General features: G+C 38.1%; 15 protein-coding genes, 1 long non-coding RNA gene and 1 pseudogene across 29 annotated transcripts in view; 8 read left to right on the forward strand and 9 right to left on the reverse strand.

Moving 5' to 3' along the window:
• Positions 1 to 43,372: 43,372 nt before the first annotated feature.
• Positions 43,373 to 47,738, forward strand: LOC146458987 (mediator of RNA polymerase II transcription subunit 20-like). Its single transcript, XM_085089801.1, has 5 exons — positions 43,373 to 43,533; positions 44,229 to 44,377; positions 44,748 to 44,911; positions 46,094 to 46,183; positions 46,666 to 47,738. Exons 1-5 carry the CDS (start codon positions 43,520 to 43,522, stop codon positions 46,858 to 46,860), a joined length of 612 nt encoding a protein of 203 aa, XP_084945927.1. The 5' UTR covers positions 43,373 to 43,519; the 3' UTR covers positions 46,861 to 47,738.
• A 464-nt stretch (positions 47,739 to 48,202) lies between these two features.
• On the forward strand, positions 48,203 to 53,087 carry LOC146458988 (archaemetzincin-2-like). The gene is made up of 3 exons (XM_085089913.1): positions 48,203 to 48,790; positions 50,258 to 50,586; positions 52,637 to 53,087. Exons 1-3 carry the CDS (start codon positions 48,304 to 48,306, stop codon positions 52,901 to 52,903), a joined length of 1,083 nt encoding a protein of 360 aa, XP_084946039.1. The 5' UTR covers positions 48,203 to 48,303; the 3' UTR covers positions 52,904 to 53,087.
• Positions 53,088 to 53,272: 185 nt separating this feature from the next.
• On the reverse strand, positions 53,273 to 57,949 carry LOC146458989 (uncharacterized). Its single transcript, XM_085089914.1, has 5 exons — positions 57,873 to 57,949; positions 56,951 to 57,313; positions 55,605 to 55,694; positions 54,332 to 54,385; positions 53,273 to 53,985 (listed from the first exon to the last, which is right to left on the reverse strand). The coding sequence occupies exons 1-5, from the start codon at positions 57,943 to 57,945 to the stop codon at positions 53,819 to 53,821; spliced, it is 747 nt and encodes a 248-aa protein (XP_084946040.1). The 5' UTR covers positions 57,946 to 57,949; the 3' UTR covers positions 53,273 to 53,818.
• Positions 57,950 to 64,528: 6,579 nt separating this feature from the next.
• On the reverse strand, positions 64,529 to 66,644 carry LOC146458990 (uncharacterized). Its single transcript, XM_085089897.1, has 3 exons — positions 66,460 to 66,644; positions 65,227 to 65,522; positions 64,529 to 64,987 (listed from the first exon to the last, which is right to left on the reverse strand). Exons 1-3 carry the CDS (start codon positions 66,568 to 66,570, stop codon positions 64,756 to 64,758), a joined length of 639 nt encoding a protein of 212 aa, XP_084946023.1. The 5' UTR covers positions 66,571 to 66,644; the 3' UTR covers positions 64,529 to 64,755.
• A 5,667-nt stretch (positions 66,645 to 72,311) lies between these two features.
• LOC146458991 (uncharacterized) lies at positions 72,312 to 138,480 on the forward strand. The gene is made up of 2 exons (XR_014858047.1): positions 72,312 to 73,153; positions 138,038 to 138,480. It is a non-coding gene; the product is annotated as an uncharacterized LOC146458991 (long non-coding RNA).
• Positions 78,686 to 87,083, reverse strand: LOC146458992 (ATP synthase subunit gamma, mitochondrial-like). The gene is made up of 6 exons (XM_085089886.1): positions 86,929 to 87,083; positions 84,206 to 84,421; positions 82,435 to 82,570; positions 81,359 to 81,429; positions 79,237 to 79,392; positions 78,686 to 78,866 (listed from the first exon to the last, which is right to left on the reverse strand). The coding sequence occupies exons 1-6, from the start codon at positions 87,032 to 87,034 to the stop codon at positions 78,763 to 78,765; spliced, it is 789 nt and encodes a 262-aa protein (XP_084946012.1). The 5' UTR covers positions 87,035 to 87,083; the 3' UTR covers positions 78,686 to 78,762.
• Positions 87,765 to 147,041, reverse strand: LOC146458993 (NCK-interacting protein with SH3 domain-like; annotated as a pseudogene). Its single transcript, XR_014858046.1, has 12 exons — positions 145,201 to 147,041; positions 144,021 to 144,139; positions 142,623 to 142,885; positions 142,008 to 142,134; positions 97,099 to 97,222; positions 95,121 to 95,294; positions 93,781 to 93,867; positions 92,728 to 92,866; positions 91,882 to 91,962; positions 89,720 to 89,848; positions 88,831 to 88,927; positions 87,765 to 88,698 (listed from the first exon to the last, which is right to left on the reverse strand). The product of XR_014858046.1 is annotated as an NCK-interacting protein with SH3 domain-like (transcript).
• Positions 100,148 to 101,715, reverse strand: LOC146458994 (NCK-interacting protein with SH3 domain-like). The gene is made up of 2 exons (XM_085089890.1): positions 101,459 to 101,715; positions 100,148 to 100,402 (listed from the first exon to the last, which is right to left on the reverse strand). Exons 1-2 carry the CDS (start codon positions 101,636 to 101,638, stop codon positions 100,298 to 100,300), a joined length of 285 nt encoding a protein of 94 aa, XP_084946016.1. The 5' UTR covers positions 101,639 to 101,715; the 3' UTR covers positions 100,148 to 100,297.
• LOC146458995 (uncharacterized) lies at positions 116,616 to 136,790 on the forward strand. Of its 6 annotated transcripts, XM_085089880.1 has the most exons (14): positions 116,616 to 117,417; positions 118,727 to 118,825; positions 119,525 to 119,597; positions 119,669 to 119,716; positions 121,732 to 121,914; positions 122,600 to 122,701; positions 122,788 to 122,889; positions 123,535 to 123,797; positions 124,661 to 124,922; positions 127,044 to 127,643; positions 129,268 to 129,456; positions 131,714 to 131,788; positions 134,119 to 135,459; positions 135,493 to 136,790. In XM_085089880.1, exons 5-14 carry the CDS (start codon positions 121,794 to 121,796, stop codon positions 136,605 to 136,607), a joined length of 4,170 nt encoding a protein of 1,389 aa, XP_084946006.1. In that variant the 5' UTR covers positions 116,616 to 117,417; positions 118,727 to 118,825; positions 119,525 to 119,597; positions 119,669 to 119,716; positions 121,732 to 121,793; the 3' UTR covers positions 136,608 to 136,790. The 6 variants fall into 6 exon arrangements, with proteins under 6 accessions (XP_084946006.1, XP_084946005.1, XP_084946007.1 ...); XM_085089879.1 differs by having other exon boundaries at positions 123,550 to 123,797; positions 134,119 to 136,790; XM_085089878.1 differs by having other exon boundaries at positions 116,617 to 117,417; positions 134,119 to 136,790.
• A 6,599-nt stretch (positions 147,042 to 153,640) lies between the features above and the next one.
• Positions 153,641 to 179,983, forward strand: LOC146458996 (uncharacterized). Its single transcript, XM_085089726.1, has 15 exons — positions 153,641 to 153,807; positions 156,109 to 156,161; positions 158,403 to 159,051; positions 159,800 to 159,883; positions 160,046 to 160,150; positions 160,796 to 160,897; positions 161,211 to 161,312; positions 162,122 to 162,384; positions 164,106 to 164,367; positions 165,648 to 165,719; positions 165,880 to 165,948; positions 167,912 to 168,511; positions 170,741 to 170,929; positions 174,673 to 174,747; positions 177,166 to 179,983. The coding sequence occupies exons 3-15, from the start codon at positions 158,427 to 158,429 to the stop codon at positions 179,454 to 179,456; spliced, it is 4,839 nt and encodes a 1,612-aa protein (XP_084945852.1). The 5' UTR covers positions 153,641 to 153,807; positions 156,109 to 156,161; positions 158,403 to 158,426; the 3' UTR covers positions 179,457 to 179,983.
• Positions 179,984 to 190,584: 10,601 nt separating this feature from the next.
• LOC146458997 (uncharacterized) lies at positions 190,585 to 192,271 on the reverse strand. The gene is made up of 3 exons (XM_085089727.1): positions 192,195 to 192,271; positions 191,556 to 191,918; positions 190,585 to 190,595 (listed from the first exon to the last, which is right to left on the reverse strand). The coding sequence occupies exons 1-3, from the start codon at positions 192,265 to 192,267 to the stop codon at positions 190,585 to 190,587; spliced, it is 447 nt and encodes a 148-aa protein (XP_084945853.1). The 5' UTR covers positions 192,268 to 192,271.
• A 2,608-nt stretch (positions 192,272 to 194,879) lies between these two features.
• On the forward strand, positions 194,880 to 200,423 carry LOC146458998 (archaemetzincin-2-like). 5 transcript variants are annotated; one of them, XM_085089832.1, is made up of 4 exons: positions 194,880 to 195,039; positions 195,248 to 195,354; positions 198,280 to 198,608; positions 199,950 to 200,423. In XM_085089832.1, the coding sequence occupies exons 3-4, from the start codon at positions 198,339 to 198,341 to the stop codon at positions 200,214 to 200,216; spliced, it is 537 nt and encodes a 178-aa protein (XP_084945958.1). In that variant the 5' UTR covers positions 194,880 to 195,039; positions 195,248 to 195,354; positions 198,280 to 198,338; the 3' UTR covers positions 200,217 to 200,423. The 5 variants fall into 4 exon arrangements, 4 of the variants coding, with proteins under 4 accessions (XP_084945958.1, XP_084945960.1, XP_084945959.1 ...); XM_085089834.1 differs by lacking the exon at positions 198,280 to 198,608; XM_085089833.1 differs by lacking the exon at positions 195,248 to 195,354.
• LOC146458999 (uncharacterized) lies at positions 199,892 to 206,945 on the reverse strand. The gene is made up of 5 exons (XM_085089831.1): positions 206,873 to 206,945; positions 205,123 to 205,485; positions 203,767 to 203,856; positions 202,372 to 202,431; positions 199,892 to 201,957 (listed from the first exon to the last, which is right to left on the reverse strand). Exons 1-5 carry the CDS (start codon positions 206,943 to 206,945, stop codon positions 201,803 to 201,805), a joined length of 741 nt encoding a protein of 246 aa, XP_084945957.1. The 3' UTR covers positions 199,892 to 201,802.
• Positions 206,946 to 209,516: 2,571 nt separating this feature from the next.
• LOC146459000 (monoglyceride lipase-like) lies at positions 209,517 to 217,055 on the forward strand. The gene is made up of 7 exons (XM_085089984.1): positions 209,517 to 209,673; positions 209,886 to 209,992; positions 211,751 to 211,887; positions 212,243 to 212,353; positions 213,281 to 213,373; positions 214,053 to 214,265; positions 215,547 to 217,055. The coding sequence occupies exons 1-7, from the start codon at positions 209,576 to 209,578 to the stop codon at positions 215,664 to 215,666; spliced, it is 879 nt and encodes a 292-aa protein (XP_084946110.1). The 5' UTR covers positions 209,517 to 209,575; the 3' UTR covers positions 215,667 to 217,055.
• A 2,647-nt stretch (positions 217,056 to 219,702) lies between these two features.
• LOC146459001 (ER degradation-enhancing alpha-mannosidase-like protein 1) lies at positions 219,703 to 234,996 on the forward strand. The gene is made up of 13 exons (XM_085089782.1): positions 219,703 to 220,020; positions 221,768 to 221,840; positions 222,827 to 222,930; positions 223,754 to 223,925; positions 224,902 to 225,085; positions 225,957 to 226,048; positions 226,763 to 226,845; positions 228,175 to 228,295; positions 230,109 to 230,279; positions 231,295 to 231,368; positions 231,810 to 231,906; positions 232,793 to 232,981; positions 234,224 to 234,996. Exons 1-13 carry the CDS (start codon positions 219,761 to 219,763, stop codon positions 234,308 to 234,310), a joined length of 1,707 nt encoding a protein of 568 aa, XP_084945908.1. The 5' UTR covers positions 219,703 to 219,760; the 3' UTR covers positions 234,311 to 234,996.
• LOC146459002 (uncharacterized) lies at positions 234,825 to 240,071 on the reverse strand. The gene is made up of 4 exons (XM_085089783.1): positions 239,312 to 240,071; positions 238,260 to 238,424; positions 237,297 to 237,562; positions 234,825 to 236,179 (listed from the first exon to the last, which is right to left on the reverse strand). Exons 1-4 carry the CDS (start codon positions 239,586 to 239,588, stop codon positions 236,153 to 236,155), a joined length of 735 nt encoding a protein of 244 aa, XP_084945909.1. The 5' UTR covers positions 239,589 to 240,071; the 3' UTR covers positions 234,825 to 236,152.
• Positions 240,072 to 243,660: 3,589 nt separating this feature from the next.
• LOC146459003 (uncharacterized) overlaps positions 243,661 to 252,818 on the reverse strand; it is a 13,171-nt gene continuing 4,013 nt past the window's right edge. For 2 of the 4 annotated variants that reach the window (XM_085089980.1, XM_085089982.1), the window contains 10 exons: positions 252,569 to 252,599; positions 251,903 to 252,023; positions 250,778 to 251,131; positions 247,862 to 248,038; positions 247,477 to 247,600; positions 246,338 to 246,384; positions 245,927 to 245,981; positions 245,087 to 245,121; positions 244,162 to 244,279; positions 243,661 to 243,703 (listed from right to left, as the gene is read on the reverse strand). In XM_085089980.1, the coding sequence (XP_084946106.1) occupies positions 244,172 to 244,279; positions 245,087 to 245,121; positions 245,927 to 245,981; positions 246,338 to 246,384; positions 247,477 to 247,600; positions 247,862 to 248,038; positions 250,778 to 251,131; positions 251,903 to 252,023; positions 252,569 to 252,599 (1,052 nt within the window). In that variant the 3' untranslated portion in view covers positions 243,661 to 243,703; positions 244,162 to 244,171. The remainder of the gene's footprint in view (positions 243,704 to 244,161; positions 244,280 to 245,086; positions 245,122 to 245,926; positions 245,982 to 246,337; positions 246,385 to 247,476; positions 247,601 to 247,861; positions 248,039 to 250,777; positions 251,132 to 251,902; positions 252,024 to 252,568; positions 252,600 to 252,818) is intronic. The other 2 variants (XM_085089981.1, XM_085089983.1) reach the window with 2 other exon arrangements.

The raw sequence follows: 252,818 nt of genomic DNA on the forward strand, positions 1-252,818 counted from the left end.
AAAAAAAATAGATCTGTCTACTCGCTTGAATTGGTTAGCTTTTCATCTGCATGGTTTCGCAAGTTCGTTCACTCGGTTTTTCGTTCGTTTGTTTTCACCGGTGAGCACTTTGTGGACCGTTTGTTCGTTAACTCGGCAATCAACTAACCGTTTGCACATCCAGTTGTTCGTTCGCTCGTTCTTCCGCTTGCATGTTTGTTTGCGTGTTTATACATGTGACAAAAGTTTATTCACCAGGTTTTCAGAGTTAGTTAATACTGTCATGCCGTAAAGAAAGATTTCTTCTTTCTCCTTTGATCTGATCCACAAAAAAGTTGTAGATACCATATGTCCGGACCAATGTGCCAACATATCTGTTGCCGGACCTTGTCTGGCCTGAGATCTTCCTCTTTCTCTTCGGTCTGTTTTGTTAGCCTTCTGTCCATATAGATATTGAATATGACTGTAGAAGAAAATTGCACAATTACTGGAAGAAAGCCTCATAGCCGGTTAACTTTTCATAGTTTTTTCAGCCTCTTGACATTACTTTTGATAATGAAATATAAAATATAGAATCGCGGTAATGTTGGTTAGTCGTTATCACATTGAAAAAAGTAAGTAAAATTTGAAATTTGTAAAATAAATATAAACCACTTTCTAATCGTTGTACAAGTATCTTTACTGAGTTCCTTTCATCACTATTTTTTTTTTTCTAACAAAGGCCATCCCAATAAAATGTTTCGTTTCCCATCGACCGACCCATTTTTTTTTTCGAAATTAAACAAAAACAAAATTTCAGATTCACTTGTCAAAGAAACAAATACTTTAATTTACAAGCACACGATCTTGTTAACAACAATTGGTATGATGTGATGTGCTTGTCTTTAATGACATCTGCAAATGGTTAGACTTTCTAGACTTCTCGGATAAGGACGATAAACCGTAGGCCCTGTCTCACAACACTTCAATGTTTATGATTAACCCTGTGGGACGAACTCAGACACTAATCGCAAAGAGTAGGGCATGGAGTTCCCGGTGTGCTGGTCTGGTGTTTGTGCTGTTTCATGATTTCATGTGTTGGGTGGGTAGGATGAGGTCGCTAAAGGACATATGCTGGTGTAAAAAGCATTTGAAAATATATGAATAGAAAATGCGGTATATAAATGCATTACCATATAACATCGATACTACGAATAACGTACGAAAAGATCACGTTTTTCGAGTTGACTTTGTAACCAGGCTTTCTTATTTGGCAGCCCGGCTTTCTCTGGAACCCAGAACCCTACAAGTTTTCAAGAAGCGACGATCGGAAATACGTCTGCTGTTCGCAGGCTACCCGACCGACGACCCACCATCACAAGAGACGAGGCAATGGGAAACGAAACATTTTATTGGGATGGCCAAAAAAATATATTTAAAAAAAATTTAAGCATACATTTCACTATGTTTAACAATAACAAGGCCTGGTGTAAACAAAGATATGAAGAAGGAAAACTAAACCCCTAATTGCGGTATTCTTTTCTCGCTCACCGTATCAGAAGTTAATTGAGCGCGCTACCAATCAATCTTCGTCGTCCTCGGCATCCGTCAATAATCTCGGGAATCACTGATCTACGCGTGGGAAGCTTGAGAGCCTTGTTCATCCGGTACAGAGCATCGCCTGAAGCCAACCAATCAATATCACGTTTGACAAAATCTAGGTATTAGATTATTATGCTGCCTTTTGAATTAAATGTCCTTTTCAAGTAAATGACGCGGGCCAGATTAGATCAAAAAACTTAATTCTATATATCAAATTAGATCCCAAAGGCTTTATAACTTCAAAATTACAAAGGTAAACTATCATTTAGTTCCGTCAGTTCCAACAACTGAATTTGTATTTCCAATTTATTTAACCTACGAAGTACGGTACTTAATGGCAAGTAGGAACTCTTCTTCTGCAGAAACAGGACTATTCAGGTACAAGAAAACATTAGTTTGATAATCAACTTAATTAAACTGAATAGAATGACAACTGTCATCTCAGACACGTATGGCCAGCTGTGGTGCCGCAGTTTGAAACTTGTGGTCAGAGAGATTCCCCCTGAAGTTATCTATAGTTTTCCCCCTCACCATTACGTTTACATTTCTTCCTTCGTGTGTTTTTCGCTGTTTAACGTTTCTGGAACTCTCTACCTGGTCTATTCACTGTGCGCATGACGAGAAAGAAGGACCTCCTGAGCAGACGAATCTGATTTTGCTTTTGTCAATCTATACTGTTTCTTATTTTTCCGTTCGCTGAGCTCACTAAAACACATGCATAAGATTATCATTATTTAGGCAACAAGAACGAAGTTCATGGTTCATGGTTCATTTTATTTCACACAATTTACACAACATTAACATAAAAAGTAAAGTATTACAACAGATAATTACAAGATAAAAATATATACAGTACAAATTATAAAATGTGTGTGGTGGTCAAAGTAGCATAGGCTTTCTAGTTGACCACCACCTACTTTAAAGTAAACAAGGAAATGACACTGAGCTTTATTGAATATTAGAAGATGTAGGGGATGTTTATAGAGCCTAGGATTAATGTACAGGAGAGAATTATATTTGTGTAAATTAAGGTATGTTAAAGATATACTGAACCGAGCAAGAGATCTAAACAGGACAAGCTTAATAAAAGAAGAACAAAGCGAAAAATAAATAAGAATAAATAAAAAACAAAAACAAAAAAAGCACACACAAAAAGCAAGCAACATACAAACAACCAACAACAACAACAAACAAAAGGAAAGGAAAAGGACAACACATCATCAGCAGCAACAGCAGCGACAACAACAAACATCAAAAAATAAGCAGACAATTATTATTATTAATAATATTTTTAACTCTATTATTATTATTAGTAGTAGTAGTATTATTATTAGATAGTTACATACTATTATATTTGATCATTAAACAGAACATATATTATTTGATTGACAAGACATCAGGTGGGCCTTATAAAGTTTCTTAAACCTGTTAAATGTTTTTGTTTTTTTCAATGCCATGGGGACAGTTTCCCACATGACAGAAGCAGAGTACTTAAAAGTAAATTTGCCTACGTTAGTTCTAACTTGTGGTCGGTGGAAATTAAGTTTGGCGGCATTTCTGGTATTATAGGAGTGAACAGTTGTTGTGGGTATTAAAAATTTATGGAAGATTGCTGGAACAGTTGATGGATTGTTATATAATTTAAATACCAGTGAGCAGATTTTGAATCTAACAACATTTTCAAATTTTAAAATTTCAAGGATTTGGTAATATGGGGAAGAGGGTTCTTGTTTGCTTGCAAAAAAAATACTACGAATGCATTTATTTTGTTTAGAACTGATCTTATTTAAGTAATATTTAAGTAATAAGAACGAACTCCACCTCGCTTCTCACTCATTCTGAAAGGATATATGTTTTTAGTTTAAATTGAAATATTAAAAAAAATCGATCCTTTTAACCGCTCATGGCTGCAAACAAAAGAGCTTTCTCCTCGGTCGTTCAGCTGTTCATCTGGTTTCGCGAGTTCGTTCACTCGGTTTTTCGTTCGTTCTTTATCCCCGGTGAGCGCTCGGTGGACAGTTTGATCGTTAACTCTGTCATTCGACAATTCGTTTGCTCACTTGCGCGTTCGTTTACGTTTCAGAGTCTTTTCGGGTTTGTTCAGTTGCTCCTCCGTTTACGTTCTCCTTGATATTCATGGGCATACACAAGTTATAAAGGAAGACGTTACTTCATCAGGGTTTTTAAAATATGTATGGCTGCCATATTGCTATGTAGAGAAAGACTTCTTCTTTTAACATTTATCTCAGTCTGATCCACAAACAATTCACGGCTCTTACAAAGTGGTGAGTATTGGACATCACTGTGCTGGCTCTGGATTTCAATTCGGTGGAATATTAAACAAACTTGACAAGCGACTTGATTGAGGATTCTAAAAAAGCCAGTTTTAACTTCACGTGGCAAACAAAGTGCTTAAGGTCTGACACCAAACCTTCGTGGGTGCCTTCCCGACAAATATTCGTACGCGTGCTGTTTTTTAGGAAACCACCACAATCTATATATCGATAAAAAGGCTATAAAAAGCAGAATTTCGATAAAATTATAAGCTATTTTGGTTAGTCCTCTGCTAAGGCGAAGGAGGCCGGTAAACAGTAAAATGGCAGAACGCCATTCCGTCCAATAAATGGGGTATCAAACGTGATCTCTGATGAAATGTAGCTGCACAGTGTTATATCACAAAACATCAATCTCTCAAAGTGTGTGGGCATTTCACCGTATTCCTATTTGTTTTTATCCAAGAGAGGATGAAGGTACCTTCATCCTCTCTTGTTTTATCTTAATAAATCTGTCAAGTTCCAGTAAAAAAGAATTTGTAAACGTTTTGTGTTCTCGGCGAGGTCGCCAGGATGGAAGTATTTGTTCCTCGTTGTTCAGTTAACTTTTGGTCGCGTTCTAAAGATTTAGAAGTATGTCACGCCTTCTCGGAGAATTCTGTGAGCCGCCAGCCAATAATACAGTAGAACTCTAGCCTATGAACAGGTTCCCAACTTGGGTATAGGGCGAAGACAAAAATCGAGCCAGGCTTGCCGATTTTTCCTTTCGCCCTATACCCCACTTGACGTTCACAGGAAGCAAAATGGCGCTTCGCGAGAAAGTTATATTTTGTCAGTCACGTTTTTCCCAGTTAGCATCTGCGAGCACGTTTTCGGTATAACCAAGGAAAAAAAAACGTTTAACAAAAGCGAAAAAAAAGGAGAAACCGACAAGCAAGCGCCGATACAGGATCATAGGGAGGCACTAGTGGCCGACATGAAAGCTATCGGGTGAGTTTTTGTTTTTGTTTGTCAGTCAGTAACAGTTGCAAGTCTTCAAATGGTGAGCGTATTTTGGTTTATAAACCAACTTGTGTAGTATCCGATCCCTAACCGCAATTTCCTACGCTTTATCAGGTTCGACGGTGTAATAAATGAGGTTTAAAGGCATGGCTTTATTTTATTTATTTGTTAAATATGTCGAGAGAGATGATTTTTCAAACTTTTGCCGGGTTACACGTTAATGAGTGACGCATAATTTCGAACGCGTTCCACATGATAAAAACTTGCCTCCATTTTTCAATTGAGAATGAAGTTCTTATGAACAGTCTTTTATAGAATACAATATATAAGGTTTTCAAATTCAATGAAACTATATTTGCAGCATTAAGAACATAAGAGTTGCACAGTTTCAAGGTGAAATCAGTAAACAGTACAACTGCGCAGCGTGAGCAAAACCGGATGCGAAATTTTACGCGAATATTATTCAATAAAAAAACAAACGCTCATGATAATGTCTCGTTGCATTCAGTCATAGTACATTTCAATAGTTTTATTTTGGTGCAAGAACGAGAATTTTCCATTGAAGAAAACCATAGCCATAGATTTTTGAACATTTCCCAACTCAACTGAGTATCACGTTGCGCGTTACCGCATTGACATAGAGAGAGGTACCCGCACTGGAAATCAAATGTAAGTAAAAATAAAAGTGTAGCTACTTTCGGTGTTATGTTTTCAAATATTATAATAACTAAGGTTTTAGAGTATGGTTTTCTTTTGCTAATCCATTGAATATTTCGAAAGATACGAATTTCCAAAATTTTGGTTACACGTTGATGACCGTTTCCGGCTTCATTTCATATGCGCGCAACATGATAAAAACTCGCTTCCATTTTTGATATAAAAATGAACCTCTTATCAACATTATTTTATATAACATTGAAACTAGAATATATAAGGATTTCAAGTTCAATGAAAGTACATCCCTAGCATTAAAACGATGGAACTTAGAGACTTTCAAATTTGTATCAGTGAACAATAAAATTGCGCAGCATGAACCACGAACCTCTAAACAAAATCGGATACGGAATTTTATGCGTATTTTATCAATAAAAAAAACTTCAATGCACATTATAATATCTAATTGCATTTTATCAGTAGTAAATTACATTAGCTTTATTTGGTGTAAGAACAAGAATTTTACGATGATTCAAAGCAGAGTTATTGATTTTTGAACATTTTGCATTTTAAGTATCACCTTGCGCGCATCAACAGAGAGGCCATTTAATAGGTCTAGTTTATACGTCGCGCTACTGTCGAATTTAATTCAGACGGATTTAATTCAAGGTCCCACAAGCAATTAAACTCGACGATAGCGCGACGTCTAAAACGAATTTAATTCGTCTGGTAAATTAAATTCGTCCTAGACGTTTTATCCGTCTTGGTAAGACGATTAAAATATCGCTAACGCGTCTTCAGTTTAAACGTCGCACTAGCGTCGCGTCGAATGAAATGCATACATTTCCTTAATGTATTTCAAACTATTTTGGCGAGCCCGCAGCGACCCGTTTCGAACTTTTCAAGTATTCCGCATGCGAGAATTATATTCGTCCGTATTGGTTTCGACGCATAAAACCACGCCACGATTTATGTCGACGGAACGACGAATTTAATGGAATTAAATTCGTCTGAATTAAATTCGATTTTAGCGCGACGTAAAAACGTTGCACTAGTATCGCGTCGAATGAAATGCACACATTTTCTAAACTATTTTAACGTGCCCGCAGCGACCAGTGGCGAACAGAGACGCTGCATTTGGGAAGAGAATTAAATTCGACTCCATTGATTTCGACGCATAAAACCACGCCACGATTTACGTCGACGGAACGACGAATTAAATTAGTCTGAATTAAATTCGACTGTAGCGCGACGTATAAACTAGGCCTTATCAGAAAAACTAAAAGTGTAACTCCATTCGGAAGAATGTTTTTAAAGAGTTTATTAAATAAGGTTTTAAAGCAAGGTTTTCTTCCGTTCAATAGTTCAAAAGCTATGAATGACTGACGCATAATTTCCATGTGTGCAAGAGAACAAAAACTCGTTTGAACTTTTCAAATGATTAATGCCTAGGGCAAACGTCGAATCTAAGTCGCGTCGAATTTATTAAGAATAGGTTCGACAAAGAGTCGACTTAATTCCAGTGTGGTAGCAAACGTCGAACCTGCGTAGACCGAAAACACCACGGCGACGGCGACGACAACTCCACAACACAAAAGGTTTAATGAGCAAAAACAATCGCTCTGCACGTGCGTTTTACATTTTGGTACATTTCTTTGTCGTCCTCTGCAAAACAACAATGTGAAATGACCAAGAGCGCTTACCATTTGAATGGAATTTTCGGTAGTTTTTTCTGAACAAATGGAACTGCACTTTTTGCACTAAGGAAACGGAGCGGATTGAGCCGTATCATTTGATGGGAAGCTTCGGATGCCAGTGGGTACGTATCAACAAGAAACATGGCGGCTGAACTTCCCGTCATGTTAGACGTTTTAGCGGACGACTTGGAAAATAATTTTTTTGGTGAAGAAGACGACGATTTCATCGTTTTGTCTTCTGCAGCATCCATATTTGCAAGTAAAAATTTAAATTGAATCCTTGGATATTTTGAGCAAACGATAGCAACGTATTTTCTGGATGAATTTATAGCTCATTTTCGTAGTCAGAGGGCAGCATGTGAAATTGTGGTGAGGGAGGTCACGGCTACGAGAAATATACCTGCTGAAAACCCACTCGGAAGACATGTATTGACCCAAGGAAGCAAAGTTTAATTTACCTTTGGTGTGTGGCCAATTAGGAGAGCGTACGACTTGTTGCTGATAGATTTAACGTTACATTTAGACACACATTAGACACACATTGCATTGATAAACGTTTTGGAAATCTGCCGCCATCTTTCAGATCTTGAGCATTCTTTCTCGGAAGTATGACCGTGAAGAGCCTGTCACTGGTAATTTGAACAAATGGTACAGAAATTTCCGGGAATTCCGGTAAAAGCGAGAAAAAGGGAATACCTCGAAAGGTATTACCTTTTTTCCGAAAACACTCCACCGGGATGAACCGTTCCATTTGAATTCACCCCGGAACACAGGCAGCCCAAGCTCACTATCAGACCGTTGAATTATAAGGATTCGTATGGGAATACAACGGATTTGTGTAAAATGGTAGAAAATAACAGTGTTTTGTCAATAAAGTCAACTTACCCTGTTTCTTCTTGTATTCTTTGTCATTTACCAGCTTTTCAAGCCGATTTGGAGCGATTTCAGCGAGTTAGCGTCATTCGGGTTTCTACTGTTAAGTGTAACGAAAGGCCAAACAGTATTTCAGCCATGTCCGGAACACGAAACGGAATAGATCCGTTGAAATCATCTCTGGTGTCCCAATTCCTTCATAGAATCAAAGTAGAGATGAATACCTATCCTTCCAGCGCATTTCCGACTCGATTGAAGCCGTATCACGTTTGCTAGAAAGATTTTCTTTCAAGTCGGCTCGCTTCTGAAATTTCGAAAGACCCGCAGCCAGAACGCCATGGACACATTGAACGTTCGAACAGCACGCTGGGTAACAAAAGCTCCCTGGCACGGGGAAAACAGCGGCCAGTTGTCCACAGGCACTGACAGATTTGTTCGCGGGGTCTCCTCGTGTCCTTTTTTGCGAAGACCGTCAAGGGACCATTGTTTCCATCGACAAATCAAAATTACCGCCGGACGTGTTTCCCAAATTTAAAGAGCGCGATCTATTCAACCTAAATTTCCGGTACAGAATCAAATATACAGTATCGACAACCTGTTGTCCTTTTTCCCGGAAATTTGGAAATTCCGGGAATTTTCTGTTCCATTGGTCATACCATTTCGCCAGATGCTCAGCCCAAGTTTCTTACGGGATTTAAAAATTACACTCGCGTTTTCTGAATAAATTTGCGATAATTTCTGCGCAAATTTCGGATTTCTTTTGCTGGCTAACGACGTTTAACTCCACGAAAAGAATACTTTGCTCAGGAAGTTCAACTTATGAACTGTTTTGATCGCATAAAGGTTCGCTTTCTATAATATATGTTTCAAAACATTAATCAGCTATATTTGTGGCGCGAGGAGTTTCCTTGGTAGTTTCTCAATGTTTAAGGTTTTCAACTGAGATATCTGTGATATGGCACGAGCAAGTGTTACAAATAGTTTTAGCTGGTGAAATTCATTTTGGACACACTAAGTTTTCTTGTAACATGGTAATTCTTATAACTGATAAAATCGGTCTTATTATCAAAACTAGTTGAAAATTAAAGAACAACACCACAGAATTCGTGAAAATATCTGTAAAACCTTGATTTAGAGAGAAAAACGTGTGGCAGCAAATTTGTGCTCTGCTATCAATTATCTATTAACAGATCAAGAGGGACCCATTCGGGGCGCTTTCTGTCACACAGCTAGTACAAAAGAAAAGGTTGAAAACCACAGTCTGGCGCAAAAGTTACTTGACAGATGGTACGCGGAGAAATCTGGTTCCTCTGACAAGTAGTGGAGGGAGAACAATTGCGAAAATTATTATTATTATTATTATTATTATTATTATTATTATTATTATTATTATTATTATTATTATTATTATTATTATTATTATTATTATTATTATTTCTGTTATAAGGGAAAAAAAATCGCAAACCATGCAATGGGACACAAATTGTCTGCATGCATGCAGCAAAACGAATTTCATATAAACGTGGGTTGCCGAGTGGAGGGAAGAGAGAGTCGTGTTTTAATTAATTAGCGTGCGGTTTTAATATGTAAAAAGCCTTATTTGCCAAATCAGTTAACTTATATTTTTTACAGTAATTTACTGTATTTTCAGACGCCGAACTTAACTCAAATTAAGGTCGGCCCAAATCACAGAAATCCTGCATTTTTGTTTAGACGCCGAAGTTTAAAAAAAAATAATTCGCTGAACTTAATTTATTCAAAGCAAAACATATACATACTTTCTACGAGAGACCGCATCTGAAACTGACGTTATAATAATTTATGCATTAGGTTCGACGTCTAAATCAAAGCCGTTCCAAAGCCGAAATTCCCGCCTGCATGAGCCAGGCGGGAAGAACCGATGAGCCGTTCCAAATTGAAGCAGCCGTTCTCAACCGATTTAGACGTCGAACCGCCTTTTCATGTACTTAATTTAAGGCATTAGGTTCGGCTCATGAAAAGTTCGGTGTCAGAACCGGGCCTTAGTGTATTCTGTATCTCTGACTACTATTAGAATCCTTAAATTATAAGAAAGATTATCGATCTATTAAAATTTTTACATCTTATTAATTACTTGGTGAACTTCTCAGTTTGGGGATTATTTATCTTGAGGCGACTTAAAACCGTTAGTATTATGGTTTCTTGAGTTGACTGCAAGTAACGTCACTTCATATTTTCCAACTTAGTCTATTGCACTCGATCTGGCTGAAGATGAGATCATTATTCATGCTTACTAACTACCAGGAAATATTTTTAATGATAAAGAGCTGAGTACAATTTGTCAAAACTAATTCGTTGTGACTTCCGCAGAAGCTAAACCAGAAGTTGACGAGATTTAACAATATCGTGATTTAAAAACACAAAGCGCTGAAGGGTATTTGACCAGACTCCTTAATTCCCAGTTCCTACTTATTCTTCGGCCTTCCCTAGATGCAATGCATTCTCAGCAAATTCTTCTCAGCTGAGCGACTGGGAACGAGTCTTACATTTCACACACTTCTTAAATTAATTTGGTTGGTTATTTATAAATAATTCAAATTTCCAGTTAATCAGATTATAATAATTCCGGCATTAAAATACACCTAATCTTTCTGCAATCAGTGAATCAATTTACCCTAGTAATTATACATAGAATTATCCAGAAGAAAAACAAAGCAATAAAAGCCTTTAGTTGTCAGTTTTCCTTCCGCGTCTTTTATTGCCATTCATAAAACACATCGGGAAGAAAAACATATCAATAAATAATGAAGTTCCAAATATTTATCTATGCTGAAGAATATGTTCATGTATTCCACCCAAAGCTACTTCAAGAAATATTCAGTCGATTCTTTGAGGCTCTAATTTCCTACTTTCTCAAGTCATTAAAATGCCTCGATATTCAATCAACAAAAACGGCGGAAAACTTTCTTTACCGGTAAAGCCAGAAAGAAATTTCCTTCTGGTTTCAACGGTAAAGAAAGTTTTCCGCTCTTTTAAAACAAAAAAAAGAAAGAAAATGTGCATTAGTGGTGTTATGAAGGATAAAAGCTTGCTTCCCGACTTTCACTTAATATAAGTGCTGTTTCGTGTTTAGTCAATCTTCCGGTGTCTTTCCTAAAAAGCCAGCGGAAAACGTCGTTCAAAAGCCACTAATGGCCATGTTTTGTTTATAACAATATCAGTGATGAGTAAAGAATTAACAAAATTATGGTCTGTCTTTTAACTTCCTGGCATTTGGGCATTTGTTGTTAAAATCATAAAAAACTCATCGCAAGATATAAGCTCCTAATAGCTGAACCTGTCTATTAATATTCACTATTGAAATAAAACGCTTTTCTTCGCTGAAAATAAAAGGCCCCCCACATCATTATTTTCCATTCAATTTCAAACTGCCTCAGTTACATCTGCCTGTGTCGCTCATTCTTACGTTCAGTCAGTTTGCAAACTTTGCAAGATAAGATGGCATTTTTTCCCTCCAACAGCACTTCAGACCCCGACGAAGAGGAATGCCCCATTCTTCATGGATCAGTCTGGCGCAAAAGTTATTTGACGGATTATACGCGGAGAAATCTAGTTGCTCTGACAAGTATCAGTTCGTTAGCTATTCTTCCGACTATTCTGCTAAATGCCTTGGTTATAATAGCTGTGGGTACAAGACGCCGACTGCGAACATCTTCGAATATCCTTCTCGCTAGCATGGCAGGAACAGATCTTTTCACAGGACTCATAGTGCAACCCATAGCAGTCGCGGTTCATGTGAAGAGAATCCTTGGTGATGGCCCGTTTTGTACCTTGGAGACAGTTTACATGCAACTCTGGTCTGGGTCTAGTATTACTTCGTTTAGTCAAGTATCGATCGCTTTATCGCTGTCAAAAAGCCTCTGAGATATCAAGACATCGTAACAAAACAGGGGGTAACAATTGGTGCGATTTTGGCTTGGGCCTTTACATTTTGTTTGATAATCGAAGAGCTTATTTTGTTTGCAATTGGTAGTAAACAACAAGTGTACTTTTATGGTCAAATACAAGGCGTAATACTAAGTATCATGGGCATGTTTTACATTGTTGTTATAGCTTACATGTATGGTTATATTTATTCAGAGTCAAGGCGTCAGAAAAAACGCTTACAAAACGAACAACTAACACAAGAAGAAGCTAGAAAAGTAAAAAAAGACAACAAAGCAACCAACACCGTTACAATCATCCTGGGCGTGTTACTTTTGACTTATTTACCTTCAATAATATGGGCTGCTGTGACAACTTCTTCACGTAACACAATAGAACTGCACATTATGGCCATTGTATGGGGTTGGACAGATACTCTTGCTATGTTAGGTTCTCTTTCCAATCCGCTGATTTACTGTTGGCGGCTTAAGAACTTCCGCCACGCTTTCCTCGAGATGTTACGTTTAAGAGAGCCAGAAAACAGCCCACCGAAAATAGAAATTGCTATTATACGACGACATCCGATTCGGCGTGAAGTTGTGCCTTCTACTGCTGAGGCGTTTTCATTGCCAGCTGTAAGCCAAGACCAGGATTTGCTGTCATTCCGTCATTTAGACGCCGAAGAAATAGTTCCAGCCGAGGAAAGCAATCCGCTATAACGGCACAACTTACAATTAATTTCAGATTTCAAATATATTTGTATCAATATTTATGCAAGAACACCTAATTTGACCTATTATGGTAGAAGTTTAAAAAGAGTCAAGAGTCATGCTGTGGAATTAAAAAAAAGACGAGTGCTCAGTGAACGGTTTTATTTATTTTGTATGCACTCAGCGAAGTGGCGGGGTAATGGTCTACAAAGACAAAAATCAGATGTATGATTATAAAATTTCGATGCGCGTGGCTGTTCAGTTCTACTCTTGTTAGCCGTTTTTGAACCCCTCCCACTACTAACAGTATCGCACCCTACCCTACCCCTCTAAAATAACAACAACGATAACTTCAAAAAACCAACAAGCAAAAAATCAAAACCTGATTTTGAGAAATCGGACGGTTTCTAGATTAATCCACAACAAGAGATAACTGATATTGTCTATCAGTTATATATATGAAGAAATATTCAGCCGATTCTTTGAGGCTTTCATTCCTACTTTCTCGTGTCATTAAAATGCCTCGATATTCAATTAACAAAAACGGCGGAAAACTTTCTTTACCGGTAAAACCAGACAGAAATTTCCTTTTGGTTTTACCGGTAAAGTAATTTTTCCGCGAATTTTGCGTTTAGTCAATCTTTCGGTGTCTTTCCTAAATAGCCAGCGGAAAACCTCGTTTAAAGCCCTTATTGGCCATGCTTTGTTTATAACAATATCAGTGATGAGTAAAGAATCAAGATAATTATGGTCTATCTCAACTTCCTGGAATTTGGGCATTTATTGTTAAAATTATAAAAAAACTCATCACAAGTGCCTAATTGCTGAACCTGTCTATTAATATTCACTATTGAAATAAAACTTTTTTCATCGCTAAAAATAAAAGCTCCCCCCCCCCCCCCCCCACATCACTATTTTTCATTCAATTTTAAACTGCCTCAGTTACATCTGCCTGTGTCGTTCATTCTTACGTTTAGTCAGTTTGCAAACTTTGCAAGATAAGATGGCATTGTTTTTCTCCAACAGGACATCAGACCCCGACAAAGAAGAATGCCCCTTTCTTCATGGATTTGTTTGGCGCAGAAGTTACTAGATCACACTAGATCAGAAGATGCTTCTGATTCCAGTTCCACTTCCGTTGCTTCTGCGCTAGCCACCTCAAGTGTTTTAAAGGATCGATTTTCCGATATTTTAATGCAAACTTAGAGCTACATATCCTTTTGGATTTAATGAGAAACGGGGATATATATGTTATTAAACTTGTGTGAGGTGACCGTATTGGGAAGGTATTGGTCGAGTTTATAAACTTTAATAAACTTCCAAAAAAGGACAAGAATATATTTTCAAAAAACGGACCGAACAACAACAACAAAATGCTTTATTTCCTCCGTTCGGTCACATTACATTAGGGACCGTTCATTTTTTATGAGCATGGGGGGGGCTGGTGGGATTTGGGGGGGGGGGGGGGGGCCACGAGAAAAAAAATGGCACTAAAGGGGGGGGCTACCAAAAAAAATTGAGTGAAAGAGGGGGGGGGGTCATCAGCAATAATTGGCTAGTAGGGGAAATTGAAAGTGGCTCAACACAGAAACAGATGAAGAAATTGAATATTATTTCAATTTCCTAACCACTTTTAATCTGTTTTACATACTGAGGTCGAAATCTGCATTTCATATTAACAACAACTGAGGAAATGAAGCATATCTGTTGGAAAAGCAATAATGAATATAAACTGCAGTAGACACCTATGTTTGTACAAGTTCAAATCAATATAAAAACGTAACAGTCTCACTATTGAATCATCCGTGGGGGAGTAGTTTTCTATTAAGTGGTTGTACTCAGAACTATATCAATAGATTGTTTAATGTTCTGTTTAGTAGTACTCACTTTCATAAAGACTGTTGATTGGTAAATTATTTGAACCCAGGAGTATCAGTAGACTCAGTAGTATGCCTAGTGTGAACATCCAGGTAAGTTTTTAATAATAGAACTGTTGTTGGTGACTTCAGTTGACGGTAAATCTGAGCAGAGGCCATCTTCAGAAAAGCTTGTAACTGTCATTTTTAATAGCAGTACTTTAATATCCAGGCGCGTAGGAGGGGGGTTCGAGGGGTTTGAACGAACCCCCTTTGAAGATCAATACTGGCGGAAGAAAAAGCACAATGAGGAGGTTGAACAACTACATGAGGTGTACCATGCGAGAGAGTAGAATGTCCGCCCTGGTTCTAAATGCATATCAAATATGATATGCCTGTCAATCTTGACGAGATAGTCAATTTGTTCGAAGGCCTACACCCGAGAATGATGCAGTTTACCAGCTTGGTGTATGACTATCAGCAGATCGAATATCAGAACTTGGCAGGGCGCGGAATGTACATTCAACTTTCTTGTTTAAGTTGAAACAATTATGCCGCAGAAATGATGTATATAGCTTAAAAAGCTGCTGTAAAACAAATTTGTGATTCGCCTAAAATGGGTCTAAAAATGCAGGAAATGAGGTTTCTGGGAACCTAGATTTTCAAAAATTTCCGGGGAAGCATGCCCCCGGACCCCCCTAGTAAGAGCGCCTCCAGCGCTCAGCAAGATTTGGGGCTCAACGAACACCCCTATCTAACCCTTACCTATGCGCCTGATATCTGTGTGTCCGCTGTTTTTTTGTGTTTAATATGACTCGTAATCGTTGAGTAGTATGCTTCGATCCGTATTTTGTTAGTCAGATCTGTACGTGTATTAATTGTTTCTACTCGAAGGGGAGTTATTTCACGTTAACCATTTGCTTGATTAATTTTTCTAGTTCATTTGAGAATCTAAATGGAAATTTAGGGTTTGCCGTTGTCGTAAACGTGTTGCTATCTATAAAACGTTTTTTTTAAACAAGAGAAATCTTTACCTAAGCAGAGAACGGTAACTTTTTAATAGTACTGTAAAGAAATCACAGTAACAATTACGTTTATCTTTGATATAAACAATACATAAGCGTTTTGTTAAAGTTAGGAGTATGATTTGTTTCTGGTTGGGCGGGAGGGGGGGGGGGGGTCATCAGAAAAAAATTGTTTCTGCTGGGGGGGGGCCATGTGGAAAAAAATTGCATGCTAGGGGGGGGTCATACAGTTTCGTAGTGGTAAATAACTAAATCCCACCAGCCGCCCCATGCTCATAAAAAATGAACGGTCCCTTATATAGATTTTCCTGCTTGTTGCTTTCTAGTCAGCATGGAACTTTTTTATATCCAAGCAGTGCAATAAAAAGTAAAAACTCCCACATGACGGTTTGAACAGGTCTTATTTCATACGCTTAATTTAAAACATTTTAGCTTTGTTTTTTGTTAAAATTGAAAAACTTTTCCCCTTTTAAAGATGCGCTTTAACCGCAAGCGGTCCATATTAGCGGTCTGTAAAAGAAAATTCGGACCGCTCAGGGAACCAATCAGAATACTCCTTTTTCGCGAGGACCAGTTCAGCTAATTATAAAGGATTAGAGTTTGCATTAAAATATCAGAAAATCGATCGATCCTTTTAAACACTTAAGGATGCAAACAAAAGAGCTTTCCACTCGGTCGTTCAACTGTTCATCTTGTTTCGCGAGTTCGTTTACTCGGTTTTTCGTTCGTTCGTTTTCACAGGTGAGCGTTCGAGTTTGATCAGTTGTTTCTTCGTTTGCCCAGTTCTCCTTGCTATTCATGGGCATAAACATGTTACAAACAACTAAATTTAATCAATTAAAAGCCGTATTAAAACATTACGAGTAAATTTCTTCATCAGGTTTTAATTAACCTCGTAACCAAATATTTGTCTTCGGAGAAAACATCTGCTAAAATCGATCGCGTTCTCCAATCTGATTCGTGGATGAAAATGGTCCGATGCGAGTTGCGTCAACCATTTTCACTGTTGCTTTGTAGGCGCGTAGACGCATGACTTACGGCAAGATAAGTCTTGATACTTTTGTCCTTCTGGGCAAGTGGTTTATTGTTTGTATGTTAACGTTTAATTAAACTGCGACAACTTTTTAAAAACATACATGGAGATCAAGGATCTACGCCTGGAAGGTTTACGCGTCTTGCTGTTCAGAGGGTACGGGAGCATCGCCTGAAGCCAATCAATCAATTTTACGTTTGAGAAAACCTGGGTAGTAAAGCATTGAGTTGCCGTTTGAATTATATTTCGTGTTGAAGTCATATAAATGACTCGGGCCAGATCAGATAAAAACAACTTATAATTAACTCTCTATAACAAAGGAGATTAAAAGACTTTATAGCTTTAAAAATTGTAAAGTTAAACCGTCATTTCGCCGCTATTTAGTTCTGTGTTTCAACATTTGTATTTCCAATTTATTTAACCTACGAAGTAAGGTGTGGAACCTTAATAATACAGTAATGGCAAGTACGAACTCTTCTTCTGCAGAGGCCGGACTTTTCAGGTACAAGGAAACATTAGTTTGATAATTTACTTAATTAAACTGAATAGAATGACAACTGGTATCTCAGACACGTAGGGCCAGCTGTGGTGCCACAGTTTTTATACTAGTGATCAAAGAGATTCCCCCTGAAGTATATAAAACTTTCCTCCTCGCCGTTATACGTTTACATTTTCTTCCTTCGTGTGTTTTTCATTGTTTAACGTTTCTTGAACTCTCTACCTGGTCTATTCACTGTGCCCCTGACGAGAAAGACAGACCTTCTGGGCAGACGAATCAGTTTTTGCTTTTGTTAATCTATGCTGTTTCTTGTTTTTCTTTTGAGTGAGCTCACTAAAATACGTGCATAAGATTATCATTATTTATTTAACATTTCAGCAATAAGAACTAAGGCCAATTCGTTTCTCAATCATTCCAAAAGGATATGTGCCTTTACGGTTACATTAAAAAATCAGAGAAATAAAAGCTTTTTAAAACCGCTTATGGGTGCAAACAAAAGAGCTTTCCACTCGGTCGTTCAACTGTTCATCTTGTTTCGCGAGTTCGTTTACTCGGTTTTTCGTTCGTTCGTTTTCATCGGAGAGCGCTCGGTGGTCCTTTTGATCGTTAACTCGGTCATTCGGCTATTCGTTTGCTCACTCGGTTGTCCGTTCGCTCGTTCTTCCGCTTCCGCGCTCGTTTGCGTTTCTGGTTTGTTCAGTTGCTCCTCCGTTTTCCCAGTTCTCCTTTTTATTCATTGGCATAGACATGCTATAAACAATCGAATTTAATCTATTAAAAGCTGTTTTAAAACATTAGGAAGAACTTTCTTCTTGTTTTAATACTTATGGCTTTCATGCTTTAGTGAAAGTCTTCTTCTTTCAACATTGATCTGTCCCCCAAAAAATTCACGTCTTTGACCAAGTTGTGAGTATTGGACATGACTGTGCTGGATTGGGATTTCAATTCCAGGAAGATCTGTTTAAAATTAAAAAAAATTTGAAAAGCGACTTGATTGAGGATCTGAAACGGCCAGTTTTAACTTCACACGACAAACAAACGCTTAACATGTCTTAAATGCTTTGATGTGGGACAGTTAACACGTTCGATAAATACAATAGGCCTTATCACGGTTTTCGACGCCATTTTGACGAGTAGGCAAACACGTCTGAAATAACAGTGTTTGTATGGGAATCCGATGTCAAATAATTTTCATAAAACATCGCTTCTGAAAAATTCATGAATTGAAAACTTTTAGCACTAGTAAAACGATTTTAAGAAAAAAAATTGGAGGGATGTAGCTGTGCTAGAAAGCGTCCAGTCGTGTTTTGAACTTTCCATACATTTCTCTGTTTAGCGAACCAGCCGTGAACTGCCGACTAAAAATAGTTCGCGGGAAAAATACAGACAAATGTATGGAAAGTTCAAAACACGACTGGACGCTTTCTGGCACAGCTATATCCATCTAAATTTTTTTTCCTAAAATCCTTCTACTAGTGCTAAAAGTTTCCAATTCATGAATTTTTCAGAAACGATGTTTTATGAAAATTATTTGACATCGGATTTCCATACAAACACTGTTATTTCAGACGTGTTTGCCTACTCGTCAAAATGGCGTCGAAAACCGTGATAAGGCCTATTAATCAGAAAAACTAACGCGGAGAGATTCCGACGTTTCGATGACATCCTGTCATCATTATCAAGAAAATGAAGAAAATTTACATAAGTAAGTAGACAAAATTAAACTGTCAATTCACTCAATCTTATACGATAAATACAATCACTGTAATATATCAAAAACGAGGACGAGAAGTGCGTTCAAAACCGACGCGTAGCTGATTGAGTTTTTTAACCAAAGTCCCAAACCCCGAAACTCCAAAAGTACTCAATCTCTTTAATTCTGAATAAACTACATGCACTGATTTTTCTGTTCATTCCGAAACAGAATATCTCTTAAAAACATGAATAATACAATCTATTCCGTGATAAGACCACATTACCTTTCCTTGTCCGCCTCTACACATTCATAGAGTATGTTTGCCTGTATCAGAAGCTTATACCAAGGCATAAGCGTCCGAGAACGGCACCTGTCTATATTCCGTACTGCGAAATAATTCGCATTTATTCGGAAAATAAAAGGCACCACACATTATAATTTTCATTCAGTTCCAGAATGCCTCAGTTACATCTACCTCGGCCTTTTTCGTTCTAACGTTTAGTCAGTTTGCAAACTTTACAAGATAAGGTGGCATTTTTATCCTCCAACAGGACTTCAGACCCCGACGAAGAGGAATGTCCCTTTCTTTATGGATCAGTCTGGCACCAAAGTTACTTGACAGCTGGTACGCGCAGAAATCTAGTTGCTCTAACAAGTATCACCTCGATCCTTGTTCTTCCAACAATTCTGTTAAATGCCTTGGTTGTAATAGCTGTGGCTACAAGACACCGACTGCGAACACCTTCCAATATCCTTCTCGCTAGCATGACAGGAACAGATCTTTTCACTGGACTCCTAGTGCAACCCATAGCTGTCGCGGTTTATTTGGAGAGAATCCTTGGTGATGGCCCGTTTTGTATCTTGGAGACAGTTTTCTTACATCTCGTCCTTGCGTCTGGTGTTACTTCGTTTAGTCACCTTGTTTTAATAGGTATCGATCGCTTTATCGCTGTCAAAAATCCCTTGAGATATCAAAGCATCGTAACAAGACAGAGGGTAAAGATTGGTGTAATTTTGGCTTGGGCCTTTACATTTTGCTGGAGAATCCCAGAGCTTATTTTGTTTGCAATCGACACTAAACTAGAAAGGGACGTTTATAATAAAATACTGAACGTAGTATTCAGTATTTTCGGCATGATTTACATTGTTGTTATAGCTTACATGTATGGTTATATTTATTTAGAGACAAGGCGTCAGAAAAAACGCTTAAAAAACGAACAACTAACACAAGAAGAAGCCAGAAAAGTGAAAAAAGACAACAAGGCAACCAACTCCGTTACAATCATCCTGGGTGTGTTACTTTTGACCTACTTACCTTCAATAATATGGGAAGCAGTGACAGCTTCTTTAGATATCACAATAGAACCACACGTTATGGTCATTGTATGGAGTTGGACAGATACTCTCGTTATCTTTGGTTCTTTTTCCAATCCGCTGATTTACTGTTGGCGTTTCAAGAAGCTCTGCCGCGCTTTCCTCGAGATGTTACGCTTAAGAGAGCCAGAAAATCGCCCACCGAAAATAGAAATGGCTGTCATACGACGACATCAGCCTGAAGTTCCTCCTTCTACTGCTGAGGCGTTTTCATTGCCGGCTGTCAGACAAGACCCGGTTTTGCTGTCATTCCGTCAGTTAAACGCCGAAGAAATAGTTCCAATCGAGGAAAGCAATCCGCTATGACGTGTACACCTGTTAATTTTGTTTTCAATATTTTATTGATTTTTATTAATATTTCCTTAATAGCTCTCAGTAAGTACGCGCGATGTGATCGCTTAATTTTGCTGGCCGTATGTCACAGTATGGCCCGCTAAATTTCCCTTAACTTAAACTAGTTTCCTTTCCCTCGCGCCCGATTACAACGGGAAAAAACTCTGTCCGTGACGTGACTTACAGTCGTAATTCGAAATCGGTTAGTAAGCGGTATTTATGCAGGAACAACTGATTTAGCAAATATGGCTAGTTTGAAATGGGTCATTGTTGTGCATTTAATTGGCAGGGTGTCAATCGCAACAACGAGATCCCCACCCCAGACATGGATGGATTTGCCTCGAGGGCTTTACAGTTACCAGAAAACTCTTATACACTCATTACGGATTTCTTTTGCTGGCTGACGACCTTTAACTCCACGTCGATGAAAAGAATGTTTTGCTCGGTTCAAGTTTATATAAACTGTTTTGATCGCATAAAGGTTCGCTTTCTTAGTATATTTTTCCAAGCATCCATCAACTGTATTTGTGAAGCAAAGAGTTTTCGTGGTCGTTTCTCACTGTTTAAGGTTTTCAACTGAGATATGAGTGATGGCACGAGCTTAACACGGGTAAGTGTTGCAGATGTTGACGTATAGCTGGTAAAATTTTGTTTTGGAAACACTAAGTGTTCTTGTGACATGGTAATCTTATAACTGATAAAATTGTTCTCATTATCAAAACTGGTTTTAAAAGTCAAAGAACAACACAACGGAAGGAATTCGTGAAAATATCGGTAAAACTTTAATTTAAAGACAAAAACGTGTGGCAGCAAATTGTGCTCTGTTATCAATTATTTATTAACATATCAAGAGGGGTCCATTAAGAGCGTTTTCCGTCATACAACTAGTACTAAAGAAAAGGTTGAAAACCACAAGGCGCCAAGTTTGGAGGGAGAACAATTGCAAAAAATCTTATTATTGTTAAGGAAAACAAAATAGCAAACTATGCAACGGGGCACAAATTGTCCGCATACATGCAGCAACAAGAATTTCATATACACGTGGACGGCCGAGGGGAGGGGAGAGAGAGTCGTGTTTTAATTGATTAGTGTGAAGTGTTTATATGTAAATAGCCTTATTTGCCAAATCAGCTAACTTATAATTTTTACAGTAATTTATTGCATTTTCTTTACGGTATTAAGAGTTACCCACCGTTGCAAAATAGTAGCCCATTTAACGAAAATGCGGAACTGAACTGTAATAAATCTATTGTTAGGCCCGAGTTCAGACGCCGAACTCTTCATGAGCCGAACTTAACTCAAATTAAGGTCGGTCCGAATCACGAAAATGCCGCCATTTGATTCAGACGCCGAACTTAATTTACTCGAAGGAAAACATGTACATTCTCTCCTACGAGAGACTTCATCTGAAATACGTTATAATAATTTATGCATAAGGTTCGGCTCATGAAAAGTTCGACGTCTGAATAAAAGCCGTTCCAAAGCCGAAATTCCCGGCTGAGCCAGGCGGGAAGAACTATGAGCCTCTCCAAATTGAAGAAGCCGTTCTCAACTGATTCAGACGTCAAACTTCTCATGTACTTAACTGATTTAAGATATTTGGTTCGGCTCATGAAAAGTTCGGTGTCTGAACCCGACCTTAGTGTATTCTGTATCGCTGACTACTTTCAGAATCCTTAAATTATAAGAAAGATTATCGATCTATTAAAATTTACGTCTTATTTGATTACTTCTCAGGTTTGGGATTATTTATCTTGAGGCGAGTTAACACCGTTTGTATTTATGGTTTTTTGAGTTGACTGCAGTCAACTCAGTCTATTTCACTCGATCTAGCTGAAGCTGACATCATTATTCATGCCTGACTAACTACCTGGAAATATTTTTCATGATAAAGAGCTGAGTACAATTTGTTAAAACTAATTCGTTGTGACTTCCACAGAAGCTGAACCAGAAGTTGACGCGATTTAACAATATCGTGATTTAAAAACACGAAGCGCTGAAGGGTATTTGATCAGACTCGTTCCCAGTTCCTACTTATTCTTCGGCCTTCCCTAGATGCAATGCGTTCTCAGCAAATTCTTCTCAGCTGAGCGACTGGGAACGAGTCTTACATTTTTCACACTTCTGTTGAACTTAAATTAATTTGGTGGTTATTTATAAAAGTCTGAATTTCCAGTTAATCAACTGACAATAATTCATGAAGTGTATTAAAATGCACTCGATCTTTTAATCTTTCTGCAATCAGTGAATCAATTTATCCTAGTGACATCTGTTATTGCTATTCAGAAAACACGTCGGGAGAAGGAAAACATATCATTGAATTATCAATTTTGAAATATTTCTCTATGCTGAAAAATGAGTTCATTTATTCCACCCAAAGCTACATTAAGAAATATTCAGTCAATTCTTTGAGGCTTTAATATTTCCTACTTTCTCGTGCCATTTAAATGCCTCGATATTCAATCAACAAAAACGGCGGAAAACTTTCTTTACCGGGAAAACTAGAAAGAAATTTCCTTCTGGTTTTACCGGTAAAGAAAGTTTTCCGCCCTTTTGAAAAAGAAGAAAGAAAATGTGCATTAGTGGTATAATGAAACATAAAAGCTTTCTTCCCGACTTTCACTTAATCTAAGGCCCAGTTCAGTCGCCGAACTGTTCAGGAGCCGAACCTAATACTTCGAATTAAGTACATGAAAAGTTCGGCGTCTGAGGCCTGCTACAGACACCACTCCACTCATGTGCCGAACTTAATTTATTTAAGTTCGACTCGGTAGCGACTTAGGAGCGACGACGGATTCAGACGGCGTATTCTCTGCCGCACCAAATTCGTTAAACCTTGCAAAAAAGAAGTAAACAATTTTTACTGAGACGGAAAGTCAGGAGTTCAGTACAAACATGTGGCTGATCTGGTTTAGTTATCGCGAAATAACAATACAATAAGAGAAAGTAAACTTTATCGGTGATTCTAAATGACTTTTTCCGATAGTTTTAGCTTTAAATTCTACATTTCGAGTCAGGATGAAAACAGCAGGTAAAACAGATTTATGGCAAAGAAACTCTCTCTAAATAAATCACAAAGCCTAGCGAATTGAAAGCCTAAAGACGAGAGTCAAGAGAATCAAGCCACCGTCACGCTTGTACTTACTTTACGGTTTATAAGGGCCATTGTCAGTAACTTTCGAGAATCCGGCGACAGAAGCAAAAATTCGAATTTCTTTTTATTTGCTCCAAAAGATCCTTTTGATGAACTATTTTCAACAATAATATTCAAAAGTTCCAGCCAATTTTTATTTTGACAAAAATTGGGAAAGTTCGAAATCGGCCAAAACGTGGCCGATAGCCCGATTGAAATTATGCAAATTAGTACATTTTCCAAACTCTCGCTCAAGACAAGGCAGCGTTTTCTCAAGTTGACACTTTCACAATCGTTTTTACATCCCTTGTGCTTGCTTCCAAACTACATTTTATCTCCACCTGAACATTCTTTCATTTAAAGTTGCCCACGTAAAGAATACAATATTTGCTATTCCTTAATTAGATAGAGTGATTTTTGCCATATTTCAGATGACCATATCATCAAGGGTATACAAATATACTGGCAATGAAATAACTTTTTTGAACGGGCAATTTTTCTTACTTATCATGTTAAAATATTTAGTTTGGCCCGTGAAAAGCGAGCGCGCTAGGTCGAGACGTGTGGAATGCACTTTGACACAATTCGCCATTTCAGTATCTCATGTTCCTCCTGTTACTTTGCACTTATCAATACACTTCACGGAAGCTTTTAAATAAAAACCAAGGTCTCTGTGTTCATTTCATGCTTTTATACACGTAAAGATGCGGATTTTGAGACAATTTTCAGCCTTGCCTCGGGGATGTGATATCGCCAGATATAATGTGGGTAACGATTGCAGACAAGTAAGAGCATTTCTTTATATCTAGTTTCCAGTCGTGTTATCCGGTTGTGATTGAATGAGTCAAGTAGTCAGTAACAATGTTGCACTATTCTTCAGTATTTTCGACAAACACACAGAAAAACAAAAGCTTGGTTGGCAAGTGTATTTATAGAGATAGGCAGAGAGAAGATTTTTTTCTTCTACTTTTTGGTCATAAATGTATACAGAGGTAAATTAACGGACGCGTTTCATTCATGTTGCAAGTTGAGAAACGGCTAATGTTTACATTTACGTCGGTGCGCGATTTTTTCAGTGTTTTCTTGCGGTGGACTTTATTCGTAATATTTTAGGCAAATTCTGTTTTAGATCACGTAAAAAGGGAGCATTTACACTTTCTAGCTTAAAAATAACCGTAGTTTGGAAGTGTAGCATGATATGAGAGACTGTGAGGGTATTAATTAATTTCACTGATTTCAAGTTATCTCGCTTGAACGGCTCAATATAAACTCCAAAATTTCACCTAAAAGGAATCATTTGATAACCTAATGCTAATATGGGGAGCACTCAAGTTTGAAGCTAGTTTTTTACCAGCATAAAAGCATGAAATGAACACAGAGACCTTGGTTTTTATCTAAAAGCTTCCGTCAAGTGTATTGATAAGTGCAAAGTATAAACAGGAGGAACATGAAGTACTGAAATGGCGAATTGTGTCAAAGGGCATTCCACACATCTCGACCTAGCGCACTCGCTTTTCACGGGCCAAACTAAATATTTTAACATAATAAATAAGAAAAATTGCCCGTTCAAAAAAGTTATTTCATTGCCAGTATATTTGTATACCCTTGATGATATGGTCATCTGAAATATGGCAAAAATCACTCTTTCTAAGGAATAGCAAACATTGTATTCTTTACGTGGGCAACTTTAAATGAAAGAATGTTCAGGTGGAGATAAAATGTAGTTTGGAAGAAAGCACAAGGGATGTAAAAACGATTGTAAAAGTGTCAACTCGAGAAAACGCTGCCTTGTCTTGAGCGAGAGTTTTAAAAATGTACTAATTTGCATAATTTCAATCGGGCCATCGGCCACGTTTTGGCCGATTTCGAACTTTCCCAATTTTTGTCAAAATAAAAATTGGCTGGAACTTTTGAATATTATTGTTGAAAATAGTTCACCAAAAGGGTCTTTTGGGGCAAATAAAAAGAAATTCGAATTTTCGCTTTCTGTCGCCGGATTCTCGAAAGTTACTGACAACCGCTCTTAAAACTGCATGCGTGACTTGTCACAAAATAGAGCTTTGAGCCAATCACAATCGCCGGCAAACAATTGGTAATTTATGCATCAGGTTCGGCACATGAGAGGAGCGGCGTCTGAATCAGCTGCCGCTTCAGTGTCGCATAATGCGGCAGCCCCTATCGAACTCAACGATCTTTGCCGCACCAAATTAAAATTGCCATACCAAACTTATTCAGACGCCGTTCTTTTGCCGGACTTATTTCATCAATTAGGTTCGGCACATGAGTGGAGCGGCGTCTGGATCAGACCTCAATCAGTTGAGAACGGCACGGCTGTTTCAATTTGGAACGGCTCAGCCGGGAATTTCGGCTTTGGAACGGCTTTGATTCAGACGCCGAACTTTTCATGAGCCGAACCTAATGCATAAATTATCATAACGTATTTCAAAAAAAGAAACACTAACATTTCGATTGGTTTTGCTTCAAGTAAATTAAGCACGGCTTATTAAGTTCGGCGTCTGAATCAAAAGGCGAGATTTTCGTGATTTGGGCCGACCTTAATTTAAATTAAGTTCGGCTAATGAAAAAATCGGCGTCTGAACTGGGCCTAAGTGCTTTTTCGCGTTTAGTCAATCGTTCGGTGTCTTTCCTAAATAGCCATCGGAAAACGTCTTTTAAAAACACAAATAGCCATGTTTTGTTTATAACAATATCAGTGATGGGCAGTTGTTAAAATAATACAAAGCTCATCGCAAGACATAAGCGCCTAGTAGAAAAACATGTCTATATTCACTATCGAAATAAAACGCTTTTCTTCGCTGAAAATAAAAGGCCTCCCAAATCATTTTTTGATTCAATTCCAAACTGCCTCAGTTACATCTGGCTGCGTCGTTCATTCTTACATTTGGTCAGTTTGCAAACTTTGCAAGATAAGATGGCATTGTTTCCTAACCTAAACTGGACTTCAGACTCCGACGATAAAGAATGCCCCTTTCTTGATGTATTTGTCTGGCGCAAAAGTTACTTGACAGATGGTACGCGGAGAAATCTAGTTGCTCTATCAAGTATCAGCTCGGTAGCTATTCTTCCGACTATTCTGCTAAATGCCTTGGTTATAATAGCTGTGGCTACAACACACCGACTGCGAACACCTTCCAATATCGTTCTCGCTAGCATGGCAGGAACAGATCTTTTCACTGGACTCGTAGTGCAACCCATAGCAGTCGCGGTTCATTTCAAGAGAATCCTTAGTGATGGCCCGTTTTGTACCTTGGAGACAGTTTACATGCAACTCTGGTCTGGGTCTGCTCTTAATTCGTTTAGTCACCTCGTTTTAATAAGTTTCGATCGCTTTATCGCTGTGAAAAAGCCCTTGAGATATCAAAACATCGTAACAAGACAGAGGGTAACAATTGGTGCGATTTTGGCTTGGGCCTCTACATTTTGTTACACAATCTCAGATCTTATTTTGTTCGCAATAGGCAATAAACAACAAATGGACATTTATTTTGAAATACAAGGCGCAATACTAAGTAGTCTCGGGACGCTTGGAATTGTAGCTATAGCTTACATGTATGGTTGTATTTATTCAGAGTCAAGGCGTCAGAAAAACCGCTTAAGAAACGAACAATTAACACAAGAAGAAGCCAGAAAAGTGAAAAAAGACAACAAAGCAACTAACACCGTTACAATCATTCTGGGTGTGTTACTTTTGACTTATTTACCCTCAATAATATTTACTGCTGTGACAGCTAAGCCTTCTTCTCATAACACGATAGGACCGCACATTGTGGCCATTGTATTGGGTTGGACAGATACTCTTGTTATGTTAGGTTCTCTTTCCAATCCACTGATTTACTGTTGGCGTTTCAAGAAGCTCCGCCACGCTTTCCTCGAGATGTTACGTTTAAGAGAGCCAGAAAACCGTCCACCAAAAATAGAAATGGCTGTCATACGACGACATCGGCCTGAAGTTCCGCCTTCTACTGCTGAGGCGTTTTCATTGCCGGCTGTAAGACAAGACCCTGTTTTGCTGTCATTCCGTCATTTAGACGCCGAAGAAATAGTTCCAATCGAGGAAAGCAATCCGCTATAACGTGCACACTGTAATGTTTTTCAATATTTTATTTATTTTTACTAATATTTTTTATAGCTCTCAGTTAATACGAGCGGTGTGATTGGTTAATTTTTCGGACCGTATTCCACTGTACGGCCGGTTTAATTTCCCTTGAGTTGAACTAGTTTCCTTTCAGCGCGCCCAATTTCAAAAGGAAGAAACTCTTTCCTTGACTTACAGTACCGAATTGGAACTCGGTTAGTAAGAAGTATTTATGCAGGAACACCTGACTTAGCAAATATGGTCAGTGTAAAGTGAGTCATTGTTGTGCAATTAATTGGCACGGTGTCAATCGAGACTACGAGATGGCTCGAGGGCCTTACAATTACCAGAAAACTCCCATACACTCATTTGCTGCGCAAATTTCGGATTTCTTTTGCTGGCTAACGACGTTTAACCCCACGAAACGAATATTTTGTTCAGGAAGTTCAACTTATGAACTGTTTTGATCGCATAAATGTTCCCTCTCTATAATATCTGTTTCAAACGTCAATAAACTATATTTGTGGCGCAAAGAGTTTCCGTGATCGTTTCTCACTGTTTAAGGTTTTCAACTGAGATATCTGTGATATGGCACGAGCAAGTGTTACAAATAGTTACAGCTGGTGAAATTCATTTTGGACACACTAAGTTTTCTTGTAACATGGTAATTCTTATAACTGATAAAATCGGTCTTATTATGAAAAATAGTTGAAAATTAAAGAACAACACAACGGAATTCGTGAAAATATCTGTAAAACCTTGATTTCGAGAGAAAAACGTGCGGCAGCAAATTTGTGCTGTGCTATCAATTATCTATTAACAGATCAAGAGGGACCCATTCGGGGCGCTTTCTGTCACACAGCTAGTACAAAAGAAAAAGTTGAAAACCACAGTCTGGCGCAAAAGTTACTTGACAGATGGTACGCGGAGAAATCTGGTTGCTCTGACAAGTAGTGGAGGGAGAACAATTGGGAAAATTATTATTATTATTATTATTATTATTATTATTATTATTATTATTATTATTATTATTATTATTATTATTATTGTTATTATTATTATTACTATTATTTCTGTGATAAGGAAAACAAAATCGCAAACCATGCGATGGGACACAAATTGTCTGCATGCATGCAGCAAAACGAATTTCATATAAACGTGGGTTGCCGAGTGGAGGGAAGAGAGAGTCGTGTTTTAATATAATTGATTAGCGTGCGGTTTTAATATGTAAAAAGCCTTATTTGCCAAATCAGTTAACTTATATTTTTTACAGTAATTTACTGTATTTTCTTTACGGTATTGAGAGTTACCTACCGTTGCAATATAGTAGCCCATGCATTTAATGTAATCCCACAATAAATCATTTACTAGGCCCAATTCAGACGCCGAACTTTTCCTGAGCCGAACTTAACTCAAATTAAGGTCGGCCCAAATCACAGAAATCCTGCATTTTTGTTCAGACGCCGAAGTTTAAAAAAAAATTCGCTGAACTTAATTTATTCAAAGCAAAATATATACATACTTTCTACGAGAGACCGCATCTGAAACTGACGTTATAATAATTTATGCATTAGGTTCGACGTCTAAATCAAAGCCGTTCCAAAGCCGAAATTCCCGCCTGCATGAGCCAGGCGGGAAGAACGGATGTGCCAATCCAAATTGAAGCAGCCGTTCTCAACCGATTTAGACGTCGAACCGCCTTTTCATGTACTTAATTTAAGGCATTAGGTTCGGCTCATGAAAAGTTCGGTGTCAGAACCGGGCCTCAGTGTATTCTGTATCGCTGACTACTTTTAGAATCCTTAAGTTATAAGAAAGATTATCGATCTATTAAAATTTTTATGTCTTAATTGACTACTTAGTGAACTGCTCAGGTTTGGGATTATTTATCTTAAGGCGAGTTAAAACCGTTAGTATAATTGTTTCTTGAGTTGACTGCAAGTAACGTCACTTCACATTTTCCAACTCAGTCTATTTCACTCGATCTGGCTGAAGATGACATCATTATTCATGCTTACTAACTACCAGGAAATATTTTTCATGATAAAGAGCTGGGTTACAATCATCCTGGGTGTGATAGTTTTGACTTATTTACCTTCAATAATATGGGGTGCAGTGATAGCTTCTTTAGATGACACGATAGAACCGCACTTTATGGCCATTGGATTGGGTTGGACAGATACTTTCGTTATGTTAGGTTCTCTTTCCAGTCCGCTGATTTACTGTTGGCGTTTTAAGAAGCTCCGCCACGCTTTCCTCGAGATGTTACGTTTAAGAGAGCCAGAAAACCGCCCACCGGAAATAGAAGTGGCTGTCATACGATGACATCGCCCTGAAGTTCCGTCTTCTACTACTGAGGCGTTTTCATTGCCGGCTGTCAGACAAGAGCCGCATTTGCTGTCATTCCGACATTTAGACGCCGAAGAAATAGTTCCAGCCGTGGAAATCAATCCGTTATAACGAGCACCCCTTACAATTTATTTCACATTTTATTTATTTTTTTCAATATTTGTGTAGGAACATTTCTGATCTAGAATATATGGGTAGTTTTAAAAGAGTCCTGGCTGTCAAATTAATAAGCAAGAGACTTCGAGTTTCCCACCCCAGGCAAGAGGAATTTGTTTGCCATGGGGGAAGTTTGAAAAACCCCATCTTTATTCCCCCTCCAAACCCCAGGATTCATTTTGCTGTCTAAAGATGTTAAAATGCACGTTGATGAATAAAGATATTTTTTTCGTGAATTTCAAGCTAAAACTGTTTTCATCGCATGCAGGTAGTTTCAAGTTCAGGATGCGTTTTAAAATATTCATCAACTATCTATTTGTGACGGAGAGGAACGGGCCGAGAACACTCAATTTGGAAACAATTTTCCAGTAACAAGGTAATATTATAATTGAAAAATCCTTCTAAATACTAAACAAAGGGAAAAAGAAAAAGTAAAGAACAACAAAAATTGTGGAGTATCCTTTACACCTTGATTTAGAGAGAATAAGTTTGCCAACAAATTTGCGCTCCACTTTCAAATTAACTGACCAAGATCGAGGGACTCGCTTAAAGCGCTTTCTGTCACTCGACTAGTACCAAAGAAAAGGTTGAAAACCAGATAGCGCCAAGTTTGGAGGGAGAACAATTTTCCGGATTACAGTTAAGGAAAAAAATAAACAGCAAAACCAAGCAAAGGGACACTCTTAGACTAGTCCTGGACGCTTTAAAGTGTAGACAATTTAGCGGAAATGCAGAACTGAACTGTAATAAACCCTGAATAAACCATTTGTCAGTGTATTCTACTCACATCGCTTGTTTTTCCCCCGAGTACTAGGAAGTTGCGGAGTTGAGGGCTGTGGGTCTCGTGGCACGTTGCTCGTGAAGGGATTGTTATGTGTTAAATTCACTGTATATTGAAGTGTTCCAGGTGTCGGAATCAGTGAAAAACCGACGCAAACGGAGAAAACGAGAAGAGACTGGGGAGAGGGGGTGCTCCCACCCTCTCTCCCCAGTCTCCTTGCTTTATTATTCGCTCGCGTCGCATCGCACGTATTTTCTTCTCCTCGCTTCCATCTATCCGGACGGCGCTTGGAACAAATGAGTGTGTCTTTGCTATTTGCTATTTGTTTTAGGTTGGTTGCTACCTGTTCGGGTCTCGCAAGGTTAGGGTTGCGATTTGCAGATTTCGTGACAGCTTACATAATTTATGCTAACCAGAGCTTGATACGATTTCTGCTGCGAGGTCGAAGTAAATGAAATGCGCTATCAATGCGCACTCTGATACGCGATCAAGGCGTAATCAATACTCGAGGATACTGAAAAAAAATTCCATTGTCACTGCTGGCGTCAATGAAATTTTACTTCATAATCCTCGAGCAAAGTGCTATAAGAGGGTCTCATTGGGGGATAGCTTTGCGGTTAAATTTTACCGATTTTTATCGTCAACCGTCAAAAAGGCAGTTATAATAAGACATCAAACAGTTTCAATGTCTGTTAAATATCATTATTTTTCAGCTGCACATCCCGGACTTCTGGCTTTTCAAAGAATCGTTTCAACTGTTAAAGCGGTTTCCATGTTCCCAAATACACTCACTTTGTGATCTTTTCCACTTAATTTGCGTCTAAACTGACATCACAACTAACTTTTTTGACTACAGTAGCTCATTTGATATATCAATTTTAAGGTATAACTTAGCTATATGAAAAATTTAGATATTATTGTATAGTACACTTTTTATACTACATATATTCTTGTATTTTTTCTCCTCATGCGCATATTCTTTGCCAGTTTTCTGACCTATGGTTGTAACATCTGATATGTATTTTCATCTGTATTTTTACCTTTTATCAAGTTTTATTTTTATTTTTATCCCGATTCAAAAATTACCAAAAGAACTCAATTTCACCTGTTCCCACTAATCCGAAAACCTTCCCAAATGAACACAATTCCTTTTATTCTGAATAAACTGCATGTTTTCGTTTCTTTTCATCCCGAAAACAGAATAAACGTCCCAAAAGAACTATACCGTCTATTCCGTGTTTAGCCCACAAAAGCTTGTTCTTCCCCTACACGTTCATAGTCAGTGTGTACCGAATACTCAATAAATTTTCTCACCCAAATACGAGATTTGGTTGGTTGTTTATAAATTTCCTAAATTTCCAGTTGCTCAGCTTAATCAGGCCTGTAATAAAAGTAACTAATTTTTGTTCTAAATTGTCTACAATTGGTGAACAATTTATCCAAGAGACACTGAGAATTTTCCAGATTATTATTTTTCAGTTTTTCGATTTCGTTTTCTAGTTTTGTCTATTCTTGGTCAGTTCAAGAAAAAACATCGGGGGAAGGAAGCATGTCATCGAAAAACCAATTTCCAAATATTTACGTACCTTACACTCAAAAGTACCCGAAGAAAAAAAAATATTCAGTCGATTCTTTGAGGTTTCCTTACTTTCTTATATATGTCATTAAAGTGCCTCATTATTTGATAAAAAGGGCGGTAAACTTTCTTTATTGGGAAAGGTCAGGAAGAAACAAAGAAAATACGCAATGGTGCATGGTATTATTAGCGGAAAACGTAGTTTAAAGACGCTAAATGCCACGCTTTGTTTATTTAGTGATGAGTTTGTCTTTCAATTACTCTGAACTTCCTGGTATTTGTTCTTACCCTCTTCCGAAAGCTTATCGTCTTATCGTAAGACGTAAGCGCCCCAGTAGTTAACTGAACGAGTCTTCATTCAATTATTATATCAAACACGAGAAGACTGTTCCCGATTCGATCTCCAAACACTGAGAAGAGGATGGAAAAACGAGGCGCAGCCGAGATTTTTAAACCAACTTTCATGTATTTCGAAATCGGATGAAACATTCATTTGAGTGTTAATAGCTTCTCAAATCATTAATGATTTCTTGGAGAATTTCAAATCATCTTTATAAAGATCCCTTTTCCAAACCTCCTTCACGGAAGTGGTTTCCTTTGTTTTCTTTTCATAAATTACTGAATACATTTGCAAGAACATCTGTTCCATTTCGGCCCCATAACACAGTGCTGAAAGTACACAAAAGTCAAAGCTTACACACTAAGTGAGATATTCTGACCAGTCCTCTGAGTAATGACGCCTTAAGTAAGCGCTAGTCACTGGAAGGAAGACACGAAAGTTACCTTGCCGCCATTACGGCCTGTCAGTAGGTTGGTATGCATGTCCTTAAATTGTTTTTATTCAAATTTGCTATGCCAGTTACTTAACTACTAATGGGTATAACAATTTGGTGATGAAAAATATGTTTTATTATGATGGTTTACTTCTTTGAACAGCAGCATTCCTCAAGCAGTTTAAGAGCGGATGTCTGCAAATATCAACCAGAGGTATGCAATAGCGAAAAATTCAAAATTCTCAAAAAAATTCACAACATAGCCCACGGTAAACTATTGCAAGAAATACATGTTTTACTTCGATCCGATAATTATTTTTGATGTGAGGCTATGATCTTGAATTCACCGCTCCTGAACCGGGTTTTCGGTGTCTGACACCACATGTTGCGAAGACCTTGTTTTAAAAATCAAACCAGTTTCGTTCGAAACGAAAAACATCCAGTCTGATAAAGTACATAATTGTAGACATCATGAATGGTATGTTACTCATCTGAAGGGAAATTAAATATTTAGGAGATTTTTCGATATTTACAATTTTTTAAGCGATTTCTCGTGATGCCAAATTGACAAATTTGCGACGCTAAAATCATCAACTGGTACATGGCGTTGAGGATAAAGATTTACACCACGTGAAAGAGCATCATTTCTTCTTAAAAAATCCGCTTTCAAAACTATGGGCAACACAAAAGCAAATTTTTTGAGGCCGCGAATTACAAGTAGTACTTTAGTGAAATTTGAGCTTTTCTGTCACGGCATTCCGATGCGAAAACTCAAATAAACACAAGATGAAAACGTTTCAAACAACAATGGTTTATTGATTCTTGCTACAGGGCACTGCATGTGCATGACCTATGCTTATAAGACTATTTTCCTTGGTTTTCTATCTTTTAGGGGCAACGTCAAAAGATTTTAGCCGAGTTCAAAAGCCGTACACGAGTCAGTTTACGTTGTCAACCGGTCGCAACACTAGTAAATATGGAATAACCAGGACTTATTATTCCACTATTATGTCATTTCACCAAATAAGGTCAAGAGAACGCGCAAAATATGAGACCGTAATACACTGTAGTGTCCCGGTTTGACCGGTTTACAACAGAGCGAATACGGACGGAAAAGGAAGAAAAAAGGAGCAACAATGTCCGGACTGGACGAAGAATAGTTTTTGAAACGATGCAGACACGAAAACAAGTTTCACTTGTCATTTATCTTTTCATTTTATCTAATCAAATTAAAGACATTTAACTGGCTTTCTGTGTTGTTTACATCATTCGTACGCGCCATATACCGATGGACAGTTGATGCCGGGTGCATTTGAAAACTGTTACCAAAACAGAGAAGCCAAAATAACAAAATCTTTTTGTAGTGGAATAATAAATCTCTTATTCGATGGTTTTACATATAATACTCGCGGACATTTTGCTCATTGCTCGTATTTTTCCTCGCCCCTTCGGGGCTCGGAAAAATACTACGCAACTCGCAAAATATCCGCGCGTATTATATGTAAAACCATCGAATAAGATATATTTCTTTCATTCAATCTTGCTTTAAAAAAAAATGGAGCAAATAGCTAAGAGTGCTATATAATTCATACCTTTGAGCGGCCACACTGGATGTTTAAGAAATATGGGACATCTATAGGAAACATCGTAACACTTTAGGCCGTTTTATACATTTGGTCACAAAGATTGTGTTACATACATTTCACAGGTAGACCGCTGACCTTGCACTTACGTACGCCCCCAATCTCGTACCCAGAGTCTTCAGGCTTTTTGGTCAGCGGGGCAACGCCGGGAAGACTCTGGGGACATCGAAAAAATTCAATTTTTTTGATTGGCTGTCCCGTAACGGTTTCCATTGTTTTACCGCAGAAATCCTGCGGTGATAAAATTTGATGTCCCCAGAGTCTTCCCGGCGTTGCCCCGCTGACCAAAAAGCCTGAAGACTCTGGGTACGAGATTGGTACGCCCCTGTCCACGGGCCGTCCACGGGATAGAAATCGATGTTTCGTCCAGTTAGACCCCAAAGACAATATAATCAGTTCAAAGACAATTAATTATATAATCAGTTCAAACTGAGGTTACGGTTTTGGGTTATCACAATTTTATCTGGTTGCGTCTAAACACGCGCAGTTGTTTTGATTTTTGATAAAGTTTTGGAAATTTCAGTCTAACGTAGCCTCCGAATACAGCCGCCTCTCATCGCTCCCGTCTCCGAGGGGCGTTTGGCGAAACGGCCCTCGGGGGCCGGGAGCGATGAGAGGCGGCTGTATTCGCAGGCTACCATGAATGCTGCTCAAGGAGATTTAAAGCAATGTCACTGTCTAGTTCATCTGGATAAGACCCAATTTTCAATTTATTGTTCACAAAAATTGTCTGTTGTATGATAGTTTTCATACGATAAAAGATAGTTCATCCATCAGTAATGGAATTTCAGCAGACAAAATATGGTTTCTTTGGCCTTAATGGGTCAAAGTAAGAACACGATCCAACAAGATCATGTTGCCTGAATATATGGTGCTATGCTCTGAATTATTAGAGTACTTGCGGAAGCCGACAGGCACTAATATCGAGGTCATCTTGTGGATAAGTCCAGATTGCACAAATGTGATGCTCCGATCTCCCTTCGTTTGCTTGAAACGATAAGCTGCCCAACTTGGTGGGACCGACGCTGAATTCAAGTTTTGGCAGCGCCGCCTGATGCCATAAGCATCTCGATGTCTTGAGCAAACAGACCTGATGAGATGGCTGTCATCGATTTCGAAGATACCAAGGGAAATTTTACGCTGAAGTTTAGTCAGTTAGTTATGTCACTATGTAGAACTGGCTTTACAGCCAAAGGAGCGTAGCTGTGCCATCTAGGCTGTGAAACCCTGGTCCTCTTTCTGACAAAAATTGCTCCCCCTACGCTCCCCCCTTATTCCTGCTGACAATGTACTGTGGTCGATTGTCGCAGGTGTGAGTCGTACTACAGGAAATATTGGGGAAAATAGGGATGACAGTGGTGACGCAACCCCGTTTCCCTCCTCGCTCTTACCCCGCCGCCTCCCCCTCAACCTCCCCATTCTTTACGTCGGGAGACTGCTACAGTGACAAAGCACACGGCCAAATAGCTTCCTAACCTCCTCATTCTTTACGTCGGGAGACTGTAACAATGACAAAACATACGGCCAAATAACTTTTTAAAAAAAATCACTAAAAATCGTAGATGTGTGTGGATGTAATTACCAGTAATTCAGAATCAAATTGCAAGCGTTATTAAAGGTAATTCTTATTTAAGGTCAGGAGTTTTGCGTTACAGTAATTCGATACCTGCTCTGCCTACGAGAAGCTCCGCCTCAGTTTTCAGAAGCGGCAGTGAAAAATTACCCTTGGCATGCGCCCGGGGGGTACCCTGTGAGCAGAGGCCCTTCGATCTTCCTAGATAAGTCGAAGGGCCACTGCTCGCAGGGTACCCGGGGGGTGAACCTTTAAATAAAAATATGACGGGGGTGAGCGTAGCTTTCGGGGGTTAAAATTCGTGGCTTAGTACCTGTCAAATGTATGGCGGTACCTTTTAGCCAGTTTTAGGGTATTGAGCGAAAACATATAAGAGAAAGTTATTATAAATGCCAGTCAGCTGTCACTTAGCGTATTCATTTTAGAGTTGGTCGGCCACTAAGTGGGAAAATTGTACAGACCACGGCTACAAAACAAATTCTGGTACCTTTTAGTGGTACTTTTCAAAATTTATGACGATCAACTCGTCAATTTGATATGGGAGTCCCCCTCCCCCTGGGGGCAAGTGATCCGTGCAAACTCCGCTGTTAAACGTATTTTTAAATCGCGGTAAAATGCATATATCGTTCCTGATTGATATGATGATTTCTACAATGTACAGAAAGTTCGCTCAAAAAGTATGAATTACGTAGCACTTATAGCTATTGTTCCATTTGTTCTAAAGTAAGATTCAATGCAAAACATTCTGGTCCGAATTCAAAACGTTGACTATGTGAACTGATCTTTGTGACCTTTACACGCTTTTGAACTCGGGGTCTACTAAAACTGCTACAATCTTTTGTGCCTGTCCCGAAATGATTAAAAACCATGGAAAGTGATATTATGAACGTGGGCCAAAACCTATAGCAAGTAACAACAAACAATTGTTGTTTGAAACGTTTTCATCTTGTGTTAATCCGAGTTTTAGCATCGGAATGCCGTGACAGAAAAGCTCAAATTTCACTAAAGTACTACTTGTATTTCGCGGCCTCAAAAATTTGCTTTTGTGTTGCCCATAGTTTTGAAAGCGGATTTTATAAGAAGAAATGATGCTCTTTCACGTGGTGTAAATCTTTATCCTCAACGCCATGTACCAGTTGATGATTTTAGCGTCGCAAATTTGTCAATTTGACATCACGAGAAATCGCTTAAAAAATTGTAAATATTGAAAAATCTCCTAAATATTTAATTTTCACTTCAGATGAGTAACATACCATTCATGATGTCTACAATTATGTACTTTATCAGACTGGATGTTTTTCGTTTGGAACGAAACTGGTTTGATTTTTAAAACAAGATCTTCGCAACATGTGGTTTCAGACACAGAAAACCCGGTTCAGGAGCGGTGAATTCAAGATCATAGCCTCACATCAAAAATAATTATCGGATCGAAGTAAAACATGTATTTCTTGCAATAGTTTACCGTGGGCTACGTTGTGAATTTTTTTGAGAATTTTGAATTTTTCGCTATTGCACACCTCTGGTTGATATTTACAGACATCCGCTCTTAAGGCCTGGGTCAAGGGCTTTTAAGAGGAAAAATGGTTTATCCTAGATAACTTTAACAAATTCAATGGCACTGAACTGAAATTTGGAAGATAAAAAGATCTCATCATTCTGAAAATTTCTAAGCATAATCAGTAGTGCTATAGATCACGTGACATGTCACGTGATCATTTTTGTGAAAATAGCAAAGATTTGACAGGTAGGCGACGGTTTTTAGAGATAACATCAAACAAAAACGCGTTTCTAATAAAGATTAAATATCTCCATCGCTTCACGTTTGGAATCGGATCGTCCATTGTTCTCCAGAAAAAAATTATCAGGGCAAAGGTCATTTTTTAGTCCACAATTCAACCTTTGATCGTTAATTTCTCCAATTTAAAAACTTAAGGACAGTCATTCCAAACGTAGAAAGTTAAATATTTAAAATCTGCTTCGGAAACACTAATTCAGTTATCTTTATAAAGAAAATTCGCCACCATATCGCCGATTTACGAAATTCTCATTTTTTTTGTCACGTGATATGTAACGTGATCAAAATTATACGTTAAGGCAAAAGAAAACATCAAGTTTAATATTCAGGGAAAATTTCATCCTGTTCTAGGCAGAAAAACCGAAGATATAGGGGATCATTCATAATTGCTGAACACCCTTCAAACCCAGGCCTTAAACTGCTTGAGTCTATTTAAGCTGTTTAATCTTTAGTAATCATGGCACACGTTTATTTATTTCTTTGTCTTTTATCTCGAAATGCTCGCAGCATTAGCATATATATGTTTATTGCCAAAGACCTAACCAGCCTTATAAAACCCGAGGGAAAATAAAGCGATTTTTATCATTACAAGCAAACTTTATATATTTCTTATTTTTGCCGTAGAAACACTATTTCTCGTTGGCAATATTCAAATGGTTTTAAATTTGATCGAAGAGACCTCGCAAAACTACAAACAACTTTTGATGGAAAATACTTTTCACATACGAATCGAATAATGTAAAGTTAAAATGAGTTTATAACCAAACAAAATTCATAGTAATAGTTTATTCGACATTTTTATTTTTTTGAAGGTCAGAAATGTCGTTCATTGAAATTTCACTTTAATCCTTGTTATATTAAGCTTGTACCAGATGGTCAAATACAGTGCCGGTATATCGTACCTGAAATTTTGAGCACATTTCACCTTCTGACAGTTTAATTGACATTTCTCCACAACAACAAAGAATTGAGAAAAACTGTTACATATATAGTGAATGTATTAATGAAAGTGCACTAGTGTGCCATATCGGTGACGAAAATTAATGAGGTCACCGTAGACTCGCCTTTCTGGTTCTCACACGGAATCTCTCTTTTAAAGACTGAACTGAACCTACGTCCCGGGTAGGAATGGCCGAATGGAACGGAATTTTTCGGAACGCAACGCCAAGCTCTGCGAGGTATGCCCAAAATTCCGACATTTTGTTGCAAAAAAATCTGTTTATTTTGATTTCTCAGTTACATCTGCCTAGGTTGTCCGTTCTCATGATTAGTCAGTTTGCAAGCTTTGCAAGATAAAATGGCATTTTTTTCCCTACCAACAGGACTTCAGACCCTGACGAAGAGGAATGCCCCTTTCGTTATCAATCAATCTGGCGCAAAACTTACTTGACAGATGATACGCGGAGAAATCTAATTGCTCTAACAAGCGTCAGGTCGATCCTTGTTCTTCCGACCATTCTGCTAAATGCCTTGGTTATAATAGCTGTGGCTACAAGACACCGACTGCGAACACCTTCGAATATCCTTCTTGCTAGCATGGCAGGAACAGATCTTTTCACCGGACTCATAGTGCAGCCCATAGGTGTTGCGAAGCATACAAAGAGAATGCTTGATCATGGCCCGTTTTGTCTCTTGGAGGCAGTTTACATGCAACTCATCCTTGCGTCTGCTCTTAGTTCGTTTAGTCACCTTGTTTTAATAGGTATCGATCGCTTTATTGCTGTCAAAAAGCCCATGAGATATCAAAACATCGTAACAAGACAGAGGATAAAAATTGGTGTGATTTTCGTTTGGGCCTTTACATTTTGTGTGAGAATCTTAGATCTTATTTTGTTTGCAATCGACAGTAAACAAAAAGTGCACTTTTATGGTAAAATACAGGACTTCATACTAAATATCCTCGGCATTCTTTTTATCATTGTTATAGCTTACGTATATGGTTATATATATTCAGAGTCAAGGCGTCAGAAAAAACGCTTACAAAACGAACAACTAACACAAGAAGAAGCCAGAAAAGTTAAAAAAGACAACAAAGCAACTAACACCGTTACAATAATCCTGGGTGTGTTACTTTTGACTTATTTGCCTTCAATAATATGGGAAGCAGTGACAGCTTCTTTAGATGACACGATAGAATCGCACGTAATGGCCATTGTATGGGGTTGGACAGATACTCTCGTTATCTTTGGTTCTTTTACCAATCCGCTGATTTACTGTTGGCGTTTCAAGAAGCTCCGCCGCGCTTTCCTTGAGATGTTACGTTTAAGAGAGCCAGAAAACCGCCCACCGGAAATAGAAATGGCTGTCATACGACGACATCGGCGTGAAGTTCCGCCTTCTACTGCTGAGGCGTTCTCATTGCCAGCTGTAGGACAAGACCCGGTTTTGCCGTCACTCCGTCATTTAAACACCAAAGAAATAGCTCCGTTTGAGGGAAGCAATCCGCTTTAATGTGCACACCTTGCATCTTTTTTTTTCAGGTTATATTTATTTGTATCAATGTTTATGCAGGAACACCTGATCTAGCATATATCTGTAGTTTAGTGTCAATCGAGACTCCGAGTTCACGTTTCCAGGGAAGGGGCAGAATTTTCTTTGGGGATTCATTTTGTTGCCCGAAAGATGTTAAAATGCATGTTGATGGAAAGAGGTTTTTTATTCGTGGATTTCAAGGTAAAAACTGTTTTCATCGCATGAAGTTAGGTTTACGTCCTGGGATGTGTTTTAAATTATTGATGAGCTATCCATTTGTGACGGAGAGGAACGGGCCGAGAAAACTCAGTTTGGAAACAGTTTTCCAGTAACAAGGTATTCTTGAGAATGATGTATATTCAGTAATGACACAGACAAACTAGGAAAAAGAAATTCCGAGTGCTCCTATCAGGAAGACCTTCCGATAACTAGTTCGGATGCTCTACCACTGAGCTACAGGCCGGAGACTCGTGGGAGCTAAGGCCACTAAACTAGGTTCATGGGACAAAATTCTGAAAAATTATTCAAAATACCAGACAAATTGGAAAAGAAAAAATGTAAAGAACAACGAAAATCGTGAAATGTCCGTTAATTACACCTTGGTTACAGCGAAAAGGGTGATGCTGTGTGTCCTGCTTTCGAATTATCAGCGTGAGAGGGTTATAAGTTAAATTTCGAACGCTCTCTGTCACTAGCAACTTGAGCAGATCGAACAATAGGTTGAAAAACACATACGAAAAAGCTTAAAGGAGATGCATTGCCTTTGTGAATACTCGAGAAAACGCTAGCTTTTCCCGACGTTGAATTATTGAATTTCTAAGGCAGGTAAGGTATATATGTATGAATGTATTAATTAATTAATTAATTAATTAATTATTTCATAAAGTAATCACTTCATTCTCTTAGTATATTCTACTCACTAATCAGTTTCTTTTAGTGTCTCTCTAATATATTGTATATCTTCTTCTTGTCTTACTTTGCCCGCTTCGATTGGCTTTCGCTACCCGCGGTCCAGCTAGTGTATTTAGTAAAAGAAGTTGCATTTCTCTGTATTTATACATTTAATGAAGATAGAGGTGTGTCTTTATTAATGTATATTCCATCTCAACAAACAATTGGTGACCATGTGCAAAGCGACACAGATCTGTTGAATTCACACTATCACTGGCCTTAGCATCTAAACAGACACAATCAAACTCTACCACCCCCGTCATGCATGGAACAAAAAGACTCTCAGATAGCCATTAAAATCCGTCTCATCCTGGGGTTGTGTTGATTGCCGGGGGTTGGGGGGAGGGGGGAGACAGTCGGTGTATTAATTGATTAGCGTGCAGTTTTTCAAATTGATGCGTTACGAGTACAATATTTTAATTTACCGATATTTGGTAAGGCTTTTTCTGTGACTTAGTATCACCTGCACTGCAAAAACTCTTAATGGTCTCGGGCCGTGACAAATATTTATGTCACCGTCAAGGCAGTTCCCTGCCTGTAAAGTTAGAAACTTGATAGGCGCAAATTTTACAGTATAGATTTACCTTTGTAAATATAACCGTGATCAACTCTTAAACGGGATGTCTTTGCCCTTCCCCCACCTCCAACCCCCGATAAAATCTTTTCAAGCACATTGCAAATAATCAGGTCGTCTTTACTTTGGCTGGGCTGTCAAGTAAGACTTCACACCTGCTAAGTTTTACTAAGCGAAAACAACGCCGTATGTGAAGGGCTTAGTAAAAGCTCAGTTGCATCTCATTAAAGTCGGAAAGTTGAAACGATTCAAGCAAAAGATAAGTGACTTGAGAGCCATCCTTACGACCGACTTTCGATTTCTCGGGCTGCACGCGTCAGTCCAAGCATGTCAATGGCTGCATATTAATATGCTTTGCTCTCGGCTTTTCTCCCATATTCGAAAGCCGCAAATTATTAAGAAGTGCCGAGAACAGGATTGTTCTTTTACTCCCTTTACTTATGAAAATGGGTAGGAGATCAGTTGTTTTCAACGATGAAATGTAAATTATTTTCGATTTTTTTCTCTTTATTGTACGACTGTATCCTCTATACTAATGTGTGTCATCTAGCTTTTTTTTTTTTTAAATATTCATGTTTGTAATATCCGTGTGAGCCAAATAAAATTGACTTGACTTGGCAGTAAAAATTCTTATCGCAGAATCTCTTCATGCGGGTTAAGCCTGTTAAGCTTGCGTGGAGTGTTTTAATACGGTTTCATTTTTGATGTGACGTCTTTGAGACGAGACTCCGGTTGGAGAATTTCTAAAACCTGAAATGCTTAATTGCGTATATGTTCTTATATCTTCGTCGAAATTCTTTGGTGTAGAGGCTGTTTTCCTTTCTCAAGCGTACGGTTTATTTTCTTTAGCTAAGTTAACTTGAAGTGTTTTGCATTATTTGTGTGTGAAGCATAAAGTAAGAAAATATTACTTGATTTTAATGTACTTAGATCTAGTGTAGAGAACTAGTTTGGCGAAAAACGAGAGAGACTGGAACGGGCCGGTGTTTTCGGCGATACGATACAACCGCGCGGGACTAAGTCTTAAAGATGGCCGCCAAGTACATGTAAACTGTTTCCTTTGTAGCACGTAAAGTTTTACAAATTTTCCTTCTATTATTGAAAATGATTTTTGCATTCTAGTGCTTTGCACTGTACTGCATAACACCCTCTGTTGGAAATGGGGGTCACTTGGTAAGTAACATTTCATGAAAAGCCTTACGTCTTCGTCTATGTGTTCGCCGTGCAGCCCTTGGCAATTAATCCCATGGCCATAGGCTTCTGGCTGTCTTCCTCGTACACCAAGCCAGCCACATGCTGACACTGAGTGTAGCCAGGGTTTATTACGTCCTTAGTGGTTCTATAACGTCCCCAAATTGCAGACGGGACAGCTATTTCTACGTGTTTATTAGAGATATGTGAACGTCTGAACATTTGCAGATGTCAAAGCAAAGGTAGCACTTTCTCCTCGGTTATTTTAGTAAGATCCTTAGTGTTTGCCCAATCGAGGTTCGAACCCCCTCGGTATTTTGGTGCTCTCCCAACTGAGCTAATATAACTGTGTGGTGGCTAACATTATAGTCTTCTATTCAGTTTAAAACTTGGTGTAAAATTAAAATCTGTGACATTTTTTTCTTTGTGAGTTTGGCAGGTTGAATTTATGAGATTTACCTCTTCTTAACATTTTCCTACCCTGTTCTATAATTCAGCTTGAGAAATCCAACCCTTTTTTTATACCTCCAGCCTGAAGAAGGTACCCCTTTCGCGTGGAGACTTGCAAAGCCCTATATTGGGAGTACCCAATTTATTGTTTTGTTTTCAAATGTTGCAGATTTGACTACAATGATTATAGCATTTAACTTGACTCTTTTTTTTTTTACTCTGGAAAGTGTGATTCCCGTGGAACTTCCAGAGGGGCAAAGTGGCCAGCAAGCTCTTGCAGTGGAAAAAATACAGAAACGTGCAGAGTTGATGAGTGCTACAAAAACTGGCACATGGTGCGTCAACTGCGAGACTTACCAAGCAGTCACAACCTTTAGTAAGTAAACTAGTAATAATCAAAGATTAGGGAGTGCATTCGATGATCTCCATCCCAGGCTCTCTCTCCTTTGCCAAGTTGGTGATGATGTCATCCGTCCCTGCAAAATCTGTGATGGATGCCAGATACACATCCCAAGATCCATTCATTCTTTGATCGACTGTCCCATACAATCTTGACTCCAATCTGTATTAGGAGTGCACTCTTTCTACGTCGAACGGAACAAATACTAATTAGAAAAACATCCAGGGGAAACATTTTTTTGTCTAGTCAACTCATTCCCATTTTCCTTACCTTGATTATTTTGCAGATCATTAATTTTGTTGAATGAGTAATTACTTGTTAAATAAACAGTTTGTTATTTTTCTAGGCACAGCAAGCAAACTGATTCACCTGTTACACAGCACAGAGTTTCCCTACACATCCTTCGCAGTTTTGGAGACCGGAACCTGTTTGGTAGCCGACTCTGGCTTTGATTCCCTGATGACCAAGCTTAAGACATTCTATACACCAAGAAAAGCCGCTAAAATTGAGGTATGGAATACACTGGGACATGCCAAAATCATTCAATAATAATAATAATAATAATAATAAGAAGAAGAAGAAGAAGAATAACAATAATAATAATCTTTTATTTGTGCTTTTTTTTTCAATGTACATGGCTGATTCTTACAATCTTGTAGTGGTGATATATAGAATTAAATTAATTATTAGTTAAAATAATGTGCGAGCAAGGAAGCTAAATGAACCATTTGTGTAGTATTGGAAGTCTGGATAAACAAAAACTTAACTCACAATTCAAGAGCAGCAGTTTAAGTTTTTTTGTCAAACCCTGAATGATAAGGGCTTTCTCATACTCTCTTTTAGGTTCTCTCTTTCTCTTACATACATACTCTCAAGGCCCATTTAAACGGTTTCAGCATTTGACCAACATTCGTTCAACAAAAGTTGAAGGGATGTAGTACAAATGTTGGACAAATGTTGAATGGAGTGTTCAAATGGCTTTAATACCATTCAACATTTTCGAGAACAAAGGAAATATTGTATGGATATTGAATGAAATTTTAATCTGATTCAACACGCTTTCAACAATGTTGGACAACCTGTTCAAACACCCCCAACATTTGGTTCAGCAAAGTGTTGAATTTCATGTTGAATGAAACGGGCCTTAAGGCTCTCTTACATGCTTTATAGTCTCTTGATCCATGCTACATTAACTCTTTGTTGTTGGCTGTACCGTTCTCAAAGAAGATGATCCCTTTATACAAAAGATTATCTCTAAAGTCAAACCTCGGTAGCAGAAGTGTCATCTAATAAACAAATCTTTATAACTCCCCATTCTAACCAACTTTGCCATTAAAACCTTGTAAACAAGTTTAAATCTCTCTTTCTGTCTTTCTTTCTCTCCTTTCTATAATTTGTGTCTTGAAGTTCTTACTACAATGTATATATTAGATATAAAATGAAGAATTTGTAATTAATGTATCCACCAAGACTAGCACTACATGTAGCTAACTGCGAGCCAGTCCAATATTAATAATTTATTGTAAACAGGTAAAAATTGAGAAATAAGAAAGATTATTGTTGTTAGATTCTGTCATAGAGGACCATTTCCTTAATTTTCTATGCAGCATAGGAATACCAAGTAGTTTCTTTTAATTTATGTTAATTTAACAGCACTTGATACCAACCCTGAAAGAAATTTTCTTCTTCCAGGCGAAAGGTCAGCGCTATGAGTATGGGGATTTTGTTCTCAAGTTTGGCCAAGTTTCTGCTGGCCCAAGCTTCAAAGGTCTTGTTGTCGAGGTATGAGGTTCAAAATGTAAAATGTGTTTACATGTTTAAACTGTTTGGCCCTTGATTGAAACTACATGACAGTAGTTACCTACTAGGGAAATATGGTTGATTTTGATACTTAATTCTGTAAGTAAAGAACAAAATCTGCGACCTAATTGCAGACCAAAACAACTCCAAAACTGTGCCCTTTGGGCAGCATATAACAGCTGATGAAGAACATATAATTTTATTTTATATAGCAGAGTATACCCCTTCCCCAGAACCCCACCCCCACCCAGTTAGCTTATGACTTGAGCCTTAAAAACTAAACCAATTGAAGTGATACTTGAAATGATTTCTTTTCTTCTAACGTTCTTGATATTGAAACAAATTCTCCCAAGTAACACCATAAGAAAAACAAAGAGAGCCATGAGGAGAAAATGCATTCTTAACACCCTTGACATTTATAGGGTTAACCTTACCTTAACTGGTTTGTCTTCTGTGTATTTCAGCTGGAGTACCTACCCTGTCAAGATATTGCACAGTGCTGGGGTCTGATAAGTGAATTCCTGACCAGTTTCATGGATGAATCATTTACACTCCCTTCACCTCCCAAATGCAGCAGTAACCTGTTTTGCCCTTCTGATACCATCCTCCAGTATATTGAAGTTTTCAACACTTACAGAAAGTCCATGGGATCTTCATGATCTCTGACTGTCACAGTGAATTCCTGTCAAGCGTAATGGATGAATCATTTTCACTTCCTTCCCCTCTTAAATGCAGCAACAAAAACACAGGACTGTTTCATCCTTCAGATACCATATTCCAGTAGATTGAACTGTTCAACACACACAGAAAGTTAATGGAGTCTACAGGGCTACTGCCACAGTGAATTCCTTACAGCCTTTGTCGATGAATCATTCATATATTCACTTCTGAAATGCAACAACAAGAATACAGATCTGTTTCATCCTTCAGATTAACCATATTCCAGTAGATTGAACTGTTCAACACACAGAAAGTTAGTGAGTCTACAGGGTCTCTGTCTCAGTGAATTCCTTACAGCCTTTGTCGATGAATCGTTGTTATATTCACTTCTAAAATGCAACAACAAGAACACAGTTCTGTTTTATCGCTCAGATACCATACTCCAGTACATTGAACTGTTCAACACATACAGAAAGTTAATGGAGTCTACAGGGCCCTGCTGCCACAGTGAATTCCTCACAGCCTTCATCGATGAATCATTCATATATTCACTTATGAAATGCAACAACAAGAGTACAGATTGGTTTTGTCCCTCTGGTCTACTGTGAGTCAGTACTTAATAAACTTGTCTGCATTACCCGGCTCTGTCACAGTGAATCAGCACATGGTCCTTAGAGAGACAAACTATCTCTAAAAACAGCTATGAACTAAGTAAAACATCTGTTATAGATTATGTGCTTGAGTAGCTTATAATAGACTACCTATTTTTTCTTTTAATTTTTTAAATAGTACCAATATCTGTATATGGTCATTAGATCAGATCGAGACAAACTTTTTCTAACAACAGCCATGAACTAAATTAAACATCTATTTGTAGTTATGTGAGCCGGTTTTAATAATATGACCCATCCTCCCAAGATCCTAATATAAGATTTATCATCTTAAGATCCTAACCAAGGATTATCTGAATTCGGTTTGGCCCACACAACTGGAACCTAAACCGATTTTCTTGACTTTATCACATGGCTGCCTTTAGCGATCAGGGACACCGAACAAGGACAGAGTTTCAGGAAATGGACTCTTATTTCCAGAATTTACGAGCTTACAATTTGCTGAAGAAAACTTGAGATTTCCCGAAAAACTTGAAATTTCTTAATATTAATATTTTGGCTTGTTTGGGATCGCACTTCATCTGGCAAGTTCCCCCGGGGGGAGGGGGACGGGGGCGATCGTCAGAAATTTTGAAAAGAATAACAGAATTCTGTTTTGTGGGTGTAGTCTGATCAATATTTTTACCCTTTAGAATCAGTTGACTGACGTTTACTTCCTCTCATGTATTTTTGGCTCAAATTATACCCTAAAAGGTACCACCATACCTCTGATGGAAGTCATTTTAGATTTGAGCATCCTAAGGGGTACCAAGCCAAGAATTTTAACGTACGATGGTACCCCTGTCACTTTTATATAGTAGTCCCCCAGGGCAAAGTCACATCCCCTTCTTGTTGATATATTGCGTGACCCAACCTGGCGTGACACTACGGATTAGATACCAGACCCCTTTCGAAATTTCAACAAACATGGCGGCTGGATCGTCAACGACAGTTCACGATCTTGGGAATTTACAACAGCTTTCCAAGGAAGAGAAGACGTTTCTTACGAGTGGCCTTCAAGACAGAAGACTGTTCCCTCCACTTCCAATACCGGACGAACATGACTGGTTGACGTCACATTCGGAAACAAAACAATCCCACAATTCTTGGTCGAGAAGATTTCAAACTCGCATACCGCCAACCAGGAAAGACCAGAAAAAGATATGTCTTGTCCCTCTTGGCGACGAATGGACAGATTCTGAAGTACAAGTGGATAAACGTGGCAAGAAGGAAAGTTTTCTGACACTGCTCCAGAGTTTTGCGGCCATTTTCTTCACTGGTAATTACCCGGCATAGTAAATCGAACTCAATCAAACTCAATCGAACTCAATCCGTGGATTGAGTTCGATTGAGTTCGGCAATCGAACGAAATCGAACACCAGACTTTCAGTGAGTTCGATTTCCGAACAAATCGAATTCAATCGAACAAATCGAACTCAATCGAACTAAATCCATCTGATTGTGTTCGATTGAGTTCGGTTTCCGAACTCAATCGAACACAATTTAATTGATTGAGTTCGATTGGCTCTGGTAAACCTACACAAAGCAAGCAAAAAGCAAGCCCATCAAAGCAGGTTTTTCTTGTGCTTTGTTACAATTTATTCAATAACAGAAACCCCATTTATAAACTGTCCACGGCAGTTAAGAAAACAGAACAGAACAGAACAAAGTTATCATTTTTCCCGCGGGCGTATTCCGAAATTGTCGTACCCTTTTCTTTTTTAGCTAACTTACAACTGAGCTGAATGACAAATCGAAGGGTTACTTTTATGCAAAAATACAAGCAAATTACTAAAAAACTTCACCATCCTTGACGTCAAAGCGGCATTCCTGGTAGCCTTTTTACTACGCATTTGAAGCTTACAATCCACAGCGCATCTGAAGCCATTTCTGCGTAATTTCTTCGTTTACGTAAAACACGTGCGCTACACTCCGGACTGAAGTAACTCGAGCTTCCAATTAAGAATAAGATGGTTAGGGATTTTCAATGTTTTCCTGTTTTACACAAATCACGAATTCGTTCGATTTGGTTCGATTGATTTTTTTGATTTTTTTTTCTTTTCGGTGAGTTCGATTTTGTTCGATTGCCGAACTCAATCGAACTCAATCCACGGATTGAGTTCGATTGAGTTCGATTGAGTTCGATTGAAATTTAGTTCGATTGGGTTCGATTTACTATGCCGGGTAATTAACTTTCTATCGTCTTAGCGCCGAGATGATATTTCTACATGGTCTTTCTTTCCCGGGCTTTTATGGCGGGACTATCACAGGAAACACAGCGATGCATGACGTTTTTACTGTAATGTTAAAAATTGGAAGGCTAGAATGCAATTTTTTGTTGCAAGCAGATACATTAACAGGGGGTGTTACATGTACAGGTCATCTTGCATTGGCATTGCATTGCGAGTTGCATGAAAAATTCCCTCACGTGAAAGGACAGGTAGCTTAAGCTCTACGATTTGTGTTGACCTTTGTAACGTAAACACCCTCTATATAGAAGAGAAGCCGTTGGAACTGAAACTCCAGGAAATCACCTCAAATCGACCCAAAAAACACAGGGGGCACAAAAGGAACTACAATAGATCTAGACCCTTATAATTTCGCTATTACACAATGGTCAACACAAATTGTAGAGCTTAACTGGGCTACCTGCGATAACAGCACCTTTACTAGCCTTTTAATTCTGAGTGTCAAGCATTTAATCCTACTCTGGGGCATTTAATGGCCTTGTAATTTTGCCTTTCAGGTTTTCAAGTTGTCATTTTGCCTTCAGTTTCAATAAAGAAGTTTAAATGTAAAACTCGCATGAAGTGTCGAAATCTCCAGCTTTATATTCCTGACGTGTGCAAATACCTTCAGTCTCAATGGCCCCCCGGAGCATTCTGTGTTGTTGGGATCACAATGATTGACCTTTATCCAAACGAAAGCTGGAACTTTGTTTTTGGCCAGGCAAAACCTGCAGCTGGTCTTGGAGTGTTCAGTTTTGCAAGATATGATCCACTGTTCTATGAGAGCCACTCTGTGGCCAGTGCATCAACTTGCACAAGTCCCCTTGTACTATGGAGGAGCTGTAAGGTATGTCCCTCTTCCCATTCCTCTTCCCTATCTCTTCACCCTCCTCCATCCCTAGGATCTTGTAGGGAGAAAAAGGAGTCCTAGGTAGCCAGTGGGCAGGAACCGGGGGTGGGAGTGGGAACTACTATTTATTTATGGTGGTGCAGCTCAAAATATATAATTTTCCAGGCCCCCTTTTCAGACCTGGTTTTTAGAATCCATACCCATTTCTGTAAATTTATACCTGTTTTCAAACACTCAGACCAAAATGGTTAAAATCTATACCTTATTCCAGACCAAAACAGCTAAATTATTACCCTTTGGTGCCACACATACCTATATAACTTGTCTATGCGAGTACCCCCCCCCCCCCCCCCCCCACCAACCAGGTTATCTTGGTATGTGGCTTGTCTTACCTACATCACCATGGTTACTATCAGTCACATAGTTTTTTCATAATTATTATTATTTGATTTTCTCTAAATCATTTGCCTCATAGTTTTTTCATAATAATATTATTATTATTTGATTTTCTCCAAGTCATTTGCCTCCCCTCTTTAAAAAAAAACACTTTCCTCTCTTGGTTTTGTCATTTTTTTTTTTTTAATTTTTTAATGCAAGTACAAACATTTACAACAACATTACAATTATCAACCAATTATAAAATGAAAGAAAAGGAAAAATAGGCACAGTCAAGTGCATATTAAAGGACTCCAAGGTGCTTAAAGGTATTTTGGAAGGTATAAAAGTCTTATTTCCGATAGCTTCAACTTCATTTTTTTTTTTTTGGTTCCTCGAGAAAGATTTCTTTAGCTTGACTTGGGGGCAAGTCTAAAGTCCCATTTACAATGCATGAAAAGAATGTATTTGATGCAATTTTTGTCACTCTTGCAAAAGGCTGCGACTACAAAATTGCATGTGTATTTACCAAATGAATGCAATTAATTTTCAGTGAAATATTGCAGTATGTTTTATGGTGAATCCTGTTTGAAACCATGTTTGAACTCCCCCCACCCCCTCTGATTGTGATATTGTGGCAATAAATCACGTTGATATTGCAACTAACTTACCCTAATCCTACCTCTTTTTGATTACGGAGACGTTGTATGGGGGGACAAAAATAATGATACCCTGATGTCAGAATTGCAAATTCTACAAAATAAAGCTGCTAAAGTTATGTTGGAGCTTCCACCATGAAGCTTGTCAACTGAAGCGCTAAAGAGAGTAGATCTCAAGCCTCTCTCTACGAGACGTTTTTTCCACCGTTGTCCTTCAATCCACAAATGCCAAATTGGATCGACTGATTTTGACTTTAATTTTAATAGAAATTATGCTGTTCATTCCCATAACACAAGACAATCTAACGATCTTCATTTGCCTCTTCCTCGAACTAACTGGGGTAAACAAACTTTTACTTTCAAAGCTGCCAAAGACTGGAACAGCCTTCCGATTGACCTAAAGAAAAGCGATGTTTTATCTGTTTTAAAGCAAAACTGAAAACGTTTTTGAATGACTAATTTTAAACCTTGTTTTTATTTTTTCCTTGATAACTTGACTTTTTTACTATTAGGAACATATTTGCTTTTATCTATTTTGTATTTTGTTAGTTTATGTATTTAGGTGGGTTTGGAGGGCTCCACTGAAAACCGCCTTGGCGAGTTGGACCCCATCATTAAATATTATTATTATTATTATTATTATTATTATTATTATTATTATTTTAAATTTAAAATGCCGAATTTAATTTTTTTTAAAAACTTCATGACATTTGTTCTTTTTTTTCTTTTTCTTTACGAAAACATTGTTGCTTAAAAATATTATCTTTTTTTAATCGAAAAGAAATGTGAATAGGTTTTTAATAGCTCTTTTTTTATATACTTTTAACTTGTAAATAGCAATTTGTGTGGAATATTTTAATAAAGAATTTATTATTATTATTATTATTATTATTACTACTACTACTATTATTATTATTATTATTATTATTATTAATTTAAACACAAAATTGAATTGAAAATTTTTGTTTGAGGTGTACTCTTGGAGTTTGATGGTGTGTTTATTTTCTTTTCAGGTTATGGCGCATGAGATCAGTCATTTATTTTGTCTTCATCACTGTGTTTACTTTGCCTGTGGTATGAATGGAAGCAACAGCCTTGAGGAATCTAACAGACGTCCAATGTTTTCATGTCCAATTTGCCTTCACAAGTTAAAGTCATCACTTGGATTTAATTTAAAAGAGCGATATCAAGCCTTGTTAGAGTTCTGCCACTCGATTGAAGATGAAAACTTTGAAGCTGCTTGTTGTTGGCTGGAAAAAGCGATTGAAAAATTCTGCTGACAATTTTCTTTCTGTATGGATTTCTTCACAAGGCTGTATTTGTTTAAAAAGTGCCTCCACATTAAAGTGACTATGTCAGCTGGGGCAGTCATGCACAGTAAAGTCTGGTTGAGACGATAATTTGCATACAACTCGTTGCAGGATTTTTGCTTTTCCGCCAGTGCAAAAGCATTTCAAAAATATTGGAACATTAACGGCTTCATCTGTAATTACTAAATAAAAAATTCAGCTAACTTTCCAAAGATGAATGCAATTCAAACACTTGATGAAAACAGCTTCCTGAACTCTCCAACAGTATTCGAAAAAGTTGGGCCAAATTTGATTTCAAAGTGTTTCTCATCAACCGGCGCATATTGCACCTGGGGTGACATAGTCCTAGTCATAGGGATGAAGGACCATTTACAGGCCTGGCTACCATAATCCATATAAATATATACTTTTTCAGACCTTGGTCTCTTTTTCTTTTTGGACTTTCAGACTGAAAGGTTTGAAATGGTTAACATTTTCAAACTTTGAAAATGGATGAAAATCATAACTTTAAATTTGGGAAGACCATAGTAGCAAGATGGTGAAAGATGCTGGATCTATAGCAGACCTTATGACCTAAAATGATCCAAAATGATATTTCAAATAATCTTAAATCACTCAAAATTATCCAAAATGACCTACACAGGGTGCACTGTACATGTAAAAATAATGTTCTAAAATATCTGAAATGATCAACAAGCAGTAGAACAATGCATGATCTAAAATGATCTAAAATGACCTACAACAAATTGTACAATGGCCTAAAATAACCCTACAACCCATTACAACTGTAGTTAAACAACTTTCAATAATTTAAAACGAATTACAAATTACAAAGAATCCTTTCCTGAAATTTGGTTGTCACACAACCTTTCTCTAGCTATGAATTCACTGACGATCATGCTGAATTTCAAACAGTTCTATACTAGGTTCTTCACTGCTGTTTGACTTTCTTTTTCTGTTGAGGCAGTACCGCACCAAGAACACTGTAGAGATCAATACCAGTACAGCTATCACAGTACCGACTATGGTAATGATCATCAGTGTCTTGTGTCCTACACAAGAGAAGACAAATCAAGTTATTTGCATTTATAGAAAAAGAATGTTTCTATAAGCAGACATTTGCCCTTACATGACTGTGGGATTATGAATCTAACATGAAACATTAATCAAACTTGTAACTGCATGATTTAACCATGTATGTTCTAGCTGTCACAACACAAGTCATGAGTTCTCTGAGTAAATATTCATTTATATGTAAACTCAATTGCAGTTTAAATTAACAGTCTAAAATATTAGAGAACATTGTTGATAAACTTGAATTTTATACAATGTAAATCAACTGAGAAATTGATTAATCAAAAGTTAATAGAACTAGGAATAAACTTATTCGAAAATTACCAGTCTCTTTTCCAGTTGTTTCTTCATCATCGGGTGGTTGTATTTTTCTAGTTGCTGGTGATAAGATTAAATGGTAAATATTTAGCTGGCATGCATGGAGTCACATCTGACTAATATTACATTTAATTAAATCATTAATTTAACATAATTATACTGTATTTATATTTCTGTTAGTAAATTATAGGAATCAAGAAAACAAGGAGTCTGAATCTGAGTTGAGTGAAGGCCTGAAATGATGGTATTAATGGCTGCCCTATCTGACTGAAAGCTAAACATTTAAATTGGGCTTTAAGGATGGTGCCTACTATTGTTACTGCGCATACGTTCTGCGCATCGCGAGATACTCGGGTTTCCTATGGGTGGTGCCTACTAACACAGGAATATTTTTGCGCGGTTTAAAACTATACGGAGAAAGCAGAACTTAGCAAACGCTTTTGGTATCTCAAAAGAAAATTGGGGGTAACCATGCATTTTTCAGAGATAATTAAGCTTCAATTTAGGAAAAAATCCCATATATTGCTTTATATTTTGGCACTTTTAGGAGATATTATTGCTGTTATCTCTGAAAAATGCATGGTTACCCCCAATTTTCTTTTTGAATTCCAATAGCCCTTGCTTAGGTCTACTTACCCCACATAGTCAAATACCGCACAAAAATACTTCGGTATTAGTAGGCACCGTCCTTAATTAAAATTAAATAAAATAAAAATTGCAAGAATATATTTGCATGGTCAATATAATGAAAAGTGCTGGCCATCGCTAATATTTATGTGTGCTGGGTGAGTAATATCTCTGCTTGTTCGCTTATCTGAACTTAAATGTTAAACATCAACTTAATTAAAACAAATATATATATATTTTTTGCCATCTTGTACTAATTTATATATACATGCAGCTATTTGATAGACAGTCAAACAAAACATCAAGTAATTATTATTTTTTACTTGAACTCAATATAGCAGTTAATTTCCAATTGAGTGTCGTAAAACCAAAACCAAAGTAATAAATTTACTCTGGCCAATCGCAACAGATATAAACAAGACAATGAGCCAATCAGAATTTGAAGCAAATACATGTATCCGGTGCCAAGCATGGGAAAATGTGTGCTGCCAAAACACGATTGGTTTTGGTCTGGATTCCCATCGGTTGAGAAAGTGGCGTGAGTTTTGTTAACCAATCACAGAGCGTACGTAGTAATGTTAAACCAAAGCAAATGCGAAATTCCTTTTGACACTCAATTGAAAACCGCTCTAAATTCTAATTAACTTATTACCACTTGTTGACTTCAAGGTTGAAGGAGCTTCTGTGGTAATTTTCTGTGTTCTATTTGTTGTCACCACGGAACCAGAGTCCACGGTTAAATCTGAAAGGAGAGGGACACCGTTCCAGTGTAATTATAATACATTAAGTTGAAACTTTTCCCACAAATTATAAGCAATTTCCTTTTAGTTGCTGAAAACATTTGGAAAAGATGATGCACAAAACTGCACCTGTCAGCTGGGGAAAATGTCAGGTAATCAGATCTGATAATTCAGCTGGAATCAAAGCATGAATTTGAATTTGAAAAACCAAGTTTGGGGAGAGCAAGGGGTTAAAATCAAGGTTGAATGTCTCAGAGGTAACAATATAGTATCTTTAGCATTAATCTAGGATTTTTAGTGACAGAATGGTAAAGGAGATCCTCTATCTAAGAGAGTATTATAGTACATCATACAGCATTGTTCCGGAGTTTGAAAGTATAATTAATTAACAGACATTGCCATTGCTAGGATTATTTTGCAATTTTTTTTTATTTTTAGGTTTTTAAGATCAAATACAATTAATATGTTTTTCTCAATGCATGAGCGGGCGGAATTCTGTAAAGATTGCTGCCGTCCAACAGACAGAATTCTTCAGTCTTATTAAATATTTTGCCTGCAGAGCATGAGTAAATTTGTTGCAAGGTATCAGGGCCTGACGTTTCCTTGCAGAACAAAGAAATGCCATTTGCTGACCCAAGTATCTGCTGCATCATCAAATTTACAGCCCTTTCATAGGATCTTGATGCCACTATTAATTAAAGAGTGCACAATCTTAGCTGTTGCTTCAACACCTCCGCACTTTTATTCATTTCAAATCACAAAGCAACCAGTTAGTTTGTTGCTGGAGTGATTAATAAAATCACATTATTATGACTTATAATATAGTAGCTGCTTTGCTTGCGTGCATATGGCTGGCATTTGCTAATAAAAAATGATAACACGTGTACACATGATAATTAATTTCAGTCAGAAATTAATAATGATGATGACATATAATTTACTGGTATTTGTTAAAATATTTGTGCAAAAACAAGAGGCCTTACAGTAAATAATAATCGTTCAAATGCATTTTGCAATAGATTCAAGCGACTTTTTATTACATTTAGAACAATTTATTAGAAATTTAACTGGGATGCCATAAAATGAAAGACATTTCATTGCTGATGACATATATATATAATACTGTATTTCCGATAGTATTCAAACAATTTGGCATTATTCAATAAATCTTTCCCTGTTGGTAATGAATTAATAGCCCAAGAAAATTTCAGTCTGTCACTTTTCATCTTGCTACCATGTTAATTATCTATCCACTTACCTTCCACTGTGTGGTTCAAATATTTTGAACACACCAAGGGGTTGAATTGGAAATTGCCATGTCCATCAACATCCAATAGCACGGTAAAAGGTGTCAAATCAGCAAGTGGGCCTGCCGTCAGGCTGACATTCAATTTTATGTATTTATCTGTTATGGTGACCTTTGGAAAATTTTCTGCATTGCACTTATATCGACATCTAGGGACCAAACTCGGCTTTTCATAGTTGACCACTTGTTGAAGGGATTCCCCAGTTCTGTTGTGGATGGAGACTGCACGCACATTCGGATTATCAAAACTTGTCCTGTTGATTGCAATTTCCAAATTGCGGCCATCCTTGGACACTTCACATTGGCCTAGCTCGCCTGCAGTAGATAAAAATAGTTTAAGTTTAATAAGATCAAGAATTCAAGATACAAACACTCTTTAAGTTCAGAGGGCGCACGAGGGTAGTAAAATTATGCCTTTGATTTAACATCTGAGAAAGGGATCCGGTTGTTCCGCCCGAAAGTCGACTCGCCCGACGGCGACGGCAATGGAAACCAGCGACTGAGTTGGAATGATACGCCAGTCTTGAGAAAAGAAATCTCTTGCCATGATGTCCAAGAAATCTAAGATAGCGGCGATACGATTTAATATAGTTATAAACAGTGTCAAAATAAAAGCACACAGCTCGATCAGCTGGAAGGAACAATACAATTCCAAGCTACAAGTATTTTTCCTCTATATACAATCGTTGCTTTGTGCTATCTGCTATCTTCTACTTTTTTGGAGGGTTTCCATCAAACAGAGCGCGTCAGGAGAAATTTATATGAAGTATTCCACTGGACCGAACAAGCCAAGGTTACAGCTTACGCCTTCAACAAAAGTTTAGCTTCTTTAGCATAACCTAGAGTAGTTGAGAATGACTCATGTAAAACTTACCTTTAGCAAATAAAAAAATCAAATAAGCTATCACTGCAAATAGCAAGAAGCCTTTTGGGACGGTAGACGCCATTTTTTTTTTTTTTTTCCTTCTTCTTCTTCTTCTTCGAAAATTCTTCTTCTAATTGGACAGCCTATTCAGTACAGTCACGGTCACGAGATGGGAAAACATCTCGTCCCAGGTTTTGTCAGCCGTTGTTCTGCTGGGGGTCCCGCTGGGGTATTCGTACTGGAATTTTTTCATCGCAGGATTTCTGCGTGTGAGATGCAGAGTCCTTACTTACGGGGTAGCCAACAAACAAAAGAAATAAACCTATTCCATTTTTTTCAAATCACCACACGATAATTGGGGGGTAAATATCTGGGCTTTATTAAACCAAGCTAATGCCCTCCGGGAGGGGAGGGAGGGTAACAAATTACAGCAGTAGACTATCTAGGCTCGATTACCAGCCGGGGAGGAAGGGAGCGGCGGAAATCGAGCCTATAGACTATCGCGTGCGTGCTTGCTTACTTAACTAAGGGGCGGACCATTAGAAATCACTGGAGGGGGAGTAAAACTTTTTCAGTGGATGAATTTTATTTTTAGCCCAATTTTTCTGCATGAATTTTTTTTCGACGTGGAAGCTCTGCAGGATTTTTTTTTTCAACAGAACTTCTCTTAATATTAAAGGCATATAAAGCTCCGCACAGTTTAATTACAGTGCCGCTCAAGGTGACACTCTCTTTGGAGTCTCGATTTTCGCGAAATTCAAGTATCGCGATTATCGAGAAAGAAATGAGGTACTGAATGTATCGCACCTCATGACTCGAGGCATCTTTTTTTCACTTGTCAAGGAAACTCTGCTTTGTTGTGTTGGTCGGTGCCATTTTTTAATTACAGTTGCTCAAAAGCGAAAAGCGTGAGAAGTTCGAAGGCAATATAGTACGTATATTCAGTGTTGTTTTCTTGGTCGAAGATAAAAACGTCTTGTCCAATCGACAAATGGATCGTCACTTCAAAGAGTCCACAAAGCATAGGATAATTTTCACAGCAACAACCCTGCCATTCCCACCCGATACCTGAGAAATGCTAACACTCATTCTCAACGCGGAAAATTATTTCCAATTCAATGGGAGGAACTACCTCCAAATCCACAGTACTGCCATGGGCACAAAAATGGCCGTTGCTTTTGCACACATTTTTTATGGCTGCCATTGAAACACAAATTGCTAGCCAAAGCGTCGCCGTAAAATCTACAGTTTGGAAACGTTACATTGACGATATCTTTCCGCTGTGGGACACTAGAAATTTACACGATATAGAACGGTACATCGAACAAGCAAACTCATATAATCCAACAATCAAATTTATGGCTGAAATCTCAAATGCTGAGACTACATTTCTGGATAAAGTTGTCTACAAAGGCAATCGATTCCATCACCATTCCATACTGGATATTAAAACGCATTCCAAGCTTTTGTCAATACACGCATTTTTCCTCTAGCCACCCACCAGGAGTCAAAAAAGGATTTGTTAAAGGTGAAGCCCCAAGACTCCTACGAACAAACTCCTCAAAAACAACATTTGAGAAAAATATTAAAAAGTTTTAATCACGACTCCTTGTTAGAGGCTACCCAAATAATCTGATTGTGGATTGTGGATTGTGGACTCCCCAGCGACCTTTTCGTGGCAACGGCTTCATTTCAACTTATTAGCAATTTTTGTTTACACTCGAGTTTGAGTGCTGTGGTTTTGGAAATAGGCAGGTCAATTTCTTATCACTTTGCAGCACAGAAGGTGCTAAGTATCTTGAATCTTCCTAGGCCAGTGAGCAATGTTTCGTGGACTGCACATACGAAGGCTCCTGAGCCGAAAGCTGCAAACGAGCTCCTCGAAAGAGAATTAAAAAACGCGATGCTACAAGTGAAAAGACACAGGCGTACTTCTTCTGTTCATTGATTCAACTTGAAAAGTGGGAAACTCCTATCCTTTTAATGCTATAAATGTAGTTTGATTGATATTGAAAGCCTTATATATTCTATTTTCAATCTTGTATTTAGATGTCGATTTGAACTTCATTTTCATTTGAAAAATTCAAGCGAGTTTTTTATTATCTTGCACGCATGGAAATTATGCGTCAGTCATTAACGTGTAATCAAAAGTTTGAAAATTCATATCTTTTGAACTATTGAACGGAAAAAAAACCATGCTTTCAAACGTTATTTAATAAACTATTTGAAAACGTACTACCGAAAGTAGCTACACGTTTAGTTTTTCTTGCATCTCCAGTGCGCGTAACGGCCTCTTTGTGGATGCGTGTTACGTGATACTTACGATGCAAAATGTTCAAAAATCTATAGCTCGGGTTTGAATCATCGTAAAATTCTCGTTCTTGCACCAAATTAAAGCTATTGAAATGTGCTATGAGATGATATGAGTTATTATTATGCATGTTAGCTTTTTATTGAGAAATATTCGCATAAACTTTCGTTTCCGGTTTTGTTTACAAGTTCACGATTCACGCTGCGCACTTGTACTTTTTACTGATTTCACCTTGAAACTGTGCAACTCTTATGTTGTTATTGCTGTAAATGTACTTTCACTAAATTTAAAAACCTTACATATTGTAGTTTCAATATTCTATAAAAGACTGTTCATTAGAACTTCATTTTCAATTGAAAAATGGAAGCGAGTTTTTATCATGTGGAACGCGTATGAAATTATGCGTTACTCATTAACGTGTAACCCGACAAAACGGTTTGAAAAGTCGTATCTCTCGACATATTCAATAAATAAAAAAATAAAACCATGCTTTTAAACCTCATTTATTACATCGTCGAGCCTGGTTAAGTGTAGGAGATTGCCTTTGGGGGTTCTAGTATTCTTGCACATCTTGGTTTATAAACCAAAATACGCTCATCAATTCGAAGACTTGCAATGTTACTGAACACAAGCAAAACTTACCCGATAGCTTTCATGTCGGCCACTAGTGCCTCCCTATGATGCTGCATTGGCGCTTGCTTGTCGGTTTATCTTCTTTTCTTTTTGTTTCTTTTTTTGTTAAACGTTTTTTCCCCTAGGTAATACCGAAAACGTGCTCGCTGAAGCTAACTTGGGAAAAACATGACTGAAAAACTATAACTTCCCGCGAAGCACCATTTTGCTTCCTGTGACATCAGGGGTTCTACCATGTTATTGGCTGGCGGCTCACAGTGTGAGCCCGGTGTTGACATAATTCTCCATGAAGGCGTGACATGCTTCTAAATCTTTAGAAGGCGAAAACTCGCAATACGATTTCTGCAAAATGCCTCCTCTTCAAATGAATTAATAGGGTATGTAGAATTGACGGAATTTCGTGAAATTTGGCCCGAAAATTAACTGAACAACGAGGAACAAAAGTGTGTCGGCATTTTTTTAAAATCAAATACTTCCCTCCTGGCGGCCTCGGAACGCAACACGTTTGCAAATTCTTTTTTATTGGAACTTGACAGATATATTAAAAGAAAACCAACAGGAATACGGGGAAATGCTCACACCCTTTGAGAGATTGATGATTTGTGATCAACACTGTGCAGCCACATTTTGTCAGAGATCACGTTTGATACCCGATTAATTCGACGGAATGGCGCTCTGTCATTTTACTGTTTACCGGCTTCCTTCGCCTTAGCAGAGGAATAACCAAAATAGCTTATAATTTTATCAAATTCTGCATTAAATAGGCTTTTTATCGATATATAGATTGTGATGGTTTCATAAAAAACAACGCGCGTACGAATTTTTTTCGGGAAGGGGTGCCTTTTTAAGGTTTGGAGTAACCTTAAAAAAAATTATCAGATGTCAAATTTATAGAAAGGTAATCGGCATTGAAGCTTTAAAAGACAACATCCCCAGACAAATTTTGCCTTTTGTAACAATATCAACCCTCGTGCTCAACCTCAAACATGTTTTAATGGGAAAATGGCGCTTAATACAAAGTCAGCCTTTCCAGCTTACGAGAAATCTTCAAAGAGTCACCACTAATTTCCTTTAAAAAAAGAAAAATCTTTAAGTGAAGTGCTTGTCAGAGCAAAAATATAGAGAGATTACATTTCAAAAAATGTTTCCCTATTCAAAAGAAAGATTGTTGAAGGTTTACTATACTAAAATTGTTTTATATTAATTCGTCTACATTTGAAATCCATAAATGAGCAGGAGATCAGGTTGCATTGTCACTTCAATTTTAAAAACATTTAATACATGTAAAATGTGTTAAAATGATAGAGGAGCAGGTTATATTCTTGAAATGTGCAATAAAACTACTTGACGTTGTGTTTTGATATTGTACTTTGATTCAGTTTTCTTGCAGGAATTTTTTTTGGATGGTGAACTGCTTGCAGGAATTTTTTTGGCAATTTTCCTTTGCAGGAATTTTTTTTCAGGGAATTGTCCCCCCCCTCCCCCCCCCTCCCGTGATTTCTAATGGTCCGCCCCTAACTAGAACTGAGGCTGTACAGATGAACATGCGATAAATGTTCCCGCACTCTACGTTGTAATCTGCGTCATTTCCTACCACAAGCAGGCCCCGGATTTTAAACTCCGATAAACATAATGTTTATCTTTCACTAATCTTCCTCTCCTGAATCCCTATCCTGGTGACCCACAGTTGGTCAAGGCTCCTGCGCCGATAGTTCCCTGGTTTGGGAGGGGCCAACTTCGCCTTTTCCCCGGACAAGAACCGTGTCGTGAAGTCACTTCATGTGAAACCAAATAATTCTACGCCAACGTTAACCTTACTTTTTAGACCTGACAATGAAAGGACCAAAGCTTAAGGAGCTCACAGCAGTTTTTCTGGACTTAGAGGGGAAGTTTTGAAATTACAATCTCGCATACAAGATAAACGTTGATCTCTTTCATACTACATCATCATTTCAACATATGATCAAAGTTAATTTTCTCATCGGTTTCCAAGCAACGACTACTACCATAGAAACAATAGCGCATAGACTCGCTTTTTAAACATTGTCGATTATCTCGAAATCTAGTCAGACACTTTACGACGAAACTTTAGGGATTTAAACTACTCAGTGTAGACAACTTGAAGGCGAAATAAGAAAAAAAATCTGTAAAAGCGTTTTCAAGTAAATAATGAATCAATTTTTACGGGACGATTTTGTTTATTCCAGCATTTTTCACCAATTTATATCTCTGACAAAATAAAACTTGACACTTTGTCTTTTCTGTTAAGAGGTGTTTTGGCTCATACCAAAACATTCTAAATGTATATTGAGCTTCATGGGTGTCTCCGATTTTAAGATATTTATGTTTGAAATCAGTTGAAATAAAGCGCACTGATGAATGAAAAAGTTCCTACCTTGCATAAATCAAGATATCTTTAAAATATCCCCACAGATTTTTTTTTTTAATTACAAGCGGTTAGAGTAAGACTTCTTTTCGATATTCACGCGAATTTTAGGCTTAAGAACCAAAACCAGTGTTAGATAAGAAGGCTGAATCTTGGTCAAATTTTAGTCGTTATTCGCTTTCTCCGAACAAGAGTTTTATTTTGTTTGTCCAGGTCTATTTCACTGCTATTCGCGTGCTGTGAATATTTATGATTGTGCGAAGTCGTGCGAAGTCGTGCAAAAAAGGGCTGTTTACATGGACGTAGGAAGACTTCCTAGCACTAGGAAAATCCTAGAGGGCGGATCATCCTCACGCCGAGCCGGTTTTGTCCTAGCCTGCAATGCAGGCGTATTTTTGGAGCAGGAGCGCTGAATAATCCTTCGTTGCTGTCATCTTGGGCGAAGAAGCGCGAGAGGGCTGGAGCGAGTCAAAAGTGACCCTAAGGGAGAGGACGACTGGCTGAGAAACTCATTTCCTCCCCCCCCCCCTCCCCCTCAGCCTCCTTCAAATACGCGAACTAAATTTATTATTCAGCGCTCGCCCATGAAAAACGCCTGCACTGCAGGCTAGTTTTGTCCATTCAGTTTACATGCAAAAAGTTGTACTTGCGGGGGCCCTAGTAGCGCTAGGATCTTCCTAGAGATACAAACGTCCTAGCTAAGAGATAGGAAGATCCTTGCACCATGTAAACTACTTTCGCTCAGAAGATACTAGTACTGAGGGACAAAAAGAACAAACATGGCGGCAGCTAGCCTGCGAGCAAGCTCTCTTGGGGGTAAGAGAGCTTGCTCGCAGGCTAGGCGGCAGCCGGGCGTTCAGCTGCTCAAGGCCGACAGTTATTCTTCTTTTCCTTCTTTACTTGGTAACCACTTCGCCCGAAATTTCCGCATGTAAAGCAAACGAAAAGTTTTTCCGCCTTCTAGGATCTTCCTAGTGTTAGGATCTTCCTCCCGCCATGTAAACAGCCCCTAAAATTTACAATGGAAGACTTGAGAAGCAGGAGCATATATATATATATTTATGTAAATTTTACCTTTAAAATAATAATAATAATAATAATAATAATAATAATAATAATAATAATAATAATAATAATAATAATAATAATAATCATAAATATTCAAAGCACGTGAATGGCAGTGAAATAGACTGGGACAAACAAAATAGGAAACGTTTTTCTCCCATACAAAACCTTATAATTACACGACAGGGCGGAAAAACCGCTGATTGGCTGAGAAATATGACGTAGCAGACATTTTTTTGAGCATTCATACGCATGCTCACGCATGCGCGCAGCCTTCAAGCGTGTTCGATCAAAATGGCGGATGACCACAAGGGATTTGCGTTACTCGCTGTATTCCTACAGTATTCGGTGAAAACGCTTTGGTGTTCGGTCTCTCTGGTGATCCAAGTCACCTTAAACTCTTTTAGATTGGTCTACAGCTTTTTTCAGATTGAGTGGCTTCTAAAGAAGCCGTTTTTTTTAAACGTGGTTCGGAGGCATGCGTCAATCGATTGTTTTCAAGTCTGCTTGTTCCTTTTTTTCGATCTGTTGAACAGGCGGGTCTCACGATGGGGAAGTGCTGAAAACCGGTAAACTGCATTCTGCTGGATCTTTTTAACTTGTTCCTTGAACAGCTGTGCATCAAATTCTGTATCGTTGCCTTCATCGTCAGTTTCTTCGGGATCTGCATCTTTGTCGTCATGGTCTTCGTCCGTGGCTTCTATTTCATCATCATCACCAGCCAGATACCTGAAACAGCGTTAAATAACAGGACATACCGTCAACGCATTGGGTTAGTAAAATCTTTGAATGAATAGTTATAAATGAACGCCACAGTAACGTCTGAATGAACGATAATATTTAAACGAAAGTCGTTAGGTCTGAATCTAGTTTTTTGTTTAAAATGATTTGTTCCCAAACCCACCGAGTCGCTTATTTCTCGAAAATACGACTTGCAACTTCATCTTATCTTTATTAAGGAAACCTACCTGTTAAGTGTGGTTGCAAGTTCTTCCATCCGCTCACACAGAGGTCCATAGCAAACAGAACATCTGATTCCATCTTCTAATATTGCATAGCTGTGTTCTTTGTTACTCGCTTTAAACAGACATCCTCTGTGAAATGTGTGGCCACAGTTAAGACGAATAACCGGTTGGTCTGTATCCACCTCACACATTGGCTGGTCACAAGCTAATTCTGGGTCAGGTTCATGGCCCAAAAAGGCATACCCCATTGGAAGGCAGCGTTGATCCAGTGTTGAATCTAGTGCTGGAAAATAATATGGCTGCAGAAAAAAAAATAGAGTATTTATAAGAGTATTTTGTAAATGCCACACTATTTTAGTCAGTCATGCAGCACTTATTATTTGAAATTTTTAATTTAAGGACGGTGCCTACTATTGTTACTGCGCATACATTCTGCGCATCTCGAGATACTCGGGTTTCCTATGGGTGGTGCCTACTAATACAGGGATAATTTTGCACAGTTTAAAACTATACGCAGAAAGCAGAACTTAGCAAGTGCTTTTGGTATCTCAAAGGAAAATTAGGGGTAACCATGCATTTTTCAGAGATAATTAAACTTCAATTTAGAAAAAAAATCCCATACATTGCTTTATATTTTGGCACTTTTTAGAGATATTATTGCTTAATTATCTCTGAAAAATGCGTGGTTACCCCCAATTTTCTTTTTGGATTCCAAGAGGCCCTGCTAAGATCTGTTTTTCCCGCATAGTCATAAGCCGCACAAAAATACTTAGGTATTAGTAGGCACCGTCCTTAAGAAGGTTTTTCGTTATAACAACAAGCATATATAGAAACCTAACAGAAAACTGTTTTTACTTGTATGTGTCCTTTTGTATTCCTGTTATCAAACATTCCAGCAGCCCTTAATAATAATTAATAGAATTTCATTTTTTCTGCTAGCTCATATGACTATTTGGAGGGCCTGTATTTGTTATGTGACTTATGTTGACCCCACATGAGTAAGGCCAAAATTTTTATTTGATTCATCATTTTATGAAAACAATAGACTGTTTATCAATAATTTATGATAGTACAGTTCATTGATTTAACACTGAATGGTTACTCCCATAATTTGTCTGAGAGGGCACCCACCTCGGTGATTTATTTTAACTTGTGTGATTGTCATCACTCAAATTTCAATTTTGTTTTCATTTATTTATTATTTGTAATGTATACTATACATTGGCCCATACCAACCTGGTTTTTTCGTCTTCCCTTAGGAATCTTGTCGGTCTGTCCCAGAGAATTCCAAACATCACAGAACAGGTCGATGAGAAATTCTGCAGCGGAGTGGACAAGTTGTGCCATGTTGTGGATGCCCCTTCCTCATGTTTACTGGGGAAGAAACCACTGCGCAAAATCGGAATCAAACCTTCTCCCGCTTAGAGCATGTGCCATGATTTTAATTTCAGCTGGTACTGCCCACACTGGAACATTCCTACAATGAAAACAGGTAATTTATTTTAATAATTTTCTTCATTCACTGGTACTTTGCCAGTTCCATTTTTATAATTCTTTATTTAACATTATCTATTAGTCTCAGCTTATATGAATAAACAGTTTTTTATCATAATAATGCAGTATGGATGCTCTGATTGATACTCAAAATAAATCATTTGTTTGAAATAATATTGTTTGTTCAAACCTTCTTAAAACTGAGTGAAACACTTCCACTTTCTTCTCGGTGAAGGCATTCAGGTACAATTTGATGTTGTCCACCAGGGGTTGGTTCTCAGCTGCATGGTACAGAATGTCGGATAACTGACATAGGGTTGCTTTGTCATAATTTCTTCTTTTAAAAGTGATAAAAACGAGCGCCATGCGAAAGGTTGCCGCCAGCCACTTGTCAAAATCACCACCTCTGAAAATTGTACAATAAAAGTAAAACACCAGTGGCAATACTTCATCAAACAGGTGAAGAAGGAGCATGTATTCTGTATCCTTGCAAGTTTGACCAAATTGCTGGAGAACAGCATCACGGATGATTGTCCATCCACCAAACGCAGCAGTTGTTAATGTGTTGATTCTGTGTGGCTTAGGTTTCTTTGGGAGCACCTGTTGAAATAAATGTAAATGTATATGTGTTAAGTTGATATGACAACTTTTCATAAAATTAAATCTGCATTTACTTCTCATTCTGAAGTTTAGAACAATCAAGAAGATAAATCCCTGTGTATGTGAAAACATTTAACTGGAATAAACATTTACAAAGCCTTAACCTTTACCTTTTGTAAGCTGTGGTTACATTTGTGGTACATGTAGGTCTGGGACTATACATATACCTACCCTGAAGTTGGTTAACTTGTTTTTGTATTTAACAATCAAATAAATGTGAGCATTATAAATAATCTTTATTTACATTTATAGTTTACATTTATTTTATACTTAAACCACTACATGTATACAAAATCTATTTTAAATCAATATTATTTATTATAACTACCTTGTTTCTTCCAAACAGCTTCTTGTAGAGCTTTTCAAAAACTGGTCTGAACAGCAACACTGTTGACTCCTCTGCATTCAGTGACACATGGAATGGTCCTTGCCAGGGAACTAAAGAAGGTACTGAACTGGTTGGCTCTTTTACAGGATCCCACTTTATGTTTATGCAATGTGTAAAAGAACAGCCTGTTACAATATATAGGTGGTTTGGTTTTTAAATATTTAACCCTCTTACTGTCAATTCAACAAACCTCTGCAATAATCTTCTTGTTGTATTTCCAAGTTGGAATGTTTCCTGACAATATCACAACAAAATGTCGCAGGTAGTTTTTTAGCTCAGGGGCCTCGCTAAGTAGGTGAGAAAGAGCTGCACGATAGTTCGCCACACTTTTGAGACTCCGTTGGAACTCATCTAGTAACCAAGTTGTCCTCAGTAGTTCCAAGTCGTGTCTGGCTTCATCTGAATATACTCTAGAAATTGCATAACAAGATGCTACATTATGTTCCTCTGGGTATTAGTTTACACAAGTGGTCCAGGAGTTGAAGTTTTTAAAAGTGTGCAAGTGTTCATGGAACATGATTTAAAATTTTTAAGGCCCTGGAAAGATTTTGGCAATGTTCATGAGCTTTGTAGGATTTGAACAGGTTTGAATTTGTACTGAGAATAAACATTGCAGACTCATAGATTCTCTTATATGACTGGCATTACAATGTAACAGAATTTGTATAATACCATTTCATCTGCATGATCCAGCAAGTGTATAAATATGTTAGGTCGAGTTCGTGGCCTTGTTAAATGTTTTTCAAGCTGAAAATCACTAAAATATTGAAATGAGGTTGGAGGGGACTGGAAAAGAGTGAGTTGCCATGGGAACCGAATTTTTTATAGCCGTAGGTGTATTGCCTTTAGAACTATAAGCCTGCCAGTTTTCAATGGTCTCTGCTGTAAATTGGCTGAGATAGCTCTATTTATATACTTGATGTTATATTAAGTTGAGAATGTGACGTCATCAATCATCTCATTTACATATTTTACACATTTTTCAAACTTAAATATCTCCGGAACCAATGCAGATATTTAGAAACGGTAAACGGCGTTTTTAATCTTTCCTAGAATTCTGTGATAAACCTTAAAATATAAGAGGTGAAAATTTGATCATAGTAGCACTTTAAGTCCATTGTATTAAAATCTTTGCTAAGAAAACAACTTGATTAACAGTTTTTTGTTTCCAACCTTAGGTTTTCACAGCTTTGCCTCATGTTGCTCATATCCACTCTTCTGTGCTCTATGGGCAGGGTGCTTAAATAACTCGAAGCAAAGAATTCTCATAATGTGAAATCAAAGTACTCCAAGACTGATTGAACATCTACTCCTCCTCTGCATTGCTTTACCACGCCACTCTTCATGGTGATTGGGACCCTTCTGTGGAGTTTAGTCAAGTCAGATGGCGTGGATACTGCTGGTATTGTTTCCTGTACATCCAATAAACCTGTGCACATATGCCAGGCAGTACTTGTTTGGCTTCTTGTGGGCTGGAGAATTGTGTGGATGAAGTGGATATCATCTTCAATCAGGAGCAAGAACTGCTTTTTCTAAGAACATTTTTAAAACTTGTTATAATATACTCACCACAGGATATCAAAGGCTAAGTAATCTGACTACTTCTTAACTCAAGGGATGTGATGCAATATACCATTATTTCCTTGATGGAAAAAGCCCATGTTAAAGAAAGAAGTAGGAAAAAGCTCCTTCTTTTCCATTTTGGTATATTGCATTATGATTATGTTGCAACAGTTGTTATTCCACTAAATCCAGTCATTGCACGAACTCATACATGTAGCCAACCCCCACCTGAAAAGTGATAGCCAATGTATGGGTCTTGATTATGGTGCAAGGGTTGCACTGTGCTTGTTTTCTACACTAGACCACAATGTCAGTAAAGTTAAAGGCACTTAAAAACTTTTCAAAGAATAATACCGGAAGGTATTGTGTTAGCTTTTACATTTGAGGGCTGTCACAAAATGTTCAATCATGCAGTCATGGCATTCAGGTTTATACACAAGTAACCGACTTGCTAGTTGTGAGTCACCTGTTACATCAAGAGCTCTAACCTTGAAGAATAAGTTGTTTTTGAATAATTTTAAAGATTAGTGAAACCAAACATTTTCAATGATAGAAAAAGCACAGCAAGCTGTTCTTACTTCGGTAGCTTGGAGGATTTTTTTCTTAACCTCTTTCCTGTTGGCCTCAGCTAATGCCTTTTCATAGTTCCGGAGAGTCTTTGGGTGACAGCTAAATCCCAGGACCATTCCAGACATCAGTGAACTGTAACTTGCACCACACATTTTCAGGTTCAAACCATTGGCTTTTTGCATAGGACATATTTTCTGCCAATAAGATTCCATGCTTAATACAATCTCTGTTCACAAGTTCACAATAATAATATTTATTGTTAAATTGCATTCTATAATATTATAATTTATTATAATTGTTAATATAATAATATTATAGAATGCTCGACCTCATTCAAAAGCACCCACCCCCTCTCCCCACCTTTTAATAATAAACTTAATTGAATATCTCATCTCAGGAATTTTTTTTTTTTTTTTTTCACTTGTTTTTATTCTAATAGCTGAAGCTCCTGGAAATGTGAAGATATTTTTTGCTTTTTAAACATGATGTTGCCTGAAGTACAATAAGCTTGTGTTCACTTAATTTTCTTATCGCTGTAGAAGGAGAAATACCTGATTTCGATAAAAACTCAGACTGTGCATTATTGCCACAGTTATAACTCTCTGTAGCTCCTCTCGCTTTGCTGTTGCCTTTTCTTTGGATTCATTGAGGATGGCACTGTAAATCTCCTGGAACAAACCCTGTGCATTCTTTTCACAAAAATCTTCCATTTCTTTAGGGCTGTACAGGTGATGGCCTCCCTTTGAATAATGCGTAGTCAGGGCCTTATGAAAGCTGTGCACCAATTCACTGAATGCAGGTTTTCCTGGAAATTATTATGGCTGTCTTATTGGCATGACATACTATTAAGCATGTAACTTGAAAATGCTGGGAGTAAATTACGTGTGGAACCAATATGTAAAATGAAACCATTCATCTATGATAAATTTAATTTTCAAGGTGCCGGTGTCACTGTGGCACAATTTTTTTTCCTGTTACCTTGACCAACTGGTCGTTTTAAGAATCATGGAAGGGGAAAACTCAACTTCTTATTAATTTTATTTAGTTTTTGTGTATCAGTACAATACTTCTTTGTAAAGAAAAAACATATGTTTGAGGCAAAGTTCACTTACTGATAGCCATGATTTTCTCTGTTAGTGTTTTTTTGTCAGCTTTGAGCTCATCAATGTTCTTTTGAAGACCGATGTTCTTCTGTTTCATATCTGCAAATGTTGGGGGTATCCATTGCCATGTTATTTATTGATTTTGTTTATGTGTATTTTTACGAAGTAACCCTTTTTCGTATAATAAGAAAATGATGTAAGTACAAATAAAAACTCGGTTTGTTTTTACACCATTTTCAATAAGTAAGTTGCAGCTTTAATTTCAAATGTTGCAATTGCAAACTTCACATGAAAATAAAACATGTTAAAAAGACAAAATTTAATGTTAAAAACACACCTTTGATTTGGTTATTAAAGTGTGAATTATTTTCTTTTAGTTCTTGGTTTTTCTTTTCCAGTTAACTTCTTCAGTAGTTCTTCCCAGTCTGGTGAAGTCTCTGGGGCGATCTTTGTACTAGGCTCTGCTTCATTTCCGTCACAGGAGCGTTGTCGCTAATAATAGTAATAAGACCAATAAAAGACTTCTCAAGTCGAATTGCTATCTCTTTAACACCTTTAACAACTAAAACTTTGAGGTGTATTCAAGTACACAAGTTGTTAAATTACCTTTCTCGGTGAAACGTAAGACTTGTTGCCAGTAATCCTCTCGTCGCTGTCAGTGTGTCTTAAATGTTTTTCGCAGAGTTTATCAGACCCTATTACAGAACCAACTGACTCGAAAACTGGGAACAAACGCTTTGGACAGCTGGTCAGCCTTCCAGAGCACTGGTCCTCTTCGGAACGCTTTGGAAAGCAGCACAGGTACCCTATCTTTTGCTTTTCGCCCTGGAGGTGTCTCACACACAAGCACACTCCTTCTTGCAAACCATATTTTTCGCAGTCTATTTTGCGGAGACGGGAAATTTTCCCCCAACAGTTAACGGGGCTGTCAAAGTTGTTTTCCTTCGTTCGCAAACTTCTCGGAGCCTTCACACAAATTATTTTCTACATAAAGCTACCAACAACAACAAGTTTGCGTCTCGTCGAGGACCTCGTCGACCGGTATTTTTTTTTTTTTCCACCAGCCCTTTAAACACAGTCCTTGGCAGACGGCTGCCAAAAAAGGCGGGAAAGTTGCCTGATCAGTCCTTGGACGTAAAACATGGCGACGAAACCAATAATGACAACAACATCAACAAGCTTCTCTTCTGGTCCCCAGCTACGTGGGAAGTACGTGGAAAAATGCGATTCGTCGTCCGCCATTTTGAAATTGTAACGGCCGAAATCGTAACGGCCACTATTTTAGTGAGCATGCGCAGTAGTTTTTCTGTGCTGCCACAGCTGCAGCCGCCATCTTGGATCGAAATGAACCAATAAGAAAGAAGCAGCACAATTTACTGTTTCCTCAGCAGTCCGGATGTCCGCCATTTTGGATCAAAATGAACCAATCAGGAGAGAGAAGCAGAATGAACTGCTTCCTCTGCAGTACGCTTGTCCGCCATTTTCGATCGAAATGAACCAATCAAAAAAGAGCATCAAAAATGAGCTGTTTCCTCAGTAGTACGTATGACCACCATTTTGAATTGAACAGCATTTTAAAATGAACCAATGACGAGAGAGGAGCAGAATTTGGATCCTGACAGTAAGAAGCTTCTCAAATGTATTGAAAGTGACTGAAACTGACAGGATCAAAAAGACGGCAATAAGTAAGGTGCCGTTAGTTAGTTAGTAGGCTCGTGTTTTAATATAAAGATGATTTTAGTCTCGTGCAAAGAAATGCCTAGTTTATCTTAATGTCAGAGTTAAGTTTTTACGGAGCACAAACTTATTATTACTTGGAGGTTTTAAATTAAGTCCTAAAACACAGAGCGAATTCATATGTAAAAGCAACTGAGCTATTTGGTCATTCAGTTTTCATCCTTTCACTCAGGTTTATCCTTATGCCATTTTGTTTTGGTGAGGCTTATTGTCAGTTTTGATGAGTCACATCTCGTTTGAGACTAAGAAAATTAGTACAAACCTGTTCCAAAGATGGAGTTTTAATATTTTGTGAAAAACACTTTAATTGGTATATAAATGCTACCACCCTTTGAATTCATTTGTGTTATGAGTGCACGCCTGGTAGGTTATCTCGGTCGTTTTTCTTTTTTCTTTTTTTCCTTTTTCACTTTAGGTCTGGTCATTATTCAGCTATTGCTAAGTAGAGGATTATACTGTAGGTACGAAAAACCTTAAAAGAAGGTGTGCTCGTTTCCTTCAAATGCTGTTTGCTCTGTGTTTTTTGTTAATTAGAGGTATATAAAGATGTAACTTGTACAGAGTATACTATTGTATCCACATGTGACACGGATCTAAACCGTGAAACAAAGAAAACTAAGTATTTTAAAGAAAATCAAAACGAGTTTATTGCTTTTAGAGCATAATTTGTATCTCATTTTTTAAAGCATTCACTATTTTTGCTCTTTTAAAAGGTGTCACTACTGAACATTATACAGCAAATCTAGCCATAATACTGTTTGTAAATATTGTAAAAATCATTGAAATGTGAATTAGATCAATAAGTATAGAATTAAATATGAGATTGTACTATGGAGTTTGTGTTGTTTTTATTAATTGCCAGCTGATGGGTGGGGACATTTGTTATTATAGTTGATAATTTTGCTGCAAATGTCTTATTCTTTGCCTTTCCTGGAGTAGAAATTTGCATCGTGATCTGTTCACCCTTTTGAGTCTGTGGATGAAATCATCAAAGTGCGATCTGTTCAAGGATGATGCCTCCTTTTGCTACTGCGAATACATTCTACACAGCTCAGAATGGTTTGAGAAGCTCTGATTTCTTAATGACAGTGCCGACCTAATTCAAAGGTATTTTACTTGAGAGAAGATCTTAGCAAACAGCTATTGAAATCAATATAGAAAACTGAGGATCAACTTAAAGAAAAAGCCATACATAATTGCAAAGTTAAGAAAAAAAATTTTGGCCATCCTTTGTTTTTTCATCAAGCACACAATAAAGTGATGAGAGAACTTCAGAAGCAACATCAAAGGAGAAACCTTGAGTGTGTCTAGTGTTTCACCCTGGGTGGTTTTTGAGGGACAACTGACAAGGTTAAGACTTAATTATGTATTTCTTTTATTAACTTTGTGGCATGTTTGCTCAGATTATTTTGGGGCAGCTGAGTGAGGGATGGCGCATATGCGGGTTGAGTTTGTTCTTGGTTCTCGTCCAGCATATGTACAGCATAACAAACAGCACAACAGGAGAGCACAGTGTAGTAACTTTTGTTTGAATGGCTGCACTTTAAGATTTTATCCACAGACTCAAAATCAAGAACCACCTCGTACAGCATAATCAACAGCACCACAGGAAAGTACTGCTCAGTAGCTTTCATTTGAATGGTCACACTTTAGGATTTTATCGACAGACTCAAAAGTTAGTCTAGCTCAAAGCCAATGACTTTGTACAGCATAACAAACAGCACTACAAGAAAGTATTGCTCAGTAGCTTTCATTTGAATGGCCACACTTTAGGATTTCATCCACAGACTCAAAAGTTAGAACCACCTTGTACTGCATAATAAACAGCACCACAGGAAAGTTCTGCGCAGTAACTTTCATTTGAATGGCTGCACTTTAAGATTTTATCCACTGACTCAAAAGTTAGAACCACCTTGTACAGCATAATGAACAGCACCACAGGAAAGTACTGCTCAGTAGCTTTCATTTCAATGGTCCCACTTTAAGATTTCATCCACAGACTCAAAATTTAAAACCACCTTGTACAGCATAACAAACAGCACCATGGGAAAGTACTGCTCAGTAGCTTTCATTTCAATGGTCCCACTTTAAGATTTCATCCACAGACTCAAAATTTAGACCACCTTGTACAGCATAACAAACAGCACCATGGGAAAGTACTGCTCAGTAGCTTTCATTTCAATGGTCACACTTTAGGATTTCATCCACAGACTCAAAACTTAGAACCACCTTGTACAGTCTAATAAACAGCACCACAGGAAAGAACTGCTCAGTAGCTTTCATTTGAATGGTCACACTTTGTGGTTGCATCCACAGACTCAACTTAGAACCACCCCACCAGGATTGTCCTTCACATGCCAAGAAAAAAGGGACTTTTGGGGGGTTATGTCATGGACTGTGATAAGAACCGTGATAAGAAGCACAGCATCTTGCACCAAAAGCAAATAGCCGGGCCCGGCAATCTGACAAAAGCTGCAAGATAATGTATAGTTATTACACGGTTCAAATCCTATTCTTGCAACGATAAAAAGAGAGGCTATACTGTCAGCAGACGCACTGAAATGAGCCATACCAAGCCTAAACTAAATGCCACAAACGGCATAAGAACGACAGTCGCTAAACGGAAACGTAACAACAAGAGGTCAAAATGACCTTTGAGATCAATTACAACACATGCGACAGTTAAACACATGGCTTTGTTCAGTGTCTATCGCGCAAATCCTCCAAATCATAGATGGCATTTAAAAAGAAGAAAATCCAGCGCTAAAAGAAAATTTTACCGGGAGCACCGCTCTTTTCATAGAGAAAAGGGTGTTCTTTGGAAAACATAACCCGTGAGGGCAAAACTCTTATTTAGGCTAAACACGCACATGAGAGTCGCGTAGGCCTGTCAACCCCATTATGCCATGAGGATCAAAAAGACGGCAATAAATAAGGTGCCTTTAGTTACCAGGCTCGTGTTTTAATATAAAGATGATTTTAGTCTAGTGCAAAGAAATGCTTAGTTTATCTTAATGTCAGAGTTAAGTTTTTACGGAGCACAAACTTATTACGTAGGTTTTAAATTAAGTCCTAAAACACAGAGCGAGTTCATATGTAAAAGCAACTGAGCTATTTGATCATAAAGTTTGCATCGTTTTACTCAGGTTTATCCTTATGCCATTTTGTTTTGGTGAGGCTTATTCTCAGTTTTGATGAGTCACATCACGTTTGAGACTGAGAAAATCAGTACAAACCTGTTCCAAAGATGGAGTTTTAATATTTTGTGAAAAACACTTGATATATAAATGCTACCACCCTTCGAATTCATTTGTGTTATGAGTGCACGCCTGGTAGGTTATCTCGGTCGTTTTTCTTTTTCCTTTTTTTTTTATCACTTTAGGTCTAGTAATTATTCAGCTATTGCTTAGTAGAGGATTATAGGTATGAAAAACATTCAAAGAAGGTGTGCTCGTTTCTTTCGTATGCTGTTTGCTCTGTGTTTTTTGAAGTCTAATTTTTGTTAATTAGAGGTATATCAAGATGTAACATGTACAGAGTATACTATTGCATTCATGTGTGACACGGATCTAAACCGTGAAACAAACAAGACTTAGTATTGTAAACAAAATCAAAACGAGTTTATTGCTTTTAGAGCATCATTTGTATCTCATTTTTTAAAGCATTCACTATTTTTTGCTGTTTTAAAAGGTGTCACTACTGAACATTATACGGCAAATCTAGCCATAATACTGTTTGTAAATATTTTAAAAATCATTGAAATGCTTATATACGAATGTAAATTAGATCAATAAGTATAGAATTAAATATGAGATTGAATTGTGGAGTTTGTGTTGTTTTTATTTATTAATAACATTGCCAGGTGATGGGTGGGGACATTTGTTACTATGGTCGATAATTTTACTCCACAGTGTTTTATTCCTTTTTCTTTCCTGGAGTAGAAATTTGCATCGTGATCTGTTCGACTTTTTGAGTCTGTGGATGAAATCGTCAAAGTGCGACCTGTTAAAGGATGATCTCTCCTTTTGTTTGCTACTGCGAATACATTCTACACATCTCAGAATGGTTTGAGAAGCTCTGGTTAGGGGAAGTATCATGGGGTTTTTGATATCTTTTGTTGAAAATGATGGAGTAAGACCTTCAATCAGCTGCCAAATAATTCTAGAATGACTAGAGGAAAGAAATCAACTCAATTCTTGAAAGGAACAAGTCGTGATCTGTTCTAGCGCGTTTTGAAAACAAAAATGTGAGAAACTTGAAAAACATCAGCCTAACATTTTTCCATATTTAATCCATACCGACCTACTCAGTCTCTGGTCAGAGGCACTAATAGACAGTTGTATTGCACTGGGGTGATAATTTATAACAAACTTGACAATTATTTCGTTGTTTCTGCTGACAGACATTTTCGGGTTTTGAAATGACAGCAAATTTGCATGATACTTCCCCTTTATTGAAATCAATAAAGAAAACTGACGGTTAACTTGAAGAAAAAGCCATTTTGATACATAATTGCAAAGTTAAGAAAAAAAATCTCAGCCATCCTTTGTTTTGTGATCAAGCACACAATAAAGTGATGAGAGCACTTCAGAAGCAACATCAAAGGAGAAACCTCGAGTGTGTCTGGTGTTTCACCCTGGGTGGTTTTTGAGGGACAACACAAGGTTAAGACTTAATTATGTATTTCTTTTATTAACTTTGTGGCATGTTTGCTCAGATTATTTTGGGGCAGCTGAATGAGGGATGGCGCATATGTGGGTTGAGTTTGTTCTTGGTTCTCGTCCAGCGTATGTTATGTATAGCATAACAAACAGCACAACAGGAGAGCACTGCCCAGTAACTTTCATTTGAATGGCTGCAGTTTAAGATTTTATCCACAGACTCAAAAGCAAAAACCACCCTGTACAGTATAATAAACAGCACCACAGGAAGTAACTGCTCAGTAGCTTTCATTTGAATGGTCACACTTTAGGATTTTATCCAGACTCAAAACCAAGAACCACCTTATGCAACATAATAAACAGCACCACGGGAAAGTTCCGCTCATTAGATTTCATTTGAATGGTCACACTTTAGGATTACATCCACACACTCAAAACTTAGAACCACCACACCAGGACTGGCCTTTTCATGCAAAGAAAAAAAGGGACTTTGGGGGGTTATGTCATGGACTGTTGGACTTTTCTTGGGTTTTGCCATTTTATACAAAAAGAAAAGGGACTTTTGGGGGTTATGTCCTGGACCTTTTTGTGTTCAGGTTTAGAAGGGGAAAGCCAAGGTTTTTGGAGTCTAATAATTTGGCGTCATTCCTACCTCCCCAGTATTAATATAGCTGAGTACCCACCTACCTCCCCTCCCCTTCGCTAGAAGCTGTAACACAGGCTTTGGTACAAAGTTGATGAAGAGTGTGTCATAAAGTACTCTACCCCTGGGGGGCAACTCCCAATATAAGCTATATTGGTAGGTGCAGAGCCAAAGGGTATGGTTTTTGAACTGTTTTGGACTGAAATATTGTATGGATTTTGACTATTTTGGTCTGGAAGTCAAAAAATGGGTACAGATTTGACAGAAACGAGTATGGATTTTATAGACAGGGTCTGAAAATGGATATGAAATTGTAAAAAAAGGGTATAAGGTACCATCTTTTGATGAATATTGGGCAGACTTGGTCACTAGCAAGGGTTTTTGCGTCGGTTGTAATTAAAATATGGGCTTTGTTATTGAAAAGAAATATGCACCATTTAACCTTTAAACCTTTAAAGTGACCAAGGGGACCAGATCTGGGCTGAGGGAATGTTAAAACAGGTTTACAAAGAAAAAAAGCCTACCAACTTGTCTTTTCTGATTTACTTTTTAGTTTTCTTCACAGATTTCTCTTTAGCCAGTTCTTTGATTCGACGTTTAGACTTTCATCTACATCATGATTACAAATTAAACACAAGGAAAATGTTCTCAAAGAATTGTTTATTTCCAACTGTTACCAACACTAATCAACACTAAGCTTCAATAAAAAGTTTAAACTGTCTAATCTAGAGCAGCAGCTCCTGAAATAATCTCAATCAACTCCTTCGTGATGACAGCTTGACGTGTTCGGTTGTATGTGAGTGTCAACTTGTCAATCATTTCACCTGTGGAAAAAAAACCACATGGTTTGAAGGAAGAGCTCATTCTTATTCCAAAATAAGACAACTTGAAACAAGGGCTATTACTGATTGTTACTCATAATATGTAATTTGTCTAGTGTTTATTTTACAAATGGTGGATTCGAAGCATCTCAAAGCCATATGCCCAGAAGAAAAACAAACGGATTTTCATTGCTTGTGACTTGTTTCTAAGTTTTTTAAAAATTCATAGTGATGGAACTGACTATAAGGCAACAGCTGAGGCGGCTGACCCATGTGCATGGGTTCAGAGCAGGGTGCTGTCTCATTTGCTTGACTAGGAAATAACTGCAAAGTTATAATTAGGCAGTCAAGGAGTATGATTGTAGTAACATACCAGCATTTTTGCTAGCACTGTCCATGGCTGTCATGCGTGAACTCTGCTCGTTGCAGGCGCCTTCCTTCATGCCGTAAAACAGAAGACTAGCAAGAGAAAACTCTGAGTAGCTCTGTATTACATCCGAATCAAGATCATCATACGTGCTGAGCATATCTGAAAGCAAAATTTCAAGATATTAGATGAATACACATCAGTTCAATGAAAAATGCAGTTTGGTTATGAAAAAGGAATACAATAATAACTCGATTTCTTGCCTCCGGTGCTAATTTACTTCCAGCAGCTGAGGGTAGGGTGCTTATAACATCTGAGAGGAGGCAATTATTATTACAGATGGGGTAAATTTGGGGATCAGGGATGACATAGTGGTAAGAGCACTTGCCTCCCACCATTGTAGCCCAGGTTCCATTCCATGACTCTGTGTCATATGTGGATTGAGTTTGTTCTTGGTTCTCATCCTTGCTCTGAGAGGTTTTTCTCTGGGTACTCCAGTTCCCCCCTCTTCACAAAAACCAACATTTCCAAATTCCAATTTTATCAGGATTATTGTGAATCACGATATCATGAGCCTCTGGCTTTGGAGATTGCACAAGCACTCCCCATATTATTGACAATTGCTTCACTTTACTTACTTTACTTATTTATTATTTTTGCCATTAACACTGGAGTGCATTAAAACACTTTGAAGAACAATAATAGAAATACAATACAAACAACTGTAAAAACATGAGTTCAGATAGTCAGAAAATTAACAAATCGAATGTGGTTTGGTGTTGTCTGTACTCTTATCGACAACGATATTCGTCATCACAGTGGTCAAAATGTTCAAATTTTGACCACTGTGATGACGAATATCGTTGTCGATAAGAGTGCAAACAACGCCAAACCACATTCGATTTGTTTTTTACCACAATATCAACGTCAAAGAAAATTTTTACAAAATAACCGTCAAAATTTCCGCGCGCTGATTGACGCGAGCAGCGTTGTCTAGACTCTTATCGACAACGGAAAATTAGCCAATCAGATTACGAGATTAGAAACAGTTGTGGTAAAACATTATTTTGCTTGTCTTTTCTAAAACACTGTCTTCAATATTACAAAACTTTCAGAATTCAAACAAAACAAAAATGGAAAACTAAATGACAATAGTTGATCCTGTGATTCCATTACTGCATGGGTCACGGTTATTACTGGATTAGAGATGGATATGAACAAAATGAAAATCAAAATCCAGAGAGAACGTACAATGTACAAGACAGAAGGTGTTTATAGGAATAGGAGCACTTGTTAACAAAACAACATTCAAGGGAAGTGGTCATAAGAAGGGGAATGCTTGTTGGAAGGTGGGTACTGAATTGAATTGTTACGGTATTCTTTTTTTAACTCAGCAGAAAGTAGCTCCCTTAATCCTTTACTTTAAGCATCAGCGATGACCAATATATTACTTCTCCAAGTACAACATTGCCATTTGATTAGACATTTACCGGTAAGTCAGTAGAATAAAGGAAATAATCATCAAAGATAAAATTCCTTGATTTTTTAGATAAAATCTTCCAACTAGTAACATAAGAAATATATGGAGGACTGTGAGTCCTGAGAATATAGATGATGATATTGTGCAGTTCCAGAAAATATCCATACTTCCCCCATGGAAGGTTTTTGTTTTGTACCCCTTTCCCCTCCCCTCCCACACACACACTACCCCAGAAAATTCTTGTTTAGCTTCACACTTTGCTTCTAAAATGTGACTTTTAACACCCCCCTTCCCCTAGTAATTTCTGATGACCTTCAATGGAGTGGGTATGGATTTTTTCTGTAACTGCACACTGGGGCTGAAAGGGTTAATTCTAACGCAGGCAAGTATGTAGTATTGCATGCTATGGATTTTTTTCTGTTACTGCACACTGGGGCTGAAAGGGTTAATTCTAACGCAGGCAAGTATGTAGTATTGCATGCTATGGATTTTTTTCTGTAACTGCACACTGGGGCTGAAAGGGTTAATTCTAAAGCCAGCAAGTATGTAGTATTGCATGCTATGGATTTTTTTCTGGAACTGCACACTGGGGCTGAAAGGGTTAATTCTGACACAGGCAAGTATGTAGTATTGTACTAAGAAACTGACCTCGTGAAGCGGCATTTAGGGTGTCAAATGAGAGAAGAGGCTTGGTTAGCGTCTTGTATGACACCACGGACCTACAGAAAAAATAACAAATCAACACATCTGTGGTTTCCAAGCACAATATATGCAGTGAATAAACATTTCATCTGCATGCATAGTGCATCATCTTACAACAGAAAAAGTCAAGGAAAGCTCAGCTGTAATGAACATGACAGAAGGCTGAAATTAGCACAACACAGAAACTCAAGGTTATATTGTACATGTATTGAGGGTTAAACTTCACATCTCATGCAACAATGTTCAGCCATATAAATTACTTTAACTTGCCTTTTTTTATATATATTTTATATTTTCCGCAATAATTATAAAGGAAGTTGACTGTAACTTGTTTTGATCATAGAGCAGTTTTCAATTGAGTGTTGTAAAACCAAAACCAAAGTAATTACTCTGGCCAATCGCAACAGATGTAAACAACACAATGAGCCAATCAGAATTCTAAGCAAATACATGTAATTGGCCCCAAATGTAGGAAAACGCATGCGGCAAAAACACAATTGGTTTTGGTTTGGATATTTCCCATTGGTTGAGAAAGTGGCTTGAGTTTTCTTAACCAATCACAGACCATAGCAATGCAAATGCAAAATTACTTTCCACACTGAATCGAAAACAGCTCTACATGTATGTTAAGAATTTGCATTATAGTGTTTTATCAACAAGAGCTCCTTTGTAGCTAGCACAACATGAACTGTGTATCTTATGTGTCTCTGTTTTAGCCTTGAGGCGAACTAGAGTAATACTGAGCAAAATTAAATACTGGAAGAGAGCTTGTTTAAGTAGTTGTTTTGTTGGTTTTTGACGACTAGATATAGGAATATCATTCCAGTAATGGCATCCAATAATAGGATTCAGATGCTGTAGGGAAGCAATTCGAGTGGCATAACTATGTTGCTCAGGTACTAGGGTCAGGGTGAAATTGGAAGGCTTTCCATCTTCATCATAAAAAAGTTGACAGCTATAAAATTTAATGACGTCAGGAAGCCTGTCGTCCTTGATGAACCTAAACATGAGTTTGACCTTACTTGAACCAGTTGTAGTACATCTCTCCCATGTCAAACTGAAATCCACTGTCTAAGATCTCCTGCGCTATAAATGTAGCTTCGCAAAACTGAGGTGGCTTTTTGCCAATTTCTGAAAAACTCATCAGCAAGTTGTCGGCTGTGAAAAAAAAAAAAATCAATCAATTTCTGTTGTTCTTAATAGGTTACAAAGACATGGGCAACAGTGCAACTCAATTTTACTGGCAATTTTATCAATTTTATTCCTAAGTACATGTGCAAGTTTGTATTCTGTATATACAAGCGTGAAGCAAAAACGTTACAACAATAGTTAAAATTTCCACTGCTTAGTTGGTTCACTGTAGGGTGCCAGTTTACAGACATTCTTTACTGGCTTTTGCCATGACATCTACATGTGATAAGACATTTACGTGATAAAATAAGTTGAATAACCATATAGACTTGATACTTCTGTGTCCAATCTGAGGACACAGAAGGGCCAATAAGAAATTGTAACTACTTGCTGTTTGCTTTCCTGAGGAGTCTTAGTTTTGAATGAGTAAGACTACAACTTTGTATTGAACCTAAATTAACGCCTATGTCGCAAATGGAGGTTGGGTGCCCAGGAGCCAGGGGCTGGTACCGCCAACCCAAACCCAGGTAGGCAGAACACCCCATAAGCCTGCCCTACCCACAACCTAGCCACCAGCCCCGCCCGCAACCCAGCCCCAACCCTGGCACCCGTCACACTGAGACTAGGAGCTCAGTGGAAAAATAATAAGTATATAAGACAACGAACTAACCCTAACCCTATCCAACCCCCAACAAATCCCAAACAATAACAAGGTAACACTACCGGGAGGGAAGGGAGGGAAAGAAAAGCCCCTGAAAACGCGATAAACTAGCCACGCCACGAAAAACGCTGAGTAGAGTAAATTTCCGAGCACGTGCAAAGGAGCACGCCTAAACTGCAAGAGAATACCGCTGGCCACGCAACTGCCTGCAGACCTGAACCAGGCCCCAACAGTAATGTAACAACAAAGGCCCAAACGCTAATGTGCCACCCATGCTCAAACTATACGCCAATAAACGCTAACGCCTCGCTACGCCACCAATAAGCAAACTTGCTCCAAGTCGTTAACTAAGTTAAATTACATTTAATCCCATATAAATCAGAATTGCTGTTTGCTGGAGGCCAGCTAGAAAGTTGGAACAACAGGTCCTGGTTGTTCAAAGAGCTAATAACTCTATCCATCTGATAAATCACTATCCAGCGGAAAAAATATATTTTAACTAATACATTTTCTCTGATGGATAGCAACTTAATCGCTGGATACAGTTATCCACTCTATGATCAATTAGTACCAGAGCTGTAAATAACACTCAGATATCAGCCAATATCTACTACAACTTACACAAACGTACTGTATCAGGCAAAATCCCAACTTTGATGAGAAATAACATCTAGTGAACCATGTTTAAATATCAGTGACCATATAGTTCTGTGGATTACTTAAAATTTTCCTTGACTTCATCCAAACAGTAAGAGATATGCCCTTCTTTCAAGCATTGTGCAGTCCTTCACAAACATACAGTACTTGTAGCCCTATCAAAATGCACTGGCCACCAGCAATTTTCTTACCTACAAAAGATTATTTGCCACTTCGTTCATCCTTAGGACTTAGAGCAGTAATTAAATCTTTCTGGTTATTACCACACTTTAGACATTTTGAAAGGGCTAACTTACAAGACCAAAAAAAAAACACACAAAAAAACAATTATTGGTTATGCCTACCATGCGTCCTCTGAAAGAGTTGTCTGGAATTTTCTCCACATGCTACAATCTTGGTGTTTTCTCCTTCTTTTTCTGCCAATGTAGCTTTCACAGCTTTGACCAAGTTAGAGTGGATTCCACTGCACAAACCACGATCAGATGACAACACTACTATCAAGTTGTTTGGTTGTGTTTTTTCTGCCTCACTTGGCTTGATCTCTACCTTCTCAGACAAAGCTAAAGAGAACAAAAAAGTGAGTAGGTGATGGGGTGTTACAGATCAAAGGCTCCTGTGAGCCAACTCGTGAATGCAGATGACACATAGTAATTGCAATTTAGACGGCTACGGAAACTTCCTCAAAAGCTAAAAGAAATTATATCTTTGCCCGATTATGTAACGAAAAATGACCATTCTTGTACTATTAAAATGATTGTCAAATTATTCTGTACAGATTGAATAAGCCGATTATTCTGATGCGCCGATTAAAAAATATCAGGTGTTTTTTTTATTCAAAGTTTATAGGAGCACGCCATGTGCAGCTACGTCATGCAAATTCGTGTGATAGTCCGCGGCTACTGGATTTCGCGATCGGGCTAGTGGATTCTAACCATCACTTGCCCGATGGGCAAGTGAAGTTTTTTTGGGAATTAAAATTACAAAATTACTGTAGGGCAAGCCGATCTCACAAAGGGAAATATGTTCAACAAAGTATCGCATTACGATTCATGCCCGACATAAATGCGTGAAATTTTTCCTTTGGAGTTCAGTCCACGCAATCCTCAAGTAAAAATAATGAACTATGACAAGCTCTTGCTAAATAAGAATTATTTATCGACCGCGTCCTTTTGCTTTCCCATAAATTACCAGTTGTAAATTTCGAAAATGAAACATTTTTTCCCTTTGCAACCTCTATGTAAGCTGACAAGATCTTAAAAGTGTTCATTTCAGCAGAAATTTGCATAATTTTGTTTACGACGTCAATGATGCGTGACATGGCACGTTCCGCTTTCGCGTGAAAACTGACAAATTAAATTATTTTTTAATTAAATTATTTTTAAATTAAATTATTTTTAATTCTTGAAAGAAACCGCACTTCGTAGAAAAAAACGAAAAAATCCTATAACTTTGCTCAGATTCAACGAAAAATCCCCATTCTTACACTAAAATGATTGTCAAATTATTCTCTACAGAGTGAATGAGAGAATTCTGACGCGTCGTGAAACAAATTTTCACGTTTTTTTTTTTTCACTAATTGAGTTTACGACCCCGGACTTTCTGAAAAACTGAAAAAACTTGAAACTTTGCTCAGATTGAACGAAAAATCGCCATTCTTGCACTAAATGATCGTCAAATTATTCTCTACATATTGAATAAGAATTTCCTGATGCGCCATGAACAACAAATGTTCGCGTGTTTTTTTCCACTAATTGAATTTAAAACTCATTCACTGCGCACGCCCGAAAGTTAACGACAAAACCGACTGATCGACTGATCGACTGATCGACCAAGTCGAGAGTCAGCTATCGCTATAACTCGTTCATTGCGCATGCGCGCATTCACGAGTTAAAAATTGGGTTATAAAACAAAAGCTATCTTTTGGGAAGCCTTGCCTCATCTATCGATCAATAAACTTGACCAATGAAGTTTAACAAGAGGTTCAACCACTTCTCTAGCATTCGTCTTACATCAGACATGTAAAAAGCACCACTCTCTGATTGAAGTAAAAGAGGTCCTTATTTAATTATTTTTATACTACTACACTGTACATTCTAATTGTTTTTTGCTAAACAGTAAAACAAAAAAGGTTGTTGAATGTTACATCAATAACAATAACATGCGGACCCTCAAGTTCAAGATTCAACCAACCAATACTCTTTTCACTGCCGCTAATCACTGCTGCAGACCTCTAAGAAAACAAATTTCAAGTTTGTGTGCTGTGATGGATGATTTGGATCCACATTGTCAGTTGCTGATGTTTTGGGGGTCAGCCGGTTGTCACTGTATTTACAATTGACAGCAGTAAAACATGCAAATCATCAGTTGCATTTGACGTTCAGAGTCCACATGTTATTGACAGGCACAGTAAGAAAACAAAAATAATTATGGCTGTGCACTTAGACTAAACAAGAAGAAATGCTTCTACTTTTATATGCTTGACTAGTACAACGTAGAGAAACAAAGATTAAACAGTGCTGGTGTGTAGCACTATGTAATGGGCCCTTTGCAGCTAACAGTTACATATGGTACAAAATCCATCATGCTGTGATGCAAGCTACACACTACGGCATCCAAAACAAAGAAAATTCAAATTTGACTGGATGAAGTCGCTTTGTTTTGGATGTTCCATTGTATAGCTTGCGTCCCAGCAAGGTGGATTATGTACCATGTGACCATTAGCTGCAAAGGGCCCATTATGCTGGGGAAAGTAACTTTAAACATTTAAGTCTTTGGGGTTGTTTCCATATTGTTTCTGAAACATCAGAAAAAATTGGGGGTAACCATACATTTTTCCAGAGATAATAAAGCTTCAAAATGGAAAAAAATGCTACATATTGCTTTGTATTTTACAGTTTTTTTGAATTATTGTTGCTTAATTGTCTCTGAAGAATGCGTGGATTCCAATAGCCCTTGCTAAAATCTGCTTTTCCCGTATGGTACGTCATAAACCGCGCAAAAATAGTGCTGTATTAGTAGGCACCATACTTAAAGATCCTCATTTTTAAAATTAGGACTAGATTCTTACTATTTCCCCCATTAAAGACTTCAGTTTGAAGAGGGTTCATATTTGCTGCTACTTGACAACTAACTTCACTGTGACCACACACTTTGCCTTCAAAGCAAGTTATCATAAAATGTGTGGCCTTTCATGGTATCTCAAGTGGCTTCCTCCAACAGGAATTTTATTCCATGTGGCATTATATAGAGTAACCATCTTCAGGCCGAGCTGTGGGGATGTGAAGGAAAGAACAATATCAACTGTGTGGAAGTTGACATCATTTTAATAAGAGGTTCAACAATAGATGGAAGTCTTAGGACCATACATATATTAATATTTTATTCACAGTGCAAATAAGAAATTCTAATACAGTCAAAATATTAATTGCACATCTCCAGTGTTCTCTCCTTTTTGTTATTTTTCATAACAAGCGTTTCCTTGCAGCATGGGGAGAGCTGATGAAATATTGTGGGGGAGGGGGGGGGCTAATTAAAAGCTTCAAGAAAAAGTCAACAGGGCCATAATGAACTTAGATGGCTGTATGGCTATTGCAAACTATTTTTAGGGGTAAGGGGGTGAGGGGTAATCTGAAAAATGGAATTCCAAGGTGGGGAGGGGGGGGGGGGCAAATAGTAAAGATTACTGTTGGATAAATAAAATTCCAGCAACCTCCAGTTTTTTAGTATTAATTTTCTTGAACAATGAGTTTGTCTTGTTCACTCTCCTTATCTTCCTCATTGCTGATTCTATTGAGACAAACTAACAGTTCTCTAGCTTGATGTTTGCACTCACTGTAATTAGAATTCAGCAATATTAGGTGCAGTAATGAAATATATTCAGTCCTCATCAGATCAGCTAGACTAGCTGTGGACAAAAAAGAGAAAACATGTTATATTGAAGGCATCCACCAATTAAAAGGTTTTACCTGGGGCATAATGTATATTAAATCATTCCAGATAAAACAAAGGACGTAACAGAAAAGAATGAAAAGTGTTTAAACGAGAAAATAAAAACCTTACAATACATCTCACTTCTTGTATACACTGGGTATACCCCTAAACTATAGCTTAATTTGCAGATCTCAGCACATAGTTTCTTGTCAAATGGTGACTTGGTCTTCAAAATGTAAGTAAGAGGAAAAAGTTACCAAAAATGGAGGGGTGGTTGATCAAGGAGGAGGGTAAGATTTTATGCTTCCATTGTGCTTCACACTATTGAGCCATTGAAGCAAACAAATATACACCCCTTAATAAAAATAAACCAGCTTTCTAGGCACTTGAGTAGCTTTCATTTTATATGATATCGATAAACTTTATTTTGTATTTCTCACAAAATCTCACTAAAGTTTTAATTTTTAGTTTTTTTCTTATGCAATCATATTTTCATGGAATTGTGGTTGCTTACAAGATGTTAAAAACAATGAAAAATTATAATGCCGTCCCCTTAAAAAGTGGTCACGATTGTTTATGAGAGGTGGCCATTTACAAGAGGTTACAATATTATTATAAGGCTTTGACTGGGAAACATTATTTTGGTGTCTTGGACAGGTGGTTACTTATGGGAGGTGGTCGCACATGGAGGTTTGACAGCACTGTATAATGATTTTGTATAATGGCTAACTCACCCCTGCCCCAGGTGAAAGATCAGTTAATTGACGCAAGACAATCTCGATCAATATCATCATGTCTGATGTGTAGAAAAAATTGGACGTGTCTCTAGAAGAAAAGATATCCGTGAAAAACTTCAGCACAGAGTCAGAGCATGCTCTGGGATACTGAAACATCGCTGTAGGGTCCTCTGTGAAATGAATGAAAATCTGTTAGCCAGGAAAAAGACAATGAATCTGACAGAAAAGTGAATGAAGAGAAAAACAAACTAGAAAAACAAACGTATACTAAAGCTAAAAGTCAGACATTTGATTACACCAACCTTCTCTATTGATAAGAAGCATGACTTTTTCACTCAGTATTTTGGCAACTCTACGAGAAGCTAACATGCACCCTCATCACAATATTACTCTGAAAATCTGTCAACAAAAACAGTATGTACAGAGAACATTAAAACAGCTAACCTAAAGGAATAATCTTAGATCATTACCAACTAGGTTTACAGATTACTGAACTAAATGAACTACTGTCAGTGGTGAAATATCTGAAATAATTTTGCCAATTATTCCATTTCATTGGCGGCAATGGTTAAGACTGTGCACTGCACTGCATTTAATAATATTTTGCTTCTAATATTTGTTGAATATATACTTTTAACTTATTCTTTGAATTGTAAAGTGCTTTAGAATATTTTATGTACATTTAAGACATTTAAGCACTAAAAAATTATTTTATTATTATTTGTAATTTGAAGGAAAGTGTTTATTAAAGTAGACAATATTGAAACCCCCCATCCCCTCCCACAAAAGAGATTGGAAATCCCAGCGAGGCCCTCAAAGGCTAAAATATTTAAAGGAAAGTATGAGGGTAAATTGGAATTTCCAAAGGGGTGGGGGTGGGGGCGTGGAAAGGACATTATAATATGTTATGAACATTCAAGCACTAAAGAAATTATTTTATATTATTTATATTGAAGGAAAGTGTTTATTGAAAGAAGTCAATATTGACACCCCCCACCCTCTCCCACAAAAGGGATTGGAAATCCCAGGGAGGCCCTCAAAGGCTAAAATATTTAAGGGAAAGTATGAAGGTAAATTGGAATTTTCAAAGGGGTGGGGGTGGGGGCAGGGAAAGGACATTTTTTGGAACTACTCAATATCACATACATTCTGGGTCTACGGCGTTAAATGGCAGGTTTTTTATATTCATACCCACAAAGTGTTGGTTGAATGCAAGGATGAGAGGAACAAATGTGTCCACCAGTTGTTCACCTTTATCGTCATCTGCTGCGCTTTCAATGGATTCAACGAGAAAATCCACAAATGAATGATCAATCTGATCTGTTTACAGAACCGACAAAAAAAAAAAAGAAAATACTTATTAGTTTTGTTCGATTGACTGTGTTTCAGAATAAGAATAAGCAGCGTAGTTGTTAGATTACTCTTTTTAAGTAACTTTGGGAAGACATTTCTGCAAACTTTTTCTGACACATAATTACGATGATTTATTCAAAAAGGACAGTGCCTACTTATACAGAAAAATTTTGCACGGTTTATGACTATGCGGGAAAAGGAGATCTTAGCAAGGGCTATTGGAATCCACATAGAAAATTGGGGGTAACCATGAATTTTTTAGAGATTATTAAGCAACAATATTATTTTAAAAAGCCATAAAATACAAAATTAGCAATGTACTGTATGGCATTTTTTTCCAATTTGAAGCTTTAATTCTTATCTCTGAAAAATGCATGGTTACCGCCAAGTTTCATTTTGGATACCAAGAGCACTTGCTGAGTTCTTGACTAGTTTCTCTGCTTAGTTTTAAACAGCGCAAAAATATCGCTGTATTAGTAAGCACCACCCATAGGAAACCCGAGTATCTCCAGATGCGTAAAACGTATGCGCAGTACCAAAAGTAGGCACCGTCCTTAAAGAGCAACTATGTCACTACCAACCAGTAACTCTTAACACCTCTTATAGGGGATTTCTTTTGATCCCTGTATGTATTCCTATTCCAGAATAGGATCAATGGCATACTCTTTGTTCACAGAGGTCTCAAATATGCATAGCCGACAGGCTGTAGTGCATTTTAGATCCCTTTATTGTTTTAGCTAATAGATTCACTGGCTTTTTTTTATGTGGACTTCAATTCCTTCAAGAAATGTTGCCCCCATGTTTGATCTGTTGCTTTACGTTTCGTTTGAAATAAAAGCCTATGATAATTGGCAAGATTTCTGTTTTATCACAAAATTAAGTGCAAAGCAGTGGATAAAACATTTGAGCAACGCTTCCCGAGCTAAAACAACAAAAAGCTATCTCAAATTATGCACTAAAGGTTGGTTATGTAACAAACCTTTCAATAATGATACGTCAAGTACTGTACTTTAAATATTATAACTGCTGACAGGCTCCTTCAACTTATTCTTCATTAATCCACTTAACCCTTTCCCGTCCGAGGGAAATGGCGAATTTTTCTAAATCGCTAACTATGAACTGGGAGACCACATGTGATATACCATTTAAAAGGTATTTTCTGGGGTGTGCTATAAATCACACCAACAGAGATGGAGGAGGTCACATATTAGAGTGAGAAAAGTCCAAAACGAAAGAAGAAAAACATTGAAAATTTTCTTATTCGTTGTACATACTGGGTATCCCCCTAAACTATAGCTTATTTAATGTACAGCTCTCAGTGCTTTGCTTGTTGTAAGATATCAACTGGACCCTTAAAGTACAAAGGAAAAAAAATCCAAAAGTTTGAGGGGTGGTAAATCAAGTCTCATATAGGAGGGGGGCATGATTTTAAGCCTTCAATTTATAGATCTTTCAAAGATCTTTTGGTTGTGCAAATTGCACACAAATTGACCAAATACTGAGCTCATAATTGCATCTTGTGCCATATGGCACTCTTGGGCGGGAAAGGGTTAAGAACAGTGCCTCGGCAGATACAGATGATTGTATTTTTTTCAGCTTCTCACTATGTGGGAAAACCAGACCTTAGCAAGGCCTATTGAAATCTAAAAAGAAAACAGTAGCCGTGCATCTTTCAAAAACAACAAAATACATTGTTGTGACTGTATTTAAAATGCTTTTTAGAAAATTATGAGATATTCTAAAAAGAATGTAAATCAATTTTTCTCCAAATTGAAGCTCAATAATTGTTATCTCTGAAAAATGCATGAAAACCTCCAATTTTCTTTTTGGATTCCAACAATCTTTGCTAAGATATGTTTGTTCTACATAGTAATAAACTGTGCAAAAACATCTTTGTTTTAGTAAGCAACAACCTCAAGAAACCTGAAGACAACCTCAATGTATAATTCAATACTTTGATCAGCAAACTATGTATATGACACTACAAAAGACTGTCTTACCATACAGAGTAAATGGAACAGATTCTCCAGTTGAAAATACCATAGTCAACAACAGAGCACAGCGGCACTGCATCACAGGATCTGTTATATTAAGCATCGCACACAGTGAAACCTGAGTGTTACTGGGGTTAATCAATATTATTCACAAGCTACTGATGGTTTGCATGTGATGTCATGTTGGTGTACAAGAACAATAAGATTTTTTTTTCGGGGGGGGGGGGGTGGGGGAGTTATCTTCCTTTATTTTCTACACCAACATGGCGGCAATGCAAACCACCTATTGCTGGCCCAATGGGTATGGCTATTGAGCTGTTTTGGTTTGAAATTTAGTCATAGGTTTTGCAATTTTGAACTGAAAATGATCTCTTCTAATTGAAGGGCTGGGAGCACACCTGACCTAATGACATTTCAGATCACGTTTTGTTTTTTGTTTTTTAGATTAGATTCACTAGAGTTTTTACATGCAACCTTGAATTCCTTCAGGAAATGTTGCTGCAATCTTTAATGAAAATCTTGCCCATAATCATAGATTTTTATTGCAAACAAAGCGCAAAGCAACGGTGAGAAACAAACAAACAAACAAAAAGCAATCTGAAATGCAACATAGGTCTGTTATGCTCTCAGCCCTTCAATTATTATTATATTAATAGTGACATGAAAAAAAGGAGAAAAAAAAGGAGCCAAAAGACTTCATTTCCCAGTATACAGTGTGGATGATTACAGCTTCACATACAGAATCTTCAGGCCTGAAAACAGCTTATAATTGATTTTAGAGCCCAGTCGTGGCTCAAGGTTTTGATTAAAAGTGAGGATCACTAAAATATAATTGTCCTAAACACTCCTTACCATTTTTTCTATTCACGATGTCCATAGCCAGCTCTGTAGGTAGGACAGAACACAACAGCTGGGTCAGAATCTCCTTCTCTAAGCCACACATGCATCCAAAAATCTCAACCAACTGTTGACGCAGTGTGCGTCTTTCTTCCTATATTTATAAAAACTATGTGAATTAGAGCTCTATTCTACAGTTCCCTGCTGTTAAAGGCATCTTTTACGTTGTATTCGCTGAACTGATGGGCGCAATGAAAAGAGACCTTTGCCCTTGGTCGTGACAGACTTTCATTCAACCGCCATTTCGACCCAGGGCAGTGGTCTCTTTTCCTCATGCCCGTCAGTTCAGAGAATACAATGGATAAGAGGCCTCTGCTAGCAGGGAACACAACAGAAGAGATGTGCATGATTGAATGCAAGAAGTGAAAACTGTTGTGACCCTAACGAGATATCACAATCAGGAATCAACAGTAGTCCACTTCATCCTCTCATCATCATCATCATCATCATCATCATCATCATCATCATCATCATCACCATAAACTTCATCACCATCACCATCACAATCATTACCAACATCAGCAAAACCATCACCAATACTACTACTGATCATAACCTTTATCTGTTACTCAATACTGACTCATGGAAAGCATTTTGTGCATAACAGCAAAACCAAGTCATCTACTGCTAGCAATGCAAACAAATAAAAATAAACTTTGTTTTAACGAGGGTGACACTTAACAGTCTAACGACTGACAAACCTGTGGCCCTCAGATTCCAGATTGAATTGGAATTTGGAAATGTTGGTTTTTGTGGAGGGAAGAAAACTGGAGAACCTGGAGAAAAACCCTCGGAACAAGGACGAGAACCAACGACTAACTCAACCCATGTATGATGTCGAGTCCGGAAATGCTATAACTAGGAAAAAATATATGTGACTGAGAAATTTTCGTGTCGCAAATATGAAAATATGCATACAGAATGTAACGACAACATGAACAACTGCGAAATCAAATAACAAGACATTCATAACAATGGCAGAGTGAAGCACCCGGGTAGAACACTTACCATTTGAAAGTAAACAACAGGCATGTTGATGTATTCATAGTCATCCTGCCTCAATACTGTTCGACACACAGCTGGATCAGCATCCAGCTACAATGAAATGTATAACTTGAATATTAAATAACTACATATATAAACAAACAAACATGTGAAACTTAACCTTTAAAATTATAGACACAAATTGAAGAGCTGAGAGCATATAACTGACCTATGTCATATATTAGGCTCGGATTTGTCTGAATTTTTGCATGTCAACTACAATTCAATTGAAAAACATTGTCCAGTATTTTTTCCCGCCGATTTGTGTTTCGTTTTCAAGAAATAAAGTGGTTTTTGTGACACTTCATTGCGTCCATTGTGTCTCTTTCTTTTGAATGCATGAATACAACGTTGAGACGCCTATAAAAATATTATTATGACACTGATTTTTTTTTTTTTACCCTTTAAGACTCAGTAGCAACATCCATATTCTCACCACTGTTATCCACATATTTCTCATGGCACTAGTTGAGATAATTTGTTAAGAATCAAGAAACGTTATCTTTGGTAATCATTTCCTTTATTCTAATGACCTGGCCTCAGTTGTTCAAAGAGTGGATAACTTTATCAAGGGGATAAGACGCCATCCAGCAGATAAAATGTATTGTTGATAACTTTATCCAGTGGATAAGACGCCATCCAGTGGATAAAATGTATTGTTGAAAACTTTATCCAGTGGATAAGACACCATCCAGTGGATAAAATGTATTGTTGATAACTTTATCCAGTGGATAAGACACCATCCAGTGGATAAAATGTATTGTTGATAACTTTATCCAGAGGATAAGACGCCATCCAGCCGATAAAATGTTTTGGTTGGAGTACATTTTATCCGCTGGATAGCGATTTTAATTATCAACTGGATAGAGTTATCTGCTCGATCTCTTACAATTTCCATTCATTAACCCTTGAAATCCCTTTCATTTCAAACTTCACGCTTCATGATTACAACAAGAATGATGTGCTGTCATTACAAGTCTAAATGTTATTTGATGATCTTGTCACCTGACCTGACTTTCCCACCTCACAAATTTGAGGCAAAACTGAATAACCTACAACAATATGCAAATTCATGAAATTTTTCATTGCATGATTCAAAGTGCAATTCAGAACTGGGACCTGAATGCTTGCTGATCAAACATTCACATTGTAAGGAGAAATTAAATGTTGGTGACATTATTGAGGCTTAAAGGGTTAAAAACCACATTACATTAAATTTTTCCGAAACTGAGGTTAAGGTCCCGAAAAAATAGGTCGGCTTATAGGTGAATAAATACGGTACAAAAGAAAGACTTTGTACTGACCAAAATACTAAGAAGCTCTTTGAGCAGCTTATGAAGAATGCCCTCATCTTCGTGCACAGCCTAAGTTCTCTGCTGTGAATCATCCTTGTGTTCTGTTAACTCTTCAAGAATTCTTATCAGCTGTTGGCCGTCATGAGACTGAAGCAAAGCATCCTCATCATCACTGCGTGATTCCTGAACATGGTTAGAAAAATTCCAATAAACTGATCTTTGACATACAGTGGAGCCTGGTTGGTGGTATAAATGGGGGGAGGGGGGAGGGGGGGCAGGGGCCATAAAACTGTGCTTCCAAAAAACAAGATGGTCCTACAAGGCCCTATATTCTGTTTAGAATTTTCTTAGCTCTGTAATTCAGAACGCAACAAGTATTGTCCCTTTCACTTCGATACTGAAAGCATTCCTCTTAACGTAAACCTAAACGCATTTCGCATTTTCACTTCTTTTTGGGTGTCTCGAAAACGAAGACCTCTAAAACGAAGACCCTCAGACCCTACGACCCTAAGACCCCGAAAACTCGAAAACGAAGACCCCCAAGAAAAAAATAAAATAACATAAAAATACATTATTTCATACCTCAAGTGAAATTTAATTCCTTCCTGTGGTCCTACGATGGTTATCCGCCATCTTGAGCTGAGCAGCCGCGTTTCTTGGAATACTGACCGGAAGTGTATTTCCCGCTCCACTGGACCGGAAGCGCGTTTCCGAACGTCTCAGTTACGCTGCTGGGTTTTTATTGAATAACCAACTAGCAACTAGTAGTTCTCGGAACTACAACCACGCGATCGTGAGAGCAAAAGAAAAGAAGCCAAGGCTTTCTACTATGAAAGTTGCCATAATGATTTTAAAGTTCAATCCCGAGTGTCGATTCCTATTTTTAACAAAAATTCATCAGCCTCCCTGTAAAATAGGCCTTATCACGGTTTTCGACGCCATTTCGACGAGTAGGCAAACAGGCTTGAAATAACAGTGTTTGTATGGAAATCCGATGTCAAATAATTTTCATAAAACATCGCTTCTGAAATATTCATGAATTGGAAACTTTTGGTACTAGGAAAAGGATTTTAAGAAAAAAACTGGAGGGATGTTAGCTGTGCCAGAAAGCGTCCAGTCGTGTTTTGTTTTTAGCCGCATTTGATCATATGCACATGCTAATTTGCGCCATACAAATATTAATTATTAATATTAATTATTATTGAACTTTCCATACATTTCCCTATATTTTTTCCCGCGAACTATGGCTTAGTAGCAGTTCACAGCTGGTTTGCTATAGAGATAAATGTATGGATGTATGGCGGGATTGAAGAACCTCAAAATAATTACAGAAACTTTCATAATAGAAAGCCTAGGCTTCATTTCTTTTGCTCTCACGATCGCGTGGTTGTAATTCCCAGAAGGAGGAATTTAACACTCGTTTCTCTGTAGTTGGTAATTAAATAAAAACCCAGCAGCGCAATTGAGACGTTCAGAAACGCGCTTCCGGTCCAGTGGAGCGGGAAACACACTTCCGGTCAGTATTCCAAGAAACGCGGTTGCTCAGCTCAAGATGGCGGATAACCATGGCAGGACCACAGGAAGGAATTAAATTTCACTTGAGGTATAAATTAATGTATTTTTATGTTATTTTATTTTTTTTGTACTTACACTTGGAAATTTTGGGGGTCTTCGTTTTCGAGTTTTCAGGGTCTTAGGGTCTTAGGGTCTTACGGTCTTCGTTTTAGAGGTCTTCGTTTTTGAGACACCCCTTCTTTTTAGCCTAATTATGCTTTAAACATATACATCATTTTAATTGTCATCTTTATTTTATTATCAATTTCATTTATAGTGGAAAAAATAAACTTGAAACTTGAACTTGAAACTTCTGTCAATCTTTCGTTATTATGGAAATTGTCAGGAACACTATTTCAAAGCCAAAAGTGTTTTTCATTAAAACTATTATTTAGTAGTAATGTATCACTTTAAACAACCAACTTGTACTGACCTTTTGGCGTACAAGATCTTGTAATAACTGTGTCATGGCATCTGATGTTGTTGGAATGGAACCTTGTATGTGTGACACCACTGTATGTACTGCAATATAGGACTTATCATAACTCAAACCTGTACTGTAAAAAATACCATCCTCTTTATTATAAAGCTCACAAAAAACTTCAATTCATGCTACATCAACTTTGCGCAAGATCTTCTTTGTAATAAATTTAGGGATTCATTTAAAAGCTGGCAATGAGCAAATAGACTTGCTGTGAACATTGCTTTGCTAGCAATTGGCAACCATCTCATCCACATTTTTACAATTAAGTTAAATTAAAAACATTTCTCCACCTGTTAACTGTCCTTCTCGTTGGGGAGGAAACATTGTGTGATGACAACAATCTCATCCCCTTCAGAGCAGGGATGGCGCAGTGGCAAGAGCATTCACCTCCCACCAATGAGGCCCAGGTTCAATTCTCGGAGTTGACACCATAATTATGTCGGCTGAGCTTGTTGTTGGTTCTCGTCAATGCTCCAAAGGTTTCTCTCTGGGTAATCCGGTTTTCCTTCCTCCACAAAAATCAGCATTACTTTGCAAACTCAAATTCAATGCGTAAACAGTGAATGTAGAGCTAATCTGTGGATGTGTGACCGAAATTTTATTTTATTTTATTTTATTTTATTTTATGTTATGTTATGTTATGTTATGTTATCAGTCTTCGAAAGGATTAAGAAACAATTTAATGAATGCTTAACTTTCTTACTTGATTCGCAGTAGTTCTAATAATTCTGCAGCAAGTCCAGCTCGTACTTTAGCAGGCTCAAGACCAGCTCTTTCTGGGATGGCAGGAGGGGATGATGTAACAAAGTGCTCCTTGTTAGGAATCTCAGCTGAGAAATAAGATTATTACCTTTTAATTAATGAGTACAAGTCAGTCAAGACTAACCTTACAAACTTCTAAAGTGAAGGGCATTGTTGGGGCTCTGTGGATAGCTGGTTTTTGGAGAAGCTATGGAAAGTTAAAAAATGTATAAGGGGACATACCTCCTTTGTGACCACTGAACTAGTTTCTGGCTAAAAGAGTGTTTATATACAGCTATTTCAATTAACGTTGTCGGATCAAAATAAAGCTAAAAGACAAGACCGCAATGTTTTGTGGGATTATTTTTTATGAATAATTTCATCAAAATCATCCCTGCACGTGCAGGTCATTGTACTGCTAATAATTATTACAACCTATTGTTTTCTCCAGGCATGACTGATTTTGATGAATTTATTCATAAAAAATCCCACGTAAACTTTCGGTCTTGTCTTTTAGCTTCATGCTTTGAACCGACAACGTTAATTGAAATAGCTGTATAAGTAGAGCACTATATCACAATATCACTGCTTGATTAATTCAGATCATGAGTCAGAATAAAGGAAATGATCACCAAAGATAACATGCGTTGATTGTCAAACAAATTCTCTCAACTATACCTACAATAAATGTATAGAGATTAGTAGGAAGAATATAGATATTGATATTAAGAATTAAAGGCTTAACGCATGCTACATGAGTGCATAAAGACTGGAACAAGTAAAGAATTCCAAATCATTTTGCATCTATCAAAACTTTCTGACTGTTTATATTTACCTTTTGCCTCAGTAATTTGTTTAACAGTGGAAACAGGGGCTGCTGGTGCTGGTCGTCTCTTCGTAGATTCCTTCTTTTTCTCGTTCTTGTCCTTCACAGGTGGTAGGGTAGGTGCTGGACGACGAGGTTGTGCTGGTGGTTCCTGTGCTGCATCCAAAGGTTTGCTTTTCGACATATCAAGCTGAAAATCTGAAGCATTTGGTGATGCTTTCCCAGGAGACATCTTGCCAGAGAGAAGACGGTTTCTGTGTTCTAGTAATTTTCTATGGGAGAAAGGAAATGTTATGTTGTTGTTTACATATTTTGCCTTTGGTTCCAAACTTTTAAACAATTTTTCTAATTAATTTTTCACTATCCCTCTTCCCAGGTTCATTGCCATGATTTGGAACAAAGGAAAATTAAAATCAACCTGGTTAAAAAATTAAAACAACAACGCTACCTTACGTTTACCTTGAAACAGAACTAAAGAACAGATGACCTACAAATTCAATATTTTTCACTAATCGTTAAATTTAAGTGAAAGCTGGTAAATTATAGATAAAACCACAGGAAATTACTGCGCACATCCTTGCATTTTATAATTTCATCCAAATGCTTGTAAGTTAGAACCAAATTTATTTTTTTAATACTTTTTTTCAGAAACAGCACTTCAAAAGAGCTCTTGTTTAGTAGTCTGCTATCATTCAAATGGTCACACTTTGGGATTTTATATAGACTTAAAAATATCTGTTCTTTTACAGAATTTAAACAGTGTTACAAGAAAGTACTGCTCATTACAGCTATCAGTTGAATGGTAATTACAGAGGTACATTCCATACCACTGTGATTTGAATAATGGCAACTTAATTAAAGGCCAATAACACCATGCAAGTGAAGAAATAGAAAATAACCAATGCCAAACAATGAATAATATAGTTTGAAAAGAAGTAGAACTTATAGGAGTGCTAAACAGCAAAATATTTTAGTTTGTCTGTCTCTTTATCTTCTTGTTGAAAATTTAGCTCTGTTTGCATGCTCCATAAGAACATTAATAATAGTTGCCTCAAAGTTAAGATGAATGTACAATGTTGCAAACATAGTACATGACAGTCTGGCTGTCCCTATTGGAAAAAGACATCTGCCACCTCAACACTTTCACTCCCATGATCTGAATGTTAATTCTCCTGACTGACTGCCATACATTTCTTTTAAAGTCAGTTCAACGAATTTAGTGTTACATCATTGAACAATATCACCTTAATTTGATGATTTTCTTTATTCTCATCACCTGTCTGGTTGACAATGTATTGACAATGTAAGGAGAAATTACATATTGATCAATCCTGGGAGTGAAGGCGATAAATCAAAGGGTTTTTGGGTGGAAATTCAAGAGTTAGTGAGTTAAACTTGCATACCTCAAATTAGCTCTCTGTTCATGTGTATAGATGTTGTAGGTTAAAATGAATCCCAGGTTAAAATGATTTCAACCTAGGTTGATTTCTATTTTCCTTTGTTTCAGATGTAAATTACCCAACCTTAACAAAGGAAAATACAAATCAACCTAGGTTGAAATCATTTTAACCTGGATTCATTTTAACCTACAACATAGACACCTCCATTATTTGCTGCTTGTGTATGGGTGACTTCAATGGCTCTATCTATAGATGCAAGAACTGCTTGTGTCTCATTTGGATCAACCTAAGAGCAAAAAATAAGCTTAGAAGATTAAAATAACATGGCGAAACCAGCGCAGTCCAGATGTGTCATTATATGCAGAATCATGTCTGGAAAAAACAAAATATGATCTAACAAAACCTAACAATAAATTCTCTCAATTGAAATGTTTATGGTAATTCTGAGTCAGGTTCCCTGCAAACTGGCCTTATTTATTGAAGCACAGTAATATGAACATCCACTAATATCAATTAATTATCGAAAGCTTTCCAATGGCAACTTTATGTAAAATAAGCCTCCTTTCACTGTGGAGAGTCAGTCAGTAGTGACCACAGTTTGATCTTCTTGCCTTGCAAAAAGTCTCTTATGTCAAAATGGTTCTTTGAAATAGACATCATCCAAATTCACTTCCTTTAAAAATATTTTTAAGAAGAAATGTGCTTGATTTCACCTCAAAACACAGTGAAGTGATTAACACCTTTAACTCGATCAGTAAACTGATCTCAATCTCTTTACATAAGATTTAGAATAGAAAACATATGCATGGTAGCCTTCCGCCATTTTGAATGAAAGCAAGGTTTCCGTTTCTACTTCCGTTGTATTGATTCACACAAGGTCAGAAGATTCTTCTGATTCCAACTCTTATTCCAATTCAGCTTCCTTTGCCAGTGTGAACCAGACCTTAGGAAAACTACTTGAATATATCCTAGTTATCCTATCATCATGACTATTACACCTTAATCTAAAAGAAATATTTATTTTAATTTATCTGTGTCATTTATTCACTGAAAAAGAGAGGTTGTTTGTTTGATTGACTTACTAACTGCTAAATTTATGTCTTCTTGAAAATTTAATAGAATCTTATGCTTACTACACTTGGAAAATTATCTAAAACAATGAGAAAGCTTAATTTTATGGAGGTAAGCTTATAAAATTATTAATATTTGAGCTCTTAGCCTGCCTAATATATAACTAATTCATTTTAAGATTAATAGTTTGAGTGATGATGTGCCATCAGTAAGAAAATACACTGCTTCGTAAAAAAGACTGCTTAGTGCTATACTATAATATCTGCTTTACCGTTTCTTTATCAACAACAGCCTCCATATAACATGCAGGAACAAGACCAACTGAACCAGTTTGAGAGCGCATTTTCCACCAATTTGTGTCATGACGCTCGATGAAATAAAACTGTTCTCCTGCACGGACAGGCAAAGCTCCTTCAGCTTTCCCTGCGTAATCATATAATGACTTGTACATGTCATATTTTAAGGGAAAACATTTTAAGGAAGAACACCAAAAATAACCTTTTGCACCCAGCAGTCCGGCTGACTCGTACCAAGTCGTCTCTTTGAATTTTAAAGAGAGAGAACTGGGGCCGAGTCAGGAGGCACGCATAAGTATTTCAGAAGTACCCAACGACGACACAGCGGCAAAATTTTATTTATCTATATATTTATATATTATAATTCACAAAGGTTTCCCATCACTGTGAATGTGCATGTGAAAGATTACAAAAATAAATAAATAAATAAATAATAATAAATGTACAAAATCAGTGGGAGAGACTAAAATAGTTCGTCATAGCAGATTTGAAATCGTCCACAGATGGCTGACCTAATAAAAAAGAACATAGAATGTTCCATTCTTTTAAGGTTCTGGTAAAGAAGTTGTACTTGTAGGTGTTACTGTTACTGCCAATGTTAATGAATTTACTGCTATGATAGGAGCCTGTAACACGCATCGGGTGCGCAATGTAGTCCGGGATATTGACCGCAATTTTATTGTTCACTATTTTGTACATGGTAGTAAGTCTCGCAATTTTGCGTCTCAGTTCTAATGAATGCCAGTTCAGATCGTTCAGAAGATTTGTTACGGTACCGGGTTCCCGCACATAGCAGTTTTTCACAAATCTGACGGCTCGCCGCTGAACTCCTTCGATATCTAAATGCGTGCGCGTGCTCCGCAGATTTATGATTCGAGCGTTCCCAACGACCCTTCTAGAGAAAATTAATCTTATGTTGCACTAAACACTAGCTGAGTGTCCTTACGTCAATCTTGGTTACTATTTAACTTTCCTGGGGAGAAAAATACTCTCTCTTTACTCGGTTCACTGCCAGCTGTGCCAGGGAGCAAGACTTTGGAGGATAGCCTGTTCCAGGCTCCTAGAGAGACGCGCGAAGGAGAGGGCGAGGGGACGAAAACGAGGTGGAACAGCCTGAGGAAAGCTTGATCTTTTCTGATTGCCCTAACTGAAAATCCTGGCCAGGTGTAAAACTGAGTGTGATGTCTGTCAACTAGCCAGCAAGCAAGTCAGTTTGTAGGTACGAAGCATCTTCCTGAGACTTAAATGTGTTTAGATATTTTTGTGTCATCGGCAAACATGGCAAACATGGCTTGTCAGGACCGAATCGGGCAAGTTATTTACATAGATGCGAAATAACATCGGGTCAAAAATGGAGCCCTGAGGTATTCCGAAGCTGACAGGCAAAGTATCAGAGGTTTCACCCAGCATTGTTACTCTTTGGTAGCGAACCATCAGGTAAAAGCTAAATCACTGCAAGAGGCTGCCTCCAAATCCGAACCCGTGCAACTTTTGCAGAAGGCGGCCGTGGTTCACCTTACCGAAGGCCTTAGACATATCCATATAGATCATGTCCACCTGTTTTCCGTCCTCTAGTAGGGAGCCCACGTGGACCAAAACTTCCAAAAGGTTGGAGGTGCATGATTTCCCTCTAAGCCGCGGAATCCATGTTGACAATCTCTTACCACCTCGTACAGTCTATCTTTGAAGTGTTAAATACACTGACTCAGTTTAAGTCAGTAAGGTGGAACTGAGGTGCCAACAAAAGGGATCTGTCTCATATGGTCTAGGGGCCGACTTTTCTCTCCCTCACTGTCTTGTCGGGGACAACGTATCGGAAAGCAACGCGGAACCATCTCCAGCTGGCATAAGCGAACCGCGGGCCGAAATCTCGTGGTGCATCGTCATGGTACAACGCTCCGGCAAAGTGTCCAGAGGTACCGCTGTCAACTGTATTTTTGTCTCTTTTTCAGCCATTTTGATATTAAGGCTGGCAAGTCGCCCGATGACATCGTAGACATCGCTCCCCCTCCCCCACTCAACGTACCCTGACTAGGGCCCCCCTTGGTAGTTTAGACACTCTCCCCAGGTTGCGCTTGCCTTTACAAACTGATGGCGGGAGCTCGACCGAAGCGTTCCACGGAAAAATAAGGGACTGCGAACAGTCTACTTCCAACCATACCCTGTCTAGGACGGGTCCAGGACAGACTCGCTTGTAATTATATACCCTGTTCAGGGCAGAAGGGCCAAAAACCATACCCTATCCAGCGGCACGTCCCCGTATAACCCATAGGAAACGGTGTTAGAGCGAAAAGTCAAATACTTTTTTTACGAGCTTGACAAGGGTCCTGGCAGGCAGGAAAAGCAAACGGGACATTTTTCACCCAGCTAGAACCAGTGTTTGAATAAAAATTCTCAGCAAGCTAGATATGTCAGGCCCGTAGCAGGGGGAGGGGCAGGGGGGGCTTGAGCCCCCCCCCAGAATTTTTGGAATTTAAAAAAACAATAAAATAATAATAATAATAATAATTAAACCAAATTAGTGGGCAGCAATCAGTCTTGAACTCTGACGCGGCAAGTCCCTTTTCACAACCTTTGAAAAGTTGTTTACTACCTGTCAGTTTCCTTGGCTAACAGTTTGTTTTCACATACAACAGCAACAAAGGCACTCCTACCTTGTGAATCGGAAATAAGAACCAAAATGGATCGAAATCAACCAATCTCAATCCGTAAAAGCTATTGAAATAAACTACAGTCAACTCTCTCATAGCGACCACTTCTCGTAGGCGACCACCTCCCGTAAGCGACCACTTCGTAAACAACCGTTTTGTTTCTCAGTTAAATACTGTTTCAAGAGCTCTCTCGTAAACGACCACCACTCAAATTTCTTAAGAGACCGCAACCACTTTTTAGGCCAGAAATTACACATATTCTTTTGCTTTTTGTTTCCGGTAAGCGACCACGCAACATAATCACGTATGATCGTTAGTAAATCATTACCTAGGAGTGACAAAAGTTCAATTTTTAATGACGCTACCCTTGACTGCTGACAGATCCTGCGTATACTTAGAGCATTTTCGTTGTGCGGTTCCTTGCAGATTGTTTGCTTTTAGGTTTTGGACCGTACATCTTTTCAGATACGATATCCTGTAGTTCTTTTTAACATGGTTTGGCCATCAGTACTTGTGAACGAAAGTTTTACTTTTCTTCTTATTCTCGGTTTGGTCTCTATCATGTCGTTGTCGTGTTAAGTTTTCTACGCAGTCCAATCAGCCTTGCAGAAATTTGTGACAGATAATACTAGTTTACAGACAGAGAAGATGGAGAAGAATAGCCTGTAGAAAAATCAAATAAATTAGTTTCTATTTGCCTAATTTTAGCTGCTTAGGTGAAATTTTTACGTAATTAACTAATCAATCCAGTATGACGCTTATTTTGTTGATCTTTTCCATAAGCGACCACCTCCCGTAAGCGACCACTTTGTCGTACACCAAGGGTGGTCGCTTACGAGAGAGTTGACCGATCATTTATAGCAATACAAATGTCACACAATGCTCCCACAGTCGGATTCTTACTGCCTGGTTCAAGCCAAATTTTAAAAGAGAAAGAAAAATTTGTCGTCATCTCCTTCAAACGTAAGATTAGGAAATTTCACATGGTAGTTCACGTAAAAGAAACGGCAAAAAAATGTACCAAAAAGTGTGATGCAGGTGCAAAGTTGTTGTTTTACTTACTAAATCTACCTTTCTTTGGTTTTGTTTTGTTTTTTTATGTTCTTTTTGCATCTTAAACTCCCTAATCAGTCAGTGTTATGAGTGACGGGGGGGGGGGGGGTGGGGTAGTTTTGTTTAACTATTTTGTTAAGCCCCCTCAGTTGTTTTAGCCTTGCTACGGGCCTGTATGTAGAAACGTTCCAGCCAGTTAACCGTCTAATGTATTCAGCTCCCAGCTAGCTCTATTCCAGCCTGCAGAGCGGGTTTTTCGTCGAGCGGCCCCATCAGTAACTCCTGGTATTTGACCTCGTAGTTAATATCTCCTTGTTCTCGGGTATGCAAAAAGACTGTGCTATATAATCCTCAACCATTCCCAAATTTTGATCTAGGTTACGGGGACGAGAACGCAAATTTGGAGATGGACAGAAAAGAACCCAAGTTTACAAGAACTTTACTAAAATTATGTCTTTGTAACATTGACCGTGACCAAAAACCTTCCGAAGAAAACAGCTCCCCGTTTAAGAGAAAATATGCGATCATAAAATTCATGAAAAAAAAGAAAATAGTTGAGCCCAGTCCAACAGTTTGGTATACAAAAGGAGAATTCTTCCAGCCTCCAACCAGCCAGCACTGAATACCGAAATACGGTTGTGAATCATAGCATGCAAGATGTGATGTAACCGTAGCCAGAATGGTCATCGATTTTCCTCATGTAAAAGTTAGAATACAAACAGCGTGGAACTCCCACAAGCGTTTCTAGTGAGAATAGGGTATCGTCGATCAGCCACAAATTTAAGAACTTGGTGTCGCGGATACATCACCTGGGCTTCAGAAGCCCGATTATCATGGGAGGACAAGGTGGGGCGCCATAACTTGCCCCTCTCTACCCCAGACGTGCACTACCCGTCTAAATGCGTTCTAAAATCGTGCCCGTGAAAAACTGCTAAAAATATTGGCATGAAGGGTGGTTTTTTAAAATGTCAACCTTGAGACTTTGGTATCAAGTGGGATTGTTCCTAGCTAGTCTAATTCTCCTGCCCCTTTCTTTCGAACTCATTGAACTTCAGTCTATAATGTATATTGAATTAAAGTCTCAAATGTACATTTGAATAAATATTAGTTTCAAATACACGCTTTAAAAGGACTCATCTATTGCACTTTGCGTAAAGTAATACTGCTCTATTGCATCAACGCAAGTAGCCAGAGCGCAAGAGTTAATATGTAAACAAATAAGCGACGAGAAAGGTACTTGACATTTAGGAAGCTTTAGTTTAAAAAAAGTGATATATTCGTCTTGGCAAGCCTTCTCTGAGATCTATACAAGCGGAATTTAAGGAAAGAAACAGATAAGAAATACAAACTAGCTCAATCACTGCGGCCCTTCATCCGCTAGCTAACAGACAGCAGCGGACTTCCGATGAACGTATTAAATTGTAACCGATATACGTGTACTAAAGAAATACGCTTTATATCAGGGGATCCATTGACAAGGAACTTAACCATCACTGTATATGAGTAGTGAGGGGCGCACCACGGTTTCCTCTTTTTCGCGGGGGAATCTCATTAATACGCGGGGGCATAAATTAACGACGATGACGTCACCGCCCATTGTCTTGATCACGCATTATAGGATGACGTCATATTTAAGTTTAGTCTTACCAACAGGTTATGAACTGGTTTGACAGGTTGATCAATGATGTCATGCTCTATTTTTAACTTATGGCAGTCATGGTCGGTATTACCGGTTTGACAGGTTTTTGAAGTTATTTTTGGATACATGACATCATATAGTATATTACATACATACTTTATTGTATAGCTCTCCTTGGGGGGTTTTTCTGTCATACATGAAAATAAAAATAATAATAACAATAATGAAAACTATTTACATTTGGATGATAATATAGAGAGAAAGAAAAAAATACGATAATAAAAAAAACGATGAATTAAAAAATTCTTAAAAAGTCTTTTTTTAAAAAAAAACGCTACGTTTTCCCGTGTTTCTGATATGCTTCAATAAATGATTGTAGATTTTTTTGCTCCACCGAAGGTGAAAGGTGCCCTTTGGCCTTTCGGAAGCCTACACTTGGGCAGTATGAAGTCATTATTTTGCCTGGCGTTCCTTTGGTGAATTTTTGAAGGGTGTTGAAGTCATTCTCGAAGATAATCGGGAGTTAGGTTGTTCATTCATTCGTATACAGTAGTCTATTTTCATTGTCCGTAAGCGTATGAAAAAGCGATTACTGCCAAGCACATTATTCACGAATTGTGAGTTTCAGTAATAATCATACATTTTCAGTGATTCTATTTTGGATGAATTTGATCGAGATTGTGATTTTGTTGGTTATAGAAGATGAAATCATACATCAGACATCGGACGCGTGTTTCGATTCACGCACCGTTACTTAAGCTATTATGTTAATTAAGTTGAACTTTGTCGAGGATTAAACAGTAAAAACAGTCTTTTGTTGTCTTTGTCTATGAATAAGAATATTACGGTTGATCGATTCCTGGCTGCTTAAATTAATTTGCATGTTATGTTTGGCGCGCCCTGAAAAAAGTAAACACTCTCAGAATTTACTGAAAATTCTTTATTTAAATCGTTCAACAATTCAAGTACAAAGCAAAGTTCTTATTAGAGCGTTAATCATCTTTATCCTCTTCATCGCTAGGGGGATAGAATGTCATTTTTGATGTCCTTTCATCCTTGTGTGTGATTGTGCCACAATTTAATTAAAATTCATCCTCTTGAGAAGCCTTATATGGATGATTTCTGTGAATTCGCCGGGATCTTCTTGAGGGACGATCATTGTCATCCAGGTAGTTTTTAAACCGAATTCGAGGTGGTTTTTTTCTTTTCTGCGTAGGTGAGGGTACTGTGGGAGGGGGTGTTAAGATGGACGAGGGAAGTGACGCTTCCGCGGCCGTCGCTTGTGTTGCGATTGGTTCCTGGGCAGCGGTCGCCTGTATAACCGTGGGAGTTTGGACAGCGGCCGCCTGTACAGTCACTGGTTCTTGATCTGGCATATGATTGCTAGAAATTTGTCTCTGTTCTTCAGAGTAGGGTGGATTTGATTCTTTGAGTCTGGAATTCAACTGTTGTTTAAACGTCAAATACTTGTTTTGCAGCTGCATGTAATGCTTTGCTCTTTCGTCATCTCCAAGGTCTGATCGTGAGAGAAGACCATCCATTGAATCTTGTAATTTCTTCATTACTGGAACTACTGGGGGAGTCATTACGTTATAATGTTTGAGGTACTGTAGTAGTTCCTGCGAGATATTGTCCGGTACCGCTACGTTATCAAATCGTTCTTCGCCAGGTAGAACGTTCGTTCGCAATCTACAGTTGTCTTGAGTGGTGGTTTTAAGGTCAACTAGGAGATAACCAAAGTGCCTCTGTACGGCCTGCTCATAGTGATTAATAAAGAAATCGGTGTGCCTGGGATACATTTGCTTAGCCAGGGTCAGCACTTGAAGTTTATCCCGGGGGTTCTTGAAAAGGACTAAGTAGTGACTGTTTAAGCTGATACTTCGACTGCCTTTTCCTTGATGAAATAAGTTCTGCACAATGTAAATTATGCTTAGGTTGCGATGATGGGATCCTCTTGTAAACAGGTTGACGATTCGCTTGTCTTCACCGGCATCAACCATCTGATCATCGATCACCATTAAGTTGCGTTGGTGGATGTCAAAATAGGAGTCATGCTCTAGATTGGAAGGAATACCTCTGATAAATTCTATATTTGGCATTATTGCCATCAATTCTAGATAAGCGGGCTGCCACTGCGAATAGCACCAAACAATCCTCTCTGGTGGTAGGCTGATTGCTCTTTGAGCCTGTTGCAACAAAGATTTTACCCAGACAGTCTTTCCTGATCCGGTCATCCCAGCAACCATACAAGTAAATGGATGTACAAATTGAAACCGCTGACACTTTTCTACAGAAAACGGCATAGCTCTGAAAGGAGTGAAACCAGCATTGCGGTGTTTAGACATCACGTGTCTTTGCATACTATCTTTTCTACTAAAGGATTTTTCGCAGAAGGAACAGAACCAACTCATGTCATTTCGGCAAAGACTTAACGTAAATTGAAAAAAGCGTCGAATGTGTCACATTTATATAGAATTAACCCCTATTGTTTTCGCCACCACCCCCACCTCCACCACCACATTTCTATTGTTTTGCTCCACCACCGCCACCGCCCCTCCTCCACCACCACGTTTCTATTGTTTTAACTCCACCACCACCACCACATTTCTATTGTTTTCCCTCCACCACCGCCACCGCCCCCACCTCCACCACCACGTTGCTATTGTTTTAACTCCACCACCACCACTACCACATTTCTATTGTTTTAACTCCACCACCACCACCACCACCACGTTTCTATTGTTTTCCCTCCACCACCACCACCTCCCCCACCTTCACAGCCACGTTTCTATTGTTTTAACTCCACCACCACATTTCTATTGTTTTTCCCTCCAGCACCTCCTCCTTCTCCTCAAGTCTATTACTTCCCCCACATCCTACACAATAAAAGGGGAACTTACTTTCTTAAACTCATTCCGTGATCATGTCTCGCGTTGTAAAGAACAACCGGGGTTTCCTTCAGCTCCTTTCTGATTGCCCTTCCAAGCAGCGTCATTTTCTCTTGAGAACAGCTACTCCACAGCAGTTGCATGCGTTATTGCAAGTTATTTATAATGTACTTACAGAAAACATACCAGTGTCTGAAGAAGTTAGGGCCATATTGCGTTCGCATAAGGATGCTCTTCTAAATCTTGCTCAGCGAAATGTTCCTTACAAGACAAAGAAACGCATCCTTGTGCAAGAGGGCAGTGGGTTTATACAAGAATTACTGACCCCTGCAATTAGTAGCTTGGGGTATCTTATGTTATAAAAGAGACCGTGGATTCTGAATGTTGGTCATTTGTGTCTCTCTTTTAACGAGTGCTGGTCGATATGAAAAGAAAGATGGATTGGGATAAAGAGAAGGAAAGTGAAATGGAGGATTACTCAACCTCTGATGAGGAAAGTGACGAAGAAGAACCCCGGATAAAAGATGTCTTGAACAACCTTTCCAACGCCGTTTCCAGAAAGCACGCTTCTGAACTATTGCATAGTATGGCTGCTTCTAAAAATATCTTGTTCTGGACACCTAGTGGACTGTTACTCCGAAACCAGCGCGCAATACCAGTAACAAACATCTCAGAGCTGGTCGAGTATGTGTTACTCCCTCATAACGAAGATGTCGCCAAACCCCGTGCGCTCAATACTTTCCTAGATGGACTAGCAGAGCTCGGAGTGAATAAGCGACTGATCAAAAATAAAAAACTTCTAAGCGATTTGTTAGAAAAAGAAAGAGGATACCAGGATAAAGAGGACGAATCAGGTAATGAGGCTAATGATGAAAACTTGTCGGACAGCAGTGAAGAGGAGGAAACCAGTTCTGAAAATAGCCAACCTGAAGAGTCTCATAACAGCAGCCTGGAAAGTGATTGGGAAGAAGAAGAGGCCGAGAATAGTAGCGACTCAGTTGAAAATTCAACGATAGCTCAGGCAAAAGTTCATGATCCGTGCCGACACTGCAACAGTTCACATGGATATGATACCGTAGTCATGAAATGTCCTAAGTGCTTTTGGGAAGATAACTGTAAAGTTTGCCCTATATGTGATCACAAGATTCCTCTTGAACGAAAGCACGCCAAGGAATCTCTCCGTCGATGTTATGATTGTGGAGCGATCACACACATGGATGAAAGGACATCAAAAATGACATTCTATCCCCCTAGCGATGAAGAGGATAAAGATGATTAACGCTGTCATAAGAACTTTGCTTTGTACTTGAATTGTTGAACGATTTAAATAAAGAATTTTCAGTAAATTCTGAGAGTGTTTACTTTTTTTAGTGCGCGCCAAACATAACATGCAAATTAATTTAAGCAGGCAGGAATCGATCAACCGTAATATTCTTATTCATAGACAAAGACAACAAAAGACTGTTTTTACTGTTTAATCCTCGACAAAGCTCAACTTAATTAACATAATAGCTTAAGTAACGGTGCGTGAATCGAAACACGCGTCCGATGTCTGATGTATGATTTCATCTTCTATAACCAACAAAATCACAATCTCGATCAAATTCATCCAAAATAGAATCACTGAAAATGTATGATTATTACTGAAACTCACAATTCGTGAATAATGTGCTTGGCAGTAATCGCTTTTTCATACGCTTACGGGCAATGAAAATAGACTACTGTATACGAATGAATGAACAACCTAACTCCCGATTATCTTCGAGAATGACTTCAACACCCTTCAAAAATTCACCAAAGGAACGCCAGGCAAAATAATGACTTCATACTGCCCAAGTGTAGGCTTCCGAAAGGCCAAAGGGCACCTTTCACCTTCGGTGGAGCAAAAAAATCTACAATCATTTATTGAAGCATATCAGAAACACGGGAAAACGTAGCGTTTTTTTTTAAAAAAAGACTTTTTAAGAATTTTTTAATTCATCGTTTTTTTTATTATCGTATTTTTTTCCTTTCTCTCTATATTATCATCCAAATGTAAATAGTTTTCATTATTGTTATTATTATTTTTATTTTCATGTATGACAGAAAAACCCCCCAAGGAGAGCTATACAATAAAGTATGTATGTAATATACTATATGATGTCATGTATCCAAAAATAACTTCAAAAACCTGTCAAACCGGTAATACCGACCATGACTGCCATAAGTTAAAAATAGAGCATGACATCATTGATCAACCTGTCAAACCAGTTCATAACCTGTTGGTAAGACTAAACTTAAATATGACGTCATCCTATAATGCGTGATCAAGACAATGGGCGGTGACGTCATCGTCGTTAATTTATGCCCCCGCGTATTAATGAGATTCCCCCGCGAAAAAGAGGAAACCGTGGTGCGCCCCTCACTACTCATATGCTCAAGATATGGGTAAGTTATCACACTTTCACCCCACCCGAGGGGAATTTGCCTTTGATCTTGTGATGTCTGACACGAGTGCAAACTACCCAGAAGAATCCACTCATTCAGTGCCGTTGAGTCGTCTCTCAAGCGACTCCACTTTACCTTTGGTCTCAATGTCGTAGTCAGGAATATAATCTAAGGCCTCAGAATCGATTAAACACTCAGAATTTGGACTACTCCATGACATTTCTAACCCGTAATAAAGTAAACAGGAGAAATGTGGAAAATGATCATCAATGAAGAAACTACCCGGTTCCCCGGCTGACGTCAATTTGTCAGGACCCAGACCTCTCACAGCGCGGTAGCAAACGAGAACATCGATAGCAACGTGAGGATTTTAAGAATTTTCTTAATTTCTATATTTATCATCTCCAAGTCGTTCATATTTTGTCATTATGCAAAAAAAAAAAAAAAATTTAGGGGTTAGGGGCACTTTAAGGTCAGTTACGTGATCTTCGATTGCAAAGACCCTTTCAGAAACGACGCCCACTAGTTTTGCGGCAGCCCTCGTAAACCTTGCGGGCAATAGCTTGGTAAGATATTGTAATCGCTTCCTTGGATGCAACTATTTTGTGCTTACTCCAAGAACAACGGCAAGCCACCTGACTTCACTTCACGGGATTTTCAGGGCGTATATTAGCCTGATCGGGCTCGTTATGCATGACTGTAGTAAGCTTCACTGATTTGGGTTTGTCTGTCTGGTCTTCCTGCACCAAATATTGAAATGCTCCTTTCAATGTTTACTTTTCAGTTTGAGTTTCAAGGATAAATCACCCTGAAAACGTTTTAAAAAGCATTTTGGTGCTGGAAACCGTGCCTTCAGCTGTTGAAGACATCAGAGTTCAGAAGGTAAGCGTGAACAAAGAGTCGTTACTGACAACCAGTCACTTAACTAACTAGTGAGCATGTTACATAAAAATTGTTATCACTTTGGGTAGACTGTTCACAGTCCCCCTATTTTTCCGTGGGATTCTCGAGACCGGTACGCTTCGATGACTTCGATAGAACCGCCGCCATCTTGGTTTGTAAAAGCGAGCGCCATCAGGGGAGAGTGTCTAAACTACCGAGGGGAGCGGGAGTGGGTGTTAGTATAGTGAGGGAGGGGAAGCGAAAAAATTATTTTTCCCGCCGCCTCCCAACTTCGCTCCCCTCCCCTCGGTAGTTTAGACGCTCTCCCCAGATCGCGCTCGCTTTTACAAACCAAGATCGAAGCGTACCGGTTTCGAAAATCCCACGGAAAAATAGGGGGACTGTGAACAGTTTACACTTTGAGAAACCACAATATTTATTTATTTATTTATTTATTTATTTATTTATTTGCCCAAGATCAACAGCTATTACAATATTTCATTAATCACTGTAGTGACAGTATTGAGTAGGAAGTCTAGCAGACACCTTTGTAGGTTTATCGAGGAGACCACCCTTACTGTTACTAATAACTCAGGCGATATATGAAATCATATCTATGTTAAATTATAAATTCCTATAATAAAACAAAAAAAAAGCTTTTTGCTCTCTGCAGTTCTGTTATTTTCAGTGAGTATCGTCTTAGTGAGCAAATCAATTTCTTTCAACCCAATCCGCAGGCTCGTTTCGAAAATTATCGGATATATTTGTACAAAGCGAAACTCTAGACTCGTAGTACGATGGCCTACTAAAAAATCTGGTAGGGCTCTGGGAACTAGAATGACTGTTGGTGGGTTCCTTTACAATTATTTACATGATTTCTTTTTTATTTGCGTTGTTTCTTTTCAATTTTTGTGGTTTCTTTTTGTCTGCATGTCTTTACTTGCATGGTTCTTTTTTTGTTTGCGTGGTTTCATTTTTATTTGCATGATTTCTTTTTTGTTTGCCTGGTTTCTTTTCAATTTTTATGGTTTCTTTTTTTCTGCATGTTTCGTCTTTACTTGCATTGTTCTTTTTTCATTGGCGTGGTTTCATTTTTATTTGCGTGGTTTCTTTTCTATCTGCGTGGTTTCATTTTTATTTGCGTGTTTTCTTTTTTATTTGCGTGGTTTCTTTTCTATTTGCCTGTTTTCTTTTTTTATTTGCGTGATTTCTTTTATGTTTGCAGCGTTTCCCTTGTGGGCCATCAAAACTGATAGGAATCTCGTCTAGAAAATGACAGAGAGAGTGAAACTAATGAACGATACTGAAAACAATGAGTGAAATTTGTAAGTTTGATTTGTATTTTCTGCTTCCATTTTAACCCCATAACTTCTTAGATGGATTATTTCAAATATCTCTGAGGAATTCTAATGAATGCTTATAATCAAGTCTATGCCACGATGACTTTAATTTGATTTTGTTAATAATGTTCTGTGAATACTGGGGAATTGTTCACCCTGAGTTGAAACTGAAGCAGTCTTATTATAAAGGAATTAGCTCCGCAATGGTTTGGAAAACAAAAGATTTGTAGAATTTCTTTCGCACATTACAGTGTTCAACATCTCAGGAAGCGAAGGCATGCCAATCTGTTTGTGCAACCATGTTCGAATGTTGGGCTAGTATAGGCCGCCAGGGTTTTTGCCTAAAAGTCTTAAATGTGATCGTCGTTGTCTTCCAAAAGGGCTTTCAAAATCATTAAAAAATTGCACAAATATCTAGTAGATATTTAGATCTTGATTACTGAGCAACTTTCACATGATCAGTGTGACCTAAAAGGGCACTTTCGCGCTGCTTTCCACTCGAAAACCAAGACCGAAGAACGAGGCACCCCAAAACTCAAAAACGAAGCACCCAAGGTCGAAAACGAAGCAGTCTAGGTCGAAAACGAAGCGCCCATTTTTCAATCAATTACAATCACTTCAACAGAGTCAACAGAGGCGAAAAACCACATTTATGTTGATTAGATAGATAGATTGTTCAGTGTTAAAGAACTGAAAGGCTTTAACAGAAGAAAAATATCAACAAAAGGTAAAGCTTGACATGCTTTATTCACGTAGAAAACAGGTGTGGCGTTTTCAATTAGTCATTTGTAGTAGTAAGGAAATTTTTTCTATATTTTTTACTTATTTGTATATATTATGTTTTCAGTTTCGTACAATTTAATTATTTGTGCACGCAATTCAGTCTTCAAACTGCGAAGTGTATTTTAATAAACGGTCTATGACGAAGGGTTTAGTTTTAATTGAGTCAGTGATGCGGAAATTCATTTTCAACAACTCGCAGTTGAATAGTTTTGCGCAGCACTCTATCCGTTATCGCGCTTGATTCGTGACTAAATTTCGACCCTGAATAAAACAAAACAAAACCCTAAGTCGGCCTTAACAACTGAGTGTTTCGTTTTCGACCTATGTGCTTTGTTTTCGACCACGAGTGTTTCGTTTTCGAGTTTTAGGGTGCTTTGTTTTCGACCACGAGTGTTTCGTTTTCGAGTTTTAGGGTGCTTTGTTTGCGACCAAGAGTGTTTGAAGGAAAATGAAGCGAGACTAGTAATGTTTAATTTGGCCTTAAAATTTTTTTGGGCAAAAAATCGACTCTCGAAGGTATCCGGTCCTGCCAACTCTCACGATTTGACTGTGTGACTTACGGCATATGGTATCAACTCACGGTCTCACGATTTGGCCTCCAAATCTCAAGCTAGGGGTATAGAATGGTCAATCCGAGACTTTGCGAGACTGCGAGACCCAAACCTTAATATCGATCCGAGCCCGAGACTTTACCTGTAATAAGTCCGAGCCCGAGACTCAAAAATCCTCTTAGCAGATCGAAGTGTTGAAAATATTTCGAGTTTATGGTACGTAACACGACAAAAAACTCCAACGGAAGCCACAACGGAAGCCAGCTAACGTACGAAAAATTGCTTCGGGTCACGTTATAAATATATTTAAGCTATGTAACTCGCCTGTTGTTAGCTTTATTATGCAGGAACACAAATATAATAAATTAATAATTTAACATAATAATTCAACATAAGCTTCACGTGGCTTAACAGAACTTCACGCCAGGAAATCGAGCTCGGTTAGAAATAACTTCGTTGGTTGAAATGCAGCTTTTTTGTTTACTGTTTGTGAGATCGCTTGGTTTTTTTTAAAATATAACGCACTGTGAGTTTTTGACATGGGAGAAGAGTCGGAGAAGGAAGAAAAGACTGGGAAAGTTTTCCGAAAGCGGCGAAAGCGAAAATGTAAGTTCAATGGTGTTTGTTTTAGCTTGTGTCTGTTAGCTAAATAGCAGTGAGACCCAAATTACAAAAATCAGAGACTTCGAGACAGTTCAACGTGTAGCGAGCCCGAGATTCCGAGACTCTTGTTTAGAATCCCGAGATTTCGAGACTGGGCGGTTATTTTCCGAGACACATGATTTTCGATAGGACCATTCTGTACCCCTCAAGTTCACGGTGAATCATAGTGTCCTTCGAAGGAGACTATATAGGTGAATCAGGAAATCTCGCCGAATGTTTGAGAGAAAGCTGGGTACAATTCCGACCTCATTCCCATGAAACATTTGTGAACAGTGAACTCAAAATGGCGTATCGAAAACGAAGCACTCGAAAACAAAGACCGAAGCACGAAGCACGCAAAGCCCAAAACGAAACACTTAGGTCGAAAACGAAGGAATCTAGGTCGAAAACAAAGCACCCTATTTTTAATCAATTAGAATCACTCTGAACTGTCTGAATCACTTCAACATAGGCGAAAAACCAAATTTATGTTGATTAGATGAGCCGATTAGATAGATAGATTGTTCTTAAAGAACTAAAATATACTTTTACAGAAGAAAAATATCAACAAAAGGTAAAGCTTGACATGCTTTATTCACGTAGAAAACAGGAAATGCCACTTTGAAGTGTTTACTTTTAATTCAGTCAGTGATGCGGAAATTCATTTTCAACAACTCGCAGTTGAATAGTTTTGCGCAGCACTCTATCCGTTATCGCGCTTGATTCGTGACTAAATTTCGACCCTGAATAAAACAAAACACAGCCCTAAGTCGGCCTTAAAAACTGAGTGTTTCGTTTTCGACCTGAGTGCTTTGTTTCCGACCAAGAGTGTTTCGTTTTCGAGTTTAAGGGTGCTTCGTTTTCGACCTAGTGTGTTGTTTCGTTTTCGAATTTTAGGGTGCTTCAGTTTCGACCTAGAGTGCCTCGTTTTCGACCTAGGGTGCTTCGGTTTTCGCTTTCGAGTGCTTTGTTTTCAATAAATACCGCTCGCGCTGAGAGGTAAAGAGGTAAACAGAAACTGTCTCGAAGACTTCAGGACCTCAGCCTTCTACTTCGAAGAAAGGGAAGCACAAATAAGGTAAAGAATACCTGAAACAACAAAAAATATATACAATTTTTATTCCATTTAACGCATATTTTGGAAATCTCCAGGTTTGAGATCCCAATCTCCAGGTTTTTCTGGGCTTTTTTTCAAAATCAGTCTCAGATCTGCATGTTTTGGGGGTAGGCAGTTCTGCGTAGTCGCTTCTTTGGACGCAATTATTTTGTGCTTATTTTAAGAACAACGGTAAGCCACCTGAGCTCACTTCGGGTGATTTTCAGTGCGTGTAAGACAAGACAAGACAAGATGATTTATTTCGCTCAGCTCAGTTTTACATGACATAGGTTGAATTTACATAGGCAACTAAAACAGAGTTCAACTAAGGAAAGTAAAATTATAACAACAAAATAGAGAGCGAGTTGGGATCATCCAAATAGCAGGGCTAATCTAGTGGACGACCCCAGAAACAAGATACAATTACAGATAAAATTAAGAATATATATTTTTTTTATAAAAAAGTATTTTTTCATGCGGCAAAGCAGGTAATTAATTAAAATAATAATTAAGTATAGAGGTCTTAGGGGTTTTACAAAATATTCTAAGAGAACTTGTATTGGTTATACATGTAGGCAAGGAATTCCAAAGGCGAGGACCAGTGAATTTTAGGGAGCATAAGCCATTTTGGGTGGTATTAACCGAGGCTACATAAAGATTTCTGTTACATAATTGCCTCATTGAATGGGAATGAACAGGAAACGTAAATTTAAAATATTCACTGAAACAGGGCGGCAACAGTTTGTGTGACCACTGATAAATAAAAGAGAGTATCTGAAATACGATTAGATCATTGAGTTTAAGTATAAGCCTTAAGTCTTGTGCTGGTTCGATGATTGTAAACTACACTGATCTGAGAATCATGTATTAATCAGTATTTATGACACAGGCATACTCGGAGAAAAAAAAATCTGATTGCTCCTATCAGGAGTCGAACCTAAGACCAGCCCATTACAAGTTCGGATGCTCTACCACTGAGCTACAGGAGACATGTGAGAGCTAAGGCCATTAAACTAGGTTTATAGGACAAACATCCTGCGTACTGCTAGGATTGGAATGCTAATGTGTGGCATATGTGCAATGACACGAATGTGATGGAATATGTTAAGCTTGGTGAATAAATGAGAATTGTGTATTAATCAGTAAATGACACAGGCATACTCGGAAAAAAAATCAAGTGCTTCTATCAGGAGTGAAACCTAAGACCTTCTGATTACTAGTTGGGATGCTTTCATTCTCTTCCTACATCAAAATAATATTTTCAATGCTCCTTTCAATGTTTGCTTTCTAGTTGGAGTTTCAAGCATAAATCACCCTGAAAAACGTTTGAAAATGACTTTGGTGCTCATGGAAACAACCTTCAGCTGTTGAAGACATCAGAATTGAAAAGGTTAGCCTGAACAAAGAGTCATGACTGACAACCAGTCACTTAATTAACTAGTGAGCATGTTAGATGTATTTTTTAAGCTTTACAGTTAATTATATTAATCCTTTGAGAAACCACAAAAAGCATTTATGTTTTTACAGTGGGGTATTTACAATGAATATCTTTTTTGGTGAGCAAACTTTTTTCTTTCAACTGAATCCTCGTGCTAGTTTATTATGATATACAAAGCGGAACTCGAAGCTGAAGAGATAAGGAAACAGTTCATTCCAGCAGTGCCCAGTACAGTCTTTGTGTACTCTGTCAGTAGTGAAGATTTTATTCAATTTTCTGTGAACTGGCTTGATTGCTGTTGAGCTGGCGAATTAAACTCCTTATGGGTACCATGGGTACTGCCAGGATCAGTCTTAACCTATACATATTTATTGTTAGAGAATGGTTCACAGGAGATGCTTGGTTTACAATCGCACAAATTTGCAATTAAATTGAAAATTGGTATTTAATTATTTTTGTTCCGATGTTTCTTACCTTTGCATAGGAGTGAAACCTGCGGGCAATTATGGTGAAACAAAAACTTGGAAGTGCACCTGTATTATTAACCCCCAAAAAGTGGGTCCCGAGCATGTAAAATAGTTCTGACCACTTTCCTTACTTGTTTTATGTTTGAGACTATAAAAGTTTTGATAATATGGTTTCTCCTCCCAGGTAGACTTTAAAGAGATTTCCCAAAGGACCAAAAGGTTTTATACTATTGCAGAAAATTGTCATTTTAGTCAAGGTTGCGCTTTTGTAAACCCACATGAGTGAACTAAACCATTTATAATGATTGCCTTTGGTTCATAATTGCAGAAATACTGATTACTGAAAGTGACGTTTGAGGAGAAATAACCTGGAAAGGTAAGTGTGATCATACCATGCATCGCTAGGGATAAGTGCAGTGCTTAAAAGTAGCGGTCGTCCAAGATGACTGAAATTTTTATCAGGCAACCAATTTTTCAGTAAAATGTAAGGGCTGCTTGTCCGAGAAGTAAACTACAGACAACCAAGACATAACGATCAAACATCAACAACCACAGTAGTGAGTACTCACTTTTCAATTATACCTGACAGAACAAATATTTGCTTGGTTGGAAGATTTTTAGACCTCTCCTACCTTAAAATGTAGCTTAAAGCTACAGTCTGCTTTTATCTCAGTTTCCTTTTCAAATGAAAGTAGGTTCTTACCCTTAATACAAGATATTCAAAGGGCTATTAGAGGCAGACGAGCGGCGACTTTAAATGGCTTTTAACAGCTTTCACTCGTTGGCTGCGCCATGCGATGAAAATGACAACAAATCGATTTTCCTTGCTTTTTGGGTTGTAATTCCTTGTGAGTTATTAGCTCCCTTTGACTTTAAGATTGACTTTTCTCTTGGAGATTGAAGGAACTCTGCATGTATGGTGATAGCTTCAATACCAACTGACGTAAAAGCATTTGCGAGCGAGTATGCAAATAGAGCGTCATCATTAAACATCCACCTTGCCAAGAGAAAGTTTAAGATCAAGAATTTTCGAATGGCCCACTTTGAAAAAGAGTGATGGCCTGGGTCGAGAGTAGCTGCTTAAGGCAACAAAATCGAGCGTAGTCACCCATTTCTATATGACACATTTGAATAGGCGTGAAGCTGTATTGGTTATTGACTGATTGATTGATAACGGTAAAAATTCATCAGTAAATATCAAAATCCTATACCTAATACGTACAGAGTCTATTTTATTACAATTAAATAAATAGGAAAAAAAACTGCTTTACACAAATGTCATGCATGAATAAAGAGTATTGAAATTAAGTTTATAAAGGAAATTGTCAAGGGACTCTGCTTGCTGTAACTCGTGGGTTAAGCTGTTCCAAAATATCGCACCACCATATGCTGTAACTCGTGGGTTAAGCTGTTCCAAAATATTGCACCACTATAGCTATACCTCAGTACAGTTTGTAAACTGATCCCTTAGATAGGTGGAGGTGAGACCATGTAAAGATTTAAATGCTGTTATGGCTTTCTGCATCTATCTCTGGGTACTTAGTTTTCGCCAGCCAAGTTTAATAAATAGATGATCAATATTAGAGTTGAAACTGAAGAAGTCATCCCTGGGGCAGTGAAGTTTTGTAGTTTCTGCAATTTATTTTAGAGTGTTCCATTTCAGTTACCCCAGCTTGTTTGCCCTGTTTATACTATATATGGTACAATGGAACAACTTTAAAACATTTCTGCTCCTCAGGGAAAATATCAGTCATCATTGATCGATTAAAGATCACAAAGAGAACTTGTGTGAAATCAAATCAGAACAATCCCTAAGAAGCCTCGCAACTGACAGGCTCTAGGTCAAGAACTTAATAATTATTCCTTTGAACCATGTTCTACTGTCTAATGAGAACCAGTCTGTATGTCAACTTAGACAAGCTCATTTAAAACAATTTATAATTCATGCTCAAAAGTACACTTGGATATTTCCTCTTCCATGCCATTCAATTCCTAGTTGATTTGTAGCCCCCATTGTGACAAATTTCTATGGAGTCAAAGTTCTTAAACTTCAAGTCCAACATAGAACATTCCTGAATCAATAGCTAGTGGTCATAGTTAACCAATCTGCACCCAATAGATTGGGGGGTAGTTTCTAAAGAAACTTTGGTGCTACATTGGTGGGGGAGATTGAGAAAACAAAAATTTGGTGTTATCAACTAACTTCATAACTAATTAATAATGGTTATTTGGTCACCATAAAAACACATTTGATAGCTGATGGCTTAAACACTAGTCCTTTGTCAGAGTGAATTTGCTCTGAGGAAGGGTGTGGGCTCTGGAATCTCTTTGTGGTGGCCAAATTACTTTTGTCAACTCAGTTGATACAATGTAATATCCTTCTACCATCAGCTACCAACATTGAGGCCCAGATCAGGATTCTACTCTGTCATCACTGATTTCAAATTTGTGAGATGGGAAACAAGTGTGCAAAGAGAAAGAGAGATACACACAAACAAGTGGAAAGTGGTAAAACGGGAGACACAAGTGAGCAGTCAGAGCCTTTTTTGAAGGCACCAATAGCTGATCATCAAGGTAGGCTTACTTAAGAATTGGTTCATGTCTAGCGTGCATATATCGAGTAATGGTTGCAAGCGTTTGTAGAATTTGGAGAGCACAATAGAAGCGTAAGAGTTGCTGGACGTGTAGCCGAGAGCAACTCTAGCTTCTTGAGAGCTCTCCAAACTTCCCAAGTGCATCCATAACTCGATATACGCACAGCTAAAAGAATGGACCAATTCTTTTATGACATAGTGAAAATAAAGTATAAATGATTCCTTGGAAACAGGTTTTGTTCCTAATCAATTACAAAATGTTCTGTACAAAAAAAGATGAAAGTGGTTTCTCTCAGATTGGTTTAATCTTAACGTTTCATTAAATTTGTACAAGCTTTTATAAATATACATTTTTTATGGTGTTGTCTCTCCGTAAAAAGTTTTTTTTATAAGATAGCGCGCGCATGCCTCCCCCATCCGACCTGCACACGTCATTAAATGGACGCAGGGCCGTGCATATTTTGAGAAATGTACTATGATGACGCCAATGGGAATTAGATTAGGATGCACATGTGATAGGTTTTAAATTAATTCGAATCCTCTGGATCAATTATTCTTTTCGTGAAACAATCATCAGAGAGAAAAAGATCCGTGTTTTCAATTGCGATGGTAAATGGACCTTTTGAAAGTGGACTAATTACAAGTAATGGAATTTTTTTTTGCAGTTGGAATTAGAGATGACCTCAAACAAGTGGAAAGTGGTGAAACAAGAAACACCAGTGAGCCGCCAGACTCTTTTTTGAAGACATTGACAGCTGATCATCGAGGTAGGCTTACAGAAATTTTTTTCAATTGTGATGGTAAACAGAGCTTTTGAAAGTGGACTTATAAGTAATGGAAAATTGTTTTGCAGTTGGAATTAGAGATGACTGCAAACGAGCGGAAAGTGGGGAAACAGGAAGCACCAGTGAGCAGTCAGAGACTTTATTGAAGGCATCGACAGCTGATCATCAAGGTAGCTTTAGTATGAAACCTCTGGATAAATGATTCTAAAATTAGTGTCCTTCTCTGCAAACTCATTAATAATTCATGACGGGAAAACAAAGGAGGTTTGGAAATGTGATCTTATTATTATAACATTTGGCAAACTTTTACCCTGAATTTATCCAAGAATCATTAATGGTTTCAGGACCTATATCAGAATTAAAGAACGAGTGGTGTTTCAAGCAATTTCCACACACCTCAAAGCTGGTTTTAAAAAAAAACTCAGCTGCATGTGCATAGTTGCAAGAAATAGAATTAACTTAATATTAATTTTATACATTCTCCTTGATATTCTGCAATAAGTCTACAATGTGAAGATGACTGATACAACATTTTTATAGAATTTCTAAGTAGATAGTATGACTAATAATTAGTTCATTATTCTATTTTTGTATACATTTTGTTTGTTTTAAATTATTTCACATGTCCTCACCTTAACTAGTTTTGTAGCTATTTATGGGAGCATCTGTAGACAGAGTGTTTGAAGAAGTGATTTACTTCAGTGTTGCTGGTTTTTGTTATTGGTGGTGTTGAACTGAATGAACTAAAACATGACAATTGATTTTATGCTTGTAACTCATTCATTATCCTTGTTTTCACTCCTTTTCATTGGCAGGTTTGGTTATAACAGCTAAACAAATTTTTGGTGATCTTAAGCAAATGCAACATGCAGGCAAGATCATTAGCTTAACAAACCTTCCAGAGGAGATGAAGAAAATTGCTTCAGACAAAGGCTTCAGAATTTCTGATAACAAGGGATCTGGAAATTGCATGTTCTATGCATTATCAGAGCAACTGGATCTGGTGAAAGGAATCCAAATCTCTCATGAAGCATTGAGGCAGCACATAGTCCAATTCCTTAAGGAGAACCCTACACTGGTAAGCTACTATTCAATATTGGTAATGTCAGCTTACGAGTGAGTTTGCTTTTGTTTTTTATGGTTATGCAAAGCAATAAAATGGGAGAACTTGGAGTATTTTTTTTTTTGCTTATGCCAATTAAAGAATTCATGACAATAAACATAACCATATCAAATCCTAGCATATGTGTGTGACATGAATGTAGTTTAGTGGCCTTAGCTTTCTCGAGTCTCCTGCAATGCAGTGGACAGGTGTGACATCCATTAATAAATATGAAGCAGAAGGTCATTGCGCTTCATTCCTGTTAGGAGAATTTGGATTTTCTTTTTTTTAATTAGTATGCCTGTGTCACTTGCTGAAAAATACCTCCATCAGACTATTGCCACATTCATGCAGATTTCATTTTGGAAGAAAGGGCAGAAGTCAGGTCTATTAATGCTTGTTATCTCTTGGACAGTCAGTACAACTCGAGGGCTGATATCACAATTGGGTGCTTAAAAACAATCAGAAGTCTTAAATTGCATTGTATTCAATGCTCCAGTTATTTAATTAAAACTGAATGCAAAATTTATTGAATTAATTAATTATGGAACAGTTAACTGTTCCTGTTTCGCTATTGGTTTGTTCCGTATAATGATGATCATTGTCCTGATCAAGTGCTAACAAAGCATTTAACTTATTGAATTATTTATTATTTTGTGGCTATTGTACCATCCAATGCTAAATTTCTTAGAGCAACAGTTGGTTACTTTCCTGAACAAAAGGAGAAAGTCCGTGGTCAATTCTGTGAAAGGCTTTGCCCCCCAGTTGATAGTTACCAGGATGAAGAAGCCCAACATACTTTAATATTATTTTTCTATTGTTATTTTCTTCTCTTGCAGCAAGATGGGACAGAACTGTTTAACTTTGTAGATGGACATCGGTCTTGGCCTGATTACCTGAGAAACATGGCAGCTGATGGTACGTGGGGTGACCACATCATTCTCCATGCTGCAGCAAACTGCTTTAAAACATGCATCCATGTGATCAGCAGTCTGTCACATGACTTAACTATCCGCCCAGAATGTGATTTTGCCAGCAGCAGCCAGCTTGTACTTGGCCACTTGCACGAGCGTCATTATGTCAGCCTTCGACCCAAACCAGGTAGAGGAAGATACGTGTATGAAACAATCCCAGCTAATCAGATTTGTCTACTGTCACTTCAATTGACATTTAGCAAAATCCATGACATACATGTGCCATAATACTGGGCTACTTTGTCTGTTAACCACTGTCCTTGATCACTGAATGTTCTTATTTCGTCCAACGAGAGCATGTGGAAATTAATTACTGAGTTAATACTGTATTTATTAAATTAAGAATCAGCTGATAAATGTCTGACGAGAAAAACGAAAAGAACGTCACAGGGTGAGTGCTTCAGAAGGCATTCTTAACGCCCAGAAACAGATGAAGTGCAGCCTCATGCTTGTTGATTGTCTCGAGTGTTTGGAACCCCTGATGTCAAGGCAAAAAAATTCTAGATATACATAATTATCAGTTGAATAGTTTGATTAAAAAGTGTTTTTACATTTAGTTCCCACCTCCTGTCTCTCTAAATAAGGACGAAATCTTAAAAACAGTATTGTTTGAACACACATGAGAGTAGAGTAGGATGTTTCAAAAGAAGGTAAACCTGTAAGGACTTGTAGCTTGCTGTTTACCTCTAGCAACGTTCAAGGCAGTTTATTGAAATTGTTAGCTTGTGACAACCTTAGCAGGGCTCAAAGTTAGCGACCAGCTGGTCGCATATGCGACTAGATTTTTTATTTTGCGCCTAAAAAATTTTATGTAATCGCACTCGCGCGCCTAAAAACGCCCAAGCTCAGTGCGCCTGAATCGGGGCCACTTTGTTTCCTCACCTGACAATTCTTGTGTACTCTGCCTGATTAACATGAAACAGAAGCTTGAAATAATAAATTCAAATGTGGATGTAACGCAATTAGGTTCCACATAAGAAAGTTACACCGTTTTTCTTTCATCAGTGTGCGTTTTATTTGTTGTTTCTTCAAGTCCATTTCTTGTCCGTGTTTCATCCCACCCCAGCACTCTTCTCGGTTATGTGACCGCACCGCTGACACGTACGTACGAGTGAAGACAACCTTCTGAAACACGTGCTTCTCGCGCAATTTAGTTCGCTTTGCCGATACTCAAGAGTCAAGAATGTTTAAACAATCTGGGTTAAGAAAATTTATTCTCAAACAGCTGGCCGCTGCCTTCCAAGACATTTGACCAAACTCCAGCAGTTGTGAAGTGGTTAAACAGTGGACAGAGATCAAGGCGAGCTAACCTTGCCTACAGAAAGTAGCCAAATGAATTAATTTCAGTCGGGTGATCCGTGGGACTTGAAGCATTTCATCTGATCGAGAGAATTCAATGACGTTATTCCTTACCTTCGTTTTGTCTTATTATCTTGTTGAACGTACCATAACATGTAGTATTAAAAAAAAATGTAACAGTATTATTGCTATCTCAAACATACAGTAAGAGACTGAAAGAAACAAACACATGATTGAAATAAAAGATTACTGTGCTGCTTAACGATCGGCAAGCGAAAATAAGAAAAAGAAATTAATAACGTGTCGGTGTCGTCATGACACCATTAATAAAAATGTCTAAAGCTTCTGATTTTTCTTTTTGGTGCTACCAGTATTTTAAGTTGTGCTCCTAAAATTTTTAGCTGTGCGCCTAAAATTTCGGAAATGCGCCTAGAAATTTACACCTGGTAGCACAGGTGCTCGCAAAGCCAAAAATAAACTTTGAGCCCTGCTTAGCAATAACTTCCATCACTTTGACAGCACAAAATCAACAGACAGAAAAAGTCAAACAGCGATCTTGAGAAAATCAAGTGAAAACCCCACCATCGCTATAACTCGTCCATTACGCATGCGTGCATTCACCAGTTTAAACACGTGCCTTTTTGCAAGAATTATATAATAATATTAATAAAAGGCAGATTTTTTAACTAAAAAGCTTTTTTTACAAATTTTGGAAAAGTGCTGACCACTTTCTTGCCATAATGACTGCTGGTAAAACTTCTGCTTTTTCACCAATAATTGAAAATATATTTGTAGAAGTGGCTATTTTTAGAATAATATTTTTTCTAAAAAACAGCCAGTATTGCCAGTTAACTTTAATGGAAAGCCCAAGCCATCTATAAGTCTAAAACTTTAGTTCGTTTTTCTTCAATATTGATCTCTGCTGTTCTCTTTCTTTTTTCTTTTCTAGGAACCAAAATTAAAGAAAATATGGAAGACAGCTCTGATGATTGCAATGGCAAGCCACCACAACTCTGTTTTGAGTTTCCCAAGACAAGCGATCTTCCTAACACTTCCATAGCTTGGAGGGAAGTTCAACTCCCGATAGATGTTCTTTTGGTGACTGTGGAGGACTGTGAGTTTTTAAGCTCTTATTTCTATCTCGACGAACCTTTCAAGACTTACCACAAAGACATTGGTCCAGTCTACTTTGGAGCGATGGGTAGTGGTGACCAGGAGAAGCTTAAGATTGCATTGATAAAATGCTCAAAACGTTCTGTAGCTCCAGGTGGTGCTTTACCTGATGTAATAAATGCTAGCAGGGTCTTGCGGCCCAAGGCTGTGATTTCTGTGGGCACCTGCCATGGTTTAAATTCTGAAAATATCAAAATTGGAGACATACTGGTGTCTTCCAAGTTGACAACCCCTGACTTTAGAACCCCTGTGAGCAGAAATTTTGGCAAGCTCATCAGACATGCATCTGATGGATGGAAAGCTCCTTTGGAAAACCCAGCTGAATGGCAAGTGCGAGTACATTGTGATGCCGATGTGCTTAGCGAGGAAGGCGAAGGTAAGTCAGTTTAGTTATCATTCAGTGCTAGTTGATCAGAATGCTACTCTGAGCCTCGCATTAAGGTCGACAATGCCATGCTCTTACTTGAAGTTACTCTAAACAAGTGGCTGAGTGGCCATCAGAGGATTTGGCTCTAATTCTTTGAAAACGTTTTACCCAATAGTCACCCCGTACAACCCCAACTCAAAATCGTACCATTTACATGTAAATTTTGTATCCAAATAAACGTTCTTACAAGTTAAAACAGAAATCTGTGTTACAGATTTTGAAAAGAAATTGTCTTAAGATCGACGTTGATGCATGTATATTTAAAAATATGATAAATTGAGCACAGGTCGTCAGCTAGATTTGGAGAAATTTATGATTGAAAAACGTTTCCATATGATGGAGTTCTGCATTCACTTGTGTGCACACAAATTACAAACTGCTTGTTTGTTTTCTTTGATCACTTGGGCAATTGCTTATGTGACACCCGTGCATTAAAGAAATTTATTATAACTCAAAACTGTAGTAAGCCACCTTTATTTAACTTTCATAAAGTATCTTTTGTGAGCTATTAACCCAACTGAGAGCTGGTCATATAGTGAATTTTTCCAACAGTTTAAGTCGCGTAAATAACTGTGAGGATCTTTCTTCTATTTAATCTTTTATCCACTGCTCAAATAATTATTTCCTCTATTTATTAATTCATCCTTGTCAGGTATGTTATGAACTCACAATATGACCAGCTCCCAGTTGTCTCGATAGCTCAGTTGGTGGTTCAAGTTCATGCACCTGCAGGAAATACAATCTAAAATATACCCTTTCAGAAGGTTTCTTGTACAGGGACGCAAATGATTGCCAAATTGGACTGCAAATAAATACGAGGTCAGAAATAATCCTCAGATCTTTAGGGTTATTTTACAGAATGCAAAATGCCAAACGTGGTGCCCATTTTACACCATCTACAACAATTTAGTATTGAGGGGTTTAGGGTTGATATTATTTAGGTCTAAGCACTTCTTTGTACTATTTAGGGTTAAGCAGTGATGATGCAGACAGTTAGCTTTTAGTTATTGTTATGGCAGACACTTGACATTATATATACGACCTATGGATTTGGCTTTTGGTGCACAGCATTCAGCATTCGCCAAAATACCTAGACTGCCATCCTCAGATCGGACAGTAACTAGTCCCTGAACCAGAATCAGTCACCTCAACAGAGTTGTCCTTCCTCCTTTCCTTAGCCAGCGCAGTTAGCGTTTCCATTTGTGCATTTGTCGCTGTTTTACCACCCGGAATTAAGACGAGAGTGATAAACACGAAGGAGGGGAAAAGCGTCTCTCCTTCCCTCCCCCCTTTTTTTTGTTTGCTCTTACCTCATTTCGCGTGCATCCAGAATACAGAAATCAGCTTTTTAGTGCAGAAAACTCCACAGAAACACTTGCTCTGCAGGCTTTCCTTTCTTGATCTCTCGGCCTTCTCTCCAGTGTTCCACTTTTTGAACTGAGCAAAGGTGTAAAGCAGTAACTGTGAGCCAGCCATATCTTTCCCCCAAGGTTATTTTAAGAACAGACCAGGATAAATACATACAGTTAAGTTGAAGCAATGACGTGTCAAACCCATTTCCTCTTTATGTCAGGTGTTTTTGCAGCAGCCCATGATGGTAAGATGGAGTGGCTGTTAGTGGAAGGTGTGGCCAGTGATAGAGGTCTCAGTCAGTCTGTAAGCGATGACTGGAAGTCTTTTGCAAGTACCATGGCAGCTTCCCTTGTGGCAAATATTTTATGTGATCCCTTTGTTTTCCAAGGATGGCCTCACTATGATCAAGGTCAGTGTTATATTTAGAAAAGGTGTGATCCTCTTGCAGAATTAAATTGCTTCTCATTATTCTTTTGTTTGTTGAACGTAATGCAAAGGGTCAAATTTCACCAATAGATGAAAACCCATTGCAGTTTTGACTGAAACTTTTAAAAGTAGTTTCAGGAGGTAAGCCTGAAAAACGTTTAGGCTTGATGGTCATTCCATAAATTCAATCATTTGATCTTGAGCTCCCAGTTGGTTTGACAGCTCAAATGGTAGAGCACTGCACTGGTAATACAGAGGTCAAGGGGTTCAAATCCATTTCAAACCTTCTTTTTTCACCTGCAAGTTGTTCTGATAATGTCCAGGGTCTTTTATCCAGTTTAGCTTAGTAACAGATTATCTTGAGTTGCTGTTGATCGAATCAGATGAAACTGCAGTGCAGTTCAAATGTGGTAGTAGTGTCTGCATCACAATGGCCTATTTTAAGGGCAAGAGTAGAGTAGTCGTGAAATTTTCTTACGATTAATACATTGTGTTTGTTTTAACTGTGAATATTATTATCAAAAATCTAAGTGTTAAGGTTCTGTCTATCTACAGCACGCATGTCCAGTATTTTTGAAATTTAAAGGGAGCTTTGAATTTACATGTCAGTTTTGAGCATTGCCAGCGAGATTTCAGAATTCCTGTAGAAATTTCCCTATTTTATTTACAGTATAAACTCTGAATTTTTCTTCACATTAATTACAGCATTAACAATTTAAAAAATCACGATAATTATTAATTGTTTAGGAAGTATTTTTGATTTGTTTTTAAACTTACTGCATCTTTTTTGGAAAGATTCCAGAAAAATTTTCAAGATTCCATTCAAATGCCAGACATTAATATTACATTAAGAGGAATTTAACTGTTCATGTCATTCTCAGAAATTTCAGTCATGTGTGACGTAGACTGATTATAAAAAAAAAAAACATCAAATAGGTATTAATTTATTTACAGTCTCACCACTCGAACCGGGCCATTTGGTAGAAAGCCAACCAATCACAATGTTTTCAGACAACAAAGGATCTGAGAGTTGTTGGTAAATAGACCAATAACACTGCAGTGTCTAGACAAAACATTCATTAATAAATTTTACCCGACTTGAACATGCGGACCTCACTGTAAACTGCAGTTTTTTGATTGATCAGTTTCGATCCCAAATTTTTCCTATTGTCAATTGGTTCGATGCTGCAACCTGACAACATGGTTCTCGATTAACTGGTTTTCTAAAATCATAAAAAGAAAATCGCAAGTATAAACATACTTACAAATTTAAGCATAAAAAGACTTATTTTATTTACCTCTAGTTTACAATTAAATATTAGCATGCGATGAAGTGTTCGAAGCAAGCTCCACACAACTGTAACATTCCAAATTCAATAATTTCTGATAATTGCTTGGGCTTTGTTTCTAATTTGACTGTTACTCAAAACATTGAACACAACATAAATCATCAAACTACTCTCACTGAAAATGTTTCTTTGCAATTGTTGACATATGCACGACTTTGAACTGAATTTGAACTTTGATGTTGTAGCTCTTGATCGAGGAATTGTTTATATTATAATCTGCCAAAACATTTCGCACAAAGTGGCGACTACTTTTATTTCTGTGGCAATCATTTGCGGACTCAGTTCTACACAGTGCAGTTCTAGCACACGATCTCACAGAAGTTGGGAATGTCAGCGACCGTTGCCGTAAATTTCTCCATCTCGCTTCACTCTAAGTTGAATGTCTGGCAAATAAGACCATCAAAAACCAAGGAAGTACCTCAAACTCGAAAAAGTCTGTAAATAAAAAGATTCATTTGAGTGAAAAGTAAAGACTCACACTGACCAATCAGAAAATGAGACAGTTTCCTTACGGGTCCGCAAGTTCACAGTTGTTTCAAACTTTGTCGCAGATGTATTGTTTAAGTACTTGAATCAACAACATCAGGATTCTTTGTTTAAAAAAAAAAGAAGTGATTGGTTAACTTTCTTCCAAGCGGCACAGTTCAAGTAGTTGCGCTGTGATGAGGGCTGCGCTGTATACATATGTACTCACTTTAAATCCTAAGGCAAAAATATGCAAAGTAGTTAATTGAAACTGTTACGGTATGTTAGTTCAAAGAATTGATTCCAAGAGATACTGTTAAGAATGTAATGCTTGAAAACTGTCTACAAATTGACAACTCAACATATTAATTTATATGCTAATATTCAAGAAAAGGCGAACGGTTAATTTTTCATTTTGACCCTCAGATACCGCAGACGACAAACTTGAGCAGGAGAAAACAAAGGAGGAGAAGAGGACAGACAAATCATCCAAGAATGAAGGTCAGTTCCCAGCCAGGAAGTACTAGGAATTTAAGTTCAGTGCACCCTGGGTTTCTTTTTGGTTGCTACTCCTCTTTCCGCTGGGGGCAAAGAAGTTTAAAATCGTACAGGTGTCTCCAAACTTTTATAATGGGCTGCTTTCTCTGGGAATCCATGTTCAGTTGCTTAGTGGGCTGTTATGAAGTTGCCAACTCATTTTATCTCAGATGTCTTTTTCGTGAGATGAAAGTTGACCAAGGGTAATCTGATGCCCACTGGCAGTTAGCAACGATTTCCCACCGAAAAATGCCTGAAAAAGTTTATTTTAGGGTTTCAACTAAATGCTGACCCCTTACTGACCCCCTGTAAAATTCACAGGGAAAGCCAAATTTCATCATCAATCAACTTACCGAAAATTCCTAAAACAAGACACCTATGGGCGTTTATGTAGGAGGCGTTGGTGTATGTTTAGCACTAGTGGCCTCACTTATTGCCAATTGTACAGCTCGCCTATTTTTAAACCTATCCTCCCTTTGCGACTGAACTACTTGAATATTTTTTGTCAGAAAGATAGTGATATTCTGTTACGCTACTTGAAATCATACCGGAAATTGCGTTATGATAATGTATGACAATTGAATAATGATAATGTATGAGAATTTATAATTTGACTGAAGGGAGTTAATTTTTGCGCCGTTTTATTTCGTGGGTTTTTTTTTCTGCGGGAACTAATTTTTGCACATTGAGGTCAATCAGCAAAAATTAGAACCTGCAAAATTTTCATACTACACGGTATGCGTCTGCCATTTTGGAAATTTTAAGTAAGTTAATTAACAAGATTTTTGGTTTTCCTTAAGAATTTTAGAGGGGTTCTGTTAGCTGGTTGGGTCAGTGTTTTGTTGAGACAATATTTTTGCTGATTCCGAATCAACAGGATTGTTCATCTCTTTTCTGGTGTTCACGACGTACAACAATTGAAAGCAAAATAGGGCAGGGGCCCGGGGGGGTACTCCCTTATATGGGCTACATAGGTATGTGCGGCGCCAAAGGGTATGGTTTTTTGGCTGTTTTGGTCATAAATAGGGTATTGCTTTTAGCCATTTTGCCGCCATTTTGGTAATAAATAGGGTATAGATTTTTGCACTCTAGTCCTGGGTTCGATTTTTTTTTTAGAAGAAGCTACTTCAGGTCATAAATAGGGTAGGGAAAATCGCAGATTTTGGTCATAAATAGGGTAAGGGTTTTGGGAAGCGGGCGGCACACCCCTACCCAATTTTTTTTTGGAGTACCCCCCCCAGGGGGGCAGGGGCTAGGTGTTTTCTATTGGAAACAAAACAAAGAGCTCTTTGGAATGGTGTTAATGCACATGATGCATTTCTTTAGTCAGCTGAGTACAAAAGAAACTCCCGGGGGGTTACTCTACGGAATTTTTGGTGGTGGTGTGCAGCTCAGTGGTCCAAACCCTGACCTGATTTCAGATCAAAATGTGTAATTTTAAAGGGAACCTCCACTCCGACAGCAAATTGACGGTAAATTGTCACAAATAGTGTTCAAATTAGATATGATTATGGCCTATTTTCGATTTTGAATTTCCTGGGTGTCGCTATTTTAGATTTCATGACGTCGTACCGTTGCCGCTTTTGTCTGTAAGCAGAAGTTCTGTTGTGTGAAGCCATTGAGCAACCGTATGATGTCATGAAATTAAAGATGGCGGCACCCGGGAAATTTAAAATGAAAAATGGGCGATAATCCAATTCTGTTTTGTCCAACAAATAAATATTATTTCCATAATTTCTAAAGAAATTTGAAATTAGATTGTATTTTCAACAATTTAATGTTAATTTATTTCAAGAGTGAAGGTTTCCTTTCACTGGCAATGTAGACCCTTTTCACACTTATACGCCCCCCCCCCCCCCTCCAACAAAAAAAGAACCCACCCCCAGCGACTCAAGGCAGGCTTCGATCTCTATTCCACAACAATTTACTGCACCACAGAAAATCAATTACCAATACTTAAAAAAAAAAACACCAAGTGTTTGTGTACAATGATTTGAACGTATTTTCTTTAAAATGAAAAATACGCTCAAATTAATGTGTACAAACACTTTTTTATATTTTTAAAACATTGATATTGTCTGTGGTACAGTAAATAATTATTATTGTGAAATATCAATTTGAAGGGATCAGTTTTTTGCGGTGGTTTGAGTTTGAAAACAATCCTTTTTTGTCCAAAATTCCTTTTATTTTTTCCTCAACCTCTGCGCCTTTGCTTTGCTCACGCACGCTTCAGTTATGAAGGCTCTAGAGCTGAGTTGATATAGTATTTTACAAATTATGCCTTTAACTTTCAGATGATTTTGATCCTGCTGAGCTTATTGACCAACTACGCGGATTGTACGACACCCGTGAAGGGTGCCTTGCACTCTTCCCTTGGTGCGAAGGTGAATTTAATTTTCGCCTTAGTGACATCTTCACCAGACTCAGAATGGTCAGCAGGGAGAAGACGAGAGGAACAGTGACCGAGAAAATGGTCGACATGTCCGCCATCTTTCAACCACACGAGGGATGCAAGAATCCGAAAAAGGTTTTAATTGAGGGAGATCCTGGTATGGGCAAGACTACCTACTGCAACAAGCTTGCCTATGACTGGGCGTCAATGGAACCTGAATCGGTTGATTGTTTTCCGAAGTTTAAAATGGTGCTATTGCTTAGATGTCGCGACATGTCTTCCAATTCAAACCTTCGTCAGGACATCTGCGAGCAGATTCTCCCTCCTGATATTGGTGAAGAAGACAAAGAAGGTTTCTTTAAATGGATCAAACATCATCAATCTGCCGTACTTGTAGTTCTGGATGGATTGGACGAGTTGCCGAACGAGAGATGGTCAGAGGCAGAGAAGCTCATTCAGGGTAGAAGTGCAATTTGTTCTCAATGTCATCTTGTGGTTACAGCTCGGCACGAGGCTGGGATAAAGGCGAGAAAATCCTGTGACACTCTCCTGGAGATCGTGGGATTCACTAAATCTGATGCCTGTGACTTCATCTCGAAATATTTCAAAAACAAGGAAAAGGATGGAGAGAAAATGGCCCAAACGCTCACAAACCGACTGGAGAAAGATAAAAGCCTAGAAGAACTGATTGCCAATCCCCTGAACACTGCTCTACTCTGTCTTCTTTGCGAATACTCGGATGGCATCCTTCCAGAAAAGAAAACTACACTGTACACGGATATAGTGGAGTATGTCCTGACAAGATACACCGAAAAGAAGAACTTAACACTGGAAACCGGCCAAAATCCTACAAAGGTGTACGGACAACAGCTAAAACACCTTGGCTCGATAGCTTTGGAGGGTCTTTTCCAGCAGACGTTGTACTTTGAGAAACATCAACTTGGGAGTCATGAAAATGACTTACCTGCTTTCGGATTTCTGTCACTTCAGCATGGAAGGAACAGGCGAAGACCATGTCTCTATTACGCCTTCATGCACAAATCCTTTCAGGAACATTTTGCCGCATTCTATCTCTGTTGCCAGCTTCTGAATGAAAAAATGAGTCCTGAAGATTTAGCTGCTGACGAGAGATATTTCTCTGACCTGAAACAAGTGTTGCTGTTCACTTGCGGCCTACTAGCAGAAGCATCCGAAGAGAAAGCAATGGCTCTTATCCAGAGTTTGGCGTCTCACATTGACGAAGGTGACGAGAGTAGGGTGGCTCGCGACAAGACAGATGAAAAGTTTTTGGTTGCAGTGGAGTGCATTAAGGAATGCAAAAAAGAAGGTAGTAATTTTCATTTAAATTTAGCACGTACCTTCGGCAAGTCTCTGAGACTTCAAAGGGTAAATGCCAGGAGTAGAAATTTAGGTTATGTTGAGTGTGATATAATTGCTAAGATGCTCACTGAGAACACAACTGTGACACACTTGTGTTTGTCTTTCAATGACCTCGGCAGTAAATGCGCTGGTAAGATTTGTGAAGGGTTGTGTAATAATAATACTCTGACAGACTTGTATTTGTGTGGCAATAATCTCGGCAGTAAATGCGCTGATAAGATTTGTGAAATGTTGTGTAATAATAATACTCTACAATACTTGAATTTGTCTGGCAATAAACTCGGCAGTAAATGCGCTAATAAGATTTGTGAAATGTTGTGTAATAATAATACTCTGACACACTTGGGTTTGTCTAGCAATAAACTCGGCAGTAAATGCGCTGATAAGATTTGTGAAATGTTGCGTAATAATAATACTCTGACACACTTGGGTTTGTCTCGCAATAATCTCGGCAGTAAATGCGCTGATAAGATTTGTGAAATGTTGTGTAATAATAATACTCTGACAGTCTTGTATTTGTCTGGCAATAACCTCGACAGTAAATGCGCTGATAAGATTTGTGAAATGTTGTGTAATAATAATACTCTGACAGTCTTGTATTTGTCTGGCAATAACCTCGACAGTAAATGCGCTGATAAGATTTGTGAAATGTTGTGTAATAATAATACTCTGACAGACTTGGGTTTGTGTGGCAATAATCTCGGCAGTGAATGCGCTGATAAGATTTTTGAAGGGTTATGCAATAATAATACTCTGACAGTCTTGTATTTGTCTGGCAATAACCTCGACAGTAAATGCGCTGATAAGATTTGTGAAATGTTGTGTAATAATAATACTTTGACACACTTGTATTTGTCTCACAATAAACTCGACAGTGAAGGCGCTGATAAGATTTGTGAAGGGTTGTGTAATAATAATACTCTGATACTCTTGGATTTGTCTGACAATAACATAAGTGATCCTGTTCGTAACAAACTCAAAGCAGCACATGGTGACCGTATCCATATTTAATGTCGTCAGAGTTTAAGGGCTTTTAACTTTCATCTTCACTTTTGAAACAGAGTAGCCTGAAATTAAAACTCCAATATCAAAAGCATGTAAGTGCTCCGTAAAAACTAAATTCTTACACTAAGTTCCAGCTGATATTAAATCAGCCGATGAACCGTTTAGATAAAATACTTTTAGTACAAATTTACTGTTTTTTATTGCGGATGATTCCTGTCATAATTTTAGAGTCAAATCATCTCATATATTCAGTTCGTTTGGTGTATAAAGAAATTATCAACAAACAAATTTACACTTCAAACAATCACATTTTATTACATCTCAAAACTCACCAACACAGTTACAAAGATGTGAAGAGCGCTTATCACCGATTCTCGGTTAATATTTCTATTAGTTCAACCAAACAGCAGCTTGAAATCAGACCGCAATCTAAAACTTGCTGGCTTTTCAATCTTTTTCTGCTCCGTCTCTCAATTGTAAACTCCAAGCAGTCATTTGCTCACCACACAAACATTGAGCGTTACGTTTCCATCACTGTTAAAGTCATTTTATCGTTTCAGGGACGTGAATAATGCTAACTGTGTACAAATTCACTAACAGCTCAGTTGATGCTACAACTCCAACTGTGTTTTTGTGCTGTCACAGCTACAGCCGCCATCTTGCATCCAAATGAACCAATCAGAAAGAAGCAGCACAATTTTCTGTTTCCTCAGCAGTCTGCATGTCCGCCATTTTGGATCGAAATTAACCAATCAGAAGAGAGGAGCAGAATCAACTGCTTCCTCTGCAGTACGCTTGTCCGCCATTTTGGATTGAAAATAACCAATCAAAAAAGAGCATCAAAATAAGCTGTTTCCTCAGTAGTACGCATGACCACCATTTTGAATTGAACAGCATTTTAAAATGAACCAATGACGAGAGAGGAGCAGAATTTGGATCTTTGCCAGTGAGAAGCTTTTCAAATGTTTCGAAAGTGACTGAAACTGACAGGATAAAAAAGACGGCAATAAATAAGGTGCCCTTAGTTAGTTAACAGGCTCGTATTTTAATATAAAGATGATTTTAGTCTTGTGCAAAGAAATGCATAGAGTTAAGTTTTTACGGAGCACAAACTTATTATTAATTGTTGGTTTTAAATTAAGTCCTAAAACACAGAGCGAGTTCATATGTAAAAGCAACTGAGCTATTTGATCATAAGGTTTGCATCGTTTCACCCAGGTTTATCCTTATGCCATTTTGTTTTGGTGAGGCTTGTCAGTTTAATGAGTCGCATCACGTTTGAGACTGAGAAAATCAGTACAAACCTGTTCCAAAGATGGAGTTTTAATATTTTGTGAAAAACACTTGATATATAAATGCTACCACCCTTCGAATTCATTTGTGTTATGAGTACACGACTGGTAGGTTTTCTCGGTCGTTTTTCTTTTTCACTTTAGATATAGTAATTATTCAGCTATTGCTAAGTAGAGGATTATAGGTATGAAAAACCTTCAAAGAAGGTGTGCCCGTTTCTTTCATATGTTGTTTGCTCTGTGTTTTTTGAAGTCTAATTTTTGTTAATTAGAGGTATATAAAGATGTAACATGTACAGAGTCTACTATTGCATTCATGTGTGACACGGATGTAAACCGTGAAACAAAGAAAACTAAGTATTGTAAAGAAAATCAAAACGAGTTTATTGCTTTTAGAGCATAATTTGTATCTCATTTTCTAAAGCATTCACTTTTTTTTTGCTGTTTTAAAAGGTGTCACTACTGAACATTATACGGCAAATCTAGCCATAATACTGTTTGTAAATATTGTAAAAATCATTGAAATGCTTATATATGAATGTAAATTAGATCAATAAGTATAGAATTAAATATGAGATTGAATTGTGGAGTTTGTGTTGTTTTTATTAATAACATTGCCAGGTGATGGGTGGGGACATTTGTTACTATGGTCGATAATTTTACTCCACAGTGTTTTATTCCTTTTTCTTTCCTGGAGTAGAAATTTGCATCGTGATCTGTTCGACTTTTTGAGTCTGTGGATGAAATCGTCAAAGTGCAACCCGTTCAACCTTTTGAGTCTGTTGATGAAATCATCAAAGTGCGACTTGTTCAACCTTTTGAGTCTGAGGATGAAATCATCAAAGTGCGACCTGTTCAAGGATGATGTTTCCTTTTGCTACTGTAACTATATTCTACACATCTCAGAATGGTTTGAGAAGCTCTGATTAGGGGAGGTATCATGGGGTTTTTGATATCTTTTGTTGAAAATGATGAAATAAGACCTTCAATCAGCTGCCAAATAATTCTAGAATGACTAGAGGAAAGAAATCAACTCAATTCTTGAAAGGAACAAGTCGTGATCCGTTCTAGCGCATTTTGGAAACAAAAACACGAACACTTGAAAAACATTAGCCTAACATTTTTCAAGTTTTAATCAATACCGACCTACTCTGTCTCTGGTCAGAGGCACTAATCGACAGTTGTATTGCCTTTGGGTGATAATTTACAACAAACTTGACAATTATTTCGTTGTTTCTGCTGACAGACAAACATTTTCGGGTTTTGAAATGACAGCAAATTTGCATGATACTTCCCCTTTAAGGACGGTGCCCACTTAATTCAAAGGTATTTTGCTTGAGAGAAGATCTTAGCAACAGCTATTGAAATCAATATAGAAAACTGAGGGTTGACGTGAAGAAAAAGCCATACATAATTGCAAAGATAAGAAAAAAATTTCGGCCATCCTTTGTTTTGTGATCAAGCACACAATAAAGTGATGAAATCACTTCAGAAGCGACATCCAGGGCTGTCAACTCTCCCGGATAATCCAGGAGTCTCTAGATTTTGAACTGTATCCCCCGGTCTCCAGATTTAGGCCTGTAATCTCCAGATTTTGAGCGGTATTTTCTATTTGTCGCATACTGGACTTTCTGACAAGATAATCTGAAATGTTTAGCGTTGTTTCTGTTTAAGTCCTCCCCCCTCACTGAACCCGCGAATTTGGACTTAATACGACGCCTCTGTAGGGCGCTTTGTTGTTGCTGGCCGTGGAAGTCATATTCTCCATATTTGAAGACGTGTGAGGTTGACAGCCCTGGATATCAAAGAAGAAACCTTAAATGTGTCTAGTGTTTCACCCTGGTTGGTTTTTGAGGGACCGAACAAGGTTAATCTGACTTCATTATGTATTTCTTTTATTAACTTTGTGGCATGTTTGCTCAGATTATTTTGGGGCAGCTGAGTGAGGATGCGCATATGTGGGTTGAGTTTGTTCTTGGTTCTCGTCCAGCGAATGTTATGTATAGCAAAACAAACAGCACAACAGGAGAGCACTGCACAGTAACTTTCGTTTGAATGGCTGCACTTTAAGATTTTATCCACAGACTCAAAAGCAAGAACCACCTTGTACAGCATAATGAACAGCACCACAGGAAGTAACTGCTCAGTAGCTTTCATTTGAATGGTCACACTTAAGGATTTTATCCATAGACTCAAAACCAAGAACCACTTTGTGCAACATAACAAACAGCACCACAGGAAAGTACTGCTCAGTAGCTTTCGTTTGAATGGTCACACTTTGACTTTGTGGTTTCATCCACAGACTCAAAACTTTAAACCACCCCACCAGGATTGTCCTTTTCATGCAAAGTAAAAAAGGGACTTTGGGGGGTTATGTCATGGACTGCTGTACTTTTCTGGGGTTTTGCCATTTCATACAAAAAGAAAAGGGACTTTTGGGGGTTATGTACTGGACCTTTTTGTGTTCAGGTTTAGAAGGGGAAAGCGAAAGGTTTTGGAGTCTAATAATTTGGCGTCATTCCTACCTCCCCATTATTAATATAGCTAAGTACCCACCTACCTCCCCTCCCCTCCACTAGTAGCTGTAACACAGGTGAAAAGTAACTGTCTTTTTACATGTTTATCTTATCATCACATGCTGCTTTGGTACAAAGTTGATGAAGAGTGTTTCATAAAGTACTCTATCCCTGGGGGGGGGGGGGGGGGGTGGGGCAACTCCCAATATAAGCTATATGGGAAGGTGCAGAGCTAGAAGGTATGGTTTTTGATCCAGTTTGGACTGAAATATTGTATAGCTTTTGACTTTTGGTCTGGAAGTCAAAAAACGGGTACAGCTGTTACAGAAACGGGTATGGATTTTAGAGACAGGGTCTGAAAATAGATATGAAATTGTGAAAAAAGGGTACAAGTTACCATCTTTTGATGGATATCAGGCAGACATGGTAGCTAGCAAGCGTTTATTGTTGGTTGGAAATAAAACATGCAGCATTGTTATTGAAAACATACAATGGCTTACAATGGCTATTCTCTGAACCTTTCAGTTGACCAAGGGGAACAGATGTGGGCTGAGGGAACGTCAAAACAGGTTTACAAAGAAAAAAGAAGCCTACCAACTTGTCTTTTCTGATTTACTTTTTAGTTTTCTTCACAGATTTCTCTTTAGCCAGTTCTTTGATTCACCTGTTTCAACTTTCATATACGTCATGATTACAAATCAAAACGCAAGGAAAATGTTCTCAAATAATTGTTTATTTCCAACTGTTACCAACACTAATCAACACTCAGTTTCAATAAAAAGTTTAAACTGTCTAATCTAGAGCAGCCGCCCCTGAAATAATCTCAATCAACTCCTTTGTGATGACAGCTTGACATGTTCGGTTGTATGTGAGTGTCAGCTTGTCAATCATTTCACCTGTGGAAAAACAACACATGGTTTGAAAAGCTCATTCTTACTCCAAAATAAGACAACTTGAAACAAGAGCTATTGTCGATTTTTACTCATAATACTGCAATTTGTCTTGTGATTATGTTACAAATGGTGGATTCGAAGCATCTCAAAGCCATATGCCCTGAAGAAAAACAAATGGTTTTTCATTGCTTGTGACTTCTTTCTCAGTTGTTCAAAAATTCATAGTGATGCAACTGACTATAAGGCAACAGCTGAGGCAGCTGACCCATGTTGCGTCATCCCTTCAGAGCAGGGATGGTGCAGTGGTGAAAGCATTCACTTCCCACCAATGTGGCCCAAGTGTGATTCCCGGAATTAACACCATGTGTGGGCTGCATTTGTTGTTAGTTCTTGTCCCTACTCCAAAAGTCTTTCTCTGGGTACTCCAGTTTTCCTCCCTCCACAAAAACCAACCTTTGCAAAAATTATTCAAAATTCAACACGGAAACAGTGGATGAAGAGGCACTATGTGGATGTGCCACTGAAATTCTCATTTATTTTATTTTATTCATGAACCAAAAGAGTGTCTGGGATGGAAGATAGCCCAATGTGGAGAGAAAATGTATTTTGATAAAAGGGACAATCTGCCATGCACCAAAGCAGAGTAGGTTCGATCAGTCTTCGAAAGGATTAAGAAACAATTTAATGAATGCTAAACTTTCTTACTTGATTCGCAGTAGTTCTAATAATTCTGCAGCAAGTCCAGCTCGTACTTTAACAGGCTCAAGATCCGCTCTTTCTGGGATGGCAGGAGGGGATGATGTAACAAAGTGCTCCTTGTTAGTAATCTCAGCTGAGAAATAAGATTATTAATTTTTAATTAATGAGTACAAGTCAGTCAAGACTAACCTAACAAACTTCTAAAATGAAGGGCATTGTTGGGGCTCTGTGGATAGTTGGTTTTTGGAGAAGCTATGGAAAGTTCAAAAATGTACAAGGGGACATACCTCCTGTGTGACCACTATACTAGTTTCTGGCTAAAAGAGTGCTAATAGATGTAGAAGAGCACTATATCACAATATCAGTGCTTGATTAAACATTCAGATTATGAGTCAGATTAAAGGAAATGATCACCAAAGATAACATGCATTGATTGATAAACAAATTCTCTCAACTATACCCACAATAAATATATAGAGGATGGTACAGATAATATAGATGTTGATAATAAGAATTCTAATTAAAGGCTTACTGCATGCCAGATGAGTTCATAAAGTGGAACAAGTAAAGAATTCCAAATCATTTTGCATCTATCAAAACTTTCTGACTGTTTATATTTACCTTTTGCCTCAGTAGTTTGTTTAACAGTTGAAACAGGGGCTGCTGGTGCTGGTCGTCTCTTCGTAGATTCCTTCTTTTTCTCATTCTTGTCCTTCTCAGGTGGTAGGGTAGGTGCTGGACGACGAGGTTGTGCTGGTGGTTCCTGTGCTGCATCCAAAGGTTTGCTTTTCGACCTATCAAGCTGAAAATCTGAAGTATTTGGTGATGCTTTCCCAGGAGACATCTTACCAGAGAGAAGGCGGTTTCTGTGTTCTAGTAATTTTCTATGGGAGAAAGGAAATGTTATGTTGTTGTTTACATTTCCCTTTGGTTCCAAACCTTTAAACAATTTTTTTTTAATTTTTCACTATCTCTCGTCTCAAGTTCATTGCCACGATCTGGAACACAGGAAAATTAAAATCAACCTGGTTAAAAAAATTAAAACAACAACGCCACCTTACGTTTACCTTGAAACAGAACTAAAGTATAATTATATGGTACAAATTCAATATTTTTCACTGATCGTTAAATTTAAATGAAAGCTGGTAAATTGTAGAAAAAAACCACAGGAAATTACTGCACACATCCTTGCATTTTATAATTTTATCCAAATGCTTGCAATTTACAACCAAATTTATTTTTTTAATACTTTTTTGAGAAAGAGCACCACAGAAAAGTACTTCTTTAGTAGTCTGCTATCATTCAAATGGTCACACATCAGGATTTTATACAGACTTAAAAATACCTGTTCTTGTACAGAATTTAAACAGTGTAACAAGAAATTACTGCTCATCACAGCTCTCAGTTGAATGGTAATTGGATTCATTCCATACCATTGTGATTTGAATAAACAAGGCAACTTAATTCGAGCCAATAACACCATGCAAGTGAAGAAATAGAAAATAACCAATGCCAAACAACGAATAATGGAAAAGAAGTAGAACCTATAGGAGTGCTAAACAGCGAAACATTTTAGTTTCTCTGTCTCTTTTATCTTCTTGTTGAAAATTTAGCTCGGTTCGCATGCCCCATAAGAAAATTAATATTCAAATACTGTAGTTGCCTCAAAGTTAAGATGAATGTACAATGTTGCAAACATAGTACATGACAGTTCGGCTGTCCCTATTGGAAAAAGGCATGTGCCACCTCAACCCTTTCACTCCCATGATCTGAATGTTAATTCTCCTTACTGACTGTGATACATTTCTTTTTAAAGTTAGTTCACAGAATTTAGTGTTACATCATTGAACTATATCAGCGGCTAGTTGATGATTTTCTTTATTCTCATCACCTGTCTGGCTGACAATGTATTGATAATGTAAGGAGAATTTACATATTGATCACTCCTGGGAGTGAAAGGGATAAATCAAAGGGTTTTTTGGGTGGAAATTCAAGAGTTAGTGAGTTAAACTTGCATACCTCAAATTAGCTTTCTGTTCATGTGTATAGACACCTCCATTATTTGCTGCTTGTGTATGGGTGACTTCAATGGCTCTATCTATAGAAGCAAGAACTCCTTGTGTCTCATTTGGATCAACCTAAGAGCAAAAAATAAGCTTAGAAGATTAAAATAACATGGTGAAACCAGTGCGGTCCTGGTGTGCCATTCTATGCACAATCATGCCTGGACAAAACAAAATATGATCGAGCAAAACCTAACAATAAATTATCTCAATTGAAATGTTTATGGTAGTTCTGAGCCAGGTTCCCTGCAGATGTGTCTTATTTATTGAAGCACAGTAATATGAACATCCACTAATATCAATTAATTATTGAAAGCTTTCCAATGGCAACTTTATGTAAAATAAGCCTCCTTTTACTGTGGACAGTCAGTCAGTAGTGACCACAGTTTGATCTTCTTGCCTTGCAAAAAGTCTCTTATGTCAAAATGGTTCTTTGAAATAGACATCATCCAAATTCACTTCCTTTAAAAACATTTTTACGAGAAAAGTGCTTGATTTCACCTTGAAAAAACGGTGAAGTGATTAACACCTTTAACTCAGTAAACTGATCTCAATCCCTTTACATAAGATTTGGAATAGAAAACATATGCATGGCAGCCTTCCGCCATTTTGAATGAAAGCAAGGCTTCCGTTTCTACTTCTGTTGTATTGATTCACACAAAGTCAGAAGATTCTTCTGATTCCAACTCTATTCCAATTCAGCTTCCATTGCCATTGTGAACCAGACCTTAGGAAAACTACTTGAATATATCCTGGTTATCCTATCATTATAATTATTACACCTTAATCCAAAAGAAATATTTATTTTAATTTATCTGTGTCATTTATTGGCTGAAAAAGATAGGTTGTTTGTTTGATTGACTTACTAACTGCTTAATTTATGTCTTCTTCAAAGTTTAAAAGGACCTTATGCTTACTACACTTGGAAAATTATCTAAAATAATTAGAAAGGTTAATTTTATGGAGGTAAGCTTGTAAATTAAAATTATTAATATTTGAGCTGTTAGTCTGCCTAAGATACATGTATAACTAATGCATTTAAGATTAATAGTTTGAGTGATGATGTGCCATCAGTAAGAAAATACACTGCTTCCTAAAAAAGACTGCTTAGTGTTATACTATAATATCTGCTTTACCGTTTCTTTATCAACAGCCTCCATATAACATGCAGGAACAAGACCAACTGAACCATTTTGAGAGCGCATTTTCCACCAATTTGTGTCATGACGCTCGATGAAATAAAACTGTTCTCCTGCACGGACAGGCAAAGCTCCTTCAGCTTTCCCTGCGTAATCATATAATGACTTGTACATGTCATATTTTAAGGGAAAACATTTTAAGAAAGAACACCAAAAATTAACCTTTTGCGGCAGCAGTCCGAGCTGACTCGTACCAAGTCGTCTCTCTTGTATTTTAAAGAGAGAGGACTGGGGTCAAGTCTTCATTTTCACGCGGCCATCTACGCACTGAGGTGGGCAGTAGCCAGCTGAGGGGTGGGGGGCGGGATGCCAGCGAAAAAGACTTTTAAGGTAGTCCTGGAGGAAAGCTTCACCTTTTTGAGCGCCCTAACTGAAAATCCCAGCCAGCTGTAAAAGTGTGATGTCTGTCAACTAGCCAGCAAACAAGTCAGTTGTAGGTACGAAGCATCTTCCTGAGACTTAATGTGTTCAGATATTTTTGTGTCATTGGCAAACACGGCAAACATGGCTTGTCAGGACCGAATCGGGCACGTTATTTACATAGATGAGAAATAACATCGGGCCAAAAATGGAGCCCTGAGGTATTCCGGAGCTGACAGGCAAAGTATCAGAGGTTTCACCCAGCACTGTTATTCGTTGGTAGCGAACCATTGGGTAAGAGCTAAATCACTGCAAGAGGCTGCTTCCAAATCCGAACCCGTAGCAGCCGGCCGTGGTTCACCTTATCGAAGGCCTTAGACATATCCATATAGATCATGTCCACCTGTTTTCCGTCGTCTAGTAGGTAGCCCACGTGGTTGAAAACTTCCAAAAGGTTGGAGGTGCATGATTTCCCTCTAATGAATCCATGTTGCCAATCTCTTGCCACCTCGTATAGTCTATCTTTGAAGTGTTAAATACACTGACTCAGTTTAAGTCAGTAAGGTGAAACTGAGGAGCCAACGAAAGGGATCTGTCTCATATGGTCTAGGGGCCGACTTTTCTCTCTCTCACTGTCTTGTCGGGGGAACAGGTATCGGAAAGCAGCGCGGAACCATCTCCAGCTGGCATAAGCGAACCGCGGCCCGAAATCTCGTGGTGCATCGTCATGGTACAACGCTCCGGAAAAGTGTCCAGAGGCACCGCTGTCAACTGTATTTTTGTCTCTTTTTCAGCCATTTTGATATTAAGGCTGGCAAGTCGCCCGATGACATCGTAGACATCGCTCCCCCTCCCCCACTCAACGTACCCTGACTAGGGCCCCCCCTGGTAGTTTAGACACTCTCCCCAGGTTGCGCTTGCCTTTACAAACTGATGGCGGGAGTTCGACCGAAGCGTTCCACGGAAAAATATGCCGGGGACTGCAAACAGTCTACTTGCAACCAGGCATACCCTGTCTAGGACGGGTCCAGGACAGACTCGCTTGAAATTATATACCCTGTTCAGAGCAAAAGGGCCAAAAACCATACCCTATCCAGCGGCACGTCTCCGTATAACCCATAGGAAACGGTGTTAGAGCGAAAAGTCAAAAAAATTTTTTACGAACTTGACAAGGGTCCTGCATGGCAGGCAGGAAAAGCAAACGGGACATTTTTTACCCAGCTAGAACCAGTGTTTAAATAAAAATTCTCAGCAACCTAGATATGTAGAAACGTTCCAGCCAGTTAACCGTTTAATGTATTCAGCTCCCAGCTAGCTTTATTCCAGCCTGCAGAGCGGGTTTTTCGTCGAGCGGCCCCATCAGTAACTCCTGGTATTTGACCTCGTAGTTAATATCTTCTTATTCTCGGGTATGCAAAAAGACTGTGCTATATAATTCGCAATCATTCCCAAATTTTGATCTAGGTTACGGGGACGAGAACGCAATTTTGGAGATGGACAGAAAAGAACCCAAGTTTACAAGAACTTTACTAAAATTATATCTTTGTAACACTGACCGTGACCAAAAACCTTCCGAAGAAAACAGCTCCCCGTTTAAGAGAGAATATGCGATCATAAAATTCATGAAAAAAACAAAATAGTTGAGCCCAGCAGTTTGGTATACAAAAGAAGAATTCTGCCAGTCTCCAACCAGCCACCACTCAATACCGAAATACGGTTGTGAATCACAGCAAGATGTGATGTCACCGTAGCCAAAATTGTCATTAATTTTACTCATGTAAGTGTTGGAATACAAAAGGCGTGGAACTCCCACAAGCGTTTAGTTGGCATCCTAAAACAGCATCCCGGTTAAAGAGCAATGTCTCGTCTGTAAGAATAGGTCATCGTCGATCAGCCACAAATTTAAGAACTTGGTGTCGATACATCACCTGGGCTTCAGAAGCCCGATTATCATGGGAGGAAAAAGGTGGGGCGCGATAATTTCCCCCACTCTTCCCCAGACGGGGACTACCCCTGTCTAAATGCGTTCTAAAATCGTGTTGTGAAAAACTGCTAAAAATATTGGCATGAAGGGTGGTTTTTTAAAATTCCAATCCTGAGACTTGGGTATCAAGTGGGATTGTTCCTAGCTAGTCTAATTCTCCTGCCGCTTTCTTTCTAACTCATTGAACTTTAGTGTAGAATGTATATTGAATTTAAGTCTCGAATGTACATTTGAATAAATATAAGTTTCGAATATACACTTTAAAAGGACTTATCTATTGCACTTTGCGTAAAGTAATACTGCTCTATTGCATCGACGCAAGTAGCCAGAGCGCAGGAGTTGATATGTAAAGAAATAAGCGACGAGAAGGCGTACTTGACAATTAGGAAGCTTTAGTTTAAAAGGAGTGATCCATTTGTCTTGGCAAGCCTTCTCTGAGATCTATAAAAGTGGAATTTAAGGAAAGAAACAGATAAGAAAAACAAACTAGCTCAATCACTTCGGCCCTTCATCCACTAGCTATAAACAGACAGCAGCGGACTTCCGATGAACGTATTAAATTGTAACCGATATACATGTACTAAAGAAATACGATTTATATCAGGGTATCCATTGACAAGGAACTTAACCATCACTGTATATGCTCAAGATATGGGGAAAGTTATAACACTTTCACCCCACGCGAGGGGAATTTTCCTTTGATCTTGTGATGTCTGACACGAGGGCAAACTACCCAGAAGAATCTACTCATTCAGTGCCGTTCAGTCGTCTCTCAAGCGACTCGACTCGCAATTACCTTTGGTCTCAATGTTGTAGTCAGGAATATAATCTAAGGCATCAGAATTGATTGAACACTCAGAATTTGGACTACTCATGACATTTCTCACTCGTAATAAGTAAGCAGGAGAAATGTGGAAAATGGTCACCAATGAAGAAACAATCCGGTTCCCCGGCTGACGTCAATTTGTTAGGACCCAGACCTCTCACAGCGCGATAGTGAACGAGAACATCGATAGCAACGTGCGGAATTTATGAATTTTCTTAATTTTTGTTTTGATCATATCCAAGTCGTTCATATTTTGTCATAATGCAAAACAAATTTATGGGTTAGGGACACTTTAAGGTCAGTTACGTGATCTTCGCATGCAGAGACCCTTTTAGAAACGACGCCCACTAGTTTTGCGGTAGCCCTCGTAAACCTTGCGCGCAATAGCTTGGTAAGATATTGCAGTCGCTTCTTTGGATGCAATTATTTTGTGCTTATTCCAAGAACAACGGTAAGCCACCAGAACTCACTTCACGCGTTTTCAGGGCGTATATTAGCCTGATCGGGTTCGTTATACTTGACTGCAGTAAGCTTCACTGATTTGGGTTTTCAGTTTGAGTTTCAAGGATAAATCACCCTGAAAAACGTTTTAAAAAGCACTTTGTTGCTGGAAACCGTGCCTTCAGCTGTTGAAGACATCAGAGTTCAGAAGGGAAGCCTGAACAAAGAGTCGTTACTGACAACCAGTCACTTAATTAACTAGTGAGCATGTTACATAAAAATTGTTATCACTTTGAGAAACCACAATATTTATTTTTTTTTCCCAAGATCAACAACTACTACAATATTTCATGAATCTTTGTAGTGACAGTATTGAGCAGGAAGTCTAGCAGAAGCCTTTGTAGGCTTATCGAGGAGACACCCTTACTGTTACTAATAACTTAGACGATATATGAAATTATATCTATCTTAAATTATAAATTCCTATAATAAAACAAAAAAAACCCTTTTTGCTCTCGGCAGTTCTGTTATTTTCAGTGAGTATCGTTTTAGTGAGCAAACCAATTTCTTTCAACCCAATCCGCAGGCTCGTTTCGAAAATTATCGGATATATTTGTACAAAGCGAAACTCTAGACTCGTAGTACGATGGCCTACTAAAAAATCCGCTAGGGCTTTGGGAACTAGAATGACTCTTGCCGTTGGGTTCCTTTATTTTATTTGCATGATTTCTTTTTTTGTCGCGTGGTTTCTTTTCAATTTTTGTGGTTTCTTTTTGTCTGCATGTCTTTACTTGCATGGTTCTTTTTTCATTGGCGTGTTTTCTTTTTTCATTAGCGTGGTTTCATTTTTATTTGCGTGGTTTCTTTTATATTTGCGTGGTTTCATTTTTATTTGCGTGATTTGCGTGGTTTCATTTTTGTTTGCGTGTTTTCTTTTTTATTTACGTGATTTCTTTTATATTTGCGTGGTTTCATTTTTATTTGCGTGATTTGCGTGGTTTCATTTTTATTTGCGTGATTTCTTTTATGTTTGCAGCGTGTCCCTTGTAGGCCATCAGAACTGATAGGAATGTCGTCTAGAAAATGAGAGAGAGGGCGAAACTAATGAACGATACTGACAACAATGAGTGAAATTTGTAAGTTTGATTTGTTTTTTCTGCTTCCATTTTAATCCCATAACTTCTTAGCTGGATTGTTTCAGACATTTCTGAGGGATTCTAATTAATGCTAAAAATCAAGCCTCTGCCACGATGACTTTAATTTGATTTTGTTAATAATGTTCTGTGAATACTGGGGAATTGTTCACCCTGAATTGAAACTGAAGCAATTTTATTAAAAAGAAATTAGCTCCGCAATGGTTTGGAAAACAAAATATTTGTAGAATTTCTTTCGCACTTTAAAATGATCAACATCTCAGGAAGTGAAGGCATGCCAATCTGTTTGTGCAACTATGGTCGAATGTTGGACTAGTATAGGCCACCAGGGTTTTTGTCTAAAAGTCTTAAATGTGATCGGTTGTCTTCCAAAAGGGCTTTCAAAATCATTGAAAAATTGCACAAATAGCTAGTAGATATTTAGATCTTTATTACTAATAAGCAACTTTTACATGATCAGTGTGACCTACAAGGGCACTTTAATTTCGCGCTGCTTTCCACTCGAAAACCAAGACCGAAGCACAAAGCACCCCAAAACTCGAAAACGAAGCACCCAAGGTCGAAAACGAAGCAGTCTAGGTCGGAAACGAAGGGCCCATTTTTTAATCAATTACAATCACTTCAACAGAGTCAACAGAGGCGAAAAACCACATTTATGTTAACTAGATAGAAAGATTGTTGTAAAAGAACTGAAAAGCTTTTACAGAAGAAAAATATCAACAAAAGGTAAAGCTTGACAAGCCGCTTTATTCACGTGCACGTGGAAAACAGGTGTGGCGTTTTCAATTGGTCATTTGTAGTAGAAACGAAATTTTTTCTATATTTCTTTTACTTATTTGTATATATTATGTTTTCAGTTTCATACAATTTAATTATTTGTACACGCAATTCAGTCTTCAAACTGCGAAGTGTATTTTAATAAACAGTCTATCACGATTTATTTACTTTTAATTCAGTGGAGTGCTGCGGAAATTCATTTTCAACAACTCGCTGTTGAAGAGTTTTGCGCGAGCACTCTATCTGTCATCGCGCTTGATTCGTGACTAAATTTCGACCCTGAATAAAACAAAACAAAACCTTAAGTCGGCCTTAAAAACTGAGGGTTTCGTTTTCGATCTAAGTGCTTTGTTTTCGACCAAGAGTGTTTCGTTTTCGAGTTTCAGTAGGGTGCTTCGTTTTCGACTTATAGAGTGTTTTGTTTTCGAGCTTTAGGGTGCTTCGTTTTCGACCTAGAGTGTTTCGTTTTCGAGTTTAAGGGTGCCTCGTTTTCGACTTATAGAGTGCTTCGTTTTCGACCTTGGGTGCTTCGTGCTTCGGTCTTCGTTTACCATCGACGCTTGGCGTTTGGGAGAAGCGGCGTTGGAAAACTCTAGCAGCTGCTCCGTAAAATGTTTTAGTCTCTTCCCAGGATCTAATTATTTTGTGCTTTTTATTCACTCTTATTCAAAGAACAAGCCCGGTAAGCGTACCCGTTGTTTGTCTTTCTTTGCCACAGATGACGTCATCACCCAACAGGAAAGCTCATTGGTCGATTCGTCGTGCACACGTGCAGCTAGTAATTTAATTAGCTGCCAAAAATAGCGACTCAGTGAATGGGATTATGCCACAAATATAAAGTACACGGGAACAGGAACACTTATTCGAAAAGGGCTTTGAACACATAGACTAGGTGGGAAGTGCAAGAATCAAGATTATATTGAGATGCACGAGCAGAAACGGCCAGTCTTCTAGAAAACGACAGAGAAGGTAAAGCTTATGAACAATATACCAACATGTAGAGTGTTTTCTGTTTCCATCTCATTCCGTACAGTTCTTAGATGATTTTTTGTGTTATTTGAATTTCTTAAGAGCAGTGATTATTGCTTTTATTCAAGCTTAAGGGGAAGTATCACGAAAATTTGATCTCATTTCAAAACTCAAAAATGTCTGTCTGACAACAGAAACAACAAAATAATTGTCTAGTTTTGTTATAAATTATCACCCCAGTGCAATAAAACTGTCGATTAGTGCTCCGGCTAGAGACAGAGTAGGCCGGTATGGATTGAAACTTGAAAAAAGTTAGGCAAGTGTTTTTCAAGTTTTCGTATTTTTGTTTCCAAAATGCGCTAGAACAGAGTATGGACAGTACGAGTTGTTCCTGTCAGGAATTGAGTTGATTTCTCTCCTCTCGTTGTTCTAGAATTATTTTGTAGCAAATTGAAGGTCATATTTCACAATTTTCAACAAAAGAGGTCAAAAACACCATGATACTTCCCCTTTAGTTTAATTTGTTTGTGAAAATCTGGGGAATGTTTTGCGATGAATCGAGAAAGCAGTCTTATTAATTAAAAAAGGCATGTAGTGGTTTTCTGTGATGCTTCAGAAAACAAAATATTTGTGGAATTTCATTTTCTTTTGCACAGATATCAATATTTGCATAAAGTGCAGACATGTCAATTGCATAAAGTGCAGACATGTCAATTTGTAATATTTCCCAATGTATTTTAGATAATTTGAGAGCCTCGGCTTAAGCTCAAGTCTAACAAGATGCTTATCATGGCATTTACGCGTGATGTTGCGCCTGATTTATTTCCATTGTACGCTTCGCAGATTTTTAAAGCTCTCCTCCCTTCTCAATTGAAATATTGCGTTACCGTACTCGAGATCATACCGGGAATTTCTTTGTGAAAAACGTCATGACAGGGGCAGATACATATCTGACTCAGACGACAGAAGACAATATTGTCAATATTGTTGTGAAAGACAAAAATTAAAGACAGACAAAAGGCCTTCCTAAATGGACGCGAAAACTTTAAGTAGAAATTGAAGGAAAATGAAGCGAGATTAGTAATGTTTAATTTGGCCTTAAAATTTTTTTGGGCAAAAAATCGACTCTCGAAGGTATTCGGTCCTGCCAACTCTCCCGATATCAACTCACGGTCTCACGAATCTCAAGCTCACGGTGAATCAGGAAATCTCGCCGAATGTTTGAGGGAAAGCTGGGTACAATTCCGACCTCATTCCCATGAAACATATGTGAACAATGAATTCAAAATGGCGGCTCGCTTTTAGTGGTATCGAAAACGAAGCACACCGAAGCACGAAGCACCCAAGGTCGAAAACGAAACACTTAGGTCGAAAACGAAGCAGTCTAGGTCGAAAACGAAGCACCCTATTTTCTAATCAATTAGAATCACTCTGAACTGTCTGAATCACTTCAACATAGGCGAAAAAATGTTGATTAGATAGATAGATTGCTTAAAGAACTAAAAAGCTTTTACAGAAGAAAAATATCAACAAAAGGCAGAACAAAAGGTAAAGCTTGACATGCTTTATTCACATGGAAAACAGGAAATGCAACTTTGAAGTGTTTACTTTTAATTCAGTCTGGGCTGCGGAAATTCATTTTCAACACCTCGCAGTTGAATAGTTTTGCGCAGCACTCTATCCGTTATCGCGCTTTATTCCTGACTAAATTTCGACCCTGAATAAAACAAAACAAAACTCTAAGTCGGCCTTAAAAACTGAGTGTTTCGTTTTCGACCTAAGTACTTCGTTTTCGACCTAGAGTGTTTCGTTTTCGAGTTTTAGGGTGCTTCATTTTCGACAAAGAGCTCGAGTGCTTCGTTTTCGACCTAGAGTGTTTCGTTTTCGAGTTTTAGGGTGCTTCAGTTTTCGCTTTCGAGTGCTTTGTTTTCAATAATACCGCTCGCGCTGAGAGGTAAAGAGGTAAACAAAAACTGACTCGGAGACTTCAGGACCTCAGCCTTCTACTTCGAAGAAAAGGGAGCACAAATAAGGTAAAGCAATACCTGAAACAACAAAAAATATATCCATTTTCATTCCATTTAGCGCATATTTTGGAAATCTCCAGGTTTGATATCCCAATCTCCAGGTTTTTCTGGGCTTTTTTTCAAAATCAGTCTCAGATCTGCATGTTTTGGGGGTTGGCAGTTCTGCGTAGTCGCTTCTTTGGACGCAATTATTTTGTGCTTATTTTAAGAACAACGGCAAGCCACCTGAGCTCACTTCAGGTGATTTTCAGTGCGTGTAAGACAAGACAAGACAAGATGATTTATTTTGCTCGGCTCAGTTTTACATGACATAGGTTGAATTTACATAGGCAACTAAAACAGAGTTCAACTAAGGAAAGTAAAATTATAACAACAAAATAGAGAGCGAGTTGGGATCATCCAAATAGAAGGGCTATTATCTAGTGGATGACCCCAGAAACAAGATACAATTACAGACAGAATTAAGAATATATTTTTTATAAAAGTTATTTCTTCATGTGGCAAAGCAGGTAATTAATTAGAATATAATAATTAAGTATAGAGGTCTTAAGGGTTTTACAGAATATTCTAAGAGAACTTGTATTGGTTATACATGTAGGCAAGGAATTCCAATGGTGAGGACCAGTGATTGTTAGGGAGCGTAAGCCATATTGGGTGGTATTAACCGAGGCTACATAAAGATTTCTGTTACATGATTGCCTCTTTGAATGGGAACGAAGAGAAGATGTAAATTTGAAATATTCACAGAAACAGGGAGGTAACAGTTTGTGTGACTACTGATAAATAAAAGAGGGTATCTGAAATTCGATTAGATCATTGAGTTTAAGTATAAGCCTTAAAGTCTCGGGCTAGTTTGATGATTGTGAACTACACTGATCTGAGAATCGTGTATTAATCAGTATTTATGACACAGGCATACTCGGAAAAAAATCTGACTGCTCCTATCAGGAGTCGAACCCAAGAGTATCCGATTACTAGTTTGGATGCTCTACCCCTGAGCTACTTGTGAGAGCTAAGGCCATTAAACTAGGTTTATGGGACAAACATCCTGCATACTGCTAGGATTGGAATGGCAATATGTGGCACATGTGCAATGAAATGTATGTGATGGAATATGTTAAGCCTGGTGAATAAATGAGAATCGTGTATGAATTAGTAAATGACACAGGCATACTCGGAAAAAAATCCGAGTGCTCCTATCAGGAGTAGAAACTAAGACCTTCTGATTGCTAGTTCGGATGCTTTTATTTTCTTCCTACATCAAAATAATATTTTTAATGCTCCTTGCAATATTTGCTTTTTAGTTCAGGAGTTTCAAGCATAAATCGCCCTGAAAAATGTTCCAAAAAATGGCTTTGGTGTTTGGAAACAGCCTTTAGCTGTTGAAGACATCAGAAGTCAAAAAGAAGGCTAAGCCTGAACAAATAATCATGTCCAGTCTTTTATATCTCATATCTGAATCGAAGAGATTTTATAAAAGTACCTAGATGTGTATTTTCCACCTGTTAGCATTGCTTAATGCTGCTTTTTGTTTGTTTTGCTGCCACTCTGACTAATTATTATTTAATGTAAATTTTCAATTCAATGTTATTTCGAAGTGAGCCCTCTCAATGAGTTTTTTTTCCTCTTAAGGCAAACTTCGACAATAAAAGAAGTTAAAATAAAAATTAAAAAAAAAAAAAACAAAGAGTCATGACTGACAACCAGTCACTTAATTAACTAGTGAGCATGTTACGTGTATTTTTTAGGCTTTATAGTTAAATTTTAATCACTGTGAGAAAACCGCAGAAAGCCTTTATGTTTTTGGAGAATATCGTTTTTGTACGTGAGCAAATTGTTTTCTTTCAACCGAAGCTGCATGCTAATTTAAAAATTATGATATACAAAGCGGAACTCCTAAATTGAAGAGATAACGAAACAGTTCATTCCAGCAGTGCCCATCTGTTCTGATCCTGTGTATTAGGATTGTTTTGAAAACAAACCGGCAAATGTCTCATGGCCTAGCCTGCGAGCAAGCTGTCTATCAGGTGAGCCACAAGAAGCCCCAATTCTCTTGCCGATCACTTTGCTTGCTGCTTACACTATAATACTTTCACGGCTGACTCTAATAGAGAGCTTAAGCCTAAGCTTGCTTGCAGGCTTCTCACGACCAGGACAAACAAGCCCTTCCAAATGCCCCATGGTACCTAACAAAAATAAGTTGATTTGTTCATTTCTAGACTTAACTTCATTCCATTTTTTATTAATGAACATCAATTCTGGCCAAACTGAGTCTCAAATCAGTCTTTTTTCTCGTTGTTGTTCCAGTGGCTGTTCATTCTGTGGATCTACCATCTCACTTTTGTCCTCCTTAGACGTAGGTAATCACAAATTTGTTGACAGTCTTTGCTAGTGAACTTAATCATTAAAAGGAAGTGAGGGTGCTATGACATAATCATAATGACAATGAGCAGAATTTTTAAATTTGATTTTTATTTTCTGCTTGCTTCCATTTTCACCCCATAACTTGTTAGATCATGGATAGATTATTTCAGACATTTTGGAAGTACTTATCTAATTATTGCTTTTTGTTGTACGAGTAATTTCAAGGGAACTTTATGTCTATAAAGACATTAGTGAAGACCATGGTGTATGTGTTCCAATGATCTCTAAATTATAATCTCAGACCATGTGTTTATGTAATATTTAACAATAAGATAATTTATGAATTTGAAATTTCTATTGCATGATAGTCATCAACTATCACACATAGAAATTGAGAGCGAATAATCTAATTGTTTTAGTAAAAATCTGCTAGTCGTTTAAAACTTAAACACAAGACAGGTTCATGTTTTTATTGAATGATGATACAGGTCATGCCACACGCTACTCAGTCTGCTATCTACAACAGAAAAGATAGTAAGTAGTGTAGCCAATTAGAGAAATGCATTGGTGATAGAATGCTAGTAGATTTATACTAAAATACAACGGTCATGTGTCTATTAATTATTATTTAATATGGTAACTACTCCTGTACATCTCATTTTTGGGTGAAATTAACAAAAAAGTTAGTGCCACATAACTAGCTAGGCAAGCTGTTGTGAACCAAGACTTCATGGGTAGATTGAACAGACTGACTTAAATTGTGTATTTTTTTAGTGTGATTATTCTGGTTACAAATTAAGGGATTCAAAGTTGAGACACTTTCTTTACTAGGAGTTAATTACCTTTGCTGCCTGGGGCAGTGGCTAATAAAAGTAATAATTCAGACTAAAATTGGCTTCTTCCCTAATATTAACCAAAGCATATTTTTTATTTTATTTTATTTTTTTTGATAGTAAGTAGTTAATTTATTGAACAAACTGAACATGTTATAACATAAGTTACAAATTAAGCTATTGTGCACGTAGAAAAAGCGTTACAACATAGATATCAGATAATGATCCTTTCTTGCCATGCCTACATGTGTAAAAGCTAGGGGGAGGGTGACGTAGTCACGTCAAGCTATTTGTCTATTTTAAACTGAATAATGAGTTTGGATATAAATTCAGAGGTGTCTACTTTTTTTTGCATTGTTTTGCACGCATAATGGTACTGCTTTGCATATAACAGAAGAAGACGCAAATCCTTTGTTTGTTTATTAGAAAGGCTGCAGGTGGTTGGGGTTGGTAAATTGAGAAAAACCTGTAGCGGGGTAAGACTGACATTAGTTGGGTGTAAGTTATTAAACCATTGAAGGGATTCATCACATAATTTTTGGAGGGATTGACATTCAAGGAATGCATGTTCAATAGAGTTGTTCTCGCCTCACATAACACACTTCACACAATCAGTTATCCCAAAGTATTTGATTTCCTTATTAGTAACTAGTATCCTGTGCAGGAATTTGAAATAAAATTGTCTTAGCTTATTATCTCCATTGGTTTTATGGTTGTTTTAGATGCAGTGTACCCAATTGCCAGAAACTTCAGGAGAGTGTTTCCGCCATGATTTAATCGCAGTTGCTTCTGTATTTAATTTTCTCTACAAAAAGTTTTTAAAACTGCTTGCAGAACATTTTCTTTAAGTTCAGAGTAACATCATTAGATAGTTGGAAATTGAGGTTAAAACGTTGCTTGCAGAACATTTTCTTTAATTTTCGAGTAACATCATTAGATAGTTGGAAATTGAGGTTTTCACAAACTGAGTTCCGGTACCCAAGATCCGTATGAACTGATGCGTAGCTTTTGAGATAAGCGGGAATGGCCGAAGTAATTTGGGAATACTGCAGAAAGTTAACCTTGATGTTATATTTCTCATTGAATTCTTCTGGTGAAAGATAGTTACCTTGACTGTTCATTAAGTCTTGTATAAAAAAAAAAAACATTCTTATCGCACCAGACCTTCCGAAAGACCGATTTGTTTTCAATATTAATCTCCTTGTTGTTCCACAAAATAAATTTGCATTTCAATGGATCTTCGTAGCTGCTACGCAGTTCTTGAAAATATTCGAGCAGTTCTCTGTAAAATAGAGGGATTCTGCTGTCTTAATTCTTGACACTATAATCACAGTTTAGTAGAAACAAGAGCCCGCCATGTTTTTCAAAATGATAGTTAGATAACCAAAGCATATATTTTCATAGGTTTGCAGATCTAGTTATCATTTCATGGCTTCTGCTTCACCACCATTTGCATCCACCAAGGGGACAACTAATTATGCCCGCCTATGCCGTCTTCTGGTGGATGTGGGGACCCAGGCCTTGAGGGATGCGTTTGACAGAATTCACCCCCAAGCAGGTCTACATAAAGTTTTGATACATCCTCCAGTGCATCCTACACTACGCTCTCTTCAAAAAAAACGAATTCTAAATCTAACACAATGGGGGAAGCTGTACCCCACTCTATCTTCATCTCTATCATCAGCAAATTTTGACATCACACTCTTGGTATTGCTGTTGAAGAACACATGTGGCTTGAGTCCTCCCACCTGCGGCTGGAATAGTCTTCCACCTGCTGAAGATAACAGCATTGAAGCAAACATTGCAAGGGTACTGTGTTACAAAAACGAGGTGTACAGTCTTGGCAACCAGGCTTTTGTAGATGATCAAACGTTTAGCTCCTATTGGGTGGAAATCAGTAATGCACTGGTAGAACTTGGAGGTGAAAAGTCGAATTATGGAGCCACTATTGATCAGCTCAAGACTGAAGACATGGATCCTGACATTGAGGAGCACTACCAAGAGTTATTAAAGGAGTGGAAGAAAGAGGACAATAGGATTACAGAGATAAAAGGTACAAATTAATATTTCTTGTCTCATGATCAAATATGTGGACAAATGTAGTTTAGGTGAAGTTAAACTCACAAAAATGCTGGTCAGTGGTTTCTGTAACCATAGGGCCGCCCAGAAAGTAGCACTAGGGCTTCAAGACAAGAAAAGAAACCAAACTTCGCGAAACTCAGGCTAGTTTACATTAAATTCCAAAATACTTGGGAACTGAGACCTCAGTAGAAAAGAACATCTTTTTTTTAGGCAAACTCTACTCGTATTGTAGGACAAGTGCTTTTGGAAATCCACTCGTCCGAGATACGAGAGTACTCGTCTCGGATGGGTGGACGAGCGGAAGTTTTTTGCCCTGCACTGGATTGCCATGGATACTTAAGCACTTGTCTGGTATGTGTGCATGCGGTTCCACCATCCTCAAGGGCATGTACACCTGTCCTTGAGGTTTCCTTTCACAACTGTCAGGACTTTTGCTCTTGAAAGTGGGACTTATAAGAGTATATAATGAAAATTTTTTCCTCAGATCAAATTGGAGATAACCACAAATCAAAAAAAAGTGGTGAAAAAGGAAACACCAGTGAGCATTTGGACACTTTTTTAAAGACGTCGACAGCTGAGCATCATGATAGGTTGACAGAAATTTGAAACCTGAATCAATGATTTTGGCTATGAAACATTCAGCACTGAAAATGTTTTCAATTGTGATGGTCAACAGAGCTCTTGAAAAAGGACTTAGAAGTAATGAAAATGTTTCTCAGCAGATAAAATTAGACATGACTGTACACAAGTGGACACCAGCAAGCAGCTTGGGACTCTGTTGACATTGACAGCTAAACATCAAGGTAAGTTCACAGAAATTTTAAAGCTGGATCAATGAAACAATGTACGTGAAACAATCGGCAGAGGTTGTGCTTAGAGAAAAATAGGATCTGTTTTCAATTTTAATGGCCAATAGAGCTCTTGAAAGTGGACTTAGAAGTAATGAAAATTTTATTTTTCCCCAGCTGAAACTGGAGATGACCCCAAACAAGTGGAAACTGGTGAAACAGGAATTAACACCAGTCTGCAGTCAGAGGTTTTATTGAAGACATTGACAGTTGATCATCAAGGTAGGTTTACTATGAAACCCCTGGATAAATGATTCTGAAAATGTTCTTCAATCTCAAATCCATGGATAATTCATAAGGGGAAAGTTGGAAACAGCTGCATGTGCCTTGTTTTTTCTCCCACTTTTCAGTGTTTGGAAATCAGATGAATCACCAGACTGCTCTTTTTTGTGTTAGATTACGGATGCATGAAACATTCAGCAGAGATTGTGCTCCAAAAAAAAAAAAATAGATGAAAAGGAGACCTTGCTTAAAAGCTGGGAAATAAAAGAGTTAAAACAATCACAATATTTTTACTACAGGCCGTGCCATTTTTATTTCACTCCTGACATATCATAGTAAACATTTGTGGGTATAAGCATCTGATAAATTAAGGGCATTGACAGCTGATCGTTAAGGTAGACTTATAGAATTTTTAAAAAACCTCTGGATCGATTATTTTGGTAGCCTGAACAGGCTCCCAAAGTGGTGCATACAAGAAGAGCAAGATCAGCAAGCCGAGCGCAGTCTGGGGCCCTCAACCCAAGTTCACAAGCTATGATTTTAGCCATGAAATGTTCAACAGAGACAAAATTGCATCTTTGCAATCTTGATGGTCAATGGAGCTCTTGAGAGTGGACTTAGGAGTAATGAATTTTTTTTCCACAGCTGAAATTGAAGATTATCACAAACAAGTTGAAAGTTGTGAACCAGGAAACACCAGCGAGCAGTCAGAGATGTTTTTGAAGACATTGGCAGTGCAGCATCAAGGCAGGTTTATTTATTTATTTAATTCAATATTTATCCAGGGGCATCCAATTTAGCAGAGCTAGTTTAAATGGAGCCCTAACACAGCACAAGACAAAGCATTGAAACAAAAAAAAAAACTAGACAAATAATTAAGTTATAAATGCAGCATGTACCGCAGGCAGTTTACAGCAATTTGAATCCTCTGGATCAATAATTTATTCTTTCCATGAAACAATCAGCAGAGAGAAAAACTATCTGTGTTTTTAATTGTGATGGTAAATGGACCTTTTGATTTCAAGTGGACTTACAAGTAAATGGAATTTTTTTTTTGCAGTTGGAATTAGAGATGACCTCAAACAAGTGGAAAGTGGGAAAACAGGAAACACCAGTGAGCAGTCAGAGAATTTATTAAAGGCATCAACAGCTGATCATCAAGGTAGCTTTAGTATGAAACCTCTGGATAAATGATTCTTAAAGTGTCCTTCTCTGAAAACTCATTGATAATTCACGAGGGGAAAACAAAGGAGGTTTGGAAATGTGATCTTAATAATAGTTATTGTTAAATATAACATTTGGCAAACTTTTGCCTTGAATTTATCCAAGAATCGTTAATGGTTTCAGAACCTATATCAGACTTAAAGAACGAGTGGTGGTTGAAAAAAAAAAAAAAAAACTCAGCTGCATGTGCCTTGCAAGAAATAGAATTAATTATATATCAACTGTATGCATTCTCCTTGATATTCTACAATAAGTCTACAATATGAAGATGACTGAATTCAGGGTTTTTGTTAGAGCAGGGACACAGGGACCATTACTTGCCTATTATATACTTCATCCCGGCTATTTTTACACTGTATACAGAAGGGCGAGAGCAAATCTACCATGTGGTCCTGGCTATTGGTTAAATTTGGTCCCTTCTAATCAAATACTTAACAAAATTAACCCTGCTGATACAACATTTTTATAGAATTTCTAAATAGATAGTATGACTAATAATTAGTTCATAATTCCATTTTTTTTTTATACATTTTGTTTGTTTTAAATTATTTCACATGTCCTCACCTTAACTAGTTTTGTAGCTATTTATGGGAGCATCTGTATACAGAATGTTTGAAGAAGTAATTTACTTCAGTGTTGCTGGTTTTTGTTATTGGTGGTGTTGAGCTGAATGAACTAAAACATGACAATTGATTTGATGCCTGTAACTCATTCATTATCCTTGTTTTCATTCCTTTTCATTGACAGTTTTGGTTATGACAGCTAAACAAAGTTTTGGTGATCTTAAGCAAATGCAACATGCAGGCAAGATCATCAGCTTAACAAACCTTCCAGAGGAGATGAAGAAAATTGCTTCAGACAAAGGCTTCAGAATTTCTGATAATGAGGGATCTGGTAATTGCATGTTCTATGCATTATCAGAGCAACTGGATCTGGTAAAAGAAATCCAAATCTCTCATGGAGCATTGAGGCAACACATAGTCCAATTCCTAAAGGACAACCCTACACTGGTAAGTTACTATTGGTAATGTCAGGTTACAAATGAGTTTGCTTTTGTTTAAGGTTACCGTATACTTTTAGAGGTGTCTCACGTCCAAGCAATGTAGCGCGTCTGGTTTAAACTGTAGATACCTAAACCCCTATATCAAATTAAAGCTTATAGAGTGAGCAGTATTAAACTATATGAAGAATTTTGAAATAAATTGGATTGTCGAATTTCAAGCACTATTTTCTCAAATCAATTTTCTCACTTGAAGGGGACACTTGAAAGAGCTAAAACTCAAAGGGAATTTGTTCCTTTGCCTTTAAAAATTTGGAAAGTAGCTAGTTTAACATATGAACAACAAAAAAGTGCCTGCAAATTTTTTCTTTCGCAATATTTTTTCTCTGAGAGCGAATTTTGTACAATAACTCCACATTTTTTTAAATCCTTTATCAAAAATGTCCTGTAAATGTAACTAAATGTAATTTAGGCCAAGTTAAAATCTAGGCAATTGCGGGTCAGTGGTGCCCACATGGCCAGGGCATGTGAAAGGCGGCCACTCCATTTTGCAGGGGCCCCTGGGTTCTTACAGCTCACCACTGCAATTGAATATGGTAAAATGCAGACGCGTTTTTTTAGCGCTTTGGGTGCGGAAACTGAGGAGGAAATTAAATTAGCATAAAACAAAATTCACTTTGACTTGTAGCTTTCAAAAGGTGATTCAGACACTCGCATTTAGAGGTTGTGTAAAATTTGACAATTCATCTTATTTCAAAATTCTTGGTATAGTTTGATAGCCAACTCAGTCTATAAGCTTTAATTTGACATAGGGGTTTAGGTATCTACAGTTTAAACCGGACGCGCTACATCGCTTGGACGCAAGACACCTCTAAAGGTATACGGTAACCTTAATACAGTTGTACAAAGCAATAAATGGGAGAACTTGGAGTCTTCTTTTTTGCTTATGTCAATAATAATAATTATTATTAATAAAGCAGCTGACTGAGAAAAAAACCCTCTATAATGAATTCATCACATAAACATAACATCACATTCAAATCCTAGCATATGCAGAATGTGTGTCACATGAATGTAGTTTAGTGGCCTTAGCTGCCACATTTAGTTTCCTTTAATGAAGTGGTGTGACATCCATTAATTATGAATCAGAAGGTCATATTTGCGCTTCATTCCTGTTAGGAGAATTTGGATTTTCTTTTTTGTTTGTTAATTAGTATGCCTGTGTCACTTGCTCAAAAAAACCTTGATCAAGATATTTATTGCCACATTCACGCAGATTTCATTTTGCGAGAAAATTTTCAGTTTTTTTCCAGTTCTAAAATGGTTGTTATCTCTTGGACAGTCAGTACAACTCAAGGGCTGATATCACAATTGGGCGCTTAAAAACAAGCAGAAGTCTGAAATTGCATTGTATCCAATGCTCCAGTTATTTAATAAAAACTGAATGCAAAACTAATTGAATTAATTAAATTATGGTCAGGAACAGTTTATTCCTGTTTCGCTATTGGTTTGTTGCGGATAATGATAATCATTGTCCTGTCACCAAGTGCTAACAAAGCATTTAACTTACTGAATAATTTTGTGGCTATTGTGCCATCCAATGCTAAATTTTTCTAGAGCAACAGTTGGTGTATATAATTCAGTGAAAAGCGCGGCCCTCCAGTTGATAGTTGCCAGGATGAAGTAGCCAACATACTTTAATATTTCTATTATTATTTTCTTCTCTTGCAGCAAGACGGGACAGAACTGTTTAACTTTGTAGATGGACATCTGTCTTGGGCTGATTACTTGAGAAACATGGCAACTGATGGTACATGGGGTGACCACATCATTCTCCATGCCGTAGCAAACTGCTTCAAAACATGCATCCATGTGATCAGCAGTCTGTCACATGACTTAACTATCCGCCCAGAATGTGATGTTGCCAGCAGCAGCCAGCTTGTACTTGGACACCTGCACGAGCATCACTATGTCAGCCTTCGACCCAAACCAGGTAGAGGAAGATACATGTATCAAACAATGCCAGCTAATCAGATTTGTCTACTGTCAATTCAATTGACATTTACACACCCGTTTAATTAAGGACGGGCTGATACCAAAATCCATCCATACATGTGCCATAATACTGCGCTACTATGTCTGTTAACCACTGTTGTTGATCAATTAAGAATCCGCTGATTAATTTCTGACGAAAAAAATGAAAAGAACATCACAGGGAGAGTGCTTCAGAGGGGATTTTTAACACCCAGAATCATATGAAGTGTGGCGTCATGCTTTCATTGTCTCGAGTGTTTGGAACTCCTGATGTCAAGGCAAAAAGTTTTAAGTTAGATAATTATACGTAATTATCAGTTAAACAGTTTGATTAAAAAGTTTTTTAGATTTAGTTTTCACCCACAAGTAGATCACTGTCTCCTGTCTCTCTAAATAAAGAAGAAATTTTAAAAACAATATTGTTTCAACACACATGTAAGCTAAACATGAAGAGTAAAGTAGGATGTTTCAAAACAAGGCAAATGTGTGAGGAGTTGTAGCTTGCTCTTTACCTCTAATAACTTTCAGTGCAGTTAATTGAAATTGTGAGCTTGCGACAACTCTAGCTATAACTTTCATCCCTTTGACAGGAAACAATCAACAGCCCATAATTTACTCGTAGAAAAAAACAAACAGCGGTCTTGTGAAAATCAAATTTATCTGAATTCACTGTGCACTAAATTTATCTGTCATGTACCACACTTGGGATTTTGATTCAATTCATGCTACACTTGACAATGTTATTGGAACTCAAAAGAACTGATTAGAACTTGAAACCCTTGCTTCAGCTTCACAATTTTTTAAATCAGTTAAAATCACCCTCTAAGTTGAGGAAATATTTTTAGCAGCTGTCACTTACATAAACCTGACCAATCATGTAGAAATGCTGGTTTCCATGAATGCAAAAGAATCATGAAACTTGCACCAGTGCAAATCAGTCTTGCATCTAAATGAACTTAATACAAGACCTTTTCCCTCTGTCTCCTTAAGACCTTCTGATTATAAGATGGCTGCAATTACACTGAGCATTTTGAAAAGCATGTAAATCAGAATAGATATTTGACCACAAACCAGTGAAAAGTGGTGAAACAGGAAACACCAGTGAGCAATTGGATCAATGATTTTGACTATGAAACATTCAGCAGAGAAAAAATACATGTGTTGCATGTTTTAAATTGTGATGGTCAACAGAGCTCTTGAAAGTGGACTTAGGAGTAATAAAAATGTTTTTTTTGGCAGCTAAAATTGGAGATGACCGCAAACAAGTGAGCAGGGAGCAGCTTGAAACTGTGACGTCTGCTGAGTATCATGGTAGGTTTACAGAAATATGAAACCTGAATCAACGATTCTGTTCATGAAACAATCATCAGAGGTTGTGCTTAGAGAAAAATAGGATGTGTTTTCAATCCAATGGCCAATGGAGCTCTTGAAAGTGGACTAAGAAGTAATGAAATATTAATATTTTCCCCAGGTGAAAATAGAGATGACTACAAACAAGTTGGAAGTTTTGAAACAGGAAACACCAGTGAGCAGCCAAAAGGTAGCTTTACTATGAAACCTGTGGATAAATGATTCTTAAAATGTCCTTCTAAAACTCATTAATAACTCATGAAGAGAAAACAAAGGAAATCACTACCGTGAAGGAGGTTTGGAAATGTGATGGTAATTATCATAAAATTTTGTGAACTTTTGCTTCGCATTTCTCCAAGAATTATCAATAGTTTGAGAAGCTATATCAAACACTCGAAAGAGTGTTTTCTCCTATTTCTAAACACCTTGAAGTTGGTTAAAAAAAAAAAACTCGGCTGCGCCTCGTTTTTCCAACCTACTTCTCCGTGTTTGGAAATCGGAGCAAACACTCTTCCTCGTGTTTGATCTTACTATTACTTCTCGAACTCATTAATGATTCATGAGGGAAAAAAAGGTTTACAAATGTAATCTAATTAATTATTATTATTATTATTATTATTATTATTATTATTATTATTATTATTATTATTATAAAATATTGGTGAACTTTTGCTTTGAATTTCTCCAAGAATCATTAATGGTTTAGGAAGCAATATCAAAGACTTGAGAAAGGGTGGTGTTTCATGTGACTGCCAGATACTTCAAAGTTGGTTAAAAAAAACTCAGCTGCATGTGCCTCGTTTTTTCTCCCTACTTCTCAGTGTTTGGAAATCAGATGAAACACCAATCTTTCTTGTGTTAGATACATAAATGCATGAAACATTCAGCAGAGATTGTGCTCCAAAAAAATCAGGTGTCATGGAGGGGAGAGATTGCTTAATACCTGGGAAATAAAAGAGGCGAACCATTCCTTTTGGCCCCATGCAAAAAATATATTAGGCTGTTTTTATTTCACTCATGCATATCAAAATAAACACTTTGGGTACAGGCACCTGATAAATTAAGGATGTGTTTCTTTCAGTAACTAGAAAATAATCTGAGATTTGCATAACCTTTGGATGTTAACAGCATGACATAGGGCGAATTTTATCCGCTGGCTGTGAGGACGTGTTTGTTCACATTACGCCCAGTTGTCACATTTCATCAATAAAAATAAAAAAACACACATAAAGCTTTCCTAAATAAAAAATTTATTACAATTTTTATAGGCCTAAGGAGCAAAAGCGTATAGTTTTAGCCGCGAGGCGACTTGCAAGCGATTTGAAGTCAATTTTGAAGCAAACTTATCCAAGCACGCTTTTCAAACATTTTGCAAAAACAGCGTTCAGAATACGAAAAATCGGTCTATGAAAAAAGTATTTTAGTACAAATTCACTATCAAACCTGTAGCTATTTGTGTGTTGTCTTCCTAGAAACACTGAAACATTACCAAGGAACTCCGTGGATTAAAATTTGATTTGAGATACGCCCGCTCATTGGGCTAATAAAACCACAAATGGAACAAAATGTTTTTCGCCGTTAATGCTTGATTTCCACTGTTGAAACTGTCGAGCATCCCTTAGAAGTTCCGCTTTCGAATCACCGTTTCCAAGAGGTTTTTTTTCTTTTCGGAAAAGGCAAACTTCTCTAATTTCGACCAGTGCCAGAGTGAAATTCCACTACATTACGATCACTCATTCCCTGTGCATGCTTGAAAGTTAACAACCCACCAACCAAGTGAAAACCCCACCATCGCTATAACTCGTTCATTACGCATGCGTGCATTCACCAGTTAAAAACGTGCCCTTTTACAAGAATTATATGATAATGTTGGTAAAAGGCAGCTTTTTTTTACTAAAAAGCTTTTTTGCAAATTTAGTAAAAGTGCGGAGCACTTTCTTCCAATAATGTACTGGTAAAACATCTTTTTTTGACCAATTAAAAATATATTTGTTGAAGTTGCTGTTTTTGGAATAATAATTATTCTTAATCTAAAAACAGCCAGTATTGCCAGTTAGCTTTAATTGAAAGCCCAAGCCATCTATAAGTCTAAACCTGTAGTTTGTTTTTCTTCAATATTGATCTTTGCTGTTCTCTTTTTTTTTCTCTTCTAGGAACTAAAATTAAAGAAAATAAAGAAGGCAGCTCTGATGATTGCAATGGCAAGCCACCACAACTCTGTTTTAAGTTTCCCAAGACGAGCGATCTTCCTAAAACTTCCATAGCTTGGAGCAAAGTTCAACTCCCGATAGATGTTCTTTTAGTGACTGTGGAGGACTGTGAGTTTTTAAGCTGTTATTTCTATCTCGACCAACCTTTCAAGACTTACCACAAAGACATTGGTCCAGTCTACTTTGGAGCGATGGGTAGTGGTGACCAGGAGAAGCTTAAGATTGCGTTGATAAAATGCTCAAAACACTCTGTAGTTCCAGGTGGTGCTTTACCTGATGTTACAAATGCTAGCAGGGTCTTGCGGCCCAAGGCTGTGATTTCTGTGGGCACCTGCCACGGTTTAAATTCTGAAAATATCAAAATCGGAGACATACTGGTGTCTTCCAAGTTGACAACCCCTGACTTTAGAACCCCTGTGAGCAGAAATTTTGGCAAGCTTATCAGACATGCATCTGATGGATGGAAAGCTCCTTTGGAAAACCCAGCAGAATGGCATGTGCGAGTACACTGTGATGCCGATGTGCTTAGCGAGGAAGGCGAAGGTAAGTCAGTTTAGTTATCATTCATTGGTAGTTGATCAGAATGCTACTCTGAGCCTCGCATTGAGGTCGCTTGCGCCAGTCCACTTCTGGCATCTAGGTGAACTACAGAAAGGTTCAGATTAAAAGGACTCGGGTTTGAATGAACAGAGCCAGAAATCAATAGTAACATACTTAGACTTGAAATGCTTTCTGTTTGGTTTGGTTCTCCGGATTTGCAATTTCACTCGAATGTTCGTTTATTCAAACAAGTTCAGTCATTTATTTCCCATTCATCTCGTTTTTCTTAGTTTAACTTTTTAGTTTTCTTTTTTTAAACTTGTACTCGTGTTAGCCCTGTAAATTAGTCCATCTCTGCCGTGTGTTTATGCGGGTTAGTTGATCTGACGTAAGCTCTCTCGAAGAGCACTTAGTTACTCTTAGAGCAAATGTCGTGTTCAAATATTGTTTAAATAAAAAAAAATTAAGGTGGCTTAATACTACAGTTCGAGGTCACCAGATGCTTTAAATAATATGATCACTGGTACTCATTGTGAGAGAACAAATAACAAAATAATGCAAGGTCAAAACCATAATAAATGACAATGGGTGTTTGTTATTTTACCATGCTCTTGCTTGAAGTGGCTCAGAACAAGTGGCTGAGTGGCCATCAGAGGACTGGGCTCTAATTCTTTTAAAATGTTTTACCCAATAGTCACCCTGTACAACCCGAACTCAAAAACCTATCATTTAAAACTTTGGATCCAAATAACGTTCCCACAAGTTAAAACAAAAAATCCCTAAGAGAGGTTTTTGCATATCAACGAAATTGTCAAAAAATATGGGAATTTTGAAAAATATCTTAAAATCTGTCTTACAGATTTTTAAAAGAAATTGTCTGAAGATCGATGTTGTTGTATATTTACAAATATCAAAAATTGAGCATAGGTTGTCCGCCAGATTTGGAGAAATTTATGATTGAAAAACGTTTCGGTATTACACACTTCTGCATTCACTTGTGTGCGCACGAATTACAAACTGCTTGTTTTGTTTTCCTTGATCACTTGTGCAATTCCTTACGCGACACCCGCTCATTAAGAAATTTATTATTACTCAAAACTGTAGTAAGCCACCTTTATTTAACTTTCATCAAGTATCTTTTCTGAGCTATCAACCCAACTGAGAGCTGGTCATATCGTGAACTGTGGATGAAAGATTAAATTCAAGCCTGAATTTTTCCAGGATTTTTTTTCGCAACTGCTTAAGTCGCATAAATAACTGTTAGGATCTTTCTTTTATTTAATCATTTATTCACTGCTCAAATAATAATATTATTTCCTCTACTCATATTATTCATTAATTCATCCTTCTCGGGTATGTTATGAACTCACAATATGACCAGCTCCCAGTTGTCTTGATAGCGCAGTTGGTGGTTCAAGTTTAGGCACCCGCAGGAAATACAATCTAAAATATACCCTTTAAGAAGGTTTCTTGTACAGGGACGCAAATGATCGCCAAATTGGACCTCAAATAATTAGGGGGTCAGAAATAATCCTCAGATCTTCAAGGTTATTTACAGAATGCCATTGCCGAACGTGGCATTTTACACTATCTACAACAATTTAGGATTGAGGGGTTTAGGGTTGATATTATTCAGGTCTTAGCACTTCACAGTTAGCTTTAAGTTATTTTTATGGAAGACACTTGACATTATATGATCTCTATGGATTTGGCTTTTGGTGCTTGACATTCAGTATTCGGCAAAATACCTAGGCTGCCATTCTCAGACTGGACAGTAAGTGGTCCCCGAATGAGAATCAGTCACCTCAGCAAAGTTGTCCTCCCTCCTTTCCTTAGCCTGCGCAGCAAGCGTTTCCATTTGTGCATTCGTTGCTGTTTTACCGGCCGGAATTAAGACGAGAGTGATAAACGCGAAGGAGGGGAAAAGCGTCTCTCCTCCCATTTCCTCCCCCTCTTTTGTTTGCTCTTACCTCATTTCGCATGCATCCAGAATACAGAAATCGGCTTTTTAGTGCAGAAAACTCCACAGAAACACTTGCTTTGCAGGCTTTCCTTTCTTCTTGATCTCTCCGCACCCTCTCCAGTGTTCCACGTTTTGAACTGAGCAAAAGTGTAAAGCAGTAACTGCAAGCCAGGCAGATCTTTCCCCAAGGTTATTTTAAGGACAGGTCAGGATAAATACGTACAGTTAAGTTGAAGCAATGACGTAAACCCGTTTCCTCTTTATGTCAGATATTTTTGCAGCAGCCCATGATGGCAAGATGGAGTGGCTGTTAGTGGAAGGTGTGGCCAGTGACAGAGGTCTCAGTCAGTCTGTAAGCGATGACTGGAAGTCTTTTGCAAGTACCATGGCAGCTTCCCTTGTGGCAAATATGTTATGTGATCCCTATGTTTTCCAAGGATGGCCTCGCTGTTATCAAGGTCAGTTTTGTCGTTGGAAAAGGTGTGGTCCTCTTGCAGACGTAAATTGCTTCTCATTATTCTTTTGTTTGTTGGAAGTAACGCAAAGAGTCAAATTTCACCAAAAGATGAAAACCCATTGCAGTTTCAAATGAAACTTTTAAAAGTAGTTTCAGGAAGAAAGCCTGAAAAACATTTAGACTTGATGGTCATCAGGCGCGTAGGAGGGGGCGTTCGAGGGGTTCGAACGAACCCCCTTTGAAGATCAATAATGGCGGAAGAAAAACTTTTAAATAAAGTTCCTGTCGTCGAAATACATCAACGAAAGAAAAATAGAGATATAAACCCGTTCTTTAGGCCTTATGTCTTATCCACAGTAAATTAAATAAAAATTGTCAAGAACCCTTGGAGATTAATTTCAATGACGTTTCATTTTTGCGGTAAAACCGCATCCGCCCGAAAAAGCCATAGAAAAGCATGCTTTGCGATACGTTTTGTTCTCTGGATGCGGCATTGTTCTGAAAGGAGATTCACTTCAAACTTAATAGTTCAAGCCTTGTTGAGTTTCACGCACAATTACGTACAAGTTCGCCTGAGACCATTCACTTGTCAGGGGCACCCAATGGGAGTTTTCTCTCAGATCCTTTGAAACGCTATTTTAGACTATCTGGAGTGCCTTTAAAGCTCTGTAGATTCATTTAAAGCTGCGCTATAATATTTTTATCTGTTCGGTCATTCTAGGGGATCTTGAGTCTTTTCGAAATTACGAGGGCATTTTTGTCCATTTCCCAAAAAACTTAGGTCTTATTTCCTTTCCGAAAATCTTAGCTGACCTTTTTTCGGTACCCGAAACGACATTTTTATCAATCCGAAAACACCAGGCCTTAAATTTCCCATATCACGAAAGTTCGAAGCGAAAATTATTTTTAGAAAATTGTAGGGGATTAAGGGCCTTCCGAACAGATAATTTACCGAAACGATCCGTTGGGTGCACCTGACTTGTCAGGCCTGTAGCAGGGCTAAAATAACTAGGGGGGCTGAGCAAAATGGTTAAACAAAACTACTCTCCCTTCCCCCCCCCCTCCCCCCCTCGGCCCGTCACCTCAAAAAACAGACAGATTAGGGAGTTTATGGTGCAACGAGAACATAAAAAAAGCTGTAGGTTTAGTAAGCAAATCAATAACTTTGCACCTGCGTCACTTTTTGGTTCATCATTTCTTTTCCTTTTTTTTTTTTTGTTTTTTACGCGGACTACCACGTGAAATTTTCTATTTCACGTTTGAAGGAGGACGTAAACAAGCAAGGACAGATTTTTCTTTCTCTTTTTAAATTTAGAATCGAGCAGTGAGAATCCGATTGTAGGAAAATTTTGCTCTTGAGAGGACATATTTGTGTGGCTTTCGACAACGCACGAATACTAAATTGCTATAAACGAATTTAAGGTTGTGAAAAGGCACTTGCGGCATCAGAGTTCAAGACTGATTGATCAGTCCACATTAATCTGCTTTAATTATCATTTTTTGGCACATTGTTTTTTAACTTCCAAAAATTCTGGGGGGGCTCAAGCCCCCCTGCCCTTCCCCCTCCGTAAGTGCAATGAGGAGGTTGAACAACTACATGAGGTGTACCACTGGAGAGAGTAGGCTGCCCGCCCTGGCTCTAATGCATATCAAATATGATATGCCTGTCAATATTGACGAGATAGTCAATTTGTTCGAAGGCCTACACCTGAGAATGATGCAGTTTACCAGCTTGGTGTATGACTATCAGCAGATCGAATAGCTATCAGAACTTGACAGAGCGCGGAATGTACATTGAACTTTCTTGTTTAAGTTGAAACAATTATGCGGCCCAAAAGAAGTATATATGCTGTAAAGTTGTGATTTGCCTAAAATGGGTCTCAAAATGCAGGAAATGAGGTTTCTGGGAACCTAGATTTTCAAAAATTTCCGGGCGAGCATGCCCCCGGATCCCCCTAGTAAGAGCGCCTCCGGCGCTCAGCAAGATTTGGGACTCAACGAACACCCCTATTGAAACCTTAGCTACGCGCCTGGTCATTCCATAAATTCAATCTTGTGATCTTGAATTGGAATTTGATCTCACAAAGTGACCAGCTCCATGTAGAGCACTCTACTGGTAATGCAGAGGTCGAGGGGTTCAAATCCATTTTGGAGTTGTTAAATTAACATGTCAGTTTTGAACATTGCCAGCGAGATTTCAGAATTCCTGTTGAAATTTCCCTATTTTATTGATGGTGTAAAGCTGTGAATTTTTATTTACGTTACAGCATTAAGTATTTTAAAAATCACAATTATTGTTTCCCAAGTATTTTTTCACTTAAAAGACTTCTTCAGAAATATTCCATAAAAGTCTTCAAGATTCCATTCAAATGCCAGACATAACATTAAGAGGAATTTTACTGTTTGTTTCATTCTCGGAAATTTGAGTCATATGCATGACATAGACTGATTGTAAATAAAAAACATCAGACAAATAGGAATGGTTTATTTACAGTCCAACTACTCGAACCAGGCCACTTGGTAGAAATTAAGGAACCAATCACAACGTTTTCAGAAAACAAAGGATCTGAAAGTTGTTGGTAAATAGACCAATAGAATTGCAGTGTCTAGACAAAACATTCGCTGATAAATTTTACCCTACTTGAACATGCACACCTCACTGTAAACTGTGCAGAGTTTCGATCCCAAGTTTTGGTTACTGTCAATAAATTATTGGTTCGATGTTGCAACCTGACAACGCGGTTCTTGACTAAATGGTTTTCTAAAGTCGTAAAAAGAAAATCGCGAGTATAAACAAACATACAAATTCAAGCATAAAAAGACTAATTTTATTTACCTCTAGTTTACAATTAAATATTAGCATGCGATGAAGTGTTCGAAGCAAGCTCCACACAACTGTTATGTTCCAAATTCAATAATTTTTGATAATTACTTTGGCTTTGTCTTTCATTTGACTGTTACTCAAAACATTGAACACAACATAAATCATCAAACTACTCTCACTGAAAATGTTTCTTTGCAATTGTTGACATATGCATGACTTTGAACTTAATTTGAACTTTGATGTTGTAGCTCTTGATTGCCGAATTGTTGATATTATAATCTGCCAAAACGTTTCGCACAAAGTGGCGACTACTTTTTATTTCTGTGGCAATCATTTGCGGACTCAGCCCTACACAGTGCAATTCCAGCACACGATCTCACAGAAGTTGGGAATGTCAGCAGCCGTTGCTGTAAATTTCTCCATCTCGCTTCACTCTAGGTTGAATGTCTGGCAAATAAGACCATCAAAAACCAAGGAAGTGTCCTCAAACTCGAAAAAGTCTGTAAATAAAAAGATTCATTTGAGTGAAAAGTAAAGACTCACACTGACCAATCAGAAAATGAGACAGTTTCCTTACGGGTCCGCAAGTTCACAGTTGTTTCAAACTTTGTCGCAGATGTATTGTTTAAGTACTTGAATCAACAACATCAGGATTCTTTGTTAAAAAAAAAAAAAGAAGTGATTGGTTAACTTTCTTCTAAGCGGCCGGGTTCGAGTAGTTGCACTGTAATGAGGGCTGCGCTGTATACATATGTACTCACTTTAAATCTTAAGGCAAAAATATGCAAAGTAGTTAATTGAAACTGTTACGGTATGTTAGTTCAAAGAATTGATTCCAAGTGATACTGTTAAGAATGTAATGCTTGAAAACTATCTACAAATTGACAACCCAACGGTTAATTTTTCATTTTCACCCTCAGATACCGCAGATGACAAACTTGAGCAGGAGAAAACAAAGGAGAAAAAGAGGACAGACAAATCATACCAGGATAAAGGTAAGTTCCCAGCCAGGAAGTACTAGGAATTTAAGTTCAGTGCACCCTGGGTTTCTTTTTGGTTGCTACCCCTCTTTCCACTGGGGGCAAAGAATTTTAAAATCGTACAGGTGTCTCCAAATTTTTATAATGGGCTGCTTTCTCTGGGAATCCATGTCCAGCTGCTTAGTGGGCTGTTATGAAGTTGCCAACTCATTTTATCCCACATGTCTTTTTCGTGAGATGAAAATTGACCAAGGGTAATGACTAATCTGATGCCCACTGGCAGTTAGCAACGATTTCCCACTGAAAAGTGCCTGAAAATTTATTTTAGGGTTTCAAATAAATGCTGACCCCTTACTGACCCCCTGTAAAATTCACAGGGAAAACCAAATTTCATCATCAATCAACTTACCGAAAATTCCTAAAACAAGACACCTATGGGTGTCTATGTAGGAGGCGTTGGTGTATGTTTAGCACTAGTGGCCTCACTTATTCCCAATTGTACACCTCGCCGATTTTTTAACCTATCCTCCCTTTGCGATTGAACTACTTGAATATTTTTTGTCAGAAAGATAGTGATATTCCGTTATGCTACTTGAAATCATCCCGGAAATTGCGTTATGATAATGTATGACAATTGGATAATGATAATGTATGAGAATTTGTAATTTGACTTAAGGAAATTAATTTTTGCACCGTTTTATTTGGTGGGTTTTTTTCTGCTGGAACTAATTTTTGCACATCGAGGTCAATCCGCAAAAATTAGAACCTGCAAAATTTTCATAATACACGGTATGCGTCTGCCATTTTGGGAATTTCAAGTAAGTTAATTGACAAGATTTTTGGTTTTCCCTAAGAATTTTAGAGGGGTTCTGTTAGCAGGTTGGGTCAGTGTTTTGTTTAGACAATATTTTTGCTGATTCCGAATCAACAGGATTGTTCATCTCTTTTCTGGTGTTCACGACGTACAACTATTGAAAGCAAAATAGGGCAGGGGCCCGGGGGGGGGGGGGGTACTCCCTTATATGGGCTATATAGGTATGTGCGGCGCCAAAGGGTATGGTTTTTCGGCTGTTTTGGTCATAAATAGGGTATCGCTTTTAGCCATTTTGCCACCATTTTGGTAATAAATAGGGTATAGATTTTTGCACTCTAGTCCTGGGTTCGATTTTTGTTTTAGAAGCTACTTCAGGTCATAAATAGGGTAGGGAAAATTGCAGATTTTGGTCATAAATAGGGTAAGGGTTTTGGGAAGCGGGCGGCACACCCCTACCCAATTTTTTTTGGAGTACCCCCCCCCCCCCCCCTCGGGGGCAGGGGCTAGGTTTTTCTATTGGAAACAAAACAAAGAGCTCTTTGGAATGGTGTTAATGCACATGATGCATTTCTTTAGTCAGCTGAGTACAAAAGAAACACCTGGGGGGTTACTCTACGAAATTTTTGGTGGTGGTGTGCAGCTCGATGGTCCAAACCCTGACCTGATTTCAGATCAAAATGTGTAATTTTAAAGGGGACCTCCACTCTGAGAGCAAATTGATGGTAAATTGTCGGAAATAGTGTCTAAATTAGATATGATTATGGCCTATTTTCGATTTTGAATTTCCTGGGTGCTGCTATTTTAGATTTCATGACGTTGTACGGTTGCCGCTTTTGTCTGTAAGCAGAAGTTCTGTTGTGTGAAACAATTGAGCAACCGTATGACGTCATGAAATTCAAGATGGCGGCACCCGGGAAATTTAAAATAAAAAATGGGCGATAATCCAATTCTGTTTTGTCCAACAAAGAAATATTATTTCCATGTTTTCCAATGAAATTTGAAATTAGATTGTGTTTTTAACAATTTAATGTTAATTTTTTTTTAAGAGTGAAGGCTTCCTTTCACTGGTAATGTAGACCCTTTTCACACTAAAATGCCCCCCCCCCCCCCCCCACTTCAAGAAAAAAGAAGCCACACCCTTTGCAGCATACACCTATATAGCTTTTGTAGAGGAAATAATAACTTGCCAAACCCCCCCCCCCCCCCCCCACTCCCCCGTCCCCAGCGACTCAAGGCAGGCTTTGAATTCAATTTACTGCACACAGAAAATCAATTACCAATATTTTTAAAATATAAACAAGTGTTTGTGTACAATGATTTGAACGTATTTTCTTTAAAATGAAAAATACGCTCAAATTAATGTACACAAACACTTTTTTATAGTTTTAAAACATTGATATTGTCTTTGGTACAGTAAATAATTATTATTGTGAAATATCAATTTGAAGGGATCAGTTTTTTGCGGTAGTTTGAGTTTGAAAACAGTCCTTTTTTGTCCAAAAGTCCTTTTATTTTTTCCTCAACCTCTGCGCCTTTGCTTTGCTCACGCACGCTCCAGCTATGAAGGCTCTAGAGTGGAGTTGATGTAGTATTTTACAAATTATGCCTTTAACTTTCAGATGATTTTGATCCTGCTGAGCTTATTGACGAACTACGCGGATTGTACGACACCCGTGAAGGGTGCCTTGCACTCTTCCCTTGGTGCGAAGGCGAATTTAATTTTCGCCTTAGTGATATCTTCACCAGACTCAGAATGGTCAGCAAGGAGAAGACGAGAGGAACAGTGACCGACAAAATGGTCGACATGTCCGCCATCTTTCAACCACATGAAGGATGCAAGAATCCGAAAAAGGTTTCAATTGAGGGAGATCCTGGTATGGGCAAGACTACCTACTGCAACAAGCTTGCCTACGACTGGGCCTCAATGGAACCTAAAGCGGGAGATTGTTTTCCGAATTTTAAAATGGTGCTATTGCTTAGATGCCGCGACATGTGTTCCAGTTCCAATTCAAACCTTCGTAAAGACATCTGCGAACAGATTCTCCCTACTGATATTGATGAAGAAGATGAAAAAGATTTCTTTAAATGGATCAAAAAGCATCAATCTGCCGTACTTGTAGTTCTGGATGGATTGGACGAGTTGCCGAACGAGAGATGGTCAGAGGTAGAGCAGCTCATTCAGGGTAGAAGTGCAATTTTTTCTCAATGTCATCTTGTGGTTACAGCTCGGCACGAGGCTGGGATAAAGGCGAGAAAATCCTGTGACACTCTCCTGGAGATCGTGGGATTCACGAAATCTGATGCCTGTAACTTCATCTTGAAATATTTCAAAGCCAAGGGAAAGGAGGGAGAGAAAATGGCGCAGACCCTGTCAAACCGACTGGAGGAAGATGAAAGCCTAGAAGAACTGATTGCCAATCCCCTGAACACTGCTCTACTCTGTCTTCTTATCGAATGCTCTGATGGCATCCTTCCAGAAAAGAAAACTACATTATACATGGATATAGTGGAGTATGTCCTGACAAGATACATCAAAAAGAAAAACTTAAAACTGGAAACCGGCCAAAATCCTACAAAGGTGTACGAACAACAGCTAAAACACCTTGGCTCCATAGCGTTGAAGGGTCTTTTCCAGCAGACGATGTACTTTGAGAAACATCAACTTGGGAGTCATGAAAATGACTTACCTGCTTTCGGATTCCTGTCACTTCAGCATGGAAGGAACAGACGAAAACCATGTCTCTATTACGCCTTCATGCACAAATCCTTTCAGGAACATTTTGCTGCATTCTATCTCTGTCGCCAGCTTCTGAATGAAGAAATGAGTCCTGAAGATTTAGCTGCTGACGCGAGATATTTCTCTGACCTGAAACAAGTGTTGCTGTTCACTTGCGGCTTACTAGCAGAAGCATCCGAAGAAAAAGCAATGGCTCTTATCCAGAGTTTGGCGGCTCACATTGACGGACATCAAGGAAAGTTTTTGGTTGCAGTGGAGTGCATTAAGGAATGCAAAAAAGAAGGTAGTAATTTTCATTTAGATTTAGCACGTACTTTCGGCAAGTCTCTGAGACTTCAAAGGGTAAATGCCGGGGGTAGATATTTAGGTTATGTTTGTGATATAATTGGTAAGATGCTCATTGAGAACACAACTGTGACAAACTTGAATTTGTCTGGCAATGAAGTCGACAGTGAATGCGCTGGTAAGATTTGTGAAGGGTTGTGTAATAATAATACTCTGACACGCTTGTATTTGAATGGCAATAAACTCGACAGTGAATGCGCTGATAAGATTTGTGAAATGTTGTGTATTAATAATACTCTGAGATACTTGAATTTTTCTGGCAAACTCGACAGTGAAGGCGCTGATAAGATTTGTGAAGGGTTGTGTAATAATAGTACTCTGACACACTTGGATTTGTCTGGCAATAAACTCGACAGTAAATGCGCTGATAAGATTTGTGAAATGTTGAGTAATAATAATACTCTGATACTCTTGGGTTTGTCTCGCAATAAACTCGACAGTGAAGGCGCTGATAAGATTTGTGAAGGGTTGTGTAATAATAATACTCTGATGCACTTGGATTTGTCTGACAATAAACTCGACAGTGAATGCGCTGAGAAGATTTGTGAAATGTTGTGCAATAATAATACTCTGACACACTTGAATTTGTCTCACAATAAACTCGACAGTGAATGCGCTGATAAGATTTGTGAAATGTTGTGTAATAATAATAATCTGACACACTTGTTTTTGTCTCACAATAAACTCGACAGTAAATGCGCTGATAAGATTTGTGAAATGTTGTGTAATAACCATACTCTGACACACTTGGATTTGCTGGACATTAACATAAGTGATCCTGTTTGTAACAAACTCAAAGCAGCACATGGTGACCGTATCCGTATTTAATGTCGTCAAAGTTTCAGTGCTTTTAATTTTCATCTTCAGTTTTGAAACAGAGTAGCCTTAAACTAAAACTCCAATATCAAAAGAATGTAAGTGCTCCGTAAAAATTCTTACATTAAGTTCCAGCTGATATTAAATCAGCTGATGAACCGTTTAGTTAAGATACTTTTTGTACAAATTTAATATTCCTCGAATGTTGTCTTTTAATGCAGATGACTTTTGTCATAATTTTAGAGTCAAATCATCTCATATACCGGTAACGAACAAATTTACACTTCAAACAATCACATTTTATTACATCTCAAAACTCATCAAGACAGTTACAAAGATGTGAAGAACCTGGAAGAACGCTTATCACCGATTCTCGGTTAATAATTCTTGTACTTCAACCAAACAACAGCTTGAATTCAGACCTCAATCTAAAACTCTCTGGCTTTTCAATCCTTTTCTGCTCCGTCTCTCAATAGTACAAGTCTTTCGCTTGTGTTATTTCCAACATTCCAAAGAAATGCCTAGTTTATCTTAATGTCAGAGTTAAGAGCGGATGTCTGTAAATATCAACCAGAGGTTTGCAATAGCGAAAAATTCAAAATTCTCAAAAAAATTCACAACATAGCCCACGGTAAACTATTGCAAGAAATACATGTTTTACTTCGATCCGATAATTATTTTTGATGTGAGGCTATGATCTTGAATTCACCGCTCCTGAACCGGGTTTTCGGTGTCTGACACCACATGTTGCGAAGACCTTGTTTTAAAAATCAAACCAGTTTTGTTCCAAACGAAAAACATCCAGTCTGATAAAGTACATAATTATGGACATCATGAATGGTATGTTACTCATCTGGAGTGAAAATTAAATATTTAGGAGATTTTTCAATATTTACAATTTTTTAAGCGATTTCTCGTGATGCCAAATTGACAAATTTGCGAGGCTAAAATCATCGACTGGTACATAGCGTTGAGGATAAAGATTTACACCACATGAAAGAGCATTATTTCTTCTTATCAAATCCGCTTTCAAAACTATGGGCAACACAGAAGGAAATTTTTGAGGCCGCGAATTACAAGTAGTACTTTAGTGAAATTTGAGCTTTTCTGTCACGGCATACCGTTGCTAAAACTCAGATAAACACTACATGAAAACGTTTCAAACAACAATTGTTTGTTGGTACTTGCTACAGGTTTTGGCCCACGTTCATAATATTACTTTCCATGGTTTTTAATCATTTCGGGCAGACACAAAAGATTGTAGCAGTTCTATTAGACCCCGAGTTCAAAAGCGTATAAAGGTCACCAAGGTCAGTTTACGTAGTCAACGTTTTGAATTCGGACCAGAATGTTTTGCGTTGAATCTTACTTTAGAACAAATGAAACAATATCTACAAGTGCTACGTAATTCATACCTTTTTAGCGAGCTTTCTGTACATTGTAGAAATCATCACATCAATCAAGAACGATATATGCATTTTGCCGCGATTTAAAAATACGTTTAACGGCAGAGATTGCGTTACAGTTTGCGCAGATCACTTGCCCCCAGGGGGAGGGGGTCTCCTATATCAAATTGACGAGTTGATCGTCATAAATTTTGAAAAGTACCACTAAAAGGTACCAGAATTTGTTTTGTAGCCGTGGTCTGTATAATTTTCCCACTTAGTGGTACCAATTCTAAAATGAATACGCTAAGTGACAGTTGACTGATATTTATAATAACTTTCTCTTATATGTTTTCGCTCAATACCCTAAAACTGTCTAAAAGGTACCGCCATACCTTTGACAGGTACCAAACCACGAATTTTAACCCCTGAAAGCTACGATCAGCCCCGTCAAATTTTATATAAAGGTTCACCCCCCGGGTACCCTGCGAGCAGAGGCCCTTCGACTTATTTAGGAAGATCAAAGGGCCTCTGCTCGAATGGTACCCCCCGGGCGCATGCCAAGGGTAATTTTTCACTGCCCCTTCGATACAAACTGTAACTGCGTTTTACTTGTGAGCTGTATTTTCTGTCACTGAACTTTCTAAACGTGCAGTTAGCCCACGTTGGTGTTCAGATCGCTTCCGTTTGTTTATCTTGCTCTGCAATCCAACTTTAATGCTCGATTCTGGTTTCACGGCCGGTCACAAATTGAGCCGAAATGGTATCGTGTGAGTATCCTTCGATTGTTGGAGGACAATGTGGACAAAGTGTTGGAAATCCAGCGAATACCCAATGTATTCCAATCAGAGATTGTGGTACAGACATTCGAAACTATCTAAGGGCCACGGGGTTTGCTGGCTGAACACTGAAAACTGAGGCGGAGCTTCTCGTAGGCAGAGCAGGTATCGAATTACTGTAACGCAAAACTCCTGACCTTAAATAAGAATTACCTTTAATAGCGCTTGCAATTTGATTCTGAATTACTGGTTATTACATCCACACACATTTACGATTTTTAGTGATTTTTTTTAAGTTATTTGGCCGTGTGCTTTGTCACTGTTACAGTTTCCCGACGCAAAGAATGGGGCGCTTAGTGGGGAGGCGGCATGGTAAGAGCGAGGAGGGAAACGGGGTTGAGTCACCAGTGTCGTCCCTATTTTCCTTTCCTGCAGTACGACTCACACCTGCTACAGTCGACCACAGTCCATTGTCAGCAGGAATAAGGGAGGAGCGTAGGGGGAGCAATTCTTGTCAGAAAGAGGGCCAGGGTTTCACAGCCTGGACGGCACAGGTACGCTCCTTTGGCTGTAAAGCCAGTTCTACAAAGTGACATAACTAACTGACTAAACTTCAGGGCAGAATTTCCCTTGATATCTTCGAAATCGATGACAGCTATCTAATCAGGTCTATTTGCTCAAGACATCGAGATGCTTATGGCATCAGACGGCGCTGCCAAAACCGATTCTGCGCCGGTCCCACCAAGTTGGGCAGCTAATTATCTCAAGCAAACGAAGGGAGATCGGAGCATCACATTTGTGCAATCTAGACTTATCCACAAGATGACCTCGATATTAGTGCCTGTCGGCTTTGGCAAGTACTCTAAAAATTCAGAGCATAGCACTATAAATTCAGGCAACATGATCTCATTGGATCGTGTTCTTACTTCGACCCATTAAGGCTAAAGAAACAATACTTTGTCTGCTCAAATTCCATTACTTATGGATGAACTATCTTTTATCGTATGAAAACTATCATACAACAGACAATTTTTGTGAACAATAAATTGAAAATTGGGTCTTATCCAGTTGAACTAGACAGTCACATTGCTTTTAACTCTCCTTGAGTAGCATTCATGGTAGCCTCGCGAAACGCCCCTCGGGGACGGGAGCGATGAGAGGCGGCTGTATTCGCAGGCTACGTTAGACTGAAATTGGAAAAACTTTATCAAAAATCAAAACAACTGCGCGAGTGTAGACGCAACCAGATAAAATTGTGATAACCCAAAACCGTAATCTCAGTTTGAACTGATTATATAATTAATTGTCTTTGGGGTCTAGCTGGACGAAACATCGCTTTATATCCCGTGGACAAATGCGTACGTAAGTGCAAGGTCAGCGGTCTACCGGTGAAATGTATGTAACACAATCTTTGTGACCAAATGTTAAAACGGCCTAACGTGTTACGATGTTTCCTATAGATGTCTCATATTAGATTTCTTAAACATCCACGGTAGTCGCTCAAAGGTATGAATTATATAGCACTCTTAGCTATTTGCTCCATTTTTTTCAAAGTAAGATTGAATGAAAGAAGTCCTGGTTTCATTTTATTCCATATTTACTAGTGTTGCGACCGGTTGACAACGTAAACTGACCCGTGTACGGCTTTTGAACTCCGCTAAAATCTTTTGACACTGCCCCTTAAAGATAGAAAACCAAGGAAAATAGTCTTATAAGCATAGGTCATGCACAGGCAGTGCCTTTTAGCAAGAATTAATAAACCATTGTTGTTTGAAACGTTTTCATGTTGTGTTTATCTGAGTTTTAGCAACGGAATGCCCTGACAAAAAAGCTCAAATTTCACTAAAATACTACTTGTAATTCGCGGCCTCAAAAATTTCCTTCTGTGTTGCCCATAGTTTTGAAAGCGGATTTTATAAGAAGAAATGATGCTCTTTCACGTGGTGTAAATCTTTATCCTCAACGCCATGTACCAGTCGATGATTTTAGCCTCGCAAATTTGTCAATTTGGCATCACGAGAAATCGCTTAAAAAATTGTAAATATTGAAAAATCTCCTAAATATTTAATTTTCACTCCAGATGAGTAACATACCATTCATGATGTCCATAATTATGTACTTTATCAGACTGGATGTTTTTCGTTTGGAACAAAACTGGTTTGATTTTTAAAACAAGGTCTTCGCAACATGTGGTGTCAGACACCGAAAACCCGGTTCAGGAGCGGTGAATTCAAGATCATAGCCTCACATCAAAAATAATTATCGGATCGAAGTAAAACATGTATTTCTTGCAATAGTTTACCGTGGGCTATGTTGTGAATTTTTTTGAGAATTTTGAATTTTTCACTATTGCATACCTCTGGTTGATATTTTCAGACATTCGCTCTTAAGTTTTTACGGAGCACAAACTTATTATTACTTGTAGGTTTTAATTAAAGTCCTAAAACACAGAGCGAGTTCATATGTAAAAGCAACTGAGCTATTTGGCCATAAAGTTTTCATCCTGGGGTTTATCCTCATGCCATTTTGTTTCCGTGAGGCTTATTGTCAGTTTTGATGAGTCACATCTCGTTTGAGACCGAGAAAATCAGTACAAACCTGTTCCAAAGATGGAGTTCTAATATTTTGTGAAGAACACTTGATATATAAATGCTAACACCCTTTGAATTCATTTGTGTTATGAGTGCACGCGTGGTAGGTTTTCTCGGTCGTTTTTCTTTTTCCTTCTTTTTTTATTTTTCACTTTAGGTCTGGTCATTATTCAGCTATTGCTAAGTAGAGGATTATAGGTACGAAAAACCTTCAAAGAAGGTGTGCTCGTTTATTTCATATGCTGTTTGCTCTGTGTTTTTTGTTAATTAGAGGTATATAAAGATGTAACATGTACAGAGTATACTATTGTATTCAGATGTGACACGGATCTAAACCGTGGAACAAAGAAAACTAAGTATTGTAAACAAAATCAAAACGAGTTTATTACTTTTAGAGCATAATTTGTATCTCATTTTTAAAGCATTCACTATTTTTGCTGTTTTAAAAGGTGTCACTACTGAACATTTAATATACAGCACATCTGGCATTGATACTGTTTGTAAATATTGTAAAAATCATTGAAATGCTTATATACGAATGTGAATTAGATTAATAAGTATAGAATTAAATATGAGATTGAATTGTGGAGTTTGTGTTGTTTTTATTAATTGTCAGGTGATGGGTGGGGACATTTGATACTATGGTCGATAATTTTGCTCCAAATGTCTTATTCCTTTTCTTTCCTGGAGTAGAAATTTGCATTGTGATCTGTTCAACCTTTTGAGTCTGTGGATGAAATCATCAAAGTGCGACCTGTTCAAGGATGATGTCTCCTTTTGCTACTGCGAATACATTCTACACATCTCAGAATGGTTTGAGAAGGCCCACCTGATTCAAAGGTATTTTGCTTGAAAGAAGATCTTAGCAATAGCTATTGAAATCAAAATAGAAAACTGAGGGTTACCTTGAAGAAAAAAACATACATAATTGCAAAGTTAAGAGAAAAATCTCGGCCATCCTTTGTTTTGTCATCAAGCACACAATGAAGTGATGAGAACACTTCAGAAACAATATCAAAGGAGAAACCTTGAGTGTGTCTAGTGTTTCACCCTGGGTGGTTTTTGAGGGACAAAACACAGTTATTTATTTCTTTTATTAACTATGTGGCATGTTTGCTCAGATTATTTAGGGGGAGCTGAGTGAGGGATTGTGCATATGCGGGTTGGGTTTGTTGTTGGTTCTCGTCCCTGCTCCAAGAGGTTTTTCTCCAGGTACTCCGGTTTTCCCCTCTCCCCAAAAGCCAGCATTTCTAAATTCCAATTTGATCTGAAGAGTGTCCCCAATAATTATTAGTGCTCTGTGCTAAACACGGTGTACCATTACAAGAACATTGTTAAAATAACTTTCTGGAAGTAATGGGTACTTCTCTCTCTTTTGATACTGTTATCAGAAGCTAGTCAAATGGTTATATCTTAACAGCCCTATAGCGTGATAACAAACATGTTCACTCTCGCTTTTCATTTTTATTCTGATGAACTAGATGTAACAAACATCCACTCAAAGTTTCAAACCAATTCGCTGCTTCTTTTTTGATAAAATCATCTTGAGGCATTTTTTCTTAAGTGCTGGTGTTTATTATACTGAAAAAGGTGGTTCTAAGTTTTGAATCTATGGTATGGTGTGGTATGGATGAAACCTAACATGTGACCATTCAATGAATTGAAAGCTACTGAGCAGTGCAAATTGTGTACCCCCTCTTACGATCAGCAATAATAATTGAGGGCGCTTCTGTCCTCGTCACGCAGGCTTCCAATGTATATCTACTGGCCAAAGCTCTCAAATTCTAAGAACAAATGGTCAGACTGAAAATCCATCGTGTGAGGGAGAGCAATGCTTTCCCTTCTTCTGCTACATCTTTTCTTCCTTTTCCACCTCGCATGTCACCACCAAAGAAAGATAATGAAAGATACCTCTTATTTCTAAAACACTCTAAACTTTTAAACCAAGCTGTTAAGCATAATAGACAGCACCATAGAAAACTACAGCTTTCATTTAAATGGTCACAAGTTAAGAAATATTCCACAGGCTCATAAGTTAGAAGCACCTTGTACAGCATATTAATTAAACAGCACCACAGGAAAAAAACTGCTCAGTAACTTTCATTTGAATGGGTAGACTTCAGGATTTCATCCACAGACGCAAACCTTAGAACCACCTTGTACAGCATAATATAAAACAGCACCAAAAGAAAGTACTGCTCAGTAGCTTTCATTTTTAAATGAAAAAAAAAAAAAAAAAAGGTCACACTTTAGAATTAAAGTTAAAATTAAAATTAGAACTAAGATCCACCTTATACAGCATAACAAACAGCACCACAGGAAGGTACCGCTCAGTGACTTTCATTTGAATGGCTGCACTTTAAAATTTTGTTCACAGACTCAAAAGCAAGAACCACTTTGTACAGCATAATGAACAGCACCACAAGATTAAGTACTGCTCAGTGGCTTTCATTGAATGGTTACACTTTAGGATTTCATCCAGACTCAAAAGTTACAAAGTCTCAGTCAAAGCCAGTCACTTTGTACAGCATAATAAACAGCACCACAAGATACACAGGCACGGGTCAGTAGCTTTCATTTGGATGGCTGCACTTTAGGATTTTATCCAGACTCAAAACCAAGATCCACCTTCTTCAGCATAACAAACAGCACAACAGGAGAGCACTGCTCATGAGTAACTTTCATTTGAATGGCTGCACTTCAGGATTTCATCCACAGACTGTAAACCATGCAAGAACCACTTGGACCGTTCACAGTCCCCCTATTTTTCCGTGGGATTCTCGAGACCGGTATGCTTCGATGGAACCGCCGCCATCTTGGTTTGTAAAAGCGAGCGCGATCTGGGGAGAGTGTCTAAACTACCGAGGGGAGCGGGAGTTGGTGTTAGTATAGTTGGGGATGGGAAGTTTAGACAGTCTCCCCAGATCGCGCTCGCTTTTACAAACCAAGATGGCGGCAGCTCCATCAAAGCATACCGGTCTCGAGAATCCCACGGAAAAATAGGGGGACTGTGAACAGTCTAAGAACCACTGTGTACAGCATAACAAACAGCACCACAGGAAAGTACTGCTCAGTAGCTTTTGTTTGAATGGTCACACGGTGATTTCATCCACAGACTCAAAACTAAGAACCATCCCACTAGGATTGATCACCGAAAAGCCCCTCTGGGGAGTGTTCAATAAAGTATTATCTTATCTTATCTTATCTTATCTTATCTTATCTTTCATGCAACCGCCGACCGGTTGGCCCAGTAGGTAGAGCACGGGGCTCCCGTCTGTGAGGTCGCGGGTTCAAATCCCGGCTGGACCAACACTCAGGGTCTTTAAAATTAATTGAGGAGAAATGTGCTGCCTTTGTAATGACATCTGTAATGATGTCTTCTCAGATAAGGACGATAAATCGTAGGTCCCATCTCACAACCCTTGTTCATGAGTACTTTGTGGGACGACTTAAAGAACCCACACACTGTTCGCAAGAGTAGGGGACATAGTTCCTGTTGTGGTCTGGCCTTCTATCTTTCACACTCATGCTTGGGTTGAGTGGGTGGGTGGGTGAGATCTAATATATGTTTTACAACAACTTTTCAAATTCCCGCACGCTAATTGGTTCGTAGCTATTGTCTATAAGAGTACAGACAATAAAAATGACGTCAGATGTAACGCGCGCGCTTTCTCAACGAAAACAATAGCCAATTCCGCTCGTACTTTTTCCATGTTATTGTAAAAAACAAATCGACGGCAGTTTTCTATGGTCTATACTCTTATAGACCATAAAATGACACCATAAAATGTCCAAAACTTGGCAGTGAAACCACTCGCCTGCGGCTCGTGGTTCCACTTGAGTTTTGAACATTTTTTGACGTCATTTTATGGTCGATAAGAGTATAGACCATAGAAAACTGTCGTTGATTTGTTAAATGGTAATAGCAAAATTATAAGGGTTTGTATGGGGAAAAATTATTGTATTTGAAGGCTCAATAATGAATGATTGATTTCAATAAAAATTTCTCAGCTGATCTCTATTGTAGATCCTTTTGTCATCCTGTGTGATTTTTTTGGGTCGATTTGAAAGAACTTTGTGGAGTTTCAGGACCAACAGGTTCTCCAGCTCTATATAGAGAGAAATCTAAAATAATACAATGTCTTTACTAGTCTTACAGTCCTAACATATCTCCGAGGAGACCTCTCAGTATAAGCCCGGGGACTTCTTGAGGTCTCCTCGCCACTTCTTACTTCTTCTTTTACTGTTATATTATTTACTCTAAACTTATGTAAGATCCAAGTCTATTATTCACTGTAACTTTCTATGATTGTATGTCGTGGTGAATAAATAAACAAAATAAATAAAATGATCATCTTGATGCTCAAATTACGTGATGCTGGTGTTTCGTTTATACAAAGGTCAACACAAATTGTAGAGCTTCAATGTAACAGCACCTTTACTTGCCTTTTAATTGTGTCAAGCATTTAATCCTACTCTGGGGCATTTGATGGTCGTGATTTTACCTTTTCAGGTTTTGAAGTTGTCATTTTGCCTTCAGTTTCAATAAAGAAGCTTAAGTGTAAAACTCGCATGAAGTGTCGAAATCTCCAGCTTTTTATTCCTGACGTGTGCAAATACCTTCAGTCTCAATGGCCCCCAGAAGCATTCTGTGTTGTTCACAGGCAGCCCAAGCTCACTATCAGAGAACCGTTGAATTATAACGATTTGTATGGGAATACAACGGATTTGTGTAAAATGGTAGAAAATAACAGTGTTTTGTCAATTAAGTCAACTTACCCTGTTTCTTCTTGTATTCTTTGTCATTTTCCAGCTTTTCAAGCCGATTCGGAGCGATTTCGGCGAGTTAGCGTCATTCGGGTTTCTACTGTTAAGTGTAACGAAAGGCCAAACAGTATTTCAGCCATGTCCGAAACACGAAACGGAATAAATCCGTTGAAATCATCCCTGGTGTCCCAATTCCTTCATAGGATCAAAGTAGAAGTAAATAGCTTTCCTTGCATCGCATTTCCGACTCGATCGAAGCCGTATCACGTTTGCTAGAAAGATTTTCTTTCAAGTCGGCTCGCTTCTGAAATTTCGAAAGACCCGCGGCCAGAACGCCATGGACAGCACGCTGGGTAACAAAAATTCCTTGGCACGGGGGAAACAGCAGCCAGTTGTCCACAGGCAAACAGATTTGTTCCCGAGGTCCCCTCGTGTCCTTTTTGTCAAGACCGTCGATGAACCATTGTCTCCATCGACCAATCAAAATTAACTTTTGTACTACCTCTGGAGGTTGTCCTTTTTAATACCCGGAAATTTGGAAATACCAGTTTCTTTAACTGTGATTACGTCGACGTCGTCAACGAAAACGGAATTTAAAAGTTACACTCGCGTTTTCTGAATAAATTTGCGATATAATTTCTACTCATTTAGTTTGTGTGATGTGGCCGAACTATCCAGGAGCTAACGTCGTAGGGGCGACTTTAAAGTTCAGAAAGAGAAAGGAAAATAAATCATCATCGTTCTCCATAAAACGTTGAATGTGGTGATTGTACGTCCGTAATTGTTTGCAGAGGACGACAAACAAATGTACCGAAAAATATAACGCACGTGCTGAGCCAGTGTTTTACTAATTAAAACTATTATTTTCTGAATTTCTTTGTTGCGATCGTCGTCGTCTTTGCAGGTCTTACCGACAACGAGAACCGGCATGACCTGAAAGTATTAGTTTATTTCATTTGTGCTAGCTCACGGCTATTTCAGCTTGCAAGTTAACTTCTACAGAACAGCGGACTCAATAATCCAGATATCTAATTGGAAAAATACCGTTCTATTCAACAAAGTGAAATTTCGAAAATTTAAACCAGACTCTTCGATGAACAGGAAGATATCACTATGTTGCTTCTAAGGGGGGGTTATTGTGTATAAATGGTGGTGTAAGTAGAATTTTAATACAGTATTCTCTTTAGTTCGTGAGTGAGATATATTTGGGTTACGTGTTCGCATGTTTTCGTGTTCTGAACCTCCTTAAACGAAAAACACGTGCGAGCTATCGTAACTATCGCGAGTTGAAAAACAATAAATTTGTTAAATGGATTATTGAGTCCGCCGTTTCTGTAGAAGTTAACTTGCAAGTTGAAATAGACGTGCGAGGCATGAACAACCCCCAACATAAATTGCTAGCCATTAAACTAACCGGGGAGCTATTTAAGCTAACCTGAGTGCTATTTAGGCTAACCGGAGTGCTTTTTAGGCTAACCGGAGTGTTTTTTAGGCTAACCTGAGTGCCTCGCACGTCTGACTCGCATGCCTCGCTGGCTCGCAGATTGTGCATCCCCCTTGACTGTTGCTTCAATCAACACCACTTTCATAATTTCATTTCAAATCACAAAGCAACCAGTTAGTTTGTTGCTGGAGTGATTAATAAAATCACATTATTAATGACTTATATAGCAGCTGCTTTGCTTGCGTGCATATGGCTGGCATTGCTAATAAAAAAATATTGATAACACGTGTACACCTGATAATTTCTGTCAAAAATTAAATAATAATGATGATGATTAATATTTACTGGTATTTGTTAAAATATTTGTGCAAAAACAAGAAGCCTTACAGTAAATAATAATTGTTCAAACACATATTGCAATAGATTCAAGCTACTTTTTATTACATTTAGAACAATGTATTAGACATTTAACTGGGATGCCATAAAATGAAAGGCATTTCTTTGCTGATGACATATAATATTTCCGATAGTATTCAAATTTTACAGCCCTTTCATAGGATCTTGATGCCACTTAATTAATTAAAGAGTGCACAATCTTAGCTGTTGCTTCAACACCTGCACTTTTATTCATAATTCAAATCACAAAGCAACCAGTTAGTTTGTTGCTGGAGTGATTAATAAAATCACTTTATTATGACTTATAATATAGCAGCTGCTTTGCTTGCGGGCATATGGCTGGCATTTGCTAATAAAAAATGGTAACACGTGTACACATGATAATTAATTTCAGACAGAAATTAATAATGATGATGATATATAATTTACTGGTATTTGTTAAAATATTTGTGCAAAAACAAGAAGCCTTACAGTCAATAATAATCGTTCAAATGCATTTTGCAATAGATTCAAGCGACTTTTTATTAAATTTAGAACAATTTATTAGAAATTTAACTGGGATGCCATAAAATGAAAGACATTTCTTTGCTGATGACATATATATAAAATTATACTGTATTTCCGATAGTATTCAAACAATTTGGTATTATTAAATAAATCTTTCCCTGTTGGTAATGAATTAATAGCCCAAGAAAATTTCAGTCTGTCACTTTTCATCTTGCTACCATGTTAATTATCTATCCACTTACCTTCCACTGTGTGGTTCAAATATTTTGAACACACCAAGGGGTTGAATTGGAAATTGCCATGCCCATCAACATCCAATAGTACGGTAAAAGGTGTCAAATCAGCAAGTGGGCCTGCAGTTAGGCTGACATTCAATTTTATGTATTTATCTGTTGTGGTGACGTTTGGAAAATTTTCTGCATTGCACTTATATCGACATCTAGGGACCAAACTCGGTTTTTCATAATTGACCACTTGTTGAAGGGATTCCCCGGTTCTGTTGTGGATGGAGAACCCACGCACATTCGAATCATCAAAACTTGTTCTCTTGATTGCAATTTCCAAATTGCGGCCATCCTTGGACACTTCACATTGGCCCAGCTCGCCTGCAGTAGATAAAAAAAAGTTTAAGTTTAATAAGATCAAGAATTCAAGATACAAACACTCTTTAAGTTCAGAGGGCGCACGAGGGTAGTAAAATTATGCCTTTGATTAAACATCTGAGTGTTTCGCCCGAAAGAGAGCGCGTCAGGAGAAATTATGAAGTATTCCACTGGACCGAACAAGCCAGTTACAGCTTACGCCTTCAACCTTCAACAAAAGTTTAGCTTAAGCTTTTAGCGTAACCTAGAGTAGTTGAGAATGACTCATGTAAAACTTACCTTCAGCGAATAAAAAAATCAAATAAGCTATCACTGCAAATAGTAAGAAGCCTTTTGGAATGGTAGACGCCATTTTTTTTTTTTTTTTCAATTAGACAGCCTATCAGTACATGTACAGTCACGGTCACGAGATGGGAAAACATCTCGTCCCAGATTCCTCAGGCTGTTTTGTCAGCAGTTGTTCTGCTAGGGGTCCCTCTGAGGTATTCGTACTGGGATTTTTTCATCGCAGTACTTCTGCGAGTGATATGCAGAGCCCTTTTACAGGGGTAGCCAACCAAAAATTTAACTTTTTCCATTTTTTTAAATCACCACACGATAATTGGGGGTAAATATCTGGGCTTTATTAAACCAAGCTAATGCCCTCCAAGGGGGGGGGGGGGGGGAAGGGAGGGTAACAAATTACAGCAGTAGACTATTGCGTGCGTGCTTGCTTACTTAACTAATTACCAAGGCTGTACAGATGAACACGCAATAATCGTTCCCGCACTCTACATTGTAATCCACGTCATTTCCTACCACAAGCAGGCCCCAGATTTTAAACTCCGATAAACATCCTGTTTATCTTTCACTAATCTTCCTCTCCTGAATTCCTGGTAACCCACGGTTGGTCAAAGCGCCTGCGCCGATAGTTTGGGAGGGGCCAACTTCGTCTTTTGCCCGGACAAGAACCGTGTCGTGACGTCACTCCATGTGAAACTAAATAATTCTACGCCAAAATTATTGAGGCTTCAGGACTATGGAATCTCGTTTAAATATCACCTGCACAGCAACAAAACAGCAGAAATAAAAATACATTAACTATATGCAGGACAGAAAGATTGCGCCGTAGTTTTTTTCCCAAGCACCATTTTAGCTTTCAATGATCTTTAGATTTTAGATTAGACTTTATATCCATTTTTTAACTTGCATAAGTATGACTTTATTTGTAATTTTGATATGAAACTTAATGTAACCCAGTCCCTCATTGATTGATTGATTAACAGTATGTAATTTTTATAATTGTACAATTGTAACCGCATTGTAATTCAGATTAACTGCGATGATGGTGGAATTAAACTTCTTTTATTATTATTATTATTATTATTATTATTATTATTGTTATTATTATTATTATTATTATTATTATTATTATTATTATTATTATTATTATTATTATTATTGTTTAAAGACCTGACAATGAAAGGACCGAAGCTTTCGCAGCAGTTTTTCTGGACTTAGAGGGGAAGTTTTGAAATTACAATCTCGCATACAAGATAAACTTCGATCTCCTTCATACTAACATCATTTCAACAAATGTCAAAGTTAATTTTCTCATCGGTTTCCAAGCAACAACTATTACCATAGCAACGGTAGCGCATAGACTCTCATTTTAAACATTGTCAATTATCTCGAAATCTAGTCATACACTTTACGTCGAAACTTTAGGGATTTAAACTACTCAGTCTAGACAACTTGTAGGCGAAATAAGAAAAAAAAATCTGTAAGAGCGTTTTCAAGTAAATAATGAATCGATTTTTACGGGGTGATTTTGTTTATTCCCGCATTTTTCACCAATATCTCTGACAAAATAAAACTTGACACTTTGTCTTTTCTTTCAAGAGGTCTTTCCTCATAGCAAAACATTCTAAATGTATATTGGGCTTCATAGGTGCCTAAAGCGCAGTTGAATGAAAAAGTTTCTACTTTGCATTAATCTAGATATCTTTAAATTATCCCCGCAGATTTTTTTTTTAAATTACAAGCGGTTAGAGTAAGACTTCTTTTCGATATTCTCGCAAGTTTTAGGCTTAAGAACCGAAACCAGTGTTAGATAAGATGGCTGAATCTTGGTCGAATTTTAGTCGTTATTCGCTTTCTCCAAACAAGAATTTTATTTTGTTTGTCCCGGTCTATTTCACTGCTATTCGCGTGCTGTGGATATCTATGATTGTGCGAAGTCGTGCAAAAGGGGGCTGTTTACATGGGCGTAGGAAGAGCCTAGCACCGGAGGAAGATCCTAGAGGGCGGATCATCCTCACGCCGCGTGTTTGAGAGAGAATCTCTATTTAGTTTACATGCAAGAAGTTGTACTTGCGGGGACCCTAATACTAGGATCTTTCTAGAGATACGAACCTCCTTGCTAAGAGATAGGAAGATCCTAGGACTAGGAAGATCCTAGCACCATGTAAACTACTTTCGCTCGGAAGATACTAGTACTAGGAACAAAAAGAACAAACATGGCGGCAGCCGGGCGTTCAGCTGCTAAAGGCCGACAGTTATTCTTCTTTTCCTTCTTCACTTGGTAACCACTTCGGCCGTAATTTCTGTATTTAAAGCAACGAAAAGTTTTTCCGCCTTCTCGGATCTTCCTAGAGCAAGGATCTTCCTCCCGCCATGTAAACAGCCCCTAAAATTTACAAAGGAAGACTTCAGTGAATTGAGAAGCAGGAGCATATATATATTTATGTGAATTTTACCTTTTGTACGACTTCAGGTAATCATAAATATTCAAAGAACATGAATGGCAGTGAAACAGACCGGAACAAATAAAATAGGAAACGTTTTTCTCCCATACATAACCTTATACAATTACACTACAGTTAGCACAGGACAGGAGCACAGGATTTATAGGTGAGTTAGGGTGGCGTTGGGTGACCTGTGGCTACACTATCGCCGGCTACTCGGTCCAGTCCTTTCCAAAAATGACAATCGAAGATGGCGGAGGAATAATGACAGTTATGACCCTCCTTTGACCGTTTTTGGGCATGGAAGGTGAAGTCATATCCGAAGAAGGCGCTGTTCAAAGTTCAAAGGGCCTTACGTTGTTCTCAAAGTGGTGGAAATTAAAAGATTCAAGCCCTCGGTAAGTCTATGTCCGTGTTTTATACGCCTGTTTTCACGCACCCCGGGGTCCACCCTTAACAAATTAATTTTCATGCGTTAGTTCACGATCGCAACTTTTTGAACACCTCACCCCAGCTTCATTTAACATATCACTTACATCTGTCTAAAATTCATTAAAAATTTTGTTATCAAAGTGCTAACAGGTTTTTTTCTTGTTTTGTATCTAGAGCGGTAATATTCGTGAGCCATGGTGTTGGAGAGCACTGCTCGAGATACGAAGAATTTGCGCACGTTTTGGCTAAGCAAGGCTTTCTCGTTGTTTCTCACGATCATGGTAAATTTGTACCCATTCTTGTACACTAAAAGTTATGAGCCATTTTGGTATGATATAAGGTGTACGTTTTGACCGTTTTGATGTGGAATTGGATGTGCCAGCATAATTAATAATGCTGTGTTTACACTTGGGCATTTATACCGAGGTAAACATTTACTGACTAAACCTTGGTACATTTGTACAGTGTTTATACCGGCTGAAATAACCGAGGTAAACCTGTCATCAATCACGATCACGGTCACGGTCGGTCGCGTTTATAAGCACCTCACGGAAGCGAGGCAAAAGCGATTGATTTTGCTTCAAATTGCTCTTCAAAAGACAAGGCGCGCTAGACATGTGTGGTCATGACCGAGAAACTAATTCTGGTTTGAAACCCTTTTACAAGGAAATTTTCAGAAATTTTTGTTTTTTGCCACGACTCATAGGTATATCAAAAACAAACGTGAAATTACGAAGTCGCAAAAATGTGATCGAATGAGACTGACTCAATCTGGACACCACGGGATGTGAAATATTATGCAACCGCAAGCGGATATGGTCACCAACCTAAACCATGCCTGATCACTGGGTTTAAAATCAAACTTTTACCTTGGTTAACTTTCTATTGTCTTGCGGCATTTACCATGGTATCAGTTTGCATAACTTAAACACATTTAAAAATATTTACCTAGGTAAGTAAACGAGTTCTAATACCTTGGTAAAACGCTCAAGTGTTGAAAACACAGCATAAGTGTATGGATTAAAATTACTAAAATTGTGTTGTTCCAGAAAATATTCATATCCAACCGCACCTCAGAAGGGATAGGGAATTTTCAGAGGGGTGGGCAGGGGAGTCTTAAGACTTCTATAGGATGGGGTGTGTATGGATATTGATTTAACTTCATACTTCCCCCTAAACTTTGGCTTATGAGATCCCCTTCCCCTTGGAATTTTCAGTAACTTTCTGTGGGAGTGGGTGGGAGGGGGGATTGGATATTTCCTGTAATCACACATAGAAAAAGGATGAAATCTTGGCCACAAGGTCACGAAACTTCACCCAAAATAGGGTCGAATTTTTGGTCAAACAATAGCTGATATTCGGCACAATTTGTTTGCATTCTATTTGCACAGTTCTGTCAGTACAGTAGTTCTATTTTAACATATTCCACCAGGCACCAATCATTCATTATTTGTGGTAGCTTTTGTCAACATCTCGTATAAACACCAGGTTTGCATCCATATTTCCAACCCCCCGCCCTCTTGCTCCTCCACGAGCACCAGAACAACCAAAACCCCTGAAAAGAACGACGTACCAGGCATCAGGGCAACCTGAGTTTTGGCTCAGGTTGCCCAGCATTATGGGTAGTGACAACTTGGAAATAATTTTTTGTTCAAGCACAGCATAGGTTGGTTATGTCCCAAGCTCTTCAATTGGTGATATTAGGGAGCTTAAGTATAGACGTTTGTAGGCCATGGACAGCAACCAGCGGTCTAATTTTTTCCATTTTGGAGTGTTTTGACGCCATCACGTTTGTAACGTCAAGCCACAGAGTCGTCCAACAAGATCTGTCCACCCTGAGGAGCAAAAATGCACCAAAAAAGAAAACATTAGACTCCTGGTTGCTGTCCATGGCTCTGGAACGTCTGTGCTTGTAAGCTCCTTAATAACATTTTTATCACGTCAGTCGTCAGGGCCAAAGTTTCAGTACCAACAGGTTCTCCAGCTTTATATAGAGAGAAATGATCATCTTGATGCTCAAATTAAGTGATGCTGGTGTCCCGGGGGGGGGGGGGGGGGGTACTCCCCTATATGAGCTATACGGGGACGTGCCGCTGGATAGGGTATGGTTTTTGGCCTCTCTGCCCTGAACAGGGTATATAATTTCAAGTATTCGTGTTTCAATGCGTGGAACACCACGTCCGGTAAGTGACAGTAGGCCTTTAAATGTTATTGCTATTGCCAATAAACACTTGTGTAACACAAGAGCTAGATGTTGACCTTTGTCCTAAATAGGGTCTTAAAATAGAAGGCGCTGTCAGGACTACACAGGGTCGGCATGTAAGGTTATTTTCGTCCTAAACAGGGTCAGGGTTTCAAACCCCCAGCGGCACCCCTATACCCAAACATGGGTCAAGTGCCCAAGCTACCTGTGGTAACAGCACCTTAACTTGCCTTTTAAGGTTACCCGGTACCTTCAGAGGTGTCTCGCGTCCAAGCGATGTAGCGCATCCGGTTTAAACTGTAGATACCTGATCCCTTATATCAAATTAAAGCTTATAGAGCTGGCTATCCAACTAAACCAAGAATTTTGAAATAAAATGAATTGCGGAATTTTTAGCGCTGTTTTATCGAATAAATTTTTTTCAGTTGGAGGAGCCACTTCAAAGAGCTAAAACTCAAAAGGAATTTTGTTCGTTTGCCTTCAAATTTGGACAGTAGCTAGTTTAACGTATAAACAACAAAAACGTGTCTGCGAATTTTTTCTTTCGAAATATTTTTTCTCCGAGAGCGATTTTTGTACGATTACTCCACATTTTTTTCATCCTATCTCGAAAATGCTCTATAACTTTTCACTGCGATTGAATATGGCAAAACGCAGACACGTTTTTTTTAGCGCTTTGGGTCCGGAAACTGAGGAGCAAATTAAATTAACAAAAAACAAAATTCACTTTGACTTGTAGCTTTAAAAAGGTGATTCGGACGCTTGCAATTAGAGGTCGTGAAAAATTCGACAATTTATTTTATTTCAAAATTCTTGGTATGGTTTGATAGTTAGCTCTATAAGCTTTAATTTGATATGGGGTTTAGGTATCTACAGTTTAAACTGGACGCGCTACATCGCTTAAACGCGAGACACCTCTGAAGGTATTGGGTAGCCTTAATATTGTGTCAAGCATTTAATCCTACTCTGGGGCATTTGATTGTCTTGTGATTTTGCCTTTCAGGTTTTCAAGTTGTCATTTTGCCTTCAGTTTCGACAAAGAAGCTTAAATGAAAAACTCGCATGAAGTGTCGAAATCTCCCGCTTTATATTCCTGACGTGTGCAAATACCTTCAGTCTCAATGGCCCCCAGAAGCATTCTGTGTTGTTGGGATCACAATGATTGACCTTTATCCAAATGAAAGCTGGAGCTTTGTTTTTGGCCAGGCAAAACCTGCAGCTGGTGTTGGAGTGTTCAGTTTTGCAAGATATGATCCACTGTTCTATGAGAGCCACTCTGTGGCCGGTGCATCAACTTGTACAAGTCCCCTTGTACTATGGAGGAGCTGTAAGGTGTGCCCCTCTTCCCATTCCTTTTTCCCTACTCTTCACCCTCCTCCATCCCTAGGACCTTGTAGGGAGAAGAAGGAGTCCTAGGTAGCCAGTGTGCAGGAACCAGGGGTGGGAGCAGGGGGATAATCCTATTTACTTTTGGTGGGGGGTGTGCAGCTCAAAAAATTTAATTTTCCAGTACCCTTTTTCAGACCTCAGGCTGATTTTTAGAATCCATACCCATTTCTGTAAATTTATACCCGTTTTCAAACACTCAGACCAAAATGGTCAAAATCTATACCTTATTCCAGACCAAAACAGCTAAAAAAGAATACCCTTTGGTGCCGCACATACCTATATAACTTATCTAGGCGAGTACCCTCTCCCCCCCCCCCCCCACCAACCAGGTTCTCTTGGTATGTGGGTTGTCTTACCTACATACCCATGGTTACTGTGAGTCACATAGTTATCTTGATAATTATTATTATTTGATTTTCTCTAAGTCATTTGTCTCCCATTAAAAAAAAAGCACTTTTCTCTCTTTTTTTTCTAATTTTTTAATGCCAGTACAAACATTTACAACAACATTATAATTATCAACCAGTTATAAAATGAAAGGAAAAGAAAAAAAAAGGCACAAGTGCATATTAAAGAACTCCGAGGTGCTTAAAGGTATTTTGGAAGGTATAAAAGTCCTATTTTTCGATAGCTTCAAATTAATTTTTTTTTTTTTTTGGTTTCTTGAGAAAAAATTCTTGAGCTTGACTTGGGGGCTAGTCTAAAGGCCCATTTACATACAATGCATCAAAAGGGTGTATTTGATGCGAGTTTTGTCACTCTTGCAAAAGGCTGCGACTACAAAATTGCATGTGTATTTACCAATTTTCAGTAAAATATATTGCATTATGTTTTCTGAGGAATCCTGTTTGAAGCCATGTTTGAACTCCCCCCCCCCCCCCCCCCCTCTGTGATATTGTGGCGATAAATTATTGTGATATTGCAATTAATTTAAATACGAAGATTTAATACTGCAACTTGAGTTCAACAAAAATAAAGTGTGCAGTTCCAGAAAAAATCCATACCCACCCCACGGAAGGTCACCGAAAATTCCTAGTGGGAGGGGGGTCTTAAAAGTCAAAATTTGAGAAGTAAAGTATAAAGCTAAACTGGAATTTCCTAGGGGGAGCAGGGGTGCAAAACAAAAGACCTTCCGTGGGGGTAGTATGGATATTTTCTGGAACTGCACAATGCTTAAAAATTATGTGCATAAAACAGGCCTTTACAGGTTACATGTATTTTTCAAATTGAAAATAATTTGATGTGTACTCTTGGAGTTTGACGGTGTGTTTATTTCCTTTTCAGGTTATGGCACATGAGATCAGTCATTTATTTTGTCTTCATCGCTGTGTTTACTTTGCCTGTGGTATGAATGGAAGCAACAACCTTGAGGAATCTAACAGACGTCCAATGTTTTCATGTCCAATTTGCCTTCACAAGTTAAAGTCATCACTTGGATTTGATTTAAAAGAGCGATATCAAGCCTTGTTAGAGTTCTCCCACTCAATTGAAGATGAAAACTTTCAAGGTGCTTGTTGTTGGCTGGAAAGAGCAATTGGAAAATTCTCCTGACCATTTTTTTTCTGCATAGATTTCTTCACAAGGCTGTACTGGTTAAAAAAATGCCTCCACATTAAAGTGACTATGTCAGGTGGGGCACATGCACAGTAAAGTTTGGTTGAGACTAATTTGCATGCAACTTGTTGCAGGATTTTTGCTTTTCTGCCATTGTAAAAGCTTTCAAAAATATTGCAACAAACGGCTTCATCTGTAATTACTTAATATTAAAAAAAAAAGTTAATTTGTAAATAAAAAATTCAGCTAACTTTCCAAAGATGAATACAATTCAAACACTTGATGAAAACAGCTTCCTGAACTCTCCGACAGTATTTGAAAAAGTTGGGCCAACAAGTTCAAAGTGCTTCTCATCAATGCGCACATGTACCTGGGGTGACATAGTTATGGTTGCCGAAATGTAGCAAAATTCGATAAAATATATTTTTATTCAATAAAATATATTTTCGTTCGATAAAATATATTTTTCATTTGATAAAATATATTTTCGTTTGATTTTTATACTTTTTCAGACCTTGGTCTTTTTTTGGACTTTTAGACCGAAAGGTTTGAAATCGTTAATATTTTCAAACTTTTAAAATGGATGAAAAATCATAAGATGCTGGGTCTGTAGCAGACCTTATGACCTAAAATGATCTGAAATGATATTTCAAAATTTGAATTTGATCATTTAATGATCTAAAATAACTCTAAATTATCTAAAATCAGACCTACACAAGGTGTACATGTAAAATGATCTTAATTAAATATCTAAAATGATCAACAAGCAGTAGAACAATGATCCAAATGATCTAAAATGACCTACAACAAGTTGTACAATGGTCTTAAGTAACCCCAAGTTAAACAACTTTCAATTTAAAATGAATAACAAATCACAAAGAGTGCTTTCTTGAAATTTGGTCATCACACAACCTTTCTCTGGTAGAAGTTAATTATTTATTGCATCATTGGCAACCCAAAGAACACTGAGCTGCACGTGAAGAAGACCAGCAGTTTCTGAGTTCCTTCATATTTGGTGAAGAAGGTATCCTACTGTTAGTTTCAGTGTTGTGAATTGTGAGAGGGTTGGGCCAAAGACATGGGTTGATGAGCCATGGAATATAATCATCAGTGAGGGGTTGGGTTCATTAATTTGCTACCATCCCAGCCAGCCAGCCAGCGTTTATTAAAGAATGCAAGCAAACAAGTTAAATCCCTTCACAGTCTTATAATGTAGAGCTCGTTTCGCAAAATAGAGATCTTTAAATATAATTGCCTGATTATTAGGCAAAATGTAAATGCTCTTTTATGGACGATACCTACTAATACTGAGTTTTTTTACGCAGTTTTTGACTATGCAGGAAAGCAGATCTTAGCAATGTCTATTGGAAACGAAAAAGAAAATTGGGGGTTATAGCCATGCATTTTTTAGAGATAATCAAGCAGCAATAATTCTAAAAGGAGCCAAACTACAAAGCAATGTAATATGGCATTCTTTCCCAATAGGAAGCTTTCATATTTATCTGAAAAATGCATGGTTAATGACCCCCTCACGAATAAGTACAAAGGCAACATGTAATCTTTGGGTGGCAGTACGCTGGAATTTACTCAAAGACATGCAGTTCCACAGGTTCTTTGCTGTTTAATTTTCTCTTTCTAGATCTGTTGAGGCAGTAGTACAGCACCAAGATCCCTGTAGGGATCAATACCACTACAGCTATCACAGTGACTATGGTAATGATCATCAGTGTCTTGTGTCCTACACAAGAAAAGACAAATCAAATTAGATGCCATTTATATATAGAAAAAATGTTTTTCTTTATATATTAAGCAGACATTTGCCCTTGCATGTGGGATATATATATATGCAGAATCTAACATGAAACATTTAAATCAAACTTATAATTACTGCATGATTTAACCATGTAAGTTCTAGCTGACTCACAGCACAGCCGGAAAATTACCTGTTCAGTCTTTTAACATCTAAAATCAGTTCTCTGTATACATTCATTAATTTTAGTTTAAATTAACAGTCTAATATATTAGTCAGAAAACATTGTTGAGAAACTTGAATTTTATACTGACAATGTAAATCAACTGAGAAATGAATTAATCAAAAGTTAATGGTTTCATTTATAATAAAGAAATTAGGAAAAATTTTTCCAATAATTACCAGTAGCTTTTCCAGTTGTTCCTTGATCATCATCAGGTGCAGGGTGGATTGTTTTAGTTGCTGGTGATAAGATTCAATGGTAAATATTTAGCTGGAGTCACATCTGACTGATATTACATTAATCGAATCATTTTTAACATAATTATATTTCTGTTAGTAAATTATAGGAATCAAGAAAACAAGGAGTCTGAATCTGAGTTGAGTGAAGGCCTGAAATGATGGTATTAATTGCTGCCCTGACTGAAAGCTGAACATTTAAATTGGGCTTTAATTAAAATTGAATAAAATAAAAATTGCAGCAAAAAAAATGTTACTCACTTTAAACAGTCCTAAAGCTAGAACTATTAAAAACATATTATTTTAATCAAAATTATTTGAAGGCCAACTAAAAGGAACTCAAACTTGAACCCAGTCTAACTTATAATACTTAAATTCTCACAGTTTATTAAAACAGCAAGCCCTTTTGAGAATGATCCCTCAGAAATTGTGTCTTTAAACCAATAAATATGACTGATCTGTGGTCACAGGTATAGAGGCTAATTGCAAAATGAAGCACAAAGTAGTGGAAAAAACATAAAGGCGGATAGTTTTCCGAAGGGAATGATGACCCAATGCAAAAATCCCGCAAATTATATTGCCGGGTGGGGAAGGTGTATGTGTGTGTAGGGGGAGGGGAGGGGGGGGGGTGCTAACAACTTTTTTTTCTTGACAGCTGTTATTAATTCCCAAATTTATTTCACCAGTAAGAAAAACAGTCTGCAGATAGTCATAATTATTGACAATACCACCCTGAAATTATTTCTCAAACTCCATATCAAGAATATATTTGCATGGTCAGTATAATGAAAAGCGCTGGCCATCGCTAATATTTTAATTTATGTGTGCTTTTTTTAGTTTGGTGAGTAATATCCCTTCTTGTTCCCTTATCTGAACTTAAATGTAAAACATCAACTTAAAACAAATATATATATATTTTTTGCCATCCTGTAGTAATTTTTATATAATTATATATTATGCTGCTATTTGAAAGACAGAAGCCAAAAGATCAAGTAATTATTATTGTTACTTGAACTCAATATAGCAGTTAATTTCCAATTGAGTGTCGTAAAACCAAAACCAAAGTAATAAATTTACTCTGGCCATTATTGCAACAGATATAAACAAGACAATGAGCCAATCAGAATTTAAAGCAAATACATGTATCCGGTGCCAAGCATGGGAAAATGCGTGCTGCCAAAACACGATTGGTTTTGGTCTGGATTCCCATTGGTTGAGAAAGTGGAGTGAGTTTTGTCAACCAATCACAGAGCGTACGTAGTAATGTTAAACCAAAGCAAATGCGAAATTCCTTTTGACACAATTGAAAATCGCTCTAAATTCTAATTAACTTATTACCACTCGTTGACTTCAAGGTTGAAGGAGCTTCTGTGTTAATTTTCTGTGTTCTATGTGTAGTCACCACGGAACCAGAGTCCACGGTTAAATCTGAAAGGAGAGGGACACCGTTCCAGTGTAATTATAATACATTAAGTTGAAACTTTTCCCACAAATTATAAGCAATTTCCTTTTAGTTTCTGAAAACATTTGGAAAAGATGATGCACAAAACTGCACCTGTCAGCTGGGGAAATTGTCAGGTCATGAGATCTGATAATTCAGCTGGAATCAAAGCATGAATTTGAATTTGAAAAACCAAGTTTGGGGAGAGCAAGGGGTTAAAATCAAGGTTGAATGTCTCAGAGGACTAACAATATAGTATCTTCAGCATTAATCTAGGATTTTTAGTGACAGAATGGTAAAGGAGATCCTCTATCTAGGAGAGTATTATAGTACATCATACAGCATTGTTTCGGAGTTTGAAAGTATAATTAATTAACAGACATTGCCATTGCTAGGATTATTTTGCAATTTTTTTTATTTTTAGGTTTTTAAGATCAAATACAATTAATATGTTTTTCTCAATGCATGAGCGGGCGGAATTCTGTAAAGATCAAGCAATCTGATTGCTGCCGTCCAACAGACAGAATTCTTCAGTCTTATTAAATATTTTGCCTGCAAAGCGTGAGTGAATTTGTTGCAAGATATCAGGGCCTGACGTTTCCTTGCAGAAAAAAAAAATGCCATTCGCTGGCCCAAGTCTCTGCTGCATCATCAAATTTACAGCCCTTTCATAGGATCTTGATGCCACTATTAATTAAAGAGTGCACAATCTTAGCTGTTGCTTCAACACCTGCACTTTTATTCATTTCAAATCACAAAGCAACCAGTTAGTTTGTTGCTGGAGTGATTGATAAAATCACATTATTATGACTTATAATATAGCAGCTGCTTTGCTTGCGTGCATATGGCTGGCATTTGCTAATAAAAAATGATAACACGTGTACACATGATGATTAATTTCAGTCAGAAATTAATAATGATGATGATATATAATTTACTGGTATTTGTTAAAATATTTGTGCAAAAACAAGAAGCCTTACAGTAAATAATAATCGTTTAAATGCATTTTGCAATAGATTCAAGCGACTTTTTATTACATTTAGAACAATTTATTAGAAATTTAACTGGGATGCCATAAAATGAAAGACATTTCTTTGCTGATGACATATATATAATACTGTATTTCCGATAGTATTCAAACAATTTGGTATTATTAAATAAATCTTTCCCTGTTGGTAATGAATTAATAGCCCAAGAAAATTTCAGTCTGTCACTTTTCATCTTGCTACCATGTTAATTATCTATCCACTTACCTTCCACTGTGTGGTTCAAATATTTTGAACACACCAAGGGGTTGAATTGGAAATTGCCATGCCCATCAACATCCAATAGCACGGTAAAAGGTGTCAAATCAGCAAGTGGGCCTGCAGTTAGGCTGACATTCAATTTTATGTATTCATCTGTTATGGTGACCTTTGGAAAATTTTCTGCATTGCACTTATATCGACATCTAGGTACCAAACTCGGTTTTTCATAATTGACCACTTGTTGAAGGGATTCCCCGGTTCTGTTGTGGATGGAGAACCCACGCACATTCGAATCATCAAAACTTGTTCTCTTGATTGCAATTTCCAAATTGCGGCCATCCTTGGACACTTCACATTGGCCCAGCTCGCCTGCAGTAGATAAAAAAAGTTTAAGTTTAATAAGATCAAGAATTCAAGATACAAACACTCTTTAAGTTAAGAGGGCGCACGAGGGTAGTAAAATTATGCCTTTGATTAAACATCTGAGTGTTTCGCCCGAAAGAGAGCGCGTCAGGAGAAATTATAAAGTATTCCACTGGACCGAACAAGCAAAGGTGAGGGTCGTACAGGGGGGGTCTCTCGCACGGTTCACGAACAGAAAAAATTGCAAATCACGGATCACGGATATGAAAATTTCATTTTCCCGAATCACGAAAATAAACAAGTCAGGTACTTTTTTAACAACCTTTTCTTACCGCCCAGAAAGAGCGTTTGAAGGGAGCAAAATCGTGAAAGGCTAGGTAAAGGTTGCCTATCGGAAATCACATACCTAAATCACTCTCAATGGACGACTCTGACCATTCGTCCACTTCGCGTTGTCACTGCCCGAAGAAATACCAAATCGTCTACATGGCATAATGGGGTTGACAGGCCTGCGCGACTCTCTTGTGCGTGTTTAGCCTAAATAAGAGTCTTGCCCTCACGGGTATGTCTTTCAGCGAACACCCTTTACTCTATGAAAAGAGCGGTGCTCCCTGTAAATTTTCTTTTAACGCTGGATTTTCTTCTTATTAAAAGCCATCTATGATTTGGAGGATTTGCGCGATAGACACTAAAAAAAGCCATGTGTTTAACTGTCGCATGTGTTGTAATTGATGTCAAAGGTCATTTTGACCTCTTGTTGTTACGTTTCCGTTTTTAAACACTGCCAAAGATAAATGTTCATCTATAATCGGAAAGCGAACTCGTTCCTTTCCAAGAAAATTAAACGAGCCCACAGACTTTGGGTCCACGTAAAATATGATACACTCGATCCTCATCGTACTAGCTGTACTCGTCGAAGCCATGTCTAGGATGTGTCGAATAACTGTCCTTTGACCTCCCGTGACATGGGAGACTATAGGTGTAGACATCTGATCCATGACAGGTATGTAAAGCACGTGAATTTGCACAATGAATTACTTTACGACATTAACGAAGATTAAGCGAAATCTGTTACTTGTCACATTTGATGTTTTCAGTCTTAATAAATCTTCAGGAGCACTCGCTTCTCAAAATCGCGCAGAATAGAGTGGTACGATCACGAATATCGGTGAATAATTCAAGCTCTTCACGGGTCACGCAAAACCTTCAGGTCACGGATTACGAAGAATAATTTATTACATTCACGTTTCACGGGAAATAAAATCAGCTAATCACGCATCACGAAAATACCCCTGTACGACCCTCAAAGGTTACAGCTTACGCCTTCAACAAAAGTTTAGCTTAAGCTTTAGCATAACCTAGAGTAGTTGAGAATGACTCATGTAAAACTTACCTTTAGCAAATAAAAGAATCAAATAATCTATCACTGCAAATAGCAAGAAGCCTTTTGGAATCGTAGACGCCATGTGTATAATTAGACAGCCTATTGCACAGTCACGGTCACGAGATGGGAAAACACTCGTCACAGGCTGTTTTGTCAGCGGTTGTTCTGCTGGGGGTCCCTCTGGGGTATTCGTACTGGAATTTTTTCATCGCAGGATTTCTGCGAGTGAAATGCAGGGTCCTTACTTACGGGGTGGCCAACAACAAAAAAATAAACCTTTTCCATTTTTTTAGAGTCATCACACTATAATTGGGGGTAAATATCTGGGCTTTATTAAACCAAGCTAATGCCCTCTGGGAGGGGAGGGAGGGTAACCAATTACAGCAGTAGACTGCTTGCTTACTTAATTAATTAGAGCTAAGGACATGCGATAATCTGTCCCGCACTCTACATTGTAATCTGCGTCATTTCCTAGTGTTAAGCTGTTTTTGCAAGGACCACCGCGACAAAATAAAAGTACCGGATCCTGTAGTGAAGGATCTAATCAGCAAAAATATGTAAAGCAAATAATCTAAAAACAGAGCAAGGCTGATTTCACGGTCAGGGAAGTATATTTCCCAATATTTCGAAAGGCTCGGCCTTTCTTCTTCAGGGTATATTTGAGACTGACCCTGTGGCAAGATACGTGACAATTTTAAACATTTACAGTAGATACCTGAAAAAAGGCTGAAGTTACATTTATTTAACAAAAACGTTACAATTTGAAATTTGAAAATACAACTGGTAAAAGGTATAAGCAAATTAGCTAACGTTACAACGTGTTAGACGAAAACAAAATACGTAACAATGAGCTAATTACTAATTAGAACTAAGGCTGTACAGATGAACACGCGATAATCGTTCCCGCACTCTACATTGTAATCCGCGTCCCAGATTTTAAACTCCCATAAACATACTGTTTATCTCTCACTAATCTTCCTCTCCTGAATTCCTGGTAGCCCACAGTTGGTCAAAGCGCCTGCGCCGATAGTTTGGGAGGGGCCAACTTCGCCTTTTGCCCGGACAAGAACCGTGTCGTGACGTCACTCCATGTGAAACTAAATAATTCTACGCCAACGTTAACCTTACTTTTAGACCTGACAATGAAAGGACCGAAGCTTTCGCAGCAGTTTTTCTGGACTTAGAGGGGAAGTTTTGAAATTACAATCTCGCATACAAGATAAACTTCCATCTCCTTCATACTACATCAACATTTCAACAAATGTTCAAAGTTAATTTTCTCATCGGTTTCCAAGCAACAACTATTACCATAGCAACCGTAGCGCATAGACTCTCATTTTAAACATTGTCAGTTATCTCGAAATCTAGTCAGATACTTTACGACGAAACTTTAGGGATTTAAACCACTCATTCAACACAACTTGTAAGCGAAATAAGAAAAAAAAAATCTGTAAGAGCGTTTTCAAGTAAATAATGAATGAATTTTTACGGGGTGATTTTGTTTATTCCCGCATTTTTCACCAATATCTCTGACAAAATAAGACTTGACACTTTGTTTTTTTCTGTTAAGAGGTCTTTCCTCATAGCAAAACATTCTAAATGTATATTGAGCTTCATGGGTGTCTCTGATTTTAAGATATTTATGTTTAAAACCAGTTGAAATAAAGGGCAGATGAATGAAAAAGTTCCTACTTTGCATAAATCGGGAAATCTTTAAAATACCCCCCCACAGATTTTTTTTTTTAAATTACAAGCGGTTAGAGTACGACTTCTTTGCGATATCACGCAAGTTTTAGGCTTAAGAACCGAAACATGACGCAGTGTTAGATAAGAAGGCTGAATCTTGGTCAAATTTCAGTCGTTAAATTCGCTTTCTTCGAACATGAGTTTTATTTTGTTTGTCCCGGTCTATTTCACTGCTATTCGCGTGCTGTGAATATTTGTGATTGTGCGAAGTCGTGCAAAAGGGGGCTGTTTACGTGGACGTAGAAAGAGCCTAGCACTAGGAAGATCCTAGAGGGCTGATCATCCTCACGCCACGTGATGAATCTCTATTCAGTTTACATGCAAGAAGTTGTACTTTTGGGGGGCCCTAGCGCTAGGATCTTTCTAGAGATATGAACGTACTAGCTAAGAGATAGGAAGATGCTAGGACTAGGAAGATCCTAGCACCATGTGAACTACTTTCGCTCGGAAGATACTAGTACTAGGGACTGAAAAGAACAAACATGGCGGCAGCCTGGCGTTCAGCTGCTAAAGGCCGACAGTTATTCTTCTTTTCCTTCTTCACTTGGTAACCATTTCGGCCGAAATTTCTGCATGTAAAGCAAACGAAAAGTTTTTCCGCCTTCTCGGATCTTCTTAGTCCTAGGATCTTCCTCCCGCCATGTAAACAGCCCCTAAAATTTACAATGGAAGACTTGAGAAGCAGGAGCATATATATATTTATGTAAATTTTACCTTTTGTACGACTTCACGTAATCATAAATATTCAAAGCACGTGAATGGCAGTGAAATAGACCGGAATTCGAACAAACAAAATAGGAAACGTTTTTCTCCCCTACAAAACCTTATAATTACATCGGCTTGTAGAGCTTGGGTTACCTGTGGCTAGACCACGGCCGGCTACTCGGTCCAGTCCTTTCCAAAATGACAATCGAAGATGGCGGAGGGATAATGACAGTTTTGATCCTCCTTTGACCGTTTTTGGGCATGGAAGGTGAAGTTATATCCGAAGAAGGCGCTGTTCAAAGTTCAAAGGGCCTTACGTTGTTCTCAAAGTGGTGGAAATTGAAAGATTCAAGCCCTCGGTAAGTCTATGTCCGTGTTTTAATACGCCCGTTTACACGCATACCGGGGTACACCCTTAACAAATTAATTTTCATGCGTTAGTTCACGATCGCAAAGTTCTTTTTGAACACCTCACCCTAGCTTCATTTAACATATCACTTATATCTGTCTAACATTCATTAAAAATCTTGTTATCAAAGTGCTAACAGGAGTTTTCTTGTTTTGTATCTAGAGCGTTAATATTCGTTAGCCATGGTGTTGGAGAGCACTGCTCGAGATACGAAGAATTTGCGCACGTTTTGGCTAAGCAAGGCTTTCTCGTTGTTTCTCACGATCATGGTAAATTTATTCCCATTCTTGTGCAGCAAAAGATATGAGCCCTTTTGGATGTGGAATAGCCCTTTTCACGGTTGATGTTTGTCATTTGCATTACAATGTTATCCAACGTCGATGCAAGGCAATTTCGGGCTAAAACTGCAAAACAGCCCGAAATTGCCTCACATACATGCTAGATTTATTGTAATTCAAATGAGCAGAGTTAACCGTGAAAAGGGCTATTGGAACTGTCAGCATAATTAATAAGTGTTACTGCATGTGTATGGATTAAAATTACCAATTGTGTTGTTCCAGAAAATATTCATACTCAACCCCACCTCAGAAGGAATAGGGAGATTTCAGAGGGGTGGGCAGGGGATTCTTAAGACTTTTATTGGATGGGGTGGGTATTGATATTGTCATTTAACTTCATACTTGTAAGTTTCCCCTTAAAACTTTGGCTTATGAGATCCCCTTCCCCTTGGAATTTTCAGTAACTTCCCATGGGAGTTGGGGGAGGGGGGGGGGGGGTGGAATTGGATATGTTGTAGGTTAAAATGAATCCCAGGTTAAAATGATTTCAACCTAGGTTGATTTGTATTTTCCTTTGTTTCAGATGTTAATTACCCAACCTTAACAAAGGAAAATACAAATCAATCTAGGTTGAAATCATGTTAACCTGGATTCATTTTGACCTACAACAGATATTTCCTGCAATCACACATAGCAAAAGGGTGAGCTCTGTATGAAAATTGATGTATAATGGTTGATATGGGATAGGAGTTTTGAGCCCTGCCTGATGGTACCCTGTCTGTGTAGAACCTTCGGCTCTCTAGCTTTGAGAGTTCTTTTTTCTGTTTCATGTTCTCTTACCTGTAGTCTTGACCTTTTCTTGTCAATCAGTTGTGGAGTGGTGCATCCCTTAAAAAAAAGCCCCCTTACTTTTCAGACCAAAACTGGTCAAATGTTCATTTTATTCTCGGAAATACTGGTCAAGTGTGATGTGCATCGAGTGTAATATTGATTTTTCTCTTGGGGATTGAAGAAACTCTAGCTTTAATACCAACCAACATAAAACCAATCGCAACATGTACATGTCCGAGCAAGTTTGCAAATTGAGCATCATGACGAATCACATGCATCCAACTAACCCAAGAGAAACTTAGGAGTTTTCAGTTAGTTATACAAAATTTCTTTTTGGTTCAAACAAAATCGTTTTGAAATATCGTTCTTAGATAAACAAATTTGTGGGCCGAAATATGCTCAAATTTTTTCAGTTCTCCAAATCTGTTCGAAATCTTGGCCAAAAAGTCACAAAACTTCACCCAAAATATCGGCGATTTTTCGGTTGAACAATAGCCGATATTCGGTGAAATTTGTTTGCATTCTTTTTGCACAGTCTTGTAGTTCTATTTTGACATATTCCACCAGGCACCAATCGTTCATAATTTTTGGTAGCTTTTGTCAAGATCTCATGCCATATCAGTAAACGCCACTTTTGCAGCCATTTCCCAACCCCCTGCCCTCTTGCTCCTCCACGAGCACCAGAACAACCAAAACCCCTTAAAAGGACAACATTATACCAAGCGTCAGGGCAACCTGAGTTTTGGCTCAGGTTGCCCAGCATTATGGATTGTGACAACTTGGAAATGATTTTAATTTCGAGCACTGCATAGTCAACTTGGTTATGCCCCAAGTTCTTCAATTGGTGATAATATCATTTTGACGATGCCAGTCATCAGGGCCAATCTATAACCCTTACTTTTTTGCATTTTGTTGCAGTGGGTCATGGAAGAAGTGAAGGAGAACGTGTGCAGATCTCTTCGTTTAGTATTTATGTTGCCGATGTGTTAAAGCATGTTGATGAGTCGTCTACTAACAATGACGGATTGCCCATCTTTTTGTTTGGTCACTCTATGGTCAGTATTACACAATTGCCAGCAATGCGCCAGGTCTTGAGAACCTCTTAAAGACAGCCCTATTAAGTTAAGCTTTATATGGCTACCATAATAATTAAAAAATGAGCTCGGTGACCCCATTTTTTTCTATCAAATTGTAATCACCAAGTTATTAAAATGCAACATTTTGTTAATTTCAGAGAGAGACACCTTAAAGTTTCAACAAATTTAAGGCGGCTCTAAACTGTACCCCTCTCTACAATTTCTTTAAAAGAAATATTATCCACTTAAATTGTATCTGATTGATCAAATTATAAGCTGTTGTGATCAAGCCAATTGAACTCTCAGTTGTTAAAAATGTTTATTTATCATGCAGGGAGGTACCATTGCCATCCTATGTGCTATGGAAAGACCACACTTCTTTGCCGGGATTGTGCTGTCTGCTCCTGCAATTATGGCAAACCCAGAAACTGCAACACGCTTTATGGTAAGTATAAAACATGTCATTATTAACTTATATCTTACCATGCGACTACTATTACCGGGGTCTCTTACAATCAATTCATGTCATGCGTGACCGGTATTTTTTAAATTTGAACGGATTGAGTTTTGAAATTATTCACATGTCAGTTTTGAACAACGCCAACAAGATTTCAGAGTTCCCATAGAAATTTCCCTAGCATTAAGTCTTTCAAGAATAACAATTATTTCCCAAGTATTTTGAATCTTTTTTTTCCTGTTAATGCATCTTTTTCAGAAAGATTTCCAGAGAAATGTTCAACATTCCATTCACATGTCGAACATAACAAAGAAAAATTTGAATGTTCATTTCATTCTTGGAAATACTGGTCACGCATGAAGTGAATGGGCTGTAAACAAAACTGACCAGTCAGATTACAGGAAATGAACAGTGAATAATTGAAAACTTTGGGGTTTTCATTATTATTGTTTTCCTACCACTCGTGATTGGTTCAATCGGCTTTGGAATTATTGTTCTTGTCCTGTAATCTGATTGGTCAGTTTTGTTTATAAGTGACCCTGGTAACACTCGCACTGTAAGACTTGTATGATAGTAATAATTTGTAATAAATAATACTAATAAATTATAATAACAATAATTATTGTTTTAATTTCCTTTATGCAGCCAGATTTTTTTGATCCTACCAAAATCCTAATTACCCTATTTCATTTAGAATAAACTGAATAAAAAATATAAATGGATCTTTTATTGTTCGTGTTTATATTCTCATGACGATAGCCTCCTATACAGACTTTCTTTGGAACCCAAAGAGTGTTTTCATAGGATGCTACAATTCTCAATAATTTATTGACTGCTGCACTTGAAAGAAAGGTGGAAGCAAAGAGAATGCTTGCTAATCATTATTAATTTTCAATTTTCAAACTTGTTTTTCAGATCTTTCTAGGAAAAATAGTTTCACACATTGCACCCTCATTTCAAGTTGTTGGATCTGAGAATTATTCTGCACTTAGTAGAGATCCTGACCAGGTGAGGTTTTGAGCTTTATTTAAAGTTAGTTAGAATTATTTATTTGATAATTGTTTATTGGTGAGCACAGCAGACTTTTTGATGAAGGGTTAGGATTAGGTGTGTGCTATTAATAATTAATTTTCTAGATTTTTCTCTTTAGAACAATTAACTCAGGAAAAATTATATATTAATTAAGTCATATGTAAATGAAAACTGTTAATTGATTGACGTCAGTGAAAAGGACTTAGCTGATTGTCCATATTATGAGCATGCCTGTATTTTATAAAGGTACAGTTTAACTGTAAGAATTTAAAGTGGATTCCCTCAAAGTGGGCACCAATGTAAACTAGACACCTGATGCTTAGGTAGATTCTATCAGGTTGACTGGTTCCAGCCAAATGTAACTTGTTTTTGTATGTGTAACTTGCAGTTGAAAGGTGTTATGTAAGGCACTGCAGACCATCATGTGTGACCTTTTTGCCTTAAAATCAAAATAAGCTCTATTTTAGCAGAGAGACCAAGAGATTTGCACTTAAAACTTGACCAAAATGAAGATTTGTTATCAGTATCTCGTAAATGAATCAAGGCCACAGTAGGGAGCTGGGGGGAACTGTGCAGGTGTCATGTTTTATTACAAACATGCTTAAATGCCTTTTTTGATGGGTTTTTTTTTTTTTTTTTTTTTGTTATTTAAAAGGTGGCTGCCCTGAGCATCGATCCATTGGGCTGGAAAGGGGGTTTAAAAGCGCGGTGGGCAATGGCCATACATGATGCAATGGAAGAAATCAAAGAAAATATACCCAAGATTGAATGGCCTTTTATAGTACTACATGGTGATGCCGACCAGCTTGCAATGGTTGAGGGATCCAAAATGTTGGAGAGGGCTGCAAGTAAAGATAAAACTATTAAGGTAGGGAACAGTTTTTGATCATAGTGCATTCCTGTACGAAAATTTACAGCCTGACACAGCGAGAATCCGGCCTGATTCTGACCATAAAGTCATTTTTGCGGCGTAAATTGAACGAGACAAAGCGAGACACCAGATTTGTCTTGCTTCAGCAGTAGCACGAGACATTTATTCTATCAAAGCGGAGTTGCGACAGTGTACTAAATAGCATGTCTGGTAAGACAATTCAATAACATCTTGACTGTTGACCAATCAGGTTAACAACCAGAGACATTCAGACCATCGACTGACGTTCCACAATTAACTTGAGTCAGAAGATGACTTCCGCCCAGGTTGTCGAAACGTCAGTCAATGTCACCTCAAACAGTCCTTATCAGGACCGCACTCACCCGTATAATCATAATTTACATCCTTTTTTTTTTTTTTTTTTTTTTTTTTTTTTTTTTAACAGCTTTATTGACCATCACACATGTTAAATACAATAAATTAAACAACCAGAAAGAAATGACAATTTGACAATTACTTGACACTAGAGAGATTTACAGTAGAAATGCATTTACAGCAATGAAAGAAATGATCACGTGACCATGTTTATCCAGACCTACATGTACATTTACTGCTCCCTGTTTCCAATTTTCTCAGCAAAATTGAGTAGTTTTGAGTTAGCCACACTAACATCAACTACTCATATATAGAGTAACATGAATCTGAGGTTTGACATTCAGTTTGCCAAACGTGTTAATTTCCAAATCTGCCTGTAATCTCTTTTCACCCAGATAGGTACTGATAGCAAAACGCTGTGGGTGATCCTTGTAGTATCCCATTATGGGGGGGGGGGGGGGGGGATCCAGGCTGGGGTGGGGGAGGGATTAGTAACACAACTATTAACTTAATTCATGCTACTGAAGCCATTAAGTTAAGATCCTGCCTTATGGGCCATCCAAAGGTTGTGTGAGACTTTTCCTGTCTCCAATTAATGTATGTGACAGAGTGGTGTTTGGTACTCCAGAAAAATAGCTGAATGTATGGGTGGTGGCTTGTTAATTTGGAGCATTTAACAGCCGCTGGCTGGCTGTGTTGATGATCACCAAAAAATGATCCTGTATGCATGATTCTGTTCTTGAAAATTTGCACCAGTCAACTGCAAGTTGACAATCTTGTCTTATTTTTCTTGTTTAATCACAATTTAAGAAAGAGCCAGGGTGAAATTAAAAATTCTTATTTATCTCACTTGATAGATTAAAAATAATTTAATACTGACAGTATTTTATTGTTATTTTACAGATTTACCCTGGTTTTTACCACAAACTTTTGAATGAACCCAAGGAAGATCGTGAACTTGTCATGAATGATATCGTCTCATGGATAAATCAAAGACTACCATCAGGAGATGCAAGCATTTAGATAATTTTGTAATAATACGGCTGCTGTTTACAAATTTAGCACAATGATATTCTAGACATAATAATTATTATAATAGAATATAAGTCAACCTGCAGTGGTAAATGATAAATTCAGGATTTTGCTTGACAGCAATACTAACATTCTTTTCTGTGATACTGAGACTTTCTAAACCTTGCAATAGAAGTTGGGACTCCAGGGGCCCATTTTTCGAAAGTCCCGGTAACTTATCAGGCCCAATAAGGGATTTTGGTGATAAAGTTTTCTTAACAGAAGTCAATTGTTGTTACTTTTAAAATCTGATAATTCTATGAAAACATTGGCCAAGTACCATGTCTGTAATCACTTGTGAAAAAAAAAACATTTAAAAATATACTTATCAGGCCCGGTAAGTTACGGGTCTTTCAAGGCCCCAGTTGTTCAAAGGGCTGATAACTTTATCCACTGGATATTAGTCGCTATACAGTAGAGCAAAATAGTTATTTAAATGTACTGACAAACCAACGCTTTTGGCAAGTTTTCCACACAATCCCATACTTAAATTTGGCATATGTTTCTACTCTATTCACAAATAATAGGGCTATCATGAAAATCTTGCACACATTTTATCTGTTGGATAACGAAATATCCAGTGGATAAAATTATCCACTTTTTTAAAAACTGGGGCCAGGAATTGGCTTCTCTACAAAATTGATGCTGGCAGAGGCGTGAAATTGGATTCAAATTTTGTGAGCCGTGTAGTTTTTGAAAGGCCATTAATTTGCCGTCCCTGTCTCTAAGTCTGTACCAAGTCATTTCATTAATAACTTTGTCTTCCATGTCATATGTACGACCATACAGCTCTAGAAGAGCTTTTACTGAAAAAAAAAAATGGCTAAGCGCAACATTTTTGTCATTTGTATAATTTATTAAATTGTGCTTTCATCTCAAACATAGGCCGACTGTGGAATGAAAAAATGAAGTAACGCTTTTTGAAGGGCTATAGGTTCCAACAAGGCAGAAATCAAACTATTTTTTAATTATTGCTTTTGTCAAATTTTCTTAAAACTAAAAAAGGTGAAATTTTGTGAAGCAAGTAGACAGCATGAGTTGACCTGTATTTTGCATAATATGCTGAACACCTGAGATCGATTGTGCTCTTCACAAAAATTCTCAGAAGAAAAACCTTTCTTGTGCTGACTAAAATAGAGTTGCTACATACAGTATATAACGCTTTTTAAAGGGTAGGATTTTATTTACAAGATAACAAGCTTTCTTGGACCTCAAACTTGATCTATATACATGGTGTTCTTTTAATAATCACGAAGGCTTTTAGCTGTGGGGAAGTACCTGTAGAATATCAAAGAGGTTTAATTGTATAATAAATTTTCATTAGTTTTATTGGATCAGCAAGTGCCGCACACAGTGTTACATGCAATATGTTAAGGATGCAGTTTTACAGCATTATGTTTTGTTGGCTGAGTATGAATAATATAATAAATAATATGGTAAATAAGTACCTCTTACTAACCAAGTCTGAGGTTAAATGGGCACGTGCGAGATAAAACTCGTGAAATACGGCCCACAAAATCGACCAATCACACCGCGTGTATTTACAGAGAGATATAATAATATAGAATACATAAAAATTATGCCAACTATCCCACAGCCCTGCACTAATTATTGTAAAAGAAGTCTGTCTAACAGCGGAGTTGTACTGTGCAATAGTCTACCCTTGAATATTTGACAGTCGCTGTCTCTAAATGAATTTAAATTTAAGCTGAAGAATTATGATTTTGACAGTAGTCTTATATTAATTTTATTTTGTTCTTATACACGGCTTCCTTGTAAAACAGGTTTTTATCATTTCTCTTATTGTAGTAGCTATTTACAACTTTAATTTAATTAGGAAACTCCGTGTCTAAATAAAGATTTTACCTTACCTTCCCAACTCTCCAGGAGTATCTGGCAGTCTCTTGGAGACCAAAGAAATCTCCCAGTCTACCATACGAGTTAACTAAACCTCTTGAAAAAAAGCGACTGTTTTTTCTGTGCAATCAACTAAGACTTTGACTACAAATTTTCCTCAAATCCACCAAATTTTGGTTTTTAAGATTCATGTCATGGTTCCTGGGTACACTGTTTTGTATCGCTCAACCTATTTGTGATAATTTTGCGGGAGAGGTCAACTTGGGGGGGGGGGGGGGGGAAGGGGTAGGTCGCTTTGGACAGTTTTAATGAGTAGTGGGTTGATGTTGGGTTGGGGGGGAAGGGCGGTGGATGGGGGTTGCACCAAAAAAGTTCCAGATTCCTGCACACAGCTGTGGTTTCCCATACCCTCGGAAAAAGGAATTTTATGAGAATGATATGTTATTCAATAAGTGACACGGGCATACTCGGAAAATAATCCGAGTACTCCATCTGGGCTGAGCTGCTCGAAGCATGGTACGTTAGCGCTAACCAGCGGTTAAGAGGTATTAAAACCTATAGGTTGTCATGGTATTTAACCCGGGTTAGCGCTAACCATGCTTCGAGCAACTGGGTCCAGGAGTCAAACCTAAGACCTTACGATTACTAGTTCCGAAATTTATGTTCCCCCATCCAAATTCAAATTCCAGTCCACATTTCACGGTTGAAAGAGACTAAAGACAACAAGAATGGTGGGATATCTTAAATTTATAAATGGCCAGCTATTTTTCTTGTGAAGCTGTACTTACAGTCCTGTAACAGTCGCTTCCTCATGTCTCGATATATCAACAATGATTGCATCGTTCTTTTTATCCATTGTTGTTCTCCTTTTGTGTTCGTTTTATGGAATTTTTGTAGAATCACGGAATGTTCGGTTATTGAAATATCAAGAAAGGGTCCCTTTGATTTATGGCTTCTCTGCTTGCCCTCTCAGCTGTCAAGATTTATTTTTTATTTTCCCAAACGGCCACCCCTCAAAGATGAGGATTATCAGCCGGGCGTTCAGAGATGTTTATATATTTGAAATTTGGGTTATTCGAAGCCTTCAAAAATACAGATTCCATTCCATTGTCGAACAGTCCTTGGGTTAAAAGAGAGTTTGTGGTATTTGAGTAGGATTTGATCGTTGTGAGTTCCTTTTGTGTGTCTAGTTTGTCTTATTGGTTTCTTCAAAATACCGGCAGCATTTCACATGATGTCTAAGGATTTTTCTGTAATTCTTCTTTTCCGAAAAAAGACCAGTCCACATTTAATACAAGTTTGGCTTGTCTGCCACGTAGCCTCTCATGATCACACTGTTTTAGAAGAGGAGGTAATACGAGTCCCCTTAAAACGACTGCGTGGGAGGCTATTCTGAGGCCCAGTTCAGACGCCGAACTTTTCATGAGCCGAACTTAACTCAAATTAAGGTCGGCCCAAATCACGACAATCCCGCCTTTTGTTTCAGACGCCGAACTTAATTAGCCGAACTTAATTTACTTGAAACAAAACATGCTCTCTACGAGAGACTGTATCTGAAATACGTTATAATAATTTATGCATTTAATCGGGTTCGGCTCATGAATTAAAGCCGTTCCAAAGCCAAAATCCCCAGCTGAGCCTTAGTGACGTTACGCAACGCTCCTCCTCACAAATCGGAGCGTTGCGCGATAAGCATTACGACACTAAGAAAGGCTGGGTAGGGGACTAACATTACACTTGTCAACAATTTACTCGTTATGTCAGTCTTTGCTTTAGTGTTCCTCGTTTTAGCAATCCGTAAAATAATTTATTTGCCATTTGTTTTTTCACGTATGTACAATTCATTGTTATGATCTGTCAAGTTTGATCAACCGTATTTTTATTGTTGCGAAAACTTATCAACATAAAAGGAGCCCAATTTAAGTAAAGCCCCCTTTTTCAGATATAAACATTTAGCGATAGAAATGTTTTTGTCATCTTTAATGCCCAGTTGTGTGCGAGAAAAAGAAGCCTCAAAAAAAGGTTGTTGATGTTGATAACTTTGTTGATATTTATAAATTTTCGCGCGAACGAGTAAACCAATGGCAAGTTCGGGCGTACTGCAATCTGATTGGTTCAAATACAATAGGTAAATTCATAAGACGCGAACTCGCGAAGTGGCTCGTTCACTTCCCTCGGTATGGTTGAGAATGTGTCAAGTTTTTACAAGTTTTTTAGCTTTTACAGTTATCCTTACAAGACTAGAAGTTAACGCAACGACGCAAGGTGGCTGCAGATCAAATTCAAACGGAAAATTTAGGTATTTTTCTGACAATGAGCGTGTTAAACTTCGGGAAAAGGCCAGGCAAATGTTCTACTTTGGGTACAACAACTACATGAATTTTGCCTTTCCCAAGGACGAACTTGACCCTATTCATTGTACGGGAAGAGGTCCGGACTACGAAAACCCGTAAGTGTCTTGTTCATGGTTGAATCAGTTCGCTGTTGCTGGTTCAAAAATTTTAAGGAAGTATGTGCTGTGATCTTTTAATTATTCATCTAATCCAGTGAATCTTTCAAAACAATATATTAATTAACGCAAACTTTTTAAGCTTATTTTTTGGCGCAGGCTCCCAGAATTTTTCTTGAAAATAATACGAATGTCTATAACCTTAAAGTTCAATTTTACGTGAAGAGTTTTGGTTGTCTTTCTTGGAAATTGTATAACTTGCCATCTCTATTTGATGGCTTGTTTTGACTGAGTACAATATAAATTATGAGAAGTGGGGTGGGGGGGGGGGGGGGTGGCTCGCATAGGCAGGGCATTTGACCGTATTTGAGATTTTCTGTTAGTGCCTGACTGTAGGGAACTTGTGGGTGGTTAAAAGGGTCACTGAATTTAATATAAAGTTGATGTTGTACATGTACACAAATTTTCGGGTGACGTTTTCGTTGCTGTTGCCGTCGTCGTTGCTTAAGCTCCCTAATAAATAGTTTCTCCACAACCCCTTTGTACTTAATAACTTTTTCTGCCCATGATCCCAGACCTGTTGCCTACTGCTACAAAAAGAGAGGACTGCATACTGGCTGTGTCCACTGTTGGGGTTGATCAACTTAGCAGAATCTCCCAATATGGGCGGAACAGGCTGAGTTATAAACTTGTCCTACTGCTGGAAAAAGTTGGAAGAAGATACATTTGTGAATAAAGTATCACAATTATGTACCCTCTCCATTGATTTTTCTGTAGGTCGCAGTGTGGCCAAGTGATAAGGGTATACCTGCCAACTCTCACGGATTATGCGTGAGCCTCATGCCTATGGACTAAAGACATCAATCTCACCCATCAAGGATAATTTCTCACGCCTGACTGACAAACCGAGATAAAATGTTCTTTAATACATAACTGTATTAAAAACAAATATTCAATTCAATTTCCCCAAAAAAGGCGTTTAATGTTGACTTTGTGCCCTAACTGTATCACAACACGCTAAAATTTGAATTGGAAGTGTTCAAAGGTCCTCGGAACATCTTCGGACAGTTTCGGCAACGTTCGGAAGTCTTTGGAAAATTGTATGAAATCTTCGGAAGTGGCTGGGACATTTTTGGAAATCGGGGTCATGACAAGACAAAAATCTTACGCATTTGACTCGGAAAAAGTGGCAGGTATAGAAGGGGGGTCTGAATTGAATTTCAGAGGTCCAGGGTAAAGTCCTTACTCTGACTGATGGCGTAAATTATGTTGTTTCTCGGTAGCCCCAAGTTGTACTTCTTAGCTGTGCTTGTAAAAAACAGTTGGTCTGCCTCCTGCCAGTTGGGTTTCTTAACCATGTTTTGCTGTATTTGAATGTTTAAATTAGGTGTATGTCCATTCATCAATTTTTTTTGTGAGCCTTTTTTCCAATATTGTGCAGTTCCAGAAAAAATCCATACCCACCCCATGGAAGGTCATCAGAAATTCCTAGGGGGAGGGGGGTGTTAAAAGTCAAAATTTTAGAAGCAAAGTATGAAGCTAAACTGGTATTTTTAAGGGGGAGGGATGGTGCAAAACAAAAAAAACTTTCATGGCAGGAGTATGGATATTTTTTTTTGAACTGCACATTATTGCGTTGAGCAGATGCAGTTGACTACACGTGTACTTATTTAACCCAGTGATGTGTCAGTGTTTGTTGTTTTTCGTAACAAAATTTGACCTCTGGAAAATTTCTGTTCATATATAGGTCAAATATTAATATCAATGATGTTCTAGGAGATTATTCATTAGGATTATTAGAGTCACTTGGCACATTAGCGGTAAGTAGTTACTGTTTTGTTATATTCAACTACCATAATATATCCACACCCACACAATGTAAGGTCATTGGAAATTCTAAGGGGGAGGGGGTCAGAGCCAAAATATTCAAAGGCAACTATGATGCTGAACTGGGGTAGGTGGGTGAGTGGGAGGGGTGTGGGGGGGAGTTGGAATGGATATATGGGACCTTAAGAAAACACGATGGCAACGGCAACGACAACGCCACAAAACAAGACAGTCGCTCTGCACGTACGTCTTATGTTGTCGTACACTTCTCTGCTGTCCTCTGCAAAAAAAACAATGTGAAATGACCAAATTCGAGGTTTTGTGGGGAACGTGAACACGACGAGATGGTGAATTTTTCATTCTCTTTCTTATCTTGAACACCACTCTTACCAATTTGGTTCCTGGCTAGTTTGTGGTTTTTGTAGAAGCAGAACAATTTAAGACAATAGCAAAGTAGCACAAATGAAATTAAGTTATATTTTCAAGTGAAGGTTTCATCGGCGTTGCCGTCTTGCATTTTTAAGGTCCGTAATCTTTGGACCAACACACTCCACCCCTAAACAAATGAGTCAAACATTTGTCTACAGCATTGCATGCGATTTCGAAATAATCTGCTGTAAACTTCTGTTACAGTGAATTGTGAGGAAGGTATTTAATTATGCTTCTTTTATTGCTGTGTGTGAATTTCCATGCCATTAAATTATGTATAGATCTAGGCCATACATGTATTTTTTTTTTTTTTAAGTGAAGGTGAGGTTGTCTAGAGTGTGTTGGTGGGAGAAGGAGAGGGCACAGGAACTGCTCTACCCGTCCATGCACTTTCTGTCTCCTTACTTTCTTTCTCCCTTCTTTGTCGGATGGTCCCATTGCATTCCAGTGGCAGATATAGGGAGGGACCAGCGTCCTTAAAGCTCTTTATTTAAAGTGTTGAAATTATACGTGATTCATATTGCTTGTCACTTTCCTTCATATGTTCTAGATAATGGGTAATAGCAGTGAATTCAAGCGAGCTGTTCAGCTTGTTATAGACTCTGTGACATTTCAAAAGAATAATACAGTCCAAGTTTTTGAGGCAACAATAAGGTGAGCATGCAGTCGGCAATAGTTATAGATATTTTCTGACACTGCACAATTTTGTGGAGAGTGTCTAACAGTACATCCTAGCTGTGAAGAGGCTTGTCCACTGCATGGAAAAAGGTGGCAGCTCTATAGTTTACCGCAATACCTTGTGAACCCAACACAGTCAAAAGGCACACAGACAGTGATATTTCCTGTGAAATTTGTCCCTGTACTAGCAACATAATGTATGCTAGGTTTGAAGTTTTTCGAACGTTTCTGTCAGTGCATTTTCTGTAAGCATTTCAAGGGATTTAGTACACTATGAATTTGTACACTAAGCATTTTTCAGTACATGGTAATATTTTGAAATTTAGTGACAATCCAATTCAGAGAATTTTCTTATTGATAGTAAATTAAAAACGGTGCCTATAGGTACCAAAAGTATTTTTGGGCGGTTTATTTTTGACTATTTAAGCAGATCTATTGGAATTCAAGAAGAAAATTGGGGTTAACCATGCATTTTTGTAGATAATTATAAAGCAACAATTATTCTAAAAAGCTGTAAAATACAAAGCAATGTATGGCATTTTTTCTTTCAAATAATTTTGAAGCTTAATATTATCTCTGAAAAATGCATGGTCACCCCAATTTTTTTTTTTTTTTGGATACCAAGAGCACTTACTGAGTTCTACTTTCTCTGCTTAGTTTTAAACCGCGCAAAAATATCCCTGTATTAGTAGGCGCCACCCATAGGAAATCCGAGTTTCTCCGGATGTGCAGAACGTATGCGCGGTAACGAAAGTAGGCACCGTCCAAGTTAACTTAAGTTCTCTGTTTGACTTCACAGAGTTGTCGGTTCATTACTGTCAGCCCATCTGATTATAAAGGATCCACTTCAGCCTTTTGGTGACATGGTACCTTCTGAGTATGACAATGAACTGTTGCTCCTTGCTCATGACATGGCAAATAGGCTGCTGGCGGCTTTTGAATTATCAGCAACACAGATTCCGTACCCTAGGGTAAGTGTGGCTAGGTTATGGAGCTGGTACCCGGATGGCTTCCAGAACTGTTAGGATGTAAATTTAAATGGCACCAAAGGGGGTCAGGGTTCTAGGGGATAGAAAGTGCTTGTCTGGAAAAGGGTGAAGAAAAATTATGAGAGGGTGTTCTCGTTGTTAGAACTGTGGGAGATAAAGAGGATACAGAAAATAATAGGGGTAGAATACATACCTCTTACTAACCGGGTTAAAGGTCCGTACTGTAATTTATGGACCAAGTTCTTTCCGGCAGTTGATTTATGGCCCAAGCACAAAGCGCACAGACCATAAATCAACTGGAAAAAGCAAGGATCCGTAACTTACAGTATGGATCATGAAAATGAGGTTAGTAAGGTATTAAATTTATTATATCTCTGAGTTTAATCAGGCGTGCAGGAAAGGAACAATTTTCAAATTAGCAGGCTGTTCTCTGACATACAGCCTGCAAAATTGACCAATCACACCGCTCGTGCTACCGGTAACTGAGAAATACTATATAATAAAGGTCAGAAATGGTCAGGGAGTTGAAAAGCGCACTCAGAGACTAGCTCATGGTGCAAAAAAAGACACATTTGGGTGTAGGAACTGGCCCTATATACTTAACCAAGACAGGCTTTGAGAGACATTAAGGATGTTGCCTACTTAATACCGAAGCATTTTTGTGCGGTTTATGACTAAGTGGGAAAAAGCGCCATGAAAATATAAAGCAATCTATGGGATTTTTTCCTAAATTGAAGCTTAATTATCTCTGAAAAATGCATGGTTACCCCCAGTTTTGTTTTGAGATACCAAGAGCATTTGCTAAGCTCTACTTTCTCCATATAGTTTTAAACCGCGCTAAAATATTCCTGTACTAGTAGGCACCACCCATTGGAAACCCGAGTATCTCGAGATGCGCAGAACATATGCGCAGTAACAATAGTAGGTACCATCATTAATTTGTTACCTTTGTTATTAGATAAATTTATGGAATGGTCTACCTTCAACGTTTTATAAAGAAACCTGCACTGCTGGTGCTGGCACCGTGCTGCTGGAGTTTGGGATCCTAAGCAGGTTATTAGGAGATCCAACTTTTGAAAATTTAGCCAGGAAAGCTGTGGGTTCCCTGTGGAAACACCGTTCAATGGAAACTGGACTTCTTGGTGAGTAAAATATTATTCTGATTTGATCAGATAGGCAAGAAAATTTTCTTCCCTGCTAGCAGATGTTTCTTTCTGGGAAGTCCTTAGCATGTACAAAATTGTTTGCTTCTCTAGTATTATCAAGTTGACTACTCAAAATATAAGAGACGCGAACGACTTCGTACATGCTAAAAAACTTGCCAGAAAGAAACCTCTGCTAGCAGGGTAGAAATTTTCCATTAACACTTCTTGGGGATGTTTTTGATTGCAGCTAATAAACCCAGTGTGCAAACTACACTGTATACATGTAGTTAATTCAATTTACTAGGAGCATGGGACTGGCAAGTTAGGTTTCTTTGTTAATTTCCCCAGGAGCAATAAAATTTATTTTTTCCAATCCCTTTGGGGGTGTTTTTCGGGGTTGTTTTGTGGAGATTTATTTTAAATATTTGTTCATTTTTTTAAAAAACTCACCCCGGCCATTTAACAAATCAACAGCACTTTTCTATGGTCTATACCCTTACCGACCATAAAATGATGTCATAAAATATTTTAGAATTAAGTGGAACTGCGGCTCGTGGTTTCACTACCAAGTTTGGAACATTTTGTGGCATCGTTTCATGGCCATAAAAGTATGGACCATAGAAAAAGTACTGCCGTTTCTTTTACAATATTACACATGGCAAAAGTAAGCGCGTAATTGGCTGTATCTTCCATTGAAAAAGTGTGTGTTACATCTGACATCTGCACTGTTATACAGGTAGACAATACATACATATAGCTATGAGCCAATCAGCATGTGGCAATTTTGACAGTTATTGTGAAAACCACAATGGGTTGATTTTATTTATGTCATGTGTGCTAACATTTTAATTTTTTTTACTTGTTGCAGGTAGTGTTATTAATGTGGAGACTGGAGAATGGGCTGGGAAGATGAGTGGTCTGGGGGCTGGATTGGACTCATTTTATGAATATCTTTTGAAGGTGATCCTTCAATATGCAAGTTAAACTCTTCTGTACTTATAAAAGACACTGTGCGTGCTTTTGCTGTTTTCTCTTCCACTTTCTAATTACTGTATACATGTTCAAGTACCTCTTACTAAACGAGTTCGAGGTCCATACTGCAAGTTACGGACTGAGTTTTTGCGTGTTGATTTATGGCCCAAGCACAGCTCTGCATGCGGGCCGTAAATCAACGGGTAAAAAACAAAGATCTGTAAACGAGGTTAGTAAGATATTTACTGAGGTTAATCAGGCGCACCGGAAAGGAAATTATAACTTTCAAATTTAGTAGAAGATACAAGGAAAAAAGGCCCGCAAATTGACCAATCACACCAGGCATACTTACTGAGAGATATAATACAATGCTTTAATGGACCTTTCTTAAGGTATTTATAAAATTTGGTTTAATATCTTCATTTTAATAATTACCAGTCTACTTGAAATGCATTCACCCCCCCCCCCTTTCCCCCCAGGCCCACCCCCAATAAAAGCAGTGACTCTGAAAGTAGCAAAATCTCTGGGTAGTGTCTTTATAGTTAATATTTTATTGAAGTTTACCAAGTATTGAACCATTGAAATTAGTGACCCCTCAACAGTAGACTATAATGAACTTTGAAGGTTGTTACTTTGTTGAGCGGTTCGGCCTATAGATCCGATAATTAAAGAACTAAGTCAGAGAAATGTGTGTGTTTGCAGGGCTACATCATGTTTGGTGAGCCGGATGATTTGAAAAGATTTAATGATATTTATAGAGCCATAAAGAAATATCTACGGAAAGGGTAAGGTAATAAGCCAAATATTATTTTAATTAGTAGTTTTCATTTAAAATGGACCGTAAGCTGTAGGATGTCTTTGACAGAATCAAATGTTAATCCACCTTGCGATTTAACCGGCGGCAAAACGAGAGATTGCTACAGAAATCCATGGCTCATAATGTAGTTGTTATTGTCTTGCCTTGTAACACAGAACAAATGACACTTCTTTACCAAATCAGGAGTGAAAAGCAGGCACTTTGCATGGATCAATACCTATTGTTCTCAATCAAAGCAAAAGTCACTTTATTTAAGTGTCAATGTATTAAGCGCAGAGCGCTAACTAACTGGGAACACACTTTCCAGATGGAATTGGAAATTTAGAAGTGTTGGCTTTTGAGGAGGGGGGAAAACTGGAGCAAAATCACCCTGTAAAAATTGATTCATTATTTACTTGAAAACGCTCTTACAGATTTTTTTTCTAATTTCTCCTACAAGTTGTCTAGATTGAGTAGTTTAAATCCCTAAAGTTTCGTCATAAAGTGTCTGACTAGATTTCGAGATAATCGACAAAGTTTAAAATGAGAGGCTATGCGCTACCGTTGCTATGGTAATAGTTGTTGCTTGTAAACCGATGAGAAAATTAACTTTGATCATATTTTGAAATAATGATGTAGTATGAAGGAGATCGAAGTTTATTTTGTAAGCGAGATTGTAATTTCGAAACTTCCACGGACCCTAAGTCCAGAAAAACTGCTGCGAGCCTCCTTAATTTGATGTTTCGAGCATTAGCACTTCGTCAGAGCGAAGAATTGTGGGTTTAATGTGTTTCATATAGTGAAAAAATTAAATTAATATCTAGTATATTTATAATCTGTTCATGTTGTCCTTCAGCAGCATGGTTAAAAATATATAAAACTGTTCAATTGAGGCCTTAAACTGCTGTTTAAAAGTAAAAACTAAAATCCAAGCTTTCGCCGATCAACGGCATCATCAGGGATGAGAAAATATATCCGCGCGCGCTGTATATATATGCAAAGAGAGTGTAGGGTGAAGGGTGAAATGTTAAAAAAATGTGACGTATGTGTGAAAGCTATAGAAATAAACTGTGAGCGTTATACAAGGTTCTAATGATGGATTGTAGTCTCTAAAATGAAATATTAAAATAGCAGTTCCGCGTAAAGTAATATAACAATTTGAAACCTTTGAAAATCAATGAAGTGTGAAAATAAAGTTGTCGTTGTTGTTGTTGTTAATTGTTGGTATTGGTGGGAGCGCGGAAGTGCAGTGTTAGTTCCAGCCTTGTGTAATTTATAATCAGGTTTCAAAATGTTACTCTTTTGCGTCCTTCTTCAGCCGACTTAAATGCAACCATGGAAATGGAACTACACCTTTGTACGTTAATGTGAACATGGACAACGGTGAAACAGCCAACACATGGATTGATGCACTGTCTGCTTCATTTGCTGGTGTTCAGGTAAAGATTAATCTTTAAACAGACAGGTTTTCACGTTCAGTGCACAAGTCTCTGAAAAGCCGAAAACCAAAACCGATCGTCACTGTCTTGTACGTCTTTTTCCGCTCTTGGCGCTGGTTGCATTTATTTGCTTCGACTTATGATTGGTTCACTTCGCTTTTTGTGTCTTTTGTACTTTGTGATTGATTAAAAAAAAAACTCGTGCCCTTTCTCGACAAATCACAAGCAAAACAAGAATCAATCGTGACTTGGTCACACGCGTTTTCTCGCGCCTGGCGCCGGTTGGTTGTATTTGCTGCTGAATAAGAATTGTAATTGGTTCATTACACTATTTGCGATTGGCCAATACTTGGGTTTTGGTTGGAAGAAACTCAGTTGAAAACCGCATCCTGATTTGTATGAAGTTTTGTAAGAACTAGTATGTCCTATCTCGTCTTACTGTAGCAAAGTGGTCACAGTATACAACCAGTGTTCAGAAGATTATGATCCCACTCCACTCGTATCAGGCAGCCTTTCTGTGCAGCCCCACAATGGGTGTGCATCAGATACATTCGGTGACATTTTCTTTTAGGAGGTAACTCGTGCACTGAATGTATTTGATGCACACCCATTGTGGGGCTGCACTGAAAGGTTGCGTGATAGGAGTGGAGTGGGATCATAATCTTTTGCCCACTGGTTGTATATTGTGATTGTGACCACTTTGCTACAGTAAGACGTGATAGGACATACTAGTTCTTACAATACCAATCAGAAATCGAAGCAAATAAATGCAACCAGCGCCAAGCGCAGGAAAAGACGCACAAGAGAGTGACGATCGGTTTTGGTTTTCGAATTTTCATTGGTTGAGAAAATGGCGCAAGTTTAGCTAACCAATCACAGGACACGGCTAAGCAAAACCAAAGCAAACTTGAATAGGCCATTTCCGAGTTGCTTTGGACCTCATTATGAAAGTGACGCTAATTGCAACGTTTTCGCTATGAAAATTAGTGTTCATTCATATGCAAATAAAACAAATTTTTATGTGAAAAATTTTGCACTAAGCCTCGCTTTCATAATGAGGTTTAGAGCAGCTCGGAAATGACCCACTCGACTGAAAACCGCCATGAAGAAAAAACCAGAGGAGATGCAAATGACTTTCGACACTTTTCTTAAGGACGGTGCCTACTTTTGTTACTGCGCATACGTTTTGCGCATATCGAGATACTCGGGTTTCCTATGGGTGTTGCCTATTAATACAGGGATATGCAGAGATAGCAGAACTTAGCAAGTGCTTTTGGTATCCAAAAAGAAAATTGGGAGTAACCATGCATTTTTCAGAGATAATAAAGCTTCAATTTGGGAGGAAAACGCCTTACATTGCTTTCTATTTTACTGCTTTTTAGAATATTTGCCCCTTAATTACCTCTAAAAAATGCGTGGTTGCCCCCAACTTTCTTTAGGATTTCAGTAGCCCTTGCTAAGATCTGGGGTGCTTACCATTTACGCAAACCACGCGGAAGGAAATTTCCGGCATAAATGCGAAATGATTAAGCTTGTCTTAACAGAAGATGGATAACATGCAAAATGTATGAACATCAGCTGTAAATCCCAAAAGAAGTAATAAAAATGTATCTCTTTGACCAGAAGCCCATGATTTCAGAAGTACTCCAAATGGAATGATGCGTACCATTTGATTTTCCAACTGGAATTTCTGGGTTTTCCATGTTAATGGTAAGCAACCGTGCTTTCCCTGCGTAATCATAAACCGCGCAAAAATACTTCGGTATTAGTAGGCATCGTAACTGCTTTTCCTCCGATACCATCGTTTCTGTAGGTGCTTAAAGGGGACATCACAGAAGCTATCTGCACTCACGCTCTTTACTATGCCATTTGGAAAAAGTATGAAGCAATGCCAGAAAGGTTCAACTGGCGCACCAAGGAATCAGAAGTGCATTTCTCTCCGTTGCGACCAGAACTCGTAGAGTCCACATATCTTCTTCATCAAGTATGTGTGCACTGTTTATCCCTGGGGGCGGGGGGGGGGGGGAGGGAGGGAGAACTCCCATTTGAAAGAAACAGGAGTGATCGTCGGAAATTTTGTTAAGAACCCCTAAAAGGTACCAGAATTCTGTTCTGTGGGCGTGGCCATACAGTTTTTTGTCCTTAGAGGTACCATATCAGTTGAATGACTTTTATTTCCTCGTATATTTTTTCGGCTCAATACCCTCAAAGGTACCACCATACCTTTTGAGGCTCTGACGGAAGTCATTTTAGATTTAAGCACCCGAAGGGATACCAAACCCCTAAAAGGTTAGACGATCACCCCCGGCACTTTTATGTGGGAGTCACCTTCCCCCCCCCCCCCCCCCCTCCGGTGTTTATCCTTGAGATTTAAACGCTGTTTTGGTTAAACTGTGCTGAAAAGGACACTAAGTACCTTTTCTCTTCCACAAAATGACGTCGAACGCCTAAGGAAAGATATCAAGCGATTCTCTTAAAGGAGAAACGATGCATAATAAAGTCATTAAAAAAATCATTAATAATTCATAAGCCCATTTACCTGTCAAATGGTCCATAATACATCACATGCAGTGACTTTATATCGATTAACTTCCTCCTTATTAGTATGCGGTGTTTTTCTCGTATGCTAATTTCCAACGTTCACAAAAGCATAATTGTTATGAACTCTATTGATACACGCTTTTCCAGGAATGTTTTTGAAGCCGTGCAAAAAACTCGCAGCACGTGTTTTATCGGGTCTAAAACCACTCGGCTGCGCCTCGTGGTTTTAAACCCGATAAAACACTCCTGCTTGTTTTTTAAACATTACCTAACGATCGATTAGAGAATTAACTCTGCAGTGTATGGTGTAGTTCTAAGTGAAGCCATGAATTTCCCACAGAGCGTTAGCCCCAGTAAGGAAATGGGAGATCGCACGAGGAAAGCAAAAAATCATGAATTCCCTTAACGTGTTGTTTATTAGGTGTTATGTTACTAATTACGGTGTCTCCCAACCACAGGCAACTCATCATCCATTTTACCTCCACGTTGGCCGTGAAATCATGAGGGACATAGAAAGACACTCCAGAGTCAGGTAGTTCTTCACACTGGTTCACAACTGTTTTAAATAGAGCGGTTTTCAATTGAGTGTCGAAAGTAATTTCGCGTTTGCTTTGGTTTTGCATTACTACGCTCTGTGATTGGTTAACAAAACTCGCGCCACTTAACTTTCTCAACCAATGGGAATCCAAACCAAAACCAGTCGTGTTATCGCCGCACGCGTTTTCCCGCGCCTGGCGCCAGTTACATGTATTTGCTTTGAATTCTGATTGGCTCGTTGTGCTGTTTGCATCTGTTGCGATTGGCCAGAGTAATTACTTTGGTTTTGCTTTTACGACACTCAATTGGAAACCGCTCTATACGGCTCTTTCATTTATGGACGGTGTCTTCTAATACAAGCGTCTTTTTTGTACAGTTTATGACTATGCGGGAAAAGCTGAATGTAATGTTGTAATGTTTCTTCTTGTCTGTTTAGATGTGGCTTTGCTACTTTACACAACGTTAACGATAAAACGCAGGAAGACCGGATGGAAAGCTTTTTCTTGAGTGAAACGTGCAAGTATTTATATCTTGTAAGTGGTGTTGTGTTACTGTTATGGTCACACAGACGTTTTGGTCAAATTTGATTGTTGTTTTCAAGAAAAATGATTTCGTGCAATATTCCTGTTGCTATGAAACCTTTCATTATGCCTAAACGTCTTCCAATCTTTCACGGATTTGAAATTCAGTTTCAGTACAAGGCACGCAACTGTTGCCAAGCGCGGAAAATCGCTCAATTAGCGCCAAGCACTGAAAAACGCAGCACAGGTGTCCAGCGCGGGAAAACTGGTGTAAAGCGAGAAAGCATGCAACCGGTGCTAAGCGAGGGAAGAGTCAGATCTTAACGAATCTTTTAGTACAAAACACCCAACTGTTGTCACAGCGCGGAAATATCTGCAGTTAGGCTCAAGCACAGAAAAGCGCGCGAATGTTGCCAAGCGCGGGGAAAGTGATGCTTAGTGCGGGCAAACGCAGGACCGATGCAAATGGAAGGAACCAATGTAACAGGTACAAAGCGCGGGAAAACATGTAACCGCCTTAACTGGCGCCGAGCGCGGGAAAACACGGCTTGTATTGAAGAAGAAAAACGCATTTTTAAACTGCATGTTTCTGCTGATTGCGTTTAGCACTGTAGGAAGTCAGTTCGGCGCCGTGAGCGGACGCGAAATCACAAGATACCACAGCCTTCTTCAATAGCTTTCAACCAAGCAAATATGGTTACTTCTCTCGACTTACTAAATGCAAAGAAATTAAGTAGAAAATCTCATAGAGTGTGTTCATAGCGCCGGGCCATGTTGAAGGAGTAAAATAATAGAAAGATTTTCCTTTTGGGAAATAAATTCTATTTTTGTGCAAATATCTTTTATTGTTTGGCTACTCACTCTATACTAAGGAAGGTTTAATATGTTTATATTTCAGCTGTTTGATGATAAAAATCATGTCAATCAAGATGCTTCAAACTATATCTTCAGCACCGAGGGTCACATCTTTAGGTTGGACTCGCAATTTAGGAAAAAATCTGGGGAAAGGAAGTCCAGGAAATTTGTTCACAAGGCTACCAAAACATCCTACACTCGGTCCCCTGGGAGTTACAACGACAGCATAGGGGTCAGTTCGATTTTCTTTCCTTTTTTTTTTTTCTTTTTTTCACTTTTGCTGTCTACCCATCCGCGAGACAGGCAGTAAGTCAACGCTATAGTGAGTTGAGTTTATTCGTCCTTTTGTTAGCCTCCCACGCAAGCGTTTGTGGGGAGGAGGTAATAGAGTTAAGAATTACGTTTACGGCGAACGGCAGAAATGACCACGTGACCATGTTTATCCTTCATTTGTCGCTCGCTGTTTTCAGTTTCTCAGTAAAAGTGAGTAATTTTCCTTTATCATGAAAGGCCAGAACTGTTTTGCACTATTCTGATCTATGTACTCATTTTTTTCAAGAAAACATTAACGCGAATCTGATGTTTGCCGTTTGCCGTAAACGCGATTTTTAATAGAGATTTAGCATCGCGTTTACGTGAAACGGCAAACGTCACTTTGCCGTTTCACGTTTCATGTAAAATAGCGTGAACCTTTGGACTTAAGCTAATTTGGCGAGTTTCGATGAAGCTGTTTTGCGACTCACTGTGGTGAGTTCATGAAGAAAAGTGCGGTAAGGAGCGAGTTATGAAGGATTTTTAAACACGAAACTTAATTTGCTCTAGTATGACTTGCCGGAAAAAATTATTGGGGTACTTGTTTTTAACAGTTAACTACTTATGTGTATAAGAAAAAAGGAAGAAATACTTACGTAGTTCTCACGTAGACGGCAAACGCGAAATAGCCTGTTTTCACGTAGAAACAGCAACTGGCAAACGCGAAAAATGGCGGGAAAATCGTGGTTACGTGGTCATTTTTGCCGTTTGCGTTTCACGTATACGCAACGCTAAATCTCTCTAATCTCTCTAATATGTGTCCTCAAAAAACGACTGCGTGGGAGGCTATCCTTAAGTCGGACGGTCATTCTGTCAGTCAACCAACCTAGACAGTCAATTGGTTTGTTTGGCTGTCGAATAGCCAGTGTATTGTTTATTCAGGGCATCAGTCGGACAGTCATTCCGTCTGTCAGGGAATCGTTCTTGATTTCCTAACGTCAGGTGGTTTTATCAATTGAGTCGATAGGATAAAATGGCCACAAAATCTCTTTACGCTGGCCAATTTACCTCGCAAGTGATAAAACCAAACATTCGTTTTTACTCTCCCACCGAGACAGCACCACAGATTTTGTTTTGTTTTGTTTTGTTTGTTTTTTGTTTTTAGAAACTATCGCCTTTTGCTTGTTTTACTTACATCCCCATTTGTCCGTTTACTTTCTAGTGTGCGATGTTTTGTGGCAATGCCAACAGTCCCCTTCCAATGGACATTCAGTATTGGGAAGCAGTGGAAGCAGCCGTTGGGATCTAACTTGCAAATCGTGCAAGACAGTAGAAAGACTAACGGGCCTCTACAGACTGAGGCAAACTGTTATCGATCACTTCTTTGTTGTCGATAACAAAAAATTATCGATGACAAAACATCTCGTGTGTGAATCAAGTTATCGACTACAAACGGTGGAAATAAAGTCGTCGACAACAAAGTAGTTTTCCTTTTCAAAAGTTGTCAAGTCGATAACAAACGCAGCCGTTTTGCCACGGAAGAGGGAGGAAGTGAGTTGTCGATCATTTTTGCTGCCTTCTGGACTGTTGACGGCGACTGAGTGCAGCGAAAATACAGTGGTTGGTGGGGAAAATATCGACCAGCCCTGAAACGTGTCCGAAGATTTACGGGCAACTTTTATTGGAACGTAACGGATTTGTACTGTTGATGAAGTCTTTGCGAATATTGCCGACGATTAACGAGGGAGGCATGGAGAAGAGAGGAACCCTGGTAACTAAGCCGTGCAAAGAGAAAAGGAGTCGTGCTAAGAAATGGAATAGTGTTTTTTTATATTTTTTATTTTTTTTTTAATGAGAGGAGGTGAATTAATGGTGAGATAATACCCCTGGTGCTAATTACTAGAATACCGCGAATTTTTGGGTTGTGGGGGTGTGCTTGTATACAGAAAATAATATTTTTGTACAAAACTGAATAAAATTAAAGTTTAAAAGAAGTTCGCGCGTTAGATATGTGCTGTGCTTGGTAATGACCGCTTTCACACCAGAGGTAGGTCGTTTCTTGGTCCAGGTAGATGGTACACCATTCTAGTGTGAAGAGGAACCTTAATAGGCCATTTCCGAGTTGCCGTGGACCTCATTATGAAAGCGAGGCTAAGTGCATAGCTTTTCATGTGAAAATTAGTTTTTGTTTGCATATGAATAAAAACTAATTTTCTTGATAAAAACTTTGCACTTAGCCTCGCTTTCATAATGAGGTTCAAAGCAACTCGGAAATGGCCTATTTAAGGGACCGTTCCCTCGTAGTCCATTAAATAAACGAATGAACGGACCAATATAGAAGACAAGTTATCCGTCAAAAATAAGAGCTAACCCGTTTTCAGATGAGAAACCCTTCCCAGACGATGTGTGACACGCCTTTAGTGAGAAAACGGCCCGTAATGCTTTATGTTCTCGGTCAAGCAGTAATTCCAACCTCCTTTAATCATTAAATTTGACAAACAATGGACCCGCGAAATCCACCGCACATGAACATGACTTGTGAAATTAATCGTTGAGCTAAACATTTTTGGGCGCTTGCGAAAACGAAATTTCCGAATTTTTTCCCTGTAAATTTTCTATCTCATTCGCAAATTTGAAATGACCGGAATTTTTTTTGGTGGCATTTTAAGTTTATTTTTGAGCGCAGTTAGGTTACGAGGAATGAGTGGAGGCAAGAGCTAATGACAGATTCACCAAATTAGACAGATAGCTTGTTTGAAGGTATGCCATTACCAACTTAATGGCCTTTTATAAGTTTCATCAAGCCGCTTCAACAAGTTCTTCCGTCATAGTTCTTCAGGCATTGTCGGCTCGTGTAAGCCTAGACTCTACTTTATGAAGTGTCGCCATCTCGCCACCTTCCACTAGTACTTCCCCAGGCTTTGCGCAGACTACGACGCAAGAGAGACGCCTAGTAACTAGTTTAAAGGAAGACATCCATCCCATCCTCTTCCCCACCCCACCCAAGAGCTTTGCGTTCTTATGACGCCCTGGGAAAAAAACGGCTCGTCTTTAAGTGTCAGTTGATTGCCTTTTTGGCTCCGCTTTCGATCTATCTTCAGATGGTATTGGCGTACTCGTCTTTGTTTTTCTTTTCTACCTTGACTTTCGTTCAGTCGCACGTACTTCCTAAAAGAATCTGACAAAAAAAACAAAAAGCATTAATTCACAGAGCATAGACCTTTGTCACTCGGCGGCCATGTTGAGTCTCAGAGGAATAAAAAGCTCTATTTTTGCACGAAAAGCCTCGGCCAGACGCAAATTCAGTGCGAGACTCAACATGGCCGCCGAGTGATACAAGTCCAATGGTGCAGTTCATAGATATTAGCAGGAGCTACAGATTGTGATGACAAATTGAACGGCAATTCAGGATTGTTACATGGACATTATGAAAAATGCCCTTTTCTGCCTCATTTAATAGTGTAAAAAAAATACTATTTTTTTTGGCGTGGGGGGGGGGGGGGGGGGAGTTCTACAAAGTTTTGTTTCAAGCGTAGTTAAGCCCCTAACGGTAAGCTGAAGCTTACAAGAACGAGGGCTACTTCAAGCAAATTAAGTTTTGACAGTTTCGCTTTCTTGGTTGGAGGCAAACAATACAGCTAACTTTATGAAATCAGGTAGGTAACTTTATGAACTGAACCTCTGAAACGACTCTTTAAATTGAAGGAATTTTGCAATAAGTTTTAAAGACTTTAGTAACAATTTAACTGATGGAAAATTAGACCATTATATTGCGACGTTCTTATCCAAACTGTCGCTGGGATTCTTCTCTCAAGTCGCTTGTAATTTCACGGCACATTGTATATTTTGTATAAGAGGTTGTATCAACTTTTGAAATTTTGTGTATCTTCGCTAACTTGGTCAGGCTGGTAAAATTTTATGCCCAGTGAATTTAAGAGATTTTGACTGACTCAGCGGATAAACCTTTGTAACTGCTCTCTCCACACAAACCCTTCTTATTGGCCATTTCCAGGTTGTTTTGTTTTCATTATGAAAGCGAGGCCAAATGCAAGACTTTTGGTAAGAAAGTTAGTTTTGTTTGCATATGAATGAAACTTAATTTTCATAATAAAACGAGCGCACGAAGCCTCGCTTAAGGAGGTTCAAAGCAACTCGGAAATGACCTACAATTTGGCTCGGTTAATATTCGCCGATATTTACTTCGCCTGAGGCGAATAATTGCCTAATAGGTGGAATCGTTCCACCAATCAGATGACTGGAAACTCCTTGTTCAACTCGATATGATGAAAGCTAACCTTTCTATTCTCTGTCTGGCCAATAATGTGATACGTAAAGTCTTTTCCAGCCATTGGTATTCCCACATCACTACGCAAGAGCTGACAGGTCCTCAGAAATTCACCCATGCTGTATTGGTAGTTATAGGCCTTGCAGTGCGCATGTCTAAGGCAATAATCCCAACACTGCAGCTCAGAGATGGCTTTCATCTCGAAAATCACTTCGCCTTCCAGAAACTGATTGATGGATGGTTTACTGATCAGGATAGGAGCTTGCGGACAGTCACCTTACAAAGTGCAATATACATTAGCGGATCTAGGGGCTAGATTCAAGAATACCTCCCAAGTTGAGATGTAAGTAAGTAAGTAAGTATTGTTTCTTAAAAATAGTCTATTGCCATTACAATAATAATAATAATAATAATAATAATAATAATAATAATAGGCAAGCAAAAATTAAAGTTAATAGCCGACGTTTCGGCGTCATCGTGACACCATTCTCAAGGTAAAGTGGATAAATTAATGCGAAGATTTGATTTCTATACTCTACAGTCTCTATAAATTAGCGTATTAACAATGGATCGCAAGTTCTTCAAGTGAATACCTTTGCGCCTACACGTGGTTACCAGTCACTGTGGGACCTTCGATACCAGTCCAAATTGGTCAGAACCAAGGTCAGGAAGTGTCCTTGCTATGCGAAAGCCCCGTTACTTAACGTTCTTCTCATTGTGAGCTACCTGACTTTCTACCTAGTCGCGGAGACTCCAAAGTTTTGTTCCCCGCGCCTTTTCTCCCAATTTTAACCGATTTAAGCTGAGGAAAACTTTTCCTATCAAATTCCAGGTCTAATCAGAGTGTCCTACCCACTGCACCCTGCAAACAACAGGATTTCGAGAACCTTGACGCTGACTAAAAAGATCACGGCACATAGGGAAACAAGGAGTATGCGCACAAAAAAAAAACCTATTGATATAACAATGGTACCTGAGTTGGGTTGTATCCTCTTGCGGAAACACTTTATTGCACCATTGTGTTTAATCAAAGTACAACACTCTTGGTGCCTTGCTCTACATTGCGCTCCTGTAGGATTGGCCTCTAAACCAAGGCAAGGTACTGCGGCGGCCACATCAGCAAACGAACATGTTGGATCTACTGCAAAACGAATACCAGTTCAGCTGATGTGATCTGCTCTAAAGAACGGTGAGTACTAATACCGAAGTATTTTTGCGTAGTTTATGACTATGCGGGAAAAACAGATCAAGCAAGAAGGAATGGCTATTGGAATCCAAAGAGAAAATTGAGGATAACCAGCATTTTTTAGAGATAATTAAGAAACAACAATAATTCTAAAAAGCGCTAAAATACAGAACAATGTATGGAATTTTTTTCCCAAATTGAAGCTTTGAAGCTTAATTATCTCTAAAAAAAAGGTGGTTACCCCTAATTATCTTTTCGGATTCCAATAAATCTTGTCAAGATCTGCTTTCCCTGCGTACTAAAAAACCGCATAAAAAATCTGTTTTATCATGCACCGCCGTTAAGAAACCCACTTTCTCCAACCGTCCCGAGATGCGCAGAACGTATGCGCAGTAGCAAAAGGAGACACCGTCCTTAATTTATTATTGTGAATGGAATGAGCTTGGAACAGATATATGTGATTCCCCGCCCCTCCTCCGCAAAAATATCTCCCAGTCTATCCAGCCATATCTTTTAAATATCTTTCGAAGTTTTGGGGCAATCCAGAAATCAAACTGATGGCGGATCACTTTCCGTTGCGCACCTCAAAGGAAATATCTTTGAACGTATTATCTACTCTTCAAGCCTCATTGTCATAGCTTCTATAGTTGCGAAGTTATAGGGGCATCCCCTTCCCCCGTCCGAAAAGACAGAAAAAAGCCCGGACAAGATAGGATTAACTAAAACAAGTTGAAAAGAAGGATAGTTACACGCGCAATTTTTCTCCACATCTTGTCTCGCAGCTGCACTTAGTTGGAAGTTGCAGGAAAATTTGCCTCGTTTACTGACAGAACCTTTACCTCTGGCGATAATACATCGTAGTGTTAAAATAAAGCACAGCAAACGAAGCTCAATTTGAGAACTGTGGCCCAGAAACAGTGCTCTCACACCTAGAAAAAAAAGATAGAGAACTAACCAGACAACCAAATCCATAAATGAATGAATGAACGAACGAACGAACGAACGAACGAACGAACGAACGAACGAACGAACAAACGAATGAATGAATGAATGAATGAATGAATGAATGAATGAATGAATGAATGAATGCCAGGGATTATAGGCAGTAAGGCTCATATAGACACTAAGGATACCAACCAGTAAATAGTTCTTTAGTTTATGAGAGTATAGATACTTGGGTGTTCAGTTTTTGATGTATCTAAGGTTGGGTTTCCAGGTTTGTGACAAATTTTGAGACGACTCACGGATTTCTGCGGTTCTGGCATTTTTTCTAGCCTGCGTAGTAGCGTTTTTGTGGGCCGTTTTGTGCATTTTTGCTGTTTTACTGTGCGGTAAAACAGCAAAAACCGCATAAAACCGTACCCCACGTGGAAACACTTCGGTTACGCACGCAACCATTTTGCCGATCACTTTTCATGGCGTTTTGTGGGAAGTCCCGCCTCATGCATATATTGCATACAAGTGGCTCCCCTTTTGAACAGGTGTATCATCTTTTTCAAAATAAAACTTATTTGAAACTGTCACATTCGTGCTCATAATGACCATCAAAAAATAAATACGTGGCGGCTCGTAGATTCAAGCTCAATTTGATTCCCTCGATGCAAAAGAAAGAAATAGATTAAAATAAATTCGAGTCATTTTCTCAATATTAGCGTAAATGCTTAAAAATGTTTTCAAACATGCAGTTTTTAAAATACTGTAATAATTTCAAATAACGATTTAAGGTTACATCGATGTTAATGATGGTAAAAATTGCACTAGAGTATTATTGATTGCATTGAAAAAAGAAAAGCTTTCGGGAAAAATTATTGTAATATATAGCATATTCGTGCGTATACTGACACCGAAACAAATTCGTGTGTGTATTAGCTTTCGGCGTCTCAAGTGGTAATGACCACCGAGTATTTAGATTAAAATATAAGCATACTGTCTAGTTATTTTTGTTTCGTTGTTCCCCAACCAACACTTTATCATTTTTATCGAAAATAAGACTGCAAACTTTGAATTTCTGTGTTGATGGAAAAACGACTTTTCTGTTGTTGTCGCTCTAAGAACTCTTCAATAATGACCACTCCGAATTGAACATCTCAGTCGCAAAAGTGGTTTAACATATAAATATAAGGAAGAAGCTTGTGGAACTGAGCCAAAACATTAGAAACGAAGAATTTCGGTTATTATTATGGAAAATAATACGTACTGATCTAGATCGCTAGCTAAGCTCAGTGGAACCTCGTTTTAACGAAGTGCCAATTAAGAGACTAGGGAAATTGGTTCGCTATACAGACGAGCTTATCCGGGTTCTGTTCCACACATTAATATTTAAAAAACCGGGCTGGATAATATCGTTCGTCATTTAAACGCTACTGACAGAGGCTCGTTAAATAGAGGTTCCACTGTTCTTCATGTCTGTCATTGCTAAAAGGATCCCTAAAGATTATCACAGACAAGAGTTACTGTATAGAGAAAACAACTTACCTAAATACATTGTAAAATTAGCCAAGCTATCTGCTTGTAAGAAGACTTGATTTTTCTCAGAGAAATATATATTTGGCAAGCTGGCATTTCAGCTTCAAAATCAGACAGCCCTGCCTAATTTGGCGACCAGTGATTGGTTGCTTAAATTTAACTAAAATCTGTAAATTATAGAAAAACCTGTTTAAATATTGATGTTATGGTTTAGATTGTGTCAACAGCAGATTTCGAATTGGGTGACTAATGATCAAAATTCAGAAATCGCAAACCAACAGAGAACAAAACAACGTGTTACTTCGGTAAACATTAATTTAAAAAAACACGTTTTAATGACTTTTCGTGTCAAAAAAGATGCGGTAGTAAGTTCGAAAATGACAGGTTAAAAGGGGCTTTAATTGAAGATGCGCTGTTTGGAGGCGCGGTACTATGTAGTGAGCTTCATGATTGCATCTGCCGGAAAGTCGGGGGTTCGATGTCCAGCGTACGCCGGAAAAATATGGTCCAAAGTGAAACAGCCAGAGACCGGCGTACACTTTCAGACGGATCAAGTTGACAAAAGGGCGCCGAGCTGATATTATCGAACTTTTTCATGCGATTGCCAAATAAGCAAGTGGTACTGATATATTTAACAATTATTCCACTATGATAAATAGCCAACGAGGTGCCTAGCGCAGAGTTGGCTAAAATCATCTCATATCCATCAAATGCGAGTGGAATATCTGTTTTATTAAAAATGATCAATCACTTAATGTATGGTCCCGAGGGAAACAGTTAGTTTTCTTTTCCCTGTAGTCCTGATGTTTCCCTCGCTCGGGAAAACAAAACTAACTGTTTCCCTCAGGACTATACATTAAGTGAATAATGTACCATGGCCGCTAAACGAATCAAATCCGGGAAATTACCTTAAACAATGATCCAGGTTTTTATATAAATGTTATTCTTGAGTCTTTTATCGATGAAAGACTATCGCAGCTAGATATGAACGCATCTTGAGCGGTTGTGAACAGAAAGCCTTCACTACAACAGCATAAAAATCTTTGACTGACAGGGCCCGGTTGTTCGAAAGCCGGTCAGTAACGTTAATCCACTATTCGAAAATTAACCAAGGTTTTCTGCTCGCTCGTTAAAATTGTTTTTAAACTCTAATGTTAAGCTAGTGGTAAAGGAAAGTCAACGTCAGAACTGAGGGACAAAAATCTTTTTTAAAAATCTTTATTGTTGTGTAATTAAACTCGAACCAAAGTTGTTGTTGATCCAGGATTAGCTTAGGTCGTTTTCCAACCTAGTCCCGCCTTAATCAGCCTGCAATGCTAGCGTTTTCGGACGGCGCGCAAAAGCCAGAATTTCGCTTAGCAATAGCTCTGACATCCTCCGTTGCGGTTAGTCGTTATTCGTAGCCGCCATGTTGGATTTTCAAAATCTTAGGGGGCTGGGGAAAGGGGGGCGTGAAGGGGGGGGGGGGGGGTATAGAATTGAAGTCGCTTCATAGACCTTTTTCATAAATGGCGGCCGATCTATTATTCTTTTCAATATATGTTAATTAGTCCTACTAACCTCATTTTAGAGTAAAAATTCTTTTGAATTTCGCACATGCTGACGAGGCTAGTAAGGCTAATTTTCATGAAAAAACAAAAGAATAATTTATCGGCCGCCATTTAGGTAAAAGGTCTATAGTTAATTGAGAGACTGGTTATGAAACCTTGCCATGACAACAATGGTGCTGCAATTTATATTGGAAGGGCTACGAATGTGCACAATCCTTTGTTTCAACGATCTCACTACAGTTGAATATCTTAACAAGAACGTTTCTATTGGTCAGTTGCTCCAACACATTTCAAAATTTATTGTTGTTTGTGCACGGTCAAGGCCAAAAATGCTAACAAAAACATATAACAAAGAAGTTTGACAGGCTTCAAAACCATTGCCTTTTATTATGATCTCTGTTTTAGCTTTCAGAGATTTTTTTTTCTTTTCTTGCCAAACATTTACTTTCCATGGGAAACGTATACATTTTATCAACGGAGTCGTATACATTTCCCCAGGAGACCGTGATTCCTCTTATTCCTCATTGTAGGCAATTCCACGGCCTTAGTCCTTCTATGTCTGTGGTCATTTTCTGCCGATAACTCTTCACAGAATAGAACAAAACAATTCATTCGTTCTTCTACTGGTTTGTCGACCACGACTTTTGTTCATGGAGCTTTGCTCTTGAACCAGAGCTGACCGCCCCGCCTTCATGGTTTGAGCCACGTGTTTGCTATATCCTACGCCGCTATAACAAGTAAAAGAAAAACAAAAAAATCTGTATAATATTTTGCTACAGTGTACTGCATTTCTAGGTCGGATCTCCTAGAAGGAGAATTTTCATCGAATTTGCCGTGAAACCTTGCATGTGAAATAATTAACAGGATATAATAGCATATCATAGCTAAAGTACATGGAATTTTCCCCTTCGAATTCACAGAGAAATAGATTTCTTCAAATTTGCATCGCTCACACCTCTCCATCAGTAACGCTCCTGTAACAAATACTTATTTAAGTAAGTTGATGTTTTCTTAATTGTTAAAGTGGTTCATAATCAGAATTGTGTATGAAGTCTAAAATTGGAATTTCCCGAGTGAAGGATTGTGAAGAAAAACCTTTATCGTAAGCAGGAAAAGAAAAGGGGAATTAGGTTCTTTGATAAAATCTAAGAATATAATCTTACTTTTCATACTTCTCTTGGCGTTCTGTCTTCTTCTCCGCAGGCCCACATCAGCCTGTGTTAAGAAATAAAGTACTGTATTTATCCATGTGTATGTTTTTCTTGTTTCATGTTCGATCATTTAATTAACGTTCATTGTGCTTGTGAGGTTTTATTTAACAAAAAACGATTTTTGATCTTCTGAGAGCGTTTAAAATGAGTGGTCATTTCAGTGTCCTTTCTTTGATACGCATTACTAAATGCAATTCAAGATGTTATTTGATGGTATAAAAAATTATACTCATGAAAAATTCAACAAGTCGTTTCTTGTATATGGTTGCAAAAAAACTTAGCGACAGACTGAAGATTGTTAATATTTTATCTTAAATTTAGAAATATTGGAAAATTTTGCCAAGTGTCTTTATTTTTGGTCAATCCTCAATCCTCTGTTTAAACCCGACTCTAAAATTACTTGAGGATCATTTAGAGTAAAAGAAACAAAAACAAAAAACAAAAAAGAGTTGGGATCATTACCTTGTTGTTGTTACTCGCTCGTTTTGCTGAAACAGCAAGGAAGGCATTTCTTAAATGCCTTCATTAAACCGCATTTCAGCTGTTTAAAACACCTCCTGTGTTTCTTTCTTCCGGTGACCTTTGAAAAGAAAACATAAGTTTAGTAAGCTCTGCCTCGAAGGTGTGCAGCTGTGACAGAACGCGTGCGCAGATTTTTTTTTTTTTTTTTATCAAATATGCACTAACAGCCTTAACAAAACTCCTCTTTGAACAAATACTTTTTTGCTTCAAGAGAAATGAAAAAATCTTCTTACAGTCTTTCCATTTGGTCAACCCTTGATCCCCTATTTTAACCCCATTTCAAAAGTACTTGGGATCATTTCGGGGTCCACGTGAAAGCAAAATTGGGGGTCATTACCCGTTGTTCTCACTCTCTCGTCTTGCTAAAGAAGCAAGGAAGATATTTCTTAAAGGCTCTCTGTAAACAGCGGATGAAATGCTGTTTAATGAGAGCTTTTAAGAAATAAACTTCATCAGGTGTATCAACGCCGGATGAACCTTAAAAAGATGAAAAACTGTTTTCGTTGATAAAAATGATCATTAAAAACAGAATTGAAAATGCCATAAAGTAGAAATGTAAAAATGACTCTTCTGAATCTAATCAGGTTGACCAATAGAACTTATCACCCCTTACGTAATTTCATTATCTTGTTCTTATTTTATTATTATGCGGAGTGAAACTATCTGTATGCGTTTTCCCGCGCTTGGCGCCAGTTACATGTAATGGCTTCGAATTCTGATTGGCTCGCAATGTTGTTTACGTCTGTTGCGATTGGCCAGAGTAATTACTTTGGTTTTAATTTTACGACAGTCAATTGGAAACCGCTCTATTACGTATTTTGATTTGGTGCCTGCATGCTTGATTTTACTGCAGGCTTTGAATTACCTTACTCTCCCCTTGAAGCTTCTCTGCTGTAACTTCTAAGAAAATGAAACAAATTAAATAGCATTTTAAGTATTTAATCGACTCTGATATTCCGCTATGTGATTCTGAAAAAGTGAGATTTTGAACATCTCTGAATTATTGCATCAGCAGTAGTTTCCAACATAATTGTTTGGTATCGTCACGTAAGACTTCTCCCCTTAGCATCTAGTGAGTATTTCGTGACGTTCTAAACATGGGTAAACCAGGGTTCTGATTCTAGACTGATCTAGACTGCGGTATTGCAGAAATAACGCAAATAAAGAAATTTTCGTGCATCTGCATTTGGTATAGGCGTATTAAACCACAGATCACGGGCCTTAATTCACCGACTCAAATTTCTGCAAGGCTGATCGCACTTCGTAGAAAACTTAACACGACAGCGACATGATAGAGACCAAACCGAGAATCAACAGGTCTCTATCATGTCACTTTCGTATTAAGTTTCTACGCAGTCCGATCAGCCTTGCAGAAATTTGTCAATTATATTTTTGGCAGATTAGATTTTTTACAGATCCTGCGTATACGTGCCGCATTTTCGTTTGCGGTCCCTTGCAGAACTGCATTATTTTATTAATCATCTAGAGAGGCTTCTCTTGTATATAATTCAATTCAAACTCTTACAACAACAACAATAACGATTAACATAACAACAACCTACACAGACAACGACAATGATAATAATAATAATAATAATAATAATAATAATAATAATAATAATAACAACAACAGCATTAACAATAACAACAACAACAACAACAACAACAACATGAAGATGCATTTCTACTAAAGACCGACTTTTACCATTTTTACTTGAGGACGTTTCCTCTTTAAGATTAATTCCTTCTTCTTGGTCGCCCTGAAAAAGGTATTTGTAAAAATGATTTTAGAACTGTAAAGCGTTCTAGAATGTTCTACAGAATTTTAGGGAAAAAGGTTTTTGGTAAAACGTCAGAGATTAACGGCAATCAAATGAAACAATATAGGTTAATGACTATATTTACTCTGTCTAATAAAAAATATATATGTATGTAGGTACAATTGTCGCAACTTTTAATGACGTCAGAATACGCGAAAAAATTTCTACTTGGCTTCCTCTTCCCATCACGTGACCCCAGGGAAGTTGAACTTGAGGCCCCTACATGTTTTATAATGTGTCCACCCCCCTGGGTGACAGTAAACTAGGTCTGGTTAAATTTGTATTTCAATATTTACCTCAACAGTTTCTTCGAGCTCGCTTCCAAGACTATCCTGCAAATTTTCTGCGAAATGCGAAGAAACAAAGATCCGCTGTTGACTTTGGCGCAATTGTAGTAGCTCCAACCCACAATATATAATAATTATTGTGACAATAATTTTGTTATGAAAAAAGAAGAAGTATGCACTGATAGTTAAATTTCCCCATTTCTTTAATTAAGTTCAGAAGCTGTTTACAGCAGAAATCAAAGTCAGTCATTAGAGGGGTGAGCCGGCCGCCGGCGCTGGGGGATGGGGGAGGGGGGCTTTGACCATCGTTTTTGTCTACAATAAGAGGTTACAACAGTTTACCTTAGGCCAGACCAAGCACAGTTTCATTCAACATTCGCGTAGCTGCCAATCTCGTACCCAGAGTCTTCAGGCAGTTTGGTCAGCGGGGCAACGCCAGGAAGACTCTGGGGACGATTCTGGGGACATCGAATTTTATTACCGCAGGATTTCTGTGGTAAAACCATGGGCAATAGGAAACATGGCTTTCGACTAAATAAACCGTTACGGAACAGCCAATTAAAAAAATTGAATTTTTTCGATGTCTACAGAGTCTTCCCGGCGTTGCACCACTGACCAAAAAGGCTGAAGACTCTGGGTACGCGATTGCGTAGCTGCGGGCACGAACTTCACATGTTTATTGACGCCATGTTTGTTACCAAATTGGGACATTTTTTGTCACGTGGCCTCGCATATATTTAGATGCCGTTGACAGCAACTTTACCATTGGTAGGTCTATCCGGTAACACGCATGCTCAGGATAGTATGATATATTCGCCAATGAGCTCGAGCGCTTAGTAAAGTTTTTAAGACGTGAAATAAAACTTGCAAATACCACTCAGCTACTTGTTAGATCTCCAAGTATGCCAAAATGAAGTGTCTACACTGAAAAGTACGTTGTGTCCCCCGTACCTCCCCTCCCTACCAGTATCAATAGGGTTATGTACAAGTGTTTGCATTACAGCAATTTAGTTCAAATAAGTTTCGGATCTTTAAAAATCGGAGTGTTGCCTTCATACAGATTTGACACACTGTGATCCTCGTTGCTTTAAAGACCAGAAAACTGGACACCAGTATTATATATATGCAACGTCTTTAGGTAAACTCACCTTTTTCAGTCTCAAGTTCTCTTCTCTCATGAATTTGATCTTCAAGCTGCTTTATCTTCCGCTGAGCATTTGACAATAAAAACTCAGCGAACTCCATGGAGTCTACCCACACTATGGCTTCGAACTGCCAAACAAAATTATTTATTTATTACCTAGAGGTCGACATCCCCAGGATATTAATTGGCTCATTTGTTCGTCTTAAGAAAAAAATTCACCGACTGACAGAATAATTAGTATTTCTCTATTTCATACTGCATATAAATTATTCTGTGGAATGAAACCTTTTGTTCCTAGTAAACATTTTTAGATGAAAAATGGCGATAAGAAGTTCTTATAAAAGTTTGTAAAAAGGAAGGAAGACTGAGGTATTAAAAGACACACATACCTTAAGGAGTGAAATCTCCTGATTTTCTACGTCTATTCCTTTTTGTGCACTAATATTGGTGTCATGATCCCGTTTTGTGCCCGGCATCTCTTCTGTAAGATCTTCTACACTCTCTGCTGCCTTTATTTCTTCCATATTTTCACTGATATTGCTCGCAGGACACTCGCTTTCCGCTGCCTTTTGAAAAGAAAGAAACAAAATGCAACAAATGTAACGAGCCATATTCAAAACAACATCTGCCAATGGTCCTGGTCCTTGTACCGGCCTCAGTGCTTGCAAACTCTCCCCAAACCCGTTGTTACACTGCTTAATTCTACCCGTTTATATCTTAGTATTACGACTACATTACACGTAAACTATTCGCAATAAATACATCGAATTTAAATTGTATAAATATTGACAGTTTAAATTTTCATTGTTTCGGCCTTGATATTGGGTTGCTCTCCGGCTACAAATTGCTAAAAACTGGAAGAAGGCTACACTACTGTGAAAAAACAACAAAAATAATATTTTTCATTGCTCAAAAGAAGTTTAGAAGAAGTTTTGGAAGAGCTCATCTTCCAAATGTTTTGTATTAACGGCGTATAGATTTACTCGAGGAATAAGTAGAAATGTGATGTATTTATAACTTTAACAAATAACTTGTAATTTTTCCCATAAATCTAAGCCCGGCCAATCGATAGAAACTAAATCTTAAATTATTTTAATAAGTAAGTAAGTAAGTGAACTTTATTAAGACAGGGTGGCCCAATCAGCTACGGGGCTGTTATCCTGAGGGGCCCTGTATACACCTAGAATTATTATAGCAAAGAAGTAAATTACAATGAACGCTTGTAGTCTAAAAACTTGTGGTATGAGAAAAAAATTACAATATATATGATTCTAATAAACACTTTTGGGCTAAACTATTACAGCATAGAAAAAATAAATTAAAAACATTTGCACACTAAGAAAAGTCTATGCAAAATCGTGTTTCATAATTAGTCGCTTAAAAGCCTCCAAGGACGCTGCCCGTTTGTATGTTTCAGGTAACGAGTTAAATAAAATTGCTCCGGAATATCTAAAAGTTCTCTTCCCGAGGCTAAGCTTAATACATAAATTATCTCAAGAGGTTTGACACAAAAACATCTGTACTTGTTAGACTTGTTCATGAGACTGGTTATTCGAAAGCCGATTAACACTATCCACGATTGAAAGTTCAGCAAATTTTCTGTTTCTCTTATAATGAAAAGGGAGGACAGTTGCGTGACGCCAGGCTAAGTAGGATAGTGGTGCCTAGTAGTTGTTTCCTTCACGAGAGCGTGACAGGTTTGCGGAAAGGCATGGAGCCTCCAGTTTTTTTTTGTTCCTTTACCTTAGAAACTTGCATTGGCTTCTAGTGCTCACGAAAGCAACTGCCACGCAAGCTGAAGGCTAAGAATCCACTTCCCAAGTCACGTGGTCTTGCAAGTCTAATCTTCTTATAGTGTGGGTACTGTGTGCTTTCAGTTATTTAATTTTTTACGCACGCTAGATAAGAATGCTGTTTAAAAAGTTGACAATAACAATGTCTGGAGTACCTTTCCTTGTAAAAAAGCTTCAGCTTCCCTGAACATTTCTTTTTCTTGGTCAGTCGTTTTTTAGAACATAACGTGCCATAAACCATTTCTGGACACCGAAGTAATTACTTTTGTGTCGAGGAATGGCTTATGGCATGTTGCCCATCGGCCGGAAGAAGAAACTGACGACCTCATGGAGGAGGCCAAACAGAGAACCATTAGCTAGTTTTAAGTCGCATGGTCTTACTTGTTGGATCTCGTTTAACGTACTTAGTGTCAAAGAGTGGTATATGGTGTTGCCCATGGAAAAACAAGCTAATGAGGGACTGGTCATAAAGTACAGGGGGGGGGGGTGGGCTGGAAAAAAAGGGGGGGTGGGTCACTGTTTTCATGCATGTAAAAAGGGGTGGGCTAGCAAAAACCATGCATCATTAAAGGGGTGGGGCACATAATATTTTTGCACATGTTTTGCATCAAATGGTGCCTTTTGCCAGTAAAACTGTGAAATGTATTAACAGTAAAAGCACAAATTACAATTGTGTAGTTTCAGAAAATATCCATCCCCCATCACAGAGGGAATTTATAAAAGGACGCCCTACCGCCAGGAACTTCCAAGTTTCTTTCATACAATCTCTGTAATTTTGTTCTTTCTCTTACCACCATCCCCTCCAGAATCTTGAATTCCCTCCATGGGTGGGGTAAGGATATTTTCTGGAACTACACATTCTATCAAGAAAAGGGCAAGTTCACTCGCATCCATTAAAATGAACAACTATGATTCCATGTGGTTATTAATGATACATATTAGATGCACATTATCTTCTCAAAATCATTTCAGGTATTTCAACAAAAATAGATCTCATGCAATGATAAACTTCAAAAACAAGACTTTGTGCATGTGTGCTCCTTCCTCTATCATACTTGTCCTCTAATTTGTCTAGTTTTATGTATAGTCTTACCTTTATTTACTAGGGGTGGGTCATTTCATTTTTTACCTGAAAAATATGGGTGGGCCATGCATTATTCTGCAAAAATATGAGGGTGGGTCACACAAAACTAGCCTTCGTAAAAATGAATTTTTCCAGCCCACCCCCCCCGGTACTTTATGACCAGTCCCTGATTAGCCTGTTTTTCCATAGGCAACACTATATACCACAGACAGGTGCTCGGCTTGGCCTTATCCAAACCAAGCAATATAAGCTAGTTTTAGGTCGCATGGTCTTACTAGTTGGATTTCGTTTAACTTACTTAGTGTTATAGAGCGGTTTATGGTGTTGCCCATGGAAAAACAAGCAAATGATGCTCGGTTTGGCCTCAACTAAACTAAACACCATTAGCATTTTTTAAGATCTTACTAGTTTTACGTTGTTTAACTTACCTTTACAGTGTCCAGAAGTGGTTCGTAGTGCTGCCTGTTGAAAAACAGGCTTATCAAGCTTGGTTTCGCCTCACGGACGCGACCTGGAGTGATGCTGAACTCCTTCCTGACCTGGCCGGACGAAACAGTGTAAACCTCACAAGATGTTACTGTGAGGTTCGACAGGGCGTTTATTATAATATCAACAATATCACTGTTAAACACCCTATCGAACCTATAATCCTTCAACTGTTGCATCCAGTCGCCAGTCAGGAATGAACCGTAGAACTCCTGATTTGAGTGGAGCTCCTCGACAACATCATCTAGGAGTTCTACGGCTGTCTGTTGTTGTCTTTGTCCTTCCGCCTGGATTGCCTGTTGCAACAATGAACAGATTATTAGAGGTATTGTTGACCCCTCCCGGGGTACCCCCTATACAAGCAATATAGCTATGTGTTGGCCTAAAGGGTGTGGATTTTGAGCCGTTTTACTCAGAAAAAGGGAAAAGATTTTGCCAATTTTTACGGCTCTGAAATTGTTAAAACAGGACGACCATCAAATGGCTTAGCAAAGTCAAAGAAGCACACGAATCTGATCAAAGTGAACATCAGTACATATATGGAGTGTTAAGGCTGGAAATATACCATCACATTTCTTTCATATATCTGTCATGGTGGTAAGTAAACGTTTTTGAAATGAATTTTTTCCAGAGTATATAATTATGCACAGCACAATATTATAGCTGAGATATGCTTACACAGGCTAAGTAACATAGAAAGAAATTTGAAAAAGGAGATAATGAATAAGATAAACAAAAGTGAAGAAGATACGGATTGACATTGGGTAGCGTCGGTACCAAAGGATTCGCAATTATGACTTATGCCTTTGTTTACTGGTTTTACTGTCAGATAGTTTCAAATGTATAGGATTTTGGATTCAAGCTATATGACGGAAATTCACGATTTTGAACCCAAAGACCATTGTTAAGGATACACTAAAATTTTATACCGAAAGGTTTTGGAAAGTGAGCTCACCGGGGAATTTTATCTAGGGAACAACAAGGGGAAAAAAGGAGCACATTGCCTTTTCCCTTTTTTATTGTTATTCTCCCGCATTTTCTTTTCAGTTTTCATCTAAAACACTCACCCTAAGCCAAGCATGTATGAGGCAGTGGCCGTCTGTGGGAACGGTCTCTCTGTATTTTCCCCAAAGCTGGAATTGTTCGTCTAGGCGGAGGGTGGAGGACTCCAGGTCGCGTGTAAGGAGGCTAAACAACCCAGAAAACGGCGTTAGTAATCTTATTTTGAAAAGAATACACAGACATACTTCACGAGTCATATCTGTGTTTGGACGTTTTGTAAAACGCGCATGCAACGCTGTCCTTTCTCCTAATTTCAACTTATTTCTTCAGTTCTGATAGATCAACCATTGAAGACCACTGAGATTGTTGAGGAAAAGAGACTGGAAGAATGAGTGGACGTGCGGCCTCTATTTTGAAAAACTCCAAGGACAGATATGCCTAAAAAGCATTCCATTTTTTTTTATTTTGTAAAATTAGTTAACAGTTATCAAACTACCCAATGGAGTTTTCTATAAAACCAAGTTTCTTCAGCAGGTTTAAGAAATCTGTACTGCAGATGAAACACAAAGCGATTGAAACCTTTTATTCCTACTTACTGATGGGCACTTCTAAAACGTTTTAGAGGAGAAAATTCAAGTATTTATTGAAGACCGCAGTGTGAGGCTCTAAATTCACACTCTACACTGTTTCTCTAACGTTATCTGTTAGAACTGAATTTCGACCGTCTTTACCTGTTGGGCTCTTCACCGCATTGTTGGTTGTCTAAAATTAAATTCAGATAATAAGAACAAAATAAATTAAAAACGAATACAGAAAAAAGGGAAAAGAAAAACATTGTCACATGCACTATGTTAAGAAAGACAACTTACTGTGAAGGCAGCTTGCATTGAAACTGATCATGAGATCCACCTACAGTCTATATAAGTGGACCTGATGATAATTCCAGTGCAAGGCAAATCACTCGATCAGTTAATCAACCAA

The sequence above is a fragment of the Pavona decussata genome, unplaced genomic scaffold (assembly GCF_977016875.1).
Source record: "Pavona decussata unplaced genomic scaffold, jaPavDecu1.1 SCAFFOLD_223, whole genome shotgun sequence".
NCBI classification, from domain to species: Eukaryota; Metazoa; Cnidaria; class Anthozoa; order Scleractinia; family Agariciidae; genus Pavona; species Pavona decussata.

What these genes read in the sequence shown, in the direction of transcription:
- LOC146458994 (XM_085089890.1), bottom strand. Translation starts at nt 101,638, where the DNA reads ATGTACAAGTCATTATATGATTACGCAGGGAAAGCTGAAGGAGCTTTG. An exon ending in CTGTTGTTGATAAAGAAACG is followed by an intron (nt 100,403 to 101,458) that starts GTAAAGCAGATA and finishes TTTTGCTCTTAG; the next exon opens with GTTGATCCAAATGAGACACA.
- LOC146459001 (XM_085089782.1), top strand. Translation starts at nt 219,761, where the DNA reads ATGTGTCAAGTTTTTACAAGTTTTTTAGCTTTTACAGTTATCCTTACA. An exon ending in GGTCCGGACTACGAAAACCC is followed by an intron (nt 220,021 to 221,767) that starts GTAAGTGTCTTG and finishes GTTCATATATAG; the next exon opens with GTCAAATATTAATATCAATG. An exon ending in TTTATGAATATCTTTTGAAG is followed by an intron (nt 226,049 to 226,762) that starts GTGATCCTTCAA and finishes GTGTGTTTGCAG; the next exon opens with GGCTACATCATGTTTGGTGA.
- LOC146458989 (XM_085089914.1), bottom strand. Translation starts at nt 57,945, where the DNA reads ATGGCGTCTACCGTCCCAAAAGGCTTCTTGCTATTTGCAGTGATAGCT. An exon ending in AACCTTGAAGTCAACAAGTG is followed by an intron (nt 54,386 to 55,604) that starts GTAATAAGTTAA and finishes TCTTATCACCAG; the next exon opens with CAACTAGAAAAATACAACCA. An exon ending in AACAACTGGAAAAGAGACTG is followed by an intron (nt 53,986 to 54,331) that starts GTAATTTTCGAA and finishes TCTCTTGTGTAG; the next exon opens with GACACAAGACACTGATGATC.
- LOC146458996 (XM_085089726.1), top strand. Translation starts at nt 158,427, where the DNA reads ATGGCTTCTGCTTCACCACCATTTGCATCCACCAAGGGGACAACTAAT. An exon ending in ATTGACAGTTGATCATCAAG is followed by an intron (nt 160,151 to 160,795) that starts GTAGGTTTACTA and finishes TTTTTTCCACAG; the next exon opens with CTGAAATTGAAGATTATCAC. An exon ending in GACGTCTGCTGAGTATCATG is followed by an intron (nt 165,720 to 165,879) that starts GTAGGTTTACAG and finishes TATTTTCCCCAG; the next exon opens with GTGAAAATAGAGATGACTAC.
- LOC146458998 (XM_085089832.1), top strand. Translation starts at nt 198,339, where the DNA reads ATGAAGTGTCGAAATCTCCCGCTTTATATTCCTGACGTGTGCAAATAC. An exon ending in TACTATGGAGGAGCTGTAAG is followed by an intron (nt 198,609 to 199,949) that starts GTGTGCCCCTCT and finishes TTTCCTTTTCAG; the next exon opens with GTTATGGCACATGAGATCAG.
- LOC146458997 (XM_085089727.1), bottom strand. Translation starts at nt 192,267, where the DNA reads ATGGCGTCTACCATTCCAAAAGGCTTCTTACTATTTGCAGTGATAGCT. An exon ending in GATTTTTTTATTCGCTGAAG is followed by an intron (nt 191,919 to 192,194) that starts GTAAGTTTTACA and finishes TATCTACTGCAG; the next exon opens with GCGAGCTGGGCCAATGTGAA.
- LOC146459002 (XM_085089783.1), bottom strand. Translation starts at nt 239,588, where the DNA reads ATGAGCCTTACTGCCTATAATCCCTGGCATTCATTCATTCATTCATTC. An exon ending in ACGATGTATTATCGCCAGAG is followed by an intron (nt 238,425 to 239,311) that starts GTAAAGGTTCTG and finishes GTTTTGCAGTAG; the next exon opens with ATCCAACATGTTCGTTTGCT. An exon ending in GAGGATACAACCCAACTCAG is followed by an intron (nt 237,563 to 238,259) that starts GTACCATTGTTA and finishes GCACTTTGTAAG; the next exon opens with GTGACTGTCCGCAAGCTCCT.
- LOC146459000 (XM_085089984.1), top strand. Translation starts at nt 209,576, where the DNA reads ATGGAAGGTGAAGTTATATCCGAAGAAGGCGCTGTTCAAAGTTCAAAG. An exon ending in TTTTGTTTGGTCACTCTATG is followed by an intron (nt 211,888 to 212,242) that starts GTCAGTATTACA and finishes TTTATCATGCAG; the next exon opens with GGAGGTACCATTGCCATCCT. An exon ending in TTAGTAGAGATCCTGACCAG is followed by an intron (nt 213,374 to 214,052) that starts GTGAGGTTTTGA and finishes GTTATTTAAAAG; the next exon opens with GTGGCTGCCCTGAGCATCGA.
- LOC146458999 (XM_085089831.1), bottom strand. Translation starts at nt 206,945, where the DNA reads ATGGCGTCTACGATTCCAAAAGGCTTCTTGCTATTTGCAGTGATAGAT. An exon ending in GATTCTTTTATTTGCTAAAG is followed by an intron (nt 205,486 to 206,872) that starts GTAAGTTTTACA and finishes TATCTACTGCAG; the next exon opens with GCGAGCTGGGCCAATGTGAA. An exon ending in AACAACTGGAAAAGCTACTG is followed by an intron (nt 201,958 to 202,371) that starts GTAATTATTGGA and finishes TTTCTTGTGTAG; the next exon opens with GACACAAGACACTGATGATC.
- LOC146458995 (XM_085089878.1), top strand. Translation starts at nt 121,794, where the DNA reads ATGGGAAACAAGTGTGCAAAGAGAAAGAGAGATACACACAAACAAGTG. An exon ending in ATTGACAGCTGATCATCGAG is followed by an intron (nt 122,702 to 122,787) that starts GTAGGCTTACAG and finishes ATTGTTTTGCAG; the next exon opens with TTGGAATTAGAGATGACTGC. An exon ending in ATGGCCTCACTATGATCAAG is followed by an intron (nt 129,457 to 131,713) that starts GTCAGTGTTATA and finishes TTTGACCCTCAG; the next exon opens with ATACCGCAGACGACAAACTT.
- LOC146458990 (XM_085089897.1), bottom strand. Translation starts at nt 66,570, where the DNA reads ATGGCACAACTTGTCCACTCCGCTGCAGAATTTCTCATCGACCTGTTC. An exon ending in AGGGAAGACGAAAAAACCAG is followed by an intron (nt 65,523 to 66,459) that starts GTTGGTATGGGC and finishes TTTTTTCTGCAG; the next exon opens with CCATATTATTTTCCAGCACT. An exon ending in CTTGCAACCACACTTAACAG is followed by an intron (nt 64,988 to 65,226) that starts GTAGGTTTCCTT and finishes ACGCTGTTTCAG; the next exon opens with GTATCTGGCTGGTGATGATG.
- LOC146458988 (XM_085089913.1), top strand. Translation starts at nt 48,304, where the DNA reads ATGGTACCCCTGTCACTTTTATATAGTAGTCCCCCAGGGCAAAGTCAC. An exon ending in TGCGGCCATTTTCTTCACTG is followed by an intron (nt 48,791 to 50,257) that starts GTAATTACCCGG and finishes TTTGCCTTTCAG; the next exon opens with GTTTTCAAGTTGTCATTTTG. An exon ending in TACTATGGAGGAGCTGTAAG is followed by an intron (nt 50,587 to 52,636) that starts GTATGTCCCTCT and finishes TTTTCTTTTCAG; the next exon opens with GTTATGGCGCATGAGATCAG.
- LOC146458987 (XM_085089801.1), top strand. An exon ending in CCAAGCAGTCACAACCTTTA is followed by an intron (nt 44,378 to 44,747) that starts GTAAGTAAACTA and finishes TTATTTTTCTAG; the next exon opens with GCACAGCAAGCAAACTGATT. An exon ending in GAAAAGCCGCTAAAATTGAG is followed by an intron (nt 44,912 to 46,093) that starts GTATGGAATACA and finishes TTCTTCTTCCAG; the next exon opens with GCGAAAGGTCAGCGCTATGA.
- LOC146458992 (XM_085089886.1), bottom strand. Translation starts at nt 87,034, where the DNA reads ATGATAACTTGCTTTGAAGGCAAAGTGTGTGGTCACAGTGAAGTTAGT. An exon ending in AGTCTTTAATGGGGGAAATA is followed by an intron (nt 84,422 to 86,928) that starts GTAAGAATCTAG and finishes TGTTCTCTTTAG; the next exon opens with CTTTGTCTGAGAAGGTAGAG. An exon ending in CCTAAATGCCGCTTCACGAG is followed by an intron (nt 79,393 to 81,358) that starts GTCAGTTTCTTA and finishes TTTTGCTTTCAG; the next exon opens with ATATGCTCAGCACGTATGAT.